At 39.8% G+C, this 288,358-nt stretch overlaps 8 protein-coding genes and 1 long non-coding RNA gene across 12 annotated transcripts; 7 read left to right on the plus strand and 2 right to left on the minus strand.

The window, feature by feature from the left end:
- The first annotated feature begins 9,231 nt into the window (after positions 1 to 9,231).
- LOC134227266 (uncharacterized) lies at positions 9,232 to 46,359 on the plus strand. Its single transcript, XM_062708635.1, is given in 10 exon segments — positions 9,232 to 9,584; positions 29,667 to 29,822; positions 29,889 to 30,638; positions 30,701 to 30,850; positions 30,914 to 31,216; positions 32,191 to 32,776; positions 32,779 to 35,585; positions 44,822 to 45,194; positions 45,255 to 45,509; positions 45,579 to 46,359. Coding segments are annotated over 9 exon segments (5,697 nt in total). The 5' UTR covers positions 9,232 to 9,584; positions 29,667 to 29,783; the 3' UTR covers positions 46,013 to 46,359.
- A 17,379-nt stretch (positions 46,360 to 63,738) lies between these two features.
- On the plus strand, positions 63,739 to 64,694 carry LOC134227271 (uncharacterized). Its single transcript, XR_009983642.1, has 2 exons — positions 63,739 to 64,297; positions 64,361 to 64,694. It is a non-coding gene; the product is annotated as an uncharacterized LOC134227271 (long non-coding RNA).
- Positions 64,695 to 65,104: 410 nt separating this feature from the next.
- On the minus strand, positions 65,105 to 68,643 carry LOC134227268 (G2/mitotic-specific cyclin-A). 2 transcript variants are annotated; one of them, XM_062708639.1, is made up of 6 exons: positions 68,394 to 68,643; positions 67,963 to 68,315; positions 66,911 to 67,527; positions 66,634 to 66,838; positions 65,905 to 66,152; positions 65,105 to 65,838 (listed from the first exon to the last, which is right to left on the minus strand). In XM_062708639.1, exons 2-6 carry the CDS (start codon positions 68,158 to 68,160, stop codon positions 65,649 to 65,651), a joined length of 1,458 nt encoding a protein of 485 aa, XP_062564623.1. In that variant the 5' UTR covers positions 68,161 to 68,315; positions 68,394 to 68,643; the 3' UTR covers positions 65,105 to 65,648. The 2 variants fall into 2 exon arrangements, with proteins under 2 accessions (XP_062564623.1, XP_062564622.1); XM_062708638.1 differs by having other exon boundaries at positions 67,963 to 68,643.
- A 5,177-nt stretch (positions 68,644 to 73,820) lies between these two features.
- LOC134227269 (exosome complex component RRP43-like) lies at positions 73,821 to 76,082 on the plus strand. 2 transcript variants are annotated; one of them, XM_062708641.1, is made up of 3 exons: positions 73,821 to 73,977; positions 74,037 to 74,837; positions 76,031 to 76,082. In XM_062708641.1, exons 1-3 carry the CDS (start codon positions 73,958 to 73,960, stop codon positions 76,065 to 76,067), a joined length of 858 nt encoding a protein of 285 aa, XP_062564625.1. In that variant the 5' UTR covers positions 73,821 to 73,957; the 3' UTR covers positions 76,068 to 76,082. The 2 variants fall into 2 exon arrangements, with proteins under 2 accessions (XP_062564625.1, XP_062564624.1); XM_062708640.1 differs by lacking the exon at positions 76,031 to 76,082 and adding an exon at positions 75,249 to 75,351.
- A 4,260-nt stretch (positions 76,083 to 80,342) lies between these two features.
- LOC134227267 (N-acetylgalactosaminyltransferase 6-like) lies at positions 80,343 to 99,151 on the plus strand. Of its 2 annotated transcripts, XM_062708637.1 has the most exons (4): positions 80,343 to 80,794; positions 80,861 to 81,098; positions 81,239 to 81,517; positions 96,840 to 99,151. In XM_062708637.1, the coding sequence occupies exon 4, from the start codon at positions 96,881 to 96,883 to the stop codon at positions 98,705 to 98,707; it is 1,827 nt and encodes a 608-aa protein (XP_062564621.1). In that variant the 5' UTR covers positions 80,343 to 80,794; positions 80,861 to 81,098; positions 81,239 to 81,517; positions 96,840 to 96,880; the 3' UTR covers positions 98,708 to 99,151. The 2 variants fall into 2 exon arrangements, with proteins under 2 accessions (XP_062564621.1, XP_062564620.1); XM_062708636.1 differs by having other exon boundaries at positions 80,343 to 81,098.
- Positions 99,132 to 100,641, minus strand: LOC134227270 (mpv17-like protein 2). Its single transcript, XM_062708642.1, has 2 exons — positions 100,115 to 100,641; positions 99,132 to 99,612 (listed from the first exon to the last, which is right to left on the minus strand). The coding sequence occupies exons 1-2, from the start codon at positions 100,389 to 100,391 to the stop codon at positions 99,197 to 99,199; spliced, it is 693 nt and encodes a 230-aa protein (XP_062564626.1). The 5' UTR covers positions 100,392 to 100,641; the 3' UTR covers positions 99,132 to 99,196.
- Positions 100,642 to 116,640: 15,999 nt separating this feature from the next.
- Positions 116,641 to 144,364, plus strand: LOC134224279 (N-acetylgalactosaminyltransferase 6-like). Its single transcript, XM_062703614.1, has 5 exons — positions 116,641 to 116,921; positions 141,783 to 142,168; positions 142,245 to 142,603; positions 143,169 to 144,049; positions 144,107 to 144,364. The coding sequence occupies exons 1-5, from the start codon at positions 116,871 to 116,873 to the stop codon at positions 144,284 to 144,286; spliced, it is 1,857 nt and encodes a 618-aa protein (XP_062559598.1). The 5' UTR covers positions 116,641 to 116,870; the 3' UTR covers positions 144,287 to 144,364.
- A 1,682-nt stretch (positions 144,365 to 146,046) lies between these two features.
- Positions 146,047 to 159,534, plus strand: LOC134224280 (N-acetylgalactosaminyltransferase 4-like). Its single transcript, XM_062703615.1, has 5 exons — positions 146,047 to 146,330; positions 156,542 to 156,924; positions 157,001 to 157,359; positions 158,270 to 159,150; positions 159,216 to 159,534. Exons 1-5 carry the CDS (start codon positions 146,277 to 146,279, stop codon positions 159,393 to 159,395), a joined length of 1,857 nt encoding a protein of 618 aa, XP_062559599.1. The 5' UTR covers positions 146,047 to 146,276; the 3' UTR covers positions 159,396 to 159,534.
- Positions 159,535 to 178,694: 19,160 nt separating this feature from the next.
- Positions 178,695 to 179,867, plus strand: LOC134224281 (ATP-dependent (S)-NAD(P)H-hydrate dehydratase). The gene has a single exon (XM_062703616.1). It carries the CDS (start codon positions 178,801 to 178,803, stop codon positions 179,824 to 179,826), a length of 1,026 nt encoding a protein of 341 aa, XP_062559600.1. The 5' UTR covers positions 178,695 to 178,800; the 3' UTR covers positions 179,827 to 179,867.
- The last annotated feature ends 108,491 nt before the right edge of the window (positions 179,868 to 288,358 follow it).

The raw sequence follows: 288,358 nt of genomic DNA on the forward strand, positions 1-288,358 counted from the left end.
CCGTGTATTTGTTAATGTCATAGTGACTTAACCCACCTCGAAAATCACCGAAACCCGACAGTGATCCAAAACTAACCACACGATTTTTACAAAGTTACATGATTTCTGAAAATATATTTAAAAATATATATGGACCTTATCAGATTGTGAACGAAGGAGGTACATAAAATACGTTCATGGCATCTGTTCATGGTCATCCAAGCAACTTCTGATGTCAGGCCTAAAGCCTACACGCGTAACCAGAGGCCCATCGATCAGTTTCAAATGTGGAACGTGCTTTTTGTGGTGCACAGAAAATAATGCGTTTATGACATATGTTCATCCAATCAATCCCTGAAGTCAGGCTTCGATGTCCACATGCGTATGTCGGCAAATCTCTGGTTCCGCAGGTAGATTTTGAGGCATGACTTCAGGGATTTCTTGGATGACTATTCTCATATGAAATAAACGCATTGTATTCTATTTACTCCAGAAGGGCATTCGAAACAGGTCTCCAGATCTCTAGTTACGCATGTAGACTTTGAGGCCTGACTTCAGGGATTCCTTAGATGACTAGAAACATTTGTTGTAAACGCAATCTGTTCTATGCTCCGCCGGTGTTGAACTTAGTCTGTAGATTAAAAAAACACCTTAATAAAGACTTAAAAAAAAAATTCTATGCTCCATAAAGGGTCACTATTCAAAACAGTCTGATACTTTGTTACGGTAGGCCTGAACTGCCTGTAATCGCATGTTTGTCCCACATGAATAGGAAACCCAACAAAGATGGTACAAATATACAGTTACTGGCAGTTATGGCCTTACTTCAAGAATTTTTTGGATTACTAAGAGCATGTGTGGTAGGCACATTCTTTTCTATATTCCAAGGGCATGCACCATACATATATAGCGCCTATTTTAGAAAAAGAGATCAATTCCACCATTGCCCGGTTGACAAACGCCTACTTTTAAAAGAAGGTATCATTACCATTGCCTTAATCCGGGCAAGCCGGGTAGGAAAATTTCGTAGTGCTTGATGGGATGTTTAAGTTGTTGAAGAATTTGTTTACCTTGGAACGCTTGTGACATGTGACAAACACGTTTCCGGTGAAATGAAAAAAACGTATTGCTGCGGCGAATAGGGCCTTTTGCGGATTACGTAACCAGCTTAGGTCCCGCAACATGCAGACGGAAACTAAATTTGCTCTATACAAAACTCTGATTCTACCAGTGGCCCTTTATGGACATGAAGCATGGACGTTAAAAGAGGCGGACCGAAGAGCTTTCGGGATATCGAGCGAAAAGTGCTTCATACAATTCTCGGAGGGAGACTAGAAAATTGTGTGTGGCGCAGACGCATAGATCATGAGCTGTATCAAGTATGCAAAGAAAATATTGTGAATCGAATAAAGTACGGCAGACTTCAGTGGGCTGGTCACTTGGTGTGAATGTCGGAAGAAAGAATAGCGAAAACAATACTCAACAGAGCACCAGATAGGGGCCGGTGACTTCGTGGAAGGCCACGAACATGCTGGCTGCACGCGGTGGAATCGGACCTGAGGACCCCAAACGTTCGGGGAAACTGGAGGAACATCGCCCAAGACTGACGATTTTGTATTAAATTAAACCTTTAAAATTTTGGTATAAGTCGTCACGCTGCTCGGAACCCCCCTCTCCCTAGAAGCGTGACGTACATTGTGGATGGCCCCACATCTGCATCAGCCAAAAAAAGGAAACGGAAACGGACAATTTCACGTCTGATCACCTCATCGGCGAAACACGCCTGCTTATTGCGCGGAATTGTCGTCAGAAGCAGAGAGTTCATTTACTTAGTGTATACCTCGCTCGCCAAGCCTGTACATTGTCAGCCCATCTTGTTGTACCTGCTGGGTTGGAGGCGAACAACATCTTCGTAGGGTTACTGTCCGGCATTCTTGCAACATGCCCTGCCCATCTAATCCTTCCAGCTTTAGCCACCTTCTGGATACTGGGTTCGTTGTAGAGTTGGGCGAGGTCGTGGTTTATCCTTTGCCGCCACACGCCGTCTTTTGAATACCCCGAGTGCTTGCAGGTCTTCCTCGAGAATGATCCGAGTATCATGTCCGTAGTGAGCCACCGGTCTTATGAGCGTTTTGTGCATGACACATCACAGTTTGATATGTAGCCCGTAGTAGGCCCGATTTCCACAAATGATGCGCCTTCTTATTTCACGACTAACATTATTGTCATTTTAAATTGACCGGATATGTTGAGTTCGAATAGTAGTGTAAGCTTTCCGGGAAAGCCCTTCTCGTCCATGATTTTCCATAGCTCTACGCAGGCTATACTATCGTGCCGCCATGAAATGAACAAACAGATGGTGTCCTGGGACCTGATTTTCATAGCAAAAAATATGCCGAATGGTTAAGATCTGGTCCGTCGTCGAGCAGAACGGAGCGAGCGAAGTTCTAACGAACTCCTTCACTATTGGTAAAGATGGCAGAAGATGATCTGGGATATTACTTTGTAGGTTGCATTTAGGGTGAAAATAACATGAAAGTTTCTTTCTTTTAGATGTTGTATAAGACCCCTTTCTTCCACTTCCTTCCGGTATCTTTTCTGTTTCCCAGATTATGACTATCAGCCTGCGCAGACAATTGATCAACTTTTCCAGGCCTATCATGATGAGCTCAGCTCGGACACCACCCTTACCCGCTGCTTTATTATTCTTAAGCTGTTGGATGGCATCGGCACAGCTGTTCCATTTCCTCACACTCCGCTTTTTTTCAGGCAGCGTTTTATTCTCAGCCTGAAATAGGCGGTTCTGCGTTCTACGTTCTACCAGAATCCTTGCAGCAGGGCGACCGCCCGCCCCAGCAAGCATTAGAAGCTGTTAGAGTGCTTATTCAACCAAAAACAGGCTTCAGCAGTTACACAACTAGATCATTCAGCTTTAATTGTTTGTTGGGTCGCGGCGTCTTTCTCCTCCGGAATTTATCTGCATTCTTCGAACTAATCGTTGCTTCGTTCCAGCCGCTCTAGGTCGTACCGGGACGGCCGTCGGTACCGTACATTGTTGATGACGGATAGTTTTGGGCACCACCAGATAGTGGTCGATAATATCGAAGTAGTGTCGTCCAGATCAGAACGTGATCGATTTGAGATTTGTATACAGGGGTGATCACCAAGTGTGCCGATACGGAAGGCTGTGCTGGAAGTTAGTGCTGTGAATGCCCATATTCTTGAAGGCGGCGAAATCAATTAGTCGTAGGCCGTTTTCGTTCGTTTAAATCTACTATGATAGTTTTGACGTCGTGGCGTGGGCAGCTGCGAGCTGCGCGTAGCTATGCCCTTATCATCATCAGCGTGTGGTCTACGAACGTTGATTATGGTAAAGTGTATGAATCGGCCTTTGATCCTCAACCTGCACATTCTCGCATTTATGGGCCACTTTTGACCCGGGGCCTTTGCATATCGCCTATCACAATGAAAGCTGTTCCCAACTCGTGTGTGTTGCCGCAGCTCTGGTAGATGATAGATATGATTACCTCTAAACGTTAGCATCGTTGTTGATCCCTTCCAACAAACATTCTGGAACGCTACGATGCTGAATCCACCGTCCCTGAGCACTATGGTCTTCGCCGATTTTTCCGGTCCGTATTCTCTTGCTGATTATTCGTTGCTTGTTTTAAAGGCTGGCTTGCAGGGCCTGACACCAAACCCCCGAAATTTCCGGTGGAACGCTGCTAGAGTCCTCCGCTGACACTCGGACGATGATCAGCTAGCCCTAACATGGGGACTAGACGCTGTTGTGAGCCGCTCTTGATATGGAGTACAGACGCTTGACTAGATTTGCACCTCCGGAGAGGAGCAATCCCACCTCCCTTTCCTGTCAGCATACTGCCATAGTTCTCACCGGGGTTACTTTTCCGATCTTCCCTAAGGTTGCTCGTACCCTGGCCGGCATCACGGGGAGGTGGTGGACTTAAAGTATACTGAGTTATGCACGACTTCTTTATGGAGCCTATAACGCCATGAGCCTCTGGGTCTGACCCAGCCCCACTTTCGTTGCCGAATTTCAATTGCAATCGGCCTCTGGTTACAAAATTGGGACATAACCGTCTCGCAGCTTTATTAAGCACTTCGCATGTTGATTAAGCACTTCCACCATTTTTGCATTTGTATATCATGAGCTATCATGAGTTAAGCCCTCAGTACACTGTTTGTCATGATGACAAATATTTGTCAAGTTTATCCGGATATCTATCAGACTGACCAGAAATCGACATGGATGACTTGACAAATATTTGTCAATACGACAAACAGTGTACTGATAACTAGAGATGTCGTAAATTAATCGATTACTTCGATTAATCGATTAATCGTTGTAATAATCGATTAATTTTGAATCGATCATCGATTCAATAATCGAGAGAGATCGAGAGTAATCGATTTGTTACTAATCGATTAATCAGGATTTTACGACATCATAAGGATGTCGCAAATTAATTGATTACTTCGATTAATCGATTCATCGTTGTAATAATCGATTAATTTTGAATCGATTATTATCCAACGATCAATCGATTCAATAATCGACAGGAATCGAGAGTAATCGATTAGTAACTAATCGATTAATCGGGATTTTACGACATCTCTAATCATGAGTCACGGTAACATACCTACAATGGGATTGGTTGCCACTATAGATAGTAGAATCTATAGATGAGCGAAAGCATGGCACAGCCCTTAACGTTTCCATTGAAATCGTGACGTCATGCTCGTTTGGAGACACGTTTGACAGTTCGTTTGGAGACAGGATTTATCTTCGCTCATCTATATGTTCCACTATCTATAGTTGCCACCACGAACCGTGCGTTCGTATTTGAGAGAAATTGCGGTGAAAGTTTGTCTGTGGTGGAAGTAAGTATAGATAGTATAGACTTTTCTCATACTTGAGCTTGATTGACTGCTCGTAGTTGCTACTCCATTATGACCAGATCAGCTGTTCTTGCACAGGGAACCAACAGATGTTTGCTTTGGGACTAGCACACATCTTCAATGTACAAGTACTGGTGATCTCATTTTATTAGGTCATACTGGCGCCTGCCACGTCAGAAATGCAATTTAATGTAGGATGGGGAGGAAATGATGATGCAATCACTCGCCTACTGCAAGCCGAATATACCTCTGCACTTGCCACGAGTTCATGGAATTTCTTGGAATTTTTGGGTTGAGTTCGAGAGACAGAGGTCCGTCTTGGTTAACGAGCTGCCAAATGTGATAGGGTAAAATGCCCAATAGTGGACCCCCTAGTAGCGGAATTTTGCTCTTCCTGTCATACGGCTTAGAAATTTTCAAAATATTAACTCTGCTTGATATCTAACAACAAGGTCTGCATCCCCTCTTCACGATACATACATAAAACACCCAAATACACGACGTTAATCGTTGAAATTAACATTTTAAAGTCTAACTGAATTCGCCCTATAGTAGACCCCCTGGGGGTCCATAAGAGGAAATTGCTTCCCTATAGTCGACACTTCATTTGATTTTCATGTCCCGTTTTGGGACGTTCTTCTTCCCTATTATGGACCCCCGAAAATATTCCTATAGTGGACACTCTCGTGTTTATTTTTTATAGAATTGTAAAAAATCATCTAATTTGACTTTCCATAGCATTTCCAACGCATGTAATCAAATCATAGGACTGTAAGATAAGTTCTCCCGATAGAATTTTATAGCGAAATGTTGACATTGTGCAGTAATAATGCAAAAATGGCTGGAGGGTCCACTATTGGTTAGGGGTCCACTATTGGTCACTTACCCTAGATAGGAGCAAGCAACTGATGGAATTTCTAATTGGATGTAGGAAACGAGCTCTATAGTTCATTCCCAATTCTAGCAGATTACTGTTATAATACTCAAGTTGAAGGTATAGGAATAGTAATGGAAACGGTTTGGATTTCCATTTCCAGTTCTAGCGATTGCTAGAACATGAGAAATATAGAGAAAGATACAAAGTAGTAGAATGGAACGGACCTGGGATTTGTTGGCCATAGGAAGGGAACCCCCTCACAAAGAACAAACAAATAGAGTTCCCTCTCTACACCACGGCAGGCTACTGATACTTCTGCCAGCAGCTGCAGTTCTCTTTTTTTCAACAATAGGTATACACAATAATCCATAACAAACTTCCTTAATCTATACCAAAGAGCAACAACAACTAACCGGCGCCCGCTTCTTATCCATCTTCGATCTACAGCGAAGCGTCGCACACTACCTGATATTCCAACAGGATTGAACCCACGACCTCCTGCGTATGAGGCAGAAGCAGTAGCCATATGACTACCAAGCCCGCTGATAGTATATAGACTTTTCTCATACTGTGTATTAAGTGTAATATCACAAAATAAAATTTAGTTAGAAATATTGTGTTTATTATTTATACAGTAGAAGAAAAGTCCAACCCCGTTCTTACCGTTTTTAATTAAATTGCTTGTAGATTTTTTTAGAAGAGTTAAAACTTCTTCGTATGCTTTCCCGTGGGGATTTTTTCGATTGGGAAGATCCATTAATTACGTAACGTAAAAATTGATCATTTTCTCCCGCTCCTCCCTGTGTCACACAAGTTGCATGAATTATTTAAAAAATTTGTTTGGATTGTCACACTTCAGACAACCCTCTCCCTCCTCTAAGCGTTACGTAATTTATGGATGCTCCCTTATCATCTTTCTGCTTCTTCTTCATCGTGCAACATCAAAGCGTGGAAGCTATGAATTCCCGCATAAATCCAAACGATAGGCGAACCTTAGAGCTCTTGTTAATAAATAGAAAAACATATAATTTGTTGGTGGCAATATAGTTGCCACCTGTTGCCACTGCCACTGCTGAAAAGACGATTTTCTTCAAACATTTTTGGAGGGAAGATTTTATCAATATTATATTGATTATGGTTCGAACAGGGGTCTGATGTTTTGGTTGTGTTTTCGTATAGTGTAGATGCAGTCTCTGTTTCTTCTGCTTGTCGTTTATGGAACTGTCAGTGTGGAACGCAACTATCTCTTTCTTTCCCATGATTCTTCTTATGGCTGTCAGTGTGAATTTTCTATGTTGGCTACGAAATGAACTGTGGTGGAGGTATACAAGTGTCAGTCCTGTGGGGTTCGAAGACCATAAACCTGCTCATTATGATTAAGGCTGAGGTAATTGTTTTACCATATGTATTGTTCGAAGAACTTAATGTTAGAGCACCTCCACGGGAGTCCCCATCTGGGTCCCTATCGCTATTTCCGGGCCCTTTATAGAGACCCACTTCTACACCGGCGGTATCTAAACGGGAATGTAAAATAAGAACGCAACTCAAAATTAGCCGTGAGTTTCCAAATTTAGCGCCCCATACTGGGTTGCTAAATTTCCATACAGAGTTGCTAAATATTTCGTGAAACGTCACTTTGGTATAGATAAAAAAAATTGCAGAAAATCTGTTTTTCTTTTTCAAAACAATTCCGGCGTAAATAAATAGCAAGGGAAAAATTCAATTTTTGATCTAGCGCCCCAGTTCAACCTCCGCGAAGAAGTAATTATACTAGTGGATCATGTATGATGAGGAGCGATGCGCACGGACGTCCGGAAAGAGTCCGAAATTTTCATGGATTTTAGCTAAAGACAATTTTACTGTTTTTCTTTAGCAAATTGTTCCAAGGAGGAGGTCTTCCAGGTGCTTCCAGGAATCCCTCAAAAGGTTGCTTGAGTGATTGTTCAGTATTTTCTTCAAGTTGTGCCGCCAGAAAATCTACCGCAAGTTTCTCTTTTCTGTCATTCATTTGAATATGATTTGCTTTGGAAATTCATCATAGGATCCCTGGAAGATTTCTCCGGGAGTTCCCAAGCAATCTTTAAGTTTTTTTTAGCAGTTGTCCCAAAATAGTTTTAAGATTTCTTCCAGAATCTATCGGGATTTTTTATTGGAACTGCCCTATAATTTCTTTTGTGATTTCATTTGAAAACTAAGTTTTCCCAAGAAAATTCTTTGGATTCTTTCGGATGTTGTTACAAAATTGTTTGTCCGTGACATTTTTCAGATAAAAAAAATGTGGAAGCATTCCTGCAGGATTTTGTCAAGTCAAGAGATTCCTGTTGGAAACTGGTGGGAATTGCAGGCGGAATTTCTTCGACTGCAAGTACAGTAGACGTTCGATAACTGCAAGTCATTTAACTGCAATGCTTTTTAACTGCAATTCGATAGTTGCAACAGTTTTGCAGTTATCGAACCGCTAAACTTCAAACTGATGTCAAACTTAATGACAGCCGCATTGCGCTGCACATTTAGATGCACTTTTATTGCATCTGACGTCGACTGACAACCGTTTGACGTCTAGAATGCGTTGCAGTTATCGAACGGCATTCGTTAACTGAAAAGTAAACATTTTACAGTTATCGAACGGCTACTGTAGTATAAACCCCCGAAATAAATTTCCAGGAGGAAGGAAGTCCAGAAGGAATAATGTCGAAAAAAACGAAAAAAAAGTGAGAAAAGTATTATGACGGATCTCCAGCTAGCCTTAAGGGGCTCCCACAATGATGAGCGCAGCGGCGCGTTTTGACAGTTAACCCATGTATTATCTGTCAAAACCTGCCGCTGCGCTCACCATTCTGAATGGCCCATTACGAGCAAAGCGTAGAATTGCCCTCCGGATTCCCGATTCTGTTGTTTTCAAGTGGGCTCCTTGAGCATAGTTGTCACACAAAATACATTCTCATGCAATGACGGGCACAGAAAAGCTTTCAATTGATAACTGAGGAAATGCTTATAGAGTACTAAGTTGAGCAGCTAGCCAAGTTCCAGTAGGAATGTAGAGACATTGAAGAAGAAAATGACTACTTTTAGCAACGCCCGGTGAGAACTCAATATGTTTACGAAGTCGCTATACCTAAAACAGAAACCACCGGTGGGAAGATGGGGCGCTATCCTAAAATAGCACTCGAGATGGAGCGCTATAATAAGAATAGCGATGAGGACTCCCGTGGAGGTGCTCTTAATAGGTAACGATATCGACTATGTCCATGTTATTTTTGTAACTGTACGAAGTACGGTAAAATGATTATGCGGGTTATGAATCAGCTTTTTGAGCAATTCATTGCTAAGTTAATTAAGGTTAGCGTGTGAAGCACCAACTTTACTCACTTTTTGAGTGATTTTCAATATGCGTGGGATGAACCGCTTCATTCGGAATTTGACAAACGCTGTCAAAGCCCGTTATGTGCGTCAAATGTGTTTATAAACGGATGGTGGAGTGGTGCAAAAATTTGTCTTCATTCCTTTAATAAATTTTAGCAAGATTTCAATCATCCTGATGAAATATTATTCATAAAATCGATAAACAATAGATCAGTGCAGTGAATTTTACTGAATCCGCTTGTGTAAAGTCAGGATTTTTCTCGGACTCGCCACATTTTTATGCTGATGAAAGTTGGTACACCGTGAATTTGATTCGCCTAGCTTCTATCGTGAAAGAGTGAGTGCAGAATAAATTTCGTGATGCGTGGTGAAATGAATTAACTCTTTCTATAGACAAGGTTTCGGTAAAATTTATGATTGCAATCGGAAAATCACAATATAGAAGGTAAGCAGCAACACTTTGCTTTTATAAATAAGTTATATGCAATATTTTCTAGAAAAAGTCTGAATATTTTTGTTACCAAACCCCACTTTTTTGCTTTGTGGTTTTTCTTTTTATGCATTCTTTCTCGTTCTGTCTTCCGATGAGAGCTACATTGCTTCACTTACAAAACAGCCGCCGCACAGTACAATGAAAACGACCAAAAATTAAATTTTGTTTACTGAGAAAGAAATATAAGTGTTATTTTGAATTATTTTGCACATAATAAGATACTAATGTATCTTTCTTGACCTAAAATATGGGGTAACCTATAGGCTTCCGTTATGACAATAAATAAATTACAAATTAAATTAAATTAATTAAATTATTAGTTCATATTGATGATGTTATTAGCATAATTGAAACAGATTTTACGACCGTAGTTGTGGTTTCGTTTGTACTAAGTTAGTGCTGTATTGATTGTTTCTTTGGACTGTTAAATAGTTTCCTTACAAAAACCCTGATTAATCCACCATAGTAACTTTCTCCTGCATTATAACCAAATAGTGTTTTGGCCATAACTCTTGAGCCCATAGTTAGATTTGGCCAATTTGAAGGAAATAGTCAATATAAGGGGGCCCTACAAAGCAAGACCATGCTGAGGGTGGCTGGGTTCGATTCCCGGTGCCGGTCTAGGCAATTTTCGGATTGGAAATTGTCTCGACTTCCCTGGACATAAAAGTATCATCGTGCTAGCCTCATGATATACGAATGCAAAAATGGTAACCTGGCTTATTTATTCATTTATTTATTTTATTTCGTCAACCAACGTAGACTAGTACATATACATATACATGTTTGTTTTTGTTTTGTTTTTGAAACCTAGCAGTTAATAACTGTGGAAGTGATTAATGAACACTAAGCTGCGAGGCGGCTCTGTCCCAGTGTGGGAATGTAATGCCAATAAGAAGAAGAAGAAGGGAATAGTCCTAATGTCCTAAAATTTAATATCCAGATTCTTTATTTATGAGATTATTGTAAACAGTTGTTTTCATTGCGGAGGATCGCATGGATCGATGTTAACAAAATTTGGAATACATGTTCTCCATCCAGATGTCACGACTATGCATTGAGGTCATTGGGACATTGAGAAAAGGGGGAAGGGTATCCCTTAGAACACAAACAGTCGGAAAAAGGGTATGGTGCGAAAGTTACACCTTCCTCGTACAGTAAGTGTACGTAAAACCTATAGGATCGCTCTAAAAACAAACTTTTTATAATACTAGTGACACACTGGTAGTATCTGTAAAAAAATATTGCCTTCCTTCAAAGATAATATTGGAATTATTTTCTTGTCGCCTTGTATCATGGTACAAATACCAAAGGTGTGTCATTAGTACCCAATATTTTTTTACACGGTTGGTATTCTTTAATTTCCCGGTTAACCTGATTTTTCACAGCTTTTTAAATACCACCTGAATTTTCTTTGATATTTTGTGAATTTTTTCATGGGGTTAACTCATAGTTTCATCAACGCTGAAGGTCGTAATCAACAAAAACCCACCCGTGTAAAAAAAGAATCGGGTGTAAGCTACCAATAATTTTATGTACCAATGTCTATGTGTTTGTGTGTGCGCAACAAATATTTGGCACAAACCCCTGGTCGATTTTATCGAAACAAAATACATTCAATGAAGCATCCTGTTCCATTGTTTCCTATTGAAAATTGGCCAAATCGAATTATGGGCTCAAAACTTGTGGCAAAATAATATTTTTAATAATGCACGGAAAAGGTACCATTCCTGCTAGGTAAATCAACACTCGAGCATGTGCGCTGCACACGAGCGTATGCACACGCTGGGAGATAAATTTAAAGTTTTGATAACGCATGAGAAATCGTGGTATGCCCTTGTTTAACGTTTGTTTCTCTATCAAACCTATAATTTTTAGTGAAGCAGTAAAACCTCAGACAAACAGACATAACACTTGTGAAATTCTCATCGTTCACTGATTTACTGGTCAATTTAAATAATAATTGGCTTAAAGATCACTCGTGGCGTACGCATCGCATTGGCTCGAGTTTGACGTTTGCTCACTTCCGCCATCTGATTCGTGATTTGCCCAACTAAGTAAAAGTTACAGATGCCGTTAGTGTATGTACAACGATGAATTTGATGCGATTTGCTCCGGTCGAAACAAGCGTGATCTTCAGTGGTTTGAATAGTTTGTAGTAGCCATCGAACAAGTGCAGTGCGTGTTTTTTTTTTTGGTCGTCAGGAAAGATATAAAATATCTATCTTGTGTTCGGTCGTGCGCAGTCGAAAAAAGCGCGATCTTCAATAGTTTGCTGTAGCCATCGAGCAAGTGAGAACAGAGTGATGCGCTTCCAAGCGGTCGTTAAAAACGTGAATCTCCTCAGTTTTCATATGTCACTGGGCGTGCATATTTTAACTTTTAACTTGTATTAGTGATATTTCCCATCCCATAGATCGCATCGCTTACCAAAGTGAATCCAGATAAATTATCCTTTGTAACTAAAACGATATCCTATCCCAAGACAATCGTGGAGATGCAGAGGAATACTCGGTCTCTAGTAGCAACGAGAGTCGGACTAACAATCCTTTACTTCCTATATGACTGTAAGGACGTGGCCGGCGCCGTCATTGACTTTAAATATTTGAGCTCCCGAAACGTGTACATTGAGAATGGGTACACACAAAAAAAAAATCGTTGGTAAAATTAAAAGAAACGTTGGTAAAATTAAGAAAATCAGTTAGTGATTTTCAGTAGAAAGTATAGGACTGTTGAATATACAAGTGGAAAAATGTCAATTCCGTGAGAAGTTTGGCAAGAGACATCTTTTCAAAATAACATTTTCCTCTTAAAACTAAATATGAACTTGCTTTTCAAAATAACATTATCTTCTTAAACTGACTATGTATTTTTCATTAGAATTAACTGGTGATGTTTTCAAATCAACAACTGTTGTGAGTTTTCATTTTTAATAAAGTACGCTAAAAAAAATGTTTAAATATTTATTTGAAAAAGGCAAGAAAATTATTTGTTGTGTCTTTAAGCTCGTCTTCAAGTATATGCTGTTTCTGGAACAGTACGCAGCTCTAGAATCCTAATTATACCAGCATAAAGCTTTCACGGCCGCTACCATTACTGTGCTAGTTGTATGGTCCATCGGGTCTACTACGAAAGGCCGAATCACAAAAGGCCGAATCACGAATGGCCGAATTACAAAAGGCCGAAAGCAAAAAAGGCCGAATGCACAAAAGGCCGAAACCACAAAAGGCCGAAATCACATAAGGCCGAATCACAAAAGGCCGAAACCACAAAAGGCCGAATAAAATCGGCAGACCAACAAAGTGGACCGGAGCGCGCGCGCTCGCTCCGGTCCACTTTGTTGGTCTGCCGATTTTATTCAAACTTTTTTTTATTCAAATACTTAATATAATTTAGAGTATTCAGATTATTTTGTGATTTCTCAGTGAAGTCTTGTGAAGTCAGTTTCTTTTAAATTGGGAGAAAATGATATGCATTGAGGAACACCGCGTTACTGTGAGCCATGAATCCGGTGGAATTTAACTCGGGCTCTTGCATTAGATTTGGGAATTTAACTTTTCCCAATACTACTGATAATGATTACTACGTCAGCAAAGGAAGAAAAAAGAGAGCTCTTGGATTACTCCGTTACTTTAAAGTGATAATATTTATCCGTATGTTCATGCTTTCATTACTGCAATGAAGATTGATCTATTATGCAATATATAAGGAATCAAATTGATTCTGTAAACACCGTCATACAACTTCTTTCAATTGAAAGATTGAGCTTCGACGTTGAACTGACGTTAAATACCTCAACTGAATAAGATTGATTAAGATCGCTGCTAGTAGTTGCAAAACACGTGGACAAGTTTTTCTTAATAGGGCAGCATAATATAAGTAAACGTAAATTTGTCAATATTCCAAGTTCTCTTAATTGAAAGATTGAAACTTTTTGTAATGATTCGGCCTTTTGTGTTATTCGGCCTTTTGAGATTCGGCCTTTTGTATCATTCGGCCTTTCGTGGTTCGGCCTTCTGGGTTTTCGGCCTTTTGTGGTATGCTAGAACATTTTCGGCCTTTTGTGATTCGGCCTTCTGTGGTTCGGCCTTTTGTGATTCGGCCTTTTGTACTGATCCCGGTCCATCCGTCTCCATTGCAGTAGTTATGCGTGCAATAGGCCATTGTCCCCTCGGTGGTTGCATCAGCCACTGGTTGGCCAGTACTAGTCGACGATAAATTCGTTGGTGCTATCAATGTGGTCGGGCTTGACATGTTCAGCAGGTGCGGGCTCAGCTTGTTTATCCAGTCCCGTACGTTGTCTCGAATCGTCCTCTTGGTAAGCTCGGTTCATCGACGCGGGTCACCTTCTAGGGAAACTAATGATTCAATAGCCTTTTCTCAGCTCTGTTTTCCACCCGGATGTCAAACTTGTCACGGCAAACTTTCAGAAGATTTGATTTCCTCTTTCTGCAGATACTTCCCCGTTTTCCTGGGTCTTCCGTCTTGAAGGTTGGCAATGAATATTGCTTTACCTGAAAAATAATTATAATCACAAGGTTTTCGTTATAAATAATAAACTACAAATAACGAACCATCATCAGGTTGTGCTCCGCAATCCATCCGATGACCGTCCCGCTAGCTGGAATGGTGAGAGAAAACGTCGACCCGTGCTGGATGGCGGCGGTAGGCGGCCTTTGATGATTGGTATAGGACTATCCTTTCGCCGGTTCTTAGCGCCTGAGCCTGAGAAGCAAGCTGAGAAGGCAGGATCCGGAGAAATGAAGCCATTTACACTACTCGCACAACACGCGCTTTCACTCGTTTCATTATTTTTGTTTTATGATGCAACTCACTGACAGATAGTCGTGGGCTGCCAGTTAAATTACTTCTCGTTTCAGTGCTGCCAAAAATGAAAAATGTTAAGGTTCGTTTAATAGTTTAGCACATTTTATTCTGAAAGGTTTGACTGTAAAAATCAGAATTTTAAACTGAAAAAAAAACTTTCAAATCAATCAATTTAGCTTTTGATTTGAATGTTTTGACTCTTAAAAATACCAAAATTTCCATATTGTTGAAATAAAATTAGAAAATGTTGGAATCCCAACTTTTTTTTTCTCTGTGTAGCTAATCCCAAGCCCTATTCATTGTGTTCTCTGTACAATTTCGCAAGTTTAGTCAATCACGGAGTAGCAAATACGAATTGTGCGGTAATAATGCTCATGCTCATTTATTAGAAGTTGGTTTGCTTAAGTGAAGAACTGAAGTAATTTCAAAATTCACAGAAATAAAGAAAACAAAGTTGTGTACTTTGGAATGAATTGATTATCATGTCATTCGATTTAATGTCCATAAATACATAATTGTCCCATGTAGATAGGAAACCAAGCAAACATGGGATTGTTATGCATTAATGAACAGTTTACATCGTTTTAAAAAAAATCCCTTCACTTTTAAAACCTACCCCGAAACAGTGCCTAGAAGGTGCGTTGGTGAATAAGTTTGTTTGTGCACATTCATAAACCTTAATTCGTCGAGCTGAGTCGACATATGACTCTACCGAATCTTTGTAGTTTTGTTCGATAAACGCTCGCAGTGCGATTCTTGGAGACAGCTCCATAAATATCTCAAATTGTTGTAGTTTTAAAGATGTAGGGGAATAAAAACAAGAGTTAATCGTACAATACAATCAACAGCTGGATTATTTTGAGGAGAATTTACATAAAGGTTATTACAGTCGCCTCCCCACATCTCGATATTGAAGAGACCATCGAGATAAGAAAAGATCGAGAAATCTCATTTCTTGTCCTCGGTGTGATTGTTGTTTTTGGGGTCCTCCTTAGCCTAGCGGTAAGATGTGCGGCAATAAAGCAAGACCATGTTGAGGGTGCCTGGATTCGATTCCCCGGTGCCGGTCTATTTCTCGACTTCCCTGGGCATAAAAGTATCATCGTGTTAGCCTCATGATATACGAATGTAAAAATGGTAACTTGGCTTAGAAACCTCGCGGTTAATAACTGTGAAGCACCCAAAAAAATCTGCACGTTCTTTCCACCTGAAAAAATACGTAGATTTTTTCCACCTGAAATTCACGTAACTTTTACCTGATTTTCCGATAGAAATTTCATTCTACGTGAAAATCAGGTAAGTTCTACCTGAGTTTTGGATAGAATTCACCGGACACGTAAGTTTCACCTGAATTTTCTGAAGCATTTGCAGCTACGTGTGCACGTAAAATGTACCTGAAAATTCAGGTGGAAACAACGTTTAGATTATTTGGAGTGAGGAAGTACTGAATGAACACTAAGCAACGCGGCGGCAATGTCCCAGTGGGGGATATAATTCCAATAAGAAGAAGAAAGAAAAGTTGTGATTGTTATTGTCCAAAATGGTCTAGTGGCCTAGAAAAATGATTGTCGATATAATCATTTATCTAGGCTACTAGACCATTTTTGGACAATAACAATCACAACTTTTTTTTTCTTGGAAGAGATAATCCTGAACAAAATATGACCAGAACACATCAAGATATGGAGGTTATCGAGATGTAGAAAGCAAACATGTTAGTAGATTGATGGGACCGAGAAAATCATCGACATATGGTAAGATTTCGAGATATAAAACATCGAGATGTAGCGATTCGACTGCAGTCGACTACATGTAGTTCAGATAAAGATTATATGTGTTTCCGCATATACGTTATGCAAATTCATATAGCCGTTACAGTATGGGGGATACTGTAAAGGCTATGTGAATTCGCATAAGCGGGGGGCTCATCCGGCTCTTGCTAATCCGACGACACGTTAGTCCGGATCTTGCTAATTCGGATTTTTCCGAATTAAAAAGTATCAACACCCATTCAAACACATTACGCTGTCAGTATTCAAATTTGTGCTGTGAATTTTTTCTGGTTCATTTGTTTGGATTTGACAGTGGATTAACGAGAGAATTCTCGATAGTGCGGTCATACATTTGTCGAATCAGCGGGGGTATAGGGTAAAATGCCCAATAGTGGACCTCCTAGTAGCGGAATTTTCTTCTTCCTGCCATAAGGAGTAGAAATTTTCAACATAATAATTCTGCTTGATATCTAATAACAAGTTCTGCATCCCCTCTTCACGATACAGTATACCCCCGCTGATCCGACAAATGTATGGCCGGACTATCGGGGTTTCTCTCGTTAATCCGACTGTCAAATCCATACAAATGAACCAAAACAAAATCACAGCACAAATTTGAAAACTGACAGCATAATGTGTTTAAATGGGTGTTGATACTTTTTAATCCGGAAAATTCCGAATTAGCGAGATCCGGACTAATGAGTCGTCGGATTAGCGAGATCCGGATAAGTGGGGGGATACTGTACATACATAAAAAACTAAAAAACACGACGTTATTCGTTGAAATTAACATTTTAAAGTCTGACTGATTTCGCCCTATAGTAGTCTCCCTGGGGGTCCATAATAGGAAATTGCTTCCCTATAGTCGACACTTCATTTGATTTTCATGTTTCGTTTCGGGACGTTCTTCTTCCCTATTGTGGACCCCCCAAAATATTTGTCAGTAAATGTTTATTAAAAAAAATGCCTTTATGCAGCCTAATATTTTTTTTAACATAAACATACAGAACATATCATGATTTTTTTGCTATTCAAATCCGATGATAGAAACGTTCGAAACAAACAAAGAAAACATTTGAATTAGTATTAAAGTTTAGAATTTGATATCAGAAAGCTTCAATAGTCGATAATAACTACATAATGATTATTATTTTATTTCCACCATCTCTATTCTCTTTCAAGTTAGTCTAAAATATTCTTATTGGAATCAACTTGTGTTTTTCCGTTCAATCCATCCCATCTATTTTTCTGTTATCCAGCCGCCACGCCGTCACTGGCGACTAGAGTTCATTCAGTAAAAAATAAAAATCTACCATCAATCTCATTCACAACTACGGACTCATCGCCAGCAGCAGGAAGCACATGTGAAACACACACATACACACTCGCAAGCAACGGAGATGAGAGCAAGAGAGAATCAGAGCTTCATTCACAAAGGTTTTCAACAAAATAGCGGGCAAGGGCTGCTGCATGAATGGGTTGTTTATGTGTGTGTTAGCTCTGATGTCACGGGCACCGTTACGTTGCTGTAGTTGGTCGGACGGATCGTACGGGTCTGTACGTCATCAGCTGATACCGTACTGGGATGAACTGAGAAAGCGAGATACTTGTACACCATGGGTTCCCGAACATTTTGGGTGGTTACTTCCCTGTAAATTTTAATCATTGTTCAGGCTTATCCAAAGGTGCCGTACAAAACATTATTAAATAAATTTTACCATTACCATTATTTTTAAATCATTCGTTCGCTATCAAAATTATCTACAGTTCCAACAGAATTCTAGTTCAATACATATTATTTGAGGGGGTCAAACGCAAAGGGATGTAAGTGACAAAAAGTTAGTTTTGAGAAAAATGAGTGCAAAGTTTTTCAATATTTTTTCGCTTCATACAAATTGAATGAAAGTTATATCGTACAAACTACATCAACATATTGCCGCAAAGCTCGAGAACCAAAGCTTCTATTGCTGTAGTCAACTCAGATTTGACCAAAATTGCACTTACACCCCTCTGCTTCTAACCCCCTCATTTGTATTTAACAACATGTTTTTCAAATAACACGCTCCACACGCTCCTGAACAGTTCGTGGTCTATTTTTTTAGAATGGAAATTTTTTTAACAGGAAACCTATACCAAATCATCGGCATTTCTAATAACAGAAAATATTTTCAGAAAAATGTTAGGAAACCATTATGGCAAATATGTTTCAATTATGAAATTGCATGATAATCTCTTTAGATCTACGCACTTGAGTAATTATTTACATATACAGTATCCCCCCGCTTATCCGGACCTCGCTAGTCCGACGACTCGTTAGTCCGGATCTCACTAATTCGGAATTTTTCGGATTAAAAAGTATCAATACCCATTTAAACACATTATGCTGTCAGTTTTCAAATTTGTGCTGTGATTTTGTTTTGGTTCGTTTGTATGGATTTGACAGTCGGATTAACGAGAGAAACCCCGATAGTCCGGCCATACATTTGTCGGATCAGCGGGGGTATACTGTATAAAATTCAGGTAGAATCTACAGTTATAATTTCTAAACCAACATTTGAAAAGGGCGTAACAAACAAAATTTATTCCTTCTGATTCTTCGCCTACATATGTAACTATATGTGGACGAAGAATCAGATGGAATAAATTTTGGTTGTTACGCCCGTTGAATGGAGAGATGGAATGTATACTGCCGTGAATCGCATATTTGTCTCATATGAATAGGAAATCCAGCAAAGATGGGACAGATATGCGATTCACGGCAGTATAGATCTTGTCGACACTTATTAAACAATTATTTGTCAAAATAAAAACCAACTTTCGCTTTGCGGGTGTTTTTCACGTCGGTTGTGGGGTCATTTAAGCCCACCCAAACAATCCATCACCACTGAATCAGATGGAAGCAGCGATTTGAATTTTCTTCTTTCATTAAATGGCGCTGGGTTGCGTTGGTGGGCACGCATGGGAGGTTAGGAATCATTGTTTGGGAACCAATGCTTTTCAATATTGTTCTCTCTCGCGATTTCATGTCTATTTTTTACTCACCCATTCCATCGTACGTGCATCTGTCAGTTAGTTGTCAAAAATTCATTGCAAAGAGGTGTGTGAAATCGAGAAAAGCCTTCTTATAATATTGTGTGTCCATTGCAGACCTTCGTCGAAGAAAAAAGTCAGAAAAGTGGACAAATTTTAGACTCTGAAAATGGTCAAATCTGCAGAAGATTCATTTGGTTGTGAAGTGCGTTCTGGGGACTGGTGAATAAAGTTGGAGGTTGGGAAGTAGGGCTCGGTATCCCGGTACAAATTGCAAGACTAGAGATTTGTCTCGCGAGGACTTTTTCTGTTCACCATCACACCAACCAGTGAAAAGCACCAGCAGCAGCAGCTCAAGAAGTGTAGGGTGAAAAAGTGGTTAGTTGTCCATTGCGATGTAATAGTGCGGAGTTGTTGTGTTTCGAAATTGTTGGAATTTTACGAGATGTATATATTGTGAACATCAGCACGAAATGTATTTTTTAAACCATTTTCAACTCTAATCTGATGTTTGTCAGAGTGAGTTTGTTTACTACAAATTGTGCTACAATTGTATCTTTACCCTAGGAGCAAAAAAAAATGTATCGAGCCAATAATCCAACATTAGTCGTAGGGTAGTAGCAATAGTAGCATATCAACCTGAAGGAAGAGCTCGGAGAGTTTTGCGTGTGTGAAAAGAGGACGTCTCTCGGATGTCGTTCGTGGTCGTAAAGTGTGTGTTATTGAAAGATCGCAAAACAAGAAAATGTGAGCTCAAAAATACACGGCGCAGACAGTGGATCATTTCGATGACCTCCGATGGAATATTAGAGTAAGACTCCCCAACATATTACTCCGAAGAAAGTCTGTACAGTACCAATGATTTTTGAGCTGTAATATTGACCGAAGCTGAAGTTGTTTTTCAATCTATTAGCTGGATAATGAGTAGGTATACAGCGGTGGTTCTCAACCATCTATTTTCAATGCCATAACTTGTTCAATAATTATGATGGTGTATTAAACAGTAAATGTAGTTATTTCCTAATGCTTAAGGACTACTCAGCATAAACATCAAGGTTTTTCTGAAACAGAATTTCACGAAACAACATCATTCTGGGACACTGATAGCATTTTAAACTTAATAATAATTTCTTTAAATCGACAATTGACAGTTCGCTATTTAAGAGAAGAAATAGTTCAAGTAGTGGGATACATGTTACATACTTGTATCGCAATTATGAAAAGATTCTCAAGATTACGAACTGAGAAATTACGTGATTTATAATCCACATATATGCTGCTTATGCAAAGAACCGCCTACATAAACTAGTCGAGAACTTCTGATCCGAGCCTTGTATTGAATAAGAGATATTTTTTATGCATGATCTTTGTTGTCTGTTAGCTTCTATGTTGTTCCATTGTTGAATTATTTGCAATCTTGTTTGTAATTTACAATTGGTATTCGCTGACAAAATAACTAACTCGGAATTGAATGGCAAACAATAGAGTTGCAAGAAGTAAAAATGTTAAGTGGATAAGAGAAAAGGTTCTCAAAATACTTCGATGACAATGCTACTGTGGATAGTGGTGACAGACACATTATCCAATGTGCTAGTTTTATAAGATATTCGGACTACGAACTTTATCACTTGATGAAGTGTTTATGAAACGTCATATACATTACTCCCAATGAAAATCAGATATTTAAACTTTGACATCGAAGTATTATATGACAATGTCGGTCTTGGTATCGTATGTTTGAATAAGTCGTTGCACATCAATACCAGATCGTTGTCAATTTTTTTTTCGTTTTCAAATCATCCAGACCATGAGCGTTTTGTCCATGTATTTCGTCATCATTTGATCAAAAAAGCTGGAATTGAAAACATCGATAATCCCGTCCCTTTTGAAATATATCGGGAACAAAATTCAGCATATTTTTTCCTGAGCTATTTGAACGTTAGAGGAAAAATTTTATTACCAAATTATTATTATGCTTTTTATAACTTGTGAAAGGATATGTACTTTCTCACACTGGATACATTGACGCAAATTTTGTAGGACGGACAGCCGATTCTCTTCAATAGTACGAATCTTTTCTAAGATCTCCTTGTTCGCTGGTTTTAGGTTGGTAACCATTTTCCATTTTCTAGATGTTCTCGACGAGACATGAATCTTTGGATTTCCATTAGACACGAGACTACGAATAAGTTATATGGGCCACCTGCAAATGGACTGCGCGGACTACCAAACAAGTAATTAAGACTACGCATCTTATCTGACAACTACGACCAACAACAACCTCAAGCGAAAAAGTTCAGCTAAGAGGAATTATTCCTGCTTTTTTTAAATTTTTATTTTTTTTTTAACTAATTTTATTTGCTAATTATCTAATTCATGCATTCATCTCTTAGACTAGGTGTTCCGTGTTTTCTTAACACTATCATCCTTATTTGCTATTACATTTTTAGTTATTTTTAATACATTTCAATTGCCTCTGGCAGTTAGGATTTTTCCTCTGGTTGAATTGAACCATGCAGGAATTACAATGTTTTCAACTTAAACTAAACCTAACCTAATTTATACTAGGGTTGCAAGGATCTAATCGTTGCAATAGAAGATTGCAACGATTTTTGTCTAAAATTGGAAATTATTTTGTTGGACATATTTGTTGCAATGTCTCAATATTAGAAATTCTATGAAGTTCTTTGGTACTATTATACCACGGAGGCAACTTCAGAATCATTTTTAAAATTTTATTTTGAATCCTGAGTGCCTTCTTTCTGGTATTGCAGCAACTAGTCCATATTGGCACAGCATACAACATGGCTGGTCTAAAAACTTGTTTGTAGATCAAAAGTTTGTTCTTAAGACTGATTTTGTTTTGATTTTCTGTTTATAAGTGGATCCACTTAATATATTTGTTACATTTGGCTTGAATGCCTTCAATGTGACTTTTAAAAGTTAATTTTTGATCTAGCAGAAGTTAGCTTCGCTAGACCAATCAATTGGAATCCCATTCATAGTGACAATATGTCTGCTAGAAGGTTTCAAATAAGATGCTCTCGGCTTATGTGGGAAAATTATAAACTGAGCTTTGGAAGCATTCGGGGAAATTTTCCATTTTTGAAATCTACTACAAATGCCACGATGGCTTCACTTTTTGGCTGAAAGGCCGGTGTCATCTGCAAACAATGATTTTTGACACCCTGGTGGTAAATCAGGTAAGTCAGAAGTAAAAATGTTATACAATATGGGCCCCAGTATGCTACCTTGGGGAACACCAGCTCTTACAGGTAATCTATCAGATTTAGAATTCAGATAGTTTACCTGCAGTGAGCGATCTGATAAATAATTTTGGATCAGTTTAATAATGTACAGAGGAAAATTAAAATTCATCAATTTTACAATCAAACCTCCATGCAAACACTGTTACATGCTTTCTCTATATCAAGAAGAGCAACTCCAGTCGAATGGCCTTCAGATTTGTTGAGCCGAATTAAATTCGTAACTCATAATAACTGATGAGTGGTTGAATGCCCATGGCGAAAACCAAATTGCTCATCAGCAAAAATAGAATTGTCATTAATATGAACCGTCATTTTATTTAAAATATTCTTTTCAAACAGTTTACTTATTAAAGAAAGCAAACTGATTGGGCGATAATTTTTCCCTGCTTTAATAAAGGCAGCTGCATTGCTGGCTGGCTACGATGAAGCAACATTTTATCTTAAGGTCAATTGACTCGAAGTAGGTTCATGCCTGACAGCAGGTCACTTTTTTCAGTCACTAAGAAGTAGCTCTTTGAGCTCATGTCACTTCTCATTTCAATTTTCAACTATTTTGATCACAGTCCAGCCTTGGTGTTATTATTAGCTTTTCACCAGTGATTAATTGAATAGAGTCTATGTCACCGTTAATGAATTTGTACATTGCAAGGCAAGCAGAATATGCCTAGGAGATGCATAATTAGATCAAATTCACAAGTGTTTCTGCAGACACTGTTGATTTTGAAGTGCAATTGTCCCAAGAAAGTCAGTCCCATACTTCAAATTTCCATTCACTGCATCGCTTCGTGAGGTTGTCTGCACAAGCTTCTTTGTGCTACCCACCGCCAATCAGAAGGTCTGGTTGAGGTGCCTCAGATTTGATTTTTCATGAATTTTAAATGGGCCCGTATTTTGATTTTCTGTGGCGAGATCCCGCGAATCCCGCCCCTTTAAAAACACATGGGAGCAAAATCCGCAGATTTGACAGACACCAGACACCCGAGGTGTGAGGCTTGAATGCTTGATCTGAAATTTTACCGATGCGAAATCAAAAGAAAAGTTTATACATACATGTGCTACCCAGAACGTATCCAAGAGAGAGGGTACGGGTATTCGCATTAGCATTGGAGCAATTCGCATAAATTCGTATGTGGTACAAGACAAGCCAAGACTATTGTATGAGAGTAGCATCACTTTCATCCGTTACCACAGAAATTGTTTTGGGACTAATCACTATCTCTTAGATGGAAGCAATGCACTCTCCAAAAGTCGAGATCTGTCCTGGCCACGTCCTTTCGAATGCTGACGACGGGGAAGGATGATTAGTTTGAACACCTAAATACTAAAGAAAGATGCAGAGAACTTTACGACCTCCCGCTCATAGGAGGTTTTGGGATTGTGTGGTAGGTTATAACAGTAGAAATCGTTTTGGTAGAATTTGAAACACAGAAAGAACTGAAATAAAAATACAAAGTAGGGAAGGGACGAGCCTGAAATGGAACTCACGACCTCCAGAGTGTATGTAATCAAAAGTGGCGACACTGTCAGAATTGGAACAAAATTCATCTGTCATTCCCACACGATTTTGTGTTCCAAATGAGCAGGAAACCTGTCAGATGCAACACATGTCGTCACTCTTAATTACATACACTCGAACGACCTCCTGACGACCGGCAGAAGCGGTAGCAACTAGACCACCGAGCTCGTCATCCAAGAGCGTATCGCTGAAATAGGCCCCTGGAATTCTCACTTCTGATCATTTGCTGATACCAATTCATCTATTATTCTATTTATAGGTGAGTGGTGAAAGTAGTCCGAAAGCAGAATTGTTTCAAAAGTTTTAGGAATAGAAGCGATCAGAAAACAGTCATATTGTGCATTCCGGATTATTTTCAACACTCGATCTGCACAACAATTTTTTCGCTTATTTGCCAGATTAGCCTGACATCATAATAAGAACAAAAAAAAACATATATGTGAATATGTACGTTATGTGGAAGATTGAGGATACTCAGATAATTTGAGAAGTTTTCTACGATTCTCTGGAAAAATATTGCTTTTCCAAGATTGTTTAAGGATAACTAAGAAAAAGCATGACATACATATTTGAATTCTCGATTATCGAACATTTTTACAAGCTTCCAGCAGAAGTCATGGATCACAGAAATTTGTTTAAATCTTCAATGGTTTAAATCAATTATTGCTTATTATTGGTTATGGATCTAGCGATTCAAAGCGAACTTTTAAGAAATCGTATGATTGTCAAATAATCTTTTGAGAGCTCATAATTACTTACGGACCAGATTTCGAGTGGACTTTGTGATGTTTTTTGGTTCCTCAGATTTCAATGAATCTTTTAAGGTTTGTAGAAAACCTTTTTCCTTGGGTTTCCAATAATTAATTTAAACGCACTTCATCAATACAACAATCTATACAACATCAATACACTTTCAATATTTGTATTATTCCCATTTGCTGATTTCAACAACTTTTTTTACCTCAGGAAAACTTTTAGATATTTCTGAACATTTAGTAATCTAGGTTCGATCATTTAGTAGATTGTCAAATCATTCCAGATGCTGAATTCCAAAATGTTTAGTATGGTGAACGTCTAGTGCTGCCTAATAGTTTGTTAATTTTTTTTTAACTTTATTAAGATTATTTCAACACCGTAGTTCGTTAGTTGAATTTTACTTATTGCCAGTTGCAGTAACTAAAACTGAATGATTGAAATTTTGTTATCATATAGCATAATTTATTGTAACTAGTACATTACTTCCGGTTTCAGTGAAATTCAAACAACGATTTGTTAGGCAGAGTTGTCGAAAAATCTTCAAATAAGAAGTTCACCATACTACTCATTTTGGAAGTGGAAGCTTCTGGAATGAGGTAATATTGATAAACTAATAAATGATTGAACCCAAATTACAAGATGATCGAAAAGATTCTTGCTTTAGACATCTTGAACGCTTTTGAGATTATAAAGTGCTCAAAGTCTTAAAGAACAATCAGTAGTATACTCCTTTAGAATCTTAGAAACCTCTGTAATTATTCTAAAGACTAAAGACTAAAAGATTAAATTTGAAATCACCTTTTAATAACACACAGATGTTTGCCAGCTTCATAATGACTTCATATGTTATACCAATAATCATGGGGAGGACAATGCTTTGACTGTCCCACCCAGAGAAATTCGTGCGTAGGACATGTCCTACTTGTCCCACCTACTCCCGGCGCCACTGACTATATATATTTTTCGAGCACTGTTATACTTTTTATAATGTAATACATTTTCAAATTGTCTGCGAAGGAGAGGCGGCAACCTGGTGATAATAGCAGAAAAACATCATTTAATGAAGATTAAGAATAGCAGAGGGCCCATGTTATTGCCTTGAGGTACTCCCGAATTGTTTGCAAAAGCTTCAGATTCCGAGGTGCCAATCTTAACCCTTACCAGACGGTTCATTAGGTATGACCTGAACCAATCCTCATTCGTTGATGAGACGTCGAGTATCATAAGCAAGCAAAATGTCATGGTCTGCTCTAAAGACTATATACAAAGACGCGAAATCTGATCCCTGAACAAACAAATCAACCGGCAACCTCGAATGCGCAACGCTGCTGATGCTGCATAAACTTTTCAAATTGGTCTAATAAGATTTTCATGAATCAACAATATCGAATTTGTAACGCGTTCACCAAACCAAATCAGGTTGTTAATTCACGATGAATAAGTAAACTTCATTTCCAACCATTTGTTGGGGTTGATTAGCTCGAACTTATCAAAAAATAACAAAATAGTTATTGTGATAATTGAAATAGCCCTTACCAAATGTCACGCGCGATTTTTTGGAATGACAGGTCTCTTGCTGGATTGGAATGACACTGACAGTAAATTTGGAATTCCAATTGAAACATTTCCTGCTTTTGTTTATAGTGTCTTTAGTCTACTCTACTGTACTCTACTGTAGAGTATGTATACACATTCTGTAAGACGACGCCCGTAGCAGCAGAAAGCGGATCATCGAGAGGCCGTCGCCAAAAGCAGCAATCTTCGGACATCGGACTATCGTTTATTTACTGTTAGTGCCGCATTGTAAAAGAAAATCGGTTCTTCTCAGGACCAAAATTTTATTAGAAGAAAGGGTTGATTGCAAAAATGGCGTCGATTACGGTCCCCGGATACCAGTGGCGTCACTGAATTTTTTTTCTTAAGGTGGTTATACAACAAAGCCACAAATCGGCCATCTTGGAAACCACGTGATTTTTCTAGTGATTTTTCAAGAGCACAAATTGAGAGAACCACAACGCCCATGGGGATGAAACATTCGTAGATTGTTTCCTTACTCATGCTAAACAATCGACTTTAATTTCAGTATTGTACGACAATTATTACGCTAGATTTGGATATTTGATAATAGGAGTAGAAACTCGTGTGGTGAATTTAAAATTCACCACATGGCTTGATTGTATAATCACCTTAATAGTGGCCACATTGCAGAAAATTATCGAATGACTGTTCGACAGCAGCAGCAGTCAAGTGAAATTTTTACGCAAGGTACGGACTATCGTTTATTTGGTATGAGTGATTAGAAAGGCGCATTGTGTTGTGGCGCTCCTTGCAATTAGACATTGCAAAACATTGTACATATTAGAAGGGATGACGTCTATCGTGTTCCAGCGGCAAATCATAAATTGGCTGACAGCGGCATCAGCAGCAGTGAAGTGGAAATTCATTTCAAAATTTTGATTTCCTGCGTGCGCGGTACGGAAACTTTTTTCCTTTGAGTGGGACTGGGGTTTATTTTAAGTGGAGCTACGTCCTCGTTCATATTCACTATAGGAGCTGACTTACTTAATGACGACTTTGGCTATCTCGATACGCACGAAGGTGTCGTTTATGAGGCTGTTTATGATGCTCGACGCCTTCGAAGAGACGCCCTTGATGGTGTTTCTCTGAGCCTTGCTGCCGCCGCTCGTAGCAATCATCGTCGCTGCCGCCGCCCGTAGTGCAAAATATAATCGCTTCGCGTCGGCAGCAACGCAAGCGCTCTTCGGAGGGAGATGCTGCGAAAATTGATTCCCATGGATGGTGTCTATCGTTTTTTAGCGGCAACTTATCGAGTGGCTGACGTTAAGGTCAGTAGCAATGAAATGAAGTTTTCTCAAGATTCTCCTTCGGTTTCTGTCGCTCCTTGTGATAGGAAAGAAAGATGCATTACTGAAAACAAATGGGTTCTTTTCAGAATCATAATTTTACACAAGAGAAGGTTGAGCTGAGACAAATATTTTTCAAAGTTCAAATCATAAGCTTTGTTGGTGCTTGTGATTGGATAGGCGTATTGTGGAAAACAAATTGGTTCTTATCAGAACCATCATATGACATGGCAGAAGCTTGAACTGAGTCGAATTGTCGAATTTTCTTCAAAGTGCAACTCATAATTGCTTGGGAGCAGCAGAAAGTAGCCGTCGGCAGAAGAATCGCAAGCGCTCGTCGGAGCCGCTGCAAAAATTTATTCACATCATTCATACAACAACGCCGTATTGAAATAAGTCTGAAAATTTCTAACAGTTGAATAAATTTTCAATCGAATATCGTCTTTAATCCCAGCACCAGCAGAATCTTTAATGATGACGTCTGATATCATTGAGTTGCGTTAGTTGCAAATGAGATTTTCTCTAGGTTCATATTCATATTCAGAATTTCCAAATAAAATCTTTTACACTTCACGTAATCCTACATCCAATTGGCGGTCGTGTCACGGATACAACCTTCTACTTTTTTCGCCTAGATCTCAGCACCGCCAAGATTCAGCAAACGAGATTTTTGCCGAGATCTCAGTAAAAGTAACTTTTTGGTTGCAGAGATATGGTAAATATTTTGCTGAAAATCAGTAATAAATGAAATTTTCTGCCGAGATGCAGTTTTTGAAATTGCTGAGCTAAAGCGGTGCCCGATTTTGCCGAGCTGAAAAAAGGAAAAAGTGTGTAAAATGCGGCCTTCAGATCCATATACGCTGCATCAACTTGCCTAGACGTGAATTGTACCAAGTTCGTACTAACTGACCGCTTCGGATAAAATCCATGTTGGTCGAAATCGATGTAGTTTTTTAAACAGGCAAACAAGGATTCTTTCATTAATCTCGAACAACTTTAGAACTAAGAATAGGACACGGAATGATTCCGATACTAAAATTCCGTGAGCAGTAACGCTAATAACGCCTGCTGGATAAAGTACAGTATATCCCCGCTGATCCGACAAATGTATGGCCGGACTATCGGAGTATCTTTCGTTAATCCGACTGTCAAATCAATACGAATTAACCAAAACAAAATCACAGCACAAATTTGAAAACTGACAGCATAATGTGTTTAAATGGATGTTGATACTTTTTAATCCGGACTGAATTAGCGAGATCCGGACTAACGAGTCGTCGGATTAGCGAGGTCCGGATAAGCGGGGGGATACTGTAAATGGAGCTGTCACTTTTCCTATAGAGAAAAATATTCTGTACGGAAAAGTTACATTTCTCCCATATTGAAGCAGCTGTAAAATTTTCTTTGGTAACTTGATCAAATTTTCCGTAAACCCATTCCGTATCCGCAGCGTAGTTTGAATAGTTTGCGGAAAAGGTCTAATTAGTCATCATTAAATAGAAACATTCAAGATGATTTTGTAATTCGATCAGTATGTTTGTTAATTATCCAACGTTAGGGACTGTCCATATACCACGTGGACAGGTTTTGATCATTTTTAGATACCCCCTCCCCCAGCGTGGACAGATTGTTCATATAAATTAAAAAAAAAGTATGAACCGTGGATATTCGCCATACCCTTCCCCCAAAACTCCATGTGGTATATGGTCAGCCCCTTACCCCTATTTTAAAATATGGGTACATAATAACCTGCATTGGTGTATATTTATACCGATATAAGGCGGGTAAAAGTAGTTTGTAGTTCATACCCATTGCTTACAAAAGAAAGTGTACGTGTTGGAAAAATAGAGGCGAGGCCATAGTCAGAATAAGAAATCAAATGTGTATCTTTTATTATAAATCATTTGAATTTAGTAAGAATAAATCAGATACAAATCATTTTTTGATTGAGACTTTGGACATTATATGCCAATAACAAAAATTACGTTTTATTTCCACAGAATCTATCGTCAAATGTAATAACGAAAGCGTAGATTGTTGAGTCATACAGAACAGTTTCGATAACTGTAAACTCTATTGTGAATGTATAAGTCAACAGCAACCCTGTACAAACCACAATGCAAAGCTTGGAGCCGGCATCATGTCAAGAAGCAGATGTGAGTATTGATTACTATCATTGAAATTCCGAGGAAGAATTCATGAGCTATCTAATATATTTTTAGTATATGTTAAATGATGCCTACTGTAAACTAAGAAAGTCTCCATCGAGACAGCAGACGCTGTTGCTCGATCCATCGCCGCAGTATCCGAGTCTACCTAGTCCTATCCTAAATGACAGCACCCCATTGTTCAACACTAGTAGCAGTAGCAGTGCGACGAGCCCGCTGCCATCTTCGTCATCATATGCGATCTTGAGCGGGATCCACTCGACATCGCCTCCTGCGACGCTACTGGCCACACCCTCCTCGTCGTCAGTTTCCTCGTTCCTAGGCCCTGGAGGAGGAAGCAGTTCGTCGTCCCAGCTGCTCAAAGCCTCCCTATCAAGTGGTTCATCCGGAAGTAGCTTATCACTAAGCAACCATTACCATCATCACATCGATAAGAGGGGAGCGACTGATTCCGGCTACGTCAGTAGTTCCCCGTCAAAGAAATCAAAACTATCTTCCTCGGCCGGATCGTTGACAGCATCAGGGTCTTCATCAATCAACAGTTCTTCCACAGGCGCTAGTAACTTCACCAGTGGCAGCAGCCACCATCATCAACACCATCATCACCACCACCATCAGTACCACCAGGGCAGTAGCAGCAATTATGGATCGGCAGGATCCCCTCAGCAAACTGGTGCCGGTAGCTCTGGTGGTTCAGCGTCGGCTGGTGGTAGCTCTAACCCTACTGGCAGGTTTAACATACATGACAAACTTAGGGAATTGTATCTTGAATTACTAGCTGAGGACAATACTGAAACTAATAGGGTAATTATGATGTGTTTAAAAGTTGTGTGTTGATGTTCCTAATTTATTTGAATATTCAACAGCTTAACTTAAGAAATACTTCATTTCTGCTGGAAAAACTGGTGTTGCGAGAGAATTTGAACACTCTGATCCTAAATCTTTATCCCGGCAATAAAGGATACTCGTTAGCATTTAGGAGAGGAACTGAACAAACTAATGATGGAGGGCGAAATGTAAGTTTATATTTGTTTGTTGACGATAATCAGAAGCTAATCAACATTATTTGTCTTGACCAGATCTCAAAAAGTGGTGCTATATCATCAGAACGTGCAGGGTCACCTTCAATGGGGTCGCAGGTTACAACGGATATCAACTCTGAGCAACTTCAAGAAACCATTCGGTGGCCGTATGAAGAGGAGGAACTACTTGAGTGTATTGATCGGGAGGAAATCCCACTGGTCCTGGTTGATATGTTCGAAAGCAAGTGCCCTGGATTGTTCTACTCGGGCTGTGTGATTGCGGAAATCCGAGACTACCGGCAGTCGTTTCCGATCTTTACCTGTGATACGTACCATGTGCTGCTGAAACCAACCAATCAGGTAAGGGTCGATTTCAATCATTCATCTACTCCAAGCTCTATTGTGCATTTCTCCATTTTCATGACTCTACGATCATGCCTGGAACTTATTCCACGTGTAAATTTATTGTTTTTAATTAGCATTTACACACAGTAATGGCAATTTTCTATTCCCTCTAATGCAAGCTCACAAAATATATCTTGTGCAGCGGCTGCAAAATATATTCTCAATTCTTGGCGAGAGATGAGAGACATGCACTATTGTCTCACAAAAGTGGAAATTCAAGAAAACGTGGTTATCGCCACCTCATCCATGCAAACAAAACCCGAAAAGGTGCATCTGCAAGAACAAAACGTATGAGCAGTAGATGCCCTTCCTTTTTATAAAATATTCGACTTGAAGTTGTCCAGAAGAAGTTTCCATATGAAGGAAGATTAGATTTTCCCTACCAAGGTATACCATATTTGGCACAAGGTATTCATTCATTCAAAATCAGTGTTGGTTGCGCAATAATTTATATATTAATTTTAATAACTGGTTTAACTTTACAAATACAAAAATAATGAATATGAAAGCAGAAAAAGCTGCAAAGGTTGAAGACTTACAAATGTGATGAAAAAACAGGATGATAAAAAAAATCGGGCTCCCCAATTGGCGTAATGCCGTTTGGCAGCATAAGGCCTATGTAAAAGTATTATTTGACATAACTAGTTAAATATAGCCAAAATACAACTTAATGAAATTAGGTTTATTAGGCATAAAAATTTAGATAATTATGAAATCTCCAGGCAAACGCGTGCATTACAAAAGTCATCTGTCTTTTTTACTTATTCTGGGCACATTATGAGAAATTGTCGTTATGCTAAATGATCTTTGTGTCAAATTTAATTCGTTATGCAGAACCAAATTATGCCATGTGGGCTGAGAAATGTCAAAAGTGCAATGCAATTTCTTAAAGCGCTTATTCAATTATTTTATTTTGCCTTACATTCCAGACTTTGCTAGCCGATGTAAACCTGCTGACGTCGGAAGGGGAATGGAGTCCGGAGGAGAAGATAGCGCTCGAAAGTCAACTCGTGTTGGCAACCGCGGAACCGCTTTGTTTAGATCCTAATCCGGAAGTTGGAATAATGGCCATCAATCAGCAACATCGGCGTCATATCTTCAACACGACAGCGATTCGTAGGCAAGCAAAGAAGTTCTCCCAGGTCGCCATAAATCGTAAAAGGAAAACAGATCAATTCACCCACAGTTTCGGTCTGGAATTGAGCGATTTCATGACAAAGTACCGCGCCAAACCACGTCAGTACAATGCCAGCAAACGAAGCGTTGTGAGCTTTACACTGCCGAAGAAACCTTCCGATGTTACGCCAGCGGTGAAGGTGCCAAGTCTGGATCTGCCAGAACTAGCGGCGCCTTCGGAAGTGAACGTGGAGAAATTCGCTCGAAAATATGACGGGCCGAAGGAGAGCCGGGACTGTATTCCTCAACTTATCGAAGAGTACATCCTTGAAACTGATCGTGTGGTTAGCCGAGGAGATACTCGAACGTATCATATAAAATTGTCTATTTTCCAACGCCCTCTAATTCAGAATATTTGGGCGAGCTGTACGTAGATAGAGATTACCGCGAAAATGAACGAAATGGAGAGGCATGCCAATTTACTTTGGGAACCAGGGCACATGCACATCGTTACATACAACAATTTACGGAAATCTTCACCGAAGAAGGCAGAAAGTCGGTTAAAATTACACACCTGGTGCCAGGGCAGGTACCAAAGGTGCTTCACACGGCAGGGATGCGGGAACAAAGTGTTCAGCAGCAACAGCAACAACAACAGCAGCAGCAACAGCAACAACAACAGCAGCAGCAGCAACAACAAGCAATCCAACAACAGCAAGCTCAAATCCAACAACAAATAACACAAATCCAGCACCAGTTGCAATCCCATCCCACGCATGCTCTAATAACCCGGCTGCAAGCAACAAATCCGGCTTTGGTATCACAGATAGCATCAGCTGGTGGCAATATAACAATAAACACAACAAATCCAGGCAATCTACCTGGTAATCAGCAACAAATTCAAATACATCAACAGCAGCAACCGCAACAACAAATAACCCAACAGCAGATCATAACTACTGGGCCTTCCACAAACATCATCACTATCGGTGGGGCGACGCTACAGCAACATCAACAACCCCAACAACAGCAAATTCATATACAGCAGCAACAGCAACAACTTTCAAACCAACACCAGCAACAATTCGTCACCACTAATGCTGGTCATCAACAAATATTTACCACCTGTGATACCGCTACCAATGCCACCGGAGCTACTATTACTCTTCAACAACAACAGCAGCAGCAGCAGCAGCAACAACAACAGCTTGTTCAGCAAATCCAAACGCAGCAGCACCAACCGCAGCAACAAACGTTGAGCCTCAGTAATGGATCGTTGTTATTGGTACAACCTTCGGGGCAGATTTCAAATCTAACTACCGCTACAGCTGGTACTCATCAAACTGCCGCAGGTACAGTTGGCAATGTTGCCACTGGTACACAAAATATTCAAGGATTTACCTTCACCTCAGCTCCACAAACTGCCACTATCATCAATCAGAGCGGTGCAACCGGCACATCATCCGCCACTGGAAATAGAGTCCCTTTGCTTGTAAGGCTTGAGAACAAATCTTCCCAACAGCTTCAGCAGCAGCACCAACAACAGCAGCAACAACAGTCGACTCAGCACGTTCAATCACAACAACAAAATCAGAGCACAGCTACCACTATCCATACAAACAATCCAGAGATAGATGCCATTGCTCTTAGCATCATGAACTCAGCAAATCAATTCCGACAACAACAACAGCAGCAGCAGCAGCAGCAACAACAACAGCAACAGCAGCAGCAGCAACAACATCAACAACAACAAATAGTCAAGTCAAATTCAAATGCTGCAATCATAAGCTTGCTAAACAGCGCCCCAGCTGCGATGACCAACTCATCTGTGTTGAACAGTGGTTTGACTATTCCGGTTGGTAAAACCACAGCAGAGTTACACCAACAACAACAACAACAAGTAAATCAACAGCAACAACATACTATTCATCACCATCAAGTCACTGGAACCACTACGATATCGAGCAGTGCAGCGGCCGCATTGTTCAACAGTGTTGGCGGACGAAAGATACAGATACAGCAACAGCCAGGTGGCGGACAGCGAATATTGAACCATACTAATCTGATTGCCGTTAGCAGTAACGCTGCGGGAGGAAGTCTTGGACAGGCACAGTTGATCAATATCCAGCCAGCTACTGCCAGCAACAATAGTGAACAACAGCAGCAGCAAACGCAACAGATAGGTCAAGTGCAACCTTCCAATATTCGGGTAACAATGTCCGCTTTGGCGTCCCAATTGGCCTCGCCTCCTGCAATTCTCACTACTTCCAATCTTCCGCAAAGCTTTAACGTAGTAACCGCTTCCGGAAATGCGGCAGTTGCTGGTCAGAATTTTACCAATGCAGCCAACAATACTACCAGTAAATTGATAATCAATAGTACAAATCAACGAATACTGAACATTAATACAAACAACACGAACAGTTCAAGTGCAGCGGCGGCTGTTGCTGCTGCATTAGGAATCAGACGTGTTAGCGGAGCTACCACCGATGGAAATGGAGGAATCCAGTTGCAGATTAAAGGCGCGGATGGCATTCGGCGGATCGCTACCGGTGCCGGTAATGATATTCAGCTTCAGATACAAGGTTTATCATCGCCCGGTAGCGATCACTCCAATGCGTCTTCATCTGCGTCCGTGAATGTTGCAGGCGGTGGCCCCAGCGGGGCTGGTACAACTGCAGCCGGGGGCACCGGAAACATGATATTCAACAATATGTCAGGTTTAAGTGCTTTACTAGCAACGACTTCTCCGTCTCCTCAGCAAACAGCAAACGCTGCCGCAGGCTTGGACAACAGCACGACGCTTGGCGTGGCCAGCACCTCCAACCTAGGAAGTAACAATAGCAGTAGCAACAGTAATAATAATAATTCAGCATTAATCGAAAGACTGACTTCATCTAGTAATATAAACCTAACTAATAATCTTCCGACCGCGAGCCCCGGTCTGCAGTTCACGATACCATCGCCTAAAACGCCCCAACAGCAATCTCAGCAGCAGCAAATTCTGCAAATTCAGTCACCATCGTCATCGATATCACCGCTTTCTAGTCCTCCGCCAACGGTGACCCTTCATCCACAGCAACAGCAACAAATTCAGCAGCAACAACATCACCACCAGCCCCAGCAAACGACTGTCAATCTACAGGGACTGAACTTTGCCAGTTTACACGGTGCGATGACGTCGATTCCGGGGCTACAAAATGTTCAGGTAAGTTACTTGAAGACATGAATTTTAACATATTTGTCTATTTCTATTGGTAAAGTTTTATGTGTGATTTATAATTGTTGAACAATACATGTTCGATATTATATGAAAAACATAATCTCGGACTCAAAACATCTGTAATTGTAAAAGATGATTTTTTGAACATAGACTTAACATAAAATTTGAAAAGGTGATTGTGCAAAAGAAAGACAAAAAAATATACAGTGAATTTTCTTTTATTTGAGGACCTCTTTTTATTTAGGTGATTTTGAACGTCACCTCCATTAAAAAATGCCTGAGCGTTTGCGAGTAGGGGCGTCAGTTGTCAAGACGGATTAGCATCCTATGTGGGTTCCATTTCCGTCTGTCAATTCTCCCCTGTTGCAGTGGGCATAAGGACTATTTTGGCTGCCCCCTACTCCAGTTCCCAACGTTTATTACTTGGACGCAAAAAACTAGTTTGACTTGGATTGTTTGCAGATTCCATTTATGCCTGCGATGGTGGATAAGCAACCGCAAGCAATCAATCATGCTCATGCTTGTTTGCAGATTCCATTTCCGCCCCAACGTAGAGTGTGGCCAACCCAAGTCTACTGCCGTTCCCAAATTGCAGTTGATACCGGCCCCTGACAAACGATGGAACTCGGTGTTTGAAGCCATCAGGGTCGAATTATGTAGCGCAGGCATCAGTTAATTTTTTTAACTTTATTGAGGTGTTTTTTTTTTTTATTTTAAATTAGGGCATCAGTTGATGATGTGCTCATATAATACCATGTTTCACTAGTCGCTATTGACCTGCGTATAGCATCTCAAGTTACACGTTAGACGCCTTTTGGCTTCCAAGATGTTGAGGTTGATGACTACACCTACCGATGGTGTTCGGCAAAGCTGTTTGCGCGCCATACATCATCTTGAAATTGAGATGATCGAAAGCTATTTCTTAGTCAATAGAAGCCACTCTTGGACTCTTGGAATTCATTGACCTGCTTCTAAATCATACGGAGCGTTACAATATGGTCCGCCGGAAAGTCGTATCGATTTTCTTTTGAATCCGGCCAGGATCATTATTCTATTCTCACTGTACTGCCGTGAATCGCATATTTGTCCTCATATGAATAGGAAACCAAGCAATGTACATGTACATGTTTCGGTGTTGAGCTTAATCTGTAGATTAAAAAAAATACTTTAATAAAGCAATAACAAAATTATACATGTTAATTCAAGACCAATAACTATGCCAACCACGTGCTCATAGTCAATTTTCCTAAATTAGGTGAGGAAAATTAGTTCAACACCTACCAGAGACCGAGAAATCCTTTGCATCTCCATTAAAGTCCCTGGGAAGGCACAGGGTATTACAGTGGACTTTTTCATACTCGATGTTGAAGGGACCAGAGTGTAAAATAATCGAAATTTTTTGGTGAAGTCCACCTTTTTGCCTTTCTCGTACAACTAAGTTGTACCGAAAGGCTATCATTTCACTCCGAAAACGAACTTTTTATAGAAGCCTCTTAGACCCATAGTATAATATACCAATCGACTCAGCTCGACGAGCTGAGCACATGTCTGTCTGTCCGTGTGTATGTATGTGTGTATGTGTGTGTGTATGTGTGTGTGTATGTGTGTGTGTATGTGTGTGCACAAAAGATATAAAAAACATTAGACAACTTTTCGTATAGTAATCCTTAACCGATTTTCTCGCAACAAGTTTCATTCGACAGGGAACAAAGCCTTGTTGATCACTATTGAATTTTATAACGATCGGTCATTGCGTTTGAAAGTTATGAAGAAAATGGTACATCGGACCATATATAGTCCATATAAGGTTGGTGTCTCAACTAAATGCGAGAAAGGCACCACCAACGCTAGGTGGATTAATCTGGGTTTTTCACTTGTCAGCTCACCTCCAGACACATTCGTAGTCGGCTCTGGACGGAAAACAGCAAGAGGTAAAAAATTAGAGATGATAATGGGGAAATGAGAAGCAAGATGATGAGAAGTAAGAAGTGAGTGGAGAGATCATATAGAATACAAAGAAGAAGAAAGACAGGAGAAGGAAAAAGAAAGAAGAACATAGGGAAGAGAAAGAATAAGGAAAAGAAAGAATAGAGAAGAAGGAAAGAGAAAAAAAGGTAGAAGAAAGATGGAAGAATAACGAAAGAAAAATCAAGAAGCACGAAACAATAATTATTCCCTGTGGAATACAACTTGTTGCGAGAAAATCGGATTAGGATTACTAAATGAAAAGTTGGCTTATGTTTTCCAGTATTCGTGTGCGCACACAAACACATATACACGTACAGACAGACATTTACTCAGTTCGTTGAGCTGAGTCGATCGGTTTGTAACATCATGGGTCTCCGAGCCTTCTATAAAAACTTCGTTTTTGAAGTGAAATGATAGCTTTTTGGTACAACTTAGCTTTTTTCGGTACAACTTTGTTGTACAATAAGAAAGGCAAAAAGATGAAGGGAAGATTCAACATGAATGAAGGAAGAAGAGAAAAATATGGATATAGGAAAAAATAAAGACAAAGGGAGTAAGAATAAGGAAGAAAGAATAAGGAAGAAGGATAAATATAAGAAGTAAGAAGGTAGATTGAAGGACGATGAAGAAGGAAAAAAGAAGAATAAAGAAAAAGAAGGAAAAAGGAGGAAAGAACAAGGAAAAAGAGGAAAGAAGAAGGAAGAAAGCATAAGAGTGAAAGAAGAAGGAAGGAAAAAGGTAGAAAGAAGAAGGAAAAAAGAAGAAATAAGGAAAAAGGTAAAAGGAAAAAAAGAGGGCGAAAGTAGCAAGAAGGAAAAAGAAAGAAGAAAAAAGTTAGGAAGAAGGGAGAAAAAAGAACGGCATTCGACCAAATGACTTGTTCGGTAGGGTAGACCAGTGTTGCATTTGAACGCGTTCAGTTTGCGTTCAAAAATACTGAACTGAACCCGTGATCATAAGAACAGCACGCGCGTTCCGTTCAAAAAATTGAACTCCAAGGAGGCTTTGCTTGGACACAGTATAAACTTTGTTATTCGTTCAACGGTCTGTCAGTTCGTTCACACCACTGCTTCCGGTCTTCTGTTCGTCCCGCTGGCGCTGTGTAATCAAACCCTGAGATTAAACCAAACAATTCAAGTAGAGTCCATAAACATGTTTATTTTTACTCGAACCATATATCTTTTAATAATTGCAAAAAAAAACTAATATTGACTTTTTTATTAAATAAATAGTTTAAGAACTTGATGGAAATTTATGTTTCCTGCAAGTCAAGATTCGATAAAATGGATGAAGAAAAATCACCCGTTACGTTCTTCTGATTTTATCTACTTCATGTTTTAATACAGGAAATAAATGATTTGTTTAGATGCCATTGTAAAGTTTTCATGCTTTGAATCTCTTACGCATTTTAGCGGTTTGTCAGTTTGATATCGGTACCACTATTAGGTTTCGGCTCGTTTCCGCATTCTATCTAACTCAATAATATACCTATAAAGAATTAATGCAAGCAAGTGTCTACATTTTGTCTACAGATTTTAATCATGCATCTTTTCATTGACGCAAAACATAATAAATATATATATATACTTTTCTTTCAGATAAATAGTTTCACGATTTCCCAAAAATTTGCTAATATTATCATGATTTAAAAAATAAGATTGAGGAAAAGCTTTCTTAAGACACGTTCATAATGTATACATATTATTTAACTAACATGTTGTCAATTTTAGGTTATACAAATAAAGAACGAAAGAACGATACAAATAAAATGAGAACCCGCCATCCTTGACCAAAAAGAACTCTATTGTTCTTAGAACAACATCCTCGTTCGTCTTCTCTTATGGGAATTTAACTCAGGATTTGGCCGATCAATCACGTAGTACCGATTGTTTATGGATTGGTGACCATGTTTCGACGGAATGCTATTTAATAGGGCAAATAATTGACCCACGCCATTTACAAATCCCATAATCCAAGGACAATCAGCCAATAATTACCGATGAAATAGGCCGATGAAAGCTGCCAAAGTTTCTACGAAACAATTTGGTATTCACAGCGTAGAGTGTAGAGATAAAGTATTTCAGACAGCAATACAAAATACTGGAAGAAGGGCTGTTGTTCAAAAATCGAAGCTATTTTAGCTGTCTTTAACACGCGTTAGTCCTATCCATTTCAATTACACTGTTTGTAGTCCTTTTGAGTCATTTTTTCCGTGTATTAAGGACAGCTAAAATTCCCTGATCTCAAATTCTAAGCCCCGCCGTGCATCCTCCTTAATTATCCTCGTCGTATCCTTAACGTATCCTCGCCTTACCACGAGAACGTTGGTCTACGTCATGTTCTGAGCAGTACTGGAAAAGGTCGTGATCGTCACAAGACAAAGAGCAAAGCGCCTTTTTCTATTTCAGGCGACCAAATGAAAGAATCGTGGGTTCTTTGATCAATATCGGATGAAAGGCAGTCATGAAAGGATGTTGCACTTTATTTTACAATTATAATTTCTAAATTATTTTAAAAGATATATGTGAAGAACAGTGACTAGTCGATAAACTAATCATATTCCTTTAATTCACTGAGTTAAAAGTGTCAATAAAGCAACAACAATAAAGCAAATATTGCACACTTTCATGCCCTGTCACGGGACAAATATTTTTTGAGATTTTTGTAGCATGCCATTCGTCCGTCGTGTTTCTATAGATATTGAAAGGAGCAGATATGTAAACATCGCGTGACATCTCTCATTGAAAATGAGAAATTCCAGTACTGGTTCTGAGTCACATTTACATAATGTTATTACGGAAACTACAAAGCTGCATAACATTTTCCTAATTTCCCTTGAAATTCTGAATTAACCGTTGACTGAAGCCTCTTAATTATAAGTCTATTTACTTTGATTGAATTATGATTAATTTCAGTCTTTGTTATACATATACGTTAATATTAAAAAAAAAGGCTTTATAAAGGCATCAGATTGTTTAATTTTACTTACGTGATATTTTGAGCGCGTTCAAAAATAAGAACTGAACACAGAGTTCAAGAGCCAAATGAAAATTCTGAACGATGATTCAAGATTGCTGTGATCAAGTTCAGATTAAAAGAACGAACGAGCTTTTCTTAGCACGCGTTCAGTTCAAAATGCAAAACTGGGGTAGACCACAGACGTTATACCCCTAAACAAAGTTTCTTGCTCCCTAAAGCTACTCCGGTGTTGAACTTAATTTAGAATTAAAAAAACACCAAAATAAAGAATAAAAAAAAATCCCTAAAGCTACTGTAGAATTATTATTATTCAGCCAGATCCGTCAAGTTGAAGTCAAGTGGAATCGTGTGTCACGTCAAAATTGTGACGTATGGCATTGGGACAAAACGAGCTCAATAACTACATACAGAAGTGTTTCACGTCTAAAAAACATCACTCACTGAATTTCTTGGAAAACTTTCTTTTAAATAAGCCCCTAATCTCATCTGTGAGTCGTTCGTAAAAAAGTTATCATATTTTGTATAAAAAGCTCAAACAATAGCTTTTTTTCTGGTATGACCCCTAAACCCCGTCTAATTCAATGAAATATATGATTATTCGTTATTTTTATTAAGTACCTAACACTGGCGAACATCAATTCAGTCAATATAAAACAAATGTTGTAAATCATAGCTCATTAAAAGTTCTTCATTCCCTAAAAAATTCAAGAAAATTCGATAATCAATATGTGTGTGCCATTTTTATCGAATACACTCTTTATAAACTTCAATGCAAGAGAGAATTCTCTTCGTCGACTTTCCCTCTTTTAAATAAAAGTGACAAGCAGAGATTTTCTTTGCAGTTTATCACATCAGAATGCAAGTTCGCATTGTTTTCTATCGTGCTGAGGTGATAAACCACTAAGAAATCCGCTGCTTGTCACTTTTATTAAAAAGAGGGGAAGTCGACGAAGAGAATCCTCTCTTGCGACATATGCCCTTACTCCAGATTAGGCTTGGTTTAAATGTGGTTTAAAGCTAATTTTCAAAATTCTACACATTAATACAAAATATAAAATTGAGTATGTTTTTGTTCCTCCGGATTTTTGCTCGTATACCTTTGAAAAGTGAAATATTTGTAGTTTAATATTTTTCCACAACTAAACGTATTCAACAGAAAGCTAGTGGTGAATGATATACTCTAAAATATTTATCGAACTATTTACACGAAAAATAAAAAATAACTGAGAATCCAAATATTGCAATAAGTCAACTTTGAATGAGAATTTTCGAACTCTAAACATGCTTTAAATATGGTAGGGGGCTCTCCTTAGCCTAGCGGTAAAACGCGCGGCTATGAAGCAAGACCATGCTGAGGGTGGCTGGGATCCATTCCCCGTGCCGGTCTAGGCAATTTTCGGGTTGGAAATTGTCTCGATTTCCCTGGGCATAAAATCATCCTGTTAGCCTCTTGATCAGGGTTGAAACATGTCAAAATCAATGCAGTGAAATACATGGATCTCAGCATATTCTACGGTCGATCTCATCGCCATCGTCGTGAGTGCGACTGTAGGGCAGCCAAAAAATCATTCCAGCACCATCCATTCAATTTAGCGTTCATGACCCGTTTACATATTCGCTAGTTCTTGCGGACAATGCACTATCCGACAATACTAGCGCGATATTAGCACAATGTAAACAGGAATTGTCATCTGCTAATAGTGTTTATGCTAGTTTCGCGCTAGTATTGTCGGACAGTGCATTGTCCGCTAGAACTAGCGTATATGTAAACGAGCCATCATGGCCCGTTTACATATGAGCTAGTTCTAGCGGATAATGCACTATCCGACAATACTAGCACGAAATTAGCATAATGTAAACGCTTATTAGCGAGGACAATTCCTGTTTACATTGTGCTAATATCGCGCTAGTATTGTCGGACAGTGCATTGTCCGCTAGAACTAGCTCATATGTAAACGGGCCATCAACCCAACACAAGTTACTCTGACAGGCTGCTTAGTTCGCGCGTTATTGGATAAATGTGAGTGGCCAAAAAAAAGGCGTGGTGATTTTTTGTAATTTTCTGGGTGATTATTATGATTTATTCAGACTAAGGCCGAACTCATTGTTTGCGTGTATGTTCCAGCATCCACATGGCCGATTTCAACGACGATAGGGGGGTTAGGAATGCTCTTTGGAAAAGATGGAGGATGTGTGGGGAGGAGTATTTTTCAGTTATCGATCAACTCAGTGTAACTTCTGCACCCCTTGGCAGATTTCAACCGAATATGGAACACACATTCTTTTTCTTAAGAAGACGAAGATGGGTTTTAGGGATGATATTTAGAAAATGGGAAGGTTGTGGGGGGACTTGCATTGTTCAGCTCTCCATCACCTCAGTGTAACTTCTGATCTCCTCTTAGCCGATTTCAACTAAATTTGGAACACACATTCTTCATATTGAGGAGTCGACGATAGTGGTTTAAGGGTGGAAAAGGGAAGGGTGTTTGCCCAGTGAAAAGCAATGATTAATGTGTTTCCCTGTCCCTCTGGTTGGTAAATTTGATCCTTTCTTCAAAAATAGACGTTTGCCCGGAATAAGACATCGGTGGATGATTTCCATTCTTTAGAAATAGACGTTTTCCCGGAATAAGGCGATTTTGGATTTGTTCCCTTTTTCAAAATCAGTCAATGTTTTCAAATTAAATCTGCCTTCTTTTAATCAAATGATGAAGTATCAATAAGAGATTCCCATTACGCTGGGATATGGATACTCTGAAGTAGTGCGTAACGGTGTAAATCCGGTCATATCGTCAGGATCGGTTCATCACTGACCTCGTGTCTAACCCCGTGCCTGGGGGTGAAACAATTAGCCAGGCAGTTAACGGAACCTGCAATGTTGGGTAGACACTTTTTCGTGGTGCATTACGGAGTAAGATTTATCACACTGTGCTCTAATTCTTACTATTCTTGTTAATACTTATGAGTGATGGTCGGAAGAGTATGGAACGACTATAATTTGCCTATCTTTTCCTCTCTTTGGATGGAGTCAATGAAGTAAATTATAAAAACGTAACACAATCTTAGACTGGTTTCGATGCCAACGACATGAATCTTCAAGCTCTAGAGCGCTGATTAATTAGGAAAGAAGCGGATACGAATTTGGTGGATCTGCAGAACCCTTTGACTGATTAGAGCTCTGTGTAATGGTGAGATTCAGAAACGCTCAACCGCAATGAAATCAGATCTCTGTACAAAAACGAATTCGGATCTCATAAGAAGAAGCAAAAATATGTTCGAACTTCAGTACCGATGCATGGCCATAATCAGTATTATCCCACTTATTGTTGAGCCGAAACTGATTGAGGGGCGCGCCTTTGAGAGTTGGTATTAGCCATTTCTCGAGGGGTATAAATAGCGATACCTTAATCTAAAGAGGCCTTACATTAAGCTTGAGAAAATATCTGAATAAAAATACGAATACGACTAGAAATACTATAATAAGAGATCGGCGAAGACGCCATCTTGTTTCCAATCGAACCGTCAAAAGCGGTTCCAATTCGACTTGTTTACTTTTTGCTTCCATAAGAAGCAAGCAAAAAGTTCAAGTGTTGCCAGTATAATTCAAACGATTTCATGCCGGTCTCTGGTTAGAGGGTTGCTAAATACGACTACTTCATTTCTTCTCAATAGAAAAGGAGCCGAAAGACATGCACTAAACAAATGACACGGGTATACTACAAAAGTTCAATGAAATGGACGCAGTGGTTCACCCCGAAAAAAAAATCAATAAGAGAACACAATTATCCTGTTGACCAATTGGTTTATTTATTTTCCGATCGTGAAATAAAAAATTTCGAATCAAACCGGCAACTCCTAGCAAGGCCGGGTACATACAGCTAGTATATACATAAAAATGAATTTCTGTCTGTCTGAATCTTATAGACTCGGAAACTACTGAACTGATCGGCGTGAAAATTTGTGTGTAGAGGTTTTTGGGGCCGGGGAAGTTTCTTAGGATGGTTCGAAACCCCTCCCCGCTTAGGAAAGGGGGGCTCTCATCCAAGAAGTGATTGTTCAAAGTGAGTTGTTATAAATAAAAACTATCACTAATTAACAATTAACCCACGTTCCCATGTCAAAGCAGTAAAATTCAATCATCGCATTGCAATCGTCCATACATATCTTTATGTCGCCGTTCGGATTCTATCTTCGAGGCAGTTTTAACAATAATCAGCAGTTATTGTATAAAGATGAATAAATTTATAAAATATTCTATTTTATCTATCTTTCAGGTTCAAATTCCTGGCTTAGCGCAACCTATTTCGCTGTCTTTGTCATCAGCTCCGTCCACGGGTGCATCGGCAACTGCTAGTGTGTTGAACGCGGCCAACAGTGCTGCTGCTGGCGGTAGCACAGGTCACCACCAGACCACTAGCCTATTGGTTTCCGTACCGGTATCAAACGCTGGTACCGGGGGAAATCAGCTGAATTCCTTGAATGCCACAGGAAACGCAGGTACGACCTCGGGCGCTACAGGAACCGCTACCGTGGGTAGTGCAGCTGCCAGTATACTCGGTGCAAACTCTCAAAACACCACACAAACGGTGGTACTCGCCAACCCCCAAACCAGTGTTGGCGGCTCTAGTCTGCTCTCTTTGCCAATTGGTAAGTTGTACGGAAGAATTCAGCGCAATGGTGGTTCTAATGTCGACTGTCATACTGCAGCTCAAATCGTTACTTCCGGTATGAAAGGCTTAGGCCAACAAAGCATACGTGCTGCAACACCCCTCACGGTAAATACCGGACAACCGGGTCAGCAAATACAGCTGCTGAACATCAGTCAGCGACCACGTAGTGGTCAACTTCCGGTGGTATCGTCCGTCACTACACCAATAACAGCCAAACAAATTGCCGCACGTGTAGCAGCACAGCAGCGCAGCATGGCAGGTTCTACGCTAAAAATAGCTACCCCAATAACAGGTACAAGTAATCATGTTTTTAATATAAATACATTTAAATAATCATAACCTCATAACTTTCTTTTAACAGCAACACATCACAACCAGCAGCTGGGGCAAACTCTGAATGTAACCACGAATGCCACCCCAAATCAACTGGTGATGACTACGAAACAACTCCATTTAAAGCTACAACAGCAGCAGCAGCAGCAACAACAACAGCATGTTCAGCAACAAGCTCAACAAATTATTACAACTTCAAACCAACCCGCCGCTACACAAATCCATATCCAGCAGCATCAACAGCTTGCCCAAGCTCAGCAGCAGTTGCACCAACAAGTTCAAGTTCAACAACAACAACAACAGCAGCAACAGGCACAGCAGATTACCATCAACAATAGCGTGGTGACGTCGCTTCCCACAATCACCCCACCACCTCCGCCGCAATTAACCCCCCATCAAAGCGTGGTGAATGCGTTGGCCAGTAAACACAGACGGAGATCGGCCGCCGACCTGAATAAGTAAGCTACTTCTACGCACGAAGTAAGTTGGTTCTTTCCTATTCCACATACACGATTACATTGGCGCCCAACCAAACAACAGCTCTTCTCTCGTTAAGTCTAATTTTTAATCGGTAGAAAAACGATTTATAGATGCCCTCCCCTCCACACGTAATACTCGCTGTGGCGGAAGGTCCTAGCCCCATTAGAGGAAGGGACGCTTATTCGCTCGACGAGTAACCGTTGTCTTCTTGTTTTAGTTAGCTTTAATCAAAAGGTTGAGAATTTATACGTTATCTATTATTTTTAATTCACAAAAAGAAATGTGCTATTGTGCGGAGCAAATAAAATCGTAGCAAGTCAGCATGGAAACTTTGCGAATGTTTAATTTTGTTTTGTATTTTTCTCCGGACCCCGTTTGCAGATTCAAGTATGCTAAATTGATTAGGGTAACTGTTTCTTCTTGTCTACTTCAAATGTTTCACCAATTATTTACAACGCATGAGGCTGTGTTCGATTCCAAGTCCGGTTTTGGAAATTTTCGGTCTATGCTGCGAGGCGGTAATGTTCCAGTAGGAGATTCTGTGCACACATATACACTTTCATGTTGGCGTATTATATAATGCTTTCGATTGAAGCATTATGTCTGCGATGAACACACAAATGATGTTTTACATTAAATGAGGTTTGGCAATAATAACGCTCTCCGTGGTTTTCAAACCTTATTCGAGAATATACGACGTTACCCTTTTAAACCTAATATTGGACAATGTTCTATTGATGCTGAAATATCTCGAAAGTCGAAACTGCTAAATGTCATGATATTTTAAATATTGGTTGCAAATAATTAGTGAGGAATTTGCGATGCTTATAAATACGAGGCTTGAAAATCTGGAAGTTTTAACAGATAAAGGAACAATAGTCGCGTGATTGCGCTCACAATACACATGTTGATTATATGCGGATTTCTATACCGGTCTTGCTGATTTTATTGCAGTTTATTCAATTGACTACACGTGGTCGGTAATATCGACGAAGGATACAAATAAACCGCCTTATTTCGAATCCAATCGAGAATGTGTTGGATTGAATTGGGAAGGGGGCAGTCAAGCGAATAAATAATAGAATTTAGTCCCGTCTAATGAACAGCTCGAAGTTGTTCCCATCCCGCTCATGTCCATTTGTTGGCAAAACAGAACGAACGGGAGAAACTTCGAGCGACTTAATTCTGCTCATTAGACAGCACTTGTGTTACTGCTAAAAGTATAACCACTATAACTGTACCATATCCAGCTTTCCGCGAGCGATTATTTCCGCCTGCTTGCCTGTGGCGTAGACTCTGATTTGACGTCTCTATCAACTGCTCCCAACGTTCCCTGTATGTATTCTGATCAATATGGTAAAGAAGAAGGTGCTGATGAAGTGGATTCATGCCTTCTTATTTACCAAATTGATCAATTGGGTGCAGTTGACCTCCAAAACGTCTAATCAGAGACTAGCCCACAGGGAAGCTGGCGGCCATTACCGCTCGCGGAAAACTGGATAGATGGGAAATCAACCAAATATGGAGCAGTTTTGCTTGTAGCGGCAAAATAAAAATAACGTGTAAAGCAAAGCTGGATCCGGCCAGAAGCTCGTAGGGCCCTCGTGTTGCTGGAACAGAGCAAGCAGACGCTTTTGTAGACACTCCTTAAGGTAAATATCCCCGTTTACAGGGGCCATAAAAAAGTGCATGACGTACATTAGGGGGAGGGGGAGATCAAGGATGTTATCGATCATTTAGTAATCTGCCTTGGATCATTTAGTAGCTTGTCAATAACTCATTCCAAAGGCTAAATTTCAAAATGTGTTGTATGGTGGACTTCTAGTGCAAAAGTTTATCTACAACTCTGCCTAACAGTTCGTTGTTTGAATTTCACTAATAACTAATAATATTTTGTTATCATTTAGTATGAGTATAGTAACTAGCACCGTAACTCCTTTAATAGTGGAATTCGAACATCGACCTGTTAAGAAAAGTTGTAGAAAAACCTTCGCACTTATGGAATGAGTTATTGACAAACTACTAAATGATCGAACGCAGATTACTAAATGATCGATAACATCATTGGGGGAGATTCCGAGCCATGTGACGATTCATACAAAAATTCTAGAAATTTTTATCAAAAAGTGTTACGAAGGGAAGAGAAAGTGGTTTTAAATTGACAATTTTTGCGCTACGTACTTTGTGGCTTGCCAAATCATGCATTTTTTGCTTCCTCACACTGCAGCTCGGCAAAAATCCGCACAGCCGTGTGCCAGCAAAATGAAAAACTGATATTCCGGCAAAAATGATGTTTGTTAGTTGATTTTCGGCAAATTATTTGCTGATTTTCAGCCATTTTGACAGATATCTTGGCAAAAAACATGTTAACTGGGGCACGGCTGTGCGAATCTCGGTAAAAGTTGACCATTTTGCTGAGATCCCGGTAAAAAATATTAAGTGTGTTACTTCGTTCGGAACATCGCGGAACGTTGGTGTTGTCTTGTAGAGTTCGAAGGGTAAAATTCTACCATCGAGATAATTCTTCTTTTAATTATTATTAATATTAATAGCGCGGTGTTCGAATGTTGTTGAAACTTTTGAAGATTTATTGTGGACATCTTGACATTTGGACACAATTCACACCCATTCCAATTTGCATATTAGAATGTAGAAAGAAGCACCATTTCTAAACCAACCCTATTTACGTCCCCAACGTTTATTATCGACCACGTTCCAACCAAATGTTGCTTTTTTGTACATCACTGGAACTAACAGATACTAATCATGTACTTCCGACGTAATTCAGTTGGAAAGTGCCTGACAAATAAACGTTGGTTAAGGAATTTTGTGTGCTGCACAAATAGTCCTTCACCAGGGTTTGCACTATTTGCTTTCAATTAACGATAATATGCTGGAAAAAAGTATACATCGCTTACAATCGTTACAAGCCGATACAAATGCAATCAATGGAGAATCGGAGAATCACGCCTTGTTCATGTGCATACTTGCCGTTGGAGACAAGGGTTTTTTCGTAGAGCGTGCCACATTCGGGCCATTTTTATAGGTACATCCGCAAAGGTACACAAAGATTATATGTGTGCCATTTTTTTTTTCTCTAGATTCAAACCCTGTCCCTCTCCTATTCACTGTCTATAGATTTTTTTCTGATATTATGATGTAGGCGGACATGTATTCAGTAACGTGTATGGGAACAAAATATAATTGTTGAGAAAGAACAATCTCCGCGGAAAAAAATCAACTATACTGCGTAGGAGAAAACTATTGAGCTACGAAAACTAACATTAAAGCAGCAGTTGTCGGTCGGCCGAATTATTGATATTACGACATGAGAAAAAAAAGGAAATAAATATATTTGTAATATAGCCGAAAAGTAACTAAAGCACAGACAAAGAAATATTGCAGTCACTGAGAGAGTTATTAGTCATGTAGATAGTCGGAAAACTGCAAAGGAAGAATACGCTGGTAAAGAATGGTTTGTTAATGGTTTTTAAATTTTTGAAGAAAAAGACGAGCATCTGTTAAGTGTAAAGGCTAGGGGTTTCTAGCGAGTATGAATGTGTATGCAATTGAAGAAAAACGCGAGACTGTTTTAGCTATGGCTTCGCTCATAAAAAATACTCATTACTAAGTAATGAGAGCGAAATGAACTTCATTGTCGCTAATAAATTATATGCTTATGGAAATAAGACCTTTAGGAAAACATGAAATGTACCTACTATTAGATCCTAAACAAAACAATAGCATGCAAAAAGGGAAACGCTTTCAGAGTTCTTCGAAAACAGAATTATAACAGGTAATAATCTAAGTTATTGAAATTCTTTTTATCGATGTATTCATTTACCCTCTACTAAAAAACAGATTATAAACAATTCAATTACAAATATGGTGTTCAAAATAAAAACTATAAACAACGGCGACCAAAAGAATGGAGACAGATCTATAGCAGCACTAATCTCCCATCGTTTCTTCTTTAATTTGTTTGTAAGTTCGTATAGCTGCATCAGTTGCGATGCGCAACAAGCATGTTCGGTTTCCTCGTTCATTTAGCGGATTCGGATTGGGTTGGCGATTGGAATTGAATTTGTTTCGATAGGCATAATTTAGAAAGTTTCTGTTCGATTTTCGTTCGAAACATCCAACCAAACAACTAAGGCCATAGGAAACAAAGCTGAACAGATCGAAACCAAAATGCAGCGGACAGCAGCTTCTTGTTTTATGTGTATGTTTCCTTAGTTGACTTTTTTTCTGTACATAGCTGGAGACAACGTTTAGTTTGTAGTCAGTCGTTAGCGAAAGAAAAGATTGTAAAAAGCCACGATAAAACTAGAACAAACCGTAAACAAAAGTTTCTTTTACGCTTGTTTTAGCAGAATTACCTATTTTAGTTATTCGGAAAACATTGGTAAGTGTTCTGTTATTAAAAACCATCTAGGAATTCAAATCACAAAACAAAAACTCGTATTGATACAAATAATATCTGAATAATAAAAATACAAATCAGCAATTCCGACCTCCGTCGGAGGTGCTAATTTGAATTAAACTATATTTTTAGTTGTTTTATTTGTTGGCCTCCTGTAGTTTGGTTTACCTTAAAGGCATAGAAAAAACATCATCAAAATATCTGTGCCAAACTAACTCAGCAACGAAAACAGATTAACGTTTTCGTTAATCACACCTAGGTACATAGGACTTTAGAGCCGTTTTCTAGTGCCGCACAGAACGAGAAATTTGAATCGAAAACCGAAAGAAAGAACCTTCATCATCCTAATCAGGGGCATGTGTGCGTGGGAGTTTCGCGGATTTCTTTCTAAATTATTTCTGTAGTCTGAGGAATTGATGATAGAACCACGATACGATTCATTTGATTATGGTGCTTAGCAACATCCACAAATTCCCGCTGCGTTGCACGTATCAGTCTAACCAGTTTCGCCGGAAAGTCATGTTTGGACATTATCCGCCACAGCTCATTTCTTTTCACTGAATCGTACACGGAAGAAATAAACTACCCAATAGTGAGTTTAATTCACCCAACCTCGAACATCCGTACGGGAAGCCAAAATTGAGTAAGTTATAGGGTCGAAGTAGTTTGCCTTTACTCCCATGTTAAAAAAGTACCCAACGGAAAATTTATTGACCCAAATTTAAGTTTATTTCACTCAATTTCGACCTCAGGTAATAAAACTCAACATTGGCTTCCCGTATTGAACTGGCGTCGTTGGATTGTTTGGCTCTTTTGTTTTTGACAACAAAAGAAAGAGTGGATGAAAGCGAAGAGAAAAAATAACTCAAAAGTAAGTTTAAAAGTACTCAATTTTGGGTACTTTTTTTCTTCCGTGTACGCTGCTTTGAAATCAATGAACAGATTGTGAGTTCAGAAGAGTGATCCCTTTGTAATTGGCACACTCTAGTCTGTGCCCTTTATTATAGATGAGGCGTATGATGCCATACAACCAGCCGGCCGGCAGTTTTCCATCCTTCTATACTGCCGCTAACCGCAAGTCAGCCTTATCTGGATATGGCGTCCATATACAGATAAGTCTGACTTGCGGTTAGCGGCAGTATATTTTCCTGATAATTTGGTGGATCGATTGATGCAGCTGCTCACTTCTCACTCATCTCATCTTCTCACTCCATCCTGCTCCTCAATACATCTTCATTTTCACCGTTCAACAAATCTTCGAAGTGCTTTATCCACACTGTACCGCTCTTTGTTGGAACAGGTACGAGCCACTAGCATTCGAATCCTAGTAGCTCTTTTCTCGTTTGCTGTGCAGTGCCTAACATTTTCCCACAATCTGTTGACGTCGCCAGATCCGGTGGTATCTCCTATCCGCTCTTCCAGCTTCTGGTGGTACTGTTTAGCAGCTCATTCAACTGACAACGCATCGTTCTGTTGTTTCATGAATACGTGACGCTGGAAAGTCGCGCCCGAGTCAATGTTCGGGCCTCTGAAGGGCTTTACTAGGGATCCTATAATGAGAGATATGCGAAAGCGGCCATTGTAAGCCAATCGAGCATTGAGAACTGTCAAAACGTGAGCCAAATGAACGTTGTTATTGTTGCAGATTGAGACGAGGTTGAGAGGTATTGAGATAGATTTTAAGAAAAGTTTAATCGAATAAACAATTTGTTTTACTTTCGCGAGTAGAAGTAACCTAGTTTATGTATCGTGTTTCGCCTATTTGTATTGAACTTTTATTTTAGTGATAATGCTTATTTAAACACTGTTAGTGGACAGACAAACATATTCCAATTTGTTATCAAATGCAAAGTCATATACAAGTTTCAACATTTTGCGCTGCGGGAAGTGCTGGAAGCGTTTGCTTACAAAAGTAACAGCGTTGCTAAATCGTCTGGAAAAGTATTTGCATATCTCTCATTATAGGATCCCTAGGCTTTACATCTAAAATATCCGAGAAATGCCGTCCGTCGATCAGCACGTGATCTATCTGTGAGCAAGTGTCTCCACTCGGATGTTGCCTGGTGTGTTGGCGGATATTCTACGTGCGAAGTAGGTTCGTTCTGCTCTGTCACCGCCGCTATAGTAGATGTGGTACTTGAATGAAGTGTTAGCTATGGGATCCACCGCTTGGAATTCACGTTCTCAAGTTCTAGGCCATCGTGTTTTCTGGAATGTTGCCACACTCACGCCGACATTCTGCAGCTCACGAGCCCAACACGTGCGGTTACTGTTGCGTCTCCGACATCGCGTTGAAGGCGCTACCTTCTCGATGCTGACACGATGCTTAGAGTCCCTCGCTGAGACTCAGACGATGATCAGCTGCTTCTAACATGGGGAACAGACGCTGTTGTGAGCCGCTTCTTACATAGAGAACACACGCTCGATCAAATTTGCACTTCCGAAGAGAAGCAAATCCGCCCTTCCCTGTCAGCTTACGACCATAGTTCCCACCGATTACCCGATCTTCCCTAAGGTTGTTCGTATCCCAGCCATCGTCACGAGAAGGTAGGGATAGGAGTTACTGGGTAAGAGGCTAAGAACCGCCAAATGGGGTCTATTTTATTCCTTCAGGTACCCAGAATTTGCCATGCCATAATCATATAAATCTTCTTGTTATTGGCATTACATCCCCCACTGGGACATTGCCGCCTCGCTGCTTAGAGTTCATTCAGCACTTCCACAGTTATTAATTGCGAGGTTTCTAAGTCAAGTTACCATTTTTGCATTCGTATATCTGATATTAGGGGCCCTCCTTAGCCGTGCGGTGAGATGCGCGGCTACAAAGCAAGACCATGCTGGCAGGGTTAGATTCCCGGTGCCAGTCTAGACAATTTTCGAATTGGAATTTGTTTCGACTTCCCTGGGCATAAAAGTATCATCGTATTAGCCTCATGATAAACAAATGCAGAAATGGTAACATGGCTTAGAAACCTCGCAGTTAATAACTGTGGAAGTGCTTAATGAACTCTAAGCTGCGAGGCGGTAATGTCCCAGTGGGGGATGTAATGCCAATGAAGAAGAGGAAGATATCTGATGTCATGAGGCTAACACGATGATACTTTTATGCCCAGGGAAGTCGAGACTATTTCCAAACCGAAAATTGCCTAAACCGGCACCCGGAATCGAACCCAGCCCCCCTCAGTATGGTCTTGCTTTATAGCCGCGCATCGCACCGCTAGACTAAGGAGGGCCCCAAACATATAAATACTTTTTTTTTGCCTTTCGCGTATACTATAAATATCAGGCATTGCAATTTATCCCATCATTCGATCTTCTGAGCAAAGATACTAATGATATGAAGGGATATCGATCTTAGTTATCTATCCGCTCAGTAAACAAAGTGCAATGTTCGTCATGGAGAAACATTTTTTCACAGCTTTTGTTGTAGCAACACCTCCGCAACGCGAACAAACCCCGAACTGCGTTGGCTATCCGGATCATCATCAAACGGTCAAATGATAATATCTTTCCAGAGTGCTCTTTGATTAGAGATAATATCTTCGCAGAAGCAAGGATAATATCCTGTGCTCAGATGATATTGCAATGCCTGCTAAATATACGCAAAGACTATAGGATCACTCCAAAACCGAACTTTTGATAGAAGGCTCGGAGACCCATAGTGTTATATACCAATCGACTCAGCTCGACGAATTGAGTTGATGTCTGTATGTATGTATTAGACCTCTTCATGTTTTCAAAATGTATCAAAAATTCAACCGGTCAGCCCAGAATCACAATTCTTATGCTAAAATAAGTCTCCTGTCAAGTTTTCAGCTAATTCGGATAAAATTTCGAGGTGGCTCCAGTCGATTTAGTGTTTTTGGGCTATTTTCAATATTGGAAAAAATCTAACAAGAGATATAAACGTCGAAAACTATCGCAACAACCTCTATACGGAAGCTTTTGGTGTGCTCTACAAGTCTTGGGAACATTGCGATTCGTTCCGTTCACGTTTTGTACATGTTAAAGTGATTTTCAAGCTTTTAAGTGCATAAAAATACTGTTTCCCCCAAAAGTCGTTGTTCTACAAAATTCTTAAGTTTATTACAAATGATTGTTAATTTATTATATTATTATTCCTCTTTTTTCCCTGAAATTTAAATTCTTAAAAATCAGAAGCTGAACATTTGTCATAAATTTACACGCTGAGATTTCTTCAAACAAGTTGTTCAACCAAAGAAGCTTCGATTTCACTTGTTACTACGATGCACTGAATGTTAAAAGCATGCAGACATACGATGAAATTAACTAAATTTGGAAGTCGTTTGTTGTAAGCATCAAATATCATATGATTTAATTTATGTTTTGTACGAACAACTTGCTTGCAGAAATCCTAACGTGCAAATTTATGACAAATGTTCAGCTTTTGATTTTTTAACATTTAACGGTAAATCGCACATGGGCAATTATATTACTCAAATTTTTATGGAAAAAAGAGGAATAATAATATAAAAAATTAACAATCAATTGTTATAAACTGAATAATTTTGTAGTACAACGACTTTTGAGGGAAACATTTTTTTATGCACTTAAAAGCTTGAAAATCTCTTTAACATGTACAAAACGTGAACGGAACGAATCGCAATGTTCCCAAGACTTGTAGAGCACACCAAAAGCTTCCGTCTAGAGGTTTTTGCGATAGTTTTCGACGTTTATATCTCTTGTTAGATTTTTTCCAATATTGAAAATAGCCCAAAAACACTAAATCGACTGGGGCCACCTCGAAATTTCATCCGAATTAGCTGAAAATTTGACAGGAGACTTATTTTAGCATAAGAATTGTGATTCTGGGCTGACTGTTTGAATTTTTGATACTTTTTGATGAAGAGGTCTAGTATGTATGTATGTATGAATGTATGTGTGTGTGTACATAAAAATATGAGACAAACTTTTTTGTACTTAGCATTATCCGATTTGCTTGCAACAGGTTGCATTCGACGCGGAATCCTTCCTAATTTTTCGCTAATGAAAATTAGCCAAATCTCTCATTGCGTTCCGGAGTTATTTAAAAATATTATTTTTTCCCCCATTTTTCCCAAGGGTCTCTTGGAAAAAAAATTAAAATCGAAAAAAAAAATTAACAATCCATACAAAATTTTTGGATGCTTCATACGAAAAGTGTGACATGGAAGGGTGGGGATTTAAAATGGCCAATTTTTGCGTTACGTAATTAATGGATCTTCCCTAATGCATATTATCCCGGATAGACGATAATAGCTCATTAATAGTAAAACGTGATATGGATAACACAACATGATATGAACTTGCTCCGAAATATCATAAAAATATCAGGTTTCGCTATTAACAAGAACTTATCAATATCTTGAGCTATTAGTTTGTTCTTGTTAATAGCAAAACCTGATATTTTTATGACTTTTTGGTGCAATTTTTTGTTATCTTCGCTTGTTATTTTTACTCTTATTTCAAATAAGTTCATATCATGTTTTGTTATCAATATCACGGCTTCTAACCGGGATCATATACTCGTGACGGTTATGGTGAACCTCAGTCAGAAAAATATGCACTACCTGGAGAGCTAAATTTCTTCACAATTTGATCAAATACCTCACGAACTTTTTATTTATCACAAGTGGACGTTTTCCAAGGTACGGTTACCCTAGTGAATTTTTGCATTATTAATTTCTCAAGCATTGTTAAGCATAGTGTACATATTCCAATAGATAAAAAGCACAGACAAACAGACGTAACAGCTTGAACATTTTTCTAAAAAATCTATCGCTCAAATCTTCTACCACTATCTTGCGAGCATGTTACACGAAACGATGTTTCGTATGACATCGTCACCAGAAGGCGCTGGAGTGAAATGTCAATCCTGAAGGATTACGACACTAGCGCCTCTAGTTGTGAATTGCGTAATCAATCAAATTCAAATTGATCGTTAAAGTCATGGTCGATGGTATTTTCTCTAGTGTTACGTCTGTTTGTCTGTGTAAAAAGTAAGTATTACTCAAAGGCCAGAAGGATTCTGGAAATTACTTTTCTAGAAATTTTACAATTTCAACGACACAAATGAGAAAGAGTAGATCCATTAGGGCGTGGAATAATGGCAATTTTTTTGTGAGTTCACCTCCTTGCTATAGCAGGCCAATAAAATCCAACTGCTGGTCGGTGGCTGGGTCGCTATCGGACCTAGCTGCATCAAGCAGAAACATGCTCTGGAGTGAACTATATTGGCTATATGGGTTCGATTTACGCGTTTTTTACAGTCTTCTTCTTCTTCTTCATTGGCATTACATTCCCACAATGGGACATTGCCGCCCCGCAGCTTAGTGTTCATCATTAAGCACTTCCACAGTTATTAACTGCGAGGTTTCTAAGCCAAGGTACCATTTTTGCATTTGTATATAATAAGGCTAACACGATGATACTTTTATGACCAGGGAAGTCGAGGCAATTTCCAATCCGAATTGTCTAGACCGGCACCGGGAATCGAACCCAGCCACCCTCAGCATGGTCTTGCTTTGTAGCCGCGCATCTTACCGCACGGCAAAGGAGGGCCGGCAATTTACAGTCTGCTCTGTGTTTATCCTTTGCCGTATTGTATTCCTCATCTGGAGCTCCTTTCTCAGAAGCTTACTCAATGTTCCTTTTTATTTGCCTTTCCTGTTCCTTTCTATTTTTTTGCTCTTCCTATTTAGTCAGGTAAATGATGAAAAATACTGTGAAGGCGTTGGTACAAATTTCTCAAGTTAAGGCTAACATATTTCATGAGCCGACGTTGAAATACCTGTATCAATTATAGACGGAAAAGGACCTTCCAGAAATTATACAAACAGTTGATTACGGATGTAGTCCACGATGGGAATTGTCTGATAAAAGCTTTAATTTCAATCCCTTTGAACCAGTGAATTTGGGAATATTTTTTCATCATTTCCCATAACGAAGTTCTGGATTTCGGCGCCCCCTAAGGCTTGGCGCCCTTGGCGAGGGCCAACCCGGCCAACCCCACGCTACGGCACTGCGTACATGTTCATGAAAGAATTAGAGGCGAAAGTATAAAATTGATAGTTCCTTTAGGATACGGCAGTCATGAAAAATGTTTTTTTTTTATAGAACTCGATTTGAAAGCGAGCGGAGGACAATATTTGTGATGGTACATATCGCACGACCTTCCTTCGCCAAGCTCCCCGTATGAAGGGGGAGGGAAGAATATCAGTGTAGAAGCTGATATTCTCCACTGGCAAAAGGAAGGTGGTTTGATTTGCTCATATGCCATCGCGTGCGGAAGGATTTTCTATCGACGAGTACTGTCTCCAAATTTCTAATATGACATCAGCATCTAGTCGAATAGGATTTTTATTGCACAGTTCTGTTTTCTCATTGCGTCCGTCTCGTCGCAACCTACTTGGCTGCCTCGGAGAGAACAAAGCAGAGAAAGGCACTGCTGCTGTACCTTTAAAGTCGTTAATCTAACATTTCAGCCTACTTGAGTCAAGGTTAACGATTACATGAAAAGCTGAAAGTCAAAGAACTGCACATGCAATAAAGAAGGGTAAATTACAGGAAAAACAATAGAAGCTTTGCTATCGTGAAATACATCGAAATAAACAAAGATGAAAGAAATGCTCGCGATTCAAAGAAGGATAATTTATAGGAAGTGAAAAGTGATGAAGTGAATTGGGAAAAACAAGTCTGCAGCAGGATATATTCACAATTTTGCGGTGTACGCGTACCAAATGCCATTATGCCAAACGGTCTTCAATTTAACACCGCATACAAATTATGCCAAACGGTCCTTATGCCAAACGGGGTACTGTTGTACATTGATTCATGTCACGTGCAACAAAGCAACCTATAATGCAACGTACACACCAGTCAAGCAGTTTGACGAACATTGACTCCGCCCCCACGAAAACCACTCGGTTGCTGCTCTGTTTGAACGTGTGTGAAGTTGTTCGAACAACCATTTGACAGTTGGCGGCTCGGTTGGAAAAAATTAAAACGGTTTGATTTTGGTTTGAGTTGTCGGGGGCGGAGTCAAGGTTCGCCGGACACGTTTGAGCATTTGTAGTGAAGTTGCATAAACCCCCATATATTTTTTTATGGTTGGTGCTCAAGTTAGCGCTTTGGTCGTTGGTGTGTGATATTGTTGGTCGAATAAATTGATTGTTCGTGTCGCTGTTGGTAAAACTTGATGGATGTTTGAATAAACGAGAGGTGGAGTCAATGTTGGTCAAACTGCTTGACCGTGTGTACGTTCCATAATATACAAATGCTCAAACATGTTCGGCGAACTTTGACTCCGCCCCCGACAACTCAAATCAAAATCAAACCGTTTTAATTTTTTCCAATCGAGCCACCAACTGTCAAATGGTTGATCGAACAACTTCACACACGTTCAAACAAAGCAGCAACCAAAGCGTTTCCTTGAGGGCGGAGTCAATGTTCGTCAAACTGCTTGACTGGTGTGTATGCTGCATAACAATAGGGCACTGCACGGAAACATCTCTTTCTCCTTCGTTATTCATAAATTTTGGCCTTGTTGTTTTCTAATTTCTTTGCAGCGAGAAAGATACAAGGCAGCCCGTGCAGTGCCCTATTATGGAACGTACACACGGTCAAGCAGTTTGGCCAACATTGACTCCACCTCTCGTTTATTCAAACATCCATCAAGTTTTACCGCAGACAGACGTTCAAGCTCGACTCATTAACTTGTGTAAAAAACATGGCCGCCTGATTGCCAAGTAGCAATAAGCGAAGAGATGGCGCCACATGTCAAAGCAGCATTCGTTATTTGCTTTTCTGTTTTGATTTTCGATTCCGTCAGAATTTTTTAGTTTCTTGGATCTGCTCGATGGGACTCTTTTATGAAAAAGCTTGAATCACGACCACGTGCGCTGTTGATTTTTGTACATCACTATTGACAAATGGCACGATCAACACGCCAGAAATAGTATTTGCGACTCAGGAGGGGTTATTTCATTTTTGATTTTTAGATTCTTTTTCATGTCCTACATGCACTATTTGTTGGTTTTGCAATAAAAATCTACGATTCTCGGTCCAGACTCATGTTTTCGAAGTACAATCGCAAACAAAAAATTACGCATATTAAAGGATTCAAAACAACCTAAGCGAAAGTTCCGGACACATGGTAACAGCTCACAATTTATATATATATACGTAGCTTTGCAATCATTTACTCAAGGCATAAACTGCAAGTAAAGTGATTCGCTCAGTTACATTGTAAAATTCGATTGTATAAAGTTGCAGATAAAAATGCTTTTTTGCAGCCGTGCGGAAAGATCTTGTTTCTGTTTTGCTTCCATTATTCGGTGAGAGGCAAACGGGGGTGAGGTAGAACTGTGGAAGGCGATACGGCAAAACGTCAGTTTTCATGTAGCAATAAGTTGTGTAGGCGGCGCTAGCATGCTATGCAATTCCAACGTATTTAGATTTGAAAATTTACACAAGAAAATCGAATTCAAATGTATGAACATAAACGTCTGTCTGCGGTTTTACCAACACCGGCACGAACAATCAATTTATTCGACTAACAATATCACACACGAACGACCGAAGCGCCAACTTGAGCACCAACCATCAAAAAATATATGGGGGTTTGTGCAACTTCACTACAAATGCTCAAACATGTTCGGCGAACCTTGACTCCACCCCCGACAACTCAAACCAAAATCAAACCGTTTTAATTTTTTCCAACCGAGACGCCAACTGTCAAATGGTTGTTCGAACAACTTCACATACGTTCAAACTAGGGATCCTATAATGAGAGATATGCGAAAGCGGCCATTGTAAGCCAATCGAGCATTGAGAACTGTCAAAACGTGAGCCAAATGAACGTTGTTATTGATGCAGATTGAGACGAGGTTGAGAGGTATTGAGATAGATTTTAAGAAAAGTTTAATCGAATAAACAATTTGTTTTACTTTCGCGAGTAGAAGTAACCTAGTTTATGTATCGTGTTTCGCCTATTTGTATTGAACTTTTATTTTAGTGATAATGCTTATTTAAACACTGTTAGTGGACAGACAAACATATTCCAATTTGTTATCAAATGCAAAGTCATATACAAGTTTCAACATTTTGCGCTGCGGGAAGTGCTGGAAGCGTTTGCTTACAAAAGTAACAGCGTTGCTAAATCGTCTGGAAAAGTATTTGCATATCTCTCATTATAGGATCCCTAGTTCAAACAAAGCAGCAACCGAAGCGTTTTCTTGGGGGCGGAGTCAATGTTCGTCAAACTGCTTGACTGGTGTGTACGTTGCTTTAGTCCATAGTCATTGAAACAAACCAGACGGTTTTTTTTATTTTGGCTGACAACCTGCAACAGGTTATAAGCCTGCGCGGATAATTTTTTCACAAGCCGAATCAATAAACCGAATTTTCTGAAAGGCAAAATGGACGAAAGCCGATTCAGTCTGCAAAAGCTGAACAACGCCAATTACTCAAGCTGGTCCGGGAAGAACTGTGGCACTATGTGACACCAGGTGAGAAACCGGCAACGGGAGAGGATGCAGTTTAGGCCGCTGGAGACGCCAAGGCCAGGGCGACTATCGGATTGTTAATCGAGGACAATCAACATGCGTTGATCCGGTCGTCGAATACCGCGAAGGAAGCTTGGACGCTTGGCGCTTCAAAACCACCACCAGAAGGTCAGTCTTACGTCAAAGGTCTCGTTGCTGAAGCCAAGCTCGTTCGACACCCTGACTACCGCCCTCGAAAGCCGATCGGACGACGAACTCACCCTGGAGCTTGTCAAGCGGAAGCTTCTGGACGAAGCAGCAAAGAAGCAAGGATCCGGATCGGATTCCGCGATGACAGTTGGATCAGGGAAAATGAAGAAGCCGCTGGCCTGCCACTACTGCAAGAAGCTGGGTCACATTCAGAAGGAGTGCCGTCAGTATCAACGGGATAATGAGAAGGAAGTTAAGTTGGGTAAAACCGGGAAGCCTACACCGAAACAGGGGAGCACCGTGTCGTTTGAATTTCTGACGGTGGCCTGCGGAAGCAAAACTGAAAACGGAACAAAGCCTTGGATCGTGGACTCGGGCGCGACAAGCCATACCGTCGTTGGTGCGGAAAAACGCAACTATTATTTTCGACAACAACGGTTGTCGGGTGATGCATGGAAACCAAATCGCTGCCATGGCAACGCTCAAACGAGGTCTGTATTACCTGAAACAACCAAGCGAAGTCATCCTCCTGGCTGACGGAAACCATCCGAAGGGCTGCAAGCATGATGAGTGGCATCGCAAGTTTGGACACCGTGATCCCAATGCGATTGTCGAAATGGAAAAGCGAAACCGTCGCCGGATTAAAGATCCTTCAATGCGATGTGAACGAAGCCTGCGAATGTTGCTGCAAGGGTAAAAGCACCCGTACGCCTTTCCCCAAGGAGTCGTAATCCCGATAGGAGGCGCCTCTAGATCTCGTGCACCGGACGTGTGCGAACCGGTGGAAGTACCATCAGCGATACTTAATAACCATTATCGACGATTTTTCGAGGTTCTGCGTGTTGTACTTGCTGAAATAGAAGTCAAGTGCCGGACAAGATCATCGAGTTCGTGGAGGCGACCAAAACCCAATTTGGTCGTAAGCCAAAGGAGGTGCGATCCGATCAAGAAGGAGAGTACACCAATGAACGACTTCGTTCGTTTTACCAACGAGAAGGCATCAAGGCACAATTCGCGGCGGTTTACAGTCCACAACGAAACCGTTACCTCATCGAGGAGAGTAGGTGCCTTCTATTCGACGCTGAACTGGAACCTTGCTACGGAAGCGCTGAACCTGCAAAATATTGCCTTATCAAGATCTGTAGAAGTCACTCCGTACAAGTTGTGGCATAACCAAAATCCGGACGTTGGCCACCTTCAAGTGTTTGGATCCCGTACATGGGTACACATTCCGAAGCACATTCGACGGCTCAGAACAGTTTGCCGGTTGAAACGCAGTATCTACGGGCTGAAACAGTCGGCACGTGTCTGGAACCGGAAAACAGACGACATCTTCAAGAAAATGGGATTCCACCCGTCGTCTGACGCCTGCCTGTACATGAAGGAAGAAAATGGTAAGCGAAGTTACCAAGGAATTTGAAGCGATCACCAGGGCACTGGCGAAACATTTCAAGTTTTTCTACGATTGTTTCTTGGAATACGCATCGAAAAGCAAGACGGTCACTACACCTTGAATCAGGCCGGGTACATCGACAAATTCTTGGGGCGGTTCGGGCACAAAAACGCCAAACCGCCTGAAACTCCAATCAACCCAGCTTACGTAAAGCAAAAGGAGGAGGAAGAGCTGCCAACTAATGAGTCGTACCGTAGCTTGGTGGGCAGTTTGCTGTACGTCGCGGTCAACACACGTCCGGACATCTACCTCAGCACATCATTGCTCGGCAGAAAGGTATCGAGGCCAACCAACCGGGACTGTGCCGAGGCATAGCGGGTACTGATGTACCTCAAATCGACAAAGGGGATCCGAAAGCGAAGATCTGGAGTGTTTTGTCGACGCAGATTGGGCCGGAGATTAAGGGGACCAAAAATACAACTCCCGATTCCTAAAGTTGGGGCACTTGCAAGAAAACCTGTGTTGCGTTATCTTCCACAGAGGCCGAGTTTGTGGCCCTGGCCGAGGGTTGCAAGGAACTGCTGTGTATGCGCAAGTTTCTGGGATAACTCGACGAGCAATCACCATCTCCGATCGTCGTTTGGGAGGACAACCAATCCTGTATCAAGATGGTCGGATACGAACGCTTGCCTTTACCCGGGATCTCCTGCAAGGAATCATCGCTTTACACTACCTACCGACCGAAAAGATGGAAGCCGATCTGATGACCAAGCCATTAGAGCGTGTGAAGTTGGAGCGACATCGGGACGCAATCGGAGTCCGAGGCCATCTAGACACCGACCGTTAATCGGTTACTTCGTTGAGGAGGAGTGTTGTAACGTTGATCCCTGTCACGTGCAACAAAGCAACCTATGGTCCAATGCACCGAGTTCATCATAGACGTTTGAGACGGGCGCTGTTTACTAAGAATGAATACTTTTTCATTCATCGAGTTCATGCAAGTGTTCATTTTTAGTAAACAGCGCCCGTCTCAAACGTCATTGTGTTCATTCGGACCATGGGGCAGTGCATAGGTTCATTATTTGACTTTTGAGCGGTGCCGAAATTCATTTAGAATGAATTCGATATATAAAAAGGTGTTCATTTTTAGTAAACAGGGCACCGCTCAAACGTCAAAGAGTTCATTCGGCGCAGTGCCCCATAATATATAATGTTCATCAAAGCAATCATGTTTAAAATGTTCAATAAAATAAAATGTCATTAGTCCATAGTCATTGAAACAAACCAGACGGTTTTTTATTTTGGCTGGCAACCTGCAACAGGTACCGCCGTTTTAGATGTTGTATCATCGTTTCGTATTTCCTTGAAGCCAAAGCGAAAACAGTTTTCATGTGGTACAGCGAGAAATCTGCTTTATGTTATGAATAGAGATTGTTATATTTAACTAAGATAAACAGTCAGATAGTGACAAGTTAAAGTGATCGAAGCTCCAGAGGATGGGGAATATGTAAATATAATATTGTAAAAAATCAACTAGATTTAACGATAATGAGTGGATAAGTGTAGTTTGGAGGATAAAATTACGGAGCAGAATAGAACACCAGTAACATTTTTTGTTTTATGTTGGTTATAAAAAAGTCATGTCAAGCAAATAATGGTTTTCTACACCGTTATAGAACTAAAAATGTTAGTTGGGAAATGACGTCTGAATCCCGATAATTGATAAAGGAACTGTATTCACATGTAAATGCAAAACGGTAAGATTGCTTGTAATACATATATTGAGGAATGGGATGCTAATAAAATTTTCATCATTACAGTTCAGCCATGCCTAGATGAGACCTAGAGCTGATGGACTATTAGGATAGAAAATAATAAAATTAAGCCGATTACTATGTGCAGGCCAAGGATACTAAACTACCTAGTGGTAGAACAAGATTGTGGAACAAACTAATACCAAACGAAAGTAAGAGACATTAAAAGCGATATTTGAATGATTATCTTACAAATAAAAACAATAGCAAAAGAAAAACGACATGCAAAGGAGTATGAAACAAGCCGAGGAAAAAACTCTCTGAATATAACTCTTTTGCCGCATGATTATGTATGTTTTTCTGTTAAACTGAAATGAATAAAATAGGGTTTATATTGAAATTACATTGACAACCGTGGATATTTTCTTTCTTGAAATAGTCGACTCCAGTAGAATTTTCTAAAAAAGGTGTTATTGTCTTTTATTGTTTTGTCACTTTGTTCTGGTTATATTTTTAATAAAATTGTCTTAGAAATAATAAATTATTTTACTTTGTCAAGTAGTCTTACCGTAGCTTATCATGCGATATTTTCTCTAACTCTAATCTCATAACACCCTTCTAAGCGTAATTTTATGTTAGTATCGTTTAGCCAATATATTTTGAACTTTCTTAGTTTGTAGACTAACGCGATGAAACTCACCAAACAGGTTGCCTTCAATCAGTGTGTATCCTTCGTCGTGCGTCAGTGTATTTGTAATAAATTTGCTTCAAAAAAACAAACTACTTTCTTCTAAAGATTAGAAACAAAAGTTACATTTCGACTAATTTATTGAATTATAAATTACACAAGCTTAAGGAATAAAGATTCTTGACTGGTACATTATGTTTCCATTAAAAGTTCGGCGGGGATGAACGCCGTGGAATTCTGGTGGCTCGAGAAATCATTGCATTCCTTCCGTTTAGTATTCCTAATGTCTTAGGTGCTAGCGTAGATAACTCAAAGGTTAAAAAATAAAAGTAATCATACCCATATTTGTTATAAGCTTACACATGCTAGTTAAATACAATAATCATTATTTTTTCCAGTGCTGCCCATAGTAGCGCATTAACTTGAGGCGATTTTTTATAATGAAATATTATTTCGTCAATGTTTTGCATATGCTGCGGTCTTGTAGAGTGCGTTTAAAATCAACATAAACAAATTATAAAAAGGAATCTAGCAAATAATCTGGTAGAAAAAATGTACACAGAAATACAACATAAAAAGAAACATTTGGAAATTAGCGGGACACAAACAACGAGGAAGGAGAATCAGTCGATAGAAGGTAGGGAGTTGGATTCAGTTGCATCTCTACTAGACGAACAGCAACGAGGACATCATTTCTCGCATTGAATCGTTGTGGTTCAGGGTAGATTCAGGTGCCGTAGATGTACTGACTTCCGCTTCGGCAGCAGCGGATGTTATCGCAGCCAACGATTTGCACATCTTGTCGAAGGTTTCCTCAGACAACTCGCTGGCTGGAATGGTGGCCACTCGCATGTATCTTCATAAAAAAAACAGGAAATGTTTTAGGACGAGATCATTTCAATTTTTTACGGTTATAACTTACTTATTTGCCTTAAATTTCTCTTGAATGGCTTGCTGTGGTAAGGATTCTGCTTTCTGATGTACTTTGTTTAAGTCTAGAATGATATCTTTCAGGTCTTCCAGTTGATAGCCAGTATTTGTTTCCAACATTCGTGACCAGATGGGTAGATCGAGCGTGTAGCGGGAGAGGGCCAAAGCACCAGCGGATATTTTTGATGGTAAGTAGGTCAGGAATGGGTCAGCATCCAGAAGGGATAATTCACACAGATACTAAAATTGGAAAGAAAAAGTGTCACCCATGTTCTTGTTTACATTCGAACGAAAGTTGATGCACATTTTCGTTTACTCCAGCAAATCAAATCCCTTAAAGTCCAAATGAGAGAATCTATATCCCTAATATCTATAGTGTTGCATAAGTTGCAATATTTTCTCATCACGAGACTTTTCTTCAGATCTCTGATAAAAAAAAATCCGATGTAAAGGTTAGTATAGGTTTGTAATAACCGAAAGAGAAAGTAAACAAAGAAAGGCTCTTTTTTGGAAATTCATCTTTTTTAAAAATCGGATAAGCGATTCGAACAAATTGCATTTGTTCGAAAGTATCGGTCGTCCATAAACGGGTATACTTTGAGTACCCCCTTACCCCACCTCGGGTAGCGTTATTAGCAGAATGATTGTCAATTACTAGGTACTACTTCGTTCAGTAAACAAACTTTCCACAATTAAGCTGACATAAATCAAGACTACTTACCATGCACATGTTTTTCACCTTCTCTGGCACGTCGTTCATTACACAGTAGACAGTAGTGAATACCAAGGTGGTTGGTACGGAAAGATCGAATCCTAGTACCTTCAGAATAAGTTGCTCCATGCGTAACACCTGCGTCTTGGTGTACGTATCGTCCGTAATGTACACAAATTCACCGACGTCTGGTGGGTAGATTTCTTCGTATTTCCTAAATTAATTTAACGATAAATCAATCAGGGGTTTGTTAATTGCCTAAATAACAAATTTAGTTTATACTCACGCAGCGATAAACATGGCAGCTGTCCCAACCAATTGTAGCTTGGCGCGAACAACCGACATGAAGCTGAGGAATCGATCGATGTAGGAAATTGCTAGGCATAGAGTTTCACTTTGTAAACGATACTCTTCGCAAACTTCCACAAGCCAATCCACCAGTATGGTTCGCATTGAGTGATTGATATCCGGCTGCTTCTTCATGTAAGCCGGCTTTGGACGGTGCCGTTTTTCTGCCTCTTTGAGGTAAGCCAAGATATCGACCTGATATTCTTCCACTTCGAAAAAGCGTTCGCGATCATTTCGTGGCACAAGCGAGCTGTCGTCTACCTGGATGACGGATTTGTCCACCGACATGGGCGAAAAACTATCACCCACCGACATAGGCGTTTCCAGCAGTTCCGCATTCTTGAGCTCCTGAAGTGGTGCTCTTTTGGCTTCGAGGATGGAATCGTCTTTTTTGGATGCTGACGTTTCATTCTCCTTTGAATCATCGTATACTTGAAAATTGGTTGGTTTCGGCACAACAACCTTTGCTTGTACAACAGCTGCAGCGCAGTTTTCATCTTGTTTGGATTTGACGATTGCAGTTGGCTTGATTTTCAGCTTGGGATCTTTCAACACCTATTGAGATGCATAGAGATGTAATAAGTATTGAACGAATAAATGCATTTGGATTCAATACATTTCCAAATATGAAATGTAACACGTGACATGCGTTCAACTAATATAAAATAATAATCAAGTGGAATATCATTGTTAGAACATGAAGAAAATAACTTTCAGAAAAATGCAAGTTTTTTTATAAGGAAAAAGCAAATTCTAAAAACGAAGTTAGGCTACTTTACAAACGGAAAGCTTGTTTATCGGCTTTTGATGGTGGTTCGAATTCATTGCTTTGTTTTTGATCGTAGTCCAAACATGCTATAAGACCTAATCATAGGTGGTTTGTGACTTCTATTAAATCAAATTTTTATTTCGCAATAATATCATGGGAACGGAAGGGTTCTTCTATACCACTACAAAATGCGAAGATAAACACCAACAAAAAAAACTTACCGCCTTCTCCCCTGCTAAGTTAACTTCCGTTCGTCCATTGCTTGTCAGATTGTTCAACACGCCAAATGTTGACCGTTGCTGCTGGAATTGCTGCGTTTGCGGTTTGCCTCCCGCAGTAACACCGCCGATAACAGCACTCTTCGCTGCGAGGACACGATTCTCCTTTTCCAAATCCTCGTGGATTCTGAATGTCGCCATTCCTGCCGATTTTTGATTGTTTTTCAAACGTCTATTGTTTCCGTTGCAGCCTCTGCCCCGAATCGCAATTTCAGCCGTCCAGATTGATTTTTGACTTTTGTTTTATTTGCGCTGCGCTGTGTTCCGTTGACTTTTTGTCCGTCTTGTATCTCGCTCTGGTAAATGGAGGGGATACTTCGGGACCTTCGCTAGTGCTGTCTCTCTCCAACTCACGCTACTGATCCGATACTTACGATTTTAGCCGATGATCCTTTCATTCAAGCAAGCGCAGAAACGAACGGATTTCTGCTCCGAAAAGTTCTCAAATCCACATTTTGAACTACGCACTTAGCTGAGAGGCGGAAAACACCAACTTTTTTGCAGGAAAAACAATTTTGGAAGTACAAAATTCACCTCGTAAACCCGAACGATGCTTCCTTTCGTTGTAAGAATTTCACTTCAAATGGAGGGATTTTGATCCGAATCCAACAGCTGCACTGGAAAGCGAGCCCGCCGCTAACCGAAAGCTGCGTACTAAAAACGGATAGCTTTAGTACAATAACGGTGTAATAAACACTTTCAGCCTCATATTACTCAAAATTGCGTATAACTTGGCTCATTTTCATTGAAAATTAAATAATAACCCGAAAAGTGAGTAAAGGCTGATTTACACGTCGGAATTGATCTCCCCTGTAATTTTTTGCGAGAAAAGAAAAAACTTAAAAAACTGCGGAGCAAATAAGAAGTATAGAGGTTGCTAAGCCCGGTGTGAAAATACAGTGATCGTTCGCTAATTGGGGCACAACCTCACCCCAACTAACGAATGCCGTTCGCTAATTGGGGCGTTTTGACAAGCGTCAATGTTGTTTACTTTTTGCATTGAACAAAGAAAAATTTTACGCGCCAGAAAATATCGATCCCGCCAAACACGGAAACAAAACGTCAACGCGTTTTTGACATCACATTCTGACGTTTAGCTGCTTTTTAATTGGGTTTCGGCCCAATTAGCGAACCCCCAACTAAAAAGCGCCCCAACTAGAAAAACCCCAATTAGCGAACGTTCACTGTAACGGAAAAACAGCAAACCATTTTATTATCATTGGGTTTCCTCCGCAGAACTCGATGAAAACCACAACAAACAAACTTCAACTCAGTCATCCCACCTGGTAAAATTTATCAAATTTGAAGCCCTGTGACTGGAAATGCAGGTTCGTGAACAATTGCACCATCTGGGTTAGCCATTCCGACGGCTATTTGTTATTATTTTCATCGAGTTTGGAATCAGCTGGGCCAGCCGATGTGAGCTGTCAGCAATCTCAATAGCAGACTGAGTGTCGGAAACTTCAAATGGAATCCACTGTACGAGAGGTGTTGATATTTCTTGATATCAATAATATTCAAGAAATCTAAAATGTTTCAAAATCACATAAATATACGAGGGGGACGCCACTTTGCATTACACACTTAATCGCTGCCAGATCTTATAAAATTCTGGTCGAAAAGCGATCGCTTTTATTATCGCAACTAATCGCGAAATGAATCGCATAATCGCACCCCATCGCGCTTTATCGCAACTGTTTATTGCTCGAATCGTAAACTTCGATCCATTGTTACCAGAGTAACCAACCAAACATGTTTTGTTTATTTCGAGTAGGTAAATTCAGTGGCATCGGTGACAACTGTAAATTTTAATCCCGCAAGGACACCAACGTATTAACGTCCTTGGGCATCGGCTTCTCGCTTTTGCCGGCAAATGCCCTAGCGGCATGGAGATAAGAAAATTCGGCTTCGGAAGCGCTTTCCTAATCGTCGGTGGTATGGACTGGCCACAAACGTCCCAATGTCAGTAGATGTTTCAGTGGATCTCGTACGAGTGAATCATATTTCCGAACACGGACGATTAGCGAAAAACGATCTATTAAATTAACAATGTAGTTTACGTGATGGTATGGAATAAACAGTATGCTAAGTGAGCTCGGACATTTTTTTACAATTTAAGATCCGGAACACAAACACTTTTATAACCTTAGGTCTTCTGTTCAAATGGAACCGAATATCCAAATGGAAAGCTGCGGCGAGCAGGGAAGAACGCACCGGAACATGGACACTGTCAGAAGCTCGCATTTTCTCTAGAGAGCCAAACAAGGGACTAACGAAACGCGGAACTGCAGACAAGCAGCAGAGAACACACCGGAAGGACCCGAAACTCCGTCAACTCAAGTGAAATTGTTGTGAAAATATACTGATCGAATATCGGACAGCAAGAAATGTCATTTTTGACAGTCAAAATTTTCGAGCAGTTTCGTGCTGTCAACGCGTTTATCGCATCATTATCGCGCTTTCATCGCGATTAATCGCGCTAATCGCAGGTGAAAAGTTTCATCGCAAAGAAAATCATTCTAATCGCGAAAATCTTTGTGCCAAGGAAGCTTCATCTACGGCTCATCGTGGAAGTGGCGCACCCCTCGTAAATATATGACAAAATTCCTTGAAAGTATCATGAAACTTGTTTAAAAAATATAGTGGCATATATCACTTGTCACAGAGAACAGACATACAAGTCCGTTGTCAATCGTGTGCAGGGACGGGTGCAGACTACTTTTCAGCTCCGTACTGCTTACGGAATTTCAGTAGCGGAATCATTCCGTAACATTCCGTGTCCTATCACTGATGAAAATGGACGTATGATTTTCAAATTTGCCACAAGGAACGGGTATGAATTTCAATATGTTGCCTTATGAATGGCGATTTTCATTAAAAAAAAAGTAAAGTACGGCAGACTGGGTTGGAACCATGGATGTCGGGGTCGGGAGGCCGGTATGTAGACCACACGCTCATCGTCGCTTGATTAAGGCCAGTATCGACTTAAAAAGTAGAGAGGTTACGGAATTTTGTTCAATATTACCAAGAGGAATTTTGACAACTGATCTGCATGGAGCAAATTGTCACTTTTACTTACGGAATAATCGAGCAGAATATTTTTCCGAAAGTAAAGTGACAGCCCCCATTACTTTGCGTGGGAACCTTACAAATGCCAATTTTTTTTTTGTTCTTTTCATGTGGATACTGCTATATGAATTTTGTTTCGATTCTTTACTTTTCCGATTCAGTGAACGGAATTTAACATGTGATTGAGATAGAAAAAGAAATTTCTTTTGAACACGATACCAACCTTTACTCGGGAAGTTAACTGCGTATAAGAATCACTGCTGGTGGAATAATTGGTCGAAGATTCATAAGGCGCCAGTTATGAATTTCGTTAGTCCAGTTCGCTGAGTGTATCTTTTTGCACAGTACTTTTCAGCAGCGTACTAGCTTATAAACTGCACATAAACGAATCTAGGGTCAACCAGGAGAAACGCGTTTAGCATAGATTTATTTCAGAGTGTAGTGCGAGAATATGATCATTTTACTCAAAATTGGGTTATTGGGCCAAACTACGATTTTGAGTGAAAACAACACACATTTGGGTAGTTCTGGGGTTCCGTGCATCTCTTTCCGATTGGCGCTTTGATGTTGCATGAAGAAGAAGAAGCAGAAAAATGATAATTGAAAAAGTCTCCATAAGGGAAACCATACGAAGAAGTTTTTAAAACTCTTCTCAAAAAATAAGCAATTTAATTGAAAACGGTAAGCAGAACGGAGTTGAACTTTTCTTACACTGAAGATATTCTACACGCCCATGCTATTGGTTTTACACGTGAATCCTCACTATTTGAGATACATATTGAAGCAACGTGTAAAACCAGTCTCAAATGTCAAAAAATAAATCGTTCAATAGATTTGAATCCCATTATGATCTCACGTGTGAAACACGTTAAAATGCCGTAGACAGTTTAAGAAAATGTATGATAATTTCACGTGTTTATCACGTGGATTCATTGTGTGTTATGCGAAAATACTCGTTTTAAATAATGATTAATTTATTCTTCGAATCATATAGGGAACTACTAATAAAACAAATTAAACACATTGGTAGTTCTCAACATGAACATTTATTGATATATGTATGTTATTTCCTTTTGAATGCTCACTGAAACAGAACATGATTGTTCTGAGAACATTTGATTCCAGAAAACAAAAACATATAGACAACAAAACAGGCTTCCACTTGTAGCATTATTGTAATAACACTTGGTACTCCTCAGCTGTGCGATTGTACTTAGAACTTTCGAGATATGGTGGGATCTGTAATACAAATTGAACTTAAGAAAAACATCCAGAAAAAAATTGATTATAAACATACCTTTCTGGTTTTTGCTGTAGGTCCGGAGAATAAAACAAATTTACCTAGATCTTGTTTATTTCGCACATTGCAGAAACTTTGGTAATCATGATTACTTTTTTTTAATGATAGTCTTCTACCGCGTGTCAGAACACTGTTCAAAATAAGTGACTACTGACAACGATGTGCAAAACACGTTATATTGAGTAGAAATATCCAGTGGTATCGATTCAATACCATTTCTCAACATTTTAACGTGGAATGTTATTGAATTTTTGAATTGAAATAACACGTTCGATTAACGTGTAAAGGAATATTAAAGAACCGTGTAGAATATTTTCAGTGTATACTGTGTAGTGTAATATCACAAAATAAAATTTCGAATAGAAATATTGTGTTTATTATACAATAGAAGAAAAGTCCAACCCCGTACTGCTTATTGTCAGATTTTCTGGATATGATACACTGCGCGGCGTTTGTAATGTTCCCAAATGGGTACTTGCACAAAACTTCACGCGGCGAATGACTGTCGAAATTTTTAAGGTACGGCCGCGCCAAACGATACACCGCAATGCTATTCACCTGGGTGCTGCGGATAGAGCCGCTTTTCTGCTCTCAAGCGAGTTGCGGGATATTTTGAAATCAATCGCATAAGCAAAATTATTTTGCAGTTACGCGGCTGTCAAACATTTCCCGCTCTTCAATTTCTCTTCCCATGCTGCATGAAGGCGCACAAATGCGCGAGGCTCTACATGACTTTACGATTGGTACATACGTTCCTGCTCCAATCAGCTGCTGAATCCGAATCTTAAGCTGTGAAATCTCGTAACTATAGTGCTTTTTAGTTGTATTCCTTAAATTTCCACTCGAAATATAATGTGAATATATTTGTTACAAAGAATGCAACACTAAGTTTATTTTATTTTCCTTAAATTATTACAATACTTCTCAATATAAGATCTAAAACGAACATAACCACATTCTTCAATGTTTGGCTCCGACACAATAGAAATTTTTGGCTTCAGTTTGACAACCAAATCGTTTCTATCCGCACCACCCAGCTATTCACCCATAAGAATCAAGTAAACGGGGTGCAGAAAGCGCGGTGGTACCTTTCATAGGGTTCGCCGCGTCCAATTTTGAGAAAATCAGGCAATACCGTTTTTAATTAAATTGCTTCTAGAATTTTTGAGAAGAGATTTAAAAACTTCTTCGTGTGGTTTCCCTTGGAGATTTTTTCGAATATCATCTTTCTGCTTCTTCTTCTTCATGCAACATCAAAGCGCCAATCACCTGCCTCTTCTTTCCTTGTTTTTTTTTCGTCAAAATTGTTACTAAGGCCCTTTTGAAAAAATAAGCTTGAGGAAACATCTTAAATAAATTTGGGTAAAGTTTTCGTGCAGTTTCGTGCAGTTTAATTTTGAAATTTTTTTTAGTACATAAACAACTTTGACGTTTATCGGATTATCATAACCTAAAAATTGATACCAAAAATAAACAAAACTATAACTCACATGTAGTTCATTATATTTTATTTTTCAGTTTTGTATTTTAAAGTAATTTTAAAATAAATTATAAATTCAGCATTTCTTGATGGATTTGAAGACGTACAAGTAAGTCTATTGTTTGGTTTGAGTTATGAATTATGACTTCTAGTGAGCTTTTTTACCAGAAAAATTCACCCGGTGAAGTACTACAAGGACTACCTGGAACATAACATCCGACCGGATGGGCGCGAAATTGGAGACCTTCGACCGTTAGCTATTAATTTCGGTTCTATCAAAACGGCAGACGGATCGGCAATCGTAAAGATAGGAAACACTACGGTAGTATGTGGCATCAAAGCCGAATTGGCGCCCCCGAAGCCGGTCGCACCGGAAACTGGTTACCTGGTCCCGAACATTGAGATATCCCCGCTGTCGTCGCCAAAGTATCGCCCTGGTCCACCAAGCGAAGAGGCTCAAGTGTACAGCTGCTCACTAGCCGACGCTATTATCAATTCAGGTTGCGTCAATCTGAACGATCTTTGCATTACGAAGGAACAACTGGTATGGGCACTATACTGCGATTTGGTCTGCCTGGATCACGATGGTTGCATATTCGATGCGTCGATGGTGGCTTTGGTGGCCGCGCTGCATACCCTCCGCTTGCCGCAGGTTAAGCACAATCCGGACACGGACGAACGCGAGGTGGATGAGGATGGTGAACGAATTGCGTTGAAATTGAAATCGATCCCAGTGACGACATCGTTTGCGGTGTTTGGTGGTCGAATTATTGCCGATCCGACGGCGGAGGAGGAAGCACTGGCCACATCGACCATTACGATTACGATTTGCGATGCCACCCTGAGTTACATCAACAAGAGCGGTGGCGATCCGCTGGAGCAGAAACTGCTCGACGAATGCATTGAGAATGCAATGAAAAGGGAAAAGTCTGTGAGGGGTTTGATACGAAAGATGGTTAAGAATCGAAAGTAAGTAGTTAATTTAAAATGCATATATTGTTTAGGAATAGATACAAAAGAACAGTCCATGTGAGTAATTTATCATTCATCTATATCGATATCCAATTATTTTCGTGGTATAGATTGCTTCGACAAATCTGAAAAGGAAATTCTGTGATACACGTTTTTGGAATTTAGGATCTGTCTTATTTCCCGACCTAAGTATTCTTTAACTATTAAGTCTCCATTCTTTTCGGCTATTACGTCTATTTCGCTGTCCACGACAGTTCTGCAAAACATCTCCCATTTGATCGATTGCTATTGATGATTGTTCTTCCAATTATTTTCCACTCCGGGTGGCGTAATATAGGAATATAGGAATTTAGGCAATTAACTTTGAATGAACGGTTTTGATGAGTTCAGATTTCGATACCATTCTAGGCTGCTCTTTGCGTTACATATTCAAGAAACGTACCATGCGATGCGTTCAACAAAAGGCAGTTCGATGGGTCAATGGCGAAATATCTAAAAAAGGAGGACATTTTTGCCCAAAAGGAGGCCTTTTGATTTTTCATTGAAAAGGAGGGCATGTCCTCCTTCACGATACCATTTGGTCACCCTAACTGAAAATGTTCTTATTAAAGATGCCCTTATAGAGTAAGAGTGAAATCAGGAGTGATTCAGTTTCATTCCAAATGTTCGACCACTATTCTAGCTTGAATCTTGAGCCAAATAGAACAAACTCGCTGGTTTCCCCAGCAGTGTTCTATTTATGTTTTTCAAATTTTCAATTAAATGAAATCATCATGTTGGCGCCAAGAAAGGCGCCGTAATTGCAAAGTGGATTGATCCGTAGATGAAATGGACGCATTCATACACCAAAACAATTGGAAAATATTTGAATCTCGTGATTCAATCGTGGTTCAAATCTGCAGAAAATAGAACGGATCGTTATACCAGTTTTATTTTTTGACATTTGACTGGTATAAAAAATGAATCTAGAACAGCTGCTGGGAAAATAAATGTTTCAGATTCATATTCAAACTGATAGCCCCGAACGATTTGAATCACTGCTGATTTTACCCTAAGCTTCTGCATGTCAAATAAATTTCGACGATTCATATACTTTATTAATTTATATACAATTACTCAGTGATAAAAATATTAAAATTATTTGTGGGGTTTGAGTAAGTTATTTTATTTACTCGGCCTCTTCTTGTCAGAATTCAACCACGCAACCACGGAGAGCTGTTGTCATAAACATTTCGCTCCGGCCATTTGGGGTCACACATTTTGACGATCCTGGCAAGTTACTTTTTTGGTCCCTGACGCTGATTTCAAAAGGTGAGTTGTATTCGAGGGGTTAATGTGCTAATTATTGAATTCTCGCTTAACTTTTCAAAAGGACCTAAGTAACATTTTTTTCATGAATTATTAATTTGAATAGCGCAATCAACATAACAACATGAAAGCTATTGATTGCGCTATTCAAATTAATTCATAAAAAAAATGTTACTTAGCGCGGCGGGACGTCTGCTGGAAAATGGATTGTGGTCTTGGAAATCACAAAGCGGGGCGAGACGTCCCCTGAAAAACGAATTGTGGTTTGGAAAATCACAAGGCGCGTCTGAAAGACCGCTAAAAATGGATTATGATTATTGTTTGGGAAATCACAAAACGCGTCGGGAAAACCGCTGGAAAAGTGGTTGTGGTTTGGAAAATCACAAAGTGCGTGTCTGTCCGCTTGAAAACGAATTGTGGTTTGGAAAATCACAAAGCGCGTCTGAAAGACCGCTGGAAAATGGATTGTGGTTTGGGAAATCACAAAGCGCGTCGGGAAAACCGCTGGAAAAGTGGTTGTGGTTTGGAAAATCACAAAGTGCGTGTCTGTCCGCTTGAAAACGAATTGTGGTTTGGAAAATCACAAAGCGCGTCTGAAAGACCGCTGGAAAATGAATTGTGGTTTGGGAAATCACAAAGCGCGTCGGGAAAACCGCTGGAAAAGTGGTTGTGGTTTGGAAAATCACAAAGTGCGTGTCTGGTAGACCGCTTGAAAACGGATTGTGGTTTGGAAAATCAAAAAGCGTATCTGGAAAACCGTTGAAAAAGTGGTTGTGGTTTAGAAGATCACAAAGCGGACTTCCGCTGAAAAACGGATTCTAGTTCGGAAAATCACAAGCCCGTCTGGACGTCCGCTAGAAAAGGGATTGTTGCTTTGAAAATCACAAAGTGTGTCTGGAAGAGCGCTGGAAAATGGATTGTGGTTGGGAAAATAACAAAGCGCGCCTGGAAAACCGCTGGAAAAGTGGTTGTGGTTTGGAAAATCACAAAGCGCGTCTGGGAGACCGCTAGAAAATGGATTGTGGTTTGGTTTGGAAAATCACAAAGCGTCTGGAAGACCGCTGGAAAATGGATTGTGGTTTGGAAAATAACAAAGCGCGCCTGGAAAACCCCCGGAAAAATGGTTATGGTTTGGAAAAACACAAAGTGTGTCTGAAAGACCGCTGCAAAACGGATTGTGGTTAGGAAAATCACAGACCGCGTCGGGACGTCCGCTAGAAAACGGATTGTGGTTTGGAAAATCACAAAGCGCGTCAGAGAGACCTCTGGAAAATGGATTGTGGTTTGGAAAATAACAAAGCGCGCCTGGAAAACCGCTGGAAAAGTGGTTGTGGTTTGGAAAATCACAAAGCGTGTCTGGAAGACCGCTGGAAAATGGATTGTGGTTTGGAAAATCACAAAGCGTGCCTGGAAGACCGCTGTGGTTTGGAAAATAAAAAAGGGCGTCTGGACGTCCGCTAGTAAACGGATTGTGGTTTGGAAAATCACAAAGCGTGTCTGGAAGACCGCTGGAAAACGGATTGTGGTTTGGAAAATTACAAAGCGCGTCTGGACGACCGCTGGAAAATGGATTGTGGTTTAGAAAATAACAATGCGCGCCTGGAAAACCGCTGGAAAAGTGGTTGTGGTTTGGAAAATCACAAAGTGTGTCTGGAAGACCGCTGGAAAATGGATTGTGGTTTAGAAAATCACAAAACGTGTCTGGAAGACCGCTGGAAAATGGATTGTGGTGTGGAAAATCACAAAGCGCGTCTGGAAAACCGCTGGAAAATGGATTGCGGAGTGGGAAATAACAAAGCGCGTCTGGAAAACCGCTGGAAAAGTGGTTGTGGTTTAGAAAATCACAAAGCGCGGCGGGACTTCCGCTGGAAAACGGATTCTAGTTCGGAAAATCACAAAGCCCGTCTGAACGTCCGCTAGAAAACGGATTGTGGTTTGGAAAATCACAAAGTGTGCCTGGAAGACCGCTGGAAAACGGATTGTGGTTTGGAAAATTACAAAGCATGTCCGGACGACCGCTGGAAAATGGATTGTGGTGTGGAAAATCACAAAGCGCGTCTGGAAAACCGCTGGAAAAGTGGTTGTGGTTTGGAAAAGCACAAAGTGCGTCTGGAAGACCGCTGGAAAAGTGGTTGTGGTTTGGAAAATTACAAAGCGTGTCTGGAAGACCGCTGAAAAACGGATTGTGGTTAGGAAAATCACAGACCGCGTCGGGACGTCCGCTAGAAAACGGATTGTGGTTTGGAAAATCACAAAGCTCGTCTGAGAGACCGCTGGAAAATGGATTGTAGTGTGGAAAATTACAAAGCGCGTCTGGAAAACCGCTGGAAAAGTGGTTGTGGTTTGAAAAATCGTTGCGTTTGAAAAACCGTTGGAAAACGGTTTGTGTTTTGGAAAATCACAAAGCGCGGCGGGACTTCCGCTGGAAAACGGATTCTAGTTCGGAAAATCACAAAGCGCGTCTGGACGTGCGCTAGAAAAAGGATTGTGGTTTGGAAAATCACAAAGTGCGTCGTTTCCCAACGGTTTTCAAACGCACTTGTGATTTTCCAAACCACAACCACTTTTCCAGCAGTTTTCCAGACGCGCTTTGTGATTTTCCACCCCACAATCTTTCAGACGCGCTTTGTGATTTTCCAAGACAAGACAAAGTCGAAAGAATTTTCTCTAAATTACAAAACGCAAATGCAGAAGAATCATGACGTCTAGTGAAACCAAACACATCTTCCTTTTTTGCCTTTCTCGTACAACAAAGTTGTACCGAAAGGCTATCATTTCACTCCAAAATTAAACTCTTTGTAGAAGTCTCGGAGATCCATGATGTTATATACCAATCGACTCAGCTCGTCGAGCTGAAAAAAATGTCTGTCTGTCCGTGTGTATGTGTGTGTGTGTGTGCACACGAAAATCGAAAAACATTAGCCACTTTTTCATATAGTAATTTGTTAACCGATTTTCTCGTAACAAGTTGCATTCGACTGGGGACAAAGCCTTGTTGATGACTATTGAATTTGATAACGATCGACCATTGCGTTTAAAAGTTATTAAGAAAATGGAATCTAAATGTATAAGCGTCTTGGCTAAATGTGAGAAAGGCAGTATCATCACTCGGAGAATTAAGTTGGTTTTTAATTATGGTACCACGTGGTACGCCAGTTGATTCATAAGTATAAGATTGCTTGTGTTCTCCTGTGCGCGTGACTGTGACCAACATCTAGTTTGCTTCGGCCTAGCAGCCAAAGTACTGGTACACTGGATTCTGTCTTTACACGATTTACATTTTCTTAATTTTGCACTCATCCTAAATGTTTAACGCATATTAATTATCACGTGATTTTTCTTTGATTTATTCAGGATTTTTTGAAACATGTTGCAAAGATTTTGGTGGTAAATTTAAGTCACACGAATCCCGTGTACTATAAATGTCAAATCAATGTTGTTGATGAAATGAAACATTCAGTAGGCCTAATGCGAGCCACATCTGACCGCCCAATTATTAAAAATCAGAGCAATTGGAAAATGTATCGTCAGTCACATAGTGAACCATCTTTGGAATAAGGTGTTCTAAGAGTCTCCCGCTTGCTTACAGTTAGAATAAACTTCACAACAGCCTTCTACTTTTTTGTATTTAGGCCAATAAAAAAAACATGAGACTCAACCCATGCACATCAAATTATTCAAAAAGACATAAAATGGCAGCATTTCATCACATGATCCAAGAGGATGCAGACGATGCGAAGTAGGACTCTACGCCGAAACGAACTAACCATGCTGACACCGATCGATGAATCGTTGAATAGACAATTTCAACACATCATCAACCAGCTAAGCCATCAACTTAGGAAATTCGGCATTGATTCAGTATTCTCCAGCAGAAGCAATCAATTTAAGACATTGTTGGGCTGGAGTTTCTGTAGAAATGTTAAACAAGGGGTTTATAAAATAAATTGTTTATATTCGCTCTTATACGCACAGTACACTCTTTGTCAAAGTGAGATTAATGTCACGTCTGCCTGCTGCCATTTCGATAGCTAACCAGTCTGATAAATGTCTGAGTGAAGTTGACAAAATAATATTTATAATTACGACAGAGTGTACTACGTGCTTAACTTAGACATAACAAGTATAAATTTTGACCATTCCGCATAAACAAGGTTTTAACAGTGCTACTAAATGATTGTGAATGAATGAAACATACTAATACGAACTCATCTTGAGACCAGCGATCCAGCGGTCAGCGAGAAACTGAGAAACGGTACATGTTGTATGCGCATGAAGGAACAGGTTGAACCGCAGTGGTAGAAGTGTGTTTTGCAAATATCTCCCCTAGTTTTTGTTTTTATTTGGGTTATTATCAGTGTGGCAGATTATAAGTTGCTGCTATAGTAAGCAACAGAAGCGGTGTCATTTAGTAGTGGATATCATTCGAATTCTGTAATTCGAAGACTTATTCATCCCACTGGAATGTAATGTTAATCGAGAACTATCGTGCCGGTACTACGATTACGAAGATAACATTCCTTCAGTGGTGTTGTTTGCCTATTGAGTTGTGGTGTTGGTGAAGATGCTGTAGCAGTGGAGTTAATCATAAATGCCGTGGGAAGCAAAGGAAGGATTGTCCTTCAGTCAGTATTAGTAGTTAGCAGGTACGCGTTGAAGTTGTATGATGTGCGAGGTGTCTTTCTACGGTAGACAGCTCTTACCCTACTTAGGTTGGTTGACAGTCCCAGAATTTGATGACACCGCAGCAATACACACCAACTAGTCAAACATCCCACTAGAAACAACTGCTGAGAATTGCAAAAGATTCTTTGCTGAAAAGTGAGACGTAGACAGTCTAAACATCGAAGTTGGTTGCAATCGCTTCATCCGCGACAGCTCTTCAAACAGAACGAGTGTTTGGGCGTTTTGTTTTGTCCCACCGCGGACCTCTAAATTGGCCTAAATTAGGTAAGTACGACTATATTTCATATTCATTTTTATCAGCGTCGACAGTCTAACTTGTAGTGCGGGACGCATATTACTTCCATCGTGCGGAATGACGATGGAGCATAAATTAATGTGATAATCAGCGGATTTTTTTCTCACAGAGTTTGAACCAACGACCGCAAGAAATCTGTTGCTCAAAGTGACTTCTTGTTTTGTGTTTTTACATTTCAAGAGGTCAACTAACGGCAAAGCATATTAAAGTGAAAGTAGCAGTGCATCTAACCAGTACCTACCGAAGCAGGATGGAGCATATGTAAGAACGAAGGACATGACTAGGTCGTCATAAAACCAGTATTAGGATCACCCCCATTCTCGTCACGATCTGAAACAGAGTGCCAGCTCATACGAGCCTAGTTGGAATTAAATAACAGACGCAAAAGGTAAATATGGTTTTTATTGATAGGGACGAAGTGGCGTATGAAATTGTGTTCTTATCATGACATCTGTGTTGTCACGCTATGGCATACTCTGTCAATCAAAACGAATGATTGTTAAAGGGAAGTGTTCAAAGAAAATGTACATTGCGACAGAAAGGTGACAAAAATATAAGTGTGTTATAACGGTTTTGTGCCATTCCTTAGCTCAGCTCAGTGATAATCTGAGCCACTACTTTGAAACAAGTTGATGCAACTATGGAAATGTTTGATAAACACTCTGTTGCAGAATAGCCAACTGATAGGAGCAATTTGGTATCAGATTAGTAGCTGATAAGGGGAAACTTGACTTATTAATTAAACTATAATAAATTACGATTTGCAGACTAGTTGATTTTTCACAGGAGATTTTTCCTGTGTCCTCTAGTTGGTAAAGATCGTGTGTCGGAAACTGATTAATCGCAGACAATTTTCACCAGCTTGTTTGGTTTGACTTGAAGGTGTCGCAGATGAGATAGAGCACAGTTTTGCCTCACGGAGGAACCGTATGTGAAGATTGGTCTGAAAACACATTTGAAAGCAGTAGCTTACTATTCAGTTGAAGAGACGATCTTCGGTTGATCAACGAGTGCAAGGAACCCTTCTGACTATTGATTTAGTTGATTTATCAATTAGTCAAAACGCAGCTTTTCGTCCATCATTAGTCCCAGTTGACATTAACAGATGTAGGAGAACTTCTTGCAGCTCTTCTTCGTGTGAAAAGTATCGCTGAACAAGCTTAACTATAGAAAACTCAAAGAAATCCTATAGCATATGACGCAATGATTTTTTTCACTAAGTTATTTGCGCGAGATGAAGATGAACAATGAACATGTTGCATTTGAGAAACCGATTAACTCCTTTGAAAACTGAACTCGAACTCCAAAATAAATCGTGGTTTTCAATCGCAGAACAACGATATGGAAGTCAATAGATTGTATCGTTTAAATGTTACAATAAATTGATACCTAGTAGCTGTTATGATGGGGCCCTCCTTAGCCGTGCGGTAAAACGCGGCTACAAAGCAAGACCATGCTGAGGGTGGCTGGGTTCGATTCCCGGTGCCGGTCTAGACAATTTTCGGATTGGAAATTGTCTCGACTTCCCTGGGCATAAAAGTATCATCGTGTTAGCCTCATGATATACGAATGCAAAAATGGTAACTTGGCTTAGAAACCTCGCAGTTAATAACTGTGGAAGTGCTTAATGAACACTAAGCTGTGAGGCGGCTCTGTCCCAGTGTGGGGATGTTATGCCAATAAGAAGAAGAAGAAGAAGCTGTTATGATATTGATCTCTCAAAAAACATTATAGATTGCAGCAATAGTCTAAATATCTTACTCCGTCCATTTAAATCAACTATCAGTCTCGTGTATAGTAACACCATCAAGCTGATCTTAAACATATCAATATTGAACTTCCGAACAATAGCCTCAAAAATGATATTTATCTCAAATTCCGCAGAGACATCATACTTGAATGAGATATCATACTTAAATTTTTGACTTATGCTAACTAGTCAATAATTATTAGCTTTGTGAAAGCTGGCAACGTTTTATAACTTCGTGCTTCGTGAATTTCGGATATCTGATCCAATGGGTAATTCCGCCTTGACTACTAAGTCAGAGAATTCTAAAATAAACTTCAAGATAGTATATTTTGCCTTCCAAACAATTGTGCAGCATACGATAGTTCTCCATGTTTCTTAGATGTCGTTAGTACTAGTTTTACTGGTCGTTTCATGTACACTAAAGCTGTCAAAATGCATACATTTCCAACTAATATTTTTTAATCAAAATTAATGCTTCTAGAACTCACCTTGGGATTTCTAGATCTCGAAGTCTCCCTGACGCGCTTTGTGATTTTCCAAACCACAATCCATTTTCCAGCGGCCTTCCAAACGCACTTGGTGGTTTTCCAAACCAAAATGCAGAATCGGTAGCAATTCAACCCACTTTACCGTGGAGGCACCATATTTGACGCAGTTAAGAAAATTTTGAAAAGAATAATTATTGAAAAAGTAATTGCAAAATGGATTCGCCTAATATTCTGCATAACGAGCTTTCTACTATTATAGAATGTGTACAAATAATGAAACTTCGAAATATAAGTTTATTTCTTAGTTTTTTAGTCTGTTTTTATGTGGTACTTGAGGTGCTCAACTTGACGCACTAGTTTTACCATGTTCCTAATTTGACGCAAAGTTGTTCCTAATTTGACGCACTTTGAAATTGTGTTAAACTCCATCAAATAAACGCCTTATTTTTTGTTTATATAATGACAGTGCAAAATAACTTTGCACGTCATAAAACAACAAGTTAATTCATTTTACAAAGCAGCATTTCATTTATTTTTGTTCAGTTGTTCTGCAAGTTATATGCTACGTGGCATATAAGAGTTTTGTTAGTTTCATGTACCCAATGCATCAATCAAAATGCTTCTCAATTAGGTGTAAGAGTAATGTCAAAACATATATTCACGGGAGAACTAACTTTGACATTTCATTGCATAACCAGCCTATCATGGTCTGTTGCATTTGTAATAAAAACCACTTTCTTTGGTAAACTGCAATTTTGAATCTATAAACTGAGACAGATACAAGGAACGCAACCTGTATATGAACATTTTTAGAACATCGTTGAAGCTACCAATATGCAAATGCTACTTGACCAGCATATATATATCTCAAAAATATGAGCTGTCCGTCTATATACATTTTTTCAATAAACTATTAACGTAAACTGAAGCTTATATAAGAAAGGCAGGCATATTTTTGTTTGATTTCCTATTCAGGGTTGCCTGACTAGTGGCTTGCATAGCAATAGAGTAATTAATTAAAATTGCGTTCATTTTTTTGGCATGTTAGAATTTCGTACAGAGAAAGTAAATTGAATTGTATGATACTAATTTATTATATAATATTATTTTCTCGCGAAAATCTCAAAACCAGCAAAGAAAAACTGCATAATTACCAAATACCGTGTAAAAAACGCGTGAAAAAAAACGCATCAAAATCGAAGACAGTATAAGGCATACTACCATGGGTTGGACACTTAGTGGAATAATACAATGTTGATTAATATTCTAAGTAGTAGAGATTTAGTTTAAATAAAATGAAAACATATTGCTTATTCTAAGAGTATTATTGAGGTTTCTAAGCACTGCATTTTATATTCGTCTGATAAGGTTAATTAGGAACATCAAAATGAATTGTGAGCCTAATTTGACGCAGAACATTTTGGGTTGAAAAATGCGTTCGAATGTTGCAATGTTCAGCATAAAAGGAAAAGCTTACTCATAATGCTCGGCTGTTTGTAGGTAGGGGTCGAAAATTGTCACAAAAGTAATTTTGCGAGCAAAAAATGATCATCGATCCTTAGTATTGTGGCTAAGAAAGCGAAAAATTGACGCATTATGAGTATGACCTCCATATATTTGATTCGGATAAGTTAATTCTTCATCGATAATATGCTTTTTATGCAATACTAACAGACCCGACGAACTTCGTTTCGCCTAAAATTGATTTATTTTCTGATTAGATCTCGAGTTATGAAGAAATTGGTGTTTCATTTGTATGGGACCCCCCCTTTCCAAAGCGGGGAGGGGTCTCGAACCATCTTAAGAACCTTCCCCGGCCCCAAAAACCTCTACATACAAATTTTCACGTCGATCGGTTCAGTAGTTTCTGAGTCTATAAGGCACAGACAGACAGAAATTCATTTTTATGTATATAGAAGAAGAAGATACGCAAAGAAGAAGAGCAAATAAAGCCATCTAGCTTGATTCTTTGATATATTTTTGGCGAAAACAAGTTTTATGAATCATTTGATATGAAAGTGCGCCAAGTTTGGACCTGCGTCAAATATGGTACTTCCACGGTACTTTGTGATTTTTTAAATTTCAAATATTTCATTCTTTGCACATTAACCACTTGTATTCAATTCACCTTTTGAAAGCAGCGTCAGAATCGAAAAAATAAAAAATAAAAATAAAAATAATGCAACTAGCGCTCTAACTCCGTTATTAGTTGAATTCTAATAACGAACCATTAGGCAAAGTTGTAGAAAAACCTTCGTACTAGAAGTCCACCATACAACAAATTTTGAAATTCAGCTTCTGTAATGTGTTGTTGACAAACTACTAAATGATCGAACGCAAATTACTGAATGATCGTTAACATCTTTGATAGAAACCTGTAGGGGAAAATCACTGGTCGGTTGTCGGCACCCCGACGTAACTTTTGACTGCCATACGTGAACTATATGGGCACGTTCTTGTTGTTCCGAAGCATATAGACGCCTTTCTTTCGTTTTACGGAGAAAACATTTTCTTATCAAGTGAAAACCCACTTTAATGTTTTTTTTTGTCATTTCATCGAAACGAACGGGTAAATTTTAAAACGTACAGTTTCCTTGGGACATTTTATCTGGTTTTACATCCTGCCACTCAGAATCGGGGGAAGCCCATATGGCATAATGTCATTTAGCATAATGCCGTTTGGCATAACAACCATTTGGTATGATCGTTGAAAAGATTGTATCAAATACCCTGGGCCGTTTGGCATAACGATCATTTGGCACAATGCCTACAACAAAAATACGTTAATCTTATGATATGAATATATGATTTCTACCTTTAGAAGTATGTATTTGCCCGGAATAAGGCAAAAGAGTAGATGACCCCTTCTTCAAAAGTACGCATTTGCCCGAAATAAATCAAAAGAGTTGATGACACCTTCTTTAAAAGTACGCAAAGGCAAAAGTACGCATTTTCCCGGAAGCAGGCAGAAGCCTAAATGACCCATTCTTCAAAAGAACATATTCGCCCGGAAAAAGTCAAAGTGTGTGTGTGTGTGTGTGAGTCATCCTCTACCCCTCACCCAGCTGGGGCGATGGTCAAGTAATACTACGAATAACTTGGTCAGATCTCATGCTCCGTAATGCTCACCGTACTCTTTTTGTTACGAAGACTAGTACTACAAAAAGGATTCACTTCTGAGGCAAGACAAGTTTCTTCAGTGATTGTAGGGAATGGGATGTACTATAGTTGTTCATAACAGGAACAGCAAAACTTCACAAGGACGCTTTTATTCGTACTAACTACTCAGGGAATAGAAGCTCGAGAAGACCCACCGTTGCTAACTTGAGCGTGAATCGGATACATGCAGCGTACTAGCCTAAAAATGTCGTGTATTAGCGGATTTTTGGGAAATTATTTGTTGGATTTCAGCATCTTTGATAGACATCTCAGCAAAAGACATGTTTGCTGAGGCACGGCTGTGTGAATCTCGGTAATATAGTTTAACATTTTGCTGATATCCTGGTAAAAAAAAATAGAAGGGTTGCGTACAAGACACGACCGCAAGGTAGACATTGGACAACGTAAACATATTATTGTAACACAATACGCATTGTAGTTTATTATGGTGTTATCTAAAGTATTAATGTTTTGTTGGTTAAAATATGAGTATGGTTCTGAGACACATCTTGATCAAATATGCACAGATAATTTCACTTGACTGCCACTGACGCCATCCATGCAAAAAAATATTTGTAGCACCTCCCTACGATGCGCGCTCGTGATTCTTCTACACTGCCGGAAAAAATATTTCGAATTCCTTAAGTTTTACCTTATGAAACCTTGAAAAATTCATTTCATTTCGTTTCATAAGATTCAAATGGAAATCAAAAGTCTACCTTATGAAATTCAAAACAATTTCTTGCGTAAAATATTCATAAGGTATTCTTATGAACGAACCTAGTTCACCCTGGCGTTCATCGACAAAGAGTGACAAAATAGCTAATTTTCCATTTTCATATGTTGATTGGTAAGTTTCTATACTTTAATTTAAACAGCAGAAAAAACATTTATTTATTGAATATTTATGCTTTTTTCAGCTAAAAAACAACGATTATGGGCCACTCGATTTTAACACCGGCTTTTTCATCCGCGTTACCAGCCTCGACCAGCACAGGATTCAAGAGATCAGGGACGGACGGATCGTCATGAGCCTGGCGGTCGTTCTTGCGGGAGTAGGATGCTGACCATGCCCCCGCTCAACAAAAGCAACAAGAGCTATTCCATTTGGGAGTAGCAGTTCGTACCGTAGATACCACAAAGGAGATCGAGTGTATCGTTGATCTCGGTACTTAATTACCGGAGATGAGCTACGGTGCAATTACTGCCATCGGATCTTGTCGCTGCGGAAGCATCTATGAGTGCTAAATATGGTGATAATTAATCCGACAGCGAGAATGATGGGGAAGATTCGGGACGGCACGGATTCGGTGATTTATATCGTCAAGGATGGACGTTTGACGTGTTCGGCTTGAAATGCGGTGTTCAGGCGATGACTGTGGGAAGCGATTTATTAGTGAGGACAATTTGGAGAAGCTCATTCCAAGACACGCGGAATTGATGGAAGTGGGTTGGATGGGTAAGTTTTTTTTTGTTTATTTATTTAAACGTAATTTCATGGGAAAAAATATCCCGAACAAAGCAATAGAATGGCTTTGATCCACTTAATTATCCCCAATAATAATTCTTATCATTTTAGGACCTCGACACTAGTCACAGCCAAAGCGAAACAAAATCCAATTGACTCAACGTATGGCGCAATGACTATACCTCAAGATCCGATGAGACTGTTATCGGAAATGCCAGAAGTTGAGGTACAAGATAATTACGACATCGGAGAAGTGTAAACTGTAATGCCAGCTTCCGATGTTCATCGTCTGATTTTGATAGCCCCTAATCCGATTGCGATCGTTATAAAAAATGAAAAAAAGAAAATCATGACATAGGGGAAATGACGGCTTTGGCAGGTTTTGTTCTATTATTGTCAGGGGCGTTTTTGTTGACCAAATTTTATGAAATTCGGCCACAATATTCCTTGAAATGCAAAGAATGTTTAGGCCAAATTTGAGCATAATTGGTTATAGAAAACCCCTTGACAATAATAGAACAAAACCTGCCAAAGCCGTCATTCCCCCTATGTGATGATTTTCTTGTTGCAGAAGCTTCTCGACCAGAAGCACGATGATCGATAATGACCTGCAAGAGTACTTCCACATGGCTCACTCGGGAATCAAATTCAGCTGTAAGGATTTTGCAGAACTGCATTGTAGAGTCCTGTCCCTGCTAACACTGACTCTACATGCATAACGGTCAAAAACTGTCATGTTTTCTCTGGTGCTGAGCACTGTGTCCCTGTTCTATTTCTGGTTGGGCCACAGATAGTTCAAAATCACACCCCTTCAGTTTCGAGTTCAGTTCTTTGAATCATTTGGCGTTCAATGTCTGACGTCATGGTCGTCGAAGGCTATCAACCTTGGGCCAAATGAGACTCGATGAAGTAAAGTGCTTCTGTTACTATAGAGCAATGGGTAAGCGTAAACTGTAAAAAGGAATATATGACGAAGGTCTCGAGAAAGAAAATAACGAATCGCTGGAACTTCTGGTACTATTTGTTAAATTGGATAAACGTGGCTGGTGCTGAAGACCACCAGCGACAGATTAAATGTCCAATACAGTAACAGTTCTGCGGTAGTAGAACCGGATTCCAGCGGGTAAAGAAAGCCATCACCCAATGTTTGCCAGCAACTCATATGAAAAATATATGTCTGCCACTGGTAAACAAGCTGCTTCAGACTGGAAAACAACCAATGAGGTCCCAGTTTAATTAATAACCATCCGGCAGGCAGTAGGGGATAAACAAAAGACCTTGGGCGGGTCATGTACCTCATACTGGTTCATGTCCGAGGGTTTATGCTAACAGAGCAAAAACACTTCCGGGGTCAGAAAAGCAGTTATTTTATTATCTAATGATCATATTATTGAATAAACTATATTATGTTTTACCTTCACTATTCTTTTATAATAAAAACTAAAAAAAAACAAGAAAAAAGCAATTAATACTTCCATACTGCATGTAAATGAATTTCATAAGATTATCTTATGGAATTTCATAAGGTTGCCTTATGGATTTTCATAAGGTTGCACTAAGATGAACATACTTTTCAATATGAGCATAGTTCACCTGAAATTCATTCTGCTTCATAAAGATACCTTATGATTTTCAAACCGTTTTCTTGTGGCTAAATTTCATAAGGTAAGTTAATGAACTTCGGAAGGTTTTTTACGGCAGTATACGGTATACGGTCGTCGTATTTTGAACAAATTGGTCTCGCCAATCTTCCTTTGTATAGAATGGTGACCCTGAGAAGAACCGATTAATTTCTAATAATGCATCTTTCGAATCACTAACAGCTGTCGACGACGACCACACGACCCATGGGCTGTAATCAAATTTGCTTCAGCAACTTCGCCGATGCTGGGACCGCCATCTGCTCTGCGCGACATTTCTAATAAAATTCCACGCGTACGTTTCTTATAATAGTTTTCTTATAATCAATAAAGATGGCCCGCATCTTTGTTGATCGGTGTGAGTGCAAATATTATGTGACCATAACCACACCTTAATATTCAGATTACTAACCTGTTCACAGTATATTTATGTACTTCCCGTGATAATTAACATGTTTCTTCAAAGAGTCCTATGCATTTCGGCTCGAAATATAGCATAAACCAGCAGTTTCGTGCCAATTTAACAGCCGTCCGCGGTTTGGTGGGTTTATCACTGCACTCCACTTCTTCTCAAAGGGCATTGAAAAAAATCAATTTTTTACACACTTCTCCGCACATGAGCAGCCCGGAATGTTGATGGAATGCAAATTAAACTTCAGTTTTTGGATTAAGTCACTTGTTTGAAGCGAAAACTTAATATAAACTGCAATTTTTGCCCGAAGAAGACGATTAAAAACTGATCGCGTAGCGAATGTAAACACCGGTACCGATATCAGCAAACTAATAAACAGGGTGGTTCAAAACTGATTTTGCTCCGCCACGCTCAGTGGATTATGTTTCATATTTTGTGTGTCGTTCGCTGGTTTCGGTCGGTTTGAATAAGGGCTTACCGTGCACAGGTCGTTTCAAGTTTGTATGGCAGTTGATATGGCGAGGTTGAAACGGGCTTGGTAGTCATATGGCTACTGCTTCTGCCTCATACGCAGGAGGTCGTGGGTTTAATCCCAGGTCCGTTCCATTCTCCTACTTTGTATATTTCTCTATATTTCTCATGTTCTAGCAATCGCTAGAACTGGAAATGGACTTCCATACCGTTTCCATTATTATTCCTATACCTTCAACTTGAGTATTCTAACGGTAATCTGGTAGAATTGGAAATGAACTTATAGATACAGCTTGTTTCCTACATCCAATTAGAAATTCCATCAGTTGCCCTCTCCTATCTATCACATTGGCAGCTCGTTAACCAAGACGGACCTCTGCCTCTCGAACCTGACCCAAAAATTCCAACAAACTCCGCATGAACTCGTGGCAAGTGCAGATGTATATTCGGCTTGCCTTGCCATCATCATTTCCTCCCCCTTCCCTACATTGACTTGCATTCTGACGTGGCAGGCGCCAGTATGACTTAACAAATGAGATCACCAGTACTTGTACATTGAAGATGTGTGCTAGTCCCAAGCAAACATCTGTTGGTTCCCTGTGCAAGAACAGCTGATCTGGTCATAATGGAGTAGCAATTACGAGCAGTCAATCAAGCTCAAGCTCAAGCTCAGTTGATATGGCGAGGTTGAATTTTACATTATTCTGATTGTGGCACTCCGTGATTGGGCGCTAGCGAAGGGAAGACCATATGACTGGATGAAATTCAAGAGCTTTAACTCCTTAGACAATGTATATTGAATGGACGTTCTAATAGTTGGGAGTCGATTTTAATCGAGGTTGCAAATCCTTAGCATATAATAATAAAGCCCCAAATACAATGTCGGCGTAACAGAAACGGAAACGGCAAATTTGACAGTTATATTTTGTGTCAAATTTGCCGTTTCCGTTCCGCTGACATTGTGTTTGTCAATTGTGTAATTCAACAAAATAGCCAGATTTTTTCTGTCATATCTATCGCACCAGGAGCAGATACTTCATATAAAAAGTGTGACATTGAGATTCTCACGTCCGAATGTGTGAGTGGCGATAAAAGGAAAACAAACACTCCTAGATGGTACAACTCTGCAAAGATTGGGTAAAAATGAGTATATTTCCATATACTTTTTGACTCTTTTGAAATCATTGTGATGACCCGATCATTTTTGAGGTTATGAGCAGAAGGAAAACAAACATGTTTTTACACATAACAAATTTCACATTTGTGTGCGAGCGCTAAACGTCACTCATCTCTATGAAGGTGAGCGGAGTATAAAATGCTATTTCAACGGATCTTTCCTAAGGTGCGTTCAGTGAAGTCTCTGGAATGTTGCTTTCAGCTATGTGGGTTCTCTTTTCGCTAGCGTTTGGAGGGGAGGCGCTGTAGCCAGTGTAATGAAAGGTTTAGTTTCCCATAATCGTTTTCATACAAACTAGAACCGGCTTGTTCTCAATCAGTTTTTGTTCATATCGGCTTTTGGAGGACACTCGGAGCATGGGACGGAATCAAGTGAGCGTGGTGGAGCTGAATCGTTTTTTGAACCACCCTACTAATATTCTTTGTTTTTTCATAAATACGACACCAGTACTACTACAGTATATGACAGTTTGTATTGTACCAATACTTTCAAAGCTTTGTTTTGGTACTCAACCCACCTTCACCTTAACTTTATTAATTACAAGAAAGCAGCTTTTCGGCGCGCGCGAGGCATTTTGTTAGAAATATGTCGCGAAGAGCGGACCGCGGTCCCACCATCGGCATCGGTGGAAGTTTATTCCCGCCGATTGTGTGGGTCGTACGGTCAACATTGGAACAGCGTATTTGCTGTCAAATCGGTTCCCAAGTAGCACAACTCTTAAATATAAAAAATAAATGAAAGGTTACATAATGGTTGGATTTAGGATGCTTGAAACCTTCAAGTCTCCGTTGATTGCATTTGGGTAATTTTTCAGTCATCTTGAAACTAAATGTGTTATCAGTTTTTAAGCAGTTACAGGGTAATTGAATTGTAACCATAACATTGAACTGTCATAAGCACTCAAGTTACAATAAAGTTTTTAATTAGTTACCAAAAGACTATCTGGATAGTAGATGCCAAGTAACAAAAACAACACAATAATATCATGATATATATAGTGGGGGAGCCTCCATCCTGATTTGAATTCCTAACACCATTGATGTCTGGTGCCGAATTATAATCTTGATGCAGAGATACTGCACATGCATACTTTTTTGTATATTCACTAATTTGGACATGAATTTAATAATTAAAATAAAACACAATGCGAATTATTCCAAAAGTTGCCAAACGTCAAACGAAGCAAGTTACCTTGCAACATCAATAGCTATGGAAGCAAATTACAATGTAACTAAATTCAGTGTTGAGCTGAGTCACATCAGTGTTGCAGAAAAATATTGTTACTAGTAACTATTCTTCGCAGGCGTACTAGTTGCAATGTAACTTGTTTATGATTTGTAAAAATGATAGGTTACTTGTAACCCGTATGTAACGGATTTGTATAGCCATATTTATATGATCAACACTGCATGTGAAATGATTTTGTCCATATCGGAAATCATTGTATACTGAAAAATTTCATGTGCACTTAGAAAAACGAATTTCGGTATTATCGTTTACAGTACTAAAAATTATCGTCTAGTTTAATATTGTTTAGTGCACAGCAATTTGACAAAACTATGATTTGTCTTAACAGGCATTAGTTTTATAAAATAAGGTAGGTCGAACGTACTTGAGTGTTAACTCAATACAGTTACAGTTACTTAAAGTTAAAGTCTATCTACTGCCTAATGCCTTTCCGAGAAAAGTTGACTTTTGCTTCTTTAAAAAATAATATCTCGGAAATTTGTATAGTTTTTTTTTCACATAGCTGTTTTTTCCATAACTTTTTAAACCAAGAACAACAACAGTGCATTAATGATTAGATGCTCCTTTTTGACCAAAGTGCTTGTTTTATAAAATGTGGAAAAATACTTATCCGGCAGAATTTTTGTATCGATCTTCCTATGATATTACCAGTGGAAAAAAAGTTCCATTTCTATTTATAAAGGAAAACGAAACCCAAAGGTGTGCATAAGTGATGCTAAAATTATGTCATTTTAAAATTAATAATTATCTAACTATGAAGTGTTCGTTGAAAAACTGCTTTTGAAAGATGTTGATAAATCTACGGCTTCCATAAGGGTCATGTTTTATAATTGACAGTACGAAAAGTAAAAAATATAGAGATGCAAATTAGCAAGAAACGATTGAACCATACACGATCTTTCACGTAAGGCAGAAGCATTATCTAAATCCAAAGATCAGTACATTGAAAAATTACATAAGTTATCAAATCTTTTGAACTATCATGTATGCGGCCGTTTGATGAAATATGCTCGGAAATATGCCTATTTAATATGTTTTTGGTAAATGATTGATATAATAAATAAGAAAACGGCTGTTTCTATGAATCTACTTTTAATTTCAAATTCGAGATTTAGAGATTTAATAATGGAGACATTTTTTTCTTTACTGTTATTGATACTTATTTAAGCACAAAAATGCATTCATGTTACTATAAATGATAAAACCTAAAAGTTGGTTTAACCGAGGGCGCGAGGTTTTTAGCTAGCTAAAATGATAAGTTTCACCAAAAATTCCATTCCGCACATTAATCTCTGCTAATATCACATAAAAATATCACTTCGCATATAAACATTTACCATTTGTTATTTTAACTTTCTGATTACTGACATTCAATTTCGGTGACATTGTGACCAGATTTGTTTTATTTTCTTATTAAATACATAACAAAGTTTCATGACAACAAATAAAATGTTGACAAGTAGAAGTCATTAAATAGTTACAAAGTGGCAATCAAGACCAGAATGTTTCAGTTACTGTAACATGGAAATGTTACGGATTGATTACAGTGCAACTTAATGTGAGACCGTATAGTTAGTTACATAGTAGCTCAATTTTTTGCGCTTTTTTGGTTGCACTAGTGTTACAAATACAGTTACAGTTATTAAAATTTCACATATAATTTTGTCGCATATCGATCACCGTAATTCAATTGTGACAATCTGTGCTACTTGGGCGTTCCAATCGAGCACAAGGTTGTTAAAGGTAGGAGTATTGCGTCTCTTTGTTTTTAATCCAGGCTCGTTATCTGCTACTTGTCTCAGGTTTTACCTCTATCCTTTGGAATACATTTTTTGCAGCTTCTCCTTCAGACGCGCGCTCGTGATTCTGCTGCTGGCGGAAACTTTCTGCTATCACCAAGCGTTTATGATTTGCCACATGATTTAAACGAAATTCGTCTCAGCTAAACCTTCGCTTCCATAAAATTGCAAAATTTCGACTTCCCAGTCACAAACAGTAACACAACCAAATCAGAATCATGAGAAAATTTCACTTGGCTGCCATTGATGCCATCCATGCGAATACATATTTGTAGCATCTTCCTCCGACGCGCCTTCGTAATTCTGTTCTGCTCCCTTCCCTTGTATAAAAAGGTGGTCCTGAAAAGAACCAATTTATTAGTCCTGCAACAAAACCAGATCCAGAACCATGCATAAAAATTCACTGGAGTGCTACTGACGCCGACGATAACCACTCGATAGTTTGCCACTTAACCGCTATAGATGCAGAAACCACCGCCATCGATGCCAGGACCGCCACCAACGGCATCGTTCTGTGCATTCTTCGTTCCCACTCACCGTGGATCATAGTAAAGAAATGACGCGTGAGCGTGAATCATGGGCCTTTTTATATCCAGAGAAAATAAAACTGTGAGTCATAAGGCCCGTACTTTTATCATTCTGATGTTCGTGTTGGGAATGCATGAATCAAATGGGATTAGTTGGTTCTGATATTTTTGCCGGGTAGGACAAGAATTGAAATTTTCAATAGTTTATCGTAAATCATCGAAAGTTTTAGTGAAATTGACAAATTGCTGGATAGTTTCCGATCGATTGATATATAAATTTCGAAAATCCATCGATAGATAAATGCTCTATTGACGTTCTTACATGATTTCGTGACGGTCCCCAATTTTAGATTCTGATTTAACATCCAGTACCTTCGGGTAAGACGTGGTCCAACGTCAAAAATTAAGACCGGACCGAGAATCGAACTCATAATCTCCGGTGCTCGCAAGGCTACTGGCTACTGGGGACCCATTTCTTCCCCTATGAAGTTATTTAGCTGTATGGTTTTGGCTGCAGTTGTTACGTGATGCGTATAAGAGTCCCATGTCGATTTTTGATTATTTAGATTTTTTTCAGAAATAAGCTTAAAATGACCTCATCTTTAAGAAAAACTGATAAAATAATTGGGTTTTGTTCTAGAAATTCGAAAATCAAAACCCACTTGTATTGTCCCATCTTGCTATTTATTCGCACAACAGTCACATTCCAGATTTTAATACAATCTCGCACAAAACATCAATGATATTATGGTCCATTTAATAGTTCCATAGCAATGTATACAGATAAAGAATATTATGCGCCAAATTTTCAGAAAGATTGCTGGTTTTATCGATTTATTAGAATTTTTTTAATTTCTCCATGTAAAACAAGTTTGAAAAATTCAACGGTATATTTCTAAAGTTGAAGAAAACTGACATGGGATGCTTATGCGAATAGAGGCAGTGTGGCACTTGACGCATTTAGCTTCCGCATTCTATGCCAAAACTATTCACTACGAAAACACTGAACGGCATCAGTTGCTCTTCAGTGAATTAGCGCTAATTCACAATACCGTTAAAACGAGCTTGCGTCGCGTTTTTCTAGAGAGATTGTAGCTTGATTGATCAAACGTAGAAGATATAGTCATCATCTCTGTTTTGCATCGAATGCAATATTCTAACCTCTGATGGAGCAATGATGGTGGTTTTTAGTTTAGTAAATATCTACATCATGAAGCTCGAAAAGCGGGAGACCAGCAAGAATAACTTTGATCGGTGTTTCATCCTATTTCCATGTACATGGAATTTTATATTTTTGGCTTCAAGATCTGTGTCGATCCGATTGAACTCTGCTTTTTGCTGCTCACTTGTAGCCGAATTCTACATTGGGTGTAAGTTTTAGAATTCACTTCCTGGGTCGACATCAATTATAACAAAGTTCCTGCAGTCACATATGTAACTTCTGATACGTAGGCCCTATAAATACATATGCTCCAGTCAATGTTTTTATTATGATCATAATTATCCCACAGTCTGCATTATCATTACTTCCCTATTATTCATCTTCTTCTATTTGTGGTCTTCCATTTCAGCACTCCAAGCCAAACCGTACACATAGCCCCATCCCGTAGATATGCGTCGCAATCTACGAGTATTACTGAAGTACGCCGTCGGCGGTGGCTTCGTTCTCCTATTCCTAACGCTGCTGGTTCGCTCGTTCAACGTGATGGACAAGCAGAACTCCGTTGACCACGCTGGGACGGCGGCCGAACGGCAAACTCAGCACAAGAAGCAAGGCTCGTTCTTCAATGGTCCGCCGAAAAACGTCCACTCGAAGAAGATCGACTGGCACGACTATAGTCTGATGGAGGCTGAAGAGAAGCGCGCCGGAATAGGCGAACGCGGAATCGCTGGGCATCTGGAGAAAAAAGACGAAGAAATGAAGGATAAACTGTTCAAGAAAAATGGATTCAACGCCGTATTGAGCGATTTGATTTCGCTGAATCGATCTCTGCCGGACATTCGACATAAGGGATGCCGCAAAAAGAAATACCTGAGTGAGTTGCCCACCGTAAGCGTGGTTGTTCCTTTCTACAATGAACATTGGAGCACACTGCTGCGGACGGCATCCAGCGTTCTGCTGAGGTCGCCACCCGAGTTGATAACGGAAATCATCCTGGTGGATGACTGCAGCACCAAGGAGTTTCTGAAAGATCAGCTTGATCGATATGTAGAGGAAAATATGCCTAAGGTGAAGGTGGTTCATTTGCCGGAGCGATCAGGACTGATCACGGCCCGTTTGGCAGGAGCTAAGGTTGCTACTGCTGATGTGTTGATCTTCCTCGATTCGCACACGGAAGCAAATACAAATTGGCTGCCACCATTGTTGGAGCCGATCGCTGAGGACTACAAGACATGTGTGTGTCCGTTTATCGATGTGATAGATTGGGATACGTTCGAGTACCGTGCACAGGATGAGGGTGCACGTGGAGCGTTTGATTGGAAGTTCTTCTACAAAAGGTTGCCTCTGTTGCAGAAGGACTTGGATAATCCAACTGAACCGTTCGAGAGTCCGGTTATGGCCGGAGGGTTGTTTGCCATAAGCAGCAAGTTCTTCTGGGAGCTAGGTGGCTACGACGAAGGGCTGGATATTTGGGGAGGCGAGCAGTACGAGTTAAGTTTCAAAATATGGCAGTGCGGTGGACGGATGTACGATGCACCTTGTTCTCGCGTGGGACACATCTACCGAGGGTATGCACCTTTCGGAAATCCTAGGAAAAAAGATTTCTTGTCGAGAAATTACAAGCGTGTTGCGGAAGTGTGGATGGACGAGTACAAAGAATATTTATACGTAAGGGATCGTAAGAAGTACGATAATACAGACGTGGGAGATATTTCGAAACAATTGGCTATTCGCGAGAAATTGCAGTGCAAACCATTCAAGTGGTTTATGGAGAATGTAGCGTTTGATTTGGTTGAAAAGTACCCTCCAATAGAACCGCCAGATTTTGCTAATGGCGCCATTCAATCCGTTGCAAACTCAGCCCTTTGCATCGACACATTAAATCACGGAGAAAAGCAAACTGTCGGTTTGTTCTCTTGTGCTGCCGATAAGGTTCAGCCGCAAGCAAATCAGTTCTTCCAACTGTCTTGGCATCGAGATCTGCGTATTAAGTTCGGAGAACTTTGCTGGGACGTATCCGAAAGCGTTCCAAATGCGAAGATACTTTTATATCATTGCCACGGCGGTCAAGGAAATCAATTGTGGCGATATGACGTCGATAGTCAGATGATAAAGCAAGGTAAAAATAATCGTTGTTTAGATATGGATGCCGGTCGTCGGGAAGTGTTTGTTAATCCGTGTAATGAAGATAACAAGAACCAAAAGTGGAAGTGGGGATTTGTTAATATGACGGCAATAAGCAATTGGAAATCCTACGGGGCGAAATTGATTGACTGAAGTAGTTCAAGCACGATGAGATAGAAAACATCACACGATTTTGTATGCATATTTGCTGGCTCAATACGACTTTTGTTGAATTATATGTGATAAAAACTATTCGGAACTAAGCACTGCAAAGCTGATGTTGTTCATTATGTTGAATTGTAAATTGTAGAATTGTACAATTTTTAAAAATTTCAACAGTTTACTTGCCATGTAAGTTATTTCTACAGATCCCGCATAATGATAATCAGATCCCAACATATCTAGCCTGTAAGTTTATTGTGTAAGTAAAAAAGTGAAAGCGACAAATAGATAAATCAAATTTCTATGATTTCCACCATCGCCAGACATTCCGAGAACAATGAGTCATAATGTGTACAAGGAGATTTCGGAAACGCCAATACAATACAGAGAAAGCAATAAAGTAAAATAAAGTAAATATTTTCAAACAAAAAACAAGTCTGTTTTATTATAATAAGTACGCTCAACAAAAAACATTTACATTTACTCAACTCTGCTATCACTTTTTTCAAATCTGATTCGTAAATCATCGTTATGCTTAATGTAACACAGAAATATATTATAAAGCATTGTGATCGCATTAATGTACAAAACTCGATACTTGGGGCTCAACCAGTAGAAATTAATAAACTGTGTTGGTGGCCACACCATCCAGTCTGCTACGTAGATTGTGGCAAACTTATCCTTCAACTCCTCGGTGCACTCCCTTACGCTGTTTCCCTCTAAAATACCCGCACTGTACAGGTAGGTAGTAATGAATATTGGTGATATTACAAACTGGTCAAGACCAATTTTGCTGAATACTGTTCTGATTGCTGTTCCTGGAAGAGCCCGATCCATCCACATGTATAAATAGTGATGTAGCGGGCCCTGTGAAATACCCACTACCGTCATGCATCCTGAAATGATCGTATTAAAATTTAGAGAGCACGGTTTGAAGGCTTGTTATACATGACTTTTTATGTACAGATACAATTTATCAAGAGATATCGCTCATAGTTTGAATAGCCCATGATTTTAGTTTAATTGCATAAAGCAATATATTTACAAAATTCAATGTCTCAATCTGTATAAATTAATTACTATTATATCACTAGTCTTCAAAATGTGTTATTACTATTCCATTAACGGTCTACGATGTAGTTTTGAAAAAAAGTTCAACATGAATTTCTGAAATACCTATCGTAACCTTGCATATATGAATAATAAAATAAACTAAATAATAAAATTGGAATAATCCCTTAAACGATAAATAGAAGTTAGAAGTTTATCATCTCCCACCCATTTTTGAGTAAATTGCCGCATCTCAGGCTCAGCGTCAGCAGTAAGCTAATAAGTGCTTCAAAAAGAGTTTTTGCTCAAAATAAATATTTATAGAATGCCCTCGTACGTCATTCTCACCTATTCGATACCAATCAAGGTCTCGCTGCTCACTGCCATCGCGTCGCATCTCAATCTTCTGTGCCACAACATCGCCCAGCATCATCAGCAGTCCGGAACTGATGGTGTTCGTCGCCAAAAGATATCGACCGAAAAGCCGTTTCCATAGGCGCCCAATTGACCCACTGGGTGGTTTAACCGGCGGTCCAGCCGTTTGCGAGTAAACCCTTTTGGGAAACCGCTGCCATCCTGCATGGTTGGACCGAGTTTGAGCAAGAAACTTACCCAATCGTTGCATTATTATATCTTAAATTCACTTTTGTTGCAACTACAGTGGAAAATGAGATTTATAATTATTGTACTCAGGTAATCTATTTGTTTTTCGAATGCCCAACATAATCACGAAGCTCCATCATGACCTATCATGTGAGCACGAGTAGGACGATGGGATTCTTTTTATGAATGATTCAATGAAAGACTTTGGTCGTAAGACGACCGTTACGTCAGACTGTTCTGATGAATTGCGATATAACTGTTGTTGGAGTACTATTTTGTTTACGTTACGAAATGCCTTGACAACTGTTTATCTGCGAGACTCTCTCTTCGCACAACGAAAAGGAAGGACAGAAGAATAAAAACATCGCATATTTTACGTTACGGTCGGCTATTATCTACACTGAAACGAAATCTGTAGCAAACAGTATAAATTTGGTGTTAAGCCCATGTGTATATTAGGCCATATTTTCAAATTTGAACGGTCAGCAAAATTACCAGTGTTCAAATTAAAAAGGGCTGAGATCATGGTGGATTCATGTAGCGTTTCATTCAAGAACAACAAACCCAGCAACAAAGAATTGAATATACTTCTATAAACTCACTTGAACTATACTGCCGTTAATCCCATATTTGTCCCATATGAATCGGAAACCCAGCAAAGATGTGACAGAAATGCGATTCACGGCAGTATAATAAAGTTCGATAAGTTCAACTTTTCGCAAGACATTCGAGTTTATCAATTAGTAGATAAGTTGTATCAATTCATCTACCTGCCCGGTAGATAAGCACAAACTTGTACATAGTTCAAGGATCTACGCGAAAAGAAGCGAGTCCCTCGACCATTCGACATTCAAAATGGCAGCCAATGTTTTCCTTCAGTATTCATAGGAACTGATTAAAATTTGTATTACATTGTATTAAATTCACTGAAACAAAAAACAATTCTTCGGTTGAAATTGGGCTTCCCACTGACAATTCTGTTTTGTAAACAACCCAAGCAACCAAAAGTTCCTTTAAGAGTACGTGTTTTGCTTAATCAGCTTCACTGAGCTGCTTAAGCGTAAAACGTACTCTTAAAGGAACTTTTATTTACTTCGGAAACCACTATTCCGAATTGATTTTTTCCAAATAGATGTAATTATTATTCATAATTTTTCGAGAACTTTTACGAAAGTATGAAGGCGAGGTGTATTTCAACAAGAATATTGATGGCTTCAATTTTCATATTTACCAAGCAGTACCAAGCGTTCTACTTCGCCAAAATATCATGATATTTTAAAGACTGCATCGTGATTTCGTGCTGTGCGGTTCTTTTCTCTCTTTACTGAGGGAAGTTTTTAATATTACGCGACGCTATTTTAATTTCAACAGTGCTTCTCAGCGCTATTTGTACCTATTGATCGTTAAAGTCGTCTAGAAAGGTCTCCCCGATGATAAATCACTGGATGAGATTAAAGTTCAAATTTATCAATTACTTGGATTTTCACCAGTCCAAGTAATTAAGATTAAAAAGAAATCTCGCTCTGGTACTTCCTAGAGAGTGTTTCTCAAGAATTTTATTTAGTTAACTTTAACAAGAGTGGACTAAATAATATGAAAAGTTTGAAAAAGGCCTATGTTATGTCCCATGTCCGTGTTACATGGGAACATTTCCGCAGGCCTGGGGGAAATTCCCAAAACCACACACTCAGTGCCGTAAGTGAGGCATTCCACGGGGGCATGTCAGTCGATCCTGAGCGACCATTTCGAAAATATTTGAAACTCTGCACAGTTTTTCAATTTCATCTAAATCGTCATTTTTCGATATCAAATCTTCATATTGAGTCACGACTAACTTTTCAAAAGGGTGTATGTGAAAATGGTTAAAAAATATTTAAAAAGCTGCACAGCAAAAACGGAGGAATGTTCGATTGTTATGATTTTTTCAGCAAAGTTAGACAACTAAATGGTGATTCTTAAGAAAATGTGCACAGTAAAAAAAAATTTTTTTTGCCTTTAAAAATATCATTTTTGTCACAAAAACTCAAATATCTCAAAACCCTATCTTTTTTCGAACGTAATTTTTTTAGGGAAAACGGTCCATTATATTAGCTATCTACCATAAAAATTTGGTGATGGTAAACTAATAAACAAAAAAGTTATGACATTTCAAACATTTCACAATTTTCACATTTAGTAAAAAAAATTTTTTTCTGTGTAAGTTATTTCGAGAATTGCAGTTTGATGCAGGTTGATGCAGAAAATGGTTTTCGTACGGCCGAGTTGCCGAATAATATGCAATTAATTGCAGATTTTATTGTTAAGGGACGTGATTTAAACAAGTTGTTTTCATGATATTTTGATTTAATTATTCATAGCATCTATAAGAAACTTAGACACGATCCAGTGTTGTGATCAAAAGTATTGATAGTGTCATAATTTTCATTGCACGTGACTGGCGAAAAATTCTTTTAATAGTGTTGAAACCTGTTGATAATAACGTTGATAGAAACATATCAGAAATGTTATTTTTAAGACAAAAGCTGCAAAATCAAAGATTTATATACACGTGTACGTCTATAGTTTACCTGCAAAAAATATACCTCTTAGAGAATAGACTTTATGATCGGGAGGAAACGGGTATCTTCAACAACAACAAATGCATGATAGGTACATACCATGACAATGCTCACGAAAAAGCAAAAAATTACTACTACTAAGGTTGTTAAAGATCTTATAGTAATTTTTTTCTTCAGTCAAGCAAATGACACCAAACTAGTCAGTAAAAACTTAAAAGTGATTTTGTTTATTGAAATATTACGAACAACATGAGTAGCCGCTTTCTCAACTGTTGTAGGCCGTTTGATGGAAAAAAGTGTTCAAAAGAGTTACGAAATCTCACCGAAAGCACCATAGATAAACTGAAAGCGACTGGTTATGCTCCAATGTCCACATTGAATACAAATTTACGCATTTGCACGTCCTGCCGTCTAAACGTTGACAAAAGAGCAATCTGTATATCATCGGTTGAGCAGAGCGCAGGAAGTTCGAAAACGACAGCAATTGAGGAATTGCCAGATGTATCGACAACAACTGAGGAATTACCAGAAGTATTAAGTGCTGAGAGCCTTGCCACCGTACCATCAGCGAAATCTGTTTCAACAAATCAATCGGAAGATGAGTGTATCCAAAAGGTCAACATCGAACGCTTTAACGAGGGCATAGCTGGGATAAAAGTGACTCCGATTAAATGGAGGAAGATGGACTACGTTTATTACCCGGAGAAAAAATACCGTGAAATAAACGAAGCTGTACGAAGAAACCTCTTCAAATTAGGACCTGATGATGTGGAAAATACAGACTACGATGAGGTAATTATAAATATGAAGGAAAGGTTCTCGAATGCAGCCACGACAAGGAAAGAAAAATTATTGATTTTGTCGATGCTGCCAAGTTCGTGGTCTATTCAGGATGCCATTGATGAGTTCAAAACCAATAGAAATACAGTAAAAGAGGCAAAACAATTGAAGAATAACTGTCTTTCAACCACAAAATACTAGGTCTAGTACTGCATTAACAGATAAGACAAAAGAAATAGTAGTTCAATATTTTGAAGATGATGAAGTAAGTCGAGCTATGCCTGGTCAAAAGATTATGTATCAGTAAAAAAGATGGAAAGCGTCAAGCAATCCAAAAACGATTAATGATGACGACTTTGAAAGAAGCGTACACACGCTTCAAGGAAATTCACGATAATATTAAAATAGGTTTTTCCTCATTTGCAAGCCTTCGGCCAAGGCAATGTAAGCTTCTTTCCAATTCAGGAACACATAATGTGTGTGTGCACAACCCATGAGAATATTAATCTTATTTTACATAGTTTGAAAAGAATCAATTTAACAAAGGATATTAAAATGTTAACTGGTAGTCTTTTGTGTGAAAAAAACAACATCAAATTGCTATCTACGATCTTGTTCGGATTGTCCAGATTCTTCATCATTGGAAAATACTTTATTCGCTGAGTTTGAAGAAAAATATATTGATCAGTTATCATTTGAGCAATGGGTGACCACGGATAGGTGTGACATAGAAACTATTGTAAAACCTGTAGATGAGTTTGTGTCATATTTTTGCTTGAAATTAGAAAGTTTAATCCCTCACGATTTTATTAAAACAGAACAATCCAGCTTTTTAAAAAATACGAAAAATACATTACAAAATGGTGAATTTTTAGTCATTTGTGATTTTTCTGAAAATTACAGCTTTGTATTGCAAGATGAAGTGCAGTCCCATCACTGGAACGTACAACAAGCTACAATTCATCCATTCGTTATTTATTTTAATGGAAGTACGCAAATTGAACACTTAAGTTTTATTATAATTTCCGAAGATTTAAGACACGATTCAGTATCCGTAAACTTGTTCATTAAAATGATTAACTTTTTACGCGTTGATAAGCAAAAAGATATATTTCATGTCTGATGGAGCAGCGTCGCAGTACAAAATTCGTAAGAATTTTTCGAGCCTATGTCAATTTAAATCAATGTACGGAATTGATGCAGAATGGCATTTTTTGCTACATCACATGGCAAAGGTCCTGTGATGCTATTGGAGGAACAATAAAGCGCATGGCCACAAGAGCAAGTTTAGCCAAAGAACGTGAGCATCCAATTAAAACTGCGAAAGAACTTTTTGATTGGGCAAATCGTAGAAAAGAAAAAGATTTAACCAAATTATCATTTTGTTTTACTACTACTGAAGAGTACGAAATAAAGGCTTCAGAGCTCAGCGAGCAATTTAATAACGCGAAAGCGATCCAAGGAACCCAAAATTTCACTGTTTCATTCCATTGTCGGAAAATAAAATTAAAGCAAAACTATACTCAAACTGTGCTGATAATAATTCAAAAGTGTTCGATATTTTAAAAAATTTGAATAAAAATAAATAAAAAATAAGTATTAATAAACTGTTTTCATGATATCATAACCCATACCAAAATTCAAACCCAAAACTCTTAGAGTTTCTATAACAACATTGTGTAACTGCCACATTTAATTTAATACTTAGGATAATATTAATTCATTTTTATTTATTTATACATATAATATTTATACATATAATATACATAATATCGATGAATACATAAATATGGAATATCATACAAACAACTTGTTTAACTCACGCAAGGCCCTTAACAAAAAAATCAGCATCAAACTGCGATTCTTGAAAAAAAAATACACGGAAATTTTTTTGTTTACTATATGTGAAAATTGTGAAATGTTTGAAATGTCATAACTTTTTTGTTTATTAGTTTACCATCACCAAATTTAATGGACCGTTTTCCCTAAAAAATTACGTTCGAAAAAAGATAGGGTTTTGAGATATTTGAGTTTTTGTGACAAAAATGATATTTTTAAAGGCAAAAAATTTTTTTTCTACTGTGCACATTTTCTTAAGAATCACCATTTAGTTGTCTAACTTTGCTGAAAAAATCATAACAATCGAACATTCCGTTTTTGCTGTGCAGCTTTTTAAATATTTTTGAACCATTTTCACATACACCCTTTTGAAAAGTTAGTCGTGACTCAATATGAAGATTTGATATCGAAAAATGACGATTTAGATGAAATTGAAAAACTGTGCAAAGTTTCAACTCAATAGAAAATCATGAATTAAAAATTTTCTTAAATTTTGATGCTGTTGCTTGGAATCGCTCAAGTGCCAAAAATGGGGTGAAAATAAAAAAATGCATGATTTGTGGTGGAACCTCTCACGCCAAGAACGCCTTGTCAAAGAAGATTGTGGGGGCAATCATAAATCCACTTTCTGGGAATGCCCTTCACGCAAAAAAGTTTTGAATTCCCGTGCAAAATTGATGACGGGAAATTCCAATAGGATCCCAGATTCGCCGGGTGAACATATTTCAAACGCTCGAAATCCGCAATCATTTGCCGGTCGAGCAATTCATACCCACCACAATCAACGAACAAATTTTGCTCCAACCTCTCACCGGGTAACGAACAGTTCATCGAATTCTAATTTTTCAAACATTTTCAAGCAATCTTCTTCTTCTTATTGGCATTACATCCCCACACTGGGACAGAGCCGCCTCGCAGCTTAGTGTTCATTAAGCACTTCCACAGTTATTAACTGCGAGGTTTCTAAGCCATTTTTGTTACGTATACCATTTTTGCATTCGTATATCATGAGGCTAGCACGATGATACTTTTATGCCCATGGAAGTCGAGACAATTTCCAATCCGAAAATTTCCTAGACCGGCACCGGGAATCGAACCCAGCCACCCTCAGCATGGTCTTGCTTTGTAGCCGCGCGTCTTACCGCACGGCTAAGAAGGGCCCCATTTTCAAGCAATGTTCATAGCAAATACCAAAACTGAAGCTATTCAAGTTGGTATCAAATTTACTTAAAAAATTGGATGGATCCAAAAAATTCTTTGAAAATTTTCAATTGGAATGCTCTTTACAGGGTAAGGAAGATGAATTATTCAACTTCCTATTAGTTCATAATGTGCACATTGCCATTATAACTGAAACATATTTAAAACCTGGTCTTTTCATCAAAAGAGATCCAAATTATTTTATTTACCGAAATGATTGTCTTGACAGGCTGTGGTGGGGTCACCATTTTGTCGTCGTAATAGACGTCGAAACCTTGGGAGTTTCTGTTGAAACACATTTTGGACAATTCTATTTTATTGCAGCTTACTTGCCTTTCCAGTGCAATGGGCAGCAAATGAATTTGTTGTGAGTTGTTCTTCAAATTCTAACTCGCATCAAATCCAAATTTTACATAATTGGTGACTTCAGTGCTTCAATGCCAAACACCGTTCATGGAATAATGCTCAAAGCAATTCCAATGGTATTTTTTTTTAAAGATTGTTCTGCGGGATATTATACTATTCATTATCCCAATGAACCAACTTGTTTTTCTTCCAGTCGAAATCCTTCTACAATTGATTTAGTTTTAACGGATTCAAGTCAGCTGTGTGGCCAATTGGTAACTAATGCTGACTTTGACTCTGATCACCTTCCTGTGACGTTAGAAATCTCACAAGAAGCCATTAACAATCCAATCAGCTCTACTTTTAATTATCATAGACCTGATTAGGATTTATATAAAACGTATATCGATAGGAATTTTGATGTTGATATTCCTCTCGATAACAAAAGTGATATTGATAATGCTCTCGTATCTTTGACAAATTTAATTGTCGAAGCCAGAGGCATTGCAATCCCTAAACGTGAAATAGAATTCAACTCCATTATTATTGACGACGATCTTCAGCTACTGATCCGTCTTAAAAATGTGAGGCGAAGGCAATACCAAAGAACTCGCGATCCCGCGTTGAAAGATGTTTGGCGAGATTTGCAAAATGAAATTTAAAAACGTTACGCTATTCTGAGAAATACCAACTTTGAGAATAATGTCTCGTACTTGGATCCCAGTTCGAAACCCTTTTGAAAATTAACGAAAATTGTTTAAAAAAAACTCAAAAGCCAATTCCAGCGCTTAATGAGGAAAATAAAATTTTATTAACAAATGGCGAAAAGGCTCAAAAACTTGCTCAGCAGTTCGAGAGTGCCCATAATTTTAGTCTAGGTCTCACTAGTCCAATTGAGGATCAGGTTACACGGAGCTTCGAAGACATTCTCAATCAAGAAAATGTTTTTGACCCTTCGTTGGGAACTAATTTGGATGAAGTGAGAACTATTACTAGAAAATTTAAAAATATGAAAGCACCAGTTGATGATGGTATTTTCTACATACTTATCAAAAAACTTCCTGAGAGCTCTTTATCTTTTTTGGTTAATTTATTTAACAAATGTTTTCAATTGGCATATTTCCCAGATAAATGGAAAAATGCCAAAGTTGTTCCTATTTTGAAGCCGGTCAAAAATCCAGCTGAGGCTTCTAGTTATCGCCCAATCCAATTAGTTTGCTTTCTTCAATAAGCAAACTGTTTGAAAAAAAAAAAATAATTTAGACGAATCATCATTCATCGTTCATATTAATGACAATTTTATTTTTGCTGATGACAGGGCTGGTAGCGATAAATGCCGTTCAAAATAGTGACTTAGTGACCAACGATGACGAAAAAAGTGACCAAATAGTGACTTTCAGAAGCAGAAAAAGTGACCAAATAGTGACTTTTGTATGAAGTACTAAACAGGTAGTGAGCTGAGTTGCATTCGTATTGTTAATGTGTAACTCGTAGTAGATCGGAAACTAGGGATATCATGTTTTTTTCAAATCCTTATTAGAATGCTATCAGAAATCAAGGGAAGACAAAAATTACAAAATCGTGAGGATTACTACTGCTGGCCGTGTGCATCTTCATCGTAACTAGGGAGAGGATGGATCTTAGCAGGGGTTAACCGACTTGGCGACACCATCATAAATACCACAGAGTTGGATATTGAGGAAGGTATTCGTTGGGACATCCAGAGGCTAGCAATATGACCATGGTAAACCTTATTCCGTAACACACGGGAGCAGGTAACGAGTTACGAGTTACCATGCTTATAATTTTCAACAACGAATTTTTATTGAAACAAATTTAAATACATATAGAGTCCATTTGCCATTTGCTTTTTTCGAGACCCTGATCTCGGTTTCATTAAAAACATTAACCCATATATAACATGAATTTTACCGAACCTAAGTTTCCTAAGTTTCAAGTTTCGTAAAATGTGATCCAAAATCTTGAATTTGGAAAACTCTGAATTTTTTTCAGAAATTTCAGCGGAAGTTGATTTTCTGTGGAAAACCTTGTGAAAATTTCTAGGATTTTTTTTCAGAAATTGTGCAGAAAATACTTCAATCCTTGTGAAATCTTTCTCCAGGAGTTCAAACGGAAATTCCAACAGAAATCCGATGGCGAATGTCAGCACAAAAACTTCCGGAAATTCTTTCATACCATAAATTCACGGAAGAATAATTTGTAGACATTCCTGCTTTCAGGAATTTCCACGGAAACTGCACGTCAATTACTATAAAAACTTCTCCGCGAATCCCTGAAAAAAAAATCTCCTTCAAATACAAGCGGATTTTTTCATGAATTCCGGTAGAAATCTTTTTGAGAATTCCTGTAGATATTGTTTGATGAATTCCTAAGAAATACCTTCCGAAAATTATTTTCCAAATTCAAAGTGGAATTTTTACGGAATTTACAGAAATTACAGTGAAAGTTCCTCTAAGAGAAACAAAGTTAGGAAGCTTTTTATGGATTGGTGGATTTTTTCTCTAGATACAGGCAACATACCCAACTTAGGAAGTAGTGCGCTGGATTCGCCTAAAGATGCGCCAAACAACGCATCAATTAGTTTGACAGATAAAACTTCGGAAGAAAGTGCGAAAACAAAACCCTACGCTCCTTATTTATTAAATTTCCACCCAAAACTAAATCCGCGCGAAGCCTCACGGTATCTGTATGGGGAGATGTTATTTTTCAAAAATCAGTATCTCTGAAACACTCACCGCGCGAAAGTATATGCTCTCCTCTTTCATATAGTGGTTAAACTAAAATGTTCTATCGGGGGATCTAGAACAATTTTTATTTTTTTCACTTTTTTGGTGCAAACTCCATAGAAATCTCAAATGATAGCCGATTTAACACCTCTAAAAATGTATGGAAAAATGACTCCCGATAGAACATTAAAAAAATGCACCTACGTGAAAGAGGAAAACCTATACTTTCGTGTAGTGGGTATTTTGGAGATACTGATTTTTTGAAAATAAGTCTCTTCGGACAAATACACCGTGAGCCTTAACCGTTATGTAAATCTGCATCAAATCCGCGAGAATAGCGAAAATCGCGAAATCCTCGTAATCGTAACAATCCTGCGATTTATATACGGCGTTGCCTAAACGTATGCCTAAGCGCTGTGTGGTCTGTCTGTGTGTCTCTCGATCCCGAAGTCCATGGTTCGAACCCACTCTGCCTTTCATAAGACGGCCTTGGAGCATTTTTTCAAACTTTATATATTTGGCTAACAGATTTACATTTGATTTGGTTGATGATAATGGTAGGTACAAATGATTTTTATTTTGAGCTTTTTTTTTACAAACGGTGGTGCGAAAATAGTGACTTTAGTGACCATTTTCCGAAAAATAGTGACTTTAGTGACTTTTGGATGCAAATAGTGACTTTTTAGTGACTAGGCTCAAAATAGTGACCAAGTCACTAAAAAGTGACTTGCTACCAGCCCTGTGATGAGCAATTTGGTTTTCGTCATGGGCACTCAACCACTCATCAGTTATTAAGAGCTACGAACTAAATTCGGCTCAACAAATCTGAAGGATATTCGACTGGAGTTGCTCTTCTTGATATAGAGAAAGCATTTGACAGTGTTTGGCATGGAGGTTTGATTGTAAAATTGAATAATTTTAATTTTCCTCTGTAGGTACATTATTAAACTGATCCAAAATTATTCATCAGATCGTTCATTGCAGGTAAACTATCAGAATTCTAAATCTGATAATTGCCTGTAAGAGCTGGTGTTCCCCAAGGCAGCATACTGGGGCCCATATTGTATAAAAATATTACTTCTGACTTACTACCTGGTTTACCACCAGGGTGTCAAAAATCTTTGTTTTCAGATGACACGGGCCTTTCCGCCAAAGGGCGAAGCCTTCGTGTCATTTGTAGTAGATTGCAAAAAAGATTGGATATTTTCTCCACTTGCAAAAATGGAAAATTTCTCCGAATGTTTCCCATATAATTTTCCCACATAAGCCGAGAGCTTCTTATTTGAAAATTTCTAGCAGACATATTGTCACTATGAATGGGGTTCCAGTTAATTGGTCTAGCGAAGCAAAATATTTAAGACTTCTGCTAGTCCAAAAATTAACTTTTAAATGTCACATTGAAGGCATTCAAGCCAAATGTAACAAATATATTAAGTGTCTATATCTACTTATAAACAGAAAATCAAAACTTTGTCTTAGGAACAAATTTTTGATTTACCAACAAATTCTTAGACCAGCCATGTTGTATGCTGTGCCAATATGGACTAGTTGCTGCAATACTAGAATAAAGGCACTTCAGAGGATTCAAAATAAAATTTTGAATATGATTCTAAAGTTGCCTCCGTGGTATAGTACCAATTAACTACATAGTATTTCTAATATTGAGACATTGCAACAAATGTCCAATAAAATAATTTCCAATTTTAGACAAAAATCGTTGCAATCTTCTATTGCAACGATTAGCTACTTGTACCCTTAGTATAAATTAGGTTAAGTTTAGTTTAAGTTTAAAGCATTGTAATTCCTACATAATTAAATTCAACCAGAGGAAAAACCCGAACTGCTAGAGGCATTAATATTCTTCTTCTTATTGGCATTACATCCCCACAGTGGGACAGAGCCGGCTCGCAGCTTAGTGTTCATTAAGCACTTCCACAGTTATTAACTGCGAGGTTTCTAAGCCAGGTTACCATTTTTGCATTCGTATATCATGAGGCTAACACGATGATACTTTTATGCCCCGGGAAGTCGAGACAATTTCCAATCCGAAAATTGCCTAGACCGGCATGGCACCGGGAATCGAACCCAGCCACCCTCAGCATGGTCTTGCTTTGTAGCCGCGCGTCTTACCGCACGGCTAAGGAGGGCCCCTCCATATAATAAGGAGGGCATTAATATAATAATCTTAATAATAATCAAAAATGTCACATAGCAAAAAGGATGATAGTGTTAAGAAAACACGGGACACCTAGTCCAAGAGATAAATTGATTAAAGGTTGCTATTTACTACCTACGGCTCTAATCAGTTGGGAAAGGAGAGGAATGTTTGTGTGTGTGTGAAATCCTCTGCATCCCCAGGAGAGGACATTTCGTTGACTCGGTAATGGAACGTACACACGGTCAAGTAGATAAAAAAGAGCTAGTAGTAGTAGTAGTAGTAGTAGTAGTAGTAGTAGTAGTAGTAGTAGTAGTAGTGGTAGGTAGTGGTGGTGGTAGTGGTGGTAGTGAGTGAGTGGTGAGGTGGTAGTGATAGTGGTGGTAGTGTGGTAGTGATGGTAGTGGTAGTGGTGGTGAGGTGGTGGTAGTAGTAGTGGTGGTGGATTAGTAGTGGCTGAGTGGTGGTGGTAGTAGTGGTGGTGGTGGTGGTGGTGGTGGTGGTGAGTAGTAGTAGGTGGTGGTATTGAGGTGGTGGTAGTAGTGGTGGTGAGTAGTAGTAGTGTAGTGGTGGTGGTGAAGTAGTAGTGGTGGTGGTGGTAGTGGTGGTAGTGGTGGTGGTGGTGAGTGGTGGTGGTGGTGGTGGTGGTGGTGGTGGTGGTGGTGGTGGTGGTGGTGGTGGTGGTGGTGGTGGTGGTGGTGGTGGTGGTGGGGTGGTGGTGGTGGTGGTGGTGGTGGTGGTGGTGGTGGTGGGGTGGTGGTGGTGGTGGTGGTGGTGGTGGTGGTGGTGGTGGTGGTGGTGGTGGTGGTGGTGGTGGTGGTGGTGGTGGTGGTGGTGGTGGTGGTGGTGGTGGTGGTGGTGGTGGTGGTGGTGGTGGTGGTGGTGGTGGTGAGGTGGTGGTGGTGGTGGTGGTGGTGGTGGTGGTGGTGGTGGTGGTGGTGGTGGTGGTGGTGGTGGTGGTGGTGGTGGTGGTGGTGGTGGTGGTGGTGGTGGTGGTGGTGGTGGTGGTGGTGGTGGTGGTGGTGGATTGGTGGTGGTGGTGGTGGTGGTGGTGGTGGTGGTGGTGGTGGTGGTGGTGGTGGTGGTGGTGGTGGTGGTGGTGGTGGTGGTGGTGGTGGTTGGTGGTGGTGGTGGTGGTGAGGTGGTGGTGGTGGTGGTGGTGGTGGTGGTGGTGGTGGTGGTGGTGGTGGTGGTGGTGGTGGTGGTGGTGGTGGTGGTGGTGGTGGTGGTGGTGGTGGTGGTGGTGGTGGTGGTGGTGGTGGTGGTGGTGGTGGTGGTGGTGGTGGTGTGGTGGTGGTGGTGGTGGTGGTGATGGTGGTGGTGGTGGTGGTGGTGGTGGTGGTGGTGGTGGTGGTGGTGGTGGTGGTGGTGGTGGTGGTGGTGGTGGTGGTGGTGGTGGTGGTGGAGGTGGTGGTGGTGGTGGTGGTGGTGGTGGTGGTGGTGGTGGTGGTGGTGGTGGTGGTGGTGGTGGTGGTGGTGGTGGTGGTGGTGGTGGTGGTGGTGGTGGTGGTGGTGGTGGTGGTGGTGGTGGTGGTGGTGGTGGTGGTGGTGGTGGTGGTGGTGGTGGTGGTGGTGGTGGTGATTGGTGGTGGTGGTGGTGGTGATGTGGTGGTGGTGGTGTTGGTGGTGGTGGTGGTGGTGGTGCTGGGGGTGCTGGTGGTGTTGGTGGTGGTGGTGGTGGTGGTGGTGGTGGTGATAGTAGTGGTGGTAATGGTAATGTAGGTAGTAGTGGTAGTAATGGTAGTAATGTAGTAGTAGTAGTAGTAGTAGTAGTAGTAGTAGTAGTAGTAGTAGTAAGTAGTAGTAGTAGTAGTAGTAGTAGTAGTAGTAGTAGTAGTAGTAGTAGTAGTAGTAGTAGTAGTAGTAGTAGTAGTAGTAGTAGTAGTAGTAGTAGTAGTAGTAGTAGTAGTAGTAGCTTTTGATGATGAACAGAGATAACTCCTGGAACTAGCGTTGGTCGTTCTTCGTCAACTCGAGGATCGTCTGGGTGCAGTATTCAATGGTGTCGTTGCTGATAGCCATCAACTTCGCAGCAAAGTGCTTTGCACGGCCACTTTCCATGGGGATACAAACAGCGCAAACAGAGATGAAATTCTTGCACAACCTTCCATTTACCCTGCAAAAATTATAATTTGAAGGATTCGCAATCCTTCGGGATCGATGCTCGATGATCCGTTTGCTTCTGAATCGTTGTTGTTTTTGCGATGGTTATCCTCCAAAGAATCACTATTCGAATTGTGTTCTTTTACTATGACCTTCCCCTTTACCTTCGCCGAGTTATTTGCAAATGAGGTAACGCTGCTGGCGGCTGTGATAATCACGTTCATATATTTTGCAAAAGATCTCAGATCCACGTGCATCCCAACGCTAGATACATTGCGTAATCCAGCTTAATGTTCGCTGGAAGCTTTTCGACTAATTCCTGTAATACTACAGGGTTAGCTAAGTACGCTTGTTGGTCGATCGAAACTAGAAATTTCGAACTGCCAAACCAAATCCAAAATTTATTACACTTTCTAGCTTGTCTGATTTTTGAGCTGGCGTCGCACATACTTCAGCAAACAGAGAGTTGATTATCAACTCAGGGCGTCCATACAAAACTCGCAAAGTACTTATAATATCCGGAACGTTTATTGGATGGAGGAGAAAACTGCTTACTGCTCTTTTAACGTCACATTTCAAACATTGCTGAAGTCGCATTAGGTTCTCCGCTTGCGCTTGGTTGTATCCACACAGTTGTGTGGAAGTTTCAAAGCTACTCCAAAATATTGGTAATACAGGTGGATCCCCGTAAAATCACGGAATTTCTTTCGGAACAACATGGCGAGCAGCTATAACTGTTGAGCGTTTGGACCGTGTGGCACATATTGCAATTGAGGATTTGGTACGGCCGATATAGGTGCATGACAACTAGAGATACTCGCCACCGGCGGTCGTTGTAATGGTGGCATTCGGGAAGTGACCGATCCTGGCGGCAGAGCCACGGAAGGAAACATAACGTGTTGAGATATGGAACTTGAAGAAACAAAGAAGAAACATCAGATACGTATTTCGTTTTCTACTTGAAAACTTCTTCAGTGTTTTGCTATCGACTAGTTTTTCCATACTGATTTTAGCCACCCCACTGCCCAGTCTACTTTGCTACAAATAAGTAATGCATCCAACCTGAAATTGTGACGTTGAACGGCAGCATTCACATATGTAGAGTAACAATCAAGTAGAAGAATTAAAATGTTATCATTACCATGGATACCCAAAAAAAAAAACGTTTGTCTAGCCAATGTGTATTTAACGAGTTGCCGGGCGTTCGTCGCTTGCTTCGCACCTAGGTAGAGTAACTGCCCCTTGAATTCATACCATGTACCCAAATCAATACCATTCGAAAACAAAGAATTGGTGCGCAAATTGTTTTATTTCTCATTTTTGTGATTTTTTCAGCAGTGAGCACGCCGAATAACAACAAAACACGACAGAAATTGAGCCTAAATTGCCTGTTTTACGAATGTTATTGATATACGAGCATGTTATCAATAATGGAACAGATACCCTATATACAAAATTTCTGTGTGTCTCACGTTAGCGCAGTACATTAAGACTGCGTCTCATTTCCCGTAAAATTAATTCAAATTCTATTAAAAATAGCAGTTCAAAAATCACCGAATAACCCTCCATACAGAGCAAGATTACTTTTGACGAGCTCAGAATAGTTTTTGATAGAAGATAATTTATTTGTCTTAATAGAAAGCGACTCTCATGGCCGGTTAATTTTTATTTTCCAGCTGTAAATTTTTAGTTGGATTTAAGTTGAATTCAGAAAATGAGACGCTGCCTAAGATTTGGATGCGGTAAACGATTTAACGTGAGCACATGGGCGCATTTGCGTACGCATGAGATATTAGTAGGTATTAAATTATTCTCTATAGAGATCGGTCTACATTGACTACACCATATGTACATACCCACGCATCAAAATGATACACTTTCAAGATTCAACGAAACACACGGATCTAATATTATTCATGGTTGTTTTTAACAGTTATTAACTGCGAGGTGACCAAGCTAACTTGACCGGGGATCGAACCCATCCATCTGCAGTACATTGTAGGCGTTTTTGTGGGTCCTTTTCCAATAGCTATTGAACGGTGAACCCAATCATCGAAAAGTAGAGAAAAGCGCAAAGTTTATAACTGGTTTACCTTCACCGGCGCGTCGCGAAACGGGTTGTCTAATAACCAGAATTTGAAAACGATATCCTCGCATTATTATCGAATGCAAATGCATTTTCGCCATTTCTGGTAGCATCACAGGTAGTCGTCATATCGTAGAAGATGATTGACAAAAAAAACGTGCCTCGCTGTTAGAAGTAGTTTTTTGATGGCTAACTAAAAACGATTCGTTTAGTTTCTATATCAACACGTTGCCCGTGAAGACGGTAGTGAAGCAGCGAAGTTTTCAAGCAAAGGGTCGTCCATTGATGATGGAAAGGAAAGAGACGATGAATAAAAATAAAACCTAATTCCATAATTCCGGTATTGTGCTTTCCTTTCGAGCTTTTTTATCGGACTTTCTTTGTTACGTAATTCGCGTGCGGAAACTGTTATGGCTGCGGGAAGCTTCTAGCCAGCACTCGACAGAATTCGGATACCGCTGGCTAGTCTTTATCAAACGGTCAACTGATTCGCACGAAGCTGACGTTGAGCGAAAGGCCGACCGGTAATGCGGCTAGCGAACTGATATTTACCATTTGGCCAAATTTCGCAGAATTCATTCAGATCGCGAAGAACAGTGAGCAGCTTGTGAAGTGATAGTGGAGACCAGTTATCAATGCAGTCAGAAGTGTTGCATTGCGTGGGACTACTCATATCGCACCGGAAAAGATGAAAGTTAGCAGGTTGTTTAGGCAGATCAAACACTCGGCTTATCGCAAGGTACGATAATGTTCGATTTGTTATCAAAGTGTAGTAACACGCTCTGTTGTAAAAGTTGAATTTACGTCGCAAATTGATTGAAAACATATATCAAAGTCTATTGCAAGAGTATTCTTACGTCTCAGTTTTTACGTATTGGTTAATTTTTTTTTCAATTCGAGAAACAAAAAAAGAAGTCTACGAGAACATGTTTCAAGAACCAGTTTGATTCCATCAAAATTTTCATTCGAAATTGTCACACATATTAAAGGCATGCGTTACATTTTACGAATCTTCATTTAAGACGAAATGATGTGTTTCCTATTTGAAAAGAAAACAAATTTGTTTTAAGGTACATCGCCTTTTCCTGCGATTCACCATGTTATTTTAGTTTTTTTTAATAAGTCCTCAGGAAATAGTACATTTTTCAGAGGCGGTTTCCTGGTAAATCACTGACTAACTTCTAAATCGGTATATACACTTCGAAATATAAGATCGAGTTAATTGACTTTCTTGAATACAATGTTGGCAATAGGAAATTTAAAATTTCATTGACGAAGTATACTGAAGAAACATTGTAATGCATGTGTGACATACGAAGAATCACCAATTGCCAAAATACCACATACCTTCAACTCATATTAGTGGTCGCATTTTGGCCGAACCGTGAAGTCACACAACGTGGCTGTAATCAAGCATAAGCCATCCCCAAACACGTTCATGTGTGATAGTTTTTTTTTATGTTTTTGTTATCTCTGCTTTCCGGGGCTATTTCTGCTCATATACCTTTTCGGCGGTCATCCCGCGGCCGGTTACTTAATTAATTCGAGACTTGGAATTTAATGACCAAATTCGAACGGTGTACGGATCTTTGCCTCAGCGATGCAGTGAAGCGGTGACTCACCATGAGATCGAGGCAAGGTATGATTTATGTCGGGTTTTATCTGAATTTGGGGCATTGAACTAAGTAATGGTCGAAACCATGAATGATTTATGGATTACTATAAGTGTTCGTATTGTTAATGAGATGATGATAATTGAATGTAAAAAAATAATATTTAAAACTAATACAGGTACGATACAAAAATATCCCTAAAGTGTCACTTACACTCTTTACTCACAACCCCTCATTTTTTTCGAAAAAACAATTAAAATTGTTGGCGTTTTGTCATTGTGAAGAGCCTAAAAATCGATCCATCACTGTATTTTGATCACTTTCTGTATCCATCAATTTTCGATGAAAATAATTTCGTATTTTCGTAAACAGCTATTTCGACTTGCTTCTTAAATTGAAATTTTAGATTGCCTAGATTTATTTTGGATTTTTCTGAAATTTCCATGAAATCTGAACTACTGAATAAATCCATACAAGATCTTCAGAAGGAAAATGAGATAAAAGATTTTTTTCATCTCAATGAGTTGTGATATTTTTCTCAGGATTTTTTTGGTAGCTTGTCTGTGGCATAGACGTCCTAATGTTTCAAACCAGCTCACCTCTTATTAATCTCTTTTTAATCGGATTACTCGAGCACTTCTCAGGTAACCGTAGGCATTTAAATAAGCAGTATATGCGACAAACCTGAGTTCTTTAATAGTGGAACATAGCCGAAAAGACGTAATATAGTGCTAAAGGTTATTCGGGTGGAATGTTGCTTTCAGGTGACGCACCTGGTCGTATGGTTACGGACAACCTCTTGGTTCATCTATGCGTCAAATCAATTTTGACACGAATAGGCACTATAGTGCCTATATGAAGACTATAGTCTTTATAGACCAATGCAAACTCTAATTTAACCTCACTTATTTTGACAGTACACAGAGCTTGTTTACAAGGTGTTACAGCGAGGGCAATAACGCCGACCTGTTATCTCTGGATATCTCCAAGGCCCTCAACAGTATTTGGATCCGCTTAGTCCTTCAATGTTATAGCGAGTGGAGAATTTCTGGCAACATCCTTGCTTTTGTTCAAAATTTCCTCACGAGGTGCTCCTTTCAAGTCCTAAACGGGAACCAGGTTTCAATGACTTTTCCAGAGGAGGTCCTGGTGATGCTGTTCCTTGTGTATATCATTCACTTCCCCTAAACATTTACATGTTCGGCTTTGCCGACGAGATATTGCTGATGATCGTTGACGACACTCCATGCCGCACGCAGATAAAAACACAATCTGCCGTCAATGCTGTTTTCACAGGGTCTGCTCTGTGGGCATTACTATGACCGTCAGTAAGAGTATCAGAGGACACGTCTGCCGTTGGATGCGCCAGTTGTCCGGGCCATGTGTCAAGCTGGAAGACCATTCCAGCCCAAAAAAAAATCGTAAAATTACTTGGAGTGTCGTCCATTGACAGGAGCTTCTTATTCCAACCGCACTTTCTAGGATCAGATTTAATTTGGTTCGGACGGTTTTCAAAGCGCACCGAACCAATTCCGGTTAAAGGTCGGGCAAGCTATCATTGATAGACGTCTATTCTACGACCTACATCTCCCTCTGTCGCCGTTCTTTAACTCATATGTTCGAGGCGCTTCCGAGTTGCTACGAGTGGTTGGTGTCTAGAGCCAAATGTGTCTGTTCCGAGGCAGGCATTTTGACAGTTAGCCTCTTCTGCCGCAATAATACAGGATCCTTTCCTTATATGACCGGCACTTATTCAAAGCCAACATCAACATAGTGCACAATTTCCGACGCCCAAGTAACAAATCCAAAACCATTTGAATTTATTCATAATTAGTAATGGCTTTAAGAATGATTTTAAAATACTGGTGTGTTTTAAAAGAGCTTTCAATAAGAAAAAGGCGCATCAAATTTTAAGATTCTTAAAATAGTGTTGGAAATCTCTTCAATTGAACAATAAAAACTATCAATGATCTAGCGATTATGCTCTTATGAACGTTTTTAAAACATTCTCCTAGATACATTAAAAGTTTGAACAATAAGTCTAAATGAATGCTTCTTATAGAATTCTTCTGACACCCTGGGATAAAATACAACTGTTCCATAAACTCACATAAAAACCGAAATGAATCACTCGAGTATCAGTTAAATTTTTGCGTTCTGGTATAAAACTAATTCATATATATCAAGAATGAAACCCAACCGATTGAAAAAATCAAGTCAAGTGATATTTCAAAAGAAGAGTACATGAAAACTTAGCAAATTAGGTGCAATTCTAAAAACCGTTATACACTTTCTCACGCAGTACATCTTCTTCCATTTATCGTCCGTCACAACTTTCCTAGCAGGTTTTTTTTCTAGAAATTTTTTTCGGCCAGGATGCCTTTTGCTTCCCACTTACTGGAGATGACACTGAAACATATTTCTTTATCAACAATCCCTTTACGATGCATTGTAAAGGTCCTCTGACGGAATCTGTTTCAGTGCTCGCGATTTCAGACACCACTCGATACGGAAGAAACGCACTACTGTCATTTTTGTTGATTTAGTTTTGCTGCGTCGCAGCATGCATGAAAAAATAATAATGACAGTTGCGCCTTGCTTCCGTATCGAGTGGTGTGCCCCGAAAACGCGAGCACTTTGAAACTTGGATTCCGTCAGGAGTGACCTTAATTAATGGCCGGGATAATTGAGGCCAATGAAAAGGGTTTTGATTTCAGTCGGTCGGGTGAGCACTTCTATGACACCCATCCCCACACTATCTGAGTTACAGATTTTCGTTTTGCCCTCACTTAGAAAAAAAAATTTGTTTTGTCCACCTTAAAAAGCATACTATAAATAGAGTTATAAGTTATTTTATTTAATGCGCTAATAATAATTATTATTACCTTCAAAATGAACAAATATTCAAAATGTAGATTTCCAGTACCAATGGAAACGCAAAACCAAAACAAACATCCGTCAAAATATTCACAGATAACCCACCCTTATTCAAGAGTGCCATAAAGGCGATGGTTCTGGTAATGGGTTTAAACTAGATAAAACGGTTTTAAACCAGTTTTTTCAAAAGAAAATTGTTTTATTCAAAACTGGATTAATTTGTAATGGTTTTATTTAGAGTAAAACGATAAAATGGTGATTTTGCTATTTTGCTTGACTGAAAAATAACAACCATGTTGGAAATTTCGGATTGATTAGGAATTATATTGTAAATTACAGCTCTTATAAGCTAAATTTTATTGTCATACTTAATATAATCCATGTTACAACGAGCTCTTTTATAGATTTATTCAACATGAACAATTTTTACGTTATAATTCAAAAGCGCTTTGATTATTGGAATAATTTTATAATCATAATACCGCAATATTTTTTCAGCGCTAGTCGATTTTTCGTAGTTTTACGTAAAAATCGACAGCCAATTTTGAAGCGCAAGTTGTTTCTTTGTATGTTTAAACTAAAATTTGCAAAAATATGAAATGTACTATTTGCTTTTAGAGACATGGCGACAATTATTTTGTGTGAAATATTTACATTGTATTATTCTCAGTGATTCCCCTTTTTGTTTTCATTTATAAATATAATTTGGTCTAAAGCATTCTCAAATGAGAATATTATGAATTAGTTTGAGATTAAAAAGACTTTGAAATAGTTTTATGATAGATTTGAAAACCATGAGAAATACGTTTTGCACAGATCTAAAAAGTTTTAAGACATTCGTATTCTATTTCTCTACAACTTCTTGTAGAGTGGGCCAAATTGAGCTTATAGGAGATTTATGATTAGTTTATTAAGGTGTTAAAAGAATTCTAGATTTATTTCTGGTTTTATCAAGTGGTGCTTACATTCTACTTTAGATGTGCCTTAAAGCAAAATTTGTTACTTGGGCGGGGTGACAACTCGGTGGCTTTCAGGTAGTCAACGGCCAAGCCACTAAACAGAGATTTCATTCCATGGGGAAACTGTCAAAACGCACGCAAACGTATCCATTGTGTTTGGCCCACAACGATCACAGGTATACGGATGGGTCCGTTGCATGCCGTAGAGTAGGCATCGAAGTCACCGGGACCAACATGACTATCTCGGATTGTCTCCCGGAGGTATCAGGCCATAGACCGAAGGTCATTAGGTCGAATGAGAAGTCAGTTCCTCCTTTTTCCTTCTTTCTTCTTCCTTTTACTATTTCTTACTTCTTTGTTCTTTCATCTTTCATCCTTTTTCCTTATTCTTTCTTCTTCATTCTTACTTATTTTTTCTTCCTTCTTCTTTCTATTCTTTTCCTTCTTCCTTCTTTTCTTTCTTTCGTTTTCTTCTTACTTTTTCTTCTTTCTTTTCTTTTCCTTCTTCCTTCATCTTTCTTTCATCTTCCTCCTTCTTTCTCCTTCCTTCTTTTTTCCTTTTTCTTTTTTTTCCTTCTTTCTTTACTCATCTTCCTTCTTATTTCATCCTTCTCATTTCTCACCTCCCCCTTTTATACTTGTCATTTCTCTCTTCTCACTTCTTACTCCTTGTTTTTCACTTTTCTTTTCTCATTTTTCACTTCTCACTTCACACTACTCACTCCCTCAATCCTCACTTCTTCTTCTTCTTCTTCTTATTGGCATTACAGTCCCCCTTTGGGACAGAGCCGCCTCGCAGCTTAGTGTTCATTAAGCACTTCCACAGTTATTAACTGCGAGGTTTCTAAGCCAAGTTATCATTTTTGCATTCGTATATCATGAGGCTAGCACGATGATACTTTTATGCCCAGGGAAGTCGAGACAATTTCCAATCCGAAAATTGCCTAGACCGGCACCGGGAACCGAACCCAGCCACCCTCAGCATGGTCTTGCTTTGTAGCCGCACGTCTTACCGCACGGCCAAGGAGGGCCCCCAATCCTCACTAGGTTGGTTAAAAAAATCGATTTCGCTCTACCACGCTTTTTCAATTGTGTCTAATTTGATTTGAATAAATATTGACTTAGCTGTAACCGTTTGGTTAGAAATTGTGGATTTTTGTTTTGTCATTATGTTGTTGTTTCGGAACCTTCACGTTTGACACAAATTTATTACACAGAACAACACGCACACGCCACAATTAGGATCTAATAAGTTATATTGAAATAGTGAATGTTCCTGTATTGTTAGTTTTTGTTTACCGCGAAAAACCCTTGATTACCCAGTAGTTAGCCGACCCTGGGATTGCCGGAGAGTCTCTTGCATCTTGGTTGTGCTCGCTACTGCTAGTTGTCGAGTAGAGAAAAGTAGTTTCATAGCACAATTAAATTTTTCATTATACAGGTCGATATAACGTACCCCGGATATAACGAACACTCGATATAACGTCACTCGATATAGCGTACATTTTTCCGCGATATAACACTTTTAAAAATATTTTTAATTTGGCTAGTTATTCCGAAATAATTTAGTAAATTGTCATGAGCATTCATGTAGGGATCACACCATCTTATAGAGTGTAATGTCATTGGCGTAACTAGCCCAGATGCATAGGGGGGCTATAGTCCTTTCATCTATTTTCTCTATTTTAAGCTTCTTTTTAAAAATTCGCGAACATTTTGCCTCAGTAAGTTATCATAGTACAGTAATGTGATTACACTAAGGATACGGGGTATGCTACGATAATCTAATAACTGGTCACAGTGGCACATCCGAATAGGGAAAAAATGTGATTAATACGGTCTAACAACCTAAGGCAAAATCGGATCAATCACACTCACACATGCTTTCTGTTGTAGCCCACAGTATCGAAGTGGGTTTGTTTACCAGCCGATGATTGCTAGCTAGCCGAAGCATTGCCCTACCCAGAGTGTATGTAATTAAGAGTGGCGACACTGTCAGAATTGAAACAAAATTTATCTGTCATTCCCATACAAAATCGTGTTCCAAACGAGCAGGAGACCTGTCAAATGCGGCACATGTCGCCACTCTTAATTACATACACTCTGGCCCTACCTATCTGTGGTGATGGGTTGCATGGGAGGGCTTTTTGATTGGACAAATCGAAGTTTGGATCTTTGTTTACAAAATCTCATAGGTACGTCCGGATGCTTGCAAAGTACCTCGATTGCTTTGATTGATATTTTGGTGGCTCTCCGTTGTTCATATGAAGCTTACTTCGATGCTTTCAAATCAATTAGGAGGCACATAGCGGAACTGTTCCGTTTTCCATCTCACTGGACATATATTCATGTCATCACGAAACAAAGAAATATGGCACCAAGAAGCGACGAATTCTTATTGTTAACATGCGTGCTCACTGCTGAAAAAATCACAAAAAGGGAAAACAAATCCAATCCCTTTTTGTTGCTTTGTTTTTCGTGGGATGAGTCCGATACTATGAGATGAAGTCCAGGAGCAGTAATTATTGACCCTTATTGACATCAAAAGCAATTTCACTGCCACACAGGAATCTTCCTCGGAAATGAGAAACAAGCTCATTTGTCTTCCACTCATTTCATTATGATAGGGTGAATATGGAAGATAACACTTTTGTCTTCAAACTTTTTCAGTAATTCATTATGCTCTATGTTGAAAATTGATATCACTGTTTACTAACTTTTGAAACCTAGGAAGGTTATTTTTTCTAGGAAGAACTAAGACTCCCTAGCCCCCCCCCTTCTTATTTACGCCAATGTTTTATGTTATCACTCAAAGACATTGTTGTTATACGATCAAGTAATTCCTTCGGAATTTCCCTCAGAAAACAGTTCAAAACTCGCACAACGGATTCCTTACGAAAAAATGGTTCCTCGAGTTCGGAAATCCCTGGAAAAATCGACAATTTCTTCAGGAATAATTTTAGAAATTCCCCTAGTTTTAGAACAAAATTCTAGGAACTAGAATTCCTGAATGAATTCCTAAAGGAATTTTCAAAGAAACTCCTGAAGGAATTTTCGACATTCTTAAATTACTCCAAGAATTCTTTTGAACATTCCTTCAAGATTTCCTTCAGAACCTCCTCCCAGGATTTCTTCGAAAAATCCTCCGGAAATAGTTTCGGTAATAAATCTAAAAATTTCTTTTTTAATTACAAAGAATGTTCCTTCGAACATTTTTTTAAATAATTAATTTTCAAATACGTTTACAAATATCTTTCGATATTTTTTCGGACATGTCTTCTGAAATTTCTTTAGAACATTTACGGAAAATATTTTGGGAATTTTTTCGGAAATCCTTTCGAAGATTTCTTTGGGAATTCGTTCGGAAATTTCTTCAGAAATTGCTTCGGAAATTTCTCTAGGTTTTGAAAATTCGCGTAGGAATTTATTAGAAATTAGTTTGGATTTTTCTTAAGGAATTCGTTTAGGACCAACAACTTTTCTGATAGAATTCAGGTATTTTGTACGGGTTTACTAAAGGAATGTGCGAAGTAGATCCTGGAGTGATTTTCGAAAGAATCCTAAAGAAACTTAAGAAACATTTTTTAAAGAACTTTCCGAAAAAACAAAATTCTACATTTCTCTAGAATTTCTCCAGAAGTTTTCCCAGGATTTATCAAAATTGGCGGGATATTAGTTTTTTTTATTCAATATTCAATATTCAATTTGGTTGATTACGTTCCCCTTCGTGCTTTAGAAATTCCCTCGTCAGTGATCGCACTACTTAATTAACGAATTTTTATCCAAACAGTGCCTAGAAAAGCAGGACCTGTGTTCACAAGTTATTTATTGTGCTTCGTATGCAGTGGCCGGTATAATAAAGTGCCCACTAGCCGTTTTTTTTATACAAAATGATCAACTTTGGAGCTCTAGACCTCGGTTTCCCGTGGACCTATTTAGCTGAAAATTTGACCAGAGCTCAGAAATAACTTGATTTTTACCATACATATGTTTCGCCCATATTAATTAACAGGGCAAAAAAATATTGCGGTAATACCAAATCAATATTTTTTTGCAATTTTTTTTTATTACTTTGGATTTTATAGGTTGTTACCAAGAACGGTTACAATACCTTCGTTGAGCATTAACGTACTGTTTGCAAATTATTGGGCATTTTTATCCTACGTTGTGTTTTTAAGCAATAAAACTATATCAATCACGGTATTGACCGTCCTGCCATGGCGGAGGTATAAAACTGACTATTTATTTGTCATATAGTACGGGAGGATTACAAATACATTCATCTTTACATTAACATTAGGGTGGGCAGAAAATATAATAGGTTTGCTCAAACATACTCCCCCCAAAACGAACTGTTTTCAATTAGATTCACAAAATATGAAATAAAACAAACACTGTGCACTGTGAAACACTAAAAATCAGAATAGTTCGGCATGCGCACTCGCCATTGGATCAAAGAATGTTTCTCAACTAAGACTGTGCCAGTCCAAAGCGGGATGAGATCGAACACTCTTCACTAGATGGCTACCTAAGAGGCCGCACCATCGTAGTAGGAAGTGGAGCGGAATCCAGCCTGAATAATAAGTGTTTCTTGTAGCTGCCGACCATTTGTTCGAATATCTGTCCACTGGAGTTGAGCATCACTTCTAGTCTAATACCGAGCCTATTGCTGCAGTAAGGAGGAGAGCTAGACAGTTGATGCTCTGCTAGATAGCTACCTTCACAGTGACACTATCGTAGCTGGAAGTAAACGGACAAACTGCAGCATTCTGTGGTGATGCGATGAATTCGACGATCGTCCGTATACGTTGGCCGCTTCACGAGTACAATAGATTGTTGTTTGGACATATCGATATAAATTTCTTTTCGGTCACGGCACCAATTATGTTTGCAAATTATTGGGCATTTTTATCCTACGTTGTGTTTTTAAGCAATAAAACTATATCAATCACGGTATTGACCGTCCTGTCATGGCGGAGGTATAAAACTGACTATTTATTTGTCATATAGTACGGGAGGATTACAAATACATTCATCTTTACATTAACATTAGGGTGGGCAGAAAATATAATAGGTTTGCTCAAACACGTACTTTCAACCAAAAATAACAACTACAAAAACTACCTAAAAAATGTGAAACTCCGCATGTAGTGCCAACAAGGGGGAATAGTCATCTATTTTATTAGTAAAATGACTATTCCTCCTTTAATAGTGTAATTATTTACTAACGCTACTGTGGAACGCGAAATCCAAGCGGAGTTGTCTCGGGTAACCCCAACTCCGAGGGCGAAATCAAAAAAAGAAGAAGGATGAGAGGGTGAAAAGTCAGTCGGGAATAGACCATTACCGTGTACAGAAGTGTGTCGCAAAGCGCCAATAACACCGACAATCAAGTGCAGGAACTCTTTACCGCCAGGTTTGGCCGAAGTCCACGCTCCTAGAAGGTTGTGCCTAGGTTGCGACCGGCTGAGAAACACGAAGTTACCGCCCTCAGGGGATCTCCGTTGAACAGAAAAGGACGCGACCTCGAGCCATGCGCTCGGAGTGACCTCTATGATGAAACCGTTCGTCTTCTAACTTCTACCATTATGGGGATCTTCTCTGCGTGGACGGCCATTTCAAGAACCCTGCATGCCTCTGTCATCGCTGGCGTCCCGTCGGTACCTGCCGGTGACCGACATCAGGTCGATTCTGAACCCCGCCCGACGACCATCTCAAGATCCCTGCTGGCCTCTGTCATCGCTGGCGTCCCGTCGGTACCAGCCCGTAACCGACATCAGGTAAAGCCCGAATCCCATTCTACGACCATCTCAAGAACCCGGCCACAGCAACGTCACCCGTCGGGAGAACCTTCTGGAACAACCCCGTGGCAAACACCAATACGAAAATAGGTTCCAGAGATTGATCTTCCCATCGCTGCTTCTTTAATTAGCTTGATAATTCCTTGCATGTCCATACGTTGGTTCTTGTACCCCAATTATTGGCTCTAGCTCACTGTAAGCTTCTCAGTAGCAAGTGACCCCTGGTTTTGCCGCCTCACTTAGTGTTCATTAAGCACTTCCACAGTTATTAACTGCGAGGTTTCTAAGCTAGTTGTTGCCTAGACCTAGACCAGCACGGGGAGTCGAACCCAGCCATGGTCTTGCTTTGTAGCCGCGCATCTTACCGCACGTCAACGTGCAGATTAACATCACTTATTTTAGATTATTTTAAAAGTAATCCTTCGTGGTTGAAAACTATGTTTTTTTTTTGATTTTTTTATTGATTTTCGTAGTGTGGGTGGGAATCTATTAGAAAACACTATTGATGGTTGGTTTACTGCTGATTGTGGGAATTGACGTACCGGTACTGCTGCTGTTAGAGCCGCGTTGCTTAATTCGTTGATGACGAGCGCTCGCCGATGCCTTCTGGTCTGGTTTCCGGCGGGGTGGTGGTAGTCGGAAAAAACTGGTGCATCGGATAGCAATTTGAGCCAATTGCCTTTGCATAATTTTGTTCAAAATGGCCTATTGGCGGCTAATAATCTAGTATTTATTTATTTATTTAGTTTTTCAGCTTAATATTTTGAATGAGGGAGGAACCCCTTTAAGTGATGTCCTATGAATTCTTTCTCGAAAGGGCACAAAACCTCTTTACCTTTTCATAAAACGTTGTAAAGCAAACCTAATACTGAAGGCTCATGCGGCAAAACTACATGATGGTGCCAGCAAACACAAGGGAAGGAGCGACAATACCATTGAGAAGCATCAGGATCATGAAAAGGAAATATCAAGTTTTGAAAAAGATAAACACTCAAAATAGGAAGAAAATTTCTTCCTAAAATATCCCGAACAGAAATTGGAATTGGAAATCCTAATTTTGAAATTTCTTTTCATCATCTATATCTCGGATGACTATAGCAAATATAAGAACTTAAAATAAGTCTCGAAAAAGTACAAATAAAATTTCTATGAACCTAGTTTTGCTAAACTATCCGCTTGTTCATTAATATAAATCTGAGAATTAGCAGAAATCCATTCAACTTCCAGTATGTAAATTAAATAATAATTCTTTCAACAATATAATCAAATGATGAATTTTATAATTGTAGTTCATAGAACTTTAAATCCTACCCCTTTGCTTGTCAGGCTAACTGGAGACCCCAACTCAACTGAAGCTATCAGTGCTATCCAAAAAAACTGGGGATGTTCTATAAAATTACTAGATAATCTAGTACTCCCTTCCAGAATTTGAAATCAAGTTGGTGGGGCTTTTAGTAAAAATTAAATTCAGTTAAATTTAATTCAAGCTAAGATCTTGCGAAACATTTACTTTCGCATGAATTAATTTGTTGGCAAAACTTACACCAACATAAATTTTGTATTGAAATTTATTTCTATTTCGGCTTATTTATTTCTCTGGGAATAATGGACTGGATTTTCCAGGAAAATTGTATATGTTAATATACGTTTAATAATTTTTCCCCAGAACTTTGGGTTTCTCATTTCTGAAGTGAGTTGTATTTTGTGTTTTTATTTTGAGTGAAGAACTAATCTAGAAAATCATGTCGCAAATAAATAAAGTTCAATAAAAGGAGTGATGATGTGATTACAAAATCTGGATAAAATCTACATTGAGTCCTAAAAAACTTTTCAAACACATGGGAAACTGTTAGAAATTTGTCATAAATTGGTTTCAAAACATAATTTCAAATGATTCTTTATCCAGATAATCGTCTTATAAATGCCTTTGAAATTCAGGTTTCACTCCGATGTTAGTTGAAACAAAGAAAGGCGATATAGGCTAATATAGGGATTTGTATATAAACTGATAAGCTTCGCACCGCAATGGAATTTATATCAATAAACAATTTATTGTAATCATGTATTATTCTGCGTTTGTTGGGTGTGCGAAAAGGGGCTTATCATCAAATTAGTTTATCAGAACAACAATCGCTCGTTAATCGTTGTTTGACATCCGCCGAATATGGGCAGTAGCGCTCATTTGCCTTGGCAAAGATTGCAAAGCTCATCATCATCTCCCACACTACCATTCCATGTTGATTGGTGGCATAAGCGATGTCTGATGATAACTAAACCATATATATCTTTATTTAACGATCAAAACATTGAAGGATGGTTGAAGCTACAATTTTTTTTAGAAAAATTTACACCTAGCTGACATAGTTTATAAATGACTACTAAAATGTTGGATCAAACACCTTCACCTAACTGTAGGTTAAATAAAAACTCCATTAAAAATTGCGTGGCACGTGTTTAATGTGGGGTCACCATATAATGAGCTCCATTTATGACTCACTCTACAATATGGCAGGTATATCTCAAGCCTGACAGCAAAATAACTTGGATGCATCAACTTCGTAAGAAGGTACTTTCTCAGTTTGCTGATTTATTGTAAACATGTTATCAAACGATTTCAACAAAGACACTACCATAACGTGTCTTCGGGTGTCTTGTTGATAGTCGGATGGCAAATTTGGTAATTTTTTCGTTATTTTTTTTAAGGTAGCACCTGAAGTCACGGAGTGCACGACGGTAGTACAAAAATGTTAAATACAAACAAATTTGCAAAAAATGTAGATCATTTCTCAACATATCTTCCAATCGTTCTATTGGATAATGAAGCGCCTACGCAAAAGCACCGTATCTTTTTACCAAACACAAAATGTACATTACCTATAAGTAGCGGCAGAAGGAAATGGGTATAGAACGAAGCAAAAAAAAACTATTGGCACAGTGGTATTGTTGCTACCGAAAAAACACAGAAGGTTGGGATAAGTGATCTTGAAGTGAAGGAAAATAGAATCGTAAATCACTGGAGAGTTGGGGCACCGAATCCAATGTTCATATACAAAAAGTGCTTATTTTGAAAATAGATTTGAAAATATATTCGCATTTTTGAAAATATATTTATTCCTAACTATGGATTACATAACGTGCAACAGTCTGTGACGCCATAAGATAGCCCATTTTATTCGATAATCCCCTATCCACGATCATCTTCCTCTGTATCAAGATGCTATTGACAGTGATATGCTTAGCGGAGGAGAGGCCGGCGACGTTAACTGGCAGTAAATTACGGGTACAAATGCTAAAGAGACAAAGCGCCACGGTCAAGGTCGCTGCTGCCGGCCGCCGGGCCGCTACACCTGACCTGAGGGTGTAAATCAGTGGTAGCACACAAGCGCCGCGCGCCGCTGAAACGTCACCAGCATCGTTGATCGTACTTAATATGACTCAACATTGTAGATGTTTTGAATGATGAGGATGCGCGCTGGCTTTAATGACTGACGGAATGATCGGATGGGTTGGGGTAGCTTCGAGAAGGCACTTTTGAAACTTGTGCATATCTGATAACGACACCTGCTGTGAGGTGATGTCACACGAGTGCAATGCCGGTTGGGTGAAGATGCATCAAAATGTTCAGCTGTTCCGGTTTGTTGAACGTTCCATTAACTGTGACTTATGGAACGTACACACGGTCAAGCAGTTTGACCAACATTGACTCCACCTCTCGTTTGTTCAAACATCCATCAAATTTAACCAACAGCGGCACGAACAATCAATTTATTCGACTAACAATATAACACACGAACGACCGAAGTGCCAACTTGAGCACCAACCATCAAAAAATATATGGGGGTTTGTGCAACTTCACTACAAATGCTCAAACATGTTCGGCGAACCTTGACTCCACCCCCGACAACTCAAACCAAAATCAAACCGTTTTAATTTTTTCCAACCGAGCCGGCAACTGTCAAATGGTTGTTCGAACAACTTCACACACGTTCAAACAAAGCAGCAACCGAAGCGTTTTCGTGGGGGCGGAGTCAATGTTCGTCGAACTGCTTGACTGGTGTGTACGTTGCATTAGCTGATAGGAGTTTTGGCACGTACATATGCATGAACTCTCTCGGTAATGTTGTACATATAGGAAGTCATCATTTGAAACAAGATGTGCAGAATAAATTTCTTCGCATGATCATAGACGTCCCATGGAGTACGCACCCATATCTCCTTCCTCAATGGTTCCACATTCCAACTGGAACTTGGCCTGCTTTTCAACTTAGTATTCTTTAAGCATTTCCTCAGTTATTAATTGAAAGCTTTTCTATGCCCGCCATTGCATGAGTATGTACATTGTGTCGTAAGTACAATGGATGCACTATGCCCAAGGTGTCGAGGAAGTTTCCAACCCGAAAACATCCAAGTCCGGACTGATAATCCTACTCGCCATCTCCGGATTGGCAATCCTACGCCTTTGCTCGCAAGGTAACTGAAGACCCCAGGTATGCACACATTGATGCCCATCATTCGGTTGGATTAAATAGCACTTTGATCACGTTAATAATAAATTTTCATACCTAGTTGTTGGTTGAGATTGCACTTAATTTTATTAACGAGCGATACCTAAGCTCGAAGTGGAATTCATAATTTATAGAGTTTTATAGCTTTAAAGGTTGAAGTATGTAGGATTTTCTCTTTTGATAGTGTAAACAAATAATATGATAAAAAATAAATATAATCAGATATTGATCAAACATATTTGGAGCACATAAAAAATGTCTTCACGGACATTTCACGGACAACCCTTTGGAATGTCTATTGGAAGTTCACTTGTCATAAGATGACTTTGTACAATTTCATTTAATTCCATCACTTAATTATACCTTGACAGATACGTATTTCGATCTCAACAGTAAGGTCGTCTTCAGTGTCTCGTATTGATCAAAAAGTGGCCACTTTCCTTTCCAGCACTTCCAGCATTCCAGGGTATTTCGGAATGTGACCAGATGAACTAAATACCCTCAGAACACATTTCTATGAACAAAATCATGAAGTTTGACACATCGAAAGACGTGTTTCCGGCTTGGTCTGGCAGTGGCCATTTTTTCGAACCGGGAGGTTACCCCAGTATTTACTCCCATTCCGGAACCACGTCCATTTTAAAAACGATGACCAATGTCCCTGAAACTATAGGAATGTTGTGATCGATTGCAGAAAATAGAATCAAATTCCGATGCAATACTGCTGAGAACCTTAATTTTTAAAATTTAGTTTTCCGTGAAATTGGGAGTCAGGAACGTAAAGGCGTCCTTCAGTAGAGTCTATTATTTTTTTTTGATTTTTCATCATATTATGAGAAAATTCCCATTAGATGCTGATTATTAAAGCTTTTTATTTAAATTTTAATTAATTAAATTTCAGGGTTTAATATATTACATTCATATTACCTTGTGGAATTATGGTGATGATGGTAAACAATCACGCCATCGGCCTACTAGATTGATCCGCAGGTTTTGGAAAAATACTGAACGTTTTGGAAAAATATTCCCTCAGTTATCAATTGAAAGCTTTTCCATTGCATGAGTATGTGTCTTGGGTGGCAACTACAATGGATACACTATGCCCAGGGAGTCGAGAATGTTTCCCATTCGAAATTATCCTAGACCGGACCGAGAATCGAACTTGCCATCTCCTGATTGGCAATCCTACGCCTTTGATCGAAAGGCTATTGAACACTCTCCAAAGGCATATGAACGAAAGAAGTTGGAAAACTGAAGGAAGTGGTAGAAAAGAAAGTTAAAAAGAGTTACAGTAGAAAATTGGATATCGAGGGCGTGGCGGTTTTTATTATTAAACGCCATTACAGTTTCCCGCCGTTATAAAACTCCTTACATGCCCTCATAGAAACCTGTCTCCCGTAGGTGATATAGAACCAGGCTTCTTACAATACGTCCACGGGGGTGCTCGACATAGGCAAAGGGTCCACGTTAGGCTCCATTCCGCCGAAAAGAAGCTGGCATCCACCCCTGATTCAGAAGTACATAGAAGCGCGAAGCCGTTATTCGGTATTTGATGATGGACGCATAAGAAAAGGAAGGAAGTACGACGTCAAGGACGGAACTAAAGTGTATCTGCAACCAATAATAAAGTGGGCGTTTTTCGTGAGTCAACTTCGAGTGTTTACTTATCGCGGAGTGTCACGACAATAGAGGCTTGTAGTAGGGGGCAGTGTTGTAAAATGTCATTTGCATTCGTTTGTAAAATTTTCGCAGAACTTTTTTCAGAAGGTAGCTATTAATTCATGTTGTATGACGAACTTATAGCGCTTAAATAGACCTACAACTTTGTCTAACATGACTTTGCTGTAATTATGTAATCTGGGGCGTGGGAGGCAAAATGTCATTCAAATGACATTATGTCAAATGACACGTGACATTTTGGAGAGTTTTCACTCTCCAGCCTCAGATGTTATACTTAGAGCAATGTACCCTTGGACAAAAATATAGCCCTACTCAAGCGTTATGATTACATTCAAAATTATGGAATAAATTTGGCTTCTAAAGAAAGTTATGAACAAATTAGTCAAATGACATGCAGATGACATTTTACAAGCCTGGTAGGGGGTCTCATCAGAACTGGGAGTAACACGGCCCTGGCCCCCAGAAAGTTAAAAAGCCGTTGTAACAACGGCATATTCTGTCAAATGACCTATTTGGTCGAAAGTTTGGTCTTAGTTCAGCCACACAAATTTTCGACTAACTGAAATGTATGGCCAAAAAGCATTTTCGATCGTATGTCCCGTTCGGCTAAATGACTTGTCCGAATGATCTCTTCGACTGTACAACCGATTTGCCAAATGTCATTTTCGGTCAAATAACACTTTTGGTCAAATGATATTTAACCGCAAAGGATTGGGGAACAACTGAGATGTGGCTGTGTATTGTGATGTAATTTTTTTTAATTCAGTATTATCTGTTGAGAAGTTTATTGAGATAAATGACATGAACACGAACAGCCAAATGGAACATTCGGCCAACGACCTGTACGCCATTTTTTTTGGCAAAATTAGCTTTTCGGTAAAACGACATTTCGACATTTCGAAAATTTTCCGGAATTTCCACTAGCATAGCATATGTGATTGTACAAATCGTGGGTGGCTATACAATGCTCAATTGAGCAATCTACTGTATACATATTGTCGCAAATTGGTACTTGGGATTAGTACCTTTTCCTATACAGTAGTAGTTGTATACCTGGCCACGTCCTTACAATCACGGAAGGAAGGGAAGGAATGTTAGTTCAACATCTACTAGTGAAGATGCAGGGAACCCATACTACCTTCATAGATGTCTCTGGAAGGAAAATTTGTGTTAGTGGGAAAGGTGAATAATAGGGAGCTCTATTCGACAATATAGAGCATTTGTCAATAACAGTATATGCTGTAAAAATAATAAAATATATTCATCAATTTACTTACGAACCGTCCTAAGGAAAAACAAAACAAAACACAAAATTTCGGCAAATCGCGCGATCGTTCTACCGTCCGAAACAAGAGCCAACTCGCACTGAACAAATTTTCCGGAATTTTCACTACTACGTAAATTTTTTAAACCCAACGGAAATTTATTCGGAATTTGAAAGAATTTATTTGGATTGGAATTCTTCATATTGCCCATAAGAAATTTTTCAGAAATTCTATAAGAAATTATTTAAAAAAAAGTGTGCTTGACAAATAGGGGAACTGCTCCTTGAATTCATACCATGTACCCAAATCAATACCATTCGAAAACAAAGAATTGGTGCGCTATTTGTTTTGTTTCTCATTTTTGTGATTTTTTCAGCAGTGAGCACGTCGGAAAACAACAAAACACGACACAAATTGAGCCTAAATTGCCTGTTTTGCGAATGTTATTGATATAGGAGCATGTTATTAATAATGGAGCAGATACCCTACTACACACTATTTTTGTTTTAGGCTTACCAAAATCGAGCATCACCGTAGTTCAGTATATATCAAACATTAATTTCGACTAAGCGAAAGCAAAATATTTTTCGAATCTCGCTTAGTTCCAGAAAATATTAACCTGCAACGCTGGTTAGACAGCTTTACGTGGTGTGTTACGGGGTAAGATCTACCACGGTTACATTGCCAGCTACAGGCAAATCCCGACCCAACGAATAACTTCCTCATTATCCAACTCCGTGGTACTTTTGAGGGTGTCGCTAAGTCGGTGGCCTCTCGTTAAGTAAGTACCACATCTCCCTAGTTATGGTGAAGATGGGCGTGGCCTGGAGTAGTAATCCTCATGCTTTTGTTATTTTTGTCTAAGACTGGAATCAAGGACCACTACCCTTTTTGATATCTGATAGCATTCTAGATAAGAATCTCAAAAGTAAAACATGAGTTTCATTAGTGTCCAATCTACGAATTGCATTGCTATGCTAATGCTATGCTAATGCTATGCTAATGCTATGCTAATGCTATGCTAATGCTATGCTAATGCTATGCTAATGCTATGCTAATGCTATGCTAATGCTATGCTAATGCTATGCTAATGCTATGCTAATGCTATGCTAATGCTATGCTAATGCTATGCTAATGCTATGCTAATGCTATGCTAATGCCATGCTAATGCTATGCTAATGCTATGCTAATGCTATGCTAATGCTATGCTAATGCTATGCTAATGCTATGCTAATGCTATGCTAATGCTATGCTAATGCAATGCTAATGCTATGCTAATGCTATGCTAATGCTATGCTAATGCTATGCTAATGCTATGCTAATGCTATGCTAATGCTATGCTAATGCTATGCTAATGCTATGCTAATGCTATGCTAATGCTATGCTAATGCTATGCTAATGCTATGCTACTGCTATGCTAATGCTATGCTAATGCTATGCTAATGCTATGCTAATGCTATGCTAATGCTATGCTAATGCTATGCTAATGCTATGCTAATGCTATGCTAATGCTATGCTAATGCTATGCTAATGCTATGCTAATGCTATGCTAATGCTATGCTAATGCTATGCTAATGCTATGCTAATGCTATGCTAATGCTATGCTAATGCTATGCTAAAGCTCTCTTAGTTCCAGAAAATATTTTGAGAATTTGGAATCCTGAAACTTTAGTATTCTGATGGAAATTCCAGGAATCTTAACTCCATTTCTGGGAAATTTTATTTCCTGTTTAGAAATAAGATAGAAGTGATAAGTTTCGATGGAACTTTTAAAAATTGAGAATCTTACAAAGCAGATCATGCTGAAGGTGACTAGAAAAAAATAGATTCCGTTCTATCAGGTAATAACGTCGAGTAAATGAAACAGACTGAATAAAACGCGTATAAGTCGTTTCAAATTATGATGTATAATATAAGAAAAACAGCTTTTGAAATGAGTATATCTTGCAATTAAATAATACAACAGAGGCCAGCGAAGGTACCCCTAGGGGTACATGTACCCTAGGTTGATTTTGCCAAACGACGTATGTCCATTTCGGTTAAATTACATTTTCTTCCGAACGATTTTTTTGGCATAATGATCAAATCAGCCAAACGAAACCTTTAGCCAAATGGTTCTTTCTGTCAAATGACCATTTCGGGCATTTTCGGACAACCAATTTTTTCGGCCAAAGGAACTATTCGACCAAATGACATGTTCAGCCAAATAACATTAGGCTAGATGGGCTTCGACCAAATGGTATGTTTGATCGAACGATAAATTCGGTAAAACCAATTTTCGACCTAGTGACCTTCGGTCAAATGTCTTTCTGCCAAACCACTCTTCTCCTTTCAAAAATTATATTTTAAAAAGAAATTCTTTGGATTTCAACGAGAAATCTTTCGAAATTTCCACTCGAAATTTTTTTTTGTTTTTACGGAGAGCTTTTTCAAAATTTCAAAGGCAAATTGATAAGGTGCTTGTGTCACTGCTTCTGCCTCATAAGCAGGAGATCAAGGGTTCGATGCCTGGCCCTGTCCCATTTCATATTAGATTATTTCGTTTATCTTATATCTCAATCTCTTTTCAAATCAAATTCCCACGGGTAGCGGTGGTGCGGTAGACGTGTGTGTAGTATTAGAATTTAATAACAACCAAATTCTAATTGTAAAACTTTCATCCCATTAGAATTATTTTTAATACTTTCTCATTGCTCTAGTTCTTCTCATTTCCATTCATATATTCCTATCCCATAGATCCCATAACTTACCAAAGTGAATCCAGATAATTCATCCCTTCATATTAACATAATATCCTCGAGACGATCGTGGAGATGCAGAGGTATACTCGGTCTCTAGTAACAACGAGAGTTGAACTAATAATTCTTCCTTTTCTTGATGATCGTAAGGACGTGGCCAACTAAATCAACTAGTTCGAGTAGAGACGTTCCATGGTGGAATAAAACTCTTGAGAAGCTTAGGAGAACTGCGCGTAGGGAGTTCAATCGGGCTAAGCGAACCGGCGATTGGAGCCTATACAGAAAGGCCCTGACGAACTACAACAAAGAAATAAGGTCAGCCAAACGGAAATCGTGGATTCTAATGTGTGAAAGCATAGAGAATACACCCGTAGTGGCCAGACTCCAAAATACTCTTTCAAAAGACCACTCCAATGGTGTGGGTAGCCTCCGAAAGACGGATGGTTCGCTCACTGTAGAGCCTAGCGATACACTGAGCGAATTGTTAAAGATCCACTTCCCTGATTCAATCCCTGAGTCGAGCATCGGCGACCAAGGCACTGGAATTGCTGTCTCAGATCCACAAGAGATCCAATCATGGGTATCTGGGTCTAAAAAAGACGCAATAAAGGTTGCAAAGGAAGCTTACACTCAGGCCAGGGTTGAGAGGGCTGTGAGATCTTTCGAGCCATTTAAGTCTCCTGGCATGGATGGAATATTTCCAGCGTTGATCCAAAAAGAGGAGAAAACACTGGTTCCACCCTTGGTTGAGATTTTTAAGGCGAGTCTGATTTTGGGGCACATACCTAACGATTGGCGTCAAATCCGGGCTGTCTTCATTCCGAAGGCAGGCAAGAGAGATAAAACCAACCCCAAAGCATTCAGGCCGATAAGTAGTTTATCCTCTGTAATGCTCAAAATTATGGAAAAGGTACTATGCGAGTACATAAATCACAAATTTATGAAAGCAATGCCTTTGTCAAAAAAACCAATTCGCTTATCAAAGTGGAAAATCTACGATCTCGGCACTACATACGGTAGTTCAAAAATCGAAAAACACTTAATGCAAAAAGAAATTGCTCTTGTAGCATTTCTTGATATTGAGGGCGCATTCGATAACGCTTCTTATTCGTCTATAGGGTCAGCAATGTTGAGGAGAAAATTCGACCCATGCATTGTTACCTGGGTACATGCTATGCTAGCTAATCGGAAAATCTCCTCTGAGCTTAGCGGTTCATACATCACTGTTAAAGCAACAAGGGGGTGTCCGCAAGTTCTCCTTTGTTGTGGTCACTGGTGGTGGATGAGCTTCTAGACAGCTTAGAGAGAAGAGGCTTCGAAGTGGTTGGATATGCTGATGACGTTGTCATTATTGTACGAGGCAAATTCGAAAGTGTTATCGTGGAAAGAATGCAATCTGCCCTAAATCACACTTTTTCCTGGTGTCAAAAGTATCAACTATTCATAAATCCTACAAAAACTTCCATTATCCCTTTCACCAAACGGAGAAAGGTACAACTGAAACCCCTTTTCTTGAATCAAACACAATTAGTTTATTCAAGTGAAGTAAAATATCTAGGTGTCATACTCGACGCAAAGCTTAATTGGAATTCTCATCTCCAATCAGTTGTGCAGAAAGGTCTCAATACACTTTGGGTTTGTTCAAAAACCCTTGGTAAAAGATGGGGCCTAAAACCAAGTATGATCATGTGGATATATAAAACCATTGTCCGTCCCAGGACAACTTACGCTTCCCTTGTCTGGTGGCCTAAAACTAATGAGTGAGGCTGCTGCAAGGGCTAAGCTCAACAAAATCCAACGCACCGCTTGCATAGCCATCACTGGTGCAGTTCGTAGTACACCCACTTTGGCCCTAGACGCAATGCTTCACCTGCCCCAGTTAGATCAATTCATAAAGCTGGAAGCGGAAAAAGTGCTCTAAGGTTAAAGAGAACAAAACACTGCTGTCGGGAGACCTTACGGGTCACCTCAGCATATTAAATGAATTTGCCATAAATCCTGCAATAGGAATTTGTAGTGACTGGATGGAAACGGTAGTCAATTATGACTTACCTTACGATGTGTTCATTCCTTCCCGCCAGGAGTGGGAAGGAGGTGGACCAACGTTCCAACAGGCTCTATAAATTTCTTCACAGATGGTTCGAAAATGAATAATCTGACAGGATCCGGAATCTATGGCCCTGCTAACAAAAATTTCTGTCCACTTAGGACAGTGGCCCACAGTATTTCAGGCGGAAATATATGCAATATTAGAATGCGTGTTATTATGCCTGAGGAGAAAGTATAGATTTGCAAAATATGTATTTTCTCTGACAGCCAAGCAACACTTAAGTCGCTTAATAACTACACTTGTAACTCAAAGCTAGTGTGGAATGCACTCTGGCTTTGAAAACTTATCCATACGCAATCGAGTCTACCTATATTGGATCCCAGGACATACGGGTCTAGAGGGAAACGAGATTGCTGATGAGCTAGCCAGGAATGGATCTAATGAAAGGTTCATTGGCCCTGAGCCCTTCTGCGGGATCTCAGACTGCTCTGTAAAAATGGAACTGAACAAATATATGGTCAGTCAAATCACATCAAACTGGAATGCACTTCCCCATACGAGCCAATCCAAAAGGCTCGTAACGATTAACCCCAAGAAAACCCAACAACTATTAGGTCTCAACAAAAGGGATCTCAACATCTACACCGGTCTAATAACTGGACACTGCCCCTGCCCTTTTTAGGGCCTGCTGACATATGGATCTTATCCCCCAAGGACGTGGTTGGCTTCATAAAGCTAGTCTCGCCAGAATGGGGGAGTCACATACTGTAACTCAGGATCTCTATTCATCAATAATAGATGGTCTTGAGTTCAGTCGATACCAAGGTATCTCAGTGACAAACATGTTACTGAGATAACTTGCGTATTTCACAGTAAAAGGGTATATCACAATAGTCCTAAAATCTGGACGCAGTGATCTTCACCCGACAAACGAGGAAAAAAAAAAAAAAATGACGTGGCCAGCGCTGTAATTGACTTAGTAAAATGCAATGAATTTCCTAATCTTGTACATTAAGAATGGTAGCCAAAACCCTGTGCAATTTTGCAAGTTCTAGTCAATCACGAAGTATCAACTACGAATTGTACGGTTATCCTGCTCATGCTCATGCTCAGAGTTTTTCAAAATTTCAAAGGCAAACTGTATGGTATTTTCACGAAATATTCTCTCGAATTTCAAAATGATGTTGTATGGAATTCTTCGGAAATTATACTGAAAAAATTGAATCAAAGTGGTAAATTATAGACAAACGGTATGACAAATTTTGCAAAAATGTGCGGCGTGCCAAAAATATTCGACGGCGGTGCAGACCTCTGCTTGGAATCGCTTCCATCAATTTCCAGATGTTCTTGGGGGTGACCAGAACAGAAGCAGTCTTAAAACCAAAACAACATTATCCTACGTTTTTCTGATGGCAAATCATGAAGTTTGATATGTCGTATTAGGGTGGTTCAAAAAATCGTTTTTTCTCCACCACGCTTTTTTGATTTTGTCTGGTGTTTTGAGTTTCTTTCAAAAATTTGAGCTAATATGAATAAAAACTGATTTAGCACAAGACGTTTATAGTTTGTATGAAAATTAGGATGAAGAAATTAAATTTTTCATTGTACTGATTATCGCGCAAACTAAAAGCTAAAAGCTTAAGAGTTTTCATTCAATGAAAACCGCAATTTAATTAATCGTTCTAATTATTAGTAATCAGATGGCAGATGACATGTCTTCAATTCACGTTTAATCAAGTGATTTGAAAAACATATCAATCAGAATACCATTACTAGTTGTAAATACATAGTTACTAGATTTCTTTCAATAGTTTCACTATTTTGTTTATATAAGCAGTCTAATAAGACCATGAACATGTGATAATTAATGCTATTGTTCTTGAAACAAAGTTTGAAAGGTGCTCTACAACATCAGCTATCATGGGAAGGAAAAGATTAACCAAAATTTTGGGTCAAAGAGAAAACGAAATGCATCGAGCGTATTTAATTTCATGTTTTTTCGGTTCTTATAGTTTTCTTTCATTTTTTCAGATTTTGAATAAATAACACTATTCTTGATTTTTTATCTGATACAGCAAATTATGACTACAATGGTATGCTTTTGTTCTACAGATTCGCCAGGCCACCATCGCCGAGTGGATTCTCAAGCTGTTCTTTATATTCTCCTGCATGATCATCACGGTGGTGCTCATCATTCACAAGTACCAGAGTCTATCCAACTTTAAAAAGGCGCTTTACTACCGCTACGTCAGCGATGAGCCATTCTTCAACGGTGGTCGCAGGAACGTTGATCGCATTCGAGTCGACTGGCATGACTATGCGTATATCGAGTACGAGACCGAACGGGAAGGTCCCGGTGAGCACGGGAAGCCTGTCAAGCTAGAAAAACCGGAGGATATCAAGCTGAACGAGAAATTGTTCAAAGAAAATGGCTATTCGGCCGTCATTAGCGATATGATTGCATTAAACCGATCGGTGCCGGACATCAGACATCAACAGTAAGTTCATGGCGCTGTCAGAGGGCGCAATTTAATTGAAAGCGTGTTTTTTGTTTCAACATTCTCTAGTTTTCAGATGTCGCAAAAAGCGCTATCTCCAGGAACTGCCAACGGTCAGCGTGATTGTTATTTTCTACAATGAGCACTGGAGCACGTTACTGCGAACCGTTTACAGTGTTCTTAATCGATCGCCCTCGCAACTTCTGAAGGAAATCGTTTTGGTCAACGATCATAGCACCAAGGAGTTTTTGTGGAAACCGTTACAGGATTTCGTACAGAGTGAACTGGCACCAAAAGTGAAGCTAATTAATTTGCCAGAGCGATCGGGATTGATAACAGCCCGTTTGACTGGAGCTAAGGTTGCTAGCGGAGACGTGCTGATCGTGCTCGACTCACATACAGAGGTGAATGTGAATTGGCTGCCTCCGCTATTAGGTAAATTAGATCACGTATCATATATTTATTACCTTCGACGATATTTTCAATTCAGGATGAATTTTTCTCTGGTTATGAAATATTATGAAAGTTATTTGTTTTCGAAATGAAGCACTGAGTACCGTGACCTGCCCTAATTCCGCGCATCGCCTAATACCGTGGTTTTCATCAAAAATCAGAACCTGGCTATCATGGACATCGTATTATTTGGTGAAATGTTCAAACATATTATGTTTGAACATTTCACCAAATAATGTGATGTCCATGATTGCCAGGTTCTGATGTTTTATGAAAACCACGGTATTAGGCGATGCGCGGAATTAGGGCAGGTCACGGTATAGCTTTATCTAATTAAAACAGAGCTAAAAGATGTTGGATTGACGTAGAATAAGATTAAGAACGGAAAGTCTGAACACCAAATGTTGATTTTTTCAACTTATACGAGATTGAGACAAAATTCTTTATTGCGGGCAGTACTTACCAAAACGTTTTTGAAATATTTTCCTTGTTTGTTAACTTCTTCTGTTTTAATTTAATTTTTCTTTCCGCTATTTAATATTTCCAGAGCCGATAGCCGAGGATTATCGTACGTGCGTTTGTCCGTTCATCGATGTTATCGCGCACGATACATTCCACTATCGGGCCCAAGATGAAGGGAAACGGGGTGCCTTCGATTGGAAGTTCCTGTACAAGAGATTGCCTCTACGGCCACAAGACCAATTGGATCCAACCGAGCCCTTCGAAAGTCCCATCATGGCTGGCGGATTGTTTGCCATTAGTGCAAAGTTTTTCTGGGAGCTCGGTGGCTACGATGAAGGGCTGGACATATGGGGTGGGGAGCAGTACGAGTTGAGCTTCAAGATTTGGCAATGTGGCGGTAAAATGGTTGATGCACCGTGTTCTCGTGTTGGTCATGTGTATCGAGGGTATGCACCGTTCCCAAATCCCAGAGGAACAAACTTTGTCACGAAAAACTTCAAAAGAGTGGCAGAAGTGTGGATGGATGAATACAAACAGTTTCTGTACGAACGAAATCGACAATTTGACAAAGTCGATGCAGGCGATCTAACCAAGCAGAAAGCATTGAGGGAGAAGCTTCAGTGTAAACCATTCAAGTGGTTTTTGGAAGAGGTTGCTCCGGATCTGGTGGTTCGCTATCCGTTCAGAGATCCGAAGCCATTTGCTTCAGGAAGAGTTCAGAGCTTAGCTAATCCTAAGTTGTGTCTGGACTCGATAAACCATAAAGCAAAGCAACCTATTGGCGTATTTAGCTGCGCTGCGAACAAGACCCACCCCCAGAACAATCAGTTCCTCACCCTGACCTATTACCGAGACATTCGAGTTGCCAGCGTGGATAAGTGCCTAGACGCATCGAGTGATGACTCCGAAGTAATACTTTTCAACTGCCATGAATCGCAGGGTAATCAGTTGTGGCAGTACGATGTAGTAAGATTGAATAAAATTTCGAAATTTTCTCAAACTTAATTATTTTTAAAATTTCAGGAAAATCAATTAATTCTGCACGGGAAACCGAGTCGGAATCAGTGTCTTGATCTCGTGGGACGAAAAGTGATTGTATCCCAATGTGATCACAGAAAAAAGACCCAGCGATGGGAGTGGGGTTTTGTAGATGAGACTAATTTAAAAAATTGGCAAACCTATGGAGCTAAGCTGTTGCCCTAATGCTCATTTTTGAACGTTTTATTTGTTCCTCTTATAGACTGGTTACTGTAAATAAAAAATGAAAAAAAAACTCGTTGAAAAATTAAACTTACTCGCCAAGAAAATGCATTTTGTTACAACATAGTCAAAAAAAGGTATTTTTACGTCACTCTTGAGCGTTTCCCACAGCAAAAAAGTTTCAAACTAATACTTGATGTTGATCGACAAATCAAATGGTCCAAAGACAAAAGATAGACGAAAGTCAGCAATACAAAAGGTCGAAGGATACAAGGTCGATGGATGAAAAGTTGAAAAACAAATTTCATTCATTATTAATCATTAACTTTTGCAAAATCAATTCGACATAGAGTCTAGAGAAAAACATTATTGCTTTACTTTAAATCAGTTTAAGTAGAGAACGGAACCATTTGGGCAGCACCCCCTATTCCCGTTCGCAACATTACTAACTCGACCGCGTTCCAACCAAATGGCTTGATTTTTTGTACATCACTACCATGTACTAAAAAACAAGTAACTCGGTTGTAATGCGATCGAGTAATGGACGGGAATAGGGGGTACTGCCCAAATGTTTCTCTACCTTATTCCCCATTTTGTGAAAAAATAGTAATCTACATTAGTTACATATTCCTCAACATTTAATTCAATACTTTTGAATAATTAAAAATTTTTCTCATTCTACTTTTTTGTCTGATCGAGCTTGGTGGTCTAGTTGCTACCGCTTCTGCCTTATAAGCATGGTGTGTTCATTTCTCACTTAGTTCTTTCTGTGTTTCACGTTCTACCAAAACGATTCCTACTGTTCTGACATCGCACACTGACAATTCAAAAACCTCCTGTGACACCTATGAGAGGTCTTGAAGTTCTCTGAATCGTCTTTAAGTAGGTGTCCAACTAACTATCCATCCCCTTCCTCAGCATTCGCAAGGACGTGGCCAGGACAGATATCGACTATTGGATAATGCATTGCTTACATCTAAGAGACACTGAAGACGGCCTTATTGTTGATTGTCGAAATACGTATCTGTAACATTACAATTAAGGGATGGAATTGAATGGGATAGTACTAACTCGTCTTATGACAAGTATATATTCCATTTAATAAATTCCTGTGTCCTTGGAGCCATGACCTACATTATCTATAGCTAAAAATGTGACGTAGGCGCCCGATTGTAAACAAACCCATTTGCCATTTCTCGCGACTCTGGTTTAATACGGTTGAAATTCCAAAAAACTTAATTAGATGAAGCCGTTCCAAAATTCCATGAACCATCCAAATAATACAAGAATCCCCTGGAATGCAAATTCCAAGATTCCTAGAACTATAAATCCTAATCGGATATTGTTTTCAACATATCTTTCATACTATCCAAGAGTTCGCCGAAGGCCTATTCGCGCTCAAATAAAGATCTGTCGGGTAATTTATCACACATTTATCATTCAACAGGTAAAACAACGAAATGCACTTGACGATATGAAATGAAGCGATTAGATAAATAGTGGGTGGCTACGGTACGATAAGAAGTGGCGAAAATATTTCCGATTTCTTAGAAACCAAGACTATAGATTCTGTTCTATTGAATTACTGACTTTCGCCAGACTTTCGCCCGACATTTGTGTAGCTTTTCCCATTGTGCGTTCTTATAACTACGCATACCGTTGGCATCGTTATCATGGCGCAAAAACCAATCTGCCACAAGTTTATGTCAAAACATTACAGGTGAAGATGGTAAAAAAACCTAGATAGGAAAGTAAGTAAGAAATGTAAGCTGTCGACTGCTGTCGGTCGTACATCGTACAGAGAATCCGGTTCTTGGCTGCCTAGTTGGTTCCTAACAGTCAATTAATGCGCACTGCACGCCAAGTGCGTGGTTTGGCTGTATCTATTTTCGCGGAACGTTATCAGGCTGACGCATATCATACCTCCAGGTGATAGTGGATAACAGTTGGTGTAATAGTTGCGTTGGCAAAAAGTCCTAATGTGATTGCAGAAATGGGGAAAGTAGCACGACCATTCCGACAATATAAACACGCTGCCCTTCGCAAGGTAAGTTTTCTGAGGATATATACTTCCGTTCGTTATTGTTATTATTTAAATGTAATGTATATTAATGAATAACATCATAATTATAATTTTGCGTTTTTGGCTGATCGTCCTTTCTGGTTCACCGATAGATTGTATACAGGGCGCCAATGACGTTAACTAAGCTTTTTTTTATTATTTCTATATTAACGTGATTTTTTCAACGATGAGAAGTTCATCACTCGTTTATTTAGTTGTCAATCACACGTTAACTTTATTTTCACCTCCTGAACGTTTATCCCCTCCACATATCCTTTATACAGTCGAGTAGTGTTATTCTCCTTTATTGTCATCGCCTTGCTACAGCGTGAACATTTCACAGCTTAACGTTGACCAATACCTAATTCCTTAAATTATGCAAGCTTTCTAAACAAAGTACACACTTAACTCATTTCACAGTATTCGGTAAATTTTACCGAAATCTCAACAGCAGAACTGTTCGGTAATTTTTTTTACAGATTTTTTGTAATTTTTTCCATTGCTCAACTGTCAAAATCACCGAAAATCAGTTAAATTATTTACCGAACAGTTCTGCTGTTGAGATTTCGGTAAAATTTTACCGAATTCGGCGATTTATTTTAAGTGTGTACCATTCTATGTATTTCGTATTAATACTGCTCGAAATCTCTGTTAATAAACGAAAATGAAGAAACTGTCTGAGTTCAATGGGTTTTATTTTTTTAGTGTCATCAAACTTTACTATGTCTGAAACTCGATTTGTGCATATGCACATGTGAAAGATTTAGCTTGAAAAATGTATGGAGGTAACCATGGAGGTAACCTTCCTTCCACTTCCACATTCCATCAACGAAGAAAGTATCCGTAAAAAGTCTCACTACATAAAACTTTGCTATGATTACAGACATGGTGGGGCATAGAGTATGAACATTTGGAAACAATTGACTAAAAGATGTCGTGTGAAGACAAAGTTACACGAGCAATTGTGCATTTTCTTCATTCTAGATTAGGGAGCATAGTAGAAATAAGTTCACTCAATTCATACTAATGCAGCGTACACACCAGTCAAGCAGTTTGACGAACATTGACTCCTCCCCCAAGAAAACGCTTTGATTGCTGCTTTGTTTGAACGTGTGTGAAGTTGTTCGAACAACCGTTTGACAGTTGGAGGCTCCGTTGGAAAAATCAAAGCGGTTTGATTTTGGTTTGACCTGCCGAGAGCGTTTGTAGTAAAGTCGCACAAACCCTCATATATTTTTTGGTGGCTGGTGTTCAAGCTAGCGGTCGGTCATTCGTGTTTAATTGTTCGATTGTTGGTCGAAAAAATTGAGTGTTCGTGTCACGATTTGAAGAACATGATCGATGCTTGACTAAACGAGGGGTGGAGTTAATGTTCGTCAAACTGCTTGACTGGTGTGTACGCTGCATAATGTGTGCGGTTTGAGTATGTTACCATGATTATATATGATTATATATTATATATTTACTTGCTTTTGCTTTTCAATTGGGTTGTGTCCCAATAAGCGAACCCCCAAGAACTTCCCGGGAATCTGCAAATAAAAACTTCCCTGGATTTCCCTAAATGGCCGGAACGAAATTATGACAACGACTCTCCGGGGCTGCATGTGCACTAGACTGGCCCATGAATCAAAATGTTGTCGAATTCCACGTGGCACCCCCCAGGATTGTGTCTTTTGGTTAGAAAATCAATCTCTCAAAATTTCAGCTCAATCGGTTGATGCATAAGGTGGCGTATTCGATTTCAAGTTTGTATGGGGATTTCAGTCAAAATATATAGGAAAATACACCTCCGTCACTCATTCGTTCTGGAAATTGGTTCTGATTGCTCGATTAAACTCAGAATTGCAAAAAGGGCAGTTGGTATGTTACAAAACAATTTCACAGAACATTCGATAAATAAATCTAAAATTACACAATTTAGCTCCTATTAAATCAGTCGAAAGCTAAGTAAAAGTTCATTTAAGCATCGTACAATGTTCTGTGAAATTATTCATGTCCATATCTCATTTTGCTATTTTATCAACATTCAATATTATTGAGCTATTTTCATCTACTCGGGGAGTGCTATTCTGTGCATTACTCTTTGAGAGCCCCGAGCACGATCCGCACTTACTCGCCTCTCTGGAACTGAATGGGCTTGCTCCCAACAACGCGTGCAGCATGCAAAGAGTTTCGTGCCGCACCAATCCCTGACTGTGGAAGATAAAACGTGATTCATATTTTCGTTCCTGTTCCATACCACAAATCTATACAAGCTTTAAAATTAGGATCTAAGTAGTGAAGGGATGATTAGAGAACAACAAATTGATGAAGTCAATGGCCTTTTTTTTGTTATCCAAGATTTTAGCAAATATAAAAAAGTTCCAATTTCTTCCAAAAACATTCCAAATCTCACCCAAATGCAATCCAAAACTAAGCGGTGTTGAACTTCATTACTAATAAGATTCAAGAACAACCTAATAAAGATAAGAAAATCCATGCTAATCCAAATCAAATCCAATTGAAATTCAATCCAACCCAATCCAAATTCAATCCATATCCAATCCAAATGCAATCCAAGTCCAATCCATATTGGATTCAAATCCAATCCAAATCCAATCCAAATCCAATCCAAATCCAATTCAAATCCAATCCAAATCCAATCCAAATCCAAATCCAATCCAAATCCAATCCAATCCAATCCAAATCCAAACCAATGCAAACCAATCCAAACCAATCCAAACCAACCAAACCAATCCAAACCAATCCAAACCAATCCAAACCAATCCAAACCAATCAAACCAATCCAAACCAATCCAAACCAATCCAAACCAATCCAACCAATCCAAACCAATCCAAACCAATCCAAACCAATCCAAACCAATCCAAACCAATCCAAACCAATCCAAACCAATCCAAACCAACCAAACCAACCAAACCAATCCAAACCAACCAAACCAATCCAAACCAATCCAAACCAATCCAAATCCAACCAAACCAATCCAAACCAATCCAAACCAATCCAAACCAACCAATCCAAACCAATCCAAACCAATCCAAATCCAACCAAACCAATCCAAACCAATCCAAACCAATCCAAACCAATCCAAACCAACCAAATCCAACCAAATCCAATCCAAACCAACCAAACCAATCCAAACCAACCAAACCAATCCAAACCAATCCAAACCAACCAAACCAATCCAAACCAACCAAACCAATCCAAACCAATCCAAACCAATCCAAACCAACCAAACCAACCAAACCAATCCAAACCAATCCAAACCAATCCAAACCAATCCAAACCAATCCAAACCAATCCAAACCAATCCAAACCAATCCAAACCAATCCAAACCAATCCAAACCAATCCAAACCAACCAAACCAATCCAAACCAACCAAACCAACCAAACCAATCCAAACCAATCCAAACCAATCCAAACCAATCCAAACCAACCAAACCAATCCAAACCAATCCAAACCAACCAAACCAATCCAAACCAATCCAAATCCAACCAATCCAATCAAACCAATCCAACCAAACCAATCCAAACCAATCCAAACCAACCAAACCAATCCAAACCAATCCAAACCAATCCAAACCAACCAAACCAATCCAAACCAACCAAACCAACCAAACCAACCAAACCAATCCAAATCCAACCAAACCAATCCAAACCAACCAATCCAACCAATCCAAACCAATCCAAACCAATCCAAACCAACCAAACCAATCCAAACCAATCCAAACCAACCAAACCAATCCAAACCAATCCAAACCAACCAAACCAATCCAAACCAATCCAAACCAATCCAAACCAATCCAAACCAATCCAAACCAATCCAAACCAACCAAACCAATCCAAACCAATCCAAACCAACCAAACCAATCCAAACCAATCCAAACCAACCAAACCAATCCAAACCAACCAAACCAATCCAAACCAATCCAAACCAATCCAAACCAACCAAACCAATCCAAACCAACCAAACCAATCCAAACCAATCCAAACCAATCCAAACCAACCAAACCAATCCAAACCAACCAAACCAATCCAAACCAATCCAAACCAATCCAAACCAATCCAAACCAACCAAACCAATCCAAACCAACCAAACCAATCCAAACCAATCCAAACCAATCCAAACCAACCAAACCAAACCAATCCAAACCAATCCAAACCAACCAAACCAATCCAAACCAACCAAACCAATCCAAACCAATCCAAACCAATCCAAACCAATCCAAACCAACCAAACCAATCCAAACCAATCCAAACCAATCCAAATCAAACCAAACCAATCCAAACCAATCCAAACCAAACCAACCAAACCAAACCAACCAAACCAAACCAATCCAAACCAACCAATCCAAACCAATCCAAATCAATCCAAACCAATCCAAACCAATCCAAACCAATCCAAACCAATCCAAATCCAACCAAACCAACCAATCCAAACCAATCCAAACCAATCCAAACCAACCAAACCAATCCAAACCAATCCAAACCAATCCAAACCAATCCAAACCAATCAAACCAATCCAAACCAACCAAACCAATCCAAACCAATCCAAACCAATCCAAACCAATCAAACCAATCCAAACCAATCCAAATCCAACCAAACCAATCCAACCAATCAAACCAATCCAAACCAATCCAAACCAATCCAAACCAATCCAAACCAATCCAAACCAACCAAACCAATCCAAACCAATCCAAACCAATCCAAACCAATCCAAACCAATCCAAACCAACCAAACCAATCCAAACCAACCAAACCAATCCAAACCAATCCAAACCAATCCAAATCCAATCCAAACCAACCAACCAAACCAATCCAATCCAAACCCCAACCAAATCCAATCCAAATCCAATCCAAATCCAATCCAAATCCAATCCAAATCCAATCCAAATCCAATCCAAATCCAATCCAAATCCAATCCAAATCCAATCCAAATCCAATCCAAATCCAATCCAAAACCAATCCAAATCCGTCTTTTAGTTTCACGTAATCCCGAACGTCAATACATTCCAAGATAAATTTCCAGATTATATATTTGGCCTTCCGAACAGTACAGCATAGAATATTTCCGCATTTCTCTCAGATGTTGTTATATCATAGCACAACTGGTAGTCTCATGTACACTAACGCCGACAAGTGGCTTCATGAAAACTAAATTTGTTTTAACCAAAATCAATGCTCGCAGGACTTTGAGTGCAGTGTTGTAAAATGTCATTTGCATTCGTTTGTATAATTTTCCTAGAACTTAGACGCGTCTTGTGATTTTGCAAACTAAAATAAATGCATCACTCTTCACAATTTAATCACTTGAATTCAACTCACCTCATGAAATCAACGACAGGATCCAAAAAAAGGCTGGCAGGATCGCCAAATTGTTTGTGCCTAAACGGCCGGAACGAAATTATGACAGCGACTCTCCGTGGATGCATGTGCACGCCGCGAAGATCTGACTGCAAGACTCAAGAGGCAGAGTCATGGCTTGCTGCTCGCCGATTGACACGCTGAGGTGTAAATCTATAAACACACGCTGAAGGCATTTTAGTCAAACACTACACCCGAGATTCAGAGAAATTGAAAAATATACGAAACTAATTCAAAAATTTAAATTTCATTTTGTCGTGAAATATGACCCTCCTTAGCCGTGCGGTAAGACGCGCGGCTACAAAGCAAGACCATGCTGAGGGTGGCTGGGTTCGATTCCCGGTGTCGGTCTAGGCAATTTTCGGATTGGAAATTGTCTCGACTTCCCTGGGCATAAAAGTATTATCGTGTTAGCCTCATGATATACGAATGCAAAAATGGTAACCTGGCTTAGAAACCTCGCAGTTAATAACTGTGGAAGTGCTTAATGAACACTAAGCTGCGAGGCGGCTCTGTCCCAGTGTGGGGATGTAATGCCAATAAGAAGAAGAAGATGACTTTAAAAAAACTTGCCAGGAAAAATACGCTTGAAGGGATTTATTATGGCTTCATTGATTTTTAAATGATCAAAGAGTTGTTGAAAATCCTGAAACAGTTTTTTGATCAGTTCGAAAAGCGTTAACTCCTTCTGCAAAACGTTCACCATGTCATAAGCTTCAGTATTCGCATAAAAGCTAGAGCACTCAATAGTAAGATCTGTAGCATCTTAATTAGTTCCGTTATGTGCAACTTTTCCATAATGTCCGTATTCGGCCAACGTACAATTCTTTAGAATCTTCAGTTATTTATTCGTTTCCTAATAATATGGGAACGGTGAGAAGATGTTGGTCAAAACTATAATCAAAAAATAAGATAATTATAACAAAATAGTCGAGTGAAGTCAAGTACGAGACACTGAAGACGGCCCAACAGTTGAGATTAAAATACGTATCCAGGGTTCGGATTTCTCACTCACTCACGCGACAACAGATCACTCCACCATGCATTTTATCCGGATAAATTACAGTGCGATTAACTCCGGCACAAGCGATGGTGCGAAAAATTGTTATCCTTCTTCCCATGTTTCGCGAAAATCAAATGCTGCTTACTTTGCCTCTCCAAGCTGATTGAATCTGACGATGCGCCACGATAAGCAGAAAGTTCAATACAGCAGTTTTTCCCCTCGCATTCAGTCAATTCATGTGGTGGCGTAGTTATAGTGAGCGCTTTAAACATTTTAAAAATTGTTTTGGGTTCGAATCCCGTTGCGGTCCTAATTTTTTGTAAATATGCTTGTAAAATTTATCTGGTGATGCGACGAGAAGGAATATTTCTCGGGTACTTATTCAAAAGGACGTATGTGATTTTGTAAACAAAGATTCAAACGTCAAATTGTCAAATCTGATAGCACTCCCACGCAAACCATCACCACAGACAGGTAGGGGAAGCCTTCGACTACCTGTTAGTGGTGTCGGTTTTAATGGAGAGCTCCATCAGATTGGACAAATCGACGTTGGAATCTTTGTTTACAAAATCACATACGTCCTTTTGAATAAGTACCCGAGATTTGTGGATTAAAATTGAATTATCTGGCGAGCCGGCGCTCACGAATTTATCACCCGCCATTCTATCCGGATAAAAGTGTTGCGTGAGAATACCGTTTTGACTCGAATTGCCGGACGCTTCGAAAGCCGGACACTTCAATTGTTATTTGACTTTATTTACCATTCCAACAAGTATTTCTTGGGTTATCAGTGCAGGGAACGATTCTTAGACTTGAAACCATTTTAACAAATGTAAGTAATCCGTGATCTGTTATAAAAACTTGAAAATTAGAGGTGAAAGTTGAAGGCATGTCATAATCAACGGTGAATTTCGTTTTTCTTAGAATGTAGCATAAGACTCAACATTAAAAAACTAAGCTCATATTTTCTATATTCTATCATTTGCAAGGAGTATTAGTAATTAATAAACATAGTATTATGGCACTCTTTGTAATGAATTAGAGAAATTGCTTGGGAATTAATAGTTTTATAATTTTTATTACATTTTCTGTTTGTCCGGACTTCGAGGCAAGTTTTTACAATTGATTCGGACATGCTGAAATGATGTTAAATAACTGTTTATCAGTTAAATTAATTGAAATCAACTGATTCGTAATGAGCAAGCATAGTTACAATTTCATTAGATTTGAGTTGCTACACCCCAAAAGGAACATTGCTTGCTCTCAGCTTATCGATATATACTTAGGCCGATACAAATATTTAAATACAATTATGTCCCCTCAGATTTTTTTGCCCAAAAATAATATTTTGAGGGGGCAAGAAAATAAAATTCGGATAATTTTGAGAATTTTCAAAACATTCTTTAACAAATCCGAGGAGTTTTTTTTTTCATTTTAATATTTATTTTTTATTATCCCCACCCCCTTGACGTTCCGGAGACCAATAGGACATAATGTTAATTAAATATTTGTTACGGCCTTATACACATATTGTTAATGGTATCACTTTATTAATTGCACACAAGTAGCAAAACTTGCTTTCAGTTTTTAGTGAAAGGTTGTCTTCAAAAGTATTTTTTTAACCATTTACATTTTTGTTGTTTTCGTAAAACTAGCTTTTTTAACAGAATTGTATAAAAAGACACGTTGTGAACGACATCCGTCAAATATAAAAAACTCCACATTTCTCGGACACGCCCGGATTTATCAATCCGCATGAAATCATTATTTCAATCGCTCCTTTCAATCCTTGATTTCCAATAGCAAACTGAAACGGATTTCAAAAGACACATAAATACGACTAATGTCTGTATTTCGAAGTATATGTTAACAATGATAAGATAAAGCATAATTTTAATTCTCCGATGTTCATCCCATCAAAAACAAAAAAATTAAGGTATTTGATTTATTTCTTATTTTTGTGATTTTTCCGCTGTGAGCGGTTGATAAAAAAAATCGACGAATTTGGTATCATATCTCTTTGTTTCGAATATATATTCAGTGAGATGGAAATCGGCCCCCCATCATATTTATTTTTGGTATTATTGATTAGAAAAGAATTTTGGTCATCTAATGATTCTCATGATCTATTGCAGCTTATCCACGCTGAATTTGAGAGGTAGTTTTGAAGAAAATATTTCATTACCCACAGGCACGTCAAATGTCAAAAAAGCGTTCTACCTTGAAAATGAAAGAGGGGGGGGGGGTGAGCGTGAGATTAGATTGTATGAAATTATTGGATTCCCAATGTTGTACATATATCGCAGTTAAATGATCCCGCTTGGTTTCAAATGCTGTTTTTGGTAATCCTGGTCAATTTCGGAGCAGAAACTTCGGATGGTACACACAACCGGGGGATGCCAGATTTCCATACAAATGTGTGTAGAAAATTTACCTTACGGATTTATATTAATCGAGAAATATGAATGCTATATCCTAATTGTCTTTGAACGGATTAAATTGGCTATTTGAGAATCAATAGCCGAAGTGTCCGGAAATTCGAAGCAAAATTGTCCGGTATTTGAAGCATCCCTTAAACTGTGTCCGGATTTCGAAGCAAGCGATGTTCAATGTTTTCGATTATATTAGCTATTCCGTGCATAAAAAATGTCATTTTCAGTACACTACAGCAAATTTGATAAGTTAATCTTGACAGGGTGTGCTATTACTCAGTGTCAAGTACTTAATTCCGTTTGAAATATTGAACTGAAAATTCAGCAGTGCTTAGGTGTCCGGACTTCGAGTCAAAACGGTACTTCCTCACAGGGCAACATGAAAAATCACACTCCGCTTAATGGATTAATCGCAGGTTTTTATTCATATGAGTGAGAATTCCGAAGCCTGCGTATCTGTAAAGAAAATAAAATATAGTGAAATTGAATGGAAAGTACTAAACTCGTATTAGACGGTTAAAATATTTCAGTATATATTTCCCATAGCACACATATTTTGAAAATATTTTTAAATTTATTGTTGAAATCTTGTCTATATATTTCGGTACTGCTTAGAGCAGATCGAGTTTTCAGATTATATGAATTAAACGTGGATTAAATTTGAAATAAAAAGTCCCGGAAATGGGAAAAGATACGCTCACTTCAACTAGTAGGTAGGTGATAGATTTCATTACATTCCTATTTAAGAACATGTTTGGGTCTAGGGTGGAAGTCGGTTTGATTTTGTTCATCTCGTAGTGATTGATTAACATATTTCGGTTTGTTAAGATTAGAAGCGACTATTACTATTCAAGCAAAATTGAAGATTTGTTTTAAAATTGGAGAATTGTTTAATGAATCTTGAATTTTTGTGCATGTCCCGGGATTTTCGGGATTGTATAAATTAGTTTCCGGAATTCGGAAAATCCCGAAATCCCGGAATAGACTCTCTAAGTCTTAAAGAACTTCAAAAGTTCTTCAGTTCAGGAATATTTCTGATCTACTAGGAATCCTTACATATTTCCAGAAAGTGTTCAATAACTGTACGGAAAACCAGAAAATAAAAAAAAGTTTCGATTTCTTGGAAAACCTTATTCTTGGTCACTTTTTGAGCCTATAAGGACTTTCTGAGCTGTCTCCTCGGAATTTCATTCAGAGAAAATTATTCTTTTAAAATCCCATAAATCTGAACAATTATCATTTGAACCTTTAAATATCCTTGAAATAATTAACTTGAATTTTTTTCAAGAACTAGAAACTGAACTTTTTGGTTATCTGTTTTCTTCTGTTTATTTCTTTACTTGGGGATCCATGTGTATTAAACAAATTTCGTTTCCGTCTTTCAAACATTTCACAGTTCCGGCAAGCCACCATTAGAGGAAGTATTAAATTCATATGTGTGCTCTTATTTGTGCTTATTGCGCTGGTGCTCATCATACATAAGGAGCGGGAGCTACCCAGATTGAAAAAAGTTCTCTACCAACGTTACCATCGAAATGAACCATTCTTCAACGGTAGCCCGCGAAACGTGGACCGGGTTCGGGTCGACTGGCATGACTATGCGTACATGAAGCAAGAAGAGGAAAGAGAAGGCCCGGGAGAGCATGGGAAACCTTTTAAGTTGCAAAAACTGGAAGACATCCAGCTGGACAAGAAATTGTTCAAAGAGAATGGTTATTCAGCGGTGATTAGCGACATGATTGCTCTGAACCGCTCGGTGCCAGACATCAGACATCCACTGTGAGTCCAAACAGAAACATTGTCTAGGGTACAGGTTGAAGTCTTGTCATTCTATCTAACACTCTCTAGTTTCCAGATGTCGCAAAAAACGCTACCTCAAAGAATTACCAACAGTCAGCGTGGTTGTTATTTTCTACAATGAGCACTTCAGCACGTTGTTGCGTACTGTTTACAGTGTGCTTAATCGGTCTCCGCCCCAGCTACTGAAGGAAATCGTTTTGATTAACGATCACAGCACGAAGGAGTTTTTGTGGAAACAGTTGGATGATTTCGTACAGAGCAAATTGGCACCAAAGGTGAAGCTGATCAATTTGCCCGAACGATCTGGGTTGATCAAAGCACGGTTGGCCGGGGCGAAGGCCGCCACTGGAGATGTGATTATCGTACTGGACTCGCACACCGAGGTCAATGTGAACTGGCTTCCTCCTTTAATCGGTAAAACATATTATTTTTGAACTAACAGATAAAATAGGGTAATCGCTTCTGGACTCATCTGGATTCCATAGCTCCGACATTCATCCCTTGAAAAAACAAAGCAATGGAACGGAATTTGATTTCTTTTTAATTTTTGTGATTTTTATCAGCAGTGAGCACGCATGTTAGCAAATAGAAGCGACGAAATTGGTGCTAAATTTCTTTGTTTCTTGAAGAGATGAATATATGTTTAATGAGATGGAAAACGGAACAGGTCCCTTATATAGTTTTTACCGGATTCCACATTACATAACAAAAATAGAGACAATTTTAATATTTTTCTTTCAATAATAATAGAAAAGCAGAAAAATCAGTGCCTTTCCATTACGAGACAACATCACCCACTGCGGTTTCTCAGCAGTTTTAGGATTTTATCGCCGCCAGCTTCTTTCTAGCAAAAATTTAACTGATTGGAATTAAAATTGGCCGAGAAATCATGGTGGATGATCATCATCAACCACCGCATTTCAAGAGACTCGACCGAAGAAAATAATAATTATTCATCCACAATCCATTTAGTATCGGCCTGCATAAGCTCGATTAGCCAATTAAAAAAGTTAGATACTATTAAATGTGGGAGCTATAAGGCCGATACAAATATTTAAAATTTATTTTGTCCCCCCCCCTCGGATTTTTTTGCCAAAAAATAATATTTTGAGGGAGCAACAAAATAAAAATCGGATAATTTTGAGGATTTTGCATTCTTTAACAAATTCGAGGAGTTTTTTGATTTTTTTCATTTTAATATTTATTTATTATTATCCCCCCCTGACCTTTCGGAGATCAGTAGGACAAAAAGTTAATTAAATATTTGTAACGGCCTAAGATTAAAAACATAAACACTTTTTTTCAATACGTTTAATTGTTCCAGAACCAATTGCCGAGGATTATCGAACATGCGTTTGTCCGTTTATCGACGGCATAGTCTATGACACCTTTGAATATCGTGGTCAAGGCGAGGGAAGGCGGGGTGCCTTCGATTGGAAGTTTTTGTACAAGCAATTGCCTCTACGGCCAGGCGATCAGCTGGATCCAACAGAGCCCTTTTCAAGCCCCATCATGGCTGGAGGATTGTTTGCCATCAGTGCGAAGTTTTTCTGGGAGATCGGTGGATACGATGAAGAGCTGGACATTTGGGGTGGAGAGCAGTACGAGCTCAGCTTCAAGATTTGGCAATGTGGCGGCAAAATGGTTGATGCACCGTGCTCTCGCGTTGGGCATGTGTACCGCGGGTATGCACCGTTCCCAAATCCCAGAGGAAAGAATTTTGTTATCCGGAACTTCAAAAGGGTAGCAGAAGTGTGGATGGATGAATATAAGCAGTTCCTGTACGAAAGAAATCCTGAGTTTGACAAAACTGATGCGGGCGATCTGACGGAACGGAAAGCTTTGAGAGAGAAGCTACAGTGCAAACCTTTCAGATGGTTTTTGGAAGAGGTTGCTCCAGATATTCTATTGAAATACCCCACGCGCGATCCAAGTCCATTCGCTTCGGGAACAGTGCGAAGTTTGGCTAACCCGAAGTTGTGTTTGGATTCAATTAATCATGGTGAAAAGGAGCCAGTTGGACTATTCGAATGCGCTGCAAATAAGACCCATCCGCAGCAAAACCAACGTTTAATATTGTCTTACTTCCGCGATATTCGAATCGCCAGCGTTGATAAATGCCTGGACGCCGAGGGCATTGGTGCTGAAGTGATCATGTATAATTGCCACGAATCTCAGGGCAATCAGCTTTTTAAATACGACATCGTAAGAGATTTTGTGGTTTTATTTTGACGAGTAGTGGCTAACTCTATGATCAATTGTATTTTCAGGAAAACCAAGCTATTATACACGGAATGCCCGAGTGGAATCAGTGCCTCGATCTCGTGGGACGGAAAGTAATAATTTCAGTGTGTGATCACAGGAAGAAGACACAACGGTGGGAGTGGGGTTTTGTGAATGAGACGAACTTGAATAATTGGAAATCATATGGGTCAGAACTTCTGCCTTAGTTCTTGTTTTTCAGGTTATTTTTTTCTGTGAATTTTGAAAGTTTTACTATTATAACTCTTTTATGTTACCTAAGTTTTTGATTTAATTTTAAAAACCGTATTCCGATTAAAAAGATTATTCAGATTAATATCCACATGTTTTATTTGATTGATGCAAACGCCGAAACTGACCTCAAAGCTGTAGTGAAGGGACGTGTAATTGAACATTGATTGCATTATTAACAATCAATGTTCAATTACACGTCCCTTCACTACATTCGCTCTCTTCTCTACTCTTCAAACTGATTATAGCGAAATCGTTGCTATACAATTACTGATCGAAGGCCAAAATTATTATTATTACACTAAAACAAGTTTTGAATTAATAAATTCGGCCCGCTGTTTTTTTGTTGTTATATTGTAATATAATCAACTTGCTTAGTATGAAATAATTCCAAAATCAGATCCAAAGCCAAATTCAATTCAATTTAAATCCAGTCCAAATACAATTCAAATCAATGTTAATCCATGTCCAATTCTAACTCAATCAAATCCCAAGCCAATCTGAACCGAATCTAATCCCAATTCAATCCAAATTCAATCTAATCCATGTCAAATCCACATCAAATACAAATAAAATCCAAATGCAATACAAATCTATTTTCACTGCACGTTCAATTCATATCAAAATACATCCAAATACAATCAAATGTCATTCCAATTCAATCCAGATTTAATTTCAAACGAATATGAATGCTATCTAATTCAAAACAAACCCAGAATCAACTTTATTCAAATTCAATCCAAATCGACGTGTACACAGTGGAAGGGAATATAATGTGGAAAGATGAGGAAGGCTGAATGAAACGGGTGAATCGATGTTCTGGCATTCTGTAAACGATGTTTCCAACGAACAGATGTGCGCGTTCCGTGCTTAGAGAATTTTGCGATTGAGACCGAGTTTCGGCTGGTGGTGATTGGCTCCCGGATGGATACGACATGTACACATGCCAAAAAGAAATGATGCTAAAATGTAAAAGTATGAAAAATAAAACAGGACGAGTGGGTACCTGTTTGTGAAAACAAAAGCATGCAGGACGAGTGGGTACCTGCATGCCAAAAGCAAAGAAAAAAAAACGTGCGGACGTGTGGGTTCCAGCACTATTTTCAAACGCAGGACGAGTGGGATCCTTGCGTGCATCAGTAAAATGAAAAACTAATAATGAGCGGAAGACTGGTTTGCGACGAAAAAAAAAAAGAAAACAAGGTGTTAAATTTGAGTAAAATTGTAAATTTTATTTGTTTGGTATTTGTTTCCATAATTCGAAATATACATACAAAACTGGCAATTTTGTATAGAATTTCGAAAATTTATATGGTTTTAAACAGAATTATTCTCATAAATTCTGGCGTGCAGCAAGATTTGGAATTAATTTGGCTTTGCGTTTTAATTGATTAGGGTTTAATTTGGATTGAATTAGATTTTATTTTATTCGTATGAATTTTGTTTAGATTTGTTTTAGATATTGATTTGTTTTGATCTATATAGAATTTAAACTGTATTTGTTTCGATAAGAAAAGAAAATAATTATATTGAAGTGCGTTTTGGTTTATCATTTGAATTGAATGGTTTTTATTGGTTTGTATGGTAATGTGGAATTGGTTTTGTATGGTAATGTAATGTATGTAATGTATTTGGATTGGATTCGATTTGGGTTGGATTCCGATAAGATTCACATTTGGAAGATGATATTAGCATTTCCATATCATTGTAAATCGTTTAACTTCACGTAGAAGTAACACACACGAAATCATTAATTTAGTTCACATTTGATTTGGATTTAATTTATATTGGATTGGAGTTGGATTTGGATTGTTTTTGGATTAGATTGGTCTAGGATTGTTTTCGATTAAGATTAATTTTAAATTTGATTGTATTGGTTTTAACTTAAATTTAGTTTTGAATGGATAGGAATGAAATTGAATTGCTTTGGATTAAACTCGTTGTGGATTAAATGCAAAAGGAAATTAATTTTATCTGGATTCAGATTGAATTTGAATATCAATTGAATTTAATTCAGAAAGGATTTGTATGTAAATCGATATGAATTGAACGTGAAGTAGAATAAGATAAGTATTTAATTTGGATTCTATATTATTTGGATGTGCATTATGCATGGATTGGTTTGAATTTGGATTAAATTGGATTTAGATGGACTTTGTATTGAGATGAGTGACGTTTGGCGCACGCACACTAATGTGCGATTCGGCATGTCTAAATACATATTTGTTTTCCTTTTGCTCATGACCTTAAAATTGATCGGTAATCACAATGATTGCAAAGGAGTCAAAAATATATGGAATGTTGTTTTCCTTTTATCGCCACTCACACATTCGTACGTGAGAACCTCAATTGGATTGAGTTAGATTTGAATAAGGTTGGATTGACATTGAATTGCAACTACAATTCATGATTTGTATTTTGTGTTGGATTTGGATTGAATTGTATTAAAATTAGGATTTATTCGTTTTTGGATTCGAATAAGATTGTATTTGGATTTAAGTTTGTGTTTTGATTGGATTCAGTCTGATATTGAGTTAGATTGGTATAGATTTGATTGGGGTCCGATTACATTTGGATTGGGTTTGGATTAAACTCTATACATATTATTGGAACGTGAAGTGTAATTGAATTTTGTATTAGATTTGTAATTGGGTTGTTTAGGGGTATATATGTTTTTACATATTCTGAATCTGCACAAAAAAACTGAGCATAACCCCAATTTTTCAGAATTTTTGGAGCCCCGGAACTATTTTTAATTTGCATTTTAAATTTATATGGGACTTAAAATTTGTTCTTATGCTGCATGGGCCAACTGTCATTCTATAAATGTTAGTGTCATTCTATCGATTTAAATGGCTTTTTGTTTGCTGTATAAAAATGTAAATAAAAGGTTTACAAACAAAATAAAAATATGTTGGAGATCAGAAAAGCAAGCTCTTTATATTAAACAATGAAAAACCTAATATTTTTCTTTGCTAAACAACCCAATTGAATTGGATTTGGTATCGATTTGGATTGAATTTGAATAAAGTTGAATCTGGGTTTGTTTTGAATTAGATAGCATTCATATTCGTTTGAAATTAAATCTGGATTGAATTGGAATGACATTTGATTGTATTTGGATGTATTTTGATATGAATTGAACGTGCAGTGGAAATAGATTTGTATTGCATTTGGATTTTATTTGTATTTGATGTGGATTTGACATGGATTAGATTGAATTTGGATTGAATTGGGATTAGATTCGGTTCAGATTGGCTTGGGATTTGATTGAGTTAGAATTGGACATGGATTAACATTGAATTGAATTGTATTTGGACTGGATTTAAATTGGTTTTTAATTGGCGTTGGATTTAACTTGAATTTAGATAAGGATTGGCATGGGATTGCTTTTAATTGCTTTTATTGATTTAGAGTGCATCGTACAATGTATTTTTTAAATAAAATGTTTTGTTGGATTTAGATTGAATTTAATTTGATATGGATTGGAATTGGATTGCATTTGGATTGGATTTTGGATTTAACTCTATGGGTTGAATGTGAAGTGGGATTGAACTTGTATTGGATTCGGATTAAAATTGAACAAGATTTGGGGTTGATTTTTATTATGAATTTAGATTGAGTTTGTATTAGTTTTGGATTAGTTTTGATTGGGTTTAGTTTGAATTTGAATTTATTTGAATTGAAATTATATTTGAATACGTGATGGATTTAATTTGGAATAGTTTATAAAAAAATTGGATTGACATTGTTTTGGTTTTGGATTTAATAATTTAATATAATTTTATTTTATTTAGAGTTGGATGCATAGTGGGCTTGAATTTGTATTGGATTTAGATTAGATTATAATATGGATTGAATATTGATCGAATTGAGACATTTGGATTGTAAATCTATTGCGTTTCGAATGGATTTGGAATAAAATTATGCTAGAGTTTGATTTGAATATTGATTTAGGTTGAATGTAGATTGGATTGGAATTGTATTTGGATTGGAAATGGATTTGATTTGTAATTGAATTGGATTTAGAATAAAAGCAAATTAGATATGGATTGAACTTAGATTTGATTTTAATTTAATTTGGATTGGAGCTGAATTAGTTTAGAACTTAATTTTAATTGAATTTGGATTGGATTGGGATTGAATCAGGTTTGGATTTGAATAAGTATTCGAATTCAATTGGATTTCGATTGAATTTGATTTGGAATGGTATGGAATGGAATAAAACTATTATACATATTTGCATAAAAACATATGAGTTTTGATATCAGATTGGTAAATATTGGCTTTAAAATTAATTTGGTTGAATATGGATTGAAGCTGATTTTTTTTAGATTGTATCTGGATTGAGTTTGGTAATTTTGTATGTTTGAGATTTGATAAAATTTTTGGATTGTGTTTTGTTAGATTACAATAAAAATGGGTTCATATTTAATTCAAATCGGAATGAAATTTCTTGGAATGGATTTGAAATAGATTTGCATCATATTTAGATTTGTTTTGATTAGGTCTCGGTTGGATTTGAAATCCGATGTTTTATTTTATTTGCATTTGATTAGAGTTGGATTTTAAAGGTCTTGATTGGAAAACGTATGGATTATTTCAATCTGATGAGTGAATCTTGATTGAAATTGTTCCAATAATTAATTGATGTAAACTATTTATAGGATGATAATTGCATTTAAATTGGATTGAATTTGGCTTTGGATCTGATTTTGGAATTATTTCATACTAAGCAAGTTGATTATATAACAATATAACAACAAAAAAACAGCGGGCCGAATTTATTAATTCAAAACTTGTTTTAGTGTAATAATAATAATTTTGGCCTTCGATCAGTAATTGTATAGCAACGATTTCGCTATAATCAGTTTGAAGAGTAGAGAAGAGAGCGAATGTAGTGAAGGGACGTGTAATTGAACATTGATTGCATTATTAACAATCAAATATTCCGAAAAATAAACAGATCGATGCATGTCACCCTTTACCACTTCAAATATAATGATCGTCATTAAAATGATTACACGCACAAGATGATTTCTTAAATAAAAGAATGTGCATGATGCTATTTACCGTGGTTGGGCTCATGATCACACGAAGCAGCGGCCTCGTTTCGTCTTAAAAGATGTATACGCTATGTACAATGGAGTATATGAAAACGACTTTGGGAGTATCGCAGGATCGAATGGAAATGAATATAAACGTATGTTAGAGTGGAAGGGAATATAATGTGGAAAGATGAGGAAGGCTGAATGAAACGGGTGAATCGATGTTCTGGCATTCTGTAAACGATGTTTCCAACGAACAGATGTGCGCGTTCCGTGCTTAGAGAATTTTGCGATTGAGACCGAGTTTCGGCTGGTGGTGATTGGCTCCCGGATGGATACGACAAAAGCTATAGAGCTAATGAATGGACTCCGGGCATGGATAATAATTTAAAAAAATCTTCTAACTGAATTAGGGCGTTTGGGCGTTCAACCATATGACTTTTTGACTTGAACTTTAATACGTTCAAATTAAATCAAGTGTCTTATTGATTCCATCAAATTGGTATTAAGTACGTTTATGTAAAAGTATTTTTTATCCGAAATGGGCATAAGTAATAAAAAGATAAACAAATAACTTTCATTGATTGAACATTTTGGTCATTTTGAGCTGGAAAGAAAAAAAAGTAAAACAAATCGCTATTGGGAGCGGGACCATTTGGGCAGCACCCCCTATTCCCGTCCGCAACGTAATAACTCGACCGCGTTCCAACCAAATGGCTTGATTGTTTGTACATCACTAGATATCGACAGAAACTAACCATGAACTAAAAAAGTAGTTCGGTTGTAATGGACTCTAGTAATGAACGTTGCTGACGGGAATAGGGGGTGCTGCCCAAATGGTTCTCTACCCTAAATCGACTGTATTTAATACGCTTTGAAGGTGGCAATACGGAGAGAAGGAATTGGCAGTCACAAGTGGTACGGTTTTACAAGATCTTTTCAGCAGAACTACGTAGTCTTCAGCCATTCAAAGATGTGTAGAAAAAAGTAGAAGGTAGTATTGAGAGAGGATTTGACCCACCATCAAGTGTCGACGAAATCTAGCTGGTTGACGAGATCATGTACTTGAGAAAAAGAGATCATGTATTTGAACAGTCGGTCCGAATTGACACCGTTGCCATTTTCAAAGACAAACAAAAATTGTCTTCTTAATTAATTAATCCGTAATGGACACGCTGTTCTTTTAACGTAATAAACGAAATGGGGTGTTGACTGACGGGAAGACTAAACTTCGGAAATTCGGATTAGTGTAATTTGAATGACCAAGCTGAAAGGTTACATCCAGCACGTTGTAAGTTTTTTTTTTGAAAAATGTATGTTAATGAAAATTGTTAATTGTTTAAATATATGTCTATTATAGACTCTGATGATGGCAGAAGGTCAGTAAGCCGAAATGCGTCACGGAAAATAATGCTGTGAAGTTTAAATATCACCGAGAAAAGCCAATCTAACAGATTAATTAATTGGTAAACTCGCGGTGATTGGCACAAACAATAAAAATTGTCTTCAAGACGAGCTTTGTACTTTCCATTTAACTCCACTACGTTTTGTTATCTTTACAGATACGTATTTCGACCTCAACTGTGAGGCCGCCTTCAGTGTCTCGTACTTGACTCGCTTAAATAGTTTTTCCAAAAATTGTATGCTCACGCGTTTTCCATCGAATAAGGAGAGTGAGTGAAGCCGTAGACTGGGCACGTGGTCAGAATGTTGGACATTGTTCCGTTTAAAATGAATCTACTATATAGTGATTCGGTAGGTCTAAGATCGCGATGTGTAAACATTCTCAACTATTATTGATTTACTCGACTAAGGCCGGAGTGGCCTTTGCAGTACACAATAGTCTTCTCCATTCAGCTCGATTCATTCGCAGTCTACGGAGGGTCCGCACCTTACCTTCTTATGCCCGTCGAATAGAGATCAATAACTATTATCACCGGGCTATCTGGCTACGTGCCAGCGCCATCGTCCGATTTTCGTGGTGTGAACGATGGTTGGTTTTCCAACAGCTGATGCAACTCGTGGTTCATTTGTCTTCACCAGGTACCGTCTGTCCTCTGCATAGATGGCATGTAGCACTTTCCTTTCGAAAACTCCAAGTACTCAACGAGTCCTCCAGGTCTCGTGTCCGGGGAGGACTACCGATCTAATGAGCATTATGTAGATAGTCAAATTGGACCACATTCTCCTTCGGAGTCCAAAGTACGTACAATTTCCCATTGTGCTGGCAGTGATGAACTCTGATTCAAACAAGAAAAATCAATGAAGATTAAAAAACCTATTGTGCTGAAGTCAATATTGATAGTTTGGCCAAATCCTTTTTTCCAACGGAGGACTGTTCTGGCAGTAACCCTGTTTCTGGTAAATCTTTGTAACCCTGTTTCTGGGGTCTTCATTGGCCTCCCCAAGAACATCTTGAGTGGAGCGGACGTCCTAACGTCCCTAACTAGCTCGCCTCGTTGGGGTTTCTCAGGGTCGGTTTGAACCTGCTTAGGGGACACACAGAGACAAAGGTGGAGCAGTGGACAACCACAATGAGCCAAGACAATCCCATGCAGTTCAGGACTAGTGGTTCAAATGAAGGAACATGATTGTTACATTTTACTTTATTTCATTTAATTTTCTTTTTTCATTCTTAGAATTAGCAGTTAGTTCGGGTTAGTAAGAATCGTTGCGGCTGTTTACAAATGTGAGCTCATACCTTGGATGTTTGGCGGGAATCCGCCGGCGAGATGCTGGGAAGCGTTTATCTTGTTCATTCCGGGGTCGGTAGAGGAATGCCTGATTCCCCAGGTTGCTTGGCGCCCCAAAGGGGGGATGGGTTCGGATTCGGCCGGGGAAGGGCTGAAACTTCGGCTTTCACCAAGGCGCATAAGGACGAGGGTCGATTTCGGCCGAGGAAGAGCTGGAACTTTGGATTTCTTGGCGCCTCTAGGACGAGGGTCGATTTCGGCCGAGGAATAGCTGGATCTCCGTGTCGCTTGGCGCCCTGTCAACGATGATACTGGAACTGCCGTAGGGTTCACGCCGGGACTAGTTCCCACTGGGGTGACAGAATGTGCCCGTCCGATGCGGAGCTCCGCTCCGCAATTTTACGAGCGGCCGGGCTGGAGATGAAAATTCCAAAATGGACGAATGGACGGTGTTCGTCCTCAAAGAGGTTTGTTCCGTTATGGGGCCGAAAGACCACGTGGCTAAGTGCGTAGCAGCGGCTCACTTCTTGGTGTTCGTACGCGGGACTTCGAGTGGGTGGAAATGGGTGTACTCCTTCTAAAACGGATCAGTCGACCTAGGACCCACGCCGGGCTCAGAACCGTCCCTAGCGGTCACAATGAACTCAGGCCAACACTTTCACATGGCTATCAGCACTGCCTCTTTGAAGGTTGCTTTCACTCGGTCGGTGGAGTTTTCCGAGTCTCGCTGTGTCCAGTCGAGAAGGTGGCTCCGGTGACGGAAGACGAAATTTACCGTCCGGAACCATTATTATGGGTTTTGCCTGATTATCACCACGTTTAACGTTTTATTCTTTTCCTTTTGGACAAGTTCCGAAAAGATGACTCCTCTCTCTGGAGCGTTCACCAACCGACTACCCCGTCTATCACCTTGCTTTCTTTCTTCCTCGCTCTCTCTCCTTCTTTTCGCCCCGGATCTACTTCCAATCTTCCAATCGCCTCGATGGTAGGGGTGGTGGTAGCAGTGTTATTGGGTACACGATGAAGCCGGAATACACAGGTAGTCGGCAATTTACCCGTGTATTCCGCTTTTTTGGGTACTTCATGCGTAGTCTCACAATTTTTGGGTTTTCTTAATTGGTTATGGGTTATATGCATAGGTGTCTCATTTGTTGACGCATTCGGTAACAATCTACATCGTTGCCTACGCGAACGGCATCCTGCTTGTGGTAGTCGGAGACACTCCGGCGCGAACGCGTATCCGAACCCAAGCAGCGGTTAGTGCAGTTCATCGGTGGGCCTCGTCGGTCGGCTTCACCATGTCGGCCGGAAAAAGCGTCCGCGGGCATGTGTGCAATGGACGGCATCGTCTCTCCGGCCCTAGTCTCAAGATTAATGGGCAGCCGATCCCAAACCGGAAACTCGTCAAGGTCCTCGGAGTCTCCATCGACCGAGGACTGACCTTCGTCCCTCATTACCTAGCGGTCAAAAGTCGGCTGCAAATCAAGGATCAACCGTATTAAAACTTCATTAAGACCGCATAGGACGAACAACAGGGCCACTCGGTATCGTATCGGCGAAGCGCTGATTAACAGCAGACTGCTGTACGGACTGGAACTGTCTTGTGTAGCACGTTGTTAGCTTGTCAACATACTCTCCCCAGCCCTTCAACCAATATATCCGCATAGCTTCCGGACTTCTACCTTTCGCACCCGCTGATGCTGCCTGCGCTGAAACATGTGTCTTCCCATTTCGTCATCGTGTGCAAGTGGCTATTTGCCTAAAAGCCGCCGCATACGCTTCCACCACATCCGGAAACCATAGGAACCCTCTTCTTGTTCAAGGGAATCGGATCATGCACACGATGGCCGGCGTCAGTCTCCCCCGGTGGCTACGGTCCACTGGCATGGAGCGAGGAGCTGGCACTCCTCTATAGCCAACATAAACAGCTGCGAGGAGCTTTGAAAACGGGGACAACACGGAAGCTCTTCGAAGATCGGTCGCCAAGTTGCTAAACACCGAGTTTAGGGACCAGGCTTAGGGCTTGGGCGTTACTGGGAGCAACCTAATGATCTCGGATAGCCTTCCTGCACAATGCAGCGTCTTCTCGGCGGATGGCACTGTCGGAATCAGTCTGAACTAGGACCGCTTTGCCGGAGGGAGTAGTAGCGGCAATCAACAGAGCTGCGGTTTCCGCCGATTTTTTTTTAGATCTCTAATAAAGATAAAAAAAAATCGGCGGAAACCGCAGCTCTGTTGATTGCCGCTACTACTCCCTCCGGCAATGCGGTCCTAGTTCTGACTGATTCCGACAGTGCGATCGCTGCTCTTCAAAGTGACCTCCCGAAACACCCATGGATCCAGGCCATCCTCGCTAGCGAACAACAATCGACAACCTTCGCCTAGATTCCCAGGCATTGTGGGGTGCCATTCAACGTCACTGCGGACATTCTGGCTGGAGTCGGCGTTTCACAACATCATGCATCGATTCCCTCGGCTGACGTTAAAAAAGATCGTCAGCCGGGATTGGGAAAACCAATGAGCTGCTTCCAGAACCAAAAAAATGCGGAAGGTCAAGGGATGCACGGCACCCTGGAACGACATACCCAGTCTCAGGGACCAGCAAGTAATCTCCCGCCTCCGCACCGGCCACACCCGATTCTCACATAATTTCGGCGGAAGGCCCTTTCGTACCGTTTGTGGCATCTGCGAAGTACAAAACTCAATGGAACATGTGATCTGCCGATGTCCAAAGTTTGACATTCCCCACTCCAGCCTACGGAATACCAACAAACATACGAGATGCCCTAGCTGACGATACCGCTAGCCTATCTGTCCTCATCTGCTTCCTCACAGATGGAGAACTGTACCACCAGATCTAGATCCAGCTTGGACTTTCTTGGACCCAACCCAGGTATAAGTCTCACCCACGGAGGTATGCGAGCCTCCCTGGTCTTCCCAGGGCTGTAAGTCCCCACGCTTCCCACAGTCCCCATGGCTGCGTTTCCTACCCAGCTTCGCTAACATCGTCTCCTATCTTGATACAAACCGAGCTGGTCCTGTGCAGCAGGAATACGAAAGCTGTAGCTCTCAGAGTGAGCCACGCTATCTTCGATTTTTTTCTCTTTTATTTTTAAATGCGTTAAGAATATTGTCATCGTTAAACTGACGTTCTGATCAGTTTATTTCGGAAATCCTCCGCTCCGTTCTTTGGAAGTCCTTCGCTCTGAAAAGTTTCCCCTTTTTCGGTCGGTTTTATGAGTCGATGTTATGCGCTCCTTAGTCGTGTGGTAAGATGCGTGCCTACAAAGCAAGACCATGCTGAGGGTGGCTGAGTTTGATTCCCGGTGCCGGTCTAGACATTTTTCGGTTTGGAAGTTGTCTCGACTTCCCTGGGCATAACTCTCTGTTTGCGGAAGAGCCCTTGGTTGTGCCTGAGTGCCGCTGCCTTCAGCGCCCACCCTTACCAGTTGCTCCTTTAGTGCTTTAGGAGCTGAAGTAATTTGAAAATTTCCAGAAATAAAGAAAAAAAGAAGGACAATCTGGGAAACTGAACAGTTAACGGAGGAGTGGAAGGAAGGAACCATATGCCCCATCTACAAGAAAGGCAACTAGCTGGTGATAAAGAAAAATAAACCTTTTTCTTTTGGTTATGATTTTAAGGGATAATTTTATTCGGACTAATTTGGTCAGGTGGTATAATTCGTACATTGTCTGTTATCGATATATTAAGTATTCGGTATAAATATTCCCATAGGAACTGTAACAGGTCCAACGTGTTTACGTTTTCCTTTTGCGCATCTTCCCGCTGTAGACCGTTCGTTCTGGTGCGATGTATTGTCATATGAGATTCCCTCTCATACACAACCGATGCTGATACCGCTCTGCTGTGGATATCGATGCGATGCTTGGTATAGATGAATGGCGAATTGTTCACTGCAACTTTCCGTATACAGTGACGGTCGCAGGTTTATTAACACTTCCCCACAATTTGCACATTCAACAATTTGAATAATTTTCTATGCAAATCTTTAGGTAACCCCTTTGTGAATGCATCAGCTGGCTGCTGTGCACTAGGAATGTGTTTCACCTGAATTCTCCCATCTTTGATCAACTCCCTGATGAAAAGATATTTTATATCCAGATGTTTCATCCTCTGATGTGACCTCGGTTCTGATGCTATGTGGATACAAGGGATGCTGTCCTCCATGATGACAAGTGGTAATGGACTACCTAGTTCTTTCAGTAGTTTTGTTAACCACAATCCTTCCGTTGCCGCTGTGCATAATGCAATTAGTTCTGCTTCTGTCGTTGATAGGCTTATTGTTGCTTGTTGCTTCGTTGACCACGAAACTAAATTGCCGTATAGCAGAAAAAGCAAATCCAGATATTGATTTTCTGTTATCAGTATCATTTGCGAAATCAGCGTCAGCGTATCCTACTAGGGGTGGGTAATCACTCCGTTTAGTGTAGATTATTTTTGTATCCATATTACCTTTCAAATATCGTAATATGCGCTTTAGCCCTAACCAATGCGAGTCTTTTGCACAGTTAGTATATCTGCTAAATTTGCTAACTGCAGTGCATATGTCCGGCCTGGACGTCAGTGAAAGATATTGTAAACAGCCTACTAATTCTCTGTAGGGATGTTTAGTTAATTCACCGCTAGATTTAGAATATTTCGTATTTGATTCCAATGGTGTCCCCACTGGATTGCAATCAAACATTCCAAATCTTATTAGAAGTTTTTTTACATATTGTGATTGCGATATTTCCAAAGTTTGATTGTCAAAGTCACGAGTGATTTCCATACCAAGAAAGTGTTTAACTTCTTCCAAATCTTTCATTTTGAATACCCTTCCAAGTTCAACTTTAATCCAAGTTATTTCTGACAATATTTTTGCAATTAAGAGTATGTCATCTACATAGAGTATGAGAATAATTTCTTTTGATTTTTCAATGAAAATACAGCAGTCGCTTTTCAATGGAACAAAACCCAACTGTTTGATTTCGTCATAAAATCTTTTGTTCCATGATCTGCTGGCTTGCTTCAAACCGTATATGCTTTTGTGGAGATGAACAATTTGACTTATGCCCTTTTGATTTGGTGGTAATTTCATGTATATTTCCTCATGTAATTCCCCATAGAGAAATGCTGTTTTCACATCCATCTGATGAACTAGCATTTTATGTTCGTTTGCGATTGCCAAAATGATACGAACACTTTCTAGTTTTGCTACTGGAGCAAAAGTTTCGCTGAAGTCGAATCCCGGGCGTTGAGAGCATCCCTTTGCGACTAATCGCGCTTTATATCGCCCATCTTCTTTCCGCGAGAAAATCCATTTTGACTGAATTGCTTTGAACCCATCGGGGATACAGTTGGCTACTGTCCATGCTTTATTTTGATGCAATGATGATATTTCTTCGTCAATTGCATTCTTCCAGTCGCTCCAATCATGTTGCTTCTTTAGCTCATCAATGTTCTGTGGTATTTCATTATTGTATGCTAATGTCAACTTTGCAACATATTCGGAAAACCATTCGGGTCTGTTTCTTTCCCTAGCACTTCTTCTTAATGGTGGTTGTGCCCCAACCTCACCTTCTTCATCCATTTCTTCATACGTGCTTTCATAGTCGGTTTCCTCTTCCATAGAATCTTCAACCATTTCCTTATTCTCTTCACTTCCTTCAACGATTGTAATATCTTCGCTATCGATTTCTTCTGATTCCGAAGGAACGGATTCTTCTTCAGTTTGATTCCTAGTACGTCTTTGCTTGTATTGTTCAGATATGATCACATCTTGACACAATGAAACTTTTTCCTCTTGTTCTAATTCTTTATTATGATTAACCATCATATTTTCGTCAAAGATAACATTTCTTGCTATTTCAATTGACCTTGTTTCAGTGTTCCATAACCTGAAACCATTATTTGCGTATCCCACAAAAACTAATGATTTTGTTTTAGGATCTAACTTTCGACGCCTTTCTTTAGGAATTTGTTTAAAAGTTCTGCATCCAAATATTTTCAAATGATCGATTTTTGGCTGCTTTTTGAACCACATTTCATACGGAGTTTTATCTTCTGCAAGTGCATTTGTGGGGGAACGATTTGTGAGGTAAGTAGCAACATGTAATGCCTCGCCCCACATTTCCTTCGATAGTCCACTTGCGTATAAAAGGGCTCTAACCTTTTCCATTAAGGTTCTATTTAACCTTTCGCTTACACCATTCTGCTGAGGTGTATATGGCACTGTGTATTTAATCTGAATGCCATTTTCGTTGCAGAATTTGAGCAATTCATTACTCGAATATTCTCCGCCGTTATCACAACGCAACATTGACACTTTTTGTCCAAAATATGCCGATGCCATTGCTTCGTATAGTTTCAATTTTTCAAATACTTCAGACTTGTGTTTCATTAGGTAAACAACCACAAAGTGAGTGAAATCGTCAGTGAATGTTACGAAGTAACGATAGCCATCATATGTCTCTTGTTCCATGCTTCCGCATACATCAGAATGCACTATTTCTAAAGGTCTCTTAGATCTAGGCAATTCCATTTGTCTGAACTTCTGAGTTTGCTGTTTCCCAGCCAAACACCCATCACATATGGCTTTATCATGAAAGTCTTCAGGATCAAGATTGATTCCCTCAACCATATTTTTCCTAATAAGCTTCTCTATCCCTGAATAGCTTAAATGCCCAAGCCTTTCATGCCAAATTTTAAGATTTACACGCTTGCTTGTGTACGCGCTTGTTGCTGAATCTTCAACGAACTTTTCTTCCCAAATAAGTTCCAAGTAGAACAACCCATCTGTGAAGTTTCCTACAGCAATCACTTCATTATTGAACTCATAGATGACCTCTTTATTCTTAAAAGTAACCCTTTTACCCATTGTACTAGCTTTTCTAACCGAAAGTAAATTCTCTTCCAGACAAGGAATCAAAAGAACATTGTACAATTTCAAATCTTTTATTTCACATTTTCCAACTACTGACCGTAATCTCATATTTCCTTTCTTCGTAGCCCGAAGAGTTTCACCAGATTTTGCCGTGGTTATGGTGATAACTTGTTCCAATGGTGTAACATCATCTAACAGCGATTCATCGTTGACCATATGATCTGTTGCACCAGAGTCGACGACAAACTTCACCTTCTTCGACTTATTCGGATTTCCAGCCACCATCGCATGCACTTTCCTCTTTTGCTTCTGTTCCTTCTCTTGCTTCACAAACTTCTTCATCAATGGGCATTTGTTTTTGTAATGCCCAAATTCGTTGCAACCAAAACATCTCGTCATTTTCTTTTTAGTTTCCAGTGCTACGTTTTTCTGCTCCTTGCGTTCTCCTTCCCCAGCTTCGGCATCCAAGAACATGCGTTTCACCTCGGTTATTGATTTTTCACACAGCTCTTCATTGGACAAAACCATTAGGGCTCCCTTCACATGGCGATATTTGTCCGGTATGGCAATCAGCAACGCGTGCATCTTTTCTGAGGTTGTCATTCTGGATCCCATTCTATCTAACTCACGGATGATGAGGTCGTATTCGTCGAATATTGCTGACAGCTTTCCATGGTTCCGGTATTTGATGGTATACAGACGGTCCCGCATATTGACCATAGCGGCAGTACCAGCTTTTTGGTACGTTTTGACCAATGTATCCATCGCCTCCTTGGCGTACTCCAAACCAATAAGTTTGTTCAAGACGTCGTTGTTAACCATCATCACTATTTGATCCAAAGCCTCCACGTCATCTTCAATTCGCTTTTTCAATTTAGACTTCCGCACCTCTGCTGCAGCTGCGTCTTCACCGGGAACATCGGTAGCATAATCCTCTTCGAGCGGCGTACGCAACAGCGTATGTGTGAGGTCCATCCTAGCCAGATGATGTTCTACGCGCCACTTCCATGCAGCAAAGTTTGTTTCGTCTCCTTCGAAGGTGTTGTTTCGCTGCGATGGGAAAAAGGCTTGAAACGGCAGGGCTCGCTCAAGAGTTCCCCTCTCGAAGCCACCCGATCTTCTCGAAGTGCTGGCGCTAGTCTCTCCTTCTGACGTCATGGCTCTCCAACAAACAGCAGCCAACAGCTTATAAACGGAAAATTACTATTTCCTGTAGGCTAACCACCTACCAAATATCGAATAACTTTCGATAATTAGCTCACTTGATAGGAATCGAATAACCTCCGATTACAATACTGGGCCCATAACCTTGATAAAGAAAAATAAACCTTTTTCTTTTGGTTATGATTTTAAGGGGTAAATTTATTCGGACTAATTTGGTCAGGTGGTATAATTCGTACATTGTCTGTTATCGATATATTAAGTATTCGGTATAAATATTCCCAAAGGAACTGTAACAGGTCCAACGTGTTTACGTTTTCCTTTTGCGCATCTTCCCGCTGTAGACCGTTCGTTCTGGTGCGATGTATTGTCATATGAGATTCCCTCTCATACACAACCGATGCTGATACCGCTCTGCTGTGGATATCGATGCGATGCTTGGTATAGCTGAATGGCGAATTGTTCACTGCAACTTTCCGTATACAGTGACGGTCGCAGGTTTATTAACAGCTGGAATGTGAGAACTTTCAATCAATCGCCCTTCTTAATTCCGCCCACATCTTCCGTTGTCTGCCATCAATGGTGAATGAATTCGTGAGAAGCTTCTTTTTAAAAATTACCGAACATTTTACCTCACTAAGTTATCATAGTGGTAATGTGATAAATACGGTCGTACAACCTAAGGCAATAGCGAATCAATCACACTCATCCATATTCTCTTTTCTCAAGCATGTGCTTTCTGTTGTAGTCCGCAGTATCGAAGTGTGTTTGTTTACCAGCCGATGATTGTTAGAACGACACAAATTGATAGCGTATGGCTATTCATCTAAGTGCCGAAGGTAACCTTTAAGAATTCTGAAGGCAATCCACCAGGGATTCCGACTTGAATGTTCCAGAGAATCCTCCAGGAATATTCGATAATTTTCCAGAGATTCCGTCGACAATACTCCAGGAATTTTAACGTGAATGCTCCAGGTATTTTGTGGGCAATGATCCAGGGATGTAGAAGCAATCTGTCGAGTGATCCAAAAAACGATCCCGAAGCAAATCATCGAAGGATTTGGAAGCCAATCGTTAAATGATTCCTAAGCAATTCGTCAAAGGATTCCGAAGTAAATCGTTGAGGGAGTCCGAACTAACTCTTCGAAGAATTCCGAAACAATTCGTAGAAGGATTCCGATGCAAATTGTCAGAGGGATTCCTAAGTAAATCGTCGAAGTATTCTGAAACAAATCAGCAAGGAATTCCAAAGCAAATATCCGAACGATTCCGAAACAAATCTTTGAACGATTCTGGAGGAATTCCGGAAATCAACGAGAGATTCTGAAGCAAATTCTCCATGAGTTATGAAGGGTATCTCCTACAGATTCCCAAGGGCGATTCAGAGTGAATTCTTCTGGATTTCGGTTGAAATAGTTTGATGATTCTGGAAGGAATTCTTCAGAGATTCCAATGAAAATTCTTCTCGGATTCTGATATGAATTGCTCTCGGATTCGAAGAGAATCCTTCTCGGACGCTGATGGGAATTGTGGAGATTTCGTGCTGCTAGGCAAGCGGAAGTCTGCTAGAAAACTGTCACACCAGTCCGTGATGGATGACCACATGCCTTCGACTGCTGTCAATGCCTATCACGATTGCGTTGATTGATATTTTAGTGGCTCTCCGTTATTGTTAATATGAAGCTTACTTCGATGCTTTCAAATCAAAGGCAATTCGCCAAATTTTGAAATGCAAATTTCCTCGCCTATTGTTGAACGCACGTTCATTTCTTATGGGAGTTCAACAATAGCCAAAAACAAATCAACTTACACACTTAACTCATTTCACCGTATTCGGTAAATTTTACCGAAATCTCAACAGCAGAACTGTTCGGTAATTTATTTTACAGATTTTTTGTAATTTTTTCCATTGCTCAACTGTCAAAATCACCGAAAATCAGTTAAATTATTTACCGAACAGTTCTGCTGTTGAGATTTCGGTAAAATTTTACCGAATTCGGCGATTTAATTTAAGTGTGTATATTGGCTTCTCATAATTAACACCAAGGACAAATTCATTGCCACACAATTCCACTCATTTCATTATGATAGGGTGAATGTGGGAGATAATACTTTTGTCTTCAAACTTTTTCAGTATTTCATTATGCTATATATTGGAATTTGATATCACTGCCAACTAACTTTTTAAATCCTAGGGGGCTAATTTTTTTCTAGGAAGGGCTAAGCCCCTCCTAACCCCCCTTATTTACGCTTATACGTACACCCGCCTGGAACGTGAAGCAACAAAAGTTGGACTGGTGGTGAATGCATCGAAGACAGAGTATATGCTAATGCGCTGAACCGAACGCGACATGGCCCGCCTGGTAAGCAGTGCACAATGGGAAAAAATTGACCTTAACTCGAATAAATTCTATATCTCGGTTCGCTGAAATTTTGACACAAATTGTAGAACTTTCTAGGGAATCCGTGTAGAGGTGGTTAAATTCACTGCACGAAGCTGCAAGACCTCGTTTTACTCTAACGCCCCTTATTTGATATGCTTTCCTAAAGACCTTGTTTTTTATGTATTAATTAGAAAATAATAGAACGTAGAGTAAAATGAGCAATATTTTAGCTTCTTCAGTCGTGCGGTGGACAAAAATAACTTCATTCGATTCCCTAGAAAAATCTAGACTAGACTAGTAATGTGAGGTTATTAGTAAGCAATTTGAGGAATATGAGAACGTGGGGTAAAATCAGTGAGATCTCAATTCCAAACATCGTGCAGTAGATAGAGCTCACATAACACGATTTTTGGCTAAATTTGAGGTCAAATGTGTTATGTTTTGTCAATTATTTGTTATTCCGAATTTGACGAATTACATAACAAATATGGGGCATTGTGGTAAAACGAGGTCTTGCAGCTTCGTGCAGTGAACTCAACCACCTCTGCACGATTCCCCAGAAAATTCTATCCTTTATATATCCTTTAGAAGTCTGACCTCAAAATGTTAAGTCTATGGTACTGTAAAGTGTACTAAATAATACTAATATTATGAGATTTCAAATTGAGTATCAATTTTCAAGCTGAAGTTCAATATTGACACCGCACACAACAATGCTGATACTGATACCTAGTCGACGCTTGCTGCTGTTCATACACATGCCGTAGCAGCAAGCAATGATAAAAAACCGACGAGATTTTATCTTGAGATGAGAATTGCCTTTATGTCGATGAATTACCGGCTAGACTAGGGTTTGCACATTATTACATTACATTATTTGTAAAACGAGGCTTGCCGCAGTCAAAGAAAAGTTTTTAATTTAGGTATAAGTTGAAAAAAAAACCGTTGACTGATAAATAATAATTTACAATATCGGTCAACGGTAATTTTTACTGTAACTTGTTCAAATCTTTGGTCCACTGTGTGCGATGTTTTTGAAAACGTAACGCCTGTTTTCCACCCGCCGCTGGTATGCTTTTCTTTCGTTCACCACCCACTGTGTTATCAATTCTATTCTACTTTATATGACTGTCTTGTCAGTCAGTTCCCTGTTGTGTTATCGCAGTGCTTCAAAGACTTCAAATTTTTATTAATGATTCACAAATCTACTCTGTCAAAGTTGCCGATTTTTTTGCACTTTCATCGTTTGTCGCCGTTCCACCGCTCGCAGTATCAAAACACCGGTCGTTTATTGAGCCCAGCTGGATACCGTTGCCTCTCGCAGCACGCTACAATGTCGGAGAACAAATCGCCGCTGCTGGAGCGTGCCAGAAATATTGTGCCTCATCTGGAAGCGCACCGCCACAAGGGTCAGGCTGGCCGAATCGGAGTGGTGGGTGGATCGCTGGAATACACCGGAGCGCCGTATTTTGCGGCCATCAGTGCCCTGAAAGTGGGAGCCGATCTGGTGCACGTATTCTGTCCTCAAGCGGCAGCACAGGTGATTAAATCCTACAGCCCAGAACTGATTGTCCATCCTCTACTGGATTCGAATGATGCCACTATGCAGATTGAGCCCTGGTTGGAACGGTTGCATGTGTTGGTAATTGGCCCCGGGTTAGGTCGGGATCGTCAGATACTGCAAACTGTGTCAGAACTGATAAAGATCTGCCGACAACTGCAGAAACCACTTATTATCGATGCTGACGGACTGTTCCTAATCACCCACGACATCAGCTTGGTGAAGGACTATTACGGTGTGATTTTGACTCCGAATGCCATTGAATTCTGCCGATTGTTCGGTAACGATCGGGATCGCATTATGCAAACACTGGAGAAGCTTGGTCGTGGGGTAACTGTGATCGAGAAGGGTCTAAACGATAGGATCTACGATTCGCTGACGTTGGAAAAGTACGAATGCCCTCAAGGTGGTTCGGGGCGAAGGTGCGGAGGACAGGGTGATTTACTGGCCGGAGCTCTTGCTACGTTCTACTACTGGGCGCTGGAATCTAAGCAGGAGATCAGTCCGGCAATAGTTGCGTGCTTTGCTGCTAGTTATTTAACGAAAAACTGTAATACTTATGCATTTAAGTCCAAAGGCCGCAGCATGACTTGCACAGATATGATCGAGCAAATCCACACTGTGTTCGACGATATATTTGAACATAAAAAAGAGTAGGTTCTAACAAATACAGGCCAATAAACGGAAGATCGTCACCATTTGCTGAAGATTTATTTAAACTAAAAACAGAAAACATTATTTCCATATAAACCTAATTAAAGAAATGTTTTGCAGGATTCGCAACTGAAGCTTGTACATAAAATAGTAAAGCTTTCAAATTTAACTAGAAAATAAAAAAAATCATTTCTATGACATGATACACAACGTATCAATAATTTTAAAAGTCTTTATTTTTATTAGGAATATCGTGTTTGTCGGAATATTAGTGATTTGCAGGAACGAAACACTCAATAAATGTCTTCACGGAGAAATGAAATAATAATAGCTGTAAGCACGGTTTTGGATCTCATACATTGCATTTGGAATAAATACTAGAACTCATAAAGTAATTTATTTGGTTTTAATTTTGAGAAAGTTAAGAATGGCGATCCATTATTTTTAAACCCGTCGGAAACGATAACGAACATATTTGCTGATGGCCCGTTTACATATGAGCTAATTCTAGCGGACAATGCACTATCCGAAAATACTAGCACGAAATTAGCATAATGTAAACGCTTATTAGCGATGACAATTCCTGTTTACATTGTGCTAATATCACGCTAGTATTGTCGTATAGTGCATTGTCCGCTAGAACTAGCCCTTATGTAAACGGGCCATGGAGGAATGAAGAAAATCCATCCAGCGCATTAAATATTTTAAATAAATATCTGTGCACCACCACAGAAACATTTCTTGCCTTAAAAACCCTTACATGCCAAATTTGGTTCCATTTGCTTGATTAGTTTTCGAATTATGCAGAAATTTGTGTTTCATTTGTATGAGAGCCCCCTCTTCCAGAAGAAGAAGGGGTCACGAACCACCACAGAAACATTTCCTGACTTCAAAAACCTTCACATACCAAATATGGTTCCATTTTCTTGATTAGATTATAAGTTATGTGGAAATTTCGATTCCATTAGTATTGGACCCCCCCCTTCTTGTAGAGAGGGGAGGGCTCACGAACTACCACAGAAACATTTCTTGCCTATTATATAAACCACATGCTAAGTTTGGTTCCATTTGCTTGATTAGTTTTCGAATTATGCAGAAATTTATGTTTCATTTGTATGAGAGCCACCCCCCCTCCATAAGGGGGAGGGGTCACGAACCACCACAGAAACATTTCCTGACTTCAAAAACCTTAACATGCTAACTTTGGTTGCATTTGCTTGATTAGTCCTCAAGTTATGCTGATTTATTTTCTATTTATGTGGAAGCCCCCCATTCAGAAGGGGGAGGGGTCTCCAAAAATCATAAGAACCTTCTCGACTCCAAAACGATCTGCATACTATATTTTATGCCGAATGGTTCAGTAGTTTCCGAGTGTATCTGTATAATGATCAGACAGACAGACAGAGATCCATTGTATGTATATAATATATGAGACTATTTTACCCCATATTCCCCTAAAACTAACATACTCTCCAGATAAAATAACACTGCGCTTACCCAACAATATTCTAATCATTCAGATTCAATCAGAAATATGCCGTAAACTGCTTATAACGGCTGCATTCCGTTCATAATACCAAAGTTCTGGGGGAAGTTGGGGGAAAACGTCCAAAAAGTCCTATTAGGAATGGCGTGCCGGACCCGAAATTACCCCCATTCGATTCCTGGGAAAATTTTGTTTCAGAAAAGTTCTTGGTCACAATTTTCGTTCAGCGGCCTTTTGAGTTATTGAATTTTGCCCGAAACATGCAACATTTTCCCCATTGTGAGCGGTTCTCGAGTTATGCGGATACGAACACAGACCATTTCATTTTTATTATATAGAAGATAGAAGAAGAAGACTAGTCGACCCGGCAGACGTTGTCCTGCATAGTAGGCGAAAATGCGCGTTGTGCTCTGCCCATGCGAAATTTCAATACAAATCCTATTTTCAGTTTTTTTACGATTTACTCATATTTACTCGTTCTTCTTCTTCTTCTTACAGGCATTACATCCCCATTACTCGTTATTTCTCCTAAATAAATATCATATAAACCCGTCGGAAACTATAACGGACGTTTCTGCTGAAGGAATAAAGATGATCCATCCTGCCGTTTTGGAGTTAAGCGGATACGAAAACAGACCATTTCATTTTTATTATATAGAAAAGAAGATAGATAAGAGAAGATAGACTAGCAGAACGTACGCTGCGTAGTCATTTTCTGTGTTGATTGCGCCGCCGCACTCTAGATCATTTTTAGCACGGTCGCATTGGGTTTCCTCACAACTCGTCCCAATATTGCATTTTGCCAATTTTCAAATTTTCCCCTTAAAACATGCTAAGAGTAAAATCAGCAGTGATTCAAATCGTTCGGGGCTGGCAGTTTGAATATGAATCTGAATCATGCACTTTCCCAGCAGTGGCTCAAGATTCATTTTTTTTAACAGTTTATTTGTTTATTTTCTATTTTCTGCAGATTTGAACCGTTTTCTGCAGATTTGAACCACGAATGAATCACGAGATCCAAATATTTTTCAATTGTTTTGGTGCATGAATGCGTCATTTTATGTACGGATCAATCCACTTTGCATTTACCGCGCCTTCCTCGGCAGCAACATAATCATTTTATTTAATGGAAAAAAAAATCAAATATGAATAGAACACTGCTGGGGAAGCCTGTGAGTTTGTTCTATTTTGGCTCATATTCAAACTAGAATAGTATTCGAAAATTTGCAACCAAACTGAATCACTACTGATTTCACTCTTACTCTTTGTCCAAGACGAATCGATTGGAGAGAAAATCTTGCAGATCGGCCAGCCAGTTCGTGAGTTATATTGCCTCAAAGGAAATGAAAACTCATTTTTATGTATAGACAAGGCGAATCTTCCCGATCTTGCTCGGGTTGTTTTTTTTGACCTGTCATTATTATTGCAGCGTCGTACTCTAGATTGATTTCGGTTCGAGTTTAATAATTTTCTTCAGAATTTACGAAAACCTAGTATTTTGCAAATTTCTTTTGCAAAGAAATCTTGCAAATCAGTCCACGCGTTCGTGAGTTATATTGCCTCAAAGGAAATGCTAACTCATTTTTATATATAGAGATGGTATTGATGATGTAAACATGGCCTCCTCCAGACCCTCTTGTGTCCCTTGCAAGAAAATCTGAAAAAGGAATTCCGAAAAATACAGTTTTCCTCATCCAGATTGGAATTCTATCAGATATTTTTGAAGGCATCTATATGACTTGGATGACCTTTGTTTTTTGGAAAAGTATTGGACTTGCTCGTCAGCAACGCATTTTTTTTTATAATTATCTAATACAAGCATTTATCTCTTAAACTAGGTGTTCCGTCTTCTCTTAACACAATCATCCTTATTTGCTATGATACATTTTTATTTATTATTAATACATTTCAATTGCCTCTGGCAGTGGTTGTGGTTGAATTGAACCATGTAGGAAATTCAATGTTTCAAACTTAAACTAAACTTAGCCTAATCTTCTTATATATAAAAATGAAATGGTCTGTGTTCGTATCCGCATAACTCGAAAACGGCTGGATGGATTTTTTTCATTTCTTCAGCAGAAACATTTGTTATAGTTTCCGACGGGTTTATATGATATTTTCTAATGCGAAAATTACGAGTAAAGTTGAGCAAATCGTGAAAAACTAAAATAAAGATTCGTATGGGAATTTCACATGGGCATTTACGCCTACTATGCAGGACAACGTCTGCCGGGTCGACTAGTTAATACTAACGATTGCAATGATTTTTATCTAAAATCGGAAATTATTTTGTTGTACAGTTGTTGTAATGTTACCAGGGAGGCAACGTCAGAATCATTCAGCAACAACATGGCTGGTCTAAAAATGTTATATACACCTTCACTATGTTTTTAAAAAGTTAATTTACAGATTATGGATTGACTGTACTTTTTAATTATATTTATCAAATGGCTACTCAGTTTTTCATTTTTCCAACGATTTCATTATATACCCGACGTTTCGACACGGGGATTTTATATTTTTCAAGGGGAAAATATTTTTGTTGTTTGTCGTCGTTTGTTTAGTCTAACTTGCACCGTCTGCGTCTGTTTGTCTAATGGTCCGTACATGATTTCGAAAGCACTGTTATCATTTTTTTTAGCTACTAGCTAGGTAGAAGCAAAAATGTTATACAACTTGGGCCACAGTATGTTGGGAACACCAGCTCTTACAGGTAATCTATCAGATTTTTTTAGAGATTGAAATTCATCAATTATAGAATCAAACCTACATGTCAAAAACTGTCAAATGTTTTCTTTAAATATGTCAAGAAGAGAAACTCCAGTCGAATATCCTTCAGATGTTGGCAAATAAAATTCGTAACCCTTAACAACTGATGAGTGGTTGAATGCCCATGGCGAAAACCAAACTGCTCATCAGCAAAAATAGAATTGTCATTCATATGCACCATTATTCTAATCATAATAATATTTTCAAACAGTTTGCTTGTTGAAGAAAGCAAACTGATTGGGAGATAACTAGAAGCCTTGTCCGATTTCTGTCCGGTTTCAAATATGGAACATTTGTTTCAAAATAATCAAAGAGGATAAAGAGCTATAGTGTGTGTATAGTGAGAATAAGAAAAACAAATTGATGTTACAATTAATTGCATATTATTCGGCAACTCGGCCGTACGAAAACCATTTTTTTGTTAAATATCTTGGCTGTGCATATGCACTGCATATGTTTCGAAATGGACAAATTGATATGAAATTTGCGAAAAAGAATCCACGTATCTTGGAGGGACTCGAACCTTCAACCTTCTACTCTCTAGATAGGCGTGATAAGCCCTACACAACAAGACCACTTAAAGGTCACGTTTGCGGAAAAGCCTTCAGAATCCGAGTACCAACCTCCACCGCGATTAGCTCTTTTTTGCAAATTGAATATCTTTCTCCACATGTGCTTTACTGTTGTATATTCACAGTCAAGCGAGTGCACATTGTTTATTAAACGAGAGGATCGCACTCCATGCCCCCCAGCAACGGGCTGGGCGGGATGGTATAGAATGCGAATCAATCGCACTCTGCTGTGCCAAAGGCTTGCTTGGCTAAAGCATTTGATGAGTTTGATTGCTTTACGTAAGCGGTCGCGTGTACTCTTACGTAAGCCAATCAAATAATATGATATATACATAATATAATCTGTAACAGTATGGTTTTGGCCTCCTGAACAAAATTGTAGAAGACGGAAGCTTTCTAGATCATCTTCTTCTTCTTATTGGCATTACATCCCCACACTGGGACAGAGTCGCCTCGCAGCTTAGTGTTTCATTAAGCACTTCCACAGTTATTAACTGCGAGGTTTCTAAGCCAGGTTACCATTTTTGCATTCGTATATCATGAGGCTAGCACGATGATACTTTTATGCCCAGGGAAGTCGAGACAATTTCCAATCCGAAAATTGCCTAGTCCGGCACCGGGAATCGAACCCAGCCACCCTCAGCATGGTCTTGCTTTGTAGCCGCGCGTCTTACCGCACGGCTAAGGAGGGCCCCTTTCTAGATCATACGGATTCCGAAATATTTGACCCAACGAGTATTACCAAATACACCAGCGCCGCCAAGCGGACGAAATCCTAAAAAATATGATCTTTGACAGTATGGTTTTGGCCTCCTGAACAAAATTGTAGAAGACGACAACTTTCTAAATCTTACGGATTCCGAAATATTTGACCCAGCGATCTTTCTCATATACACTAGCGCCGCCAAGCGGACGAGTTCCGAAATAATATGATCTGCGGCAGCATGATTTTGGCTCCTGAACAAAATTGTAGAAGACGGCAGCTTTCTAAATCTTGCGAATTCCGAAATATTTGACCCAACGAGTATACCCATATACACTAGCGTTGCCAAGCGGACGAGTTCCAAAATAATATGATCTTCGACAGTATGGTTTTGGCCTCCTGAACAAAATTGTAAAAGACGGAAGCTTTCTAGATCTTACGGATTCCGCGAGTATTCCCATATACACTAGCGCCACCAAGCGGACGAGTTCCGAAATAATATAATCTGCAACAGTATGGTTTTGGCCTCCTGAACAAAATTGTAGAAGACGGAAGCTTTCTAGATCATACGGATTCCGAAATATTTGATCCAACGAGTATTACCAAATACACCAGCGCCGCCAAGCGGACGAAATCCTAAAAAATATGATCTTCGACAGTATGGTTTTGCCCTCCTGAACAAAATAGTAAAAGACGACAGCTTTCTAAATCTTACAGATTCCGAAATATTTGACCCAGCGATCTTTCTCATATACACTAGCGCCGCCAAGTGGACGAGTCCCCAAAAAATATGATCTGCGACAGTATGGTTTTGACCTCCTGAACAAAATTGTAGAAGACGGCAGCTTTTTGAATCTTACGGATTCCGAAATATTTGACCCAGCGATCTTTCTCATATACACTAGCGCCGCCAAGTGGACGAGTCCCCAAAAATATGATCTGCGACAGTATGGTTTTGGCCTCCTGAACCAAATTGTAGAAGACGACAGCTTTCTAAATCTCTCGTATTTCGAAATATTTGACCCAGCGATCTTTCTCATGTACACTAGCGCCGCTAAGCGGACGAGTTCCGAAATAATATGATCTGCGACAGTATGGTTCTACACTCCTGAACAAGATTGTAGAAGACGGCAGCTTTCCAAATCCTACAGATTCCGAAATATTTGACCCAACGGGCATTCCCATATACACTAGCGCCGCCAAGCGGACGAGTTCCGAAATAATATGATTTTCGACACTATGGTTTTACACTCCTGAAAAAGATTGTAGAAGACGGCAGCTTTCTAAATCTTACAGATTTCGAAATATTTGACCCAGCGATCTTTCTCATATACACTAGCGCCGTCAAGCGGACGTGTTCCGAAATAATATAATCAGCGACAGTATGGTGCTGGCCTCCTGAACAAAATTGTAGAAGACGGCAACTTTCTAAATCTCACGGATTTCGAAATATCTTACTAATATTAGCATGATCATCAAGCTGGTGAGCACCAACTAAGCAATTTGTATGAAAATCACGACTGTATGACATCACTGCTCTGAAGTTTGGAGGTCCACAGAAGGCATTTTTGGTCCGATCGGAGGTCTTAACATCTCAGACAAATCTTGATGTGAGTCCCTAAATTGTTCAAATTGGTTCATTAACGGCTGAGATATAGCGATTTGACAATAGCGTTCCGACTGTTTGGGTGGCACGGTCGAGGATGTTAACTGCTCACATTCGCCGTCATACCAGTCGTTTATCTGATACGGGAGCACCGTGCCCAGTGCAGCAGTTGCGATGCTACCAATGGCGGATCGAATATCTCTCTGCGCGTATCCTTGGGCTAGTCTACCGTTTTGTAGCCGCCCAATGTTAAGCCGCGGCGTTCGACTTAGACGCGTGTTGTACACCATCGAGAGTTTTGAGCGCAGGCATACTGCAAGAGGGTACCCTATACAAAACATAAAACTTACTTTTGAATTACGACTTTGAAACAAAACAAAATTTGCTGGAATAGATGCGGTTCCGTTTTATCTGATTCCACCAGAGATAAAAAATAAGCTGTTTAAAATAAGACTGAAAAGCGTAGTAAACCATTTTCAAAATGATTTAAGGAATTAGGTACATGTTAAGATTCAAATATCTCACTTTCAAATACTTGTCATTGAATGAATAGCAGCTTATGTTATTGTTTAAGCTTTGGAGAGCAGAAAAGTCAAAAAGTAGTGAGTTTGTGAATTAAATTAGCCAGATTAGGCTTGCTAACTATTAATGGTCTCGTAGAAGCTGTTATCTGCCATCGTTCAACGGATTACTCCCTGATCCAGATCTGACACGGGATAGGCATCCGAGTAGATTGCTTTCATTATTGCTCTGGAGCAGCATCATTTTTCACACAATACACGTGGTTCAGGCTTCCGGTAACCGTAGCAGGGCAAGGGCATGAATCCAACAAAAATAGACCGTCAACCAGGTCGGTGCTTGAATGTGAAGATAGAAAAGCATTGGAGATTATCAGTTATGACATTTATTGACGCGCTTTACCTTGCTCTGCAATTCAGCTCGCTTCGTTTAGGAACCTGCTGAAGCTTGGTGAAAAGAGTGTGACATGAACGACGCTTGGCACGATGGATTACCTTCGTTAGCCCAGAGAACTGGAAGCTTGTTATCTAAAATACATTTTGCTGTGGCTGTTATTTCCGCTGATTTAGATCTTTCCAAGCACGTAAATCCATGACAGCATGGTGGAAAAATGTGGCTTGAAATTGAAGGCGCTTTCGACGGATGAGAAATATTCTACAACTAAACAGTGTTGGAAAACTATACTGGCCTGAACAATATTTAATTGTGAGTTCTAGCAATTGATAATGATGGTCCTGTTTGGATCAGATGATTCATGTGATTTGAGCAAGACCATAAAGGCAAACATCTAAACAACATACTATATTGGCGCCGCAGGCACGACTGTCTCTTATTGGTAAGGCAGCGCTAGTATATGAAAGATAAAAAATCATAATTGAGGTAAATATCCATCAGTGGAAATCTCAACAAGTGGCTGAATAAAATGAATTTTTAAGAGAGGTAATAAGATACCCCTTTTTATTTGGCTGTAAGCTACATATATACCTAATCCTTTCAACATCCGCTGAAGACATTCACATTCAAAGAAAAGTCCCTTGATTACTTACTCTGATTGGATGGAAGAGGAAAACTTGGCACAATTTTTTTTACAACTGGAATTTCCCACAGGAATCCGGCTCTTGGGATTCTGTGCAGGAAGGAGCAAAATGAAAGCTCATCTTTCATGCAAAATGGAATGTTTCGTTCCAATAAAGAAAATTGAAGTAAGCAAATTCGATAAGAACCTTCGTTGAGGATGCGGTATTTAACGGCATATCCTGATTGATCGTTTTGACTTTTATCAAAAAATATTAAATTGACTATAATATATACATGAATAATTCGTCGTACTACGTTACGTATTTAGTGAGCTGTCCCAAGTAAATTTGACATACTGATTCTAACTTTACAAAGGGGAAACAAAAGAAAAAATAGAATCACCCACTTTACTTGAATGATGAATACATTATATAATAAAAATAGTAGAACTTCAGGAAAAAAATGCGATGATTCAAAATGCTTTTTGTCATGCGCTGCCATAAACTGATAAAACAAAGATTCAAAGCTGAAACATTAAGCATCTACACCAGAGGATTAAAACTTTGACCCTGCGTGGAATCTTTGGCATGTTCAATTGGAAAGAAAAACAACGAACGAAACGCGTTACACAGGGGAATTGGGAATCGTCAAGCTTCATCACAGTAGAGTTTTCGCGATTCGAAAAAAGAAAGTCAAACAGCACGTGACCTTTTAGCGCCTTCAAACACGGTGGGTAATCGTGAAGCTGTGTGTCCCACAGGGATAACTGCCAGTGCCTTGCCATCAGGTTTGGGCTCGGGCTAAGATGATGTAACGCAAAAATTGACTATTACCAAACCACTCCCCCGTATGTCACATTTTTTTTAGCTTGGATCCCGAAAATCAGTTATCAGTCGTCACTTTTTCCAAGTATGATATCATTTGTGCATGAGCCCTAAGGACACCAGCAGATAAGCTCGTTTGCGAAATTGAAATATGATAAGCTTTCATTAATGCTATCATTCATTCTTTTTTTTTCCTTTTCGTTATCAATTTGAACGTTCGACATCATTGAATGTCGTTCGACGAAAGCGATCACGAAGTGTCTATAACACCTACGTCGCTCTTTCGGGGTGATTTCATATTTGTACCTTTCTGACTGTCGATAGGAGGATTTCATTCCTTGTGATTGATGAATGATATCGTTATGAACTGTCCGTTGCAGCATTTTCGTAAATTTGGAGAAATGAGAGCGTTTTGATTCTATTACTTCATGAATATTTTAATAATAGAGCCAGAACGCAGTTGTATTATCGTGATTTTTTTTTATAGTTTGGACTCAGCTTACCCACTGACTGGCATTACAAAATTTGTGCGTTTCATGATAAAATGCTTAGGTAGACAGGACGTTGAGAATTTTTCTGAGTGATGGAACTCGACGTCTCCGAAACTGGGTTTGTACTTTTTGTTTCGGTGAGACAAAAATAAGCGATTTTTGTTTCGAAGGCGAATCTGAAGGAGAAACCAAAATTGTGTCTACTTGATGAATTTTTATTTTTGCAATATTCCTGATCATAAAGAGTAAAATCAGCAGAGATTGAAATCGTTCGGGGTATTAAACGGGGCATATTCGTTCGGGGTATATAAACTGTAAACCAGGTATTATGCTCAGAAATATCAAAAAATCTATTATAGCATTCATGTGTGTGTTATAATGAAAAACCAGCATCAGAACAGTAGTACATATTGCTGAATTAGCTTGGGTAAGTGTTCAAATAGTTCGAATAGCGTGCCGTAATAAATTGAATAGTTTGATGGCCATGACATCAGAATTTTCCAAAGCCAAGTTAATCTATCGTTTCAAGGCTTGTTAAGCTATGCAATGTGGCAGGGTAACATGGAATATGATTGTTCTTTGCAGCAACATGATTTGTTGGAAACAAATATTTTAAGCTCTTTTTAGTGGAATGTATTCAACCGTCTAAGACGAGTTAAATATTCTCCATTTAATTCCACCAATTATTTCGATATCTTTGCAGATACGTATTTAGACCACAACTGTGTGGTCGTCTTCAGTGTCTCGTACTTGACTCGACTTTGATGATTTGTTGCTACAGATTAATCATATTGATCCCCATTTTCGTCATTGCAAAAAATAGTGTGTGCAACTCGTTGCAAAACTCGATTTTTTCAGCACTTGTAGTGTTTATCCGTACAACTCGTGCTGAAAAAATCATCTTTTTGCAACTAGATCAATCTACTATTTTGTAACTAGTTATACAAATTACTATTTTCGTTCCATCATTCTTACGCTTCACTCACTTTTCTTGAAAATTTTCGGTGTGCAATTATAACATTTTTATGATCGCAACTCTTTTCGAACCCAGAACACCAACAAAAATGGCACTGGATTTCGCTCACTCTAGCCACACCACCACGTCTACCGCTTATTGAGGAAAGGTTATTTGTTTCATAAACGCTACTCTTGGTAAGGGCACGAAAATAAAGAAAGAAGTGAGGAAACGAGTAAATCAACTTTTCGCTGCACTGACAGCGAGGGAAAAATAGTTATCTCTCATCAGGCCTTTTTTCTTTCTCGCAAAATCATTTCTCGGCGAAAATATACGTGAGTGCTTGTGAGATTGAGTGAGCAATGAACATTAATCCCTGCTCCGGAGTAATTTCATTTTCCCTATTTTTAAATTTATTAAATTCGATAATAAAATGTGTTCACACTAAACTCGCGAACTATTCTTGATGACGGTGCACCAAAGTTTGGAACCCTCACAATGGGAACTTGGGGCGGACAATTCGACCGGTTTATACAATTTTACACGCGACGGAACTTCTTGTATTTCGGATACCAAAATCAACTACGATGTGATTTCTTTGACCTCTATATTCATACTGGTTTGTTCACAAAAAACGATGAATTTAATTATCCAAATATGTATTTGTGGCAAAAGGGGAAAGGAAATAGCAAACGCAAATTTACATATATTCATTTAATTCATTTTGTTTGAAACTTGGTTTTTTTGTGAATTCAAATTGGGAGTTACAAGTTCAGATGACTTAACTTAACTAAGAACATTCCGGGCCACGTTGAACCAGTGGGGTTCAACTACCCTAGTTGATGCGATTCGTTGTCTTCGATGGCATGACCGTTCTGAATAACATCTTGCTCCTTCTCGATTGGCAACGGACAGATCTCCGATACAGCTCGCTTATAGAGACCACGACAAGTTCGTACCACGACGACACGTACTAATCCGTCAGGCCCAATGAATGTCTCAGAGACTTGTCCCAGGGGCCAAGTAAACGGAGGATAGTTTTCCTGCTTAAGAAGTACGATCATTCCAGGTTCGATGTTTTTTGTCGCTTTCCTCCACTTTGAACGCTGGTGGAGAAAGCTCAAGTAGTCTCTGGACCAGCATTTCCAAAAATTTTGGACGGCTCGACGCATTTCCTGGAGACGGGAAAGTCTGGATACGGTGACATTCGATACATCGGGCTCCGATATCGAAAACATTGGCTCCCCGATAATAAAATGTCCAGGCGTTAACACAGAGAGGTCGTCAGGATGATCCGTAAGGGGTGTGAGAGGCCGGGAGTTGAGGATGCTTTCTATATGTGCAGCAGCAGTTGTTAGCTCGTCGACCGTATACGATGAACTACCGAAGATTCGTCGAAAGTGGTATTTGAATGATTTCACCCCGGCCTCCCACAATCCCCCGAAGTGTGGAGATCGTGCCGGGATGAATTTGAATGTGATCCCCGAATCAAGGCAGTATTTGTTCCATTCGGCAGTATCAAACTGCTGCTTGTACCGACGTCGGAGCTCGCGCATTTCCCGATCAGCCCCGACGAATGCTGTAGCGTTGTCGCACCGGAGCTCGATTAACCGACCGCGTCGGGCTACGAACCGCTTTATCGCATTTATACACGCACTGGACGATAGATCGGGAACGATTTCAACGTGTACGGCCTTCACCGACAGGCACACAAACACTGCGACGTACATTTTGACGCTAGCCCCGCCCACATCCAACGCGCGCACATTAAACGGCCCGCAATAATCCAGCCCAGACTTAGAGAATACACGAGCAGGAGTTACTCGTACTGATGGAAGAGGTGCCATTTGTTGATTTATACTTGATGGTGAGCAGCGAAAACAAGTCACACAAGCCCGAACAATCCGACGCACAAGTTGCCTTCCTTGTATTGGCCAAAATCGTTGTCGTAACGTTGATAATAATAAAGATGGACCCGAGTGTGCGGTCCGCAGATGAAGAGAGCGAGCAATCAACCAACTCAAACGATGTTTTGCAGGTAGCACTAAGGGAAACCTTGTGTCATACGGCCCTTCTTTATTGTTCAAACGGCTGTTAAGGCGAACCAAGCTGTTGTTGTCGAGAAAAACGTTAAGATTCTTGAATGGTGAGTGGGAGTCATAGACGACATTCTTGTCCGGTTGCAGCTTGTTTAGCATTAGTTGTCGAATTTCGTTGGTGAAAGATGTAGCTTGTGCCTGGTAGATGATTGATTTTAAAGCACCTTCTATTTCACTATGATCTAGCTTGCCAATAACTCGTTCCTCCACCCGACTTCGAACGTTGAAGCAAAACCTCCTGCACCAGGCGACCACCTTCAATAATTTTCCCAATTCGGAAAATTTAGAAAAAATCGAATCGTCGACCTCTTCTACGCAGCTTAAAGAAATGACTTGTCGCCTTTCACTCTCCATATCCGAATTTTTTGTCGCAATGTTAGAGAAGGAATTAGGCCAGTATAAAGCTGGTTTCGCGAGAAATTGTGGCCCATGCCACCATAGATTATCATTTAAAATTTGACTGGGGCGAACTCCTCGAGATACTCGGTCAGCTGGGTTTTGTTCAGACGGAACATGTCTCCATTGACATCCTTTAGTGAGGCGTTGTACTTCGGAGATGCGGTTGGATACAAACACCTTCCAATCGGTCGGTGGTGCACGAAGCCAGTATAATACTACCGTAGAATCCGTCCAATACGTAACTAATCCAGTGAAGTCCGATGTCATTCGTAATTTGTGTACCAGTTGGCTACCTAATACTGCCGCACTCAACTCTAGTCGTGGTATGGACAATCCGCGCAAAGGGGCGACTCGAGACTTCGTAATTAAAAGGTGGCTGATGATTTGCTTGCTTGAATCTGGACCCACTACATACACACAACAACCGTAACCTTTTTCAGAAGCGTCACAAAAACAATGAAGATGATAGTTGCGATCGACGTTCGACAAAACCCGACGAGGAATGGAAAGATGGTGTAGCAGTTTTATCTCGCTTCTAAAGTTGAGCCACCAGGCGTTCTCTTCCTTCGGAAGTTCTTCATCCCATGGTATATTTTTCGCCCAAAGTCGCTGAACGAAAGTTTTGGCGCTGATAACCACCGACCCAAGGAGACCAAGTGGGTCAAACAATTGCGCGGTTTCAGATACTACAATGCGTTTTGTTACCTTGGAGATCTCTGGAATTGGCGGAATCCTGAACTCAAAATAGTCGGCTGTTGGATTCCACAGAAGTCCCAGGGCGGTAACCGTCGAACGACAAATTTCCATTTTCGGAGCATTTTCCCACAGATCGGTTGGAATGTATTTCAAAACATCTGGATTATTGCTACTCCACTTGCGTAACGAAAATCCCCCTGCACCAAGCAGTTCTCGAAGTTGACGACAAGTTTCAGCAGCTTCATCGCGGTCATCACTTCCCGCTAACACGTCGTCTACGTAGATTCGTTTCTTCACAACCACCGAAGCTAGGGGGTATTTGTGACCCTCGTCCTCAGTAAGCTTCACGAGCACTCTTGCTGCTTGATATGGTGAGCAAGCTAATCCATAAGTCACAGTTTTTAACTGATATATTTGCAGCGGCATTGAGGGATCTCTCCGCCAGATGATCTTCAAAAACCGGCGGTCATCGGGATGCACCCACATTTGGCGGAACATTTTTTCCGCGTCCGCAGTGAAAACGTACTGTGGCATTCGAAAATTGATTAGATGAATCAGCAGAGGTGGTTGGACAGTGGGACCAGTATGTAGAATGTCGTTCAGAGAAAGGACGCCAGAACCCTTGCTGCTGGCATCGAAGACAATGCGTGTTTTGGTTGTGCTGCTTTCTGGACGGTGGACAGCATGATGAGGGAGAAAATATTGTGGGCCCGCGACGCGAGAACCTACTTCCATATGCCCTAATTGTTGATAATCGTCCATGAATTTCACATACTCGTCACGCAATCTCTTATCACGAATGAACCTTTTCTCCATAAGAAAAAAGCGCCGTAATGCTTGGTCATAAGAATCATTCAGCAGGCAGTTCAATTCTTCACGGAATGGCAAACGAACAGTATAACGGCCAGTAGAATCACGAGATACGGTCTGAAGAAAGTGATTTTCGACATCTTGTTCTACTTGGGTTAACGCTTTTCCAACATCCAAGTTTTCCACCTCCCACATTCTCTCCAATTGGGCGTTCAAATCCTGTTCAGTGACAACATGGCAGGATACTGTTGCCATTGTGTAATTGGAATACTTGCCACACACCACGTAACCCAACACAGTCTTTTGTAGTACGGGAAGATTTTCAGCTAATACCATTTGATGCGATTCCAGTAGCGAGAAAAACAATTCGGCCCCAATTATCATGTCGACCCCACGACTGACATTAAATTTGGGGTCTGCTAACTGTAAGTGGTGTGGAATGTTCCACTTGGAAACATCGACATGACAGGTAGGAAGGCTGACGGTCAATTTCGGGAGCACCAAACAATCGATGGTTTGTACAAGTTTTCCAAAACGAGAAGAGAGTGTGAGCTGTACACAATAACGTACACTGACCATCGCTTGACCAATACCACTTACTGGCAGGTTAATACGATTGCGCTTCAAACCCAACTTCTGGCACAAAGACTCTGACATGAAGTTTGATTGGGATCCACTGTCGAGCAAAGCTCTCGCATAGTGATCAATCCCATCAGCATCCTGTACTCGTACCACAGCTGTGGACAAGAACACCATCGCTTCCTTTGTATTGTTTGTTGGAATGGATGCCGTCGTGCAGTCGTTAGAACAAGGAAGTGGTTCGTTTGATTCGGAACGACGGTACGATATATTCGACGACGAGAAAGGGGGGCTACTCACGGCGAACGATTGCGGAGACGACGCAATGACCGACGACGACGACGAGTTTGCCTGTGGTGAAGCACACGAAGACACCACCGGTGGTGCTACCGATAACGAGAATTTCTAGACCAACATTTGAAAAGGGCGTAACAGCCAAAAATTATTCCTTCTGATTCTTCGTCCACATATAAAGCTTTATATGTAGACGAAGAATCAGAAGGAATAAATTTTGGCTGTTACGCCCTTTTCAAATGTTGGTCTAGATTTCGCTTGATGAAGAGTACTTCTAGTTGCACCAATAGCTGTGCAAGTTGTTGTGGTTGTTGACTCTTCGTCCACCAAGCTTGAGGGGGATGTAATAGGTGGAAGGTGGAGTAGAGTATGGTGTCGCTTCGAACAAGTTTTGCAAAGGCAGCTGCGACAGTCCTTTGCTAGATGTCCTCTACGCAGGCAGTTGATACAGAGTTGATTCCTTTTGACGAAATCCAAACGATGTTTAGGCGTCAGCTTCAAAACGATTCGCACTGAGATATAGCATGAGCCTGTTTACAGTTGGGGCATTTAACGACGTTTTCCGAAACAACGTGAGAGGAGGATCTCATTCTTACAGGTTTGGACGGAATAGCTGTGTATGGACCTTGCGAAGGTTTACACATCTGTAGTGTTCGTGATCGTTTGAGAATGTAGTTTAGCAAATCCTTGTACTGCGGAACCTGATTGTCTTCACACTGAGCTTCCCAATCCATCAACGATTTCTCATCCAACAAACTGCTGAGGCGCTCTACTGGGAACGAATTCCAATGGGCCTCGGCTGGTTCAAGCTTGTCCAGAATGCCCACATGCCGGTTGAATTCATCGGCTAATTCTGCCAGTGCAGAAGCTGATTCCCGTTTGATGTGCAAAATTTTCAAAATTGCAGACATGTGTTGTTTAACAAGGAAATTCTTATTCTCGTACCGATCACAAATCACCTTCCATGCTAGGAGGTAATTATCCGAGGTAATTGCGATCGAGGATACCAAACGAGACGCTTCACCTTTTAGTGCACTACGTAAATAGTGAAGCTTTTGTACCGCGGAAATTTGGGGGTTAGCGTGTACTAACGATTTGAAAAGGTCACGGAACTCTATCCATTCATCCGTTCTCCCTTCAAACTCTGGAATTCTTATTTCTGGAAGCCTTACCGAAGCGACTTGACTAGCAGTAGGTGGAGTCGGCATTACCGATCGTGGGCTAGGGGACGCAGGGTTAGCCGTTGTGGAGCAAGGGAGTTTGCTAACAAGTGATGCCTTGAGTTCAAAATATAGAGTTTGAAACTCCTCTCGAGTTCCCGAGAATCCTGTTTCTTGGTCTTCCAATGCTTCGATTTCATCCTCGGTATCCTCAAATTTCTCCCACAGCCCATCCAAACGTTCGATTCGTATCGCGACTTGATTTATTTGGCTTTCGTCGAATTCTTCGTCGAACCGCTGTATTAGCTTTGCCGATCCAAGGATACTATCCCTTTTAAGGTGAAGACCCTTCAAATGCAGAACATTTTTCCGCAAACTCGACTTTTTCGGCAAACTCATTCTTCCAGAATGCATACACCAACCTTCAAAGGCAGCGTCACTTACACTTCCCACGTGAATATTGTAACCTCAACTTTTGCACACCGCGCGTTCTGGAGCCAGCAATCTTCCAGAGTTCGTCTCCCGGACGATGAGTAGAGCACGTACGATGTAGAATTTGGCCGTTTTCTTGACCAACACTAGCGACAGTATGCAATCTGGGCACGTATCCGACAGAATTGCTACGACAATACACAATGTGCTCTATCACCCGCGGCGACCGATAACTCTTTCTCAACGCTCCAACGACGATTGGGAATTCCTCCCGGGTTTCGGCACCATTTACTGTTCACACTAAACTCGCGAACTATTCTTGATGACGGTGCACCAAAGTTTGGAACCCTCACAATGGGAACTTGGGGCGGACAATTTGACCGGTTTATACAATTTTACACGCGACGGAACTTCTTGTATTTCGGATACCAAAATCAACTACGATGTGATTTCCTTGACCTCTATATTCATACTGGTTTGTTCACAAAAAACGATGAATTTAATTATCCAAATATGTATTTGTGGCAAAAGGGGAAAGGAAATAGCAAACGCAAATTTACATATATTCATTTAATTCATTTGTTTGAAACTTGGTTTTTTTTGTGAATTCAAATTGGGAGTTACAAGTTCAGATGACTTAACTTAACTAAGAACAAACTGAAAAGTGACAAATAATTAAATATAATAAAACGGCGAAATATTTGTTGAGTTACTGAAGTCGTACAATAAGGTGTTCGTTGAATATAATTGGAAAAATATATTAAGCTCGTTTAGTGGAATGTATTAAACCGTCTAAGACGAATTAAGTACTGTCCATTTAATTCCACCAGTTAATTTTCGTTATCTTTGCAGATACGTATTTCGACTACAACAGTGTGGTCGTCTTCAGTGTAGCTTGAGAGTCTGAAATCCAATCGCAACAGGTACAAACAGCGCTGTTGAATATGATCAAGGAAATGGCAGCTCTTGGCTCTTCAAGTTTCTACCTAAACAATAAAGTAATTTACTGTATAGGTAAATAAAGTAGGCAAATAAGATTAGATTAGGTACCTAGCGTAGTATAAATAGTGTAAGTTGCGATTGTTTTCTTCAAGTCGAGTCAAGTACAAGACACTGAAGACGACCACACAGCTGTGGTCGAAATACGTATCTGCAAAGATAACGAAAATTAACTGGTGGAATTAAATGGACAGTACTTAATTCGTCTTAGACGGTTGTATATAATTGATTAAAACCTGGTCGAACTGAAAAATTATTCGCATCCGGGAAATTTACTGTATCACATTTTTTTTATTAAGTTCAAACAGACATTCAAACAGATAACACTGAATCAACAATTTGACACTACAATACACGGTTCGAGGCTACATTTCTCCATCCTCGAATGCGTCCCACACTCGCAAAGTCGTTTTGCACCTGGTCTGCCCACCTCGCTCGTTGCGCTCTACGCCGTCTCGTACCTGTCGATGCGGAAGCGAACACCATCTTTGCAGGGTTGCTGTCCGGCTTTAGCTACCTTCTAAATACTGGGTTCGCCGTAGAGCTGAGCGAGCTCGTGGTTCATTCTTCGTCTGCACACACCGTCTTCTCGTACACCGCCAAAGATGGTCCTAAGCACCCGTCTCTCGAATACTCCGAGTGCTTGCAAGTCCTCCTCGAGCATTGTCCATGTTTCATGTCCGTAGAGGACTACCGGTCTTATTAACGTCTTGTACATGACACATTTGGTGCGGTGGTGAATTTTTTTTACCGCGGTTTCTTCTGGAGCCCGCAGTAGGCCCGACTTTCACATATGATGCGCCTTCGTATTTCACGAGTAATATTGTCATCAGCCGTTAGCAAGGATCCGGGGTAGACGAATTCCTCGACCACCTCGAAGGTATCCCCGTCTATCGTAACACTGCTTCCCAGGCGGGCCCTGTCGCGCTCGGTTCCTCCCACAAGCATGTACTTTGTCTTTGACGCATTCACCACCAGTCCAACTTTTGTTGCTTCACGTTTCAGGCGGATGTACAGTTCTGCCACCTTTGCAAATGTTTAGTACAGTTAAGATCTGGTCCGTTTTCGAGCTGCCGTCAACAAATCCGGCTTGATAACCTCCCCCGAACTTATTCACTAATGGTGAAAGACGACGGAAGATGATCTGGGATATCACTTTGGTAATGGTGATCGCTCGCAAGTTCTCACACTCTAGCTTGTCGCCTTTCTTGTAGATGGGGCATATAACCCCTTCCTTCCACTCCTCCGGTAGCTGTTCGATTTCCCAAATTCTGACTATCAGTTTGTGCAGGCAAGTGGCCAGCTTTTCCGGGCCCATCTTGATGAGCTCAGCTCCGATATCATCCTTACCGGCTGCTTTATTGGTCTTTAGCTGTTGGATGGCATCCTCAATCTCTCTCGAGGTGGGGGCTGGTTGGCTTCCATCGTCCGCTGAACTGACGTAGTCATCTCCTCCGCTGCCTTGACTTTTACTGCCTGTACTCTCAGCGCCATTGTGTTCTTAGTAGTGCTGCTTCCACCTTTCGATCACCACACGTTCGTCCTTCAAGATGCTCTCAACCTTATCCCGGCATATTTCTGCAAACGGCACGAAGCCTTTGCGGGATGCATTGAGCTTCTGATAGAACTTGCATGTTTTTGCCTTTCTCGTATACTAAGTATACGTAAAGGCTATATGTTCGCTCCAAAAATGAACGTTTTATAGGAGGCCCGGAGACCCATAGTGTTATATACCAATCAACTCAGCTCGACGAATTGAGGTGATGTCTGTGTGTGTGTGCGTGTGTGTGTATGTGTGTGTGTGTGCGCGCACGAAAAGAGCAAAAAGTTTAGCTCACTTTTTTGCACTTAACCTCAACCAATTTACTCCTAACATGTTGCATTCGACGCAGTACCCGAGCAAAGGCAGATAACAGAAATGATATTAAACTGATAAAACGCTGAGTTATCCTTATTATCATTTTGATATTTAGTTATCAATCATGTGATTAACTGATAACTGAATAATAACAAATTGAATTATCATTTTCTTCAAAATTTCGCGTCGTTCAGGTATTGTGCTAAGCATTCTATTCTTGTAAACAAACTAACTTATGGAAACATCTTCCCTAGGGACATATTTTATGGTGAATGGTCATCCCAATATGTTCAACACGAGGTAAAACTTTACCAAAAAAACTGCGATTCTTTCTTTAATGGTGGATGTTATAAAAAGTGTAACAAGAACTGTTTCCAAACACTGAACTGAAATTTTCGTTTAAGCATATTATTTTCACCGTTACCAACGATATCTATTGATTTTATTTATTTCTCTGTCAACAAAGCAATTTACGCAAGAATTCAAGTTTTCTTATTTGTTTTATACTATGCTAACTTATCTTATATTTCAGGTGTCGTTGAATAATGAAATATGTATGTATCTGAGAACCAATTCAACTACAAATTAGTACTTAACATGGCCTTGCAACTCCCGGACTAGGACCAAGAGAATGTGCTCATTCAGGAATGGTGAACACTCTTGACTAACCGCCTTTGCATGACAACGTCTATATATAAAAATGAGTTTGCATTTGCTAATATAATTCACGGACAACAATATTATTCGTCTTGGGATCCGCAGTGTTCATATATATGAGGAAGCGGAAAATTTTACTGGGAATGCCGGATAATCAAGAAATTGCAACGATCTGGTGTGAATTTGAGAAAATAATCATGCTCGCAATGAAGTCGATCTAGAGTGCGGCGTTGCAAAATTCTCAACTATTAACAGAACCTAGGTTTAAACGCAAAATACAAACCCAAGATCGTTATCTACAATCAAACCTCCATGAGTCGATAGTTAAGGGACGGTCGACTCATGGAAATATCGAGATATGGAAAATTATTTCATCACCGTAACCCATAGAACGATTTTTAGTATGGAAAAAATTGCTTCAATGAGTCGAGATCGAGTCATAGAACATCGACTTCTGGAGGTTCAACTGTACATAAGTAAGAATGAGTTTAGGTTTTTGTTGTCTCGATTTAACTACACAGAAAGAAAAATCATTAATAAAATTAAAAAAAACATTGGTAAAAATAAAAAGTTGCGTTGGTTCTTTTTCGTAGAAAGTCACATATGTTCAAAATAAAAGTACGACAACTTTTGTAAAAATCGTCGATCAAAAGTAGCATTCCACTCTAAAATTAAAAGTTAGAACTTTTAAAACAAAGTTGTAGAACTGTCAAATCGAGAGTTGAATATTTTTCTATTGAAAACAATTTTCATTGACAAAAAAAGTTTAAACCATTCCCGCCTCCCCTTCCCTTTCTTCTCTTTCCATCATTTCATCATTTTTAATTTCAAACACTTGTTTGTAAATCATGTTACTTTAAGTTTTATTGAATAATTTATTTATTATACATAACATTCATACACTATCGACACTCGAATCTTCTGCTAAATAAATACCGATCAGATCCGAGCAGCACAAATGAACCGGACCAGGTGGAATAGCTGTGTGCAGCCTTTTGCGATGAACTGCTAGAAACATATATCTGTTAAGAAGAAAAATCAATATTTGCGTTAATTTCAGGGTTATAATATGTACCACCCATCTACAAGTTTCCCGTTTTACAAAATTAAAAAACAAATGTTTAATATTTCATTAATTTCCGCCACTTAAATTGAAGTGGTAGAATTATATGCAGTATTACAAATTTGTCTTCTATACGTGTAACGTTTTTGTTAAATTATTGAAAACACCTACCTTTTGGTTGTTCCGGCTTGACGTCATCGTTTCTTCCGACGCCTATTTTACTCAACCCTTACCATCTGAACTGTTAACACACAATTTATTTATATAATTATTTAATTATTATAATCGGAGTCGATCCGCACTGCAGCGAAAAATTTCGCTAGCAGTTAGCCTCGCAGTCGCAGTTAGCTGACTGTTATTTACATTTATCTTCGTCACTGTCATCTGCCTGTTTTACTCCAATATTTTTCGTTGGATATATTGACAGGATTACAGTTTTTTTCTTGAAAAGATGAACTTTTAAAATTACACTCAGAAAACATTAATAATACTTTCAAAAGAAATGGAAACTTTGGTTTGAAGATATTTAACTTTTATTTTTAATAAGAAAATTATTTTGAGCTTTTTAGTGGAATGTTTTCACCTGTCATAAGACGAGTTTAAACAATCCCATTGAATTCCACCACTTAATTGTATCCTGACAGATACGTATTTCGACCTCAACAGTAAGGCCGTCTTCAGTGTCTTGTACTTGACTCGACTTGGGATTGTTTAAACTCGTTTTATTTTTAAGAAAATTTGTGACTTTTTCGATTGAAAGTGCGTAATTTTTGATAGAACAGTTTTTATTTTTTCTGTGTAGCAAAAGGATATTCTCCAAATAGCAACATTTTTCCATGGATTTATTCTTCCAGGGATCAGCAGTGTTTATATATGCATATGACAACATGGAACGTTTCACTGCGAAATTACAAAGTTGTTGCTAGCAACCTAATGATTTACGGTTAGTGAGAAGCTCAGGTTAGCAAGGTCGGGAATAATTGTCTTGTATTTATATATTTATTTATTTGTTAACAACTGAAAGTATTCAATAAAAGGACGATGAACTGTATTTGTCCTATTTGATCGCCGGTTTGCTATTTTGAATTAAATTCGATTAACATTTTTGTTATGTTGACTGGTAATTCAACCAAAATGATAACAATTCTAGTTATCAATATAACTGGATAATAAAGTTTGTTATCAATAAGTTATTCTGTTTTGCACTCTGTCCAGCCGACATTTATCTACATATAATGGTCATCGCATCATGATTTGACTATAAATAGTCTGCAGTAAATGCAAGATTTTAGAAAGCGTAGTGCTCTTCTCTTTTGCTCCTCAAGAAAGCGTAATTGGGTGAGTGCCAAGAGACGACGCCGTACAATCACTCGATTCGAGTTCGAATCTCAATGAATGCCAATATTTTTTCCAATGCGTAATGAAGTCGGCAAAGAAGATTTAACTATTTTGGTCGATAAAACAGTGATGGCTGATAACTAAATGATAACTAAATAAGTTATTTTGAGTAAATAGCATGTATAACAAAATGTGTTATCAACTTGGTATCAGTGATAACTTAATTTGTTTTCATTTAAATATTTCACGCACAAAATTCTGGTATCATTTTTGTTATGTTGGCTGTTAATTCAGCCAAAATGATAACAAGTTCAGTTATCAAAATGTCCGATAACCGGATAATAGAATTTGTTATCAATTAGTTATTCATCTTTGCTCGGGTATACTGCCCCATTGTTTCCTATTGAAAATTGGCCGGATCGAACTATGGGCTTGGAAGTTTTGGCCAAAATACTTTTTCTCAGAAAAAAGCGCGTAAAAAAATCTAGCTCACTTCCAATGCACTTACCCTAAACGGATTCCCTCAAAACAGGTTGCATTCGACGCAGAATCTTGTCTCATTATTTCCTATTGAAAATTGGCCCGATCGGACGATGGGCTCAGAAGTAACGCCCAAAATACTTTTTTTTTTTTACCGCACGAGAAAGGCATCATCACCGCTAGGTGGATTAATCTGGGTTTTTAGAACGGCACAGCTGTTCCATCTCCTCGCACTCCGCTTCTTCCAGGCGGTGTTTCTTCTCCTGAAAAAGGCGGGTCTGCTGTCTCCGCTTCCGTCTATAACGTTCCACGTTCTGCCGGGTACCTTGTTGCAGCGCGACTGCCTGCACTGCGTTCCTCTCCTCCAGAATCTGCATGCACTGTTCGTCGACCCAATCGTTCCGTCGACTTCGTCCCACATACCCGACGTTGTAGCTTGGGCAGCTGTCGTTCTCACGTTTCAGCTGCGCGTAGAATGCGTTCTTATCATCATCATGCTTCCGGAGTGTGGGCTATGGACGTTAATTATACTGAAGTTGAAGAATCGGCCTTTGATCCTCAACCTGCCCATTTACTCGTTGATCGGCCACTACCCGATCATGCGCCTTTGCATATTGTCTATCACTATGAAAGCTGTTCTCAGCTCGTGAGTGTTGCCGCAGCTCTGGTAGAGATTACCTCTAAACGTTCGCATCATTGATCCCTTCCAACAAGTCTCCTGCCGCGATACGATGCCGAATCCATGGTCATTGAAGTTGAAAGATTTGCCGTCCCATGAACCGAGTTTCCAATCGCTAGTCCCTCTTCGTCGCAGTGGTTTTCGCCGATGGTTCCGGTCCGTACTCTCTTGTTGATTGATCGTTGCGAATATTTTTTTAAAGGCTGGCTTGCAGGGCCTTACACCAAACCCCCTAAATTGCCGGAGGACCATGCCTCCTTATTCCCGGTGGACCATGGTGTACAGTTTCACTTAGAGTCCCTAGCTGGCACTCGGACGATGATCAGCCGCCCCTAACATGGAAACAGACGCTGTTGTAAGCCCTGTCAGCATACGACCATAGTTCCCACCGGGATTGGTTACCCGATCTTCCCTAAGGTTGCTCGTATCCCGGCCAGCACCACGAGGAGGTAGGGATAGGAGTTGCGCGAAGTATCAATGGTACGCTTTACCCAGCATTTGCTGTACCAATACTGCATCACGTTTATGCCAAATTTCCGATAAAATGTTTTCCATGCGAGCTATCGTTGGAAATCATCCACGTTGGAAATTCCTCTACAGTAAGTAAATAGTGTCCACAGTTAAATTGCATCCATTTCAAAAGTCGATAACTTTCCACCTCCTAGGTGAATTAAGACATTTTTGCCTTTCTCGTACAACAAAGTTGTACCGAAAGGCTATCATTTCACTCCAAAATCGAACTTTTTATAGAAGGCTCAGAGACCCGTAGTGTTATATACCAATCGACTCAGCTTGACGAACTGAGCAAATGTCTGTCTGTCCGTGTGTATGTGTGTGTGTGTGTGTGCACATGTGCCATAAAAAACATTAGCCAATTTTTCACATAGTAATTCTTAACCGATTCTCTCGCAGCAAGTTGCAATCGACAAAGAATAAAGCGTAGTTGATCACTATTGAATTTCATAACGATTGCACATTCTAAAAAATTCTAAATATTCAAATAGTTATGATATATCGTGAAAAAGTCATAACATGCTATAAAATGCCTTGTAGAATAAACCCACGCAAGCTTTTCTACTCGTTTTAGTACAAGACTTGAGTACAACAAATGCAACACAAGTTTTAATAGCATGCAAGTTACGTTCATAGCGCCATAACGCTTCTGCAGCTTTAAAGCACAATAAAAATGGACGCAAAGGACACGCTTGGCGGAAGTAAGGGAGGAACGCATCGAGCAATTCAAAGCAGCGAGACTGGCTCTAAACAAGGCCATCAAAGAAAGCAAGAAAGCCTGCTTCGACAGACTGTGCCAGAGCGCCAACTCGAACCCATGGGGAGACGCCTATCGGGTGGTGATGGCCAAAACAAGAGGAGCACTGGCTCCTCCCGAGCGATGTCCAACGAGGCTGAAGACTATAATCGAGGCACTATTCCCGCACCACGGCCCAACCCACTGGCCGCCAGCAGCGAGGGTAGCAAATGAAGAAGCGCTGGAGAGGGTGACGGTAGAAGAGATATTGACGGTGGCAAAGTCCCTCGACCCGAGTAAAGCACCTGGTCCGGACGGGATCCCGAATATGGCATTGAAGGCAGCCATAACGACTAACCCGAACATGTTTAGGTTGGCCATGCAGAAGTGTCTGGACGAGAGGACATTCCCGGATATATGGAAGAGACAGCGTTTGGTCCTGTTACCGAAACCTGGCAAGCCACCAGGAGACCCCTCAGCGTACAGACCAATCTGTCTTATAGGCACGGTAGGGAAGCTACTGGAGAAGTTGATCCTGAACAGACTGTCGCCGTACGTCGAGGAGGTAGGAGGATTATCGAGCGAGCAATTCGGCTTTCGGAGAGGAAGGTCTACTCTGGGTGCCATTAAATCGGTGGTTGACACTGCAAAGGTCGCCATCGAATGCAAGCGGCGCGGTATACGTTACTGCGCAGTAATAACACTCGACGTGCGGAATGCATTCAACAGTGCGTGCTGGATGGAGATCGCGAACTCGTTGCTTCGGCTGGGAGTACCGGTAGGGCTGTATAAGATTCTGGGAAGCTACTTTCAGAATCGATTATTGATCTACGAGACAGACGAAGGCTTGGCTACCGCCCCCATCACGGCAGGTGTCCCACAGGGATCAATTTTGGGTCCATTGCTGTGGAACGTGATGTACGATGGCGTGCTGCGGTTGAAGCTTCCGCCAGGAGTCAAGTTAGTGGGATTCGCCGATGACGTAACCATGACCGTGTACGGAGAATCCGTCGAAGAGGTCGAATTGACTGCAGCCTATTCGATCAGCCTAGTGGAGGAATGGTTGCGCAGCAAGAAGCTACAGTTGGCGCATCATAAAACGGAGATGATAGTCGTTAACAATCGGAAATCGGTTCAGGAGGCGACAATTAGAGTCGGCAGCTGCGACATCACCTCCAAGAGATCTCTGAAACAATTGGGGGTGATGCTCGACGACAAGTTGAGCTTTAAAGTCATGTCGACTACGCCTGCCAGCGCGCGTCGACGGCGATAGCGGCACTATCGAGGATGATGGCGAACAACTCTAGGGTGTGCTCCAGCAAGCGCAAGCTGCTGGCAAGCGTGGCGGTTTCAATACTACGATACGGAGGACCAGCTTGGGTGTCAGCGTTGAGCGTAAACTGCAACGTGCGAAAGCTGGAGAGTACTCATAGGCTAATGTGCCTGAGAGTTATCAGCGCATATCGCACCGTATCTCGCGAAGCGGCATGTGTACTCGCGGGCATGATGCCTATCAAACTGGTGGTGGAGGAAGACGAGGAGTGCTACGCCTTCAGGGCACCGATAACGCTCGAAGGAATATAAAGGCAGCAACGGTAGCCAAATGGCAGAGAGAGTGGGACAACTCGCCTAAGGGAAGGTGGACCCATCGCTTAGTCCCAAGTGTGTCGGCATGGATTAGCAGACCTCATGGGGAGCTAAACTTTGGCTTGACCCAGTTCTTAACAGGCCATGGATGCTTCAAGTGGTACCTACACAGGTTTGGTCACGCGGCTTCTCCCACCTGTCCGCAATGCCCAGACGTGACAGAAACGGCTGAACACATCCTGTTCACATGTCCTCGGTTCGAAACGGAGAGGAGTGCGATGTTGGGGCATGCGGAACGGACACCAACACCGATAACATCGTCATAAAAATGTGCCAGAACCCAGAACAGTGGAGAGCGGTTGCAAGAGCGACGTCCAGGATAGCCGACATCCTGCAACGAAGTTGGCGCATAGAGCAGCAGCAGGCAGCCGTTACGGATAGCGGACCATGAGTCGTGGAAGTCGTGAATATATATGTCGATAATGGATGGGAACGACAGCGTCGCAACTGTATTCAGCTTGCGGCGAGCGCGTAGCCGCAGAACGTGGCGAAACGGCCGTGTTCGGAGGAGCTCCCGTTTTCGGGGAACTTCTCGTCGGAGTAGGTTAGATCCGCCGTCGGGGACTATCCGAGTCGTTCGCGATCGCGACCGAGGCGGGAGCTAAATGGCTCAATGAATAAGGTGAGAGCTGAATGGCTCAAGGCAAATGAAACTCGGCTATCGGAGTAGGCTAGGTCCACCGCCGGGGATCAGCTGAGTAGACCGTGGCGTGCGAATGTACCGGCTTCGGGTCGTCGGGGCACCATTGAACTGGAAGTTATCTCCACCCGGAATCTTTGGATTGACCTCGGCACTCGCCCGGTCACCCGTTGAGACGGGTCGTCGGTTACGGGGGAGCTTCCGACGTCGGGGAACTCCCTGTCGGAGTAGGATTGATCCACCGCCGGGGACTATCCGAGTAGTCCGCGACCAAGGTGAGAGCTAAATGGCTCATCGGTTAAGCAAGAAGCTGAAAGGCGCAGTTCATGGGAAATCGGTTAATCGGAGTAGGCTAGGTCCACCGCCGGGGACCAGTTGAGTAGATCGTGCCGCGTGAATGCACCTGCTTCGGGTCGTCGGGGCACCACTGAACCGGAAGCTATCTCCACCCGGAATCTTTGGCCTGACCTCGGCACTCGTCCGGTCACCCGTTGAAGTGAGAATGTGCGTAGGACTTGAGCGGATCTATGAACATGCATACCAGGTGAATGTGTAGTGTTGGTAATGTAACAGCCATCCACGAATGCGGGTCGTCGGTATCGGGGAGCTTCCGCCGCCGGGGACTCCCCGTCGGAGTAGGGTAGATCCGCCGCCGGGGACTATCTGAGTAGCTTGCGAGCACGTTGAGAGCTAAATGGCTCTAAAAATAAAGAGGAAAGTAGATGCGTTGCTGAATGGCACAAGGAAAAAAAAAAAAGTAAAGGGCTTAAGGGCCCACGCTTTTGTGTGCTTGCTGGCACCAATAAGGGAGCCAAAGGGCTCAGACGTATGACAAAACATCGAAGAGAGGCACTGTGAAAGGTGTTGTTTTGGGAGGAGTACTTTTAGTACTGCTTTTCCCCACAGAAGTAATACTGAAAGGTAGTCCCGGGGGGAATTGTGCATTAGAAGAGAGGGTAACTCAAGTAACCTTCTGTTGCTTGGGTGGGTTTAGTGGATCCGGCGGTCTGGCCTTCTGCCAACCGCGCCAACCCCACTCCCTGAGTGATAATTTCAGGTGTCTGTATGCAGATTTGCCTTCATCCCTCTATAAAAAAAAAAAAAAAAAAAAAAAAAAAAAAAAAAAAGCACAATAAAAAAAGCTCGAATAAAACGAACGAACACGCTAATAATACTTTACTTAGAACATTTGAAAATCCACTCACAAATAACTCAGCATTTCAATTAATTTTCCGGGTTGGATTGTTCAATTATGTACGAGAAAGGCACAATCACTGCTAGGTGGATCAATTTGGGTTTTTTTTGAGTAAGATGTCTTCAGTGTGTGATATTTACACTGCATGAGTTTCATTGCAAAAAATCAAGTATTTTCGAAAATATTGTGCCTTGCAACAAAATGACAACCTTCGTTATCATTTTTCAGGGCTTCCACAGATCTGAAAAACTTATCCGCTGTACAAAAGCACTTGCTATCAAAGCCTAGAATGAAAGCAAGAAATTCGAAATCCGACATCTCTCGCGACAACATTCTTATCCCGATTATATATCCCGATGAAAGTAAGAAGAAATGAAATAGTTGAGACGTCCTAAAAATATGGGATCTTTGAGAAAGTTGACTTCGATGAATTCAAATAATCGACTGATAATGAGACAATAAAATGAGTTATTTTCGTTGTTGGGAAAGGTTGAACGCAGAAAATTTTGTTTTGGGCCTTATGAGTTCATTCGAGAAAACAGTTGGGGTATTTCGACCTGCCGAAAAAATAAATTGAAACAGTTACACGTAAAACATGTCAATCTCTGAAAATTTCATGCCAAACTTTACAAGATTTACCTCTGGTGAATAGTTCTGAGTGATGCAATTTAACTGTGGACACCCTTTAGGATAACGTCGATAAACCAGTGTCGATATGCTTTGGATAGATGCTTGTGGATTGAATATCAATATCACTCGTTTATTGCATGTGGGGTGTCTAGGAAAATAGTTCATGATACTTTTCGGAATTTTATTATAGTTTTGAGCAATTGCATCAAGGGTTAGAATTTATAAAAAAAATGTTTTTATTCATGATACATCTCATTCACTGGGACTTTAGCGAATTCTAAATAGATTTTTTATATTATATAACGAGATCGATTTTTTAAAATAAATTTTGGGCACATGTTCCTGTTTAATGAAAATCCTTTTCTACAACCAGACATAGTTTTGATCCATGTCAGTCAACTTTCCTGCTGAAGAAGCAGCAACATTCCACGTGGCTGTAGATTCTTTCGGCAAATCGGGCCCCTTAACGCACACAGCATATGAGGTGGAAATGGAGTTCGAAAATGCAACAGGGACACCTTGCAGCAGTTTGCTGATTCGATGGTAGTTTGGGTAGCATGACAATAACATTATACGCCTCGTCGTATACCGAGTTCGGTCCCACGTGTATTTGATAAGATGAGATGCCATGGTAAATATTGGAAGGAAATTGCTGTTGACAATATTAGCATCGTTCGGGGAATCTGGGAGAGCTTGGCGAAGCGCCAAATGGAAAATTTTGCCATTCTTCTCCATGCGTTGTTGCTATAGAAGCTGTAGGGGCAATATGACCGTGCTGTTGATTCATACAAATTATGGATCAATTGGGTCGGGGTGTAAACGATACAATTTGTTGTTTAAATATTATTTGAATAAATGAATAAATGGAGTACACCAGATGAGCTCAGATGTATATGGCCCGTTCTTCTGCTTCTTATTTTTCTTTCATTGCTCTACCTTGTAACTGGAACTTGGCCGGTTTTCAACTGAGTAAATTGTCTTCGTGTGATTAAAGGCAAACTAACTAGTGCTAAAAAAGTTATTCTACTCTAAATTGGATTATTGGCGTTTTGAGTGAGAGCAACCCACTTTTGGGAAGTTTTGGTTCTAAGTTTAGCAAGAAATAAGCATAATGTGGCAATTCCGTTTTTTTCTTCTTCTTCTTCTTGAACGTTAAAGGAGACTGATTGGAGAGCTTTAGGAGTGTTTGAGCGTTAAGTGCTGCGGACAATACTTGGCGGTAAACAGAAGAGCGGTATGTGGCGGCGTCGCATGAATCACGAGTTGTACCAAAGGGATGGATATTGTTAAGCTTATACAACACGGCAGACTACGGTAGGCTGGACACGATGCGTATGCCGGAAGAACGTCAAGCGAAGATAATATTTAGTAGGGAAACCGGAAGAGGCCGCAGGCTTCGTGGAAGGCCGCGTACACGATGGCTTTTTGCAATTGAAGAGGACCTGACGGCGCTCAATGTTCTGGGCTACTGGAAGCGATCAGCCCCGGATCGAGACCAGTGGAGAAGGATACTCCATTCGGCGTAGGTTCATCGAAAAGCTGTAGCCCATCAAGTATCAAGTAAGTAAGGTAATTCCGTTTATTCGATCCTTATGGGGAGATAACTTTGCGGCGTTTCCTAGGGTGCGGTTGTTCCTTTCGAGTGTGAAACGCCGAGTGGAATCTTGTGCAAAAGAAGGAAAGAAGGAAATAAGAAAAGAAGGAAAGAAGGAAGAAGGAAGAAGGAAGAATGAAAAATGAAGATGGAATAAGGAAGAAGAATGTCCCTTCGATCTTTCGTCCGTAATCCACCATTGGTTTTCTAATCTTCTTTTTCTTCTTATTGACATTACATCCCCACACTGAGACAGAGCCGCCTCGCAGCTTAGTTCATTAAGCACTTCCGCAGTTATTAACTGCGAGGTTTCTAAGCCAGGTTACCATGTTTGGATTCGTATATCATGAGGCTAACACGATGATACTTTTATGTCGAAGTCGAGACAATTTCCCCTCCGAAAATTACCTAGACCGGCACCGGGAATCGAACCCAGACACCCTCATCAGCATGGTATTGCTTTGTAGCCGCGCGTCTTATTGCACGGCTAAGGAGGGCCCCACGGTTTTCTTATATACTGGCATTATATCAGCTAGGGCAAAAGTTATGGACGAAAATCAAAACCGAACCTGTTTCCCTATCTTTTGATTTTGTTCGCCGATTCTTAAGTACATCTGATACCAAGAGATGATATGTTGCTGAATCTTCTTACTCTATTTACCCAACTTCTGTGACCCATGACAAAGGGATCCCTGATTAAGGTGTTTTCATAATTGAGTTTGGATGTTTTCTCATCCATATCCAAACGCTATCAACCATATCCGCCTTCTTCTCTGTTATGATCATATGTACATTATTGACGTCTTCAATTTAATTAAATCTGTTCATACCTACTTGAATATTTAATTGCATGAACGGATGGATGAGTATGTTTATTAAAGAGTGTAAGGTATAGTTTTACGCTCACTGAAGTAAATCACATCTGTGACGTCTGTTTAAATATTTTAGCAAACTCTCTATAAATATTATTATTTTATGGGACGCTGGGTTTGCCTCTCTTCAGGTTTGACAAAATTTAGCAGGCGTACAAAGTTTCATATGTGATCAAATAATCATCAGACAAATAATCCCGCCGTCCTTAGACCGATCTGACTTAACACCAACCCTGCGGCCAATCGTATATGAGAAAGGTTAAAGCCCCCGTAATGAAGAGCTGCATCAGTGAGAAAAAGGTCATCCGGTTGAAGAACCATACAGCAAAATTGTTTCGGATGGCTTCAAAGGATAAGCGAGCGTAGGAAGGGATCGAAATTTTCCTCTTTATTTGGATTGAAACTATAACCCCTGGTGGAATACTTTCAGAAATGAACCTTGTCCTAATCAGTGGTATTGAAAGAAAAATAAGACGTGGTTAGACATTTCCTGCAGTAGGAATTCCAGACAGGGGTAACATAGTTAAAGCTTATCGTCTATGTAAATGAAATGTTTTCCATATGAACGATTGAAAAAATATATTGAAATGTGAAGTTGGGCCACATTTAAGGCATTTTAAAGCGTTGTCTAATACTACCCATGTTGGTGTTTCTCAAAACAAAAAGCATCGGCTAGAGACCGCCAGCTAACATCGCCCGCAACACCTGTCATTACATGAATAATAAATATATAACTAATTGTGTGGCAAGCACAATTGATACACACCATGTTCAGGAAGTTGAGAATGTTTTGCACCCGAAAACATCCTAAACCTAGGCCAACCATTCGGATTAATCTGGTGACCTCAATTTGTCAGCTTTGCTATATCCAATCATGCCTAATATTGCAAAGAATGCAGCTAGCATTAAATATGTCTTACTGGGCTAACCCTTTTTTGCTTACATAAAGCTGCATAAGTCTTATGGTGTGTTGTGTTAGATAAATAAGACCGATGAATATTTCGATTGGGAGGTTCAATTTTTTCCGAGCCTTGAATTTTCCATTTAATTTCCACTTTCCTCGCTGGTTAGTTTCCGGCAGATTTACTTCACTGGACCAGAAGGACATAAATTATTCATGGTATCTCATTTGTAATTCAGCAGTTTCGCAGACTGCAGCATCCTTCTCGATTTCTTCACAGCCCGGAGATGGTAGAGAGTGAGCATATTTGACTGTAAATTAATTCACTGCTAGGTTAGGTGCCTTATATTTATATGCTTTTTTTTTCTCGAAACGGCACACCGTTGTTTATCACGAAGCATCGAATAGAATTTCCAAATCAATCGAGCAAAGAGGATTGCGAGTTTTTGTTTTGCAATTCTAGTAAACCCTTCTTCTAGTAACTCCCATCTCAGGATAAAAAATATAGAGAATTTATCGATTCCAATATCATTGCTGCATAAGCTGGTGCCAGCAAAAATGGTAGATTTTCACTCGAGTAAATTTTACATTTTAATTTTTGACGCATTTTCCAAAAAAAAAAACAAACAAATCACTTGTATTAAATTCAATACATATTCAATTTATTTTTAAACATTTAATTTAAAAATATTGGGAATACGTCTACAAAAGAACTGCATGTGTCTATAATCAGGCCCTATCAAACCCAGTCAACACATGAACATATATGGTGTCGTGTAGGATGCTGAAGGGGAGGCGATAGAGGTGCTTCTCTATACAATATGTATGTATATCGTCTCCAATTTAGCATCTTGTATTGCACCATGTATATACGATTTTATGTTGACTGAGAAGCGACCGTGTCCCCCTCAATGCACACAAGCCCAACACGAGTGCCAACCGGCACATCAGGATTAATATCAGTGTGATCCTGATTACGGTATACTGGTCACGGCATACGACACACACACGCGCGCGAAAGTAATGCAAAATAAACGACGTGTAAAATGAACAAAAATTAACAAAATATGTCTGGCTGAATATTCTTATTTAACCTCAAAATAGAGGTAAAATAAGGGTTGCTGATTGACATTAGCTTTCCGATCAATGAGGTTGATATTTTTTTTCAATTTTATTCCCGTTTCTTTTTTACCTTCCGTACGTTAAAGAAATGATGACGCGGGCGCCTAATCCGAAATTCAAATGAACAATCACTCACTTTGAGCGATTGATTGTTTATTCTCGCGAAGGATGAACAATTGAATAAATTAAAGAAATGCTAATACTGTTGTGTAGAAGTTACATAGGTCACATCACTTTCCATTGTGAATCCCGATCTATGTAACTGATTACCCCACCCAACTAACACAATTTCCTTCCCGTGGTTATTGTGGAGATGCAGAGGTATTCTCGGTCTCTAGTAGCAACAATAACCACACACCAACATTCCCTCCCTTTCCCAACTGACTGTAAGGACTTGGCCGGCGCCGTTATTGATCAACATTTTCGAGCTGCTGAAACGTGCACTTCGAGAATAGATGGTAAATCCCAACCACTATTCACTTGGATCGTAGTGCAATTTGCACCAGTTCTGATCAATCACGGAGTAGCAACCATTGATATGTACAGTCAGTCTAAGCTAAGCTAAGCTAAGCTTTAATTTAAAAATATTGGGAATACGAGGCACAGTTACTGGTAGAGGAAACAAAATTCAAGAGAAATGAAAACTTTTGTCAGGAAAAGTTGTGCATGTACAGTTGCATAACAGTTGCGAGAAATATGTGCAAAGCTGGCTTGAAGAGTTAAACCTGTCAATCAACGTTTATTGACCTGCTAAAATAAGGGATGATGAACATTTGAATTGAAACCAAATCCTAAAGGACATTGTACAAAATGGAACAGTGCGCTTGCTGAATTTTCTGAACAGAAGTAGGTTAGCTTGAAATTCTAAATGATGATGATTTTCGGTTTCTATTTCACTGAAATGGGCATAAGGACCGCACCGAAGCAGCAATGTCCCAGAAGGGCATGTAAATGGCAACGAAGTGACATGCGATGCCAGCAAAGAAGTAGAACTTAGTTCAAATCATAAATCACACCAGTCACGACTGCATCTATATTCCCGAGGTCATCAACAGTTTTCTAGACAAGAAATTCACCTTCTCTCGAGATATGCACTGTGTGTATGTCAGAGTTTCCTTTCGCTTCCTTTGTGAATCAACGCAGTACTGATTGAAGTTATCGTCGACTGCCGCCGATGGTATTCCAGTCACGTACAGACCCGATGGGAAATTTTGTTTGCCACGCATAGTAGTTCGTGATTTCCCGATTTATCAAATCATCAAATTGGCCTTCCTCCCATTCCCTCCTCGATCCTATTTTACTTGAGCCAGAGCGTCTAGTTGGCAAAGCGATGTCTTTCTGACGAGGGAACTGAACGGTATATAGGCAAGGCACTCAATTTCCTTTTCATCATCGCCGTCGTCCTGAGGATGATCATGAAACCCTTTGGAGGAGACATGGAGGGCCAAACCAGGATGCTACTGATTGGATTTAATTTGCATTTGCAAACAAGTTATCCTTGTTGGCGTTTCCATCATCCAAAACATCAACTAAAGCACTAGTTGATAGCAAGTATACATAGCATAGTATAAAAAAATTCAGGAATTACAAAATGTGTAACATATAATTTTGGCAAAACTCAAAATCAATAATTTCAGAATAACCGTTTTATTGAACTAAAAAAACCTGAAAATTCAATATGTTAAAACACAAATTTAAATCCATTTACGACTGTTGGAACACTCTGATATATTAGCGTTTCTAGAGGATGCGAATCGCTACACATTGGGGAAAGCCAATTACAAAGTTGAAAAAAAATGATAATTTTATCCACGACCAACACAAATAAGAGATAAAGGACTTATTCAAAAAGGGATTTTCCAAATAATTCGTGCATGTGGGACACTTCTGTTTGCAGTTCTTGAGCTTGTTTTGTCCTAATGCCCTATATAATACGTTGTTTCATATTCTTCATTATTTTGACTTTATTATATTGCACTAAAGTTGTGTTTACCTCTTTATTGCAAATTCGCAGGACTTTTGGTTTTATCCTTGTTAGCAACTAAAGATATAAGTCCTATAGTCTTTACTTGCACTTGGTGTATGATATGATAATAACAAAATCTTCGAATGGAAATCGCAAAAAAATGATTGACTGAATAAAAATGTTTAGTATAATTATCTTCATATCTCCATCCTATGTCCTATGAGGGTCTCCAGTAGCTTTGTGAGTAAAGGCGTAGGATTGCCAATCCGGAGATGGCGAGTTTGATTCTCTGTCGGGTCTAGGATGTTTTCGGATGAGAAACATTTTCGACTCCCTGGTCATGCCAATGAAATGTATGGGAAAAAATTGCCATCGAATTTCAAAAAACGACATTGCTCACAAGTTTCATTACCCCAAATTTAGACCCCATGCAAAATTTGAGCTCAATCGGACATGATTTAGAGGTGCCTAAAATTCATCGAAGAGGGGGGGGGGGGCAAAGGTAAAGTCGAAAATCGAATTTTTGTTTTTGATGCCAAATGACTTAGAAATGCATGAAACGTCGAGATCTGATGTTATTAAAAAAAAAATTTGGAGGAAATCGATTTTTTCTCTTAGAACATTTTTGGAAGTTACAAAAAATTCAATATTTTGATAGCATGATTTTGAGCATGTCTAATAGAGCTCAAATTTTGCATTGAGGCAACATATTTAGGGCTTAGAAAATGTTTGCGTAAAGTCCGGTTTTCAGATTGTATGAAAAATTATTTTCACCATAAGAATTTTACAGTCGATTTTTTTCAAAAAAAATAATTCACAAAGTTTCATGCATTTTGAGTCCTTCGGCATGAAAAAAAAACAAAACAAAATTTCCCATGTTAAATTTTGCACAGGGGAATATTTTGGCTACAAAAACGTTTGCTTATCGTCCGGTGTTAAGACGCTTTACAGATTTTCTCTCTATTTTCAACGGGCTTGGTAGTCATATGGGTACTGCTTCTGCCTCATACGCAGGAGGTCGTGGGTTCAATCCCGCGTCCGTTCCATTCTTCTACTTTGTATCTTTCTCTATATTTCTCATGCTCTAGCAATCGCTAGAACTGGAAAGGGGCTGTCCACAAACCACGTAGACCGAAATTTCACTTTTTCAAACCCCCCCGTCCCCCCTAGTAGACTTTCGTAGACTTTTCCGAAACCCCTCCCCCCCTACCTTGAAGTCTACGTAGACTTTTGCAAATTTTACAAAACATCATATGTGATTGGAAAAATATGGAAATCAATCACGTTTTAAGCAATTCAGCTATTCAATTCCATTTCCATATAAACATTACAACAAAATTCGAATTTCAAACATGACATAATCAAACTGAATAAAATCCAACAAAACAAATCAAATTGAAACGAAATCAAATTTAATCTTCTGTCCATAACTCCTGAAATCAAATCTCAAAGCCAATTAATTTAATTACTGTTGAATTCAATTCCTCCTAGAGGTGTGCGCCACCATCGCGGACACTTTTGCATCGGCACACCACTGATCAAATCTGTCACGCATCTGACCTATAAAAATTGTGAAAACATAAGAATTTTCAAAATTTAGAAAAATTCAAGTTGAAATTCCGAGAATGTCAAGTCTACATTCCAATAAGTTTTGCGTGGAAATTTCGTAATATTTCCCAATTGATAACCTTGAAAGCTTCCAGGTAATACTCCAAAGAACTCTCCGTGATAACTCCGATGCTTTTCTTGAAAATTCCATGCAATATCCCGATGAATAATCATCTGTTGAAATCCCAAGATTTTTCTTCTAAATTCCAAAAGTTTCCCCATTAAAAAACCCCGGGTAATTTTCCGTGAAAATTTAGAATTATTTCCCGAGGTAATTTTAAGTTTAAACGGACATTCCGAAATATTTCCCGTGGGAATTTAGAAAGGTTTTCTACGATATTTTTTGATTTCTCTTGCAAATTTGGAGCAATTTCTTGAGGGAATTTAAATAAATCTTATGGGCATTCCAAAAAAAAAAAAATCTGAATAATTTTCGATGGAAATTATGGAGAATTTTCAGATGAAATTTTTGTGAACTTATATTAATCGATTATGGGTTTGATCCCACTTGCCTAAAAAAATCGAATAAATTTTAATGAAAATTAAAAAGGCTTTTTACAAAAATCTATATAATAAATATGAGTTGAGATTTCCTTCCTGACGATTTAACTCACAAACGGGTTGACCAATTTGCAAGATTTTTTCCCTTAGCGATTCGTTTTGGGATCCGCAAGGTTTGTATCTACAAAAAAGTTGGTGAATTTAACGGGGAAATGTAAAAAATCATCTGAATACAATTTTGGGTCAGCTGTTGAGGAAAACAAAACAAACGCGTGTGACATTTGCAACACCCGGGCAAAGCTGGGTTTCTTTCGTTAGTTGCAAATTTTTTTTGTGGAAACTCAAACTGTTTTTGGTGGGAAATTCGAATAATTTCTCGTGGCAGTTTTCAACAATTTATTTAGAAATTCCGAAAATTTTCCATCGATAATTCCAAAGAATTTGCATTAGAACTGCCGAACAATTTTCTATGGTCATTTCGAATAGTTTTGTTTATATGTCCAAAGAATTCCTTGTGAAAATTCCGAAGAATTTCCGAAATTAAGAAAAAAAAATCATGGACTTCCTAGAAAATCTCCATTGAATATTCTGAAGGGTTTCTCGCGGAAATTTCGGAGAATTCCATTTAAATACATGTTCCAAAAAATATCGTTTGGACAATCCAAAGACTTTTTCTTGGATATTCCAAAATGCTTCCTTTGTAAATTCAAAAAAAAAAATCCGTTGAAGTACGACATAATTTCCATAGTTTGCAAAGAAGTTCTTGCCGAAAATCAAAAGAAATTCTAGTAGAATCTGCAATAAAATCCAAGTGAAGACTTTGAAAATTTTTCGAAAGTTTTTATAGAATACTTTGGAGACTTTTGCTCAACACAGAAGAATTTCCTGCTGAAATTCATGATAGTTTTAAGCTGTAGTTCAGACTTTTACTTCAGTGAAATTCATAACACTTTTATGGAGAAACTCAAGAGATTATTTCGGTCATGCAAAAAAACCGGAAAATCCTAAAAAAAATCAAACTAATGAACTTCGCACAAAGCTGCTGTATAAATCGTTTTCAAAAAAATAAAAAAAAAATATATGAAAAAGTCTACGTAGACTTTTGGTATAACCCCCCGTCCCCCTTCGTAGACTATCGTAGACTTTTTCGAAACCCCTCCCCCCCTCAAGAGTCTACGTGGTTTATGGACAGCCCCAAATGGACTTCCATACCGTTCTGCTAGAATTGGAAATGAACTAAAAAGCTCCAAATAAAAATTCCATCAGTTGCTTTCTCGTATCTATCACATTGGCAGCTCGTTAACCAAGATGGACCTCTGTCTCTCGAACTAAACCCAAAAATTCCAATAAATTCCGTATGAACTCGTGACAAGTGCAGAGGTATATTCGGCTTGCAGTGGGCGAGTGATTGCATAACTCCGCTAGCAATGATGGTTCTCCGTAGTTGCATGTCCGAAAGATTGTGAAACTATTGAGAACTTGAGCTACAGGTCCTAAGCCCTGGTAAAGGAGGAAGGTTGCGATGGCTGTTATTCATGGCCATCGTGTAAAGCAAAAATGGATAAACCCCAATGCCAAGGTGTCATGTGACCCGTGCCGAGGGCTCAATGGTTGAGGGGGTTCTAAACATGCTCAGCCGCGAACGGAGCCTGGGGTGCACCAGGGTGAACACCCCAGTAAGCAGCCCTTACTGCACTACGGCGGGGCACTGGTGCAGCGGACATTTATTTCCCTAGCTACTCGTGAGACCAAAAATGAGTACAAATTCTACAAACAACCCTCAAGGTGACGACTGCCTCTCTCAGTCGTGTGAGAGCGAAGTGGAGAATACTCTGAGTCAGCTTGGCCTTACCGAAGACCAGCTACTCAGTAGTTCGCAGGAGAAGATGGAAATATCCTGCCCCTCAACGCCTATCTCCCGGAGCAGCACATGTTTCGACAAAGCTGATCCAGATCTACAACCCCCTTATCGACCGACTCCAACCTGCTGGACATGGAAGATAACGAAGATGATGGTATAAGGATCATCATCAAACCCCAAAAATCTTTAGCAAGTAGCAAAGGATCCGAAGATAACAAGGGTTCTACGGAAGCCAAGGGTGCTCCGAGAAAGAAAATCCCCACACTCACACGCTCGCAGAGGAAGCAGCTTAGAACTCTCCAGGAGAAGGGAAAAGACCGGAATGAGGCCTTGTCCATAATCCTGAATAAGGAGAGCGAGCCCACTTCCTCAAAACGCTCGAGAAACGACCTAGGCATAAATCCTACAAAAACTTCCATTATCCCTTTCACCAAACGGAGAAAGGTACAACTGAAACCCCTTTTCTTGAATCAAACACAATTAGTTTATTCAAGTGAAGTAAAATATCTAGGTGTCATACTCGACGCAAAGCTTAATTGGAACTCTCATCTCCAATCAGTTGTGCAGAAAGGTCTCAATACACTTTGGGTTTGTTCAAAAACCCTTGGTAAAAGATGGGGCCTAAAACCAAGTATGATCATGTATAAAACAATATATAAAACCATTGTCCGTCCCAGGACAACTCACGCTTCCCTTGTCTGGTGGCCTAAAACTAATGAGGCTGCTGCAAGGGCTAAGCTCAACAAAATCCATTGCCATCACTGGTGCAGTTCGTAGTACACCCACTTTGGCCCTAGACGCAATGCTTCACCTGCCCCGATTAGATCAATTCATAAAGCTGGAAGCGGAAAAAAGTGCTCTAAGGTTAAAGAGAACAAAAACACTGCTGTCGGGAGACCTTACGGGTCACCTCAGCATATTAAATGAATTTGCCATAAATCCCGCAATAGGAATTTGTAGTGACTGGATGGAAACGGTAGTCAATTATGACTTACCTTACGATGTGTTCATTCCTTCCCGCCAGCACAATGGTCGGATTCGTCAAATTTCACGACATAAATCGATAACTCGAAAACCATCAGTGCTAGAGTTTTGACGTCTTCAGAAGAAATGATCTACAAGAAGAGATCTATTTTTGGTGTAAGTTGTCATTAGGGTGGCCCTTCGGTGAAATTTTTTTGGAAATGTATTTTTTTACCCTTTTGAGTTAGGAGTTCATATAATTCTACAAAGTTGTAGAAAATTTAATTCTGAGCATTTTTGCTTAATAAACATTTATTTTATCTCATATAGGTGATGTTTTATGACAAAATTACTAAATTTAGATAGGGTGGCCCCGAACAAAATAGTTTTTAGCTTCCACTTTCATCAATTCAGAATATTTTCAAAAACTGTCTTAGTATCGCTTCACGGTCTTTGGATGGCGCATCTTTTGGTTACATAAGATGGTTGATAGCTTCATTGTCAAGCATATTATAAGCGTTTTTTCATGAAAAAGTGATATTTTTCTGAGCATTCTACTGCAGCTAGTAGCAAATATTAGCAAAAATTTCAATCGTAATCTAAAAGTATACATGCAGGCCCATCAAATCCATGGTATTTCATTTGTCCATCTTTGTCCAGTTTTGTTTGATGGTAGTATTATTTTTGTACGAAAAATTAGGGTGAATAAAAGACAGAGAATAAGTAGAATAAAAGACAAGAACACCGTCTTCGACCAGGGGTCGTACAGACTGAACACTTAACACCTAGACAACTGACAGGACACATAATACCCAGTGGACCGGTGGAGAATTTTTCGATCACGAAAAGTTTCCTTCTTACCGAGGCGGAAATCGAGCCCACGCTCCATAGTCCATGCCTCTAGACTATTGACGGTGGTAACTGCACGGCCACAAAGCCCACAAAGAATCTTTCTTTATCTAAAATATTTAAATCAACTCGTGTAAAAAAAGAAGTCGAAAAAATCATTTCGACATTTTAACTACTGGAACGATTTTCAAGGTGTTCTCATGAAATAAATGCTCAAGAGTGCTACTTTTGGAGCGAAATACAAAAACATAAAATTCAAGTTGGTTTTTCATGGCTAATTCGCAGAATAATTTCATTTTCACAGTTTCTTAGTGAGGGTCGCAAATGACTACATGAGATTCCATGAACATTGATATTTGGTCCAGTAGTTCAAAAATTATGTTTTGAAAAAATATTTTTTCAAAAATGTTGATTTTTTCGACCACCCTGGATCGAAATCGGACAAAATTAAAAAGTGAGTTTATTTATTTTCGAAAAAGAATGATTCTACCAAATATTGCGAAAATCAGAGATATGGTATATGTGTTTCCCATCGAATAGCTGATTTTTCATACAAAAACTAATATGATTATCAAACAAAAGTGGACAAAGATGGACAAATGAAATACCATGGATTTGATGGGCCTGCATGTATACTTTCAGATTACGATTGAAATTTTTGCTAATATTTGCTACTAGCTGCAGTAGAATGCTCAGAAAAATATCACTTTTTCATGAAAAAACGCTTATAATATGCTTGAAAATGAAGCTATCAACCATCTTATGTAACCAAAAGTTGCTCCATCCAAAGGCCGTGAAGCGATACTAAGACAGTTTTGAAAATATTCTGAATTGATGAAAGTGGAAGCTAAAACTATTTTTTCGGGACCACCCTATCTAAATTTAGTAATTTTGTCATAAAACATCACCTATATGAGATAAAATAAATGTTTATTAAGCAAAAATGCTCAGAATTAAATTTTCTACAACTTTGTAGAATTATATGAACTCCTAACTCAAAAGGGTAAAAAAATACATTTTCAAAAAAATTTCACCAAAGGGCCACCCTAATGACAACTTACACCAAAAATAGATCTCTTCTTGTAGATCATTTCTTCTGAAGACGTCAAAACTCTAGCACTGATGGTTTTCGAGTTATCGATTTATGTCGTGAAATTTGACGAATCCGACCATTGTGGCAGGAGTGGGAAGGAGGTGGACCCAGCGTTCCAACAGGCTCTATAAATTTCTTCACAGATGGTTCAAAAATGAATAATCTGACAGGATCCGGAATCTATGGCCCTACAACAAAAATTTCTGTCCACTTAGGACAGTGGCCCACAGTATTTCAGGCGGAAATATATGCAATATTAGAATGCGTGTTATTATGCCTGAGGAGAAAGTATAGATTTGCAAAATATGTATTTTCTCTGACAGCCAAGCGGCACTTAAGTCGCTTAATAACTACACTTGTAACTCAAAGCTAGTGTGGGAATGCATTCTGGCTTTGAAAAACTTATCCATACGCAATCGAGTCTACCTATATTGGATCCCAGGACATACGGGTCTAGAGGGAAACGAGATTGCTGATGAGCTAGCCAGGAATGGATCTAATGAAAGGGTCATTGGCCCTGAGCCCTTCTGCGGGATCTCAGACTGCTCTGTAAAAATGGAACTGAACAAATATATGGTCAGTCAAATCACATCAAACTGGAATGCACTTCCTCATACGGGCCAATCCAAAAGGCTCGTAACGATTAACCCCAAGAAAACCCAACAACTATTAGGTCTCAACAAAAGGGATCTCAACATCTACACCGGTCTAATAACTGGACACTGCCCCTGCAGATACCATCTACAAAAGATCGGAGCAATCCAAACCTCAAATTGCCGCTTCTGTGACGAGGAGAGAGAAACATCAGAACACATCCTCTGCTATTGCAGTGCACTCACTCAACGTAGGTTCAAAGTTCTCAGCAAGCCCTTTTTAGGGCCTGCTGACATATGGATCTTATCCCCCAAGGACGTGGTTGGCTTCATAAAGCTAGTCTCGCCAGAATGGGGGAGTCACATACTGTAACTCAGGATCTCTATTCATCAATAATAGATGGTCTTGAGTTCAGTCGATACCAAGGTATCTCAGTGACAAACATGTTACTGAGATAACTTGCGTATTTCCCAGCAAAAGGGTATATCACAATAGTCCTAAAATCTGGACGCAGTGATCTTCACCCGACAAATGAGGAAAAAAAAATCCTCCCTCTTCCCTATATTGACTTGCATTCTGACGTGGCAGGCGCCAGTATGACCTAACAAATGAGAAATGTACATTGAAGATGTGTACTAGTCCCAAGCAATCATCTGTTGGTTCTCTGTACAAAAACAGCTGATCTGGTCATAATGGAGTAGCAACTACGAGCAGTCAATCAAGCTCAAGCTTGAAAGTTTTTCTTTCTATTTCAGGGTGAAAATTTTTAAACTAGGAAAGGATAATTTCTGTTATTCATCTAGTTTTTTTGGCCAGACGACCAAACACAAAACACCATTTGAAAATGTGAATTAATCTACAAACTTACATTCCATCATTTTATTCAAGATACTGGCGCTAAACTAGCTCCCCAACATGTCTAAGCGATTTTGAAAAACTTTCCCAGATAAGAAACAACCTATCCCGAGTCCCATCCATCCAAATATGTTCTTCAGCGAGTTCGTCGGTCAGCTCGGGTGGGGCAACAAGCCCGTCGATGTTGGATTTGGGTTGAGAATTTTTAAGGAAACCGATTCTAGAGGACTATTATTTGTCACATGTATGGAGATCAGTATTTGCCGGATATCTTCTTCTTCTTATTATTAGCATTACATCCCCACACTGGGACAGAGCCGCCTCGCAGCTTAGTGTTCATTAAGCACTTCCACAGTTATCAACTGCGAGGTTTCTAAGCCAAGTTACCATTTTTGCATTCGTATATCATGAGGCTAACACGATGATACTTTTATGCCCAGGGAAGTCGAGACAATTTCCAATCCGAAAATTGCCTAGACCGGCACCAAGAATCGAACCCAGCCACCCTCAGCATGGTCTTGCTTTGTAGCTGCGCGTCTTACCGCACGGCTAAGGAGGGCCCCAATTTGCCGGATATAGAGTGATAATATGTGAGAGCCAGTTTGCTTCTAGTAAATTAGGCATTTTTTAAATTAAATTTTTTAGGAAGGTTCGAGGGTTGGGCCCCCATATGACTTTGAGCTTTATTGAAAAATGGGGAGCCCATGCCGTGTTTTGAGCAATTTGTGTTTATGAGAAAGTTTGTGTGGGGGGAAGCTCAGGATCTGTTAAGGTCCTTCTTTATCTGTCGGGAGCAACTTGACATATGCAGTACAATGTCACTGTACCCCGAAATTTTGGTCCGGGTGGTCCTGTCAAACTCGAGATTAATCGAATCATTTCACGAATAGGGCGAAAATGGAATTGATGTGCAATGCAGAAAAATATTAAATGAAAATCAATCTAAACGAGAATTAATCAAAGAAGTTTTCTTGTCCTCGGATACATTCAATCTATTCTACAAGCATTCCATGCAGAGTCTCCTAATTCTCGTGTATACATGGATGAGACAGTGTGCCATGAGCTACAAAAGCTCACGTAGCACCGATTCTGTGCGACGAGAGAAGCTAGCGCGCGCATAAAATAACTGAGTGAGCGTGTCTCAATGTACCTGGAAAATCAAATTTCGGACACACTCAAACTTCGGACGCTTCAATTCGTATGAGAAATTTTCTGAAATATTTCATCGAAATGTTTCATCAAGCTGGATCGGAAGCACTAATAGTTTTAGCTTGTTTTATTATAGTTACATTCTAATAAGACATGCTAAAACAATGCGACGAAATGATTAAAAGACAGTCTGAGTTGTGCAGTGCGAATTATTTTCAATTATTCTTCCCGGTACTGTGTAATCAGGTGTCCGAAGTTTGAATCTTTGTGTCCGAAATATGAATCCAACCTCGCCGGTGTCCGAGGTTTGAATCAAACAGAAGCCGGACATTTTCATAAATTGCAAACATTCTTCGTAATATCTTGCACATATTAAATGCGCAGTTCAAAGATGAATACTATACTTAGTGATAGCAATGGTGATTTAAACGGTGTGACTTAAAATGTCAGTAAACAGGATGATTTTATATCAGGAAGTGCTTAAGCGTCCGAAGTTTGAGTTTGCACGGTACGTCTCATGAGACTCATCTCATGCGCTAGGAATGCATAGTTGGCGTTACTTAGGCGACGATATTATTGAATGAAAATTTCCCGCCCAAGCTGTTTTACGCACCTCCGCTGTTGTTTGGAAAGGTTTGCCATGGCAAACAGCGCATGAGCTGATCGCATTGAGATGTCTCAATGCGACTCACCAATGTTACTGTGAGGTACACAAGCTTCGTGAGACTCGCGCGCGCTAAATTTTATGTGCGCGTAGCAGTCGTTGGTCAATCTCATCCTTTTTTGTACGCGTGCATGAAGTCTGAATTCCATGTAGTTGAAACAGTGACCCATTCTCATCCCCATTTGACCATTTGTCACCCCGACGGCGGTATCATGAAGACAAAATTAAGAAAGTTGGAAGAATGAACACAGAAGATGTAGGAACAGGATTGTAAGTATCCTGGTATATAGGTTAAGAACTGCCCAGTAGAAAATTAGTGGGACATTATTCCTCGATGAGAGCAAGTTGATACATGCCAAGCAAATCAGGATAAGTCCCTGTGAATATTTTTCAAAGCACAAAATTAACAAAATTAAACTAGTAAAACGGAAGCGCGATTTTCCAAGAAACATATGTAATTTATTTGTGTATCTGTACACAAGTTTATCAAATATCATTTCTCAAATTCAACTATTTGTATTACATAGATCAGTGTGGATTTACATAATGAAAAAAAAGAATAAAATGGGTGGTAGGTAAAAAACTTTTCCTTCCTCAAAGTGACAATTTTCAATTTTGAAGTAATGATCTTTTTCGTTAATAAATTTTTATAACTTTTTACCGAAAGTTGTTAAATAAGCCATATAATTAATTTCACTAAAACTATTCTTTTATTGAGCAAAGCAAAATAAATTATAGAGCAGGTTATTGAGAGTTTCACAATCGACGTTTTCACTATTTGTCTATTATCGTCCTTCCGTGTCGAATACATATCTTTACAAATATTCTTCAACTGTTCACCTAAAATTAGCCAAAGAATTGATTAACGAAATAAATCGAGAAATTTTGACGAGACATTATTTTATTGTGTTTATTAAAAGTATGTTCCAAATGAAAAATATTATGCGTAATTTTGTGAATTAAAATGAAACTGCCTTGTCATAGAGGAATTTCGATTTTTTTTCAGTCAGTTTTACTGTTCTCTTGATTATCTAATCCTTATTTGAGCATCAAGCTGCAAAATTGTAAAACAATGAATAATGGTTTTGGCTCCGTTGCGCTTAATGCACTTGAGCATAATAAGTAAACGAACGAATAATAGAAACATTATTTGTTTTCCTCTTTGTTCATTTTGTTTTCTTATATTTACTTCGTAATTAAAAATCTGCCCTATTCAAATGAGGATCCTGTCTGTTATTTGCAGACAACAAATGACGAAACAAAAAACATTACATCTATGGAGAAAAAGTGTGACGGTGGCGTAGGATGGACCCATTGTTTATGTTTCGAAGCGCCATCTGCGATTTCCAAGTGGGTACGCGAAACTAAGGCTAAATGTCAAGTTGTTCGGGGGTTGGTCGGGACCGTGCTGAGTTTAGACAAAAAAAGTGTTGGACATAAGAGAGAGAAAAAGAAGAAGAAGAACGGTATTTTGCAAAAATGATAATCAGTCAAATAGAGATTTAGTTACTTTTTCATATAACGGAAATCGCATGTTGTAACTATTATGCACCAGTGTACCCCCAATAAGTGTTGAACAGTTGTTTAAAGTAAACACTTTTTTAACAAACACGATCGATCGTGTTTCCTTCAGCAGGCGGAACGATCGCGCGATCATCGGAACATTTTGTTCTGCTTTGTGCGGTTGATAAGTCAATAGGCGAATTCGAGAAGGATCCAGTGGTAGAGTGCGCTGCGAGAGTTTGGGAGAAAAGTCGTCAGAAGCGATTATTTACATGCAAAATCAAATTTTCTCCATGAAATTTACTTCACTTTTTGGTATATTGTCTCATGTTTTCCACTGGCAATGGATTCTTACAGTCTTTAAGCAGCTGTTGAAGACAAATCCCACCAAAATATGCCACGAATTAAAAATCCGGGAATTCATAACCAAGAATGTGCGGTGGAGGCACTGCAAGAGATGTGCTGTTTAATGTGAAAAATCATATGCAAGCACCCACCGGTTGGAAGCTCATCCCAAAGAAAACAGAATTTTCTTCCAATTTGCGACTATTTCAGCTTTCATAAATGATTGGATTAACCAGAAAATGCGAAAACCGTACTCCCTCCGTTTCCTGCCAATGCACTTTTTTGGCCAACGACACTTTTTTCGTGGTTCTTGTGACGACCACCAGATGTCGAAATGATCGACGAGCTTTACTCAAATTCGCCTATTAATTAGTGCCCGTTTGATTAAACGCTACCTACACACGGTATACCGTTTACCAAAACGATCCCTGCTACACTCCCTACCCCATATATTCAACATCCCAGTGATTCCTCATGGAAGTGCAGATGACTCGTTGGCTTCCATCAAAGCGAGTTTCACGTCAACATTATCCTATCAATCAGCGAACTGGACTATCGAAATTCATAATTGACGCCTTATGAATCTTCGTCTGATTATTCCACCAACAGTGCTTCTTATACGCAGTTACCTTCCCGAGTATTCAAGCGTCGATGGACGTGTGGTCTACATACCGGCCTCCCGATCCCGACGTCCATGGTTCGAACCCAGTCTGCCGCACTTTGCTTTTTTTTTAAATGAAAATCATCATTCATAAGGCAACATATTGAAATTCATACCGATTCCTTGTGGCAAATTTTCATAAGGCGTTTGATTGAAAATCATACGTCCATTTTCCTCAGTGTACCTATTTCCTAATTGAACATTCTCGTCAAAAAAAATCATTCGCTCAATCGATTATTTATTTCATTTAAGGTCAACTTTCCCAAAGAACCCATATTTTTTTACGCCTCTAATTTTTTTTTTAATTTTGAACGAAAAAATAAAAAAAAGCTCAAGATTACCTTACATTTTCCCAACTTTGAACGAACATCGGGTGAATTTTTCAGGCCGGTTCACACGTGCAGTACTTTTTCCGGGTTTTGTTTTCGATTTTCAAAATAGTTAGGCCCAATTTCTTCACCTCCGCTTAGGCGCTAAACCAGGTTTAAACGTGTGGGTAAGCATCGCTTAAGAGTTAAGCGGAGGTAAAGAAATTGGCCTTTAGATGCTTGAAAAGTATGGGTTATTCGGGAAAGTTGACCTTAAATAAGCCAAAGAATCGATTCAGACAATAACATGATTTTTGACGGCAAAGGTCAATTGACCTGCATTCGAACACGGCCGGCGCTGATATTGCTTAATTTTGGGTCACCTCAGTTCGATGTTTTGCCTTTCTTGTACAACAATACTGTAGAGAAAGGCTATTATTTCCCTCCCAAATCGCACGTTCAATAGAAGAGCTCAGAGCCCCATGATGTTACATACCGATTGACTCAGCTCGTCGAATGGAACTAATGTCTGTGTGTATATGTGTGTGCACACAAAAAATCGAAAAAACATTAGCCAACTTTTCTTTTAGTTATCCTTAACGATAGTTATACACGAAATCACGTTCATGGAGCCCTCGATTTTTGTCAATTCTTGACTTACAAAAACTGTCATAACTCCAACATTTCTCAACCGATCCTAGAGATCAGCATATCGTTGGAAAGAGGAAGAGTGTATCAATTTGAAGTAATAAAAATAGAGGCAGCTATATTCAATTCAGCCACCATCTTGGATTTCTTTTTGAAAAGTATTTGAATCAAATTAATTTAGATTGTTAAGTTGAATTTTGAATCACCCTAAGGAAGACTCTATGAGTCATATGCTGTAGGTACAGCCAGGTGTAAACAACAATACACTAATAGTCATCAGTTGTGGATAGTAGAGAGCAGAGAGTTTGCAGAGAAGCAATAACCGAGTGTGTGTCGGTAAAGCCGAATGCGTCAAGCACAGCTGAGTTAAGGTTCCCCCAAACACACGCGATGCGACAGTCGCGACGCGATTCTAGCGCTTGGCGACTGCGATTTTGTCGCCGTTGATATGCAAGCGTAAATAGAACATTGCCTGCAGCGACCCAACGATAGAATCGCGGCGACTAGTTGTCGCCGTCGCGGCGATAAAATCACTTAGGTATGGGGGAGCCTTTAACGAAAGAAAAAAGTTGTTTACGTCTGGCGAGTTAGTTCGGTTTGTATCACACGGCACAGCTGATACCGTCGCGGCGAGTCTTTAATAAAATTGAATGGTGCAAAGTGCCAAGCTGCATACGGGAAATAGAAGATGTTTTAAACCGGTTCCGACGTTGGACTCGGTAGTGAAATAGTGACGATTTTCATATACAGAAAGCATAGCTTATATTGTGCATTGTGTCCAAAAAACTCAGGTGTATGTTTTTTTGACGTAGGACTTACGTCTCTCTTTATTATACCGGGTGTCATTTCAAAATTTCTAAATCGGCCGCGTTACGCTGTGTTGAAAGATTTCAAACGTTAATAGCTTTTACCCTAGTGAACAGATTTCTGCAGTTAACCCCTCAATCGACAGCTTTCAAGTATGTCTTTCATATTAATGCTTGATAATATCCGAAAACTTGTTGCAATAGGCCTAAAACTGTTTTCAAAGCAAAACATTGAATTCACGAAAACCTATAAATATGGGTACCGCATCATTCTTGCATCATTCCATTACCACGTTCTGATTGGTGCAGACGTCAACGAATGAGCTCACGCTAGGTCTGCTAAGAAGGCATAAAATAGCGCAGCGCGAATTTTTCCTCTCAATCTGACCGAAACAGGCAAAGCAATAACAGCATCGCATCGTCGGAATTTTTGAACGGTTGCATCATCGTCTCAGCCACGCATTCGCAAACCTAAAGCCTTTTTAAGAGCAAGGCAGAATCGTCAGCATCATCGGCATTTTCAGCCCGGCATTGTCGAGAAGCCAACAGTAAGCGCGGCACGGCGGTGTGTGACTAGAGTTTCCATTTCCCGGCCATTTTCGGTATCCCGGGATTCGGGATGAACTTGTTCGTATATCCCGGGAAATCCCGGGATCCCGGGATTTTTCGATGTTTCCTTAGAAAACTTATTTTTTGATTTAAAAACTATTTTATTAAATGTTCAGGGGTAAAGTTCATATTTTAGAAAGGCCAGATAATACTTACTTACTTGATACTTGATGGGCTACAGCTCTTCGATGAACCTACGCCGAATGGAGTATCCTTCTCCACTGGACTCGATCCTGGGCCAATCGCTTCCAGTCGCCCTGAACATTGAGCGCCCTCAGGTCCTCTTCAACTGCAAAAAGCCATCGTGTACGCGGCCTTCCACGAAGCCTGCGGCCTCTTCCGGGTTCTCTACTAAATATTATCTTCGCTTGACGTTCTTCCGGCATACGAACAACGTGACCAGCCCACCGTAGTCTGCCGTGTTGTATAAGCTTAATAATATCCGGCCCTTTATACACCTGGTACAATTCGTGATTCATGCGACGCCGCCAGATACCGTTCTCCTGTTTACCGCCGAGTATTGTCCGCAGCACCTTACGCTCAAACACTCCGAGAGCTCTCCGATCAGCCTCCTTTAACGTCCATGTCTCATGGCCGTATAAAGCCACCGGAAGAATCAGAGTAGTATACAGCGCGAGTTTTGTTTTCGTTTGCAGACTACGGGACTTAAGCTGGTTACGAAGTCCGTAATAAGCCCTATTTGCAGCTGCAATACGCCTTTTCACCTCGCGGGTAACATCATTATCGCACGTCACTAATGTACCAAGATACACAAATTCTTCTACCACTTCAAATTTTTCACCATCCAGCACTATTTCGCTACCACCACCACTAATGAACCCACGTTGATTGCCAGCGACCATGTACTTCGTTTTGCTGGTATTGATCGTGAGTCCAAAGACCAGATAATACAGATTTCAAAATTGGAACTCAATTCAATTCTAATTTCAATCGATTCTTTCGAAAAAAAACGACTTCAAGAATCAAAAAATATTCACGTTTTTCTCGGAAGGTAGAGTACCCGTTTGGAATATATGATCGCCGAGTCCGAGAAGAAGGGTTCGCTGGCGGTTGAAGTCGGCTTGACTCTTTGCATTGTTTTGAATATGAATTGGGTTTACACAGTTGCTGGGATTGCATTCAATACCCTAAAGACTTCCTAATCTTGAACAGATCGCTTCCTAATCTTGATGTTAATTGTTAATTTATCGTTATCGCCGATAAAGTTAATTGTGTTCAACGTAACCGCTTGCTGCGAAAAGATGAATCAACTCAATTATTATCGGAGTTCGATAATTTAACGTAAGTTAAACCGATAATTTAACGAAATGGGGTTAATAGATTACGCGATTAAAGTTGGTATACAATTTTGGCAGCAGACGAGAATTGGAAAACGATTGAATGCAGCCTGTTGACCAGAGTTGATTTTGAAAAAAAAATGCAGAGCATCGGGGTCGGACCACTTGTACTTGCGCATGTGCCGGAAAGTTTGTTGTACGAACGTCGATTGGAAGGACATGAATTGGATCAAGAATTGTTTTGGAGGCAAGAAGCTCAGGAAGACTGACTCAATGTTGGGCGGCGCGAGGAGATTAGCAAGGCGAATATCAGCTAGTGTGCACAACCTCGCTGTAGACGGGAGATGGGTAGGAAGCAGGCGCCAAATAGATGTAGCTGATCTTTTACTGTAGATACTTGTCGTTTAATTAAGGTGGTTATACAACAAAGCCGCAAATCGGCCATCTTGGAAACCACGTGCTTTTCCTAGTGATTTTTCAAGAGCCCGAGTTTAGAGAACCACAACGTCCATGGGTATGAAACATCCGTAGATCGTTTGCATACTTATGCTAAACAATCGACTTTAATTTCAGCATTATACGAAAATTGTTACGTTAGATATAAACTTTTGGTAATAGAAGTAGAAAACCGTGTGGTGAATTTAAAATTCACCACATGGCTTGATTGTATAATCACCTTAATAGAGAGTTGTAGCTGCTGGTCAAAGAATCAGTCAGTAGTATAGTGGTATAGGGGAATCTATTATTTTTTGTGAAGGTGTACTATTAACTATCTCCGATATTTTCATGTCTGTTCCTTTCTTACTAATTTAATAATAAGATGAAAGAGAGTGTGCATCACAAAGAACCTTGGTTCCGTATACATGACTGAGCCTACCAAATACACGACCGTAGAATAAAAACATGGGTCGTGGGAGGTATAAAAATATGATATGAGTTTATCACTTAAGTTAGGTTTCGCGTTCAAAACAAATAACTTTTGTAAGAAGAAAAATTACACTGTTTGCGAACCGGAAATGAAACAGAATTTTTTGTCCCGGGTATCCCGGGATTTTCGGGATTTCAAAAATAATATCCCGGGAATCGGGAAATCCCGAATTTTCCTAAATCCCGGGATTTTTTGTCCCGGGATGTCCCGGGATGGAAACTCTATGTGTGACGATAGAGTGTCGACGACAACACTACTGATTAAGTTTTCTCGGCTGATGGCAGCAGCGGTTAAGCGTTTGGTATTCCTGCAGACATCGATTCATAATGTTTTAAACAATCATAAACTCCCAGTTGAACCACTCAAGAGGAAATTTACATCTAACATTGTGAATGGATCTTTTCAGAACCACTAATATACTTACTAAAGAGTTTTTCGCAATAGAATCATTTTGAAAATGTAGTACAATCAACTAATTAGAGAGCGTTTGCGTGACAATTTTATTAATATTCGCGTTCATGGCGATGAATTGTTACAAAATTCTGTCTTCCTCGCTCACGACAAAAGAAAATGCGTTTCTTATTCTAAGACTTCAACGAAAATTTTTGAAATTTATCCATTAGAATTCCAAAAATTGTCACTGTTTTGAGTCTAAATATTTCAATTTAAAATTTGATTTATTTGTCGATGTGAATAGGTAAATAGCTACTGAATTTTGTATAACTTTCAAACGTTGGTATAAAGCTTTTGAATATTCTTGGTTAACGTGATTTTGTGTTTCAGCAAGTATACTCTATGACCACTATTACCACTCTAGCTAATTTGAAGAGTTAACGCAGTAGCGTCGCGGTATCACAAAAGACAAGCAATGTAGTGAAGAGACATTGCGAGGGGTGCTTGTGGACTGCGTTACGCTGTGTTGAAAGATTTTGAATGATAATATAATAGATTTTGAATGATGAAAATTAATATTTGATTTAAATAATTACTTTCATTTATTTGCAAAAGGCATTAGCAATTAAAGATGCACAATCAGCAGTAGTGTTAATATCCATTTTAGATTAGAAAATTTCGCTGTCTTACATGTAAATGTTTTAAAAAAGTCCGTAAAAAATAATTTCCAGAAGAATATTTAAATAAACTTTATCTTATTCTTTGTTTTTAATTTTCTGAGAAATTGTATTATTAAACGTAGACTCGGAGTTTGGAATCAAAACATTAAATAATTTTTCGTTGACGTATTAGCAGTACCTTCTCTTTTTTAGTAGGGTTACTGCTCCTTGTCTTGTTTATTATTGTTGTGATTTTTTCAGCAGTAAGCACGCATGTTAGCAAAAAGAAGCAACGAAATTGGTGCTGTATTTCTTTGTTTGGAAAACGGGATAGTTCCCCTAAAATAGCACATTTCTGGAAGTTTTATAAATAAAATTTTTAAACTTCAAATACTATCATCAATAAGAAATCTATAGATGCCCTACATTTGCTTGAGTAAATAAGGGCTTAATAGTTAGAAACAAAGCAATTCTAATTATGTATTTAATTATTAGTTTTATTTCCAGAAGTTTTGAATAAACAAATTGCTAATAATTCTACACAGCATGGAAGTTGTCGTTTCCAATATCAATACCTATAATCAAACTCTATAGATCCAAAAGTTAGAAGTTAAATGTAAACACGTTACGTTTATACAAGTCCTACGTCTACTCGCGGTTATGTTGAAAACATTACCCATTGCTCGTTTTTTTAATCAAAAGCTATGTACGATTTACCAATTCTACAATTCTTGAATTATTTAATACAATATCTAGAATATGGCACGGCAAATGCTGGGTAAAGCGTACCATTGGTACTTCGCGTACCTGAAGGAATAAAATAGACCCCATCTCGCGGTCCTTAGCCTCTTACCCAGCAACTCCTATCCCTACCTCCCCGCGGTGCTGGCCGGGATACGAGCAACCTTAGGGAAGATCGGGTAACCAACCCCGGTGGGAACCAAGGATGTTATCGATCATTTAGTAATCTGCATACGATCATTTTGTAGTTTTTCAATAACTCATTCCAGAGGCTAAATTTCAAAATGTGTTGAATGGTGGACTTCTAGTGCAAAGGTTTATCTTCAACTCTGCCTAACAGTTCGTTGTTTGAATTTCACTAGTAACGGAGCTATAGCGCTAATAGCAGTAACTTAGACTAAATGATTGCATATTTTGTTATCATTTAGTATAAGTATAGCAACTAGCACCGTAACTCCTTTAGCAGTGGAATTCGAACATCGACCTATTAAGGAAAGTTGTAGAAAAACCTTCGCACTAAAAGTCCACTATACAACACATTTTGAAATTTAGCATCTGGAATGAGTTATTGACAAACTACTAAATGATCGAACGCAGATTACTAAATGATCGATAACATCCTTGGTGGGAACTATGGTTGTATGCTGACAGGGAAGGGGGGGTTTGCTCCTCTCCGGAGGTGCAAATCTTATTGAGCGTCTGTTCTCCATGTCAGGATCGGCTCACAACAGCGTCTGTTCTCCATGTTAGGGGCGGCTGATCATCGTCCGAGTGCCGGCGAGGGACTCTAAGTGAAACTGTACACCATGGTCCACCGGAAATAAGGAGGAATGGTCCTCCGGAAATTTAGGGGGTTTGGTGTCAGGCCCTGCAAGCCAGCCTTTTAAAAATCATAAGCAACGAACAATCAACAAGAGAGTACGGACCGGAACCATCGGCGAAGACCACTGCGACGAAAAGGGACTAGCGATTGGAAACTCGGTTCGTGGAACTGCAAATCTCTCAACTTCATCGGGAGCACACGCATACTCGCCGATGTGCTCAAGGATCGTGGATTCGGCATCGTAGCGCTGCAGGAGGTTTGTTGGAAGGGATCAATGGTGCGAACACTTAGAGGTAATCATACCATCTACCAGAGCTGCGGCAACACACACGAGCTGGGAACAGCTTTCATAGTGATGGGCGATATGCAAAGGCGCGTGATCGGGTGGTGGCCGATCAATGAAAGAATGTGCAGGTTGAGGATCAAAGGCCGGTTCTTCAACTTCAGCATAGTCAACGTCCATAGCCCACACTCCGGAAGCACTGATGATGATAAGGACGTATTCTACGCGCAGCTGGAACGTGAGTACGACAGCTGCCCAAGCCACGACGTCAAAATCATCATAGGAGATTTGAACGCTCAGGTTGGCCAAGAGGAGGAGTTTGGACCGACTATTGGAAAGTTCAGCGCTCACCGGCTGACGAACGAAAACGGCCTACGACTAATTGATTTCGCCGCCTCCAAGAATATGGCCATTCGCAGCACCTACTTCCAACACAGCCTCCCGTATCGGTACACCTGGAGATCACCACTGCAGACAGAATCACAAATCGACCACGTTCTGATTGATGGACGGCACTTCTCCGACATTATCGACGTCAGGACATATCGTTGCGCTAACATCGACTCTGACCACTATCTGGTGATGGTTAAACTGCGCCCAAAACTATCCGTCATCAACAATGTTCGGTACCGACAACCGCCGCGGTACGACCTAGAGCGACTGAAGCAACCTGATGTCGCCACTGCATACGCGCAGCATCTCGAGGCAGCGTTGCTGGAAGAGGGTGAGCTCGATGGGGCCCCTCTTGAGGACTGCTGGAATACAGTCAAAGTAGCCATTAACGACGCAGCGGAGAACAACGTCGGGTATATGGGTCGAAGTTGACGGAACGATTGGTTCGACGAAGAGTGCAGCCAGATTCTGGAGGAGAAGGACGCAGCGCGGGCGGTCGCGCTGCAGCAAGGTACCCGGCAGAACGTGAAACGTTATAGACGGAAGCGGAGACAGCAGACCCGCCTTTTTCAGGAGCAGAAACGCCGCCTGGAAGAAGCGGAGTGCGAGGAGATGGAACAGCTGTGCCGTTCTCAAGATACACGCAAGTTCTACCAGAAGCTCAACTCATCCCGCAAAGGCTTCGTGCCGCGAGCCGAAATGTGCCGGGATTAGGATGGGAGCATTTCGACGGACGAATGTGTGGTGATCGAAAGGTGGAAGCAGCACTACGAGGAACATCTGAATGGCGCTGAGAGTACAGGCAGTGAAAGTCAAGGCAGCGGAGGAGATGACTACGTCAGTTCAGCGGACGATGGAAGCCAACCAGCCCCCACCTTGAGGGAAGTTAAGGATGCCATTCAACAGCTAAAGACCAATAAAGTAGCTGGTAAGGATGGTATCGGAGCTGAGCTCATCAAGATGGGCCCGGAAAAGCTGGCCACCTGCCTGCACAAACTGATAGTCAGAATCTGGGAAACCGAACAGCTACCGGAGGAGTGGAAGGAAGGGGTTATATGCCCCATCTACAAGAAAGGCGACAAACTGGAGTGTGAGAACTTTCGAGCGATCACCATCCTTAATGCCGCCTACAAAGTGATATCCCAGATAATCTTCCGTCGTCTGTCACCATTAGTGAACGAGTTCGTGGGAAGTTATCAAGCCGGCTTCGTTGACGGCCGCTCGACAACGGACCAGATCTTTACTGTACGGCAAATCCTTCAAAAATGCCGTGAATACCAGGTCCCAACGCACCATCTGTTCGTTGATTTCAAGGCGGCATACGACAGTACACAGATAGAAAAATCCACTGAAATTTACGCTAAAAATAATGCACATAAATGGAACGCCATTATTAGCGTGATTCCACATGGGATATAGCCTAAATGTATACAATATTTGACGTGAATCGTCAGTATTGCATACAAGTTGTAAGCAATCTTGTTAGGAAGAGGACCATTTCAGCGTAGAAAAGTGTAAATTTCTGCATGTCAAGTTTTACGCGCTGTTTATTTTTCATTATTTTTTTCTGTGTATAGATCGCGTAGAGCTATGGAAAATTATGGACGAAAACAGCAGAACAGCCCTGGGAAGCTTACCAGACTGATCAAAGCAACGGTGGATGGTGTGCAAAACTGTGTGAAGATTTCGGGCGAACACTCCAGTTCGTTCGAATCGCGCCGGGGACTAAGACAAGGTGATGGACTTTCGTGCCTGTTGTTCAACATTGCGCTAGAAGGTGTCATGCGGAGAGCCGGGTGTAACAGCTGGGGTACGATTTTCAACAGATCCAGTCAATTTATTTGCTTCGCGGATGACATGGACATTGTCGGCCGAACATTTGCAAAGGTGGCAGAACTGTACACCCGCCTGAAACGTGAAGCAACAAAAGTTGGACTGGTGGTGAATGCGTCAAAGACAAAGTACATGCTTGTGGGCGGAACCGAGCGCGACAGGGCCCGCCTGGGAAGCAGTGTTACGATAGACGGGGATACCTTCGAGTTGGTCGAGGAATTCGTCTACCTTGGATCCTTGCTAACGGCTGACAACAACGTTAGTCGTGAAATACGAAGGCGCATCATCTGTGGAAGTCGGGCCTTCTACGGGCTCCAGAAGAAACTGCGGTCGAAAAAGATTCGCCACCGCACCAAATGTGTCATGTACAAGACGTTTATAAGACCGGTTGTCCTCTACGGACATGAAACATGGACAATGCTCGAGGAGGACTTGCAAGCACTCGGAGTATTCGAGAGACGGGTGCTTAGGACCATCTTTGGCGGTGTGCAAGAAGACGGTGTGTGGCGGCGAAGACTGAACCATGAGCTCGCCCAACTCTACGGCGAACCCAGTATCCAGAAGGTAGCTAAAGCCGGAAGGGTACGATGGGCAGGACATGTTGCAAGAATGCCGGACAGCAACCCTGAAAAGATGGTGTTCGCTTCCGATCCGGCAGGTACGAGACGGCGTGGAGCGCAGCGAGCGAGATGGACAGACCAGGTGCAAAACGACTTGGCGAGCGTGGGGCGTATCCGAGGATGGAGAGATGCGGCTTCGAACCGTGCATTGTGGCGTCAAATTGTTGATTCAGTGTTATCTGTTTAGATGTTAACTAAATAAATGAATGAAAAAGAATATGGCTCCGTTATGCTCAAAACTTTTTAACCCTTGAAATAAAATACAGTTGTCCAGGAACTGACGTCGTAGTATCATATTAACCATAAAAATTATGTTCGAGGGGTTCATCTTTCTGAAGAATTTAACTCGGATCCTTAATATACTCGCCGAAAACATGTTCGGATTGAATAGTGAACTATCTGCAGGCATCTTTTGTTAGAATAATGTACCAGAAGTTGTACCGTTGTTTCCTCGTTGAGTGTTGGCTATCAAGTTGTGCAATAGTCCGGGAACAGCTGCAAGCTGGTTTCATCATCAGGGCCACGGGAAGATGAAATAACGAGGATATAAAAAATATTTTTTTTTTACGAATGAATATTAAAGTGTCATTATCTTTATTATTATGTGAGCATATTTGTTGCATGGGATTGAGGTGCTGTAGTGGTGTAGTGGAGTGAAAGTTTCACAATGTACGCCAGAAATGCTAGCGAGATTGAACTTTGATTACGACTGAAATTTCCCTCGTAATGATGCTGCAGTTAGATTCAGTTTTCAATACATATATATGCATAGCATCGTATAGCGAGTTTATGCGTGATGTATGGAATTGAATTAACATTTGAATTATAAATGAGGATGTGCACGTACCATATTATACAACGTCACTCCAAGCACATGACAGACAGCCGTGAGATAATTGGTTTTATAATTATTGAAACTGGTACGAGGAAAATTTGAGTTTGGGAAATCAGATTTTAAATTAAATTTCTAAAATTGCAATTGAGAACGCGCAAATAGAAATATTTGGGGGCACTGTACTGATTTCCATTTTATTGAACATATATTCATCTCATCGCAAAACATTGAAATACAGCACCAATCTCGTCGCTTCTTTTTGTTAACATGCGAAAAAATCACAAGAATAAGAAACAAATCAAATTCCTTTGCCGAACCGTTCCCCTATTTGACTAATGAAGACATTAGCATAAGCATTAAGCGATTCGTAGATGTTACAAATCTAGACATCACCGGAGCTTTTTTTAATTGTTAGTGTGAAAGGTATAACAGTTGGAACTATTTTGGTAGAACGTGAGACTACATATTAAGGGAAATTTTTCTATATATTTTCTATATATTTTTCTATATTTTTTTCTTGATTGATGACTTGTGAGGGAAGTCAGATTTTTTTTATGGAAGAGATGTTTAATTTTGATACACATAGTTAAGTTTGCCATTTTGGGGTGTTTTTATGAGATATTGCGAAAAAAGATTCGGCTGCCGGTGGGACTTGAACCCACACTATTCCATTAAGTACACGGACGTATTACCAATTATACAACAGCTGCCCTTGCGAGAAGTAGTTGTTCCATAACCAGCTAATAACCATGGGATATTAGTCAATTCCCCGTTTCTATATAAAATTCTTAAATTATCGAAACAATGCCTGAATTATAAAAGATAATACACAGGACTCTGTTTTTACATGATTTCTTACGCTCGTAATTTTGATCGTGTGACTTCAATTTGCCACCAACAATATTTTAAAACATCCTAAAGAATTCAAAGAAATATCACATGGTAATTAATATGCGTTAAACATTTAGGATGGGTGCAAAATTGAGAAAATGTAAATCGTGTAAATTTAGAATCTAGTTTACACATAAATAAAGTTAAACAAAAAACAAAACCAGTTCAATCCCTGCAAATCTCGCTTAACTTTTCAAAAGGACCTAAGTAACATTTTTTTCATGAATTAATTTGAATAGCGCAATCAACAGAACAACATGAAAGCTATTGATTGCAGTATTGAAATTAAATCATGAAAAAAATGTTACTTAGGTCCTTTTGAAAAGTTAAGCGAGAAATGCTTGATTGTGTACTTGTGCATAACAATTTCATGGTTCTTAAGGTTTTTATACATTTAGTTAGAAATTTCAGATTCAGTAGTAGTAACTTTTTGGGTAAAATAAAATACGGCAATCTTTGGTTTTATACGAAATATTTATATTCTTTTCATTGATAGCTAAATGGGCTGCCTTCGAACTGAAGGGTTCATTACGAATCTGATGTTACAAGAAAAGGATCAATTTTGGGAGTTGGATGGATTGTTTTCAAATGTGACCCAACAAGTAGCTGGGCTAAAGCGACATAATCCAAATTAATTAGCTTTTTGTGTGACAATTGAAGCCCAGAATCGCCGATAGTCGTCATGCAAAGCAGTAGGAGAACCGGCCTGGCCTTCTCGAGATAGTTGCAACAATATGAAGCCAATTTGATAAGCCTTTTACAGCCAATTGATTGTTTCGAGTGGTTGGATGGGTATTGTTTAAGATTGTTTCGAGTCCTGATGGAGACTGACTAAGACTAGCACTCGGTAATATTGCCATTGAGGAAGTATGTTCATTCCAACTTCGTTGTTGATCAACGCGCGGGTGTTGAATCAATTTACATAGCACCACCCCACGATTTATTCCGGTCCAACGCTTCAATGAGCAACTTAAAATGAATAAATACCAATCGAGACGTTATTATTATGATGAGATGGTTGTATAAAACGACCCTGAATCTAAATAAATGATGGAACTTTTTTAAGTTTAAGTGTTTTGTTTCAGTTCCAACTGGAACCTCCGTTTCTGGGCCCAGTTGCCTTTTTTTGCTCCAAACTTATTTTCAAGTTGATATGGCTGGGGCCCTCCTTAGCCGTGCGGTAAGACGCGCGGCTACAAAGCAAGACCATGCTGAGGGTGGCTGGGTTCGATTCCCGGTGCCGGTCTAGGCAATTTTCGGATTGGAAATCGTCTCGACTTCCCTGGGCATCATCGTGTTAGCCTCATGATATATGAATGCAAAAAATGGTAACTTGGCTTAGAAACCTCGCAGTTTATAACTGTGGAAGTGCTCGATGAACACTAAACTGCGAGGTGGGGGGATGTAATGCCAATAAGAGAAGATGAATGGAGGATGGTTAAGGTGACCTTATGGTAGCCTAAAGGAGTACATGTTCTCCTTTTTCAATAAAAATCGGATGTCCTCCTTTGCGACGAATTGTATTACGTTTTCAAGACTTATTTCATTAAAAAGATTGCTGTCCCATTTTTTTTATTTTTTTATTATACATTTTTTTCATAGGGAGTAGCTAAACATCCTGGAGGTAAGCTTCTTTTAAGCTTTTTCCTCCAAGAGGCACAAAACCTCTCATCGTTTCTCAAAAACAAGGTAGGGTTACTGCTCCTGGACTTCATCTCATAGCTCCGATATTGGTCTCACGAAAAACAAAGCAATGAAAAGGTATTTGGTTTGTTTATTATTTTTGTGATTTTTTTCAACAGTGAGCACGCATGTTAGCAAAAAGAAGCGACGAAATTGGTGCCGTCTTTCTTTCTGTTTCGCGATGAGATGAATATATGTTCAGTGAGATGGAAAATGGAACAGTTCCCCTATATTCACAAATTTACAATGCCATTTTCTATGTTAGTATGATGAGTGAAGGGGCAGCAGGGACTATGTCCAAGGGCTTGACGATCTGCGAGTTGTGGCGCCTGCCTAGGATGTGGTGGGGTTTGACAGTGGGCCCTGTTAAACCTCTATAAAAAGCTGCATGTATCCGCAAGTAGGCTCCGCCAAAGCGACCGTGTGCCGCTCAAAGCGCACAAGCCCAAGTCCTGGTGTTAGGTGGGACGCTAAACAGCCCTGACACGACGGCCCTCCGACGAGACAAGAGGTTTGCGCAGGCCCAATAAGCCGCCTTTAAAAACAACTATTACGAACGACATAGAAGATAATACGACTCGATACAATCGGCAACGACCTAGGAGACGAATAAAGGATCACGATTGGAAGCTTGGAACATGGAACTGCAAGTCGCTAGGCTTTGCAGGTTGTGATAGGATAATCTACGATGAATTACATCCCCGCAACTTCGATGTCGTAGCGCTGCAGGAAATCTGCTGGACAGGACAGAAAGTGTGGAAAAGCGGGCATCGAGCGGCTACCTTCTACCAAAGCTGTGGCACCACCAACGAGCTGGGAACCGGCTTCATAGTGCTGGGAAAGATGCGCCAACGCGTGATTGGGCAGCCAATCAACGCAAGGATGTGCAAGCTGAGGATAAAAGGCCGTTTCTTCAACTATAGCATCATCAACGTGCACTGCCCACACGAAGGGAAATCCGACAACGAGAAAGAAGCGTTCTATGCGCAGCTGGAGCAGACATACGATGGATGCCCACTGCGGGACGTCAAAATCGTCATCGGTGACATGAACGCTCAGGTAGGAAGGGAGGAAATGTATAGACCGGTCATCGGACCGGATAGTCTGCATACCGTATCGAACGACAACGGCCAACGATGCATAAACTTTGCAGCCTCCCGCGGAATGGTAGTCCGAAGCACTTTCTTCCCCACAAAGCCACATGGAAATCACCTAATCAAGTAACGGAAAACCAAATCGACCACGTTTTAATCGACGGTAAATTCTTCTCCGACATCACGAACGTACGCACTTACCGCAGTGCGAATATTGAATCCGACCACTACCTCGTCGCAGTATGTCTGCGCTCAAAACTCTCGACGGTGATCAACACGCGTCGGAGTCGTCCGCCGCGGCTTAACATTGGGCGGCTACAAGACGGTAGACTAGCCCAAGACTACGCGCAGCAGCTGGAAGTGGCACTCCCAACGGAAGAGCAGCTAGGCGCAGCATCTCTTGAAGATGGCTGGAGAGATATTCAATCCGCCATTGGAAGCACCGCAACCGCTGCACTAGGCACGGTGGCTCCGGATCAGAGAAACGACTGGTATGACGGCGAATGTGAGCAGTTAGTTGAGGAGAAGAATGCAGCATGGGCGAGATTGCTGCAACACCGCACGAGGGCGAACGAGGCACGATACAAACGGGCGCGGAACAGACAAAACTCGATTTTCCGGAGGAAAAAGCGCCAGCAGGAAGATCGAGACCGTGAAGAGACGGAGGAACTGTACCGCGCTAATAACGCACGAAAGTTCTATGAGAAGTTGAACCGTTCACGTAAGGGCCACGTGCCACAGCCCGATATGTGTAAGGACATAACCGGGAACCTTCTTACGAACGAGCGTGAGGTGATCCAAAGGTGGCGGCAGCACTACGAAGAGCACCTGAATGGCGATATGGCAGACAACGGTGGCGGTATGGTAATGAACTTAGGAGCACGCGCGCAGGACATGCGACTTCCGGCTCCGAATCTCCAGGAAATCCAGGAGGAGATCGGCCGGCTGAAAACAACAAAGCCCCTGGAGTTGACCAACTACCAGGAGAGCTGTTTAAACACGGTGGTGAGGCACTGGCTATAATGATGCACTGGGAGATTACCAAGGTTTGGGAGGATGAGGTTCTGCCGCAGGATTGAATGGAAGGTGTCGTGTGTCCCATCTACAAAAAGGACGATAAGCTGGATTGTAGCAACTACCGCGTAATCATATTGCTGAAGGCCGCCTACAAGGTACTCTCCCAAATTTTGTGCTGTAGACCAACACCAATCGCAAGGGACTTCGTGGGGCAGTACTAGGCGGGATTTATGGGAGAACGCTCTACCACAGACCAGGTGTTCGCCGTACGTTAGGTATTGCAGAAATGCCGCAAATCCAACGTGCCCACACATCATCTATTTATCGACTTCAAAACCGCATATGATACAATCGATCGGGACCAGCTATGGCAGCTAATGCACGAAAACGGATTTCCGGATAAACTGATACGGTTGATCAAGGCGACGATGGATCGGGTGATGTGCGTAGTTCGAGTTTCGGGGGCATTCTCGAGTCCCTTCGAAACCCGTAGAGGGTTACGGCAAGGCGATGGTCTTTCGTGTCTGCTATTCAACATCACTTTGGAGGGAGTAATACGAAGGGCAGGGATTGACACGAGTGGTACGATTTTCACGAAGTCCGTCCAGTTATTTGGTTTCGCCGACGACATTGATATCATGGCACGTAACTTTGAGAGGATGGAGGAAGCCTACATCAGACTGAAAAGCGAAGCTAAACGGATTGGACGTAGTACACGTTGTACACGTCGAAGACGAAGTACATGATAGGAAGAGGCTCAAGAGAGGTCAATGTGAGCCACCCACCACGAGTTTCTATCGGTGGTGACGAAATCGAGGTGGTTGAAGAAATCGTGTACTTGGGCTCACTGGTGACCGCCGATAACGATACCAGCAGAGAAATTCGGAGGCGCATAGTGGCTGGAAATCGTACGTACTTTGGACTCCGCAAGACGCTTCGATCGAATAGAGTTCGCCGCCGTACCAAACTGACTATCTACAAAACGCTTATAAGACCGGTAGTTCTCTACGGACACGAGACCTGGACGATGCTCGTGGAGGACCAACGCGCACTGGGAGTTTTCGAAAGGAAAGTGTTACGTACCATCTATGGTGGGTTGCAGATGGCGGACGGTACGTGGAGGAGGCGAATGAACCACGAGTTGCATCAGCTGTTGGGAGAACCATCCATCGTTCACACCGCGAAAATCGGAAGACTGCGGTGGGCCGGGCACGTAGCCAGAATGTCGGACAGTAATCCGGTGAAAATGGTTCTCGACAACGATCCGACGGGAACAAGAAGGCGAGGTGCACAGCGGGCAAGGTGGATCGATCAGGTGGAGGACGACTTGCGGACCCTCCGCAGACTGCGTGGTTGGCGAAGTGCAGCCATGAACCGAGCTGAATGGAGAAGTCTTTTATGTGCAGCACAGGCCACTCCGGCCTTAGTCTGATGATAAATAAAAATAAAAATGATGAGTGAAGGCTGTATACACAGGGGTGACAAGTGGCACACGGTGGGCGGCTGGTGGTTGTGGCGGTGGTGAGCTGTGGAGGCGGGTAGAAAGTATAAAATCATATTTCTCACATTTTTTTTTTCCAATTTCGTTTATTTGGTAGGCTCAGGCGTGTATAACACTTTACGGAGCCATTGTTCTTTGTGATATATACAATCAATATCATTTTATTATACGGTTAGTAAGAGGGGGGTAGAAGCCAGCGTACTCGTGGTGACTCGAGGTTAGTTAACAATGTTTAAGGATGGACGGGGCTTAGGATTTGGGATCAGGAAATTTCAGTTTCTCATTCGGGCATTTGGCGTCAGTGACGATGTGGCGTGTCGTCGTGCTCGAGGAATGGTTCGACTGGGAGCATCTTCCGGATGGCAAGAGCTATGGGGCTCTACGGAACAAAAAGGCAGAGACAGAACAAAAAAAAAAAACTTTAAAGAAAGAAAAAAAAACAAAATGTTAGATTTTGATGTCAGAAGCACAAAGAAAACTATAAATGGCCTGCATATAGACAACATCACGATCTCCCAAAACACCGCGAACTTCCCTGAAGGGTTGTTTATTTCGGACCACAAGGGAATCCAATAATTGCACTCTGGAGGCGTCATTTTCCGAGCAGGACCAAACTACGTGATCGATGTCATCATAACCGGCTCCGCACCTACATAAGTTGCTATCGACAAGGTTTATTCTGTACATATGTGCGTTTAGTGAATAGTGATTAGACATAAGTCTCGACATCACGCGAATGAAGCCTCGACTTAAGTCCTCACCTCTGAACCACGTTCGCCCAGAAACTTCTGGAATTATGGAAAATAGCCACCGTCGAAGTTCGTTGTGTGTACAATTTTTTTGCCAACTTTGAAGAGTACTCTGACGGACTAATGGGAAAACTCGTTGCTCGAGTATTGTCTATCATAAACTTTACCTTCCTGTGCACTCACCTTTGCTAGCGAGTCTGCCTTCTCATTGCCGTAGATTGAGCAGTGAGATGGGACCCAAACAAAGGTAATCTTGAATGATCTTTTCGACCAAAACACGCATCTGCTCTCTTATGTTTGTAAGAAAGTAAGATGCGTGCTTAACAGGTTTCATCGACCGGAGTGCCTCGATAGAACTAAGACTATCCGAGAAGATGGAATAATGGTCTACAGGCTGATTGGAAATTATCCCCCAAAGCGAAGTTAATTGCTGCCAGCTCAGCAACATAAACCGAACACGGTTCCTGAAGTTTTCGGAAGGTGGTTGAATTTACATTGAAGACACCGAAGCCAGTGGATCCGTTGATGCGAGAACCATCAGTGAAATATCTGTTGTTGCAATTGACATGTTCATATTTTTCTGAAAAAAGGGAGGAATAGATATTTGTCGAAGATGATCTGGTATTCCTTGAATAGCATGTTTCATGGACAGATCGTATACAATTGAGGAACTGTCGTTGGTGAAGTGAACTCGAGGTGGATTATAACACGGAAGACAAAGATCTGAAGAAATGTAGTTGAGATAGACTCTAAGGAATCTTGAACGACAAGTCAGTTCAAGCATTTTATCGAAGTTATCTAAGACAAGTGTGTTACTTGTTCCACATTTGACGAGTATTCTAAGTGAGAGCTCCCAGTAACGGTGCTTTAAAGGAGTGACTCCAGCAAGCACCTCCAGGCTCATGTTATGCGTCGAATGCATGCAGCCAAGGGCAATACGCAAACAACGATACTGAATTCGTTCCAATTTGATTAGGTGGCAATCAGCTGCTGAGAGGAAGCAGAAAGAGCCGTACTCCAAAACAGAGAGAATAGTCGTTCTATAGAGTTTGATGAGGTCTTCCGGGTGAGCACCCCACCATGTTCCGGAGATAGAACGTAGAAAATGGATCCTTTTCCGGCATTTTTGTATCAAATACTCAAAATGGAGTTTCCAAGTACATTTAGAATCAAACACGACCCCAAGGTATTTAGAAGATAAAGATTGGTTGATGTCATCATTCAACAGTTTTAGTTTCAGTTGAGCTGGGTACCGCTTCCTAGTAAACACAACCAACTGAGTTTTTTGCGGTGAAAACTCGATCCCTAGATGTCTGGCCCAAACAGTCAGATTATCTAGGGTACTTTGCAATGGTCCTTGCAAGACAGCTGCACATGGACCTCTTAGAGAGACCACGGCATCATCTGCAAGTTGTCTGAGCGTGCATTGTCCTTCCAAACAATTGTCAATATCTTTAACATAGAAATTATAAAGCAAGGGACTTAAACACGATCCTTGGGGAAGGCCCATGTAGCTATTTCTGGAAGTTGTCAGAGTGCCGAGTGTGAAGTTCATTTGTTTTTCTGACAACAAATTATACAAGAAATTGATAAGAAAATTATTTTGAGCTTTTTAGTGGAATGTTTTCACCTGTCATAAGACGAGTTTGAACAATCCCATTGAATTCCACCACTTAATTGTATCCTGACAGATACGTATTTCGACCTCAACAGTAAGGCCGTCTTCAGTGTCTTGTACTTGACTCGACTTGAAGAAAATGATCGCAGCTTACACTATTTATACTATGCGTAGGTATAATAATTTATCTAGGTACTTATCTTACTACGGTGCTTATTTCTACTCGACTGATGCGCTTACTGCTTAGGTATAAACTTGAAGAGCCAGGAGCTACCATTTCCTTGATCTTTATTCAACAACCGCGTTTGTACCTGTCGGTAGATTTCCAAGCTCTCAGCAACATCAAGTTTCCACGGAGAAGAGACATTTCTTAAAATTTTGATGTTTGATGTCGTAATTGAATGATTTTCCTGATATACATGTTCAGCTACCTTAGACCTAAACTCATAATTTAATCCCTTATCAGTTTCCCTCTTAGCCTTACTTACTTCTGCAATATGTTCTTTGAACCTTACATCTAACGATCTTTTTGTTTGACCTACATATACTTTATCACACTGTGAACAATTAATTTGATAAACCCCGGCCTTATTTAACATTTCTACTCTATCCTTTGTGGAGCCCAACAGTGTCTTCAGTTGATTGCTTCTGCTGGAGAATACTAAATCGATGCCGAATTTCCTCAGTCGATGGCGTAGCTGGTGGGTGATGTGTCGATCATAGGGGACCGATACCCTCTTCAGCGGTTCATCGATCGGTGTTAGTGTTGTCAGTTCGTTTTTCCGTAGGTTCCTCTGCTTCTTGTTGATGATTGCTTGTATTGTTCTTTCCTTGTATCCATTGATCCTCGCTGTTTCCAAGATGTGTTGTAGCTCCTTCGTTTTTCCTTCTTCGCTCAGGGGAATCGTCTGCATCCTGTGGATCATGTGATGAAAAGCTGCCATTTTGTGCTGATACGAATGATTTGATGTGTATGGCATCGTAGCAGACGCCATCAAAGCAGGACATCATGGGACATCGAACAAAGACGAGAGGAGGATTGGCTACTAGGACAACGGACGGATACAACATGGCGAGGAAAGGTAAAGATGTATCTCAAGCTTGCAAGATTATGCATGAATGAGAACTACTTTACATTCCGTGGAAGCTTCTACAAACAAACGAAGGGTGCACCTATGGGAAATCCGCTATCACCGTTTTTGTGCGAATTATTCATGGCGAATTTGGAGGACAACCTAGAGGAACAAGGAGTACTACCCGAGAAGTGGTGGAGATACGTGGACGACATTTTCAGCATCATCAACCGGAAAGATCTACCCAGGATTTTGGAAGCGATAAACAACGTGCATAAAGACATCAAATTCACCCACGAGGAGGAAAAGGAAGGTAAATTACCTTTCTTGGATCTACTGGTTATCAAGGAACAAATGCAACATTAGACTTCGAAATCTACAGGAAGCCCACCAACACCATGAGAGTCATCCCATACACATCAAATCATTCGTATCAGCACAAAATGGCAGCTTTTCATCACATGATCCACAGGATGCAGACGATTCCCTGAGCGAAGAAGGAAAAACGAAGGAGCTACAACACATCTTGGAAACAGCGAGGATCAATGGATACAAGGAAAGAACAATACAAGCAATCATCAACAAGAAGCAGAGGAACCTACGGAAAAACGAACTGACAACACTAACACCGATCGATGAACCGCTGAAGAGGGTATCGGTCCCCTATGATCGACACATCACCCACCAGCTACGCCATCGACTGAGGAAATTCGGCATCGATTTAGTATTCTCCAGCAGAAGCAATCAACTGAAGACACTGTTGGGCTCCACAAAGGATAGAGTAGAAATGTTAAATAAGGCCGGGGTTTATCAAATTAATTGTTCACAGTGTGATAAAGTATATGTAGGTCAAACAAAAAGATCGTTAGATGTAAGGTTCAAAGAACATATTGCAGAAGTAAGTAAGGCTAAGAGGGAAACTGATAAGGGATTAAATTATGAGTTTAGGTCTAAGGTAGCTGAACATGTATATCAGGAAAATCATTCAATTACGACATCAAACATTAAAATTTTAAGAAATGTCTCTTCTCCGTGGAAACTTGATGTTGCTGAGAGGTTGGAAATCTACCGACAGGTACAAACGCGGTTGTTGAATAAAGATCAAGGAAATGGTAGCTCCTGGCTCTTCAAGTTTATACCTAAGCATTAAGCGCATCAAGCGAGTAGAAATAAGCACCGTAGTAAGATAAGTACCTAGATAAATTATTATACCTACGCATAGTATAAATAGTGTAAGCTGCGATCATTTTCTTCAAGTCGAGTCAAGTACAAGACACTGAAGACGCCTTACTGTTGAGGTCGAAATACGTATCTGTCAGGATACAATTAAGTGGTGGAATTCAATGGGATTGTTCAAACTCGTCTTATGACAGGTGACAAGAAATTGTTCAAAATAACGGGTAATCCACTACTGTGCAGATTGTCTGACAGTACTTCTATGGAAACTGAATCAAAAGCGCCCTTAATATCCAAGAATACTGAAGCCAATTGCTCCTTGTGCGCAAAGGCCAGTTGTATATCTGAAGAAAGCAACGCTAGACAATCGTTTGTTCCTTTTCCTTTTCGAAATCCAAACTGAGTATTTGAAAGCAATGCATTTTCTTCGACCCAATGGTCGACTCTTGAAAGGATCATTTTCTCCAATAATTTTCTCATGCATGATAGCATGGCAATCGGTCGGTATGAATTGTGATTAGACGCTGGTTTCCCAGGCTTTTGAATAGCTATTACTTTGACCTGTCGCCATTCAGGTGGCACAATGTTGTACTCCATGAAACAGTTGTACAGGTCAAGTAATCGTCTTTTTGCGACATCTGGGAGGTTTTAAGAAGATTGAATTTGATGTTATCGCATCCCGGAGCAGAGTTATTCGATGAAAGAAGAGACATAGAAAGTTCCAGCATTGTGAATGGTCCACCTAAAGAACCGGGATCAGTGACTGATTCTCGAAATAGCGGTTCTGCTGGTACGGAATCTGGGCAGACCGTTTTTGCGAAGTTGAATATCCATCGATTGGAGTATTCTTCACTCTCATTGGTGGAAATGCGGTTCCGCATGTTGCGAGCCGTTTTCCAAAGTGTTGTCATTGAGGTTTCTCGTGATAGTCCCTCGACAAAACGTCGCCAGTAGCTACGTTTTTTTGCCTTGAGAAGATTTTTGAGTTTTCTTTCGAGCCTCAAATACTCTTCAAAGCTCGGACCTTCCGTGTTTACGGAAGGCCTTGAAGGCATCAGATTTCTCAGAATACAACTTAGTACATTCATCATCCCATCCAGGAGTGGCTGGTCTTCTGATGACAGATGTACTTGGAACGCGTCGTTTCTGAGCTTCTAGTGCGCTTTTTGAATCAACTCAGTAAGGAATCGATATTCATCCAAAGGTGGAAGTGCATCAGTTGATTCAATACCAATTTTACCGCCGATGCAAATTTTTGCCAGTCAATGTTCTTCGTGAGATCTAAAGGAACATTAACTGGCTCAGATTGTTGATAGCCACTCTTAATTGTGGTGACTATCGGCATATGGTCACTACCATGGGGATCTTGAATTACCTTCCACGTGCAATCTAATGATAGTGAGTTTGAACATAAAGACAGATCAATACGGCTTTGTTGACCATATGGTCCTATTCGAGTTTCTTCACCAGTGTTCAAAATATTCAAATTGAAATCGTCACACAAATCATAGAAAATAGGCGCTCTATAATCGTCATACGTTTCGCCCCAACCAATACCATGTGCGTTCATATCACCCAATATCAATACTGGAGATGATAGGAGGGAGACTGCGCTCCAAAAATGTCGACGATTAATAGAGGCATTTGGAGGAATGTACACTGAAGCTATGCAAAGATCTTTATTCTTTACATTTATTTGGCAAGCGACGATCTCTAGGCCATTAACAGTCGGAATGGGAATTCTGTAGAAGGAGTAGCACTTTTTGATCCCCAAAAGAACGCCACCATAATGATCATCCCGATCTTGGCGAATAATATTAAAATCGTGGAAGTTGATTTCATCTTCAGAAGAAAGCCATGTTTCACAGAGTGCAAATATATCGCAATCGGAATTGCGAATCAAAAACTTGAACACGTCTAATTTATTTTCAGACTATGACAGTTCCACTGCAACACAGTGATTGTATCTTGGGTATTGGCCGTATTATCCATCGAAAGATACAATTCCTGCAAGAAGGGCCATGAAACAGTCAATTGCTTCAGATAACTTTCCACTGTTGGTATGAAAAGGTCAATGATAGGCCTCAATGAATTCGGAATATTGAATAAATTCAAAAACGGTCCACAAGGTCCTTAAAGGAGATCAATCCTCGCTTGGACGGTTACTAGAAGTGCGAATTACTTTTTTTCTTTCGTTGATTCTCCTAGCCGGATGTTTCTTCGAAACATCGGATTTTGGCAATGGCGGGAATGCCTTACTGCAACTAGGATCAAAAGAAGCAGTAGGGACAGGTTGCTTCGGGATTTTAAATAAACCCCCATTACCTTCAGATTTTGCCAAGCTTTTATGGATGATTTTTGTTCTCTTGCGGCGCGATCCCGGGGAAGACGGTTGCTTCCTCTTTTCGGGCACGTGTACCTCCGCAGGATCATCCATATCGGCAGCGTCAGAGTCCAATTCATCAATGGATATGGAATCATAATAATCACTTACACGAACGGTGGCTGAAATAGCAGTCGATGCAGTGGCTGTGGCGGATGTGTCTTGCGACTTAACCATTTCCGCATACGACTGCTTGGAGCGCTGTACCAACGAGCGCTTCACTTTTTGGGTGCGCTTTTTGTACACCGGGCATTCCTGCAAACCATGGGGAGGATTCAAACCACAATAAGCACATTTTGTTGCCTGTTGCAGGCAGGACTCCTCCCTATGCCTTTCAGAACATTTGCCACAACGTGGTTTGTTGTCACAAAACTCGGCAGTGTGACCAAGTTGTTTGCAATTGGTACAATTAAATACCCTTGGCACAAAAAGACGAACCGGAAATAGCATGTTTTCAATATCAACATATTTTGGGAGCATCGAACCGGCGAACGTCACCCGAAGCGAACCTGACTTGGAATATACCTTCTTTCCATCTACCGTGGCTGCTGAATGCAATTCCTTGCAGTCCAGAATATCCACGGTAGACTCCATTGCATTCTTTAGGCGGCCTTTTCCCGCAAGTACATCCTTACAAGTCAGGCTCGCTGCGTTGATCACACCTTCAATTTCGACCTCTCGCGAGGGGACATAAACCATATATTCAACATTGTACGCCCTGTCGCCAGCAATTTCATTCGCCACCTGGTATGTAGGTGCGGTGATGCGTAGTTTGTTCCTGTTGATCTGGCTAAAATCAAGCTTCGGAAAACGACGCGTCAAATCTCGTTTAATGCCGAGAAAATCTAGGCTTTTTACTTTCTGCCGAAAGTAAACAACCCAAGGCCCAGGCGAAGCCGCATGGTACAATCGTGTGCGCCCTCCATCTTTAGCAGGCACATTGCCTTCTCCAGTCTCCTCCTCCATTCTCACCCCGCAAGGTGGAAGGATAATTTAGCTTATACTAACTTAGAACTAATAGCAAATTAGAAAAAAAAAACTTTAAAAAAAAACTAATTCGATTAATTCTAAGCAGTTCCACTCTGTATCAAACAGAAGGGAGAACAATAAAAAGTTTTGCCACTTATCTGCCCCTGCTGCTGTAGGTAGCAGCAGTAACAATAGCCTGCTTCACTGGCGTCGCCAGAAGCAGCTACTTCACTCGCCGACAGCGATCGCCTTGGATCCGTAGGTAGGAGCACCACACAATAGCCTTTTCACTACCGAACACAATCCGCGATGAGACACAGCACACACGTCTGGCTCGTTCGAACTATCGGCACGGAATGATATTTCTCACATTAGTAAGTGACTGAAACTGGTGCTGATTTTTGTTTTTGAAACGTTGAGTGCTTAATAAACTTAGGCTCCCAGTGAGATTAAGATATCTCTTTGAAGAGAGCTTTAAATGATGATTTCCGAGTGTTGCACTGGATTCACTGGTCTACAGTATGTAGTTTTCAAGGTGGTTTTTAATCAATAATGCCACATTTCGTTTAAAAATGTGAGGATTTCTTTCAGATCTTATAGATACTGGAAGGGCATTGTATTTTGTTCTACCGTAGTAGGTTTGGTATTTTTCCCGTATTCGGTATTGGGGCGGCTAATAGTTAGGGCTGGAGGGTTCCTTGTTTCGTAACGGTGTGAACTGCGTTGAAAATGTTGATTGTGAAGCGCTGTTGGATTGTGGAGCAGTTTTTGTATTTGTACTAATGTTTGCAAATCTCGCAAGGCAGCAACTGGTAATATTGATTGAACTGCCTCGGAATACAGGCTGTAGGTGGGATACAGCCTCGACTTCTTATAAATGATCTTCAAGTAACGATTTTGTGTTGTCTGAATCAATTTGAGCTTTGCTTTACTTGCAGCGCCCCATATAAAAACAAGATACGAGAGTTTCGATTGCACGAACGCATGATAAAGCAGCAGATGTTTCGATGGCATAAACTTGCATATTATCCGTGATAGTTTTCTGTAGCGTACTGATGTTATTATTCCAAGACAACGTAGAGTCAATTGTAGTTCCCAAGTGTTTGAAACTATCAACTTCATCAATTTTCGTGGAGTTCATCAGTAGGTTTTCGTTTCTTGAGATGGTTTTTTTTTGGTACGGGCTGGAATTCAGTGATTGTCGACCGGAGTCGACGAAAAAGGTTTCTGCGGCACTTCGGCCGCGTATATATTTCGATGACGTTTTGTGGAGTCCGTGGGGATAGCGTTAGGTGAAATTTCGATTGAAAAGTGAAGCGAAAAGTGAACCGTCGATCGCTCATGAATCGACGGTGCTCCTACTTCACTCAAAACCTTCTTCTTCTTTTTATTGGCATTACATCCCCATACTGGGACAGAGCCGCCTCGCAGCTTAGTGTTCATTAAGCATTGCCACAGTTATTAACTGCGAGGTTTCTAAGCCAGGTTACCATTTTTGCATTCGTATATCATGAGGCTAACACGATGTTACTTTTATGCCCAGTGAAGTCGAGACAATTTGCAATCCGAAAATTGCCTAGACCGGCACCGGGAATCGAACCCAGCCACCCTCAGCATGGTCTTGCTTTGTAGCCGCGCGTCTTACCACACGGCTAAGGAGAGCCCCTCAAAACCTTACGGACCGTTTAAAGAGAGCTCGGCGTGTGAAGTATGTCGTCAATTGCGCACCACAGTGCCGGATTGGAACCGAAGGCAAAGGTTGACCATATCCGTAAAAAGTGAAGCCGTGCGGAGGTACGTTGGCCCTTGTCCAGAGGAAAAGTTCAACCTGGGAAGCGCGACATTCATCGACGCAGCTCTCTCGAAGCAAATCGGAGATCTTCTGTCCATCCGCCACCCAATTCGCAACTTTGGATCGACGATTCTTCTTTCGCCGCCATCACTACGAACAGGTTCGACGCAACCGTTCTGCCGCCAGTCGACAAAAAGGAAACCTGCACAGGTATGTGACTAGTGTGTTAACATATAGCCATGATCTAGAAACATTTCCATTACCGTACCAACCCAAAACTATGTTCACCTTTGTTCACCCTAAAGCAAATAAAAGTAACGAATTATTGAGAAAGAAGATCGAGTAGTTCCGTTTTAGTTTGTTGACGTAAACTGTGTCTAAGTGGAAGACTCGGATACAGGATAACAAATTAAAATTTCCAAATTCGAAACCGTCGCGAAATTAGGGGAGATTTCAAACGCCAATAGCTTCTTTATCTTTAGATGGATTTTCGACATTTCATTATCAATTGAATCGGAAACTCACCAGCAATTTTTTATACCCATTGGAACTATTGATTGACTCGTCGGCCTCTATCAATGCGGGTGTCAACATATTCCTACCCATTCATTAATTGGCCCGCATTCGGACACGGCCGGCGCCGGTATTACTTAAATTTGGGTCACCCGTTTTTACACATTGAAGGTGATATTAGTCTCAAATATCATCTGTTGGTTCTCTTTGTAATTACAGCTGGCCTGGCAGAAACAGAGTAACAACCTTGGCAGTCAATCATGCTCATAAGAGTGGTTCAAACTACCGGACTACCGGTCTAATGAGCGTTTTGTAGATTGTCAGTTTGGTACGGCGGCGAATTCTATTCGATCGGAGCGTCTTGCGGAGTCCAAAGTACGTACGATTTCCAGCCACTATGCGTCTCCGAATTTCTCTGCTGGTATCATTTTCGGCAGTCACCAGTGAGCCCAAGTACACAAATTCTTCTACCACCTCGATTTCGTCACCACCGATGCAAACTCGCGGTTGGTGGCTCACATTGTCTTCTGTTGAACCTCTTCATATCATGTACTTCCCTATTCAGTCTGATGTAGCCTTCCTCTATCTTCTCAAAGTTACGTGCCATAATATCTATGTCGTCAGTGAAGCCAAATAGCTGGACGGACTTATTGAAAATTGTAACACTCGTGTTAATCCCTGCTCTTCGTATTACTCCTTCCAAAGCGATGTTGAATAGTAGACACGAGTGATCATCACCTTGTTGTAACCCTCTGCGGGTTTCTAAGGGACTCGAGAATGCCCTTGAAACTCGAACTACGTGAACTCCTTGCAGCTGGTGCTAGTCGACGGCATAAAATTTGGGAGAGTACCTTGTAGGCGGCGTTCAGCAATGTGATTGCGCGGTAGTTGCTACAATCTAGCTTATCGCCCTTTTGTAGATGGGACACACGACACCTTCCATCCACTCCTGCGGCAAAACTTCCTCCTCCCAAATCTTGGTAATGACCCAGTGCAGCGATCTAGCCAGCGCCTCATCACCGTGTTTAAATAGCTCTCCTGGTAGTTGGTCAACCCCAGGGGCTTTGTTGTTCTCCAGCCGGCCAATCTCCTACTGGATTTCCTGGAGATCCGGAGCCGGTAAAATTAAGTCCTGCGCGCGTTCTCCCAGGTCCATCACCATACCGCCATCTTCGTCTGCCACATCGCCATTCAGGTGTTCTTCGTAGTGCTGCCGCCACCTTTGGATCACCTCACGCTCGTTCGTAAGAAGGTTCCCGATTATGTCCTTCCAGGGCCGGATTTATGGGGGGGCCGGGGGGGCCGTGGCCCCGGGCCCCCACAAATTTTATGTACCAAAACCAACCTTTTATGTACATTTTGGGGCCCCCACATACCATCGGCCCCGGGGCCCCCTTCCGGCTAAATCCGGTCCTGGTCCTTACACATTTCAGGCTGTGGCACGTGGCCCTTACGTGAACGGTTTTACTTCTCATAGAACTTTTGTGTGTTATTAGCGCGGTACAGTTGCTCCGTCTCTTCACGGTCTCGATCTTCCTGTTGACGCTTTTTCCTCCGGAAAATCGAGTTTTGTCTGTTCCGCGCCTGTTTATATCGTGCCGCGTTCGCCCTCGTGTGGTGTTGCAGCAATCTCGCCCATGCTGCATTCTTCTCTTCTACTAACTGTTCACGTTCGCCGTCATACCAGTCGTTTCTTCTGATCCGGGGCACCGTGCCAAGTGCAGCGGTTGAGATGCTACCTATGGGGGATCGAATATCTCTCCAGCCATCTTCAAGAGACGCTGCGCCTAGCTGCTCTTCCGTTGGGAGTGCCACTTCCAGCTGCTGCGCGTATTCTTAGGCTAGTCTACCGTTTTGTAGCCGCCCAATGTTAAGCCGCGGCGTCCGACTTCGACGCGTGTTGTACACCGTCGAGAGTTTTGAGCGCAGGCATACTGCAACGAGGTAATGGTCGGATTCAATATTCGCACTGCGGTAAGTGCGGACGTTCGTGATGTCGGAGAAGAATTTACCGTCGATTAGAACGTGGTCGATTTGGTTTTCCGTTTCTTGGTTAGGTGATCTCCATGTGGCCTTGTGGATATTTTTGCGGGGAAAGATGTTTCGGACTTCCATTCCGCGGGAGGCTGCGAAGTTTATGCATCGTTGGCCGTTGTCATTCGATACGGTGTGCAGACTATCCGGTCCGATGACCGGTCTATACATTTCCTCCCTTCATACCTGTGCGTTCATGTCACCGATGACGGTTTTGACGTCCCGCAGTGGGCATCCATCATATGTCTGCTCCAGCTGTGCGTAGAACGTTTCTTTCTCGTCGTCCAGTCTCCCTTAGTGTGGGCAGTACACGTTGATGATGCTATAGTTTAAGAAACGGCCTTTAATCCTCAGCTTGCACATCCTTGCGTTGATTGGCTGCCACCCAATCACGCGTTGGCGCATCTTACCCAGCACTATGAAGCCGGTTCGAGCTGGTGGTGGTGCCACAGCTTTGGTAGAAGCCCGCTTTTCCACACTTTCTGTCCTGTCCAGCAAATCTCCTGCAGCGCCACGACGTCGAAGTTTTTTATTTTATTTTATCATCAGACTAAGGCCGGAGTGGCCTGTGCTGCACATAAAAGACTTCTTCATTCGGCTCGGTCCATGGATACACTTCGCCAACCACGCAGTCTGCGGAGGGTCCGCAAGTCGTCCTCCACCTGATCGATTCACCTTGCCCGCTGTGCACCTCGCCTTCTTGTTCCCGTCGGATCGTTGTCGAGAACCATTTTCACCGGATTACTGTCCGACATTCTGGCTACGTGCCCGGCCCACCGCAGTCGTCCGATTTTCGCGGTGTGAACGATGGATGGTTCTCCCAACAGCTGATGCAACTCGTGGTTCATTCGCCTCCTCCACGTACCGTCCGCCATCTGCACTCCACCATAGATGGTACGCAACACTTTCCTTTCAAAACTCCCAGTGCGCGTTGGTCCTCCACGAGCATCGTCCAGGTCTCGTGTCCGTAGAGAACTACCGGTCTTATAAGCGTTTTGTAGATAGTCAGTTTGGTACGGCGGCGAACTCTATTCGATCGGAGCGTCTTGCGGAGTCCAAAGTACGTACGATTTCCAGCCACTATGCGCCTCCGAATTTCTCTGCTGGTATCGTTATCGGCGGTCACCAGTGAGCCCAAGTACACGAATTCTTCAACCACCTCGATTTCGTCACCACCGATAGAAACTCGTGGTGGGTGGCTCACATTGACCTCTCTTGAGCCTCTTCCTATCATGTACTTCGTCTTCGACGTGTTGATGACTAGTCCAATCCGTTTAGCTTCGCTTTTCAGTCTGATGTAGGCTTCCTCCATCCTCTCAAAGTTACGTGCCATGATATCAATGTAGTCGGCGAAACCAAATAACTGGACGGACTTCGTGATAATCGTACCACTCGTGTCAATCCCTGCCCTTCGTATTACTCCCTCCAAAGCGATGTTGAATAGCAGACACGAAAGACCATCACCTTGCCGTAACCCTCTACGGGTTTCGAAAGGACTCGAGAATGCCCCTGAAACTCGAACTACGCACATCACCCGATCCATCGTCGCCTTGATCAACCGTATCAGTTTATCCGGAAATCCGTTTTCGTGCATTAGCTGCCATAGCTGGTCCCGATCGATTGTATCACATGCGGCTTTGAAGTCGATAAATAGATGATGTGTGGGCACGTTGTATTCGCGGCATTTCTGCAATACCTGACGTATGGCGAACACCTGGTCTGTGGTAGAGCGTTCACCCATAAATCCCGCCTGGTACTGCCCCACGAACTCTCTTGCAATTGGTGTTAGTCGACGGCATAAAATTTGGGAGAGTACCTTGTAGGCGGCGTTCAGCAATGTGATTGCGCGGTAGTTGCTACAATCCAGCTTATCGCCCTTTTTGTAGATGGGACACACGACACCTTCCATCCACTCCTGCGGCAGAACCTCATCCTCCCAAACCTTGGTAATCACCCAGTGCAGCTCTCTAGCCAGTGCCTCACCACCGTGTTTAAACAGCTCTCCTGGTAGTTGGTCAACTCCAGGGGCTTTGTTGTTTTTCAGCCGGCCGATCTCCTCCTGGATTTCCTGGAGATTCGGAGCCGGAAGTCGCATGTCCTGCGCGCGTGCTCCTAGGTTCATTACCATACCGCCACCGTTGTCTGCCATATCGCCATTCAGGTGCTCTTCGTAGTGCTGCCGCCACCTTTGGATCACTTCACGCTCGTTCGTAAGAAGGTTCCCGTTTATGTCCTTACACATATCGGGCTGTGGCACGTGGCCCTTACGTGAACGGTTCAACTTCTCATAGAACTTTCGTGCGTTATTAGCGCGGCACAGTTCCTCCGTCTCTTCACGGTCTCGATCTTCCTGCTGGCGCTTTTTCCTCCGGAAAACCGAGTTTTGTCTGTTCCGCGCCCGTTTGTATCGTGCCTCGTTCGCCCTCGTGCGGTGTTGCAGCAATCTCGCCCATGCTGCATTCTTCTCCTCAACTAACTGCTCACTTTCGCCGTCATACCAGTCGTTTCTCTGATCCGGAGCCACCGTGCCTAGTGCAGCGGTTGCGGTGCTACCAATGGCGGATCGAATATCTCTCCAGCCATCTTCAAGAGATGCTGCGCCTAGCTGCTCTTCCGTTGGGAGTGCCACTTCCAGCTGCTGCGCGTAGTCTTGGGCTAGTCTACCGTCTTGTAGCCGCCCAATGTTAAGCCGCGGCGGACGACTCCGAAGCGTGTTGATCACCGTCGAGAATTTTGAGCGCAGACATACTGCGACGAGGTAGTGGTCGGATTCAATATTCGCACTGCGGTAAGTGCGTACGTTCGTGATGTCGGAGAAGAATTTACCGTCGATTAGAACGTGATCGATTTGGTTTTCCGTTACTTGATTAGGTGATTTCCATGTGGCCTTGTGGATATTATTAAGGGGGAAGAAAGTGCTTCGGACTACCATTCCGCGGGAGGCTGCAAAGTTTATGCATCGTTGGCGAAGTTGCGGGGATGTAATTCATCGTAGATCATCCTGTCGCAACATGCGAAACCTAGCGACTTGCAGTTCCATGTTCCAAGCTTCCAATCGTGATCCTGTATTCGTCGCCTAGGTCTTTGCCGATTATATCGAGTCGCATTATTTCTTATATTGCCTCGTAATGATTGGTTTTCCAGGCGGCGTATTGGGCCTGCGCAAACCTCCTGTCTCGTCGGAGGGCCGTCGTGTCAGGGCTAGTTAGCGTCCCACCTTACATCAGGACTTGAGTACGTTGGCAACATAGGATATTTAGCAAGTGAATAAATCGTCTTAGTTGCAATAAAATATTAAGAAAATACTAAATCGTGGGAAATTCAATTGAGCACGTAAATGTATAACATATCAATAATGAGCATTATTGTTTTCTTACGAAAATCCGATCGGTTAGCAACAACAACCGTCTTACAGATTAGGAAATATTCTACGAAGTCTTCAGGTTGATTATATTAATGGGGAGATCCCCCAGTGCCGGACTAGCCAGCTGACTAGCGGCTTTCAAATTTAGATCTTTTCGCTATTGCGTTGCGTTGTAAATTTAGATCTTTTCGTTATTCTAATCTAAACCTAATCACATTTGCTATTTTATTGATCATGCTGATCATGCATAATTTGACTCGTGACAGTGCTCATGAAATTATAAGTTGGTAAACTATATTGAAAATAGTTATTTATGTGTAAACATATTTCACATGGTTACTCAATAATCTAAATATGCGTTGGCGATATGCGTTAGTAAGAAAACAAATAGTCTTTTTCCATCATTGTATTTCTTAAGCAGTTGTTGCGGAGAATATTCGATATACATATTGACATTGGTGGTGCATTTTATAGCGCTTCCTCCTACTCTTTCCACTCGAACGGTGTTTCGCCCGTTTCAGTGGAAAGCAACAGCCAACAGCACCGTCGATGTAGAGCCACTCGATCGATTGTTCCACTTCATCATAATCGCCATTATAACGGTGGCAATCAGAGCTTGAGTACCTCGATGTGGCAAGATATTGAATAAATCTCATATCTAAATCGGTCGCTAAAGCTTCTTGCCTACACAGAGCATATAATATCGGTTTATTTCCCCATCTTAGCGATACTTATCGCTGTGCCTTTTCGCTGCTTTCTTGCGAGGATGCTATATCAGAGATGTTGTAGATAATGTTCCATATTTCTAGACCACATTTACAAATGAGACCGCATTGTTTAGTTACTACAATTTGTAATTCAAATACAAATTAATCACGTTGTTAAATTCGTGCTAGGGTTTGAAAAAGCAATTCTAATGATAGAGATCTAATGGCAGAAATCATAATATTTTTGATTAACCTAACGCGCATGGTGCTAAATTGAAATCGTAAGACGATAGAAAAAGTCTCCTGTGAAAAAGAATTCTGTGTATTATGGAATACTCGCTATCCACCTGCCATTATCTGATGCCTTCAGTCTACTGACTCTTCATGTGGTTAATTTCTTCATATCCAATCGAGGACTATACTGTGGTCACACTAGACAAAGGTCCGTAATCTGGTGAATAAGGAGCAGGCATGGCAATATTCATTCCACTCCACTTCAGATTCCCTTTTCGTCGTCATCATCATCGTTGTTTTCAACTGAGCTGTCTCCAATTCAATTTATCTGATATCAAATCCAAAACATTCGTTTACCGGAAGTGTAGAGTTATAGTTAGTACGATAAAGACCAGACCAATCTTGGTTTCCCTGGAGCACTCTTCACATTATTCAACCAACCAACAGAGCCACAATAAACCCTAACCACCAAACAGCTTGAGGGACTGAAGGTATGTCCACTGTAGGACCCATGTAGGGAAAATCCTGTGGTTAGATGGGAAAATATTGCATTCTGTCTTGTGGAATTGCGGAGCACTCACTTCGGTGTCAACCATCAGAATAGCAGAGAAGTTGCACTTTTCCAGTTGCTGAATCTGATATATTTGATTTTCTCAGTCCTTATGTAGCAAAAGTATTTAGAAATCTCTACATACGAAAGAAATAGTTAGTTACACAGTACATGTGTATGCATATGTTTTAACGTCGCTCGTGTGCTTTCACATTGAGCCGGTATTTATGCTGATGTCCAGTCTAAGATGGTAGAGACAGGATTTTTCTTACTGTTATCCATTATTGTGATACACAAATGATACAGTAATATGTTTGCATTGTTGGTCTGGATATTTTACTATGATTTAGTTCCGAACCACACCGTATCACTCAAACACTTTACTACCCACTTCCACAGACGTGTCAATATATATCATCTGAAGCCCCAGCGCATCCAGAATAAATTCCTCCGCATGATACCAAACACCCCGTGGGGTACACGCACATCCGATGTTCGCCATCAGTCTGGAAGGGATTCCATTCCACTGAACATCGCTTCGGAGAGAACAGTCAAATTAAAGTGAATCTCTACTACCGTGGCAGGCATAACTGTCCCATATTAATATGCATTTCATATCAGTAGAGTGATTATAATTAGGGAAAGGGGAGTGGGCAATATGCCTTAGCTAAGAAACGACTGTTTTTGTTTAGCTATTTTTGCCTCATACAACAGTTAAACAATATAGCTAGCTGATGACATCTCAAAATAGTAAAAAATCCCAATCATATTGATAATATCAACATTCCCAAAAAGTGGTGATATTTTGTTGCCGGAAAACTCATGAGGCGAAACGCCTTTTACCTGGTAGTTCTGAGGGAACAATTCTGGTATCGGAAGTGCGTGGAGACGCGTAGTACATTGTAGGTTAGTCCAACTAGGGGGGTTTGAGTATAGTAAGGGAGTATTTTGTAGACAACGAAATAGTTTTGTAATATGTAATATGAATTAAAAAAGATGAGTTCCATAATATATTTTAATGAGCTTAAAACGCACAAGAATTATCCATCTTCATAAAATATGATACAATATTTAAAATGTTTTCAATTACCCAACGAAAACAATCAATATCCATCTGCCGCTTGTCAAATAATTCCCGTTTGTTATGCTGATTTTGATTACCAAGGAAATATTTTTACTCACGGCGATGATGGAGAAGCATTAACGAACCGAAACATGAGAACGGGCAATTTCGTGTATGCAGAGCTGATTGTAGGTAAATTAAATGCCACGTTGCGTTCCATGGTTGGTTTGGATTGTGACGAAGGTGATTATATATGTACATGAGCCGCAGGGAAAAGCCGGGTAATCGAGAGATCAAACCAGCGCATATTTTTCAAATCATTGCTAAGGAAGCGTATGTATATAAAAATGTGGTTAAATTGATTGAGTTAAAGACTGAATGAGATACTTGTGACAACTAATGGCGCACCAATGATCATTATTCATAAGATGCAGATATTAATTGATTCGTTTGATACACTCGTTTTTTTAATCCAATCATCAAGTGATCCAGAGCAAACATCATATTCATTTAGCGAGAAGCATCTCAAGTGAGTCAACAATTATTTCAATCAAGCTTACAACAACTGTATACGGAGTACGGATGTCGATTTTCTTTTTCAAGTTGTTCCGCTTTGCAGACTCGACTACCTGACATAAAAAGAAAACTTGAAAGTTCATTCCAGTGCTTGTTTTTCATTTCCGGGATTACTTTTAGTGCTGTGAAAAATAAAAATTTCATGCCAAAATAGGAATTTGTTTCCATCAGATTGAAATTGAGCTAATCCATTAAATGATCAAAACTCAAGCAGAATACTGTTTCGAGTCCAACTCTGTAGTAAGCGGGTGTTAGTTTTTACTTCGATTTTTCTTTATTTCTCACTATGAACCGAACAATTGAATAATTATCCATTTCAAAAACAGCATTTTAATATGTGGCCTACAGGATTGAATTCCACTAAGGTACAAATCTGTTCCACTAACTAATATGGGTTTAGAAAACCGTTGCTGGTTGTATTTAATTTTATGTTTCCATGTTCCCCTACTGTTAGGAGTCGAAGTACACGAAAGCTCCATCTTTTGGCAATTGTGGGATAAGTGAAAGTATTTTCGGTACTCTCCCTTCTGTATCCAACTGTGTGTTACCCTGTTACCCACAGATTGTCATCTTGTAATGTGTAAGAACTGGTGACCCAAAAATAAGCAATACCAGCGCCGGCCGTGTCCGAATGCAGGTCAATTAAGTAATAGGTAGGAAATTGTTAAAATTAAGAATAGTGCCACAACTGCATGCGTTCCTATTATGGATTAAGCAATTTTGGGTACTTACGCAAATTTTAATGCGGTTTTCACATTTGTTCTAAGGAGCAGCAAGGGAAACCTTCCGTTTGACATATCAACACCAGTCATATGTCTTTTATTTGTATTAAAAAAAATAGTTGTTCTTAACTATGGCGACGATTTGTACACCCATATCCGTTCCATATGTTTATCATTAGTATGCACCTACACTGAATTCTGTTTTTACATGATTTTTTTTTAACACAATTTCATTTGCACGATTTTTTCGAAATTACACGATTTTTATTTGCAAGATTTTCAGAAAATTAAGCGATTTTCAAAAAGTACATATATGATATTTTTTTTGTGCCTTAAAAAAGAATGTACAAAGCATAGAATTCGTTCAGAGATCTATTGATCAGTTTCAAATATGGAACATGCCCTTTGTAATACATAGAATCAATTGCGGTCATGTCATGTGGGTATGGTCATCCAAGAATTTCCTGAAATCAGATCTTAAGGTCTACACGCGTAACCAGAGATCTTGTGGCCAGTTTTAAATGTGTAACATGCCCTTTGTGGTACACAGAATAGAATGGGTTCATGATATGTTGCTATGGTCATCCGAGGATTCCCTGAAGTCTGGCCTTAAGGTCTACACGCGTAACCAGAGATCTATCGATCAATTTTAAATGTGTAACATGTCTTTTGTGGCACATAGGACAGAATGCGTTTATAACATATTGATGACTAAAACATCTGATGTGAACACATTCTTTTCTGAAACCCACAAAGGGCATTTACCACATTCAAAACGGTCGGAATGATCTTTGTGTAGACCCTAAGGCCTTACTTCATAGATTTCTCGGATGACTAAGAAAATCTGCTGTGAACATGTTCTATTCTATACGTTGCGTTGTAACGGAGTATTTCGTAGATTCCATACTGATAGCTGTCATGTATATTCTTTAATTTTCTTACCCCAATTACTTATGGGTTACTATTTGGGATTTAATAGTAACCCAATAGGAGGTCTGAAATGATAAAGCATGAAAGCTACAATTCCCGGCCACGTCCATCTTCTCCGTTACTAGGAAAGATATGACATCTACTTAACGAGAGGCCAGCGACTCACCGACGCCCTCATACACACTTAATTTTTTTTACCGGGATCTCAGCAAAATGTTGAACTTTTACCGAGATTCGCACAGCCGTGCCCCAGCAAACATGTTTTTTGCCGAGATTTCTGTCAAAGTTACTGAAAATCAGCAAAAAAAATTGCCGAAACCCAGCTAATAAACCTCATTTTTGACGGGATATCAGTTTTTTATTTGCTGAGCACACGGCTGTGCGGATTTTGCCGAGCTGTAGATGTCAAAGATTTGGATGTTTGGTAGGGGATAAAGTTTAGGAACATCACTATTAGCAAATAATATCATAAGTTTGAACAAACAATGGGAGTGACCATGCTAAGAAATTTATGTCACTCCATTGTTGATTTCCTTGGGATGGGAGAAGCTTTTAAACTAACGGACTTTAGGAACGGACTTACTAAAGTTGTGATGCAACTAGTGTTATGAAGCTGACTTCTTTTAGCATCTCACGAAAATTGAGGTTGGATGGGAACAGCTTTAGCTGCAAATTTATTGGAATTTTAATTCGTTTGTTATTTTAGTTTTACAATTCGCAAAGTGTACTTACAATTTTATCAGACTTCTCCTTTCTAATTCCTTTAGTTTAATAAACTTTAGATTAAGCTCGAGATTGAATAGGTTTATAACTAGATGTAAATACATAAATTAGCAACATATTTGTAGTTCATAATATTTTACTTACTGTAGAGAATAAGGCTTGATCAATAAATTCAAAATTATTCAAATTGATACATCATTTGTTCAACAATAAAAAATGTGTAAATCCGCCACTCTATGATATTTTCGGTGTTTGCAACACAATTTCAACTAACTGCATCATGGCAGGCGTGGTTGAGTATAACAAACAACACATCGCCGTTGCCAACGTCAAACTGTATAAAAGGGGGGTGTCAACGGGGCAATAGGTCATTCTTACAACGGATAGCATGACGAACGCATCAAATTGGAAGAACAGAGGAGCAAGACTTATCAAACCTCCAAACCTCTTCACATATGATGGACTCATCGTTTGGATTGGGAACCCCTAAGAAGCATTTGGCGAATCAAGAACCAGAAATCACGACGCTTACTACAGGCTTTTCTAATTCCACAAATTCTCTTAATTAATATTGTTTTAGATTTAGGATTAGTTGTAGATAAATAACTTTTGCTGCTTGGGCTACCGCATTACTTGCACTTTCAAAGACATGTCGACATTGTTGTTTCAAAAGGGCGAAAGTCGCAAACGTAAACATTGACTTCTTCTGCTGATTTCAGGAAGATTCGAGATTTCTGGCGGTATTTTCCACTTCCGTTCGATAGAAGGCGCGGAGCGCCACCAGTTCCAAGTGGTTGTTAGCTGGGAGCGGTCCTAGTTGGTGAGGAATTTTCAGGTAAAGGCATTGTTTACGTTTGCGACATAGGCCCTTATGAATCAACTGTGTCGATGTGTGCATGACATTACAGTGACATTACCTTCCCATGACATTTCTCGATCTGCCGGTAGCCACTCTTATATGCCCTATGGCTCGCTTTTCAACCGAGACGCGTATGGTGGCGTTCGTCGTCACACCTAGCAAAATATTTCAAACCTCCGAACCTTTTTTTCCGAAGGGAATCCGATCGTCATTACTAACTGTAGGGGTAAGTGGCGGAACATCATCATCAGCTGCCATTACCTACTGCATTCAGGTATCCAGGAAAATCAACGCATTCCCCGAAGAATTGAAGAATTGCGACACCGGTTGATGTACCTTATATTCCGGTAATTGTACATAGCAGGAGCCAACGACCCCTTTATTAGTTGAATTGACACTTTTCCGGTGGCATAAAATGTATGGGATTACCAAACAGTTTGACTACTCCACTTTTTACACATAAAATCTTTTAATTTTAGTTTGCTGAAAAACTGAAATTTTCGTCAAAATTACTTTTTTCTTTTTAATGACAGAACACGATGTGAACATGTTCTATTCTGTAATCCACAAAGGGCATTTACTATTTCAAACGGTCCGATTGAGCTTTAGTTTAGATAGGCGTGTAGACCCTAAGGCCTTTCTTCAGAGATTTCTCGGATGACTAAAAACATCTGTTTTGAACACATTTTATTCAATTTTCCACAAAGGGCATTTTCGGATTTTCGGATACGCCCGTAGAGCTCAAGGCCTTCCTTCAGGGATTTCTCAGATGAATAAGAACATCTGCTATGAACACATTCTATTATGTAATCCACAAAGGGCATGTACCATATCCAAAACGGTCCGCATGATATTTGGTTACGCGTGTATACCCTTAGGCCTTACTTTAGGGATTTCTCGGATGACTAAGAACATCTGTTGTGAACACATTTGATTGAATGTTCCACATGCCCTTTGATTTGTGCCTTTGACCATATTCAAAACGGTCCGAATGATTTTTGGATACGCCGGTACTGAACACATTCTATTCTATAACCCACAAAGGGCATGTATCATATTCAAAACAGACCTTAACGCTTTAATCTATGAAATTCTTGGATAACTGGAGCAGTAGATCATATGTAGCATCATGATTGGAAGAAGATCCTGTGCAACATTTGTTCGTAATTTCCAAAGAATATGCGTGTATTTTTACACGATTTCTCGAAAACACACGTTTTTTTACAAGATTTCTCGAAGATAAACGAATTTTTACACGATTTTCTTTTTGCACGCACGCATCAATCGTGTTAAAATAGTAGTTTGTGCAACTAGTTGCAAAAAGAAGATTTTTTCAGCACGAGTTGTACGTTTATTCAACGAAGCTTTAAAGTGATAAATCTGTACCAAAATTGTACAGTCTAATTATTCCACATGATCATTTTTGCCAATAAATATTTTGTCAAATTTACATTAAACATTTTTCGGAACATCCACGGGAGACTCTAAGGAGTTTTTATGGGAAACTCGCTGGAGGGAGCTTTCACCAGAAATTTTCCGCGGGAAATTTTTCAAAATGAGAAAAAAATCGATTTCAATGAAAATTGTTCGGAGTTTTCATAGGAAATTTATTCTAATTGGCAACAGATTTTTTTAAAATTGCCATGGAAAGTTCTTCGGAATTTTCTAGAATTTCCACGGGGTGACTACTACCTGAAAAACCTGGAAAAATGCTAGAATTATCAGAGAATTTCTGACCCAATCAGGGAACATTAAACATGAAAAAATAACAAATTTAAGAATTGAACACGTATGGATCGTTGTTCCGATCTATGGAAAGAAACACGTTTATCCAGCTTCAAAGGAATTTCTGAATAATTCCCGAAGCAATACCTAAAGAGAGCTAAGCATTTATTCGGGAAATCAATTAGGTTTTGCTTGTAAAATCTTCTAAGAATTCGCTCGGAAATTCTTCATGAATGTATTTAAAAATATATAATATTTAAGAGCCAGTTCGCGAGAAGCGCGACCCCCTCTTGTATCGATATTCTCCGATTTGGATGAAATTTTCAGGGTTTGCTCATATATGTAAGAGAAGACATTTTGCAAATTTTCAGATTTTTTCATTGAGGGGAAGTGGGGTAAAACGGCCCTTCAAAAAATATTGTTCGAAAATCGCCAAAATAAAAAAAATGCAATAACTTTGGCAATGACTGACCGATTTTGTTTAAATTTTGCACGCTTTTTCTACTCAATTAGTACTTTATACCAAGTGGTTAATATGGTTATAAAGTTGTTTACTTTAGGAGAAAATGGACTTTTTCGATAAAAAATGGTCGTTTTTCCAAAGGGAATATTTTTCACCAACAGATCTAGGATAAAAAACTAAACCCGCTAGGCAATTAAGGAACTAAAGAGCTTTCATCTCATATATAATTCAGAAGCGCCAACTCAAGAATTTCCAAGGAAATCGCAATTTTCTGCAACACTGTTTATTAAAAAGAAATTTCGCACAAATTTCGACCTTACTTATGCTGATGTCTTCCGATCTGGTGAAAATTGTCCAAACTTCTTTGTCTAAGTAGAAATTAAAAAACAGAATTTTTCATTACGGGAGTGTAGGGTAAAATAGTCCATTAAAAATAAATGTCAAAAAATACATCAATTTTTTATGTGAGTTCTAGCGGAAAATACATAAGTTTAAAACACTGTTTCTTCTTCCTTTCAATTCATCTATATTTTTTGTCTCAATAGATACATATATACTTCGCTGATCTATATTAGATAGCAAACTATTTGCAGAACAATTTTCTACAGAAGTAAAATAGGACCAAAATAAATGCCTTAAACATTAGCACACTGAAACAAAAATGAAGTGATTTGGCGAAAATGCTTGTTGATATTTTTTTCATAAGCTACAATTACTGTGGGTACCGGTACTGATGTTGCTTTTACAGCTACGCGAAAAAAAAAACAATTATTCTTAACGGAAAATGAGTTTAAACATAGCTTGTTGGTGGAGCTGCTTCTCATATTATAGTTTTCTTTTGCACTTGCATCAGATTACCATAGACTTGTTTTTGTATCTTGTAACGATTGTGCGGTATTCATAACGCTCTTTCATCCTCCATCATATCAATTTAAACCAAATTCTGCAAGCCATCAGTTTATTGTGCAAAAACGTTAAACCGTGTACCATTCATACATTTTGAATTACTAACCTTCAAACTGCTAGCTAATATTACAGAGATACAATCTAAACAAAATGTTTGACTGAATGGACTATACCAGTTCTAATCGGGTGTATATATTTTCATGGGTTGGCCAATTTTATCTCATAAATAATGGAATACCCTCGATTCTATGTTTACACAACTGTGTGAAAAACACTCCAAAGTTTAACAAAATTGCATTCATTTAGCATGATATGGGAAACAAATTTTTTTTTCTACGCGAGCTGAATTTTTTTACATGGAGAGCGTAACAATGTAATGTGTATACCATTGAATAGGATAGAGTATACTATTGCCTGACGATTTTGAAGCACACCCCTCATGAAAATACTTCATATTTTAGGATACACGTTTCAACACTCATAGATAAACTATATAAATTGTATTGTATAATTAATCAATTAATTAAAAGATTACCAAGCAAAACTGTTTTATTCTCGACTTAATTTACACCACCTGAAAGTGCTTGAGAACCTTAACAAGACTGTGTAGTTGATGTGTAAAACGGATGCTTCGAATGCCAGCCTTTTTCTCTTAAATTTTTTTCTAACCTTATATGAACATATTTCCAACCAACCATCCAAGGTGTGGTTTACTAAAAAGTAGTACTTGGGTAATATTTAGTAGAGAACCCGGAAGAGGCCGCAGGCTTCGTGGAAGGCCGCGTACACGATGGCTTTTTGCAGTTGAAGAGGACCTGAGGGCGCTCAATGTTCAGGGCGACTGGAAGCGATTGGCCCAGGATCGAGTCCAGTGGAGAAGGATACTCCATTCGGCGCAGGTTCATCGAAGAGCTGTAGCCCATCAAGTATCAAGTAAGTACTTGGGTAGTAACAGCTTGCAATACTTTTTGAGAAATCTGTCTATTGCTTTTTTCACTGAGGAATAGACTACCGTGTTGAAGTACCAAAACCCATATATGGAAGAACTGGTGGGAATGTATTTTGGTGGGACAATATTTTTGAACGGGAGTTTAAGACGGCGCTAAGTTTACGATACCGCCACCGGAATATTATAACATGACTAGATGAACAGTTGACGTTATTTTTTGAGATTGAGATATTGTGAAGTATTTATTATTGTTGACAGATTAAAAAAAACCATAAAAATACTACGCTTGGAAGAATTTCGAAGCGATTTCGAACTTCAGTGTTATATTTAATTCAACAGTTGCCAGTTGGGTCGGAATAATCAAATCTAAGAAGTGTGGTTACGTTTAGCAACCCTAGTGAAAAACTGTCGAAATTGCAACGTATGAAAATGCATGATATCGTAAAAATAAGACTGGCAGCACTTGAACTTTTCGCTTGCTTCTTGTGGATACAAAATGTAAACAAGTCGAATTGGAACCGCTTTTGACGGTTCGATTGAAAACAAGATGGTCTCTTCGCCGATCTCTTATTGTAGTATTTCTAGTTACGATCATCTGGTTTCGTAACATTATTTATATTTGGAGATCTATTTTACCCCTCTCTCCCCATCCTAATATTTTGCCAAATAGTTTCATCTACATATAGAAATAAACCTTGTAAGTTTCAGCCAGATGGTGAAACATCGATAAAAATGGAGTCGCGATTCTCACAAACTGGCTTGCAAACAAACAGTGCAGTGTGCAGAAACTTATAATTTGATTGATTGATCTTAAGTCGGCGCACTGAAATAAGTTTTCAAGTTAGAAAGGAAATACGTCATGTTTTTATACAAATATATACTCTGCTTGAGCTCACATATAAAAATTTATGAATTTTTGACATTTTATTTTTACAAGACTGTTTTACCTAATTTACCAAAATTGCTCATTTGCCGTTTGCCGTTTTTCGCATAGCTGTAAAAGCAACATCAGTACCGGTACCCACAGTAATTGTAGCTTATGAAAAAAATATCAACAAGCACTTTCGCCAAATCACTTCATTTTTGTTTCAGTGTGCTAATGTTTAAGGCATTTATTTTGGTCCTATTTTACTTCTGTAGAAAATTGTTCTGCAAATAGTTTGCTATCTAATATAGATCAGCGAAGTATATATGTATCTATTGAGACAAAAAATATAGATGAATTGAAAGAAAGAAGAAATAGTGTTTCAAACTTATGTATTTTCCGCTAGAACTCACATAGAAAAATTGATGTATTTTTTGACATTTATTTTTAATGGACTATTTTACCCTATACTCCCCTAATGGAAAATCCTGTTTTTTAATTTCTACTTAGACTTTTGTCTAAGTTTGGACAGTTTTCACCAGATCGGAAAACATCAGCACAAGCAAGGTCGAAATTTATGCGAACTTTCTTTTGAATAAACAGTGTTGCAGAAAATTGCGATTTTCTTAGAAATTCCTGAGTTGGCGCTTCTGAATTATATATGAGATGAAAGCTCTTTAGTTCCTTAATTGCCTAGCGGGTTTAGTTTTTTATCCTAGATCTGTTGGTGAAAAATATTCCCTTTTGAAAAACGACCATTTTTTATCGAAAAAGTCCATTTTCTCCTAAAGTAAACAACTTTATAACCATATTAACCACTTGGTATAAAGTACTAATTGACTAGAAAAAGCGTGCAAAATTTAAACAAAATCGGTCAGTCATTGCCAAAGTTATTGCATTTTTTTATTTTGGCGATTTTTGAACAATATTTTTTGAAGGGCCGTTTTACCCCACTTCCCCTCAATGAAAAAATCTGAAAATTTGCAAAATGTCTTCTCTTACATATATGAACAAACCCTGAAAATTTCATCCAAATCAGAGAACATCGTTGCAACCTCCCTTGGAAAGGGGGTCGCGCTTCTCGCGAACTGGCTCTTAAGGATTTCAAGGCAGTTCTTGGAAGAACTTTCGAAGAAATATCTGAATCAATTTTCAAAAGAATTTTCGGATGGTTCGGATTTTCACGTGAAGCCCTAGGAATTATAAGCGTAATTTTCTAGATTATTTTTGGGGGAATTTCCAGGATGAGTCCCCGAATGAAGTCCTGGAGGAATTTCTAAAGGTAATTCGGGAAGAATTTCCGAAAGGATTCTTTAAAGAATTCCCGCGATAGAACATAAAGAGATTATCGAAAGAAAAAAAAATCTAAAGGAAATTGTGAAGGATTTCTGCTAAAGGAATTTTCGAGGGAATATCGAATGGATTTTCCAAGCAATTCCCAGAAGAATTTTCAAAAGATTTTCTAAAGTTAGTCTCGAACTAATTGAGAAGTTACTCGAGGAATTCTTCAAAACAAATACCGAAAATAATCTCCGTTAGGAATTCTAGAAATAATTTCCAAAGAAATTCCTGAAGGTATTTATAAAAATTTCCAAAGAAAGGAATTTTCGAAGGAACCAATTTCAAAATACAAATCCGAAGCATCTTCTGAATGTATTCCCAGTAGAGCATAAGTACTTAAGGTGGTTATACAACAAAGCCACAAATCGGCCATCTTGGGAACCACGTGCTTTTTCTAGTGATTTTAAAGAGCACGAATTGAGAAAACCACAAAGCCAATGGGATGAAACATCCATAGATCGCTTGCTTACTTATGCTAAACAATCGACTTGAATTTCAGCATTATACGAAAATTATTACGCTAGATTTGAACTTTTGATAATATGAGTAGAGAACCGTGTGGTGAATTTAAAATTCACCACATGGCTTGATTGTATAATCACCTTAAACGCTAGTGGCGCTGTAACTATTAACATTATTTTACCATTTAAAATTATTTGGCTTCAAAAAGCTTAACTTGGCATATGCTGTCTATCATGTTGTAGTGTATGATTGGATGCATTAACAACATCGGTTTGACACTTATACTACAAGTTTTTTGGCTGCTATGTTTGAGCACAATACTGCCCCCACCCGCATAACAGTCCCATTTGACTTTTCGTCACTTTTGAGTTAACATTCATTCTTATGTACTTCCATAAACCATATTAAAAACTGCGATTTTGTATGCCCATGAGTGAATAAATACAAAGCCATAGTCCCATGTTTAAAGTACCCGCATAACAGACCCACTAAGAATTTACATGAACTATTTGTCCAAAACTAAACAATGTTTCGATCAAACTAAATCGCTTTACGGTAACCCAGCGAATGATGAACAACTTAGCAAAATTTCAGAACGATACGATGATGTTTCAATTTATAAGATTTTTTAAAAGTTTCATATGGAAGATGCGATTTGGAACTTCAATAGCTATGCGAAAAAAAAAACGGTATGGGACTAATATGTGAGTGGGGCAGAATAGATGTTGGTCACATGAACTGGAGCGACATAAGCAGTTTTATACTTTTTCATCATCTGTATTTCTGAATTTCTAAAGGAATTCCTTGAAACATTTCCGACGAATCTGATATGAGCCAGCCGTGGGCTGAAAATCTCATTAATAAAGACATTAACATTTCCGAGGAATGTGCTGAAGGAACTCGTAAAAAAATTAAAAAGGAATCGCCAAATGATTTTCTGAAGGAATATCCGTACGAAGTTCTGAAGGAATTCCCGAAGAAAGTTCCAAACAAATTTCCGGAACAATTCTTGAAGAAGTTTACTAAAGTTCCTCTAAAGAAATTACTAATTAAAATCGATCGAATTTTCGAAGAAATTTTAAAAGAATATCTGCGAAAATCTCCAAAGTATTTTATAAAGGATACCTAAACGATTTTTTTTATGGAATTGTGAAGGAAGTTCCGAAGGAATTCCTGAAGGAAATTTATTTTTTCGAAGCAATTCTTAGAATGTCTCTTTGAAGGAATTTCCTATTTCATTTTCTGGAGAAATTTTCCAAGGAATACCTGAAGGAATTTTTGATTGAATGATTAAAGCAATTTCTGGATGAACTAATTTACGAGTCAGGGCCAGAAAGCAAAACCATGCAGAAGGTGGCTGGGTTCGAATCCCGATCAGGTCTAGAAAATTTTCGGGTTGGATATTTTTTACCTCCCTGGGCATATATAAATGTATCATCGTGTTGGCCTCACGATATATGAATGAATAATGGTAACTCGGCTTAGATAAACCGCGCATTTAACAACAGTGGAAGTGCTGCGGGGCGGCAATGTGCTAGTGAGATATGCAGCCTCTGCCAATAAGAAGAAAAAGATGACGAGAAAAAATGTTGTGAGGCCACCAATAATTTATTTTGATAAACGTGTTTCGTTTGACTTATTTGAAATGATTATCTTGCTGCAAAAATCTGTATATGGCACGTTTGTTTTTACCTCAAAATTAATGTAGAGCACCTGAAAAAAAAAACTGGAAAAATTAAGGAATTTTGTTTTTAAATTGAGTAGACACCTAGTACCACTAAAATTCAGAATTTATAAGTGAAATTTTCGAATTTTCACGGAAAATGTTCAGTATTTCAACAAAAATTTTTCCGGGAGGATTTTGGGTTTCTACGGGAGGTTCATTGTATTGTCCATACATTTTTTTTCGAAAGTTCCATTGCGAAACATTTAAAACAGGAAAGGATCGTCGACCAAATAACATGTTCGACCAAATAACTTTGGGCTAGATGGACTTCGGTCAAATGATGTGCTTGGTCAAACTACATATTCGGCCTAACAACTTTCGGCCTTGTAGGTTTCGGGCAAATTACATTCTGCCAAACGACAAAAATTCTATTTCTGCGAGAAATTCTTTGGAATTTCCACTCACAGTTTTTCTAAGTTAAGAAAATCAACGGTAATTCTCAAGAAAATCATTGGTATTTTCACGAAAAATGCTCTGTTGTTCCAACGTGATGATGTGGGGATCATTCGGGAATATCTACGGAAATTCGAGTGAGTCTTCGAAATTTCCATGGAAAATTCTGCGGACGTCTTCAAATTTGAATCGGCGTGGAAAACATATAGATCAGCGGCGTAACAACATTTTAAACGGTGGCACGCCGATGTAAAAATGCCGGCGGCGGCGCACACCTTTAGTGCAATGCTAATTGCTAGCATAAAATAAAGGTTGAACAGCGTGTAGCTGTGAAAAATGTCTTCTAAAGTAATAGCATCAGCAAAGTTTAATATATGCAAGTTTTTTTTCTTCATTTTTTATGAGGCGTATGGTAAAACTTTCTTAATTCAAAAATCTCAATATGACACAATTCTCAACAAGCGCTTAACTGATATTGCCAAACATTTTGATGTGACAGTATTCAAATTTGTGTAGACACCCAACTCCCGCTCCTTTCCTAATCCCACTGGCAATCAAGACAAAAACTTATTCCATATAGGTGTGTACGCTGGATGGATCAAAACACCCATATCGAAAAGTTTTTCCAATTTACGCAGCTTGGGTGACATCGTACAACAAGAACATGTTTGCTTTGACATAGCCAGAAAACATACAAAAATTGAAGTTTTTCACGAGCAACATTACCTACATATATTGAATACAGCTTATTGTTTCTTGTGGCGATCAACCATGCTCCAAAATCGATAGCCCTGTAACATTCTTTCAAATACAAATTTTATTGAATGCATTTCTCTTATTTACAAATATGTAAGGGTTGTTAAAAAATTTCAAACAGTTTCTTTTCCTTACTATTTATGACAATGCCTTATTTTTGAAATACAAACGTTCATTTCATCATTTTATCTTCAATTGTTTTGTCTTTTGGCCGTGGAGGGGCTGTAATGGTGCATGATTGTAGTTTTTTTTTTCTTCATAGCCTGTTGCATATTTTGTAGTTCATTTCTGTAGAAACATGCTTTCCCATCCGCAAAATATTTCTCGGTATGATACGTTGGGCACTAAACGAAGCATGAAATGAGCATCATGGCTTGACTTCATGCATTGTCAGTTATTATGCAGGGAAGCTTGTTGGTGAAGAATGGCTCGTGTTGTTAGTACGAGAAAGTCTTGTTCCGGTTGTCATTTATTTGCTCTACGATTGTATTACCTCACTCAAAGAACCGACATAAACATAACGGGGATGGGAAATGGTCGCATTGTGAGATGTAAATTTGTGTAAAATGTCTGTAGTTTTTTGTAATTAATGTTTAATATTTTTTAGACGTCTGAAGAAAAGTAAGCCGAAACGCGTAACGCAAAAAAAGCTTTATTATTTTATTCTTGATATAGGGGAACTATTAAATTTTTCATATCACGATAACAAATATCGAGATAAAATAATGAAGCAACCTTTTGGTCGTATCAGTGTGCTCATTCTTGCTCACTGCTGAAAACATCACATAAATATGAAACAAATCAAATTACAATTCATTGCTTCGTTTTTGGTGGAATGAACATAGGAGCTATGAGACGAACTCCTGGAGCAGAAGCCATATATAGATATGTAATATTACTGCTATATTCACCCTAAATGTTAGTCTAAAATTGAAAAAAAAATGCTATGTGATCCCATCAGAAAACCGAATGAAGAAAATCGAATTCATCTTGTATCTTATTGAAGATTCATTTGCGAGCATCCACATGTTGTAGAAATAGGTGGTTAAGTGGCTGGTAGATGTTCAACTCTCATCTGTTGAATAATGTATGACTACGGGTTTAACCTGCTCGATTTCCCAGTGGGCTAGTTGTGGCAGTATAATCTACCTCCACGGCAATTTTCATGAGATATACGAACAGGCAGTTCGTGTATGTGGGTATGTACATCAAAATAGAACCGATGAATGGAAGAAATTCTCCAATAAAATATAACATAGTTAGAGCGCTCCTTTCTTCTAACAATGCTCGTTTGTTGATAGAGGTTGGACTTTTACTCTTCTAATGCAAAAATGCTGTAAAGAAGGGCTATCGGTTCACTTAAAACATTTTTTTTTGTGAAGCTCGTATTAAACTCTGTACGGAATCTACTCAAAATAAATTTTAAGGGCAGTTCCCAAATTTATTGAAAATAGTTGTGCTTCCAATATTGCGCTGTTCCCACTACACCGAACAACACAGCTGCAACTTCTCATAATTTTGTGTCTTAGCATTTCTCCTTCTAAATGATCGCGGAATCCGAGAAAAAGAATTCGATAACTGTGTACCCGCAATAAAAAAGTGTGTTTATCGATAATCCATGTTTCAATGCAAACTGAAATATTACACCACCATAAGCACCATAAGAACAACTTGTTTAACTTTTCAAAAGGACCTAAGTAACATTTTTTCATGAATTTATTTGAGTACTGCAATCAAAAGCTTTCATATTGGTCTGTTGATTGCAATAATCAAATTAATTAATGAAAAAAATGTTACTTAGGTCCTTTTAAAACGTTAAGCGATATTTGTTCGATGCATTTTCGGTATAACATTTACATTTAGTACAATGCGATCAAAAGTTACTTTAAAATGTAAATTTAAGACACATAGGCTTGTGTTTTTTGGAAAGGAATTATCAGCACTACGTGGATCAAGCAGGATGTAAAGGATGTAGGATCACCAAAAAAGGTTCGGTGACTCCAATTGATATATACCAATAGATTCAGCTCAACAAATTGTTGTAATGTCTGTACGTGTGTGGGTTTTTATCTGTTCAAAAATAAGTGACACACTTTTTGGTATTCCGATTTACTCGCAACAGGTTGCAATCGACGCTAAATCTAATCTTGTTGTTCCCTAGTGAAGACCGGTCATTGCGTTTCGAAGTTATTGAATATTTCAAAACCGAAAAAATCTGGAGATTGCATTAATTCGTTCAAATAAACGTAAATAGATGCGAATTGATGAAAATATTGGAATCTATCTCCTTGAAGTGTTATTTTGATCTCTCATGTATTTTTACCATTCCATTATACAATACACGAGAAAGGCACAATCGCAACTAAGTGGATTATTCTGATTTTTTCATATATATATTTACGATGAAAACCGACGACATGGTAGAAAACGAGAGTCTGGTGTCTGGTGAGGGTAGCATGCTGTGGTCCATACGTGGCAAGCCTTGGAATTCTATCAGGCTTGAGAATAAATCTCGATCAAGTTGAGGGAGGAAATTTATTCACTTGTTATGCTTGGAGCGGGGTATTGTGTTGTGATGGCCTAATTCAATTGAGAGTTTCCACGTGTTTTCATGAGCAGTACCTATGGTTGATTTTTCGAATAACGTAGCCTCAAAATAGCGTAAGGGGTGGTCGTACACATATTACGTAAGCACTTATGGGGAGAGGAGGGGTCTGTCGTTTTCTTACACACCATGTAATGAATGTGGTGGTCGAAAATCCCAGAAAAATAGCTTACTCGATATAACGTAACTTTTATGTCGATAGAAGGTTTTTTACATCCTATTTTTTGGCAGTTTCAAATATTAAACGTAATTTATTGACTATAAAAATATTTTATTAACGCTGATATGAATTTTTTAAGCTTTAACCACTATATGACCGTCCACCATCTGCCATCTTATCGACGGATTGTTGAAATATTTCTGCATATAGGGAAGGGACATAGCTCTAAATACTCGTGACGACTTAAGGTTAGAAGGAGGCTTCCGAGCCTCTTGAAAGGAGGTTTCCGAGCCTCTTGAAATGAAGCTTCCGAGTCTCTTGAAATGAGGCTTCCGAGCCTTTTGAAATGAGGCTTCCAAGCCTCCTAAATAGAGGCTTCCAAACCTCTTGAAAGGAGACTGCCAAACCTCCTGAAAGGAGGCTTCCGAGCCTCTTGAAAGGAGGCTTCCGCTTAGAATTGAGGCTTCCAAGTAAGCATCCTCTTGAAAGGAGGCTTCTGAGCTTCTTGAAAGAAAGCTTCCGATTCTTTTGAAATGATGCTTCCAAGCTTTTTGAAAGGAGGCTTCCGAGCCTCTTGAAAGGACGCTTCCTAGTCTTTTGAAACGAGGCTTCCGAGCCGTTCGAAAGAAGCTTCCAAGCCTTGAATGGATGCTTCCGAGCCTCCTGAAATGAGGTTTCAGATTCTCTTGAAAGGAGGCTTCCGAGCCTCTTGAATGGACGCTTCCGAGCCTCTTGCAAGGAGGCTTCTAGGCTTCTAGAAAGGAGGCTTCCGAGCCTCTTGAAAGGAGGGTTCCAAGCCCCTTGAAAGGAGGCTTCTGACCCTCTTGAAATCAGGCTTCCGTGCAGTTTAAAAAAGCAACCAAGCCTCTTGAATGGAGGTTTCCGATCCTCTCGAAATCAGGCTTCCATGCAGTTTGAAAAAAGCTTCCAAGCCTCTTGAAAGGAGGCTTCCTAGCCTCTTGGAAGGAGTCTTCCGAGCCTCTTGAAAGCAGGCTTCCGAGCCTATTAAAAGCAGGCATCCGGGCCTCTTGAAAGCAGATTTCCGAGCCTCTTGAAAGGAGGCTTCTGAGCCTCTTGAATGGAGGCTTCCATGCTTCTTGAAAGGAGGCTTCCGAGCCTTTTGAAATGAAGCTTCCAAGCCTCTTAAATGGAGGCCTCCAAACCTCTTTAATGGAGGCCTCCAAACCTCTTGAAAGGAGACTGCCAAACCTCCTGAAAGGAGGCTTCCGAGGCTCTTGAAAGAAAGCTTCCGATCCTTTTGAAATGATGCTTACGAGGCGTTTGAAAGAAGCTTCCAAGGAGACTGCCGAACCTCCTGAAAGGAGGCTTCCGAGCCTCTTGAAAGGAGGCTCCCGAATCTTTCGAAATGAGGCTTCCAAGCCTTTTGAAAGAAGTTTCCAAGCCTCTTGAATGGAGGCTTCCGAGCCTCTTGACCCTTCCGTTACCAACCCCAATTTTGAAAACGAAAATAAAAATCTTTTTGGCTGTAACTTTTTTGTCTTTTGACATTTTTTTTCTCGCAACATTCACTTTTCGGAAATAGGCGAATACCATCATGCGACCCATCAAACTTCATGATTTCAAAAGTTATGGTATTCTATGGTAGTTTTGTACTTCCGGGACCATATTTGAACCGATTGGAACCGGTAAACTGATTTGCCGAGTACCGGTTCAAGGGTCAATTTTGGGAAATAAGCAAACCCCATCATGCGGCATCACGGTATACAGAAAACAAGGTAGGCTCGTTAGAAAAATGACACTTCGAATGTGACGCATATTTTATCGCCACATTTTGGAGTACAAAAGTAAGCATGCTGCGACCGTATAGCATTGTCTCGGTCCAGCTTGTGCGAATATAGCAGTGACGTCACATGTTTAAATTCAAACTGAATGTTTACATACGTAAAGAGCCTGCCTTGTTTTTTGTATGCCGTGATGCGGCATATCAAACTTCATGATTTCAAAAGTCTGGACATTCTATAGTTGTTTTGTACTTCCTGGACCGTATTTGAACCGATTGGAACCGGTAAACTGATTTCCCGAGTACCGGTTCAAGGGTCAATTTTGGAAAATAAGCAAACCCCATCATGTAGCGTATCAAACTCCATGGTTTCAAAAGCTATGCCATTCTATGATAGTTTTGTGCTTCCTGGGCCGTATTTGAACCAATTGCAACCGGTAAACTGATTTACCGAGTACCGTTTCAAGGGACAATTTTGGGAAATAAGCAAACCTCATCATGCGGCATATCAGCTGATTCGCGGCTTGCAGGCCACGTTCACCGCTCGGAAGTGTGGTAAAAAGGTAAGCCGCCGGTCGATATCGACGCCAAGAACGCGTCGGCTTTGACTATCTATTGTACTATTGTTCTGAGACATTGAATATAAGTTTTTTTTTCTCCAGAATAATAGCAATTTTAGCCATTTTGATCGTCGTTATATGGATTGTAAATCTATTTAGAGAACTTTTCATTTTTCTCATCGCAACCGCCATTCTGCACGCTTAAAATCAATAACACAGAGATGTGTTTTCATCACACAAAACGGACCTAATGCGGAACATCCCCTAGATGAGCGATAGTTACACAGCCACAAAAATAGCTCGTGTGATTTTATTGAAGCTTGGATTTCAATATTTTCAACAGTATTTGGTTCCTCATGAAACAAGGAATCTGTACAAACGTTTACGTGTTGAAAAGGACCGTTATCACGACCGTACGAGGCATTTTTGTGCCTGTGTAACTGTCGCTCATCTAGGGGATGTTCCACATTAGGTCCGTTTTGTGTGATGCAAACACATCTCTGTGTTATTGATTTTAAGCGTGTGTGATTCTTTTGGCGTGGGTTCTCATTTGAGCTCTATTGTATAAACGCTTGTTTCACATTGTACAATTCAATCTTTACAGCATTTTACGCTACTCGCCAACCCTGCATGCCTTAGGGCACTTGAGTGATCGTAGAGGAACGCTGCGGAAAAGGAACAGTATCAGCATCCAGCGATAACCATCACCCGATCGAGACGTCGAGAGAGATTACGATCTTTTGTCTCCGTTCACATCGTTCAAGCGTAGCTGAGAAGTGATAAGTGAGTTGACGCAGAGTAAACAAACCACAGAGTAGAGAGAGCTGAAAGTGCATCGAAGCGTTTATTTTCGGCGTTACGTTCATTGAACTCTGGTGCATCGGTAGGCTGGTGAATCTAGTGCGATCATCGATAGCTGCTGTTTTGGTTGATTTTGTGGATTTGGTTTGCTGCGGACGGAGTTTTAGTGCTGTATACTGCTGGGTGTTGTTGTTACGCTTTCCATTCAGACGATCACGTTGAGCTGCTGCTGTTGTTAGGAGTGTTTATCCCTGCTTCGTGTGGAATTGTTCGGGAGAAGACGTGTCCTATCCGGGACAACATAGTGGTTAAAGGATTACCAATTTACTAAGTAACAACGATAACAGGTACGTGAACATCATTGTTTTTATTTGATTTCGCTTGGGTTAACGTATTTACAACAGAATCAGTTTGAATGCTATTTATTTCAATTTTTGAGACAATTTGTTGATCCGTTTGCATATTGAGAGCACTTTTGTTTTGTTTACTTTTAAGAATGTCTATGGTTACTGCTCCGGATCCTTACTTGCCTGGATCCATACCGTTTTCCCAATACCTTGAGCAGCTCGAATATATGTTTGAGCACAATCAATATCCAGTTGAACGATATAAAACTTCATTTTTGGCTGTATGCGGTATTGAGGTTTTCACCGAACTGAAGAAACTGTTTCCCGGACAAGACTTAAAGGACTTGACATACAAACAAATGACGGACAAACTGAAAAACAGATACGACAAGATAGATTCTGAAGTTATACATAGCTTCAAATTTTGGAAGGCAAGGCAAATTTGAAAAATTGGAAGATTTTGTAATTGCCGTTAAAGTTTTGGCTGAAAAATGTGGATTTGGTGACTTCAAGGACAGGGCAATTAGGGACATGCTAGTGATCGGTGTTTATGATCATAATTTGCAAAAACGTTTATTCGACGAGGAGGACTTATCAGCCTCTAAAGCAGAGAAGATTATACTAAATCAGGAAATATCTTCTAGTAGAACACGTATATTGAATGATGATGACAAGAGAGTCAGCATTGTAAATAGACTGGGTCCCAAACCAGACACCTCTAGAGGCAGATACAGAAGCAGAAGCAGAAGCTACGAGCACGATAGGTCTAGATCGTATTCTAGAGGTAGAAGTTCTGGTAAATTTCGCAATAGAAACTATAACGATGCAGTTAAGCCTTCATATTTTTGTTCCTTTTGTAAAAAGAGAGGCCACACGCGAAAATATTGCTACAGACTGAATAGAAAAAAGCCCTGATAGCAACAGTCACAGCGTAAAGTTCGTAGATTCACGAAAGTCCAAACCCTCTGATCCGGATACCACCGAAATTTTCAAGCGTTTGAAAGCAGACATTAGTTCGAGTTCGGATGAGGAAGACTCACCTTGTTTGAACATTGTATCAACTAATCGACAAAACGAACCTTGCTATGTGGAAATCAACATTGAGAGAAAACGCCTTACAATGGAAGTAGATTGCGGATCAGCAGAAACAGTTATACCAGAGGAACTTTTTTATAGAAATTTTCAACATTTGAAATTGCAAAAATGTAATAAAAGATTAGTAGTTATAAGCGGAAGCAAGCTAACAGTTTTAGGAAAAGTGCAAGTAACAGTTCAACTGAATGGAATGCAGAAACAACTATATTTGGTGGTTTTACGCTGCCAGAACGATTTTATCCCGCTCATGGGTCGCTCGTGGTTGGACGAGTTTTTCGAAGGATGGCGAAATACATTTATGAATTTGACATTGCCGGTTGGAAACATCGGTTTACAAAGCAGAGAGAGTTTGATCGACAGCATCAAAAGTAAGTTTCCTATTGTGTTTAATAAGGATTTTTCAAGTCCAATAGTAGGTTTTTCTGGCGATTTGGTCTTGAAGGAGGAAACACCGATTTTTAAAAAGGCTTATCAAGTACCTTTGCGCCTACGTCAAAGAGTTTTAGATTATTTGGACGAATTGGAGAAAGATGGAGTTATAACTCCTGTAGAAGTCAGTGAATGGGCTTCTCCAGTTATTGTAATTATTAAAAAGGATAACAACATTAGACTTGTAATAGACTGTAAAGTCTCTATTAATAAAGTAATACTCCCAAACTCATATCCATTGCCCGTAGCACAGGACTTATTTGCTAATCTTTCCGGATCTAAAGTTTTTTGCCCTCTAGATTAAGAGGGTGCGTACACCCAATTACTTTTATCTGAAAGATCGAGGAAGTTTTTAGTAATCAACACGATTAAGGGACTTTACTCTTACAATAGATTGCCCCAAGGTGCATCATCCAGCGCGGCCATTTTTCAGAAGGTTATGGACCAAGTTTTGGCAGGTTTACAAAACGTCTCAGTATACTTAGATGACGTACTTATAGCAGGTGAAGATTTTCAAGATTGTATGAATAAGCTTTTATTGGTTTTGGAACGATTATCCAAAGCCAACATTAAAGTAAATTTTAAAAAATGTAAATTTTTCGTCAATGAACTGCCTTATTTAGGACATGTTCTGACTGACAAGGGCTTGCTTCCTTGCCCTAGTAAGGTAGAGACAATTCGTCAAGCAAAAGCTCCACAAAATATTACGGAACTGAAGGCATTTTTAGGACTATTGACATTTTACGCCAAGTTCATTCCAAACTTGTCTTCCCGCATAAGTTGTCTCTACAGACTTTTAAGGAAAGACGTGAAATATGTTTGGAGTTTGGAATGCAACAAAGTATTCAATGATTGCAAGAAAATGTTGTTGAAACCTACACTGCTAGAATATTTTGACCCATACAAACCTGTAGTAGTAGTATCCGATGCATGCAATTATGGCCTTGGGGGCGTCATTGCCCATGTTGTAGACGGTGATGAGAAACCAATAAGCTTTGTTTCTTTCTCACTCAACGATGCCCAGAAAAAATACCCTATCTTACATCTGGAGGCCCTAGCGGTTGTTAGTACTGTTAAGAAATTCCATAAATTTCTATATGGAATGAAGTTCACTATTTTTACAGATCATAAACCGCTTATAGGGATATTTGGGAAAGAAGGAAAGCAACCGATTGCAGTCACACGTTTACAACGATATGTGATGGAGTTAGCCATCTATGATTTGGACATAATTTATCGTCCTTCTTCAAGATTAGGGAACGCAGACTTTTGTTCACGATTTCCACTATCTACAGAAGTTCCGAAGCATTTATCAGTTGATTACGTAAAAAATCTGAATTTTTCGAATGAGTTCCCCTTAGATTATAAAGAAGTAGCAGAAGAAACTTCCAAAGATGATTTTTTGCAGACCCTACTGCAGTACCTGAGGAAAGGCTGGCCAGAAAGATTGGATAGATGTTTTGTAGATATTTTTCTCACTATCAGGATCTTGAGGAAGTAGAAGGGTGTCTTGTGTTATAAGATCGAGTGATCGTACCTGACTCCATGAAACAAAAAGTATTAAAACTCCTGTACATGAACCATTCAGGCATCAACAAAATCAAACAGTTGGCACGCAGAACGGTCTATTGGTTTGGTTTGAATAAAGATGTTGAGGATTTTGTAAAAGCTGCAAAATTTGTAACGAAATAAATATTGTTACCAAAAACCGCCTTATTCTCAATGGATTGCAACTAATAAACCGTTCAGCAGAATACATGCTGATTTTTTACCTTGAGAAAAAGGTATTTCTGCTAATTGTCGATAGCTTTACGAAATGGATTGAGGTGGAGTATATGAAACATGGTACGGATCACAGAAGAGTGATTAACGTTTTCTTAGGATTTTTGCCAGGTTTGGACTGCCGGATACTTTAGTCACCGATAATGGACCTCCTTTTAATTCAGACGCTTTCGTCCGGTTTTTGAGAATCAAGGAATTGAAGTACTTAAAGTCCACCTTACCACCCGGAAAGCAACGGCCAGGCAGAACGGATGGTACGGGTGGTGAAGGATTCGCTCAAAAAGTTGCTACTTGACACAGAAATCAGAAAAATGGACACGGACGAACAACTGACATACTTCCTTTTAATTACCGTAATATTTGTTTGGGTGCAAACCAATTTCCCTCTGAAAGACTTTTTAAGTTATAAGCCAAAAACCCTGTTGGATTTGATAAATCCTAAAATAGCCCTAAACCTAAACAAAGAACGTCATATAAACAGGACGATTTAGTAGATAATACTATACACAATGATGACTACAATAAATTAAAAAACGGTGATCTGATTTATTACAAAAATTTTAACAGCACAGACATCAGACGTTGGTTGCCTGCAAAGTTTTTAAAACACAACTCCGATACTACATTTCAGATTTCTCTGGGCGGCAGAATCATTTTGGCGCATAAACGCCAGTTGAAACTGCCACAGTTGCAACGCGCTCGCCGAAAGAAGATTTATCTTACCAGCGGAGAAAGCGCTCCAGGTAAAGAAAGAAGTAGCTGTTCGAAAAGAAAAAGGGAGGATGAGGATTCCGACGAAGACGATTTCTACGGTTTCCCCGCGGATTATTTTCTCTTTCTAGACCAGCGAAGTGAGAATGATGATGTTTTGCATGGAACTCTCGAATTTGTGTATGAAAATAATGAAATTACAAATGATGAATTAAGTGTTCCACCAAGAGTGGTTTCGAAAAGAAGTTCAAGCAGGAAGATTAAGAAAAGGAGAAAAGAAGGTTTTGTTTATTATTAAGATGTTTTCATGAATTATTATTGTAAAAAAATATCTGTTTCAAATCGAAATGTCGAATGTTCATATAAAAAGAAT

This window comes from Armigeres subalbatus, chromosome 3, assembly GCF_024139115.2.
Source record: "Armigeres subalbatus isolate Guangzhou_Male chromosome 3, GZ_Asu_2, whole genome shotgun sequence".
Taxonomy (NCBI): Eukaryota; Metazoa; Arthropoda; class Insecta; order Diptera; family Culicidae; genus Armigeres; species Armigeres subalbatus.

Coding starts and splice junctions, on each gene's coding strand:
- LOC134227268 (XM_062708639.1), bottom strand. CDS start 68,160: ATGGCGACATTCAGAATCCACGAGGATTTGGAAAAGGAGAATCGTGTC. Junction 66,839..66,910: donor GCTGCCATGTTTATCGCTGC/GTGAGTATAAAC, acceptor AAATTAATTTAG/GAAATACGAAGAAATCTACC. Junction 65,839..65,904: donor GAGAAATTTAAGGCAAATAA/GTAAGTTATAAC, acceptor TTTTTTATGAAG/ATACATGCGAGTGGCCACCA.
- LOC134227269 (XM_062708640.1), top strand. CDS start 73,958: ATGGATTTGAAGACGTACAA. Junction 73,978..74,036: donor ATGGATTTGAAGACGTACAA/GTAAGTCTATTG, acceptor CTTTTTTACCAG/AAAAATTCACCCGGTGAAGT. Junction 74,838..75,248: donor AAGATGGTTAAGAATCGAAA/GTAAGTAGTTAA, acceptor ATACCATTCTAG/GCTGCTCTTTGCGTTACATA.
- LOC134227267 (XM_062708636.1), top strand. CDS start 96,881: ATGCGTCGCAATCTACGAGTATTACTGAAGTACGCCGTCGGCGGTGGC.
- LOC134227270 (XM_062708642.1), bottom strand. CDS start 100,391: ATGCAACGATTGGGTAAGTTTCTTGCTCAAACTCGGTCCAACCATGCA. Junction 99,613..100,114: donor CCTTGATTGGTATCGAATAG/GTGAGAATGACG, acceptor CGATCATTTCAG/GATGCATGACGGTAGTGGGT.
- LOC134224279 (XM_062703614.1), top strand. CDS start 116,871: ATGAAAGTTAGCAGGTTGTTTAGGCAGATCAAACACTCGGCTTATCGC. Junction 116,922..141,782: donor AACACTCGGCTTATCGCAAG/GTACGATAATGT, acceptor TTTGTTCTACAG/ATTCGCCAGGCCACCATCGC. Junction 142,169..142,244: donor CCGGACATCAGACATCAACA/GTAAGTTCATGG, acceptor TCTAGTTTTCAG/ATGTCGCAAAAAGCGCTATC.
- LOC134224280 (XM_062703615.1), top strand. CDS start 146,277: ATGGGGAAAGTAGCACGACCATTCCGACAATATAAACACGCTGCCCTT. Junction 146,331..156,541: donor AACACGCTGCCCTTCGCAAG/GTAAGTTTTCTG, acceptor AACATTTCACAG/TTCCGGCAAGCCACCATTAG. Junction 157,360..158,269: donor CTGGCTTCCTCCTTTAATCG/GTAAAACATATT, acceptor TAATTGTTCCAG/AACCAATTGCCGAGGATTAT.
- LOC134224281 (XM_062703616.1), top strand. CDS start 178,801: ATGATTCACAAATCTACTCTGTCAAAGTTGCCGATTTTTTTGCACTTT.